Here is a 283,762-nt window from a genome sequence, read left to right on the forward strand (position 1 = left end):
AGATAGGGAGGGTTGTAGGAACTGGAGGAGGTTACAGAGATAGGGAGGGTTGTAGGGGTTGGAGGAGGTTACAGAGATAGGGAGGGTTGTGGGAGCTAGAGGAGGTTACAGAGATAGGGACGCTTGTAGGGGCTGGATGAGGTTAGAGAGATAGGGAGAGTTGTAGGGGCTGGAGGAGGTTACAGAGATAGGGAGGGTTGTAGGGACTGGAGGAGGTTCCAGAGATAGGGAGGGTTGTGGGGGCTGGAGGAGGTTACAGAGATAGGGACGGCTGTAGGGGCTAGAGGAGGTTACAGAGATAGGGAGAGTTGTGGGGGCTGGAGGAGGTTACAGAGATAGGGAGGGTTGTAGGGGCTGGGGGAGGTTACAGAGAGAGGGAGGGTTGGAGGAGGTTACAGAGATAGCGAGGGTTGTAGGGACTGGAGGAGGTTACAGAGATAGGGAGGGTTGTGTGGGCTGGATGAGGTTACAGAGATGGGGAGTGTTGTAGTGGCTGGAGGAGGTTAGAGAGAAAGGGAGGGTTGTAGGGGTTGGAGGAGGTTACAGAGAAAGGGAGGGTTGTAGGGGTTGGAGGAGGTTACAGAGATAGGGAGGGTTGTAGGGGCTGGAGGAGGTTACAGAGATAGGGACGGTTGTAGGGGCTTGAGGAGGTTAGAGAGATAGGGAGGGGTGTCGGGGCTGGAGGAGGTTACAGAGATATGGAGGGTTGTTGGGGCTGGAGGAGGTTACAGAGATAGGGAGGGTTTTGGGGGCTGGAGGAGGTTACAGAGATAGGGAGGGTTGTAGGGGCTGGAGGAGGTTACAGAGATAGGGAGGGTTGTGGGGGCTGGAGGAGGTGACAGAGATAGGGAGGGTTGTAGTGGCTGGAGAAGGTTACAGAGACAGAGGCTTGTAGGGGCTAGAGGAGGTTACAGAGATAGGGAGAGTTGTAGGGGCTGGAGGAGGTTACAGAGATAGGGAGGGTTGTAGGGGCTGGGGGAGGTTACAGAGAGAGGGATGGTTGGAGGAGGCTACAGAGATAGCGAGAGTTGTAAGGACTGCAGGAGGTTACAGAGATAGGGAGGGTTGTGTGGGCTGGATGAGGTTACAGAGATGGGGAGGGTTGTAGGGGCTGGAGGAGGTTAGAGTGAAAGGGAGGGTTGTAGGGGTTGGAGGAGGTTACAGAGAAAGGGAGGGTTGTAGGGGTTGGAGGAGGTTACAGAGATAGGGAGGGTTGTAGGGGCTGGAGGAGGTTACAGAGATAGGGAGGGTTGTAGGGGCTTGAGGAGGTTAGAGAAATAGGGAGGGGTGTCAGGGCTGGAGGAGGTTACAGAGTTATGGAGGGTTGTTGGGGCTGGAGGAGGTTACAGAGATAGGGAGGGTTGTGGGGGCTGGAGGAGGTTACAGAGATAGGGAGGGTTGTAGGGGCTGGAGGAGGTTAGAGAGATAGGGAGTGTTGGAGGGGTTGGAGGAGGTTACAGAGATAGGGTGGGTTCTAGGGGCTGGAGGAGGTTACAGAGATAGGGAGGGTTGTTGGGGCTGGAGGAGGTTACAGAGATAGGGAGGGCTGGAGGAGGTTACAGAGATAGGGAGGGTTAGAGGGGCTGGAGGGGGTTACAGAGATATGAAGGGTTGTAGGGGGCGGAGGAGGTTACAGAGATAGGGATGGCTGTAGGGGCTGGAGGAGGTAACAGAGATAGGGAGGGTTGGAGGGGCTGGAGGAGGTTACAAAGATAGGGAGGGTTGTAGGGGCTGGAGGAGGTTCCAGAGATAGTGTGGGGTCTAGGGGCTGGAGGCGGTTACAGGAATAGGGAGAGTTGTGGGGGCTGGAGGAGGTTACAGAGATAGGGAGGGTTGTAGGGGCCGGAGGCGGTTACAGAGATAGGGAGGGTTGTAGGGGCTGGAGGAGGTTACAGAGATAGTGAGTGTTGTAGGGGCTGGAGGAGGTTACAGAGATAGGGAGGATTGTATGGGCTGGAGTAGGTCACAGAGATAGGGAGAGTTGTAGTGACTGGAGGAGTTTACAGAGATAGCGAGGGTTGTAGGGACTGGAGGAGGTTACAGAGATAGGGAGGGTTGTAGGGGTTGGAGGAGGTTACAGAGATAGGGAGGGTTGTAGGGGCTGGAGGAGGTTAGAGAGATAGGGACGGTTGTAGGGGCTGGAGGAGTTTAGAGAGATAGGGAGGGTTGTAGGGGCTGGAGGAGGTCACAGAGATAGGGAGGGTTGTAGAGACTGGAGGAGGTTACAGAGATAGGGAGGGTTGTAGGGGTTGGAGGAGGTTACTGAGATTGGGAGGGTTGTATGGGCTGGAGGAGGTTACAGAGATAGGGAGGGTTGTGGGGGCTGGAGGAGGTTAGAGAGATAGGGAGGGTTGGAGGGGTTGGAGAAGGTGACAGAGATAGGGAGGGTTGTAGGGGCTGGAGGAGGTTACAGAGATAGGGAGGGTTTTAGGGGCTTCAGGAGGTTACAGAGATAGGGATGGTTGTGGGGGCTGGAGGAGGTTACAGAGATAGGGAGGGGTGTAGGGGCAGGAGGAGGTTAGCGAGATAGGGAGGGTTTAGGGGCTGGAGGATGTTACAGAGATAGAGAGGCTTGTCGGGGCTAGAGGAGGTTACAGAGATAGGGAGAGTTGTAGGGGCTGGAGGAGGTTACAGAGATAGGGAGGGTTTATGGGGCTGGGGGAGGTTACAGAGATAGGGAGGTGTGTAGGGGCTGGAGGAGGTTAGAGAGATAGGGATGGTTGTTTGTGTTGGAGGAGCTTACAGAGATAGGGAGGGTTTTAGGGGCTTCAGGAGGTTACAGAGATAGGGATGGTTGTAGGGACTGGAGGAGGTTACAGAGATAGGGAGAGTTGTAGGGTCTTGAGGAGGTTACAGAGATTGGGAAGGTTGTAGGGGGCTGGAGGACGTTACAGAGATAGGGAGGGTTGTAGGGGCTGGAGGTTACAGAGATAGGGAGGGTTCTAGGGGCTGGAGGAGGTTAGAGAGATATGGATGGTTGTTTGGGTTGGAGGAGCTTACAGAGATAGGGAGGGTTGTATGGGCTGGAGGAGGTTACAGAGCTAGGGAGGGTTGTGGGGGCTGGAGGAGGTTACAGAGATAGGGAGGGTTGTAGGGGCTGGAGGAGGTTACAGAGATAGGGAGGGTTGTGGGGGCTGGAGGAGGTGACAGAGATAGGGAGGGTTGTAGTGGCTGGAGGAGGTTACAGAGACAGAGGCTTGTAGGGGCTAGAGGAGGTTACAGAGATAGGGAGAGTTGTAGGGGCTGGAGGAGGTTACAGAGATAGGGAGGGTTGTAGGGGCTGGGGGAGGTTACAGAGAGAGGGAGGGTTGGAGGAGGCTACAGAGATAGCGAGAGTTGTAAGGACTGGAGGAGGTTACAGAGATAGGGAGGGTTGTGTGGGTTGGATGAGGTTACAGAGATGGGGAGGGTTGTAGGGGCTGGAGGAGGTTAGTGAGAAAGGGAGGGTTGTAGGGGTTGGAGGAGGTTACAGAGAAAGGGAGGGTTGTAGGGGTTGGAGGAGGTTACAGAGATAGGGAGGGTTGTAGGGGTTGGAGGAGGTTACTGAGATTGGGAGGGTTGTATGGGCTGGAGGAGGTTACAGAGATAGGGAGGGTTGTGGGGGCTGGAGGAGGTTAGAGAGATAGGGAGGGTTGGAGGGGTTGGAGAAGGTGACAGAGATAGGGAGGATTGTATGGGCTGGAGTAGGTCACAGAGATAGGGAGAGTTGTAGTGACTGGAGGAGTTTACAGAGATAGCGAGGGTTGTAGGGACTGGAGGAGGTTACAGAGATAGGGAGGGTTGTAGGGGTTGGAGGAGGTTACAGAGATAGGGAGGGTTGTAGGGGCTGGAGGAGGTTAGAGAGATAGGGACGGTTGTAGGGGCTGGAGGAGTTTAGAGAGATAGGGAGGGTTGTAGGGGCTGGAGGAGGTCACAGAGATAGGGAGGGTTGTAGAGACTGGAGGAGGTTACAGAGATAGGGAGGGTTGTAGGGGTTGGAGGAGGTTACTGAGATTGGGAGGGTTGTATGGGCTGGAGGAGGTTACAGAGATAGGGAGGGTTGTGGGGGCTGGAGGAGGTTAGAGAGATAGGGAGGGTTGGAGGGGTTGGAGAAGGTGACAGAGATAGGGAGGGTTGTAGGGGCTGGAGGAGGTTACAGAGATAGGGAGGGTTTTAGGGGCTTCAGGAGGTTACAGAGATAGGGAGGGTTGTGGGGGCTGGAGGAGGTTACAGAGATAGGGAGGGGTGTAGGGGCAGGAGGAGGTTAGCGAGATAGGGAGGGTTTAGGGGCTGGAGGATGTTACAGAGATAGAGAGGCTTGTAGGGGCTAGAGGAGGTTACAGAGATAGGGAGAGTTGTAGGGGCTGGAGGAGGTTACAGAGATAGGGAGGGTTTATGGGGCTGGGGGAGGTTACAGAGATAGGGAGGTGTGTAGGGGCTGGAGGAGGTTAGAGAGATAGGGATGGTTGTTTGTGTTGGAGGAGCTTACAGAGATAGGGAGGGTTTTAGGGGCTTCAGGAGGTTACAGAGATAGGGATGGTTGTAGGGACTGGAGGAGGTTACAGAGATAGGGAGAGTTGTAGGGTCTTGAGGAGGTTACAGAGATTGGGAAGGTTGTAGGGGGCTGGAGGACGTTACAGAGATAGGGAGGGTTGTAGGGGCTGGAGGTTACAGAGATAGGGAGGGTTCTAGGGGCTGGAGGAGGTTAGAGAGATATGGATGGTTGTTTGGGTTGGAGGAGCTTACAGAGATAGGGAGGGTTGTATGGGCTGGAGGAGGTTACAGAGCTAGGGAGGGTTGTGGGGGCTGGAGGAGGTTACAGAGATAGGGAGGGTTGTAGGGGCTGGAGGAGGTTACAGAGATAGGGAGGGTTGTGGGGGCTGGAGGAGGTGACAGAGATAGGGAGGGTTGTAGTGGCTGGAGGAGGTTACAGAGACAGAGGCTTGTAGGGGCTAGAGGAGGTTACAGAGATAGGGAGAGTTGTAGGGGCTGGAGGAGGTTACAGAGATAGGGAGGGTTGTAGGGGCTGGGGGAGGTTACAGAGAGAGGGAGGGTTGGAGGAGGCTACAGAGATAGCGAGAGTTGTAAGGACTGGAGGAGGTTACAGAGATAGGGAGGGTTGTGTGGGTTGGATGAGGTTACAGAGATGGGGAGGGTTGTAGGGGCTGGAGGAGGTTAGTGAGAAAGGGAGGGTTGTAGGGGTTGGAGGAGGTTACAGAGAAAGGGAGGGTTGTAGGGGTTGGAGGAGGTTACAGAGATAGGGAGGGTTGTAGGGGCTGGAGGAGGTTACAGAGATAGGGAGGGTTGTAGGGGCTTGAGGAGGTTAGAGAGATAGGGAGGGGTGTCAGGGCTGGAGGAGGTTACAGAGTTATGGAGGGTTGTTGGGGCTGGAGGAGGTTACAGAGATAGGGAGGGTTGTGGGGGCTGGAGGAGGTTACAGAGATAGGGAGGGTTGTAGGGGCTGGAGGAGGTTAGAGAGATAGGGAGTGTTGGAGGGGTTGGAGGAGGTTACAGAGATAGGGTGGGTTCTAGGGGCTGGAGGAGGTTACAGAGATAGGGAGGGTTGTTGGGGCTGGAGGAGGTTACAGAGATAGGGAGGGCTGGAGGAGGTTACAGAGATAGGGAAGGTTAGAGGGGCTGGAGGGGGTTACAGAGATATGAAGGGTTGTAGTGGGCGGAGGAGGTTACAGAGATAGGGATGGCTGTAGGGGCTGGAGGAGGTAACAGAGATAGGGAGGGTTGGAGGGGCTGGAGGAGGTTACAAAGATAGGGAGGGTTGTAGGGGCTGGAGGAGGTTCCAGAGATAGTGTGGGGTCTAGGGGCTGGAGGCGGTTACAGGAATAGGGAGAGTTGTGGGGGCTGGAGGAGGTTACAGAGATAGTGAGTGTTGTAGGGGCTGGAGGAGGTTACAGAGATAGGGAGGATTGTATGGGCTGGAGTAGGTCACAGAGATAGGGAGAGTTGTAGTGACTGGAGGAGTTTACAGAGATAGCGAGGGTTGTAGGGACTGGAGGAGGTTACAGAGATAGGGAGGGTTGTAGGGGTTGGAGGAGGTTACAGAGATAGGGAGGGTTGTAGGGGCTGGAGGAGGTTAGAGAGATAGGGACGGTTGTAGGGGCTGGAGGAGTTTAGAGAGATAGGGAGGGTTGTAGGGGCTGGAGGAGGTCACAGAGATAGGGAGGGTTGTAGGGACTGGAGGAGGTTACAGAGATAGGGAGGGTTGTTGGGGTTGGAGGAGGTTACTGAGATTGGGAGGGTTGTATGGGCTGGAGGAGGTTACAGAGATAGGGAGGGTTGTGGGGGCTGGAGGAGGTTAGAGAGATAGGGAGGGTTGGAGGGGTTGGAGAAGGTGACAGAGATAGGGAGGGGTGTATGGGGCTGGAGGAGGTCACAGAGATAGGGAGGGTTTTAGGGGCTTCAGGAGGTTACAGAGATAGGGAGGGTTGTGGGGGCTGGAGGAGGTTACAGAGATAGGGAGGGGTGTAGGGGCAGGAGGAGGTTAGAGAGATAGGGAGGGTTTAGGGGCTGGAGGATGTTACAGAGATAGAGAGGCTTGTAGGGGCTAGAGGAGGTTACAGAGATAGGGAGAGTTGTAGGGGCTGGAGGAGGTTACAGAGATAGGGAGGGTTTATGGGGCTGGGGGAGGTTACAGAGATAGGGAGGTGTGTAGGGGCTGGAGGAGGTTAGAGAGATAGGGATGGTTGTTTGGGTTGGAGGAGGTTAGAGATAGGGAGGGTTTTAGGGGCTTCAGGAGGTTACAGAGATAGGGATGGTTGTAGGGACTGGAGGAGGTTACAGAGATAGGGAGAGTTGTAGGGTCTTGAGGAGGTTACAGAGATTGGGAAGGTTGTAGGGGGCTGGAGGACGTTACAGAGATAGGGAGGGTTGTAGGGGCTGGAGGTTACAGAGATAGGGAGGGTTCTAGGGGCTGGAGGAGGTTAGAGAGATATGGATGGTTGTTTGGGTTGGAGGAGCTTACAGAGATAGGGAGGGTTGTATGGGCTGGAGGAGGTTACAGAGCTAGGGAGGGTTGTGGGGGCTGGAGGAGGTTACAGAGATAGGGAGGGTTGTAGGGGCTGGAGGAGGTTACAGAGAGAGGGAGGATTATAGGGGCTAGAGGAGGTTACAGAGATAGGGAGGGCTGTCGGGGCTGGAGGAGGTTAGAGAGATAGGGAGTGTTGTAGGGGTTGGAGGAGGTTTCAGAGATAGGGAGGATTCTAGGGGCTGGAGGAGGTTACAGAGATAGGGAGGGTTGTATGGGCTGGAGGAGGTTACAGAGCTAGGGAGGGTTATGGGGGCTGGAGGAGGTTACAGAGATAGGGAGGGTTGTAGGGGCTGGAGGAGGTTACAGAGATAGGGAGGATTATAGGGGCTAGAGGAGGTTACAGAGATAGGGAGGGTTGTCGGGGCTGGAGGAGGTTACAGAGATAGGGAGGGTTGTAGGGGCTGGTGGAGGTTACAGAGATAGGGAGGGTTGTCGGGTTGGAGGAGGTTACCGAGATAGGGAGGGTTCTTGGGGCTGGAGGAGGTTAGAGAGATAGGGAGTGTTGTAGGGGCTGGAGGAGGTTACAGAGATAGGGAGGGTTGTAGGGGTTGGAGGAGGTTATAGAGATAGGGAGTGTTGTTGGGGCTGGAGGAGGTTACAGAGATAGGGAGGGTTGTAGGGGCTGGAGGAGGTTACATGGATAGGAAGGGTTGTAGGGGTTGGAGGAGGTTACAGAGATAGGGAGGGTTTAAGGGGCTGGGGGAGGTTACAGAGATAGGGAGGTATGTAGGGGCTGGAGGAGGTTAGAGAGATAGGGATGGTTGTAGGGACTGGAGGAGGTTACAGAGATAGGGAGGGTTGTAGGGACTGGAGGGGGTTACAGAGATAGGGAGGGTTGTTGAGGCTGGAGGAGGTTACAGAGGTAGGGAGGGTTGTAGGGACTGGAGGAGGTTAGAGAGATAGGGACGGTTGTAGGGGCTGGAGGAGTTTAGAGAGATAGGGAGGGTTGTAGGGGCTGGAGGAGGTCACAGAGATAGGGAGGGTTGTAGGGACTGGAGGAGGTTACAGAGATAGGGAGGGTTGTAGGGGTTGGAGGAGGTTACTGAGATTGGGAGGGTTGTATGGGCTGGAGGAGGTTACAGAGATAGGGAGGGTTGTGGGGGCTGGAGGAGGTTAGAGAGATAGGGAGGGTTGGAGGGGTTGGAGAAGGTGACAGAGATAGGGAGGGTTGTAGGGGCTGGAGGAGGTTACAGAGATAGGGAGGGTTTTAGGGGCTTCAGGAGGTTACAGAGATAGGGAGGGTTGTGGGGGCTGGAGGAGGTTACAGAGATAGGGAGGGGTGTAGGGGCAGGAGGAGGTTAGAGAGATAGGGAGGGTTGTAGGGGCTGGAGGATGTTACAGAGATAGAGAGGCTTGTAGGGGCTAGAGGAGGTTACAGAGATAGGGAGAGTTGTAGGGGCTGGAGGAGGTTACAGAGATAGGGAGGGTTTATGGGGCTGGGGGAGGTTACAGAGATAGGGAGGTGTGTAGGGGCTGGAGGAGGTTAGAGAGATAGGGATGGTTGTAGGGACTGGAGGAGGTTACAGAGATAGGGAGAGTTGTAGGGTCTTGTGGAGGTTACAGAGATTGGGAAGGTTGTAGGGGCTGGAGGTTACAGAGATAGGGAGGGTTCTAGGGGCTGGAGGAGGTTAGAGAGATATGGATGGTTGTTTGGGTTGGAGGAGCTTACAGAGATAGGGAGGATTGTAGGGGCTGGAGGAGGTTACAGAGCTAGGGAGGGTTGTGGGGGCTGGAGGAGGTTACAGAGATAGGGAGGGTTGTAGGGGCTGGAGGAGGTTACAGAGAGAGGGAGGATTATAGGGGCTAGAGGAGGTTACAGAGATAGGGAGGGTTGTCGGGGCTGGAGGAGGTTAGAGAGATATGGAGTGTTGTAGGGGTTGGAGGAGGTTTCAGAGATAGGGAGGGTTCTAGGGGCTGGAGGAGGTTACAGAGATAGGGAGGGTTGTATGGGCGGGAGGAGGTTACAGAGCTAGGGAGGGTTGTGGGGGCTGGAGGAGGTTACAGAGATAGGGAGGGTTGTAGGGGCTGGAGGAGGTTACAGAGATAGGGAGGATTATAGGGGCTAGAGGAGGTTACAGAGATAGGGAGGGTTGTCGGGGCTGGAGGAGGTTACAGAGATAGGGAGGGTTGTAGGGGCTGGTGGAGGTTACAGAGATAGGGAGGGTTGTCGGGTTGGAGGAGGTTACCGAGATAGGGAGGGTTCTTGGGGCTGGAGGAGGTTAGAGAGATAGGGAGTGTTGTAGCGGCTGGAGGAGGTTACAGAGATAGGGAGGGTTGTAGGGGTTGGAGGAGGTTATAGAGATAGGGAGTGTTGTTGGGGCTGGAGGAGGTTACAGAGATAGGGAGGGTTGTAGGGGCTGGAGGAGGTTACATGGATAGGAAGGGTTGTAGGGGCTGGAGGTGGTTACAGAGATAGGGAGGGTTTAAGGGGCTGGGGGAGGTTACAGAGATAGGGAGGTATGTAGGGGCTGGAGGAGGTTAGAGAGATAGGGATGGTTGTAGGGACTGGAGGAGGTTACAGAGATAGGGAGGGTTGTAGGGACTGGAGGGGGTTACAGAGATAGGGAGGGTTGTTGAGGCTGGAGGAGGTTACAGAGATAGGGAGGGTTGTAGGGACTGGGGGAGGTTACAGAGATAGGGAGGGCTGTAGGGGCTGGAGGAGGTTACAGAGATAGGGAGGGTTGTAGAGGCTGGAGGAGGTTACAGAGATAGGGAGGGTTGTAGAGGCTGGAGGAGGTTACAGGGATAGGAAGGGTTGTAGGGATTGGAGGAGGTTACAGAGATAGGGAGGGTTGTCGGGGCTGGAGGAGGTTACAGAGATAGGGAGGGTTGTAGAGGCTGGAGGAGGTTACAGAGATAGGGAGAGTTGTAGGGGCTGGAGGAGGTTACAGAGATAGGGAGGGTTGTAGAGGCTGGAGGAGGTTACAGAGATAGGGAGAGTTGTAGGGGCTGGAGGAGGTTACAGAGATAGGGAGAGTTGTAGGGGCTGTAGGAGGTTACAGAGATAGGGAGGGTTGTAGGGACTGGAGGAGGTTACAGAGCTAGGGAGGATTGTCGGGGCTGGAGGAGGTTACAGAGATAGAGAGGGGTGTAGGGGCTGGAGGAGGTTACAGAGATAGGGAGGGTTGTAGGGGCTGGAGGAGGTTACAGAGATAGGGTGGGTTGTAGGGGCTGGAGGAGGTTACAGAGATAGGGAGGGTTGTAGGGACTGGAGGAGGTTACAGATATAGGGAAGGTTGTAGGGGCTGGAGGAGGTTACAGAGATAGGGAGGGTTGTCGGGGCTGGAGGAGGTTACAGAGATAGGGAGGATTGTAGGGGCTGGAGGAGGTTACAGAGATAGGGAGGGGTGTAGGGGGCTGGAGGAGGTTACAGAGATAGGGAGGGTTGTCGGGGCTGGAGGAGGTTACAGAGATAGGGAGGGTTGTAGGGGCTGGAGGAGGTTACAGAGACAGGGAGGGTTGTAGGGGCTGGAGGAGGTTACAGAGATCGGGAGGGTTGTAGGGGGCGGAGGAGGTTACAGAGATAGGAAGGATTGTAAGGGGTGGAGGAGGTTACAGAGATAGGGAGGGTTGTAGGGGCTGGGGGAGTTACAGAGATAGGGAGGGTTGTAGGGACTGGAGGAGGTTACAGAGATAGGGAGGGTTGTAGGGGCTGGAGGAGGTTACAGAGATAGGGAGGGTTGTAGGGGCTGGAGGAGGTTACAGAGATAGGGAGGGTTGTAGAAGCTGGACGAGGTTACAGAGATAGGGAGGATTGTAGGGGCTGGAGGAGGTTACAGAGATAGGGAGGGTTGTAGTGGCTGGAGGAGGTTACAGAGACAGGGAGGGTTGTAGAAGCTGGACGAGGTTACAGAGATAGGGAGGGTCGTAGGGGGCTGGAGGAGTTTACAGAGATAGGGAGGGTTGTAGGGGCTGGAGGAGGTTACAGAGATAGGGAGGGTTGTAGGGGCTGGAGGAGGTTACAGAGATAGGGAGGGTTGTAGAAGCTGGACGAGGTTGCAGAGATAGGGAGGATTGTAGGGGCTGGAGGAGGTTACAGAGATAGGGAGGGTTGTAGTGGCTGGAGGAGGTTACAGGAATAGGGAGGGTTGTAGGGGCTGGAGGACGTTACAGAGATAGGGAGGGTTGTAGGGGCTGGAGGAGGTTACAGAGATAGGGAGGGTTGTTGGGGCTGGAGGAGGTTACAGAGATAGGGAGGGTTGTTGGGGCTGGAGGAGGTTGTAGAGATAGGGAGGGTTGTAGGGGCTGGAGGAGGTTACAGAGATAGGGAAGGTTGTAGAAGCTGGATGAGGTTACAGAGATAGGGAGGATTGTAGGGGCTGGAGGAGGTTACAGAGATAGGGAGGGTTGTAGTGGCTGGAGGAGGTTACAGGAATTGGGAGGGTTGTAGGGGCTGGAGGAGGTTACAGAGATAGGGAGGGTTGTAGGGGCTGGAGGAGGTTACAGAGATTGGGTGTTGTAGGGGCTGGAGTAGGTTACAGAGATAGGGAGGGTTGTAGGGGCTGGAGGAGGTTAGAGAGAAAGGGAGGGTTGTAGGGGCTGGAGGAGGTTACAGAGATAGGGAGGGTTGTAGGGGCTGGAGGAGGTTACAGAGATAGGGAGGGTGTAGGGGCTGGAGGTGGTTACAGAGATAGGGAGGGTTGTAGTGGCTGGAGGAGGTTACAGAGATAGGGAGGGTTGTAGGGGCTGTAGGAGGTTACAGAGATAGGGAGGATTGTAGGGGCTGGAGGAGGTTACAGAGATAGGGAGGGTTGTAGGGGCTGGAGGAGGTTACAGAGATAGGGAGGGTTGTTGGGGCTGGAGGAGGTTACAGAGATAGGGAGGGTTGTAGGGGCTGGAGGAGGTTACAGAGATAGGGAGGGTTGTAGGGGCTGGAGGAGGTTACAGAGATAGGGAGGGTTGTTGGGGCTGGAGGAGGTTACAGAGATAGGGAGGGTTGTAGGGGCTGGAGGAGGTTACAGAGATAGGGAGGGTTGTCGAGGCTGGAGGAGGTTACAGAGATAGGGAGGGTTGTAGAGGCTGGAGGAGGTTACAGAGATAGGGAGGGTTGTCGAGGCTGGAGGATGTTACAGAGATAGGGAGGGTTGTCGAGGCTGGAGGAGGTTACAGAGATCGGGAGGGTTGTAAGGGCTGGAGGAGGTTACAGAGATAGGGAGGGTTGTCGGGGCTGGAGGAGGTTACACAGATAGGGAGGGTTGTAGGGGCTGGAGGAGGTTACAGAGATAGGGAGGGTTGTCGGGGCTGGAGGAGGTTACAGAGATAGTGAGGGGTGTAGGAGCTGGAGGAGGTTACAGAGATAGGGAGGGTTGTCGATCTGGAGGAGGTTACAGAGATAGGGAGGGTTGTCGGGACTGGAGTCTGTCAAACCTTCCCGTCTCCACACTGGTGCCTATCCTGCCCGTCCGCCGGTCCTGAAGGGGGGACATTCTGGGGTTCTCACTGCTCCGCCCGCCCGAGCTACCCTTCCGTCGAGCCTCGGTTGATGTGCGATCGCGTGCGCAGGGAGGGCCTCGCTGTGGGTGATGCCCATTATCCCAACGACGCCTCTGGCGCGATAAGCACACACGCCTTGGCATTGGCAGCTGATGGGCGCAGCCATTGGCACCTCTGCAGACTGGGAATGGCGACAGCAGACATATGCAGGCCGCTCGTCTCATCGTCACTATGCTGGCTCTCTCTGCTGGAGCAACTCATCCCACTGCCCCTACTCCCTCTACGCCCCTCCCGTCATCCTGCCCCACCCTCCTCAATCTCAAACCCTCGATCTGGCTCTGCCTCCAGCAAACTCTCGAGCCGTGCGTTCCAGGCCCAGAAAATGTTCCCCCTCGAGTCGCCCTGGGTTCATTTATCGGCCTCCCTCTAACCATCGACTCTGTCCAGCGCGCCCCGCGGCTTTGAAAACCCCCGATCAAACCCCCTCTCGCCCGTTTTCCGCTCCAGTAGAGCAGTCCCAGCCTCTCCAATCCGACCCCGTTACTGGGCCCCCTCTCTTCCCTGGAACCGTTTTCGCCAATCCTTTCCGCGCTCTCTCCAACGATGTCGTCGTCGTCCCCGTCCTCCCAGAGGTGGGTTGCGACACTGCAGCTGAGGCCGGGCAATGTGCAGAGTGGACGGGGCAGGCCTTCACCCATCTCCTTGCTGGCTCCCAAAAACCAACTCAAATTGATCCTAATTTGTGGTTCCCACGCCTCGCAGGAGCAGCGACACCAGCTCCACTCTGTCAAGGGCAGCCCGAACCAACCGATCGGCGGCAGATCTACACCGGTCTGCTTGTTATTTCTGCACCCTGTGCCCCTTTTGGCTCAGATCGAGCCGCCAATCGGGTGCTCGGGCTGTCCTTGACAGAGTGGAGCTGGTGTCGCTGCTCCTGCGAGGCGTGGGAACCACAAATTAGAATCAATTTGAATTGTTTTTTTGGGAGCCAGCAAGGAGATGGGTGAAGGCCTGCCCCGTCCACTCTGCACATTGGGCGAGACAGGAATAAAAAAATATTTTGTTTACATGTCCCGGTTAATCGCGGGGTAGCTGCCGCCTTATGAACATTTCTCTCCAACTGTGCCTGCTCTCCTCCACCTACCTCTCGCCCTGTGCCATTTCCCCCCCCCCCTCTTTCCCCTCCCGCCCCACCAACGCTCAGCCTGCAGCACTCGGGATGGCGGCTGACCCTCCTGAACCCCCCCCCCCCCGGCCTTGGGTGACTAGCGGTGTGTGGGTTTTCATAGAATTTACAGTGCAGAAGGAGGCCATTCGGCCCATCGAGTCCGCACCGGCACCTTGGAAAGAGCACCCCACTCACGCCCACACCTCCACCCTATCCCTGCAACCCAGTAACCCCACCCAACACTAAGGGCAATTTTGGACACTAAGGGCAATTTATCACGGCCAATCCACCTAACCTGCACATCCTTGGACTGTGGGAGGAAACCGGAGAACCCGGAGGAAACCCACTCACACACGGGGAGGATGTGCAGACTCCGCACAGACAGTGACCCAGGGCCGGGAATCGAACCCGGGACCCTGGCGCTGCAACTGTGCTAACCACTGTGCTACCGTGCGGCCCGCGGTGTCTGATTGATAAAACACCCAGGGGGATTGACAAAGTAAACGTAGGCCAAACGCTCCCCCTTGTGGGCCAATCTAGGACGGCAGGTCACGGAAACAGATTGAGAGGCGGTCGATTTGGGACTGAGACGAGGAGGAACTACTTCTCGGAGGGGGGGGGGGGGGGTGAATTTGTGGAACTCGCTGCCCCAGCGTGCGGTGGAGTCTGAGTCATTCAATGGGTTCAAGAAGGAGATGGATATATTTCTGATTTAAAAAACGGACCAAAGGGGTACAGGGAACAGGTGGGGAGGTGGGTTTGCGACCAGGAAGAGATCAGCCATGATCTGATCGAATGGCGGAGCAGGATCGAAGGGCCGAACGGCCGACATCTGCTCCTAATTCCGATTTTAATATGTTCCTCTGTGAGTCTGCACTGGGAGAGTGCAGGGAAGGAGGGATCAGGGGTGCAGGAGACTGCGGGGGGAGGGGGGCGGTGGGGGGGGGCCTCAGTCGGTGACGAGACGTCTTCAGAACGAGGTTAGCGCAGCAATAGGGGAACGCGGGCTTCAGAACCGGACGTGAACGCTCTGAACCGCGACCAAACCCGAGTTGGAGCCCCCCCCCCCCCCCCCGACCGGAGCATTAGGTCACGTTCTGGGCCACTTTCGGGATGGTGCGAGCGCCCTCGAGAGGGTCGCGGAGGAGATTTACCAGAACGGAGCCAGGGGGATTTTATCGATTGGGTTTGGGTGGAGAAGGTGGCGTTTTCCTCCTTGGGGGGGGGGGGGGACTGAGATCGGCGGGGGTGGAATTCGAGAGGGGCGTGCACATGATTACGACTGGTGCAGACCAGGTGAACAGCCAAGTTGTTCCCCCTTCGCTGGCGTGGGTGGGTGATATGGAGTGGTTTTGATGGAGAGACTGATAATGACCTGGGACACGCGAGGGGGAGGAGGAGGTGGGAGGGGAGAGGATGATCTTTGGTGGGGGGGGCAGGAGGGAAATAGGGATAAGTGTGGGTCAGTACTGAGGGAATGAATGCGTTGCTTGGCAGTCCTGAATAGTGTTGGGGTGCCACTGGGTGCTTGGGGAGGGGTCGGCCGGCCGAGGTGGTGACCCCAACCCCCACCGGCTCGCTGTAGAAATATGGCAGTATTAATGTGGCTGGGTCCAGTTCAGTTTGTGATCAATGGTAACCCCCAGGATGTGGATTGTGGGGGATTCAGCGATGGGAATGCCTTTGAATGTCAAGGGCCGGGGGTTAGATCCTCTCTTGTTGCACTCGCTCTCGGGCAAGCGTGTCCTTCTCGAGAGGTGAGGAGAGCGGATTCTTGGACACGACATCAAGATAGTTGATGTAACTGGAGTACATTCCAGCTCGGGATGCGTTGGGTGGAGGAGGATTTTGGCAGTCGTCCCGGGGAGGGGGGTGTTGGGGAGGGCTCGGCGTGACGAGGGTTTGATACCGAGAGGATCTGAAACCTCACGCAGCATTAGTTAGCTGTGAAGGAGGGACAGGCCGGCACGTAGGGAGAACCACCTCTCTCCGACAGGCAGCGAGGCGAGAGAAACGCTCGCACGCCCAGCCAGCAACCAGCGCCAGGCACCATCAGCAGACGCTGCGGGAGGACCCCCATTCCGAGGGCGCAGGTACGTCCTCATCTCCCTGGGTTTAAGAAACGTCCCGTTTCCCCAGCGGTCGGGCATCACGGGCTCTTTGTGAGGGAGCGAACGCGACCGACTATTCCGATGCTGCGATCACCCACAAACCAGCCAACACGATGCTGGCCCACATCAGGCAGTCTCGGCATCAATCCTCCTGCTCCTGAGATTCATATTGCGCCCGAGGAATCTACAGCTTAACTTTTTTTATTTTTAAATGTATTTTATTACAAGCATGTATCAGAACAGGTTACAGCAAATAAACAGAATCTACAGCTACAAATCACAGCAAGGGGGTTTCAACAACGCAGAAAAAGGCAGATATGGTTCTCGATGTAAGTCTCGTACAATTAACAGCCCCTCTGAAAGTGCGGCACTCCCTCAGTACTGACCCTCTGACAGTGCGGCACTCCCTCATACTGACCCTCTGACAGTGCAGCACTCCCTCAGTACTGACCCTCTGACAGTGCGGCACTCCCTCATACTGACCCTCTGACAGTGCGGCACTCCCTCAGTACTGACCCTCTGACAGTGCGGCACTCCCTCAGTACTGACCCTCTGACAGTGCAACATTCCCTCAGTACTGACCCTCTGACAGTGCGGCTCTCCCTCAGTACTGACCCTCTGACAGTGCAGCACTCCCTCCGTACTGACCCTCTGACAGTGCATCACTCCCTCAGTACTGACCCTCTGACAGTGCGGCACTCCCTCACTACTGACCATCTGACACTGCAGCACTCCCTCAGTATTGACCCCCTGAAAGTGCAGCACTCCCTCAGTACTGACCCTCCGACAGTGCAGCACTCCCTCAGTGCTGACCCTCTGACAGTGCGGCACTCCCTCAGTACTGACCCTCTGACAGTGCAGCTCTCCCTCAGTACTGACCCTCTGACAGTGCAGCAAACCCTTAGTACTGACCCTCTGACAGTGCAGCACTCCCTCAGTACTGACCCTCTGACTGTGCAGCACTCCCTCAGTACTGACCCTCTGACAGTGCGGCACTCCCTCAGTACTGACCCTCTGACAGTGCAGCACTCCCTCAGTACTGACCCTCTGACAGTGCAGCACTCCCTCAGTACTGACCCTCTGACTGTGCAGCACTCCTTCAGTACTGACCCTCTGACAGTGCGGCACTCCCTCAGTACTGACCCTCTGTCAGTGCAGCACTCCCTCAGTACTGACCCTCTGACAGTGCAGCACTCCCTCGGTACTGACCCTCTGACAGCGCAGCACTCTCTCAGTACTGACTCTCTGACAGTGCAGCACTCGCTCAGTACTGACCCTCTGACAATGCGGCACTCACTCAGTACTGACCCTCTGACAGTGCAGCACTCCCTCAGTACTGACCATCTGACAGTGCAGCACTCCCTCAGTACTGACCCTCTGACAGTGCGGCACTCACTCAGTACTCACCCTCTGACTGTGCGATCCTCCCTCAGTACCGACCCGCTGACAGTGCAGCACTCCCTCAGTACTGACCCTCTGACAGTGCAGCACTCCTTCAGTACTGACCCTCTGACAGTGCAGCACACCCTCAATACTGACCCTCTGACAGTGCAGCGATCCCTCAGTACTGACCCTCTGACAGTGCCGCACTCCCTCAGTACTGACCCTCTGACAGTGCAGCACTCCCTCAGTACTGACCCTCTGACAGTGCAGCACTCCTTCAATACTGACCCTCTGACAGTGCGGCGCTCCCTCAGTACTGACCCTCTGACAGTGCGGCGCTCCCTCAGCACTGACCCTCTGACAGTGCGGCGCTCCCTCAGTACTGACCCTCTGACAGTGCCGCACTCCCTCAGTACTGACCCTCTGACAGTGCGGCGCTCCCTCAGCACTGACCCTCTGACAGTGCGGCGCTCCCTCAGTACTGACCCTCTGACAGTGCGGCACTCCCTCAGTACTGACCCTCTGACAGTGCAGCACCCCCTCAGTACTGACCCTCTGACAGTGCAGCACTCCCTCAGTACTGACCCTCTGACAGTGCAGCACTCCCTCAGTACTGACCCTCTGACAGTGCAGCACTCCCTCAGTACTGACCCTCTGACAGTGCGGCACTCCCTCAGTACTGACCCTCTGACAGTGCAGCACCCCCTCAGTACTGACCCTCTGACAGTGCAGCACTCCCTCAGTACTGACCCTCTGACTGTGCGACCCTCCCTCAGTACCGACCCCCTGACAGTGCAGCACTCCCTCAGTACTGACCCTCTGACAGTGCGGCACTCCCTCAGTACTGACCCTCTGACAGTGCAGCACCCCCTCAGTACTGACCCTCTGACAGTGCAGCACTCCCTCAGTACTGACCCTCTGACAGTGCAGCACTCCCTCAGTACTGACCCTCTGACAGTGCGGCGCTCCCTCAGTACTGACCCTCTGACAGTGCGGCACTCCCTCAGTACTGACCCACTGACAGTGCAGCACTCCCTCAGTACTGACCCTCTGACAGTGCGGCGCTCCCTCAGTACTGACCCTCTGACAGTGCGGCGCTCCCTCAGCACTGACCCTCTGACAGTGCGGCCCTCCCTCAGTACTGACCCTCTGACAGTGCGGCGCTCCCTCAGCAGTGAGCGTTCGACCCCTTGAACGTACTTCGTCATTCACTAAGATCCTGGCTGATCTGATGTGGCCTCAGCTCCACTTTGCTGCCTGCTCCCACCCCCCCCCCCCGTCACCCTCGGCCCCCCCCCGTCACCCTCGACCCCCCCCGTCACCCTCGACCCCCTCGCCGACCGACACAGGGCCTGACTCGGGCCTTGACTATATCGGGTGGGCCGCAGCCTCCGCCGCTCTCGGAGCGAGAGATTCCCACAGACTAACGAGCCTCCGAGAGAGGAAATTCCTCCTCGTCCCCCTCTTCAACGGGAGACCCCTTTATTTATAAACTGTGCCCCCCCCCCCCCCCCCTCGTTCTCCGTTCGCCCCTCCCCCCCACGAGGGGGAAACATCCTCTCAGAATCCACCCTGTCGAGGACCCCCCCCACCCCCCCGCCCCCACCCCCTCAGCTCAGGTCTCAATCTTCTGAATCATCATTCCGCCCAGCATTCCCGCCTGAGGTCACCCCCAGGAATCATCAAAGTAAATCGCCTTCGAACCGCTTCAGGCCAAGTATATACTTTCCCAAGTCCGGAGACCAAATCTGGACACCTTACTCTAGATGTGGTCTCACCAAAGGCCTTAACTGCTGGAGCAAGACTCCGGCACAGGGGCACAGTACCTTCACAGCTCCAGGGTCCCGGGTTCGATTCCCCGCTGGGCAACTGTCTGTGCGGAGTCTGCACGTTCTCCCCGTGTCTGCGTGGGTTTCCTCCGGGGGCTCCGGTTTCCTCCCACAAGTCCCGAAAGACGTGCTGTTAGGTGAATTGGACATTCTGAATTCTCCCTCTGTCTACTGAGGGATTGCGGCACTGTCAGAGGGTCAGTACTGAGGGAGTGCTGCACTGTCAGAGGGTCAGTACTGAGGGAGTGCTGCACTGTCAGAGGGTCAGTACTGAGGGAGTGCTGCACTGTCAGAGGGTCAGTACTGAGGGAGTGCTGCACTGTCAGAGGGTCAGTACTGAGGGAGTGCTGCACTGTCAGAGGATCAGTGCTGAGGGAGTGCTGCACTGTCAGAGGGTCAGTACTGAGGGAGTGCCGCACTGTCAGAGGGTCAGTACTGAGGGAGTGCTGCACTGTCAGAGGGTCAGTACTGAGGGAGTGCCGCACTGTCAGAGGGTCAGTAATGAGGGAGTGCTGCACTGTCAGAGGGTCAGTACTGAGGGAGTGCTGCACTGTCAGAGGGTCAGTACTGAGGGATTGCAGCACTGTCAGAGGGTCAGTACTGAGGGAGTGCCGCTCTGTCAGAGGGTCAGTACTGAGGGAGTGCCGCTCTGTCAGAGGGTCAGTACTGAGAGAGTCCTGCACTGTCAGAGGGTGAGTACTGAGGGACTGCTGCACTGTCAGAGGGTCAGTACTGAGGGAGTGCCGCACTGTCAGAGGGTCAGTACTGAGGGAGTGCAGCACTGTCAGAGGGTCAGTACTGAGGGAGTGCTGCACTGTCAGAGGGTCAGTACTGAGGGAGTGCTGCGCTGTCAGAGGGTCAGTACTGAGGGAGTGCTGCACTGTCAGAGGGTCAGTACTGAGGGAGTGCCGCACTGTCTGAGGGTCAGTACTGAGGGAGTGCCGCACTGTCAGAGGGTCAGTACTGAGGGAGTGCTGCACTGTCAGAGGGTCAGTACTGAGGGAGTGTTGCACTGTCAGAGGGTCAGTACTGAGGGCGTGCTGCACTGTCAGAGGGTCAGTACTGAGGGAGTGCTGCACTGTCAGAGGGTCAGTACTGAGGGAGTGCCGCACTGCCAGAGGGTCAGTACTGAGGGAGTGCCGCACTGTCAGAGGGTCAGTACTGAGGGATTGCGGCACTGTCAGAGGGTCAGTACTGAGGGAGTGCCGCACTGTCAGAGGGTCAGTACTGAGGGAGTGCCGCACTGTCAGAGGGTCTGTACTGAGGGAGTGCTGCACTGTCAGAGGGTCAGTACTGAGGGAGTGTTGCACTGTCAGAGGGTCAGTACTGAGGGCGTGCTGCACTGTCAGAGGGTCAGTACTGAGGGAGTGCCGCACTGTCAGAGGGTCAGTACTGAGGGAGTGCTGCACTGTCAGAGGGTCAGTACTGAGGGAGTGCTGCACTGTCAGAGGGTCAGTACTGAGGGAGTGCCGCACTGTCAGAGGGTCAGTACTGAGGGAGTGCCGCACTGTCAGAGGGTCAGTACTGAGGGAGTGCTGCACTGTCAGAGGGTCAGTACTGAGGGAGTGCCGCACTGCCAGAGGGTCAGTACTGAGGGAGTGCTGCACTGTCAGAGGGTCAGTACTGAGGGAGCGCTGCACTGTCAGTTGTTCAGTACTGAGGGAGTGCCGCACTGTCAGATGGTCAGTACTGAGGGAGTGCTGCACTGTCAGAGGGTCAGTACTGAGGGAGTGCTGCACTGTCAGAGGGTCAGTACTGAGGGAGTGCTGCACTGTCAGAGGGTCAGTACTGAGGGAGCGCTGCACTGTCAGAGTGTTAGTACTGAGAGAGTGTCGCACTGTCAGAGGGTCAGTACTGAGGGAGCGCTGCACTGTCAGAGGGTCCATTATAATCACATCCAATTGATACATCCATTATAGTCATAAGATATTGATTCCCACTTTTTGTTTTAGGAAGCGGTCCTACACAATCGATCAGGACCTTTGTAAAAAGTTCCTCAAATGCTGGAATGGGTATTAAGGGCGCTGGTTTTATCACTGCTTGAGATTTCCCTATCACTTGACATGTGTGACATGATCGACAAAATATAATTACATCTTTATGTAGTCCAGGCCAATAAAAATGTTTCTGGATTTTAGCTTGAGTTTTCCTTATTCCCAAATGACCTCCCACTGGTACCTCATGTGCAACTTGCAACACCTTTCTATACCCTACCAGCAATACTACTTGATGAACCTCTTCCCACTTTTCATCCGCCTGCATATGTACAGGTCTCCATTTTCTCATCAAGACATCACTTTTACGGTAATAACACTCGGGTATACTCTCAGATTCCTCTTCTGTATATGCTTTCTGATACATCCGTTTTATTTCTACATCTTTCTTTTGTAACTCCGCCAATTTTCCTGAACTAAAAATATCCGCCTCATCCTCCACCTGTTCTTGTTCATTTTCAACCATCTGATCAAAAATCGTTTCTAATTGCACTTCAACTTCATCTTCACTCTTTGATTTCTCCTCTTGTCTTAACCTGTGACTTTGTGACCTTGTTACTACACAATCCAGAAAAATCCCAGGATATTTGTCCTTCAACACTTCAGTTGACTGATTTTCCACTGGCTTATCAACCACAGTAGGCATCACTCCCACCTGCGATCCAGCTATATCATTACCCCAGATAAACTGTATTCCTGGACAAGATAGTTTATCTATTACTCCTACTACCACTTCACCACTCTTCACTGGACTTTCCAACCTTACCTTATATAATGGAACACTACTCCTCTCACCCTGAATTCCACATATCGCCACATTTTCTGGCAACATTCTTCCCAAACTACATAACTCATACCTTTCCATTAAAGATTGACTAGCTCCCGTATCTCTTAAAGTTGTGACTTCTTTACATACTCCTGATACACATGAGTAAACTTTACCCACACAAGTAAATTCTTTAAAGAGATCTGGCACCTTCTTATCAATCACCTCTTGATCAGACTGTACAATCTTTTGCACCTCCTTCGCTTCACTTGGGCTTTCCTTTAACCACTCTAACAAACCCCACTGTCTTATCCTGTTTTACCACATCAGCCTTCCCAGTGCTTTTCTTCAACCACCAACACTGTGACTTTACATGGCCTAGTTTATTACAGTGAAAACATTTGAAACTTTTCATTTCTTTTCCACCCTCCTGGATTTCTTTTTTAACCTGAGGTACACTCTCTTTATTGTCTCCCATCAGATCACCTTTACCTTTACCACTTGAGTATTTCTCATGTCCCCAGTTTCTATCCCTCACCGGCTGAAACTGATGTCGGAAACCAATCTTTGATTTATGAACTAATTCATAATCATCTGCCATTTCTGCTGCTAATCTCGCAGTTTTAACCCTCTGCTCTTCCACGTGAGTTCTCACTACACCAGGAATTGAATTTTTAAACTTCTCCAAAACTATAATTTCTCTGAGAGCTTCATACGTTTGGTCTATTTTCAAAGCCCTTATCCACCTATCAAAATTACTGTTTGAGCCTTTCAAACTCCATGTATGTTTGACCAAATTCTTTCCTTAATTTTCTAAACCTTTGCCTGTAGGCTTCAGTCACTTGTTCATATGCACCTAAGATAGATTTCTTCACCTCCTCATACGTTACAGATACCTCCTCCGGTAGTGATGCAAACACATCACTAGCCCTACCTACCAGCTTTGTTTGAATCAGTAATACCCACATGTCCTGTGGCCATTTCATTTGTTTAGCTACCTTCTCAAATGAAATGAAAAAGGCTTCTACCTCCTTCTCGTCAAAACTTGGCAATGCTTGGACATATTTAAATAGATCTCCACCAATCCTTCGACTATGACGCTCTTTCTCACTATCCTCATCACTATCATCTAACTGTACGTTTCCCTTTACGTCTGCCAATTTTAACTGACTGTCATGTTTCATGGCCATTTTATGAAGTTTAAACTCTCTCTCTTTATCTTTTTGCCTGATCTGTACCTTTCTCTTTCTTTTTATTCTGCTCGGGCTATTCTTTCTTTTCTCCTTTCTTCTCTCTCCTTTTCTTTTTCCTCTCCATCTCTTTCTCTTTCCACTCTCTCTCTTTCTTTTTCCTCTCTTTCGTATTCAAGCTGCTTTAATTCTTTCTCATGTTCCATTTGTTTAATTTGTAACTGAATTTTTGCCATTTCCAATGAGTCAAACTGTATCTCAGGCAACTTTAAATGCTTAGCCACTGCCATAATTACCTCGGCTTTTCGCATTTTGTCAGGTAATGTTAACTGAAATGTTTTTGCCAAATCTAACAGTCTGCTTTTAGTCTCTGTCCGTAAAGTACTGCGTGTGACCGTCTCCACCCCCAAAAACTTCAGAGCCTCTGAAAGAGCCATTGTCCACAACACACTCCCTATTTAAACCACACCACACCACACCTGAAAAGCACCCACAATATGTTCACCCCTCACTGTCTTTAAGTTCACTAAGCCAATCCAATAGATAGACTTTTATCCCGGACGAGCCCCCAATTTGTTATGGGCCAGGGTTTAGAGAACCCCAAAGTGTATCATGGAGTTCACCTGACCCACAACTTTTAATGGATTGCGGTATGAGGAGCACACGGCCCACTCTACAGGTGTGGGACAGCAGAAATGGAAAAGTATTTTTTTTAAACAAAACAATGTTTATTCTATGAACTCAAATTGACCTTTTTAAAACATACAGTGAAAATCTTAGCAACCATTAATTCAAATACAACCCCCAATTAATACAACACTAAGTAATCATTAAGCTGTCCTTTTAACATCCATAAGACTTAAACAAAACCTTTAAACAGAAGCACATCAGGTTAAAGTCACTACTGAGAGCAGTTATTAGTTTTAAATCACCAAAGGATCGATTTACAATCTTTAGATTACAGCGAGAGATTCATACACCTTCTGGCTGTGACTGCAGCTATCCAGCTCTGAAAACGAAACTAAAACACACCCTGCAGCAAACAGCCTAAAACGAAAGTAAAAAGCTGACAGACAGCCCAGCTCCACCCCCTCTCTGACATCACTGATGAACACCCATTTCTTAAAGGTACATTTCTTAAACACCCATTTCTTAAAGGTACTCTCACATGACAATCGTTTTTCGATCCCAGCCAATGATTGGACAAGTCAGATCCCAGAGTGAAACCTGGTTCGATAGACCCTAACTTTGTTTCGTTTTTGGATACAGTGGATGTCAGTTAACTGAAATCTGTTGCAGTGGAGTCTCTGGTGTACTTATAACCTGTAGAATTCCTGAAAGCAGGAAAGATATTTCACCAGGCTACAAGGTCAGGAAATATCTTCAGGGAACCAGAAAATGATTCAAACTCGAGGCCATTCCTTTTTTCCCTGCGACACACAAAGGAACAATAAAAAGAACAAAGAAAAGTACAGCACAGGAACAGGCCCTTCGGCCCTCCAAGCCCGTGACGACCATGCTGCCCGTCTAAACTAAAATCTTCTACACTTCCTGGGTCCGTATTGTAGCCACGTAAAATGGCTGACTCCCGATTAGAATGGCCAAACCCCGATTTAAAATGGCGAACGGAAGAGGCTGATGGGAAAATCAGCCAACAGGACTCAAACGGACAGCTGCAGGTAAAACAGTGTACTCGCCTCTGGGGGAGTCAGCCCAGACCGATACCTGCAGCCATCAACATCACAACAACCCAGCCATCTGCATTTTAAGCAGCCATCCCCGGGAACAATTGCTACAAAATAGACACACAAAGTCGACCCAGACCTTTCGGCGCCAGCAGGAGCTGACACAAAGAGAGGTAAACGACCACCCCTCGATCAAGGAATCGCTCCAGTATTGGAGCATATCGAACCAAGTGATTGGGACCAAGTCCAATCACTTGGAACCAGGTACGAGGTCCGCCCCGAGAGGCAGGAAGCCCCTGGGGACTATAAGAATAGGGGCCAAGTTCAAATCGACCCTTCTTCTCCTCTCCACACCCTTCGAGACCCTTCTGCAAGAGAATGTAAGTTTTACTCCAGCGATCGCTACCAGATAGGCGCTCCTGACTATCGACTTGTACCAGCTTTTGAATCCCGCAGGCTCAGAACCCATTCGAAAGGCCATTCGTTTCCCTGACCTGGTGGGCCATTTCCAAAGTTAAGTATTGGCCTGTTAGTTGTAGGAAGTAGCTTAGAGGTAGAATTAATGTATAAGTATTGATTGCTGTATATAATAAATGAGCGTTGATTTAACTCTTACTAAGCGGTGTGTTGGATTATTAATCATTACTCGGACTTGAACCACGTGGCGGTATCAGAAAGATACCTGGCGACTCGTGAGCAAAGGTGACAGAATTAGAGCAAATAAACTAAGGCTAAAACGAGCAACATTTTGGCGACTCTGGTGGGACCCGATCTAGAAGTGGAAAACCACTCCGGGAGGACCCAAGAAATTTTGAATTAGAATCCAATTGGAAACAGAAAACCACAAGTGTTCAAGCAGTTCTGATTAATAGTCATAATTCGGAAGTGTGTGTATGCATGCGTAACTAACAGGGCTATAAGGTAAAACTGATAGATTTTTGTTGCGTCAAAACTCGGAAGTCTGTATTTTCGGAAATTAGCGCAAGCCGTACCCGCATCTACGACACCACCTTAGCCCCCTGTTCCAAATCTAATCGAAGCAAGCGGATAGGAAAGATGGCCATGCAGGCAATGCAGCGCCTCATGAACCCCGAGGAATTTGCGGTCGCAGCGACCAGCAGCAGTAGAGTGGGACAGAGTCCCATTTGGGAGGAGGAAATCCGGAAATATCTCAAGGGCATAGGATGGCCCCTGTGGAATGATTTCTGCGATAATGAGGAATCAGGTCCCAGAAGTAATGGGCATACTTGGTGGGAGAACCTGAGCGAGATCCACAAAAAGAGCTTAGCGAAAGCTCGCAAGCCGATGGCAATCGTGTCCTGTCTGGCACAATTGCGAGGCACAGAGGAGGTCGTCAAGATGCTCCGCAAAGAAGTAGAGGGCATACATCGTATGAGTAAAGTTGATGTATGCGAGGTTGAGAAAGAGAAGGAGGAAATTGGCAGCAAAGGATGAAGAGGTGGCTGACGCCAAACGGGGTCACCAGTCTTGTCTGGCGCATTTAAGCAGTTTCCAACCCCAGTATGAAAAGGCCCATCAGGACACGCAGCGTGCAGTCCTGGTAAAGAAAGAGACAGAGAAGCAGGTGGAGATGCTACAGAAACAATGTAGTGATCTCAAGGCAGCCTTGAGAGCGCTCCATGCTGCCACCACAGAACAAAGACAGAGCACCATAGACCATGCAAAGTGCCGGAAGCAGATTGCAGACCTGCAATCACTGCTTTCTGTCCAGAAAGGATTTCAGGAAACCTTTGGGGAAAAGTTAGACCAGGAAGACGGCCCTGATTGGGAAGAATTGCAGGAGACAGCGCAGAGATATGTTCAGGGAACATGGGCGCAGGGAAAGCCCCAAAGGAAAAAAGCACCCCCACCCCCCACACAGCAGGTAGTTCAGGTTCCAATGAACCCTGTAACAACTCACCGCACAGCCACATTGGACGAAGCGGAATTCCTATATTCCACCCCCCTGACAGTGACCCAATTACAGGACGCGTGCGAGAAGATCACACCGTTCCTCCCCGCCGCAGACCCCCACCATTTCTTTGCCACCGTCAAACATCAGGCGACCATGTACGGCCTGGATGAGAGAGAGCATGTAAAGCTCATGGTTCTAAGTTTGGATCCATCGATAGCAGCAGCCCTTCCCGACCCACAGAATGTAGGCGGAGGCACCCTTGCAGAAATGCATACCGTGATCCTGGATGCGATCGGGTATAACCGGGGTGACCCCGTAGATGGCCTAAATAAGTGTAGGCAGAAGAAGTCTGAGCACCCCACAGCGTTTGCAGGACGCCTGTGGATTCACTTCGAAGCCGTTTTCGGCGACGTAGACCGTGCCCATTTGTCCCCAGACAATATGGCCAAACGGACCCGCACCCTTATCTCCCATGCCACAGAGGCAGGGCAGAATACCTGTCATAGTTATGATCCCTCAGAAGAGGCCCAGAACGAGAAGTGGGTGGTGAAAAGATTGTCCCGCGTTTGGGAGCAGTCTGTCCAGAATAAACCCACCGCTAAAACCACCGAGGAAAAGCAAGCCGCCGCAGACATGCAGGCAGTAAAAGCCACACCTCACACCCCCGCCTGGGTAAATGAGGGAAAGAACACCCCCACCCAAATCACAAGAATGTTACAGCTGCGGACAGTTGGGACATTTTGCGAAAGAGAGCAATGGCCCCAAAAAGCCACACAGAGCCCAACAGACAGGCACTCTGAGTAAGAAAAAGACAGAGCCCATCCATAGCGTTAGCGCCCGTTCGGATCAGACGGACTTGACCGAAACAGGCTGACGGTGTACGGGCTCCCCCAGTTGGGTCTGCAATACCCTTTGGGATAGGTCAGGACGACCCGTAGTCGCAGCGAAGATTCGGGGACAGCCTATCGAGTTTCTCTGGGACACAGGAGGGTCCTGCACCACCATAAATTCCTCCACCCTTTTTCAAAAGGACACGTGGCCCACTACAGCCACAATCACCCTCAGCGGCTTTACAGGCCACTCGCAGCAGGGACACATCACAGCCCGTATCCATTCAAATCGGCAACATCACCACCAAGCACCCCATAGTTTTAGTAGCCCTGCCCCACACAGCAGAACACATCCTGGGGATTGATTTCATGAATTCCCACCACCTATCCTTCGATCCAGTCAACCAGTGTGTCTGGAAGATGGCGAAATCCGCTAGAGCCCCCGCAACGCTCACCATAGGGGACTACATGAACAAAATTAGCGCAGTGGGCGAGTTTTGGTTCAACCCGACCACGCTTAGCACGGACAAGCGGGTTAGGGCAGTCCTGCAAAAGAACAGGGCAGCATTCGCGACCCACAAACACGACTGTGGACGGATGACTGGCTCCGTACAAGTCACAGGACCGGACCCTAGACCCCCAAAACAGTACGGGTTTCCCCTAGAGGCAGAAGGAGAAATCCTAAAAGTTATAGAGAGCTTATTAGAGCAGGGCGTACTGAGATCAGTAGCCTCCACTAATAATGCCCCGATTTGGCCAGTGAGAAAGCCCGATGGATCATGGGGACTGACCATCGATTACCGGGAACTCAACAAAGTCACCCCCGCAGCAGCCCCCACAGTAGCAACAAGTCCCGAGACCTTGCTCCAGCAGGGACTCAATTCCCGCTACTTCACGGTTTTGGACATCAGTAACGGATTCTGGTCCATTCCATTGGCAAAGGCGTGCCAGCATAAATTTGCCTTCACTTTCAGAGTGCAGCAGTACACGTGGACATGCCTGCCACAAGGATTCCACAACTCCCCCTCCATTTTCCACCGACTGCTGGCAAATGGACTAGCAAAATTCGCTCGCCCCGAATGTCTGGTCCAGTACGTAGACGACCTACTACTGCAGACAGACACCAAGGAAGAGCACATTGAGCTTCTGTCCGAACTCCTGGAACTCTTACATTCCATTGGTTGTAAAGTCAACCCCCAAAAGGCCCAGATTTTGGAAGAAAAAGTGGTATATTTGGGAACAATTATCACGCAAGGTAAACGCGAGATCGAGCATAAAAGGATTGACTCGATCGCTAAATTGCCCCTTCCCCAGAACGTTGCAGCCCTCCGGTCGTTTTTAAGGACTGGTTGGCTACTGCCAAAACCACATTGACGGTTTCGCCAGCAAGGCAGCGCCCCTCTCCGACTTCCTAAAGAAAGGAGACCCCTGGGAATGGCTTCCGCAGCAGACGGATGCTGTGGAATCACTAAAACAGGCACTACAAGTTCCAGACCCGCTTTCCCCTTACGCCATAGAGGTAGCGACCACAGACTGCACCCTTTCGGCCGTGCTCCTCCAGGAACGGCACGACTAGTTAAGACCCGTAGCTTACGCCTCCCGACTTTTAGATGCTGTGGAGCAGGGATTTTCAGCCTGTGAGAGGAACCTGCTCGCAGTTTTCTGGGCAGTCCAGTACTTTTCATACATTACCGGACTGAACCCCATCACCATTCTGACCGAACACACCCCCACCCAACTTTTACTGGACGGACGACTCAAGGACGGTACCGTCAGCCAAATACGCGCAGCTAGATGGACCCTTCTCTTGCAGGGACGGGACATCACTGTGAAACGGACAAAGACACACACCTACTTAGCAGACAATTTACAGTACCCCGGAACCCCCCATGAATGTGAGATTATCTCTCCACACCACAACACAGGCCCCTTTATAGCAAAAACACCCCCCAGAAAGATAGGAAATTCATCTCAGAGCCCCCCGCACACGGACACGTGTGAACCCATTAAGATCTATGTGGATGGATCTTCCACAGTCTTGGATGGGAAGCGCATAACAGGTTGCGGGATTTATGTTGAGGACGTGCCCTCGAGGAAATAGCATTAAAACTCCCCGGGCACTTAGGCCGCAGGCAGCAGAGCTCGCGGCCATCGCGTACATAGTAGAGCACCCAGATTCCTTCCCCAGCCCAGCAGACATATACTCGGACAGCCTCTATGTCTGTAACAGCCTCACGGAATTTCTGCCCCTGTGGGAAGCAAGAGGATTTGTTTCCGCGGACGGGAAACCCCTCCCCTCAGCTCCATTACTCCGCCATATTTTAGAGAGAGCACAGAACAGGACTTTTGGCATCATCAAAGTCCGCAGCCACCATCGTTCCTCCCCCCCTGGGGATGTAAAAGCCGACGCACTGGCTAAGACAGGTTCCAGGCATGGGTATTTTTGGAAACCCCCCGAAAGCACGCCAGTGAGTGCGCCAGTGAGTGCAGTTCAGGTCACACAGACTAGAATAGAGGATCTATTAGAGGCCCAGAAGCAGGATAGCGCTCTCACTGAGATTGTGAAAGGGAAGTTTCCAGCCTCCTACGAGAGGTTCAGAAATACACTGACCACACATGACGGTGCGATGTTAAAGGACACCCTTTATGTAGTTCCTGAGCAGGACAGGAACCAATTGATTTGTTTATTCCATGATGGTCATGGACATCAGGGAATCGATCCCACTACAGCCCACCTCAAACAGCTTTGTTGGTGGCCAAATCTAAAGGAAGATGTATCCCATTACATTGAGAATTGCCTTATCTGCGCGCAGAACCCCGACAAATATGCCAAAAAGGCCCAACTCAGCCACACCCGACCCGTTAACGGCCCCTGGACTAACCTCCAGATTGATTTTATAGGTCCATTGCCCCCTTGCAGGAATGGCTATAAATATGTTCTGGTGGTCATAGACACTTTTACAAAGTGGGTGGAAGCATTTCCAGCCCGCACCAACACCGCGAAAACCACAGCCAAGATCCTAACCCACCACATCTTTACAAGATGGGGACACCCCGCAGTATTGAATCGGACCACGGTTCTCACTTTACGGGACGGGTCACGCAGAACGTCCTCACGATATTTGGCATCACCCAAAAATTCCACATTGCGTACCACCCCCAGTCGAGTGGTATCGTGGAGCGCACGAATCGGACCCTAAAATCCACCCTCAGAAAAATGGTCCAGCAGAACACCACTTGGGACTCAGTCCTCCCCTTTGCGCTGTTGTTTCTGCGTAACACTGTTTCCACCTCCACAGGTTACACCCCACACACCCTCATGACCGGACGCCCCATGAAAGGGACAGAATACTTGTTAGGTTTAGACCTGACCAGCCCCGAAGTAACGGCCCTCACCCACGAGAAAGCCGTGGAGCAATTAGTTGGTAATGTACAAACGGCTCAGTTAGCAGCCGCAGTTAAATTGGGCACCAAAAAGAAACAGAGCAAGGCTTGTTTCGACAAGACAGTGCATGCGACTGAGTACGATATCGGACAGCAAGTGATGCTGTCTGTATATAACCCCAGCACATTCCTGTCTCCAAAATACTCAGGTCCGTATTCCATTGCGGATAAAGTAAGCCCATCCGTTTACAAAATAAAGTACCCGAATGGTTTCATATAAACCAGCTGAAGGTTTATGGAGCACAGTCTAACCACGCCCACCACATCATGCTTGACGCAGCAGACCACACCCCGCCCACAGCCAACGTAACCCTACCAACCCCCACCACGTCCAGCCCAGCCACGGACTCGACCTCGACTCCACCCCCGAAATCTACACTCCGCCCCGGAACGCCCACAGACTGCAGCAGCAGAGACAGCGACTGTGACTCGGACGATGGCCTCCCTACTATCCCCATGCAACCGGACCCACACTCAGCGACTCCGACTACGATCCAAGAGATCCCTTCCTGATCACTTTTCTAAATAAACCCCACCACCGACCACCGAACCACACGGACGGCCCCGACTTTGAACCCACACAACTCGACACAACTCATTGGCACCGCGACAACTCCTACAGACTCGTCCGCAACGACGAGAGCGACCCCAACTCACACCAAGCAGCCCTTTCAGCCCTAATCCACTCCAGAGTTTGGCACCCGGGAGAAGATGACGACCTTGGGTCTGACTCCCAAACCGCCAACCCCTTTGCGACCCTGTTCGCAACCGAGAACTGAGGTGTCCAGATGATGTTTAACGGAAACGCTTGGGGAAAGTGTTGTCCTTCCTGATGGAACCTGCAGGATGTTTTATGCTGTTCGTACGTTTGTTTAATGTTTGTCCGACAGGAGAAGTTTTCCAGCCGCTTGTTCAGCGGAACTAGCTTTTCAGCTGATAGTTGTTCGGGTATCAGACGCCCGATCGTAACTGCTCTTCTGGTTCAAGGGATAGAACCACTACGGCAGCCCCACCACGATGACTACATTTTTGCCCGTTCTTGGCGGTTGCTCAGGCAGTGGAGAAACGGCGTGAGACCCGCCCTGCCTGGGGACCCCCCCCGTTGGTCAAACACGCTCGGAGATACGGCATTGGTAGCCGTCCTACCCGGGGACTCCATCCAAATCTTACCCGTCGCGGCCCATACGCACCTCATTTGACATTTTTCATTTCAAAAAGTTTTTATTTGTTTAGGCGACCTTTATGTTGATGCCATCTGCTATTTACATCCTGGAACATTTGGATGGTAAATCAGCACTGGTCCGTCACTGGGAAGTGTGCCGTGTCCTAAAAATTTGTTTTTGAAAAAAAAAATGAGGGAGTCACACATAGTGACCAATTATAAGGGAATAATTGGCCCCAAAGGAAAGACGCACTAGCATACCGGATATTAAACAAAGATAGTTACAGATACGATGCTTGTTTCTACAGAACTCCAGAAGCTCCAGGACCGGAGAAAATAAAGAGAAGAGAAGAAAGAGAAGGAAAGAGGACAGCCAGGAGGACCTCCTTCATCGTGCTCAACATTTCGCTTTCGGACATTTGGTTGCTCGTGAACGCGAACCCCATGACTTCAAACCTCCCTGCCGTTAATGTTTCACTGCCCCGCAGTACCCAAAGCCCAGTCACCAGCGACACTGCATCCTCCTGGTGTGCCAGGTTCATAACCTGGTACTCCCTGTCCTATGTGATCGAAGCACTGTTAGCGTTGGCGATACTCTGCTGTGTCGTGCAGACTATGCGCCTCCGTAAATGGAGGAGAGCGTACCGCGCTCGAACCCCGGTATATCGGATCCGATCCCCTATATTCGGTTACGACCAGACCCCTGACCCCCGCGATCTATAATAAAACAATAAAGTGCATTCACCTGCGTTTATTGTTGTTGTTGTAAATAAAGAAATGTGCAAAACTTTTTCATGAGCAAAAAAAAAAATGAAGTGATCCTGAGCTTGACTGTCAAGCCAGGAAAGATTATATGAAATGCTGTATTTTTGTTGTATGATTGAGGAAGGTAGGATAATGGAATGTTTAGTGAGGGTAGTATATTAAGGATAAATTAGAGGCTCCAAGTTTGTTATTTTGTAATGCATGTCCCTGTCCGACATAGCGCCCTTAGAATTGTTAGTTAAAAATTTTGGTGCATAGCTATGGTCAGTGCAGAGGCCATGTAGGAGGTGCTCCCCCCCCCGCCCCCCCCCCGGTCAGGGAATGGAAAGTGACAATAATGATGTGAACCTTCACGCTTCGCTTTCGGATCACAAGGAGGGCTTGTAGCCACTTAAAATGGCTGACTCCCGATTAGAATGGCCAAACCCCGATTTAAAATGGCGAACGGAAGAGGCTGATGGGAAAATCAGCCAACAGGACTCAAACGGACAGCTGCAGGTAAAACAGTGTATTCGCCTCTGGGGGAGTCAGCCCAGACCGATACCTGCAGCCATCAACATCACAACAACCCAGCCATCTGCATTTTAAGCAGCCATCCCCGGGAACAATTGCTACAAATTAGCAACACAAAGCCGACCCAGACCTTTCGGCGCCAGCAGGAGCTGACACAAAGAAAGGTAAACGACCACCCCTCGATCAAGGAATCGCTCCAGCATTGGAGCATATCGAACCAAGTGATTGGGACCAAGTCCAATCACTTGGAACCAGGTACGAGGTCCGCCCCGAGAGGCGAGAAGCCCCTGGGGACTATAAGAATAGGGGCCAAGTTCAAATCGACCCTTCTTCTCCTCTCCACACCCTTCGAGACCCTTCTGCAAGAGAACGTAAGTTTTACTCCAACGATCGCTACCAGATAGACACTCCTGACTATCGACCTGTACCAGCTTTTGAATCCCGCAGGCTCAGAACCCATTCGAAAGGCCATTCGTTTCCCTGACCTGGTGGGCCATTTCCAAAGTTAAGTATTGGCCTGTTAGTTGTAGGAAGTAGTTTAGAAGTAGAATTAATGTATAAGTATTGATTGCTGTATATAATAAATGAGCGTTGATTTAACTCTTACTAAGCGGTGTGTTGGATTATTAATCATTACTCGGACTTGAACCACGTGGTGGTATCAGAAAGATACCTGGCGACTCGTGAGCAAAGGTGATAGAACAAGAGCAATTAAACTAAGGCTAAAACGAGCAACTGTATCCCTCTATTCCCATCCTATTCATGTATTTGTCAAGATGCCCCTTAAATGTCACTATCGTCCCTGCTCCCACCACCTCCTCCGGCAGCGAGTTCCAGGCACCCACTACCCTCTGTGTAAAAAAACCTGCCTCGTACATCTACTCTAAACCTTGCCCCTCTCACCTTAAACCGATGCCCCCTAGTAATTGACCCCTCTACCCTGGGGAAAAGCCTCTGACTATCCACTCTGTCTATGCCCCTCATAATTTTGTAGACCTCTATCAGGTCGCCCCTCAACCTCCGTCGTTCCAGTGAGAACAAACCGAGTTTATTCAACCGCTCCTCACAGCTAATGCCCTCCAAACCAGGCAACATTCTGGTAAATCTCTTCTGCACCCTCTCTAAAGCCTCCACACCCTTCTGGTAGTGTGGCGACCAGAATTGAACACTATAATCCAAGTGTGGCCTAACTAAGGTTCTATACAGCTGCAACAAGACTTGCCAACTCTTATATTCGATGCCCTGGCCAATGAAGGCAAGCATGCCTTATGCCTTCTTGACTACCTTCTCCACCTGTGTTGCCCCTTTCAGTGATCTGTGGACCTGTACACCGAGATCTCTCTGACTGTCAATACTCTTGAGGGTTCTACCATTCACTGTATATTCCCTACCTGCATTAGAACTTCCAAAATGCATTACCTCACATTTGTCCATATTAAACTCCATCTGCCGTCTCTCCGCCCAAGTCTCCAAACGATCTAAATCCTGCTGTATCCTCCGACAGTCCTCATCGCTATCCGCAATTCCACCAACCTTTGTGTCGTCTGCAAACGTACTAATCAGACCAGTTGCAATTTCCTCCAAAAACGAAAAAGCCCAGTGAAGATTTACCACTATCTCAACACCAAGGCAGGCTCAGTCGCAAACTGTTTGAAATCCGTGGGCGTGGAGCGCGCTGCCCGCAAAGCGGAGCATCCATGGGTTTCCCAAGCTCCATCCCCCCAGAAGCCTCGCCGTATTTCTTGTGGGCGAGCTTCGGGCTGCGGCCTCCCCTTCCCTGACGCACGCACACACTGCCTGAGCTCCTCCCATGTCCTTCTCGGTGTCTTCCTCGTGTATCACTCGACCCCTGTCGCCCGGCAACAGCACATTTTATTCTGCTTTGTGTGTTCCTGCCCCCCCCCGCACCACCCTCCACAAAGCATTGAACCACTGGATCCTGGGTAACTCGTCCCTTTACTTCAAGAGCTGTTAAAACCTCATTGAAAAGGCATGTTTCCTAACAAATCCCCCCAAAACCTAACCTTTTTGATCGGAGTAACACTCCCATCCCAGACCTCCCACAACCAACTCACAAAACTAAATGTTTTGGTCTCCTTACTGGAGAAAGGACGTACTGGCACTGGAGGGTGTGCAGAGGAGATTCACTAGGTTAATCCCAGAGCTGAAGGGGTTGGATTACGAGGAGAGGTTGTGTAGACTGGGACTGTACTCGTTGGAATTTAGAAGGATGAGGGGGGATCTTATAGAAACATATAAAATTATGAAGGGGATAGATAGGATAGATGCGGGCAGGTTGTTTCCATTGGCAGGTGAAAACAGAACTAGGGGGCATAGCCTCAAAATAAGGGGAAGTAGATTTAGGACTGAGTTTAGGAGGAACTTCTTCACCCAAAGGGTTGTGAATCTATGGAATTCCTTGCCCAGTGAAGCAGTAGAGGCTCCTTCATTAAATGTTTTTAAGATAAAGATAGTTTTTTGAAGAATAAAGGGATTAAGGGTTATGGTGTTCGGGCCGGAAAGTGGAGCTGAGTCCACAAAAGATCAGCCATGATCTCATTGAATGGTGGAGCAGGCTCGAGGGGCCAGATGGCCTACTCCTGCTCCTAGTTCTTATGTTCTTATGAAAGCTTTTTCCACCTTTCTCAACCAGTAAATATATATAACTAAATATATAACTTAAATTTGAAGTCCCAAATCGTTCCTAACAGTGGTCAGATGGAGAAGAAATGTGGCTGAAGACTCGGCCCTCAGGAAAGGTGGGCCCATGCCTCCTGTCGGGGGGTTAGGGTCAGCCAAGCTTTGTAGTTGTGAGGAAAGCCATGTGTGGTAGTGAGGACGTTCGGCTGATGCCTCGTGTTGGTGAGCAAAGGCAGGATGCGAGGCCTTCTGTCAGTGAGAAAGGGGAGGCTGAGGCCCTCACGTCAATGAGGGAGGGAAGCTGAGCTAGACCTTCCACTGATGAGGAATTGGGGGCGGGGCTTTGTTGTCGGGAGGAAAGAAAGGCTGAGGCCTTCTGTGAAGGAGGAAGAGTAGGCCGAGGGTTCATGGAAGTGGGAAAGGTAGGTGAGCCCTCGTGGTCAAGTGGGTCAAGGCCTGGTGTTCGTGAGGAAGGTAGGCCAAAGCCTTGTGGTAGAATGATAGGCTTGTGGCAGTAGGCAGGCTGAGTCCTGGTGGTGGTGAGGAAGGCCTTGTGTCCACAACGAAAGGTAGGCCAAAGCCTTCTGTTTATAAGGAAAGGTAGTAAAAGGCCTTGTGTTGACATTGAATGGGAGGTCAAGGCCTCATCTTCATGAAGAAAACAGAGTGCTGAGGTCATGTGGCAGTGAGAAAAGATAAATTGAGGCCTTGTGGTCAATTGGTGCGCTTCTGTCATTCCAGGTGAACAGACGCAGGCTTCAGACTTCCTTGGCAACATCTGGTGACTGGGAAGAAGCACATTTATTGTCTTCAGCTTGCCTGGCTTGCGGACGTCACAACGTTGCTTACTGCCATGGCTGATCTTGAAGGTAAGCCCTCAGTGAGACGAAGCCTAATTTGCCCGGCTTGCCCTGCCACAGAAGGCCGCTCACAGCCTCACGGGCAAGTAACCCCAGCAGCGGTCACGGTTAAGGTCCCCAGTTACAAACCCCCCCCAATCCCTGACAGCAACGTCCACACACCGACCCGGACGCTCGACCGGGCCTACTCCCTCCCTCATGTAGGCCTGACCGACCTTCGAACCTCCGACAGGACCAGCATCCTGAGCCTACCCATGATCCTGACTGCTCACCTTGGCCCCCTGACCCTAAGCATAACCTCTACCCTGACACTCAAATCGAGCACTGACGGGAAGAGGGGAAATGGGAGCGCCCCCTCTCTGAAGTGCTTCAGCACGCCACGAACTGGAATTCAGGAGAGCAGCTCAACCCCACCCTCCCCATCTCGAGGGGCATTTCGGGATGGGTAATCATTGCGAAACATCGAGGCAAAGAGCATGTCCCAGGAATGAATCAACAACATAGGATTTGAAAACGAACTTGAAAATAAATAGTCCATCAACGAAACCTTTCATGACCCAACCATGAAATACGATATCTGTCAGAGGGTCAGTACTGCGGGAGTGCCGCACTGTCAGAGGGTCAGTACTGAGGGAGTGCTGCACTGTCAGAGGGTCAGTACTGAGGGAGTGCCGCACTGTCAGAGGGTCAATACTGAGGGAGTGCCGCACTGTCAGAGGGTCAGTACTGAGGGAGTGCCGCACTGTCAGAGGGTCAGTACTGAGGGTGAGCTGCACTGTCAGAGGGTCAGTACTGAGGGAGTGCTGCACTGTCAGAGGGCCAGTACTGAGGGAGTGCTGCACTGTCAGAGGGTCAGTACTGAGGGAGTGCCGCACTGTCAGAGGGTCAATGCTGAGGGAGTGCCGCACTGTCAGAGGGTCAGTAATGAGGGAGTGCTGCACTGTCAGAGGGTCAGTACTGAGGGAGTGCAGCACTGTCAGAGGGTCAGGACTGAGGGAGTGCCGCACTGTCAGAGGGTCAGTACTGAGGGAGTGCCGCACTGTCAGAGGGTCAGTACTGAGGGAGTGCCGCACTGTCAGAGGGTCAGTACTGAGGGAGTGCCGCACTGTCAGAGGGTCAGTACTGAGGGAGAGCTGCACTGTCAGGGGGTCAGTACTGAGGGAGTGCTGCACTGTCAGAGGGTCAGTACTGAGGGAGTGCTGCACTGTCTAAGGGTCAGTACTGAGGGAGTGCTGCACTGTCAGAGGGTCAGTACTGAGGGAGTGCTGCACTGTCAAAGGTTCAGTACTGAGAGAGTGCTGCACTGACAGAGGGTCAGTACTGAGGGAGTGCTGCACTGTCAGAGGGCCAGTACTGAGGTTGTGCTGCACTGTCAGAGGGTCAGTACTGAGGGAGCGCTGCACTGTCAGAGGGTCAGTACATAGGGAGTGCTTCACTGTCAGAGGGTCAGTACTGAGGGAGTGCTGCACTGTCAGAGGGTCAGTACTGAGGGAGTGCCGCACTGTCAGAGGGTCAGTACTGAGGGAGTGCTGCATTGTCAGAGGGTCAGTACTGAGGGAGTGCCGCACTGTCAGAGGGTCAGTACTGAGGGAGTGCTGCATTGTCAGAGGGTCAGTACTGAGGGAGTGCCGCACTGTCAGAGGGTCAGTACTGAGGGAGTGCTGCATTGTCAGAGGGTCAGTACTGAGGGAGTGCGGCACTGTCAGAGGGTCAGTACTGAGGGAGCGCTGCACTGTCAGAGGGTCAATACTGAGGGAGTGCCGCACTGTCAGAGGGTCAGTACTGAGGGAGCGCTGCACTATCAGGGCATCAGTACTGAGGGAGAGCTGCACTGTCAGTGGGTCAGTACTGAGGGAGAGCTGCACTGTCAGAGGGTCAGTACTGAGGGAGTCCCGCACTGTCAGAGGGTCAGTACTGAGGGAGTGCGGCACTGTCAGAGGGTCAGTACTGAGGGAGCGCTGCACTGTCAGAAGGCAGTGGCATTATTAATTAGAGATAGTATAACAGCTGCAGAAAGGCAGATCGAGGAGTATCACCCTATTGAGGTAGTATGGGTTGAAGTCAGAAATAGGAAAGGAGCAGTCACCTTGTTAGGAGTTTTCTATAGGCCCCCCAATAGTAGCAGAGATGTGGAGGAACAGATTGGGAAACAGATTTTGGAAAGGTGCAGAAGTCATAGGGTAGTAGTCATGGGCGACTTTAACTTCCCAAATATTGAGTGGAAACTCTTTAGATCAAATAGTTTGGATGGGGTGGTGTTTGTGCAGTGTGTCCAGGAAGCTTTTCTAACACAGTATGTAGATTGTCCGACCAGAGGAGGGGCAATATTGGATTTAGTACTGGGTAATGAACCAGGGCAAGTGATAGATTTGTTAGTGGGGGAGCATTTTGGAGATAGTGACCACAATTCTGTGACTTTCACTTTAGTAATGGAGAGGGATAGGTACGTGCAACAGGGCAAGGTTTACAATTGGGGGAAGGGTAAATACGATGTTGTCAGACAAGAATTGAAGTGCATAAGTTGGGAACATAGGCTGGCAGGGAAGGACACAAATGAAATGTGGAACTTGTTCAAGGAACAGGTGCTACGTGTCCTTGATATGTATGTCCCTGTCAGGCAGGGAAGAGATGGTCGAGTGAGGGAACCATGGTTGACAAGAGAGGTTGAATGTCTTGTTAAGAGGAAAAAGGTGACTGATGTAAGGCTGAGGAAACAAGGTTCAGACAGGGCATTGGAGGGATACAAGATAGCCAGGAGGGAACTGAAGAAAGGGATTAAGAGAGCTAAGAGAGGGCATGAACAATCTTTGGCGGGTAGGATCAAGGAAAACCCCAAGGCCTTTTACACATATGTGAGAAATATGAGAATGACTAGAGCGAGGGTAGGTCCGATCAAGGACAGTAGCGGGAGATTGTGTATTGAGTCTGAAGAGATAGGAGAGGTCTTGAACGAGTACTTTTCTTCTGTATTTACAAATGAGAGGGGCGATATTGTTGGAGAGGACAGTGTGAAACAGATTGGTAAGCTCAAGGAAATACTTGTTAGGAAGGAAGATGTGTTGGGCATTTTGAAAAACTTGAGGATAGACAAGTCCCCCGGGCCTGACGGGATATATCCAAGGATTCTATGGGAAGCAAGAGATGAAATTGCAGAGCCGTTGGCAATGATCTTTTCGTCCTCACTGTCAACAGGGGTGGTACCAGGGGATTGGAGAGTGGCGAATGTCATGCCCCTGTTCAAAAAAGGGACTAGGGATAACCCTGGGAATTACAGGCCAGTTAGTCTTACTTCGGTGGTAGGCAAAGTAATGGAAAGGGTACTGAAGGATAGGATTTCTGAGCATCTGGAAAGACACTGCTTGATTAGGGATAGTCAGCACGGATTTGTGAAGGGTAGGTCTTGCCTTACAAGTCTTATTGAATTCTTTGAGGAGGTGACCAAGCATGTGGATGAAGGTAAAGCAGTGGATGTAGTGTACATGGATTTTAGTAAGGCATTTGATAAAGTTCCCCATGGTAGGCTTATGAAGAAAGTAAGGAGGCATGGGATAGTGGGAAATTTGGCCAGTTGGATAACGAACTGGCTAACCGATAGAAGTCAGAGAGTGGTGGTGGATGGCAAATATTCAGCCTGGATCCCAGTTACCAGTGGCGCACCGCAGGGATCAGTTCTGGGACCTCTGCTGTTTGTGATTTTCATTAATGACTTGGATGAGGGAGTTGAAGGGTGGGTCAGTAAATTTGCAGACGATACGAAGATTGGTGGAGTTGTGGATAGTAAGGAGGGCTGTTGTCGGCTGCAAAGAGACATAGATAGGATGCAGAGCTGGGCTGAGAAGTGGCAGATGGAGTTTAACCCTGAAAAGTGTGAGGTTGTCCATTTTGGAAGGACAAATATGAATGCGGAATACAGGGTTAACGGTAGAGTTCTTGGCATTGTGGAGGAGCAGAGCGATCTTGGGGTCTATGTTCATACATCTTTGAAAGTTGCCACTCAAGTGGATAGAGCTGTGAAGAAGGCCTATTGTGTGCTCGCGTTCATTAACAGAGGGATTGAATTTAAGAGACGTGAGGTGATGATGCAGCTGTACAAAACTTTGGTAAGGCCACATTTGGAGTACTGTGTACAGTTCTGGTCGCCTCATTTTAGGAAGGATGTGGAAGCTTTGGAAAAGGTGCAAAGAAGATTTACCAGGATGTTGCCTGGAATGGAGAGTAGGTCTTACGAGGAAAGGTTGAGGGTGCTAGGCCTTTTCTCATTAGAACGGAGAAGGATGAGGGGCGACTTGATAGAGGTTTATAAGATGATCAGGGGAATAGATAGAGTAGACAGTCAGAGACTTTTTCCCCGGGTGGAACAAACCATTACAAGGGGACATAAATTTAAGGTGAAAGGTGGAAGATATAGGAGGGATATCAGAGGTAGGTTCTTTACCCAGAGAGTAGTGGGGGCATGGAATGCACTGCCTGTGGAAGTAGTTGAGTCGGAAACATTAGGGACCTTCAAGCAGCTATTGGATAGGTACATGGATTACGGTTAAATGATATAGTGTAGATTTATTTGTTCTCAAGGGCAGCACGGTAGCATTGTGGATAGCACAATTGCTTCACAGCTCCAGGGTCCCAGGTTCGATTCCGGCTTGGGTCACTGTCTGTGCGGAGTCTGCACGTCCTCCCCGTGTCTGCGTGGGTTTCCTCCGGGTGCTCCGGTTTCCTCTCACAGTCCAAAGATGCGCGGGTTAGGTGAATTGGCCAATGATAAATTGCCCTTAATGTCCAAATTGCCTTTGGTGTTGGGTGGAGGTGTTGAGTTTGGGTAGGGTGCTCTTTCCAAGAGCCGGTGCAGACTCAAAGGGCCGAATGGCCTCCTTCTGCACTGTAAATTCAATGATAATCTATGATAAATCTAGGACAAAGGTTCGGCACAACATCGTGGGCCGAAGGGCCTGTTCTGTGCTGTATTTTCTATGTTCTATGTCAGTACTGAGGGAGTGCAGCACTGTCAGAGGGTCAGAAATGAGGGAGTGCCGCACTGTCAGAGGGTCAGTACTGAGGGAGTGCCGCACTGTCAGAGGGTCAGAACTGAGGGAGTGCTGCACTGTCTGAGGGTCAGTACTGAGGGAGTGCTGCACTGTCAGAGGGTCAGTACTGAGGGAGTGCTGCACTGTCAGAGGGCCAGTACTGAGGGAGCGCCGCACTGTCAGAGGGTCAGAACTGAGGGAGTGCTGCACTGTCAGAGGGCCAGTACTGAGGGAGTGCTTCACTGTTAGAGGGTCAGTACTGAGGGAGTGCTGCACTGTCAGAGGGTCAGTGCTGAGGGAGTTCTGCACTGTCAGAGGGCCAGTACTGAGGGAGTGCTGCACTGTCAGAGGGTCAGTATTGAGGGAGTGCTGCACTGTCAGAGGGCCAGTACTGAGGGAGTGCTGCACTGTTAGAGGGTCAGTACTGAGGGAGTGCTGCACTGTCAGAGGGTCACTACTGAGGGAGTTCTGCACTGTCAGAGGGTCAGTACTGAGGGAGTTCTGCACTGTCAGAGGGTCAGTCCTGAGGGAGTGCTGCACTGTTAGAGGGTCAGTACTGAGGGAGTGCTGCACTGTCAGAGGGTCAGTACTGAGGGAGTGCCGCACTGTCAGAGGGTCAGTACTGAGGGAGTGCCGCACTGTCAGAGGGTCAGTACTGAGGGAGTGCCGCACTGTCAGAGGGTCAGTACTGAGGGAGTGCCGCACTGTCAGAGTGTCAGTACTGAGGGAGAGCCGCACTGTCAGAGGGTCAGTACTGCGGGAGTGCGGCACTGTCAGAGGCTCAGTACTGAGGAAGCGCCGCACTGTCAGAGGGTCAGTACTGAGGGAGCGCTGCACTGTCAGAGGGTCAGTACTGAGGGAGTGCCGCACTGTCAGAGGGTCAGTTCTGAGGGAGTGCCGCACTGTCAGAGGGTCAGTACTGTGGGAGTGCTGCACTGTCAGAGGGTCAGTACTGAGGGAGTGCCGCACTGTCAGAGGGTCAGTTCTGAGGGAGAGCTGCACTGTCAGAGGTCGGTACTGAGGGAGTGCTGCACTGTCAGAGGGTCAGTACTGAGGTAGTGCCGCACTGTCAGAGGGTCAGTACTGAGGGAGTGCCGCACTGTCAGATGGTCAGTACTGAGGGAGTGCCGCATTGTCAGACGGCCAGTACTGAGGGAGTGCTGCGCAGTCAGAGGGTCAGTACTGAGGGAGTGCCGCACTGTCAGAGGGTCAGTACTGAGGGAGTGCTGCACTGTCAGAGGGTCAGTACTGAGGTAGTGCCGCACTGTCAGAGGGTCAGTACTGAGGGAGTGCCGCACTGTCAGATGGTCAGTACTGAGGGAGTGCCGCATTGTCAGACGGTCAGTACTGAGGGAGTGCTGCACTGTCAGAGAGTCAGTACTGAGGGAGTGCTGCACTGTCAGAGGGTCAGTACTGAGGGAGTGCCGCACTGTCAGAGGGTCAGTACTGAGGGAGTGCTGCGCAGTCAGAGGGTCAGTACTGAGGGAGTGCCGCACTGTCAGAGGGTCAGTACTGAGGGAGTGCTGCACTGTCAGAGGGTCAGTACTGAGGGAGTGCTGCACTGTCAGAGGGTCAGTACTGAGGGAGTGCCGCACTGTCAGAGGGTCAGTACTGAGGGAGTGCTGCACTGTCAGAGGGTCAGTACTGAGGGAGTGATATATTCTTGAGGCCAATGCTTGTGGATGTTCATCCTTGAAACGTCTTATCCTATTTTTCCGTTTTCTCTTCCGATTACAGAGGTTGAACGCCAGCACAAGGCCTCTTTGCTGAAGGTGACCGAATGGATGGATCTCCTCTCCGAGCCAGGCCGCGCAGGGAGGCAGCGCCTGGTGGCTCTGGATGAGAGCTACACGCCTCTCATTCTTGTAGATATGATCCCAGGATCTCGGCAGGCGATCGGACATGAACTGACCAACAAGTGGCGGGTCCAGGAGGAGAGCGTCCGAGCACTGGAGGGCGGTTCCCTTGTTCAGCTAGATCTGGGCGGCCTGCTGTCTGGCAGCAGCCACGAGCGGTCGGAGGTCAGCCGGGGCAAGAGGGCGGCCTTGGCGGGCGTGGCCGGCTCCGGCAAGAGCACAGCCGTGCGGAAGCTGGCACGTGACTGGGCCTCGGGCCTGTCCTACCCCCAGTTTCGGTTCCTCTTCCCCTTCCGTTTCCGTGACCTCAACTCCAGGCTCGGGAAGCGGACGAGCCTGAAGGCCTTGTTGGTGGAAGCCTGGGCCCACTTGGCCGACGTGGTGGATGCCCTGTGGAGCCAGGCCGAGGGCCTGCTCTTCATCTTTGACGGCCTGGACGAGTTTGGGGCCTGCTTGGATTTGGGAGGGAGCTCACGGGGGAGAACGGAGGACGGGGCGGGCGACAAGGAAGAGATCCCGGGCATCGTGGGGGGCCTGCTGAGAGGCACCACGCTCCCCGGCTGCACGGTGCTCATCACTGGCCGCCCCTCGGCCCTGCGAAACCTGGAGGAGGCCCGGGCCGTGGACACCTGGGCTGCGATCCTTGGCTTCTCGGCGACAGAGCGCAGCGCCCACCTGGAGATGTTCTTGGGCAATGCCCGGCTGGCCCTGGAGGTCCTTCGCCACTTGGATGGGCAGGGCCCGGTGCTGGGAACCATGGGCCACGAGGCCATGTCCTGCCAACTGGCCGCTGCCTCACTGGGCTCCAGCCTGGCGAATCAGTCAGGTCCCGGGTCCATGGCCTCCTCCACTGCCCCCCCACTACCCAAGACCATCACCCAACTGTTGACCAGCTACCTTCTCCAGGTAGTGAGGGGGTATGGTCGAGCCATCACCATCCCCCGGGATACTTTCGTCAAACTGGGAAAATTGGCACTAGATGCCCTGGGCAGGGGCGGGAATACCCTGTTCTCTGGGAAACTGTTGGCGACCCACAGGCTCAAGGCCGCTCAGTTTGCTCAGGGCTACCTTGCGGAGATCCTGGTCGGGGGTGAGGTCCTCGGCGCACGGGGTCTCGGAGCCGATAGTGTCCACGCGTTCCGCCACCCCACCTTGCAGGACTTCCTGGCAGCCCTGGCCCTGTACCTGGCCCCCCAATCGGGCGCAAGCATCCCCGACCTCCTGGCGCAGGCCCGTTGCCAACCCGATGGCCGCTACCAGCTCTTCCTGCGCTTCGTGGCCGGCCTCTCCACCCCCGGGGCAGGCTGGCCCCTGGAAGAGGCCCTCGGCCAGCTGCAGGCCCGAACCGCCGCCCAGGCTTCGGCCTGGCTGAAGGCCGAGATCCTGGAGAAGGGGGGGAGGAATGGCCTGGGCCTGATGGACGCCCTCTATGAGCTGCTCGAGACACAGAGCAAGAGGCTGGTCCAGGCCAGCCTGGGCTCGCTGGAGGTGCTCAGGCTCGGGGAGGGCCGGGCGTCCTGCCAACAGGCCCTGAGCCTCGCCTCCATGGACTGCACCGTCCTCTCATCGCTCATCCACCTCTCTGAGGCCCTAGAGGAACTGGACCTGGAGAACTGCCAAATAACCAGCGAGGGCCTGGCCCGGCTGAGCCCTGCCCTCCACCGCTGCAAGATCCTGAGGTATGTCTCCTTGGCTCACCCACCTGTTCGTGCACAGGCTCACTAGGCCTCAGCCAGCTTGCTATAGTCTTCAGCCTGCTCACTAAGCCCCAGCCTGCTCGTTATAGTCCTCAGCCTACTCACTAAGCCCAGCCTGCTCGTTATAGTCCTCAGCCCACTCACTAGGCCTCAGCCTGCTTGCTATAATCCTCGGCATGCTCACTAGGCCTCAGCCTACTTGCTATATTCCTCGCCTGCTCACTAGGCCTCAGCCTGCTTACTATAGTCCTCAGCATGCTCACTAGGCCTCAACCTGCTTGCTATATTCCTCAGCCTGCTCACTAGGCCTCAGCCTGATTGCTATATTCCTCAGCCTGCTCACTAGGCCTTAACCTGCTTTTATACTCCTCAATCTGCTCGCCAAGCCTCGGCCTGCTTGCTATAGGCACTAGCCTGATCACTAAGCCTTAACCTGCTTGCAATATCCTCAGCTAGTTCACTCGGCCTTGGCCTGCTCCCCATAGACCTCAGCCTGCCTATTAGGCCTCAGCATGCTTGCCACAGGCCTCAAACCTGCTCACTAGATTTTGGCCTGATCACTAAGCCTTAACCTGCTTTTTATAGCCTGCAGCCTGCTCACTAGGCCTCAGGCTGCTCACTAGGCCTCAGCATGCCTGGTTCAGCCTAAGCCTGTTCACTCAGCCTTCGCTGGAATTGAGGCAGAGGATGAGCCGCGATCGTATTAAATATTGGAGCAGGCTCGAGGGGGCCGAGTGGTTTACTCCTCTCCCTATTTCCTGTCATGACTCACAGCCCTCTGGAATGAGAAATGTTCTCCTCCTCTCGGTTGGAAACGGACCTGGCCTTGTACTCAGGCTGTGAGGCCTAGTTCACGTCTCCTGAGCCTAGGGGGCAGGATGAAAGAGATTGGAGCTTTCCCGCTTAACCCGGGCCCTCATTTGATGAGGCGAAGGCGAATCGCCTGACTAAACACCCATAACCCACTCTGGGGAGATTAGGGGAGTGGGGGGTGGGGGTGGGGATGGGGGTAAGGCCTCTTCGAATCCTGAACCACGTCAAGTAGGCCCGGGATTCGGTCAGGGCTCACATCACCCAGCGACATCGAGTATTCACGGCAACTCATCGAGTATTCACGCCCACCCTCTCCCTGCATGAGCATGGGGGGGGCTATTTTCCTGGCAGGGTTGGGGGCCGGGCGGCGGGTTGGACGGGACGGAACCTGTGCGTCGTCAGCGTCATCCCTCTTTCTGTGCCCTCAGGCTGAACCACATCAAACTGGGTGACCCAGGGGCCGCGTTCCTGGCGGCGGCTTTGAAGAGGCCCAAGTGTAAACTGCAGACGCTCGGGTAAGTTCCAAACAAGCCCCCCACCCCCCCTTTCCCTTTCCAGATCAAGGCCGGGATTCTCCGGGAGTTGGGACTCTGGTTTTTTTTGGGCGGGGGGGGTTTCTCTTCCTGCCTGTGGGTTTCCCAAAGGCGGGGGGGGGGGGGGGGGGGGGGGGGGGGGGGGGGGGGGGCTTCAACGGGAAATCCCATTGACCAGCGGCGGGAGTGGGGAATCTCGCAGGGCTGGGGCGAACCCGGAAAATCCAGCCCAATGGTCCCATTCCCTGTGGAAAGCCACAGTTGGATCGGCCCTCCGCTGCGGCCTCCCCTCGCAGAAGGAAAAAGATTCGCCTCAGGGGGGTCGTTGCTTCTTTCGACAGCGGCAATGGCTCCCCCCCCCCCCCCCCCCCCCCCCACTCACCCCGCCCTTCCTGATTTCGAACGCCTCGATTCAATCAATTCTCCCCCTTAACCTCCTCCGCTCCGAGGACAACGACCCCAATCACCGAGGCTCAACATCCATGGTCGCCCAGAGTGGACACGACACTCCAACTGGGGACCAACTAAAGGTTTATTAAGGTTTAGAATAACTAGGTTTAATGCAGCAAGATGCTCCTTGCTTGATTCATGGTCGCAATTGTCAAAAAATAGATTGGGTATATGCCACGTGAGGTGATAGGTGGAGAGGTGACCAACAGTCTGGACGAAGATTGGATTGGATTTGTTTATTGTCACGTGTACCGAGGTACCGTGAAAAGTATTTTTCTGCGAGCAGCTCAACAGATCATTAAGTACATGGGAAGAAAAGGGAATAAAAGAAAATACATAATAGGGCAACACAACATATACAATGTAACTACATAAACACCGGCATCGGATGAAGCATACAGGGTGTAGTGTTAATGAGGTCAGTCCATAAGAGGGTCGTTTAGGAGTCTGGTGACAGTGGGGAAGAAGCTGTTTTTGAGTCTGTTCGTGCCTGTTCTCAGACTTCTGTATCTCCTGCCCGATGGAAGAAGTTGGAAGAGTGAGTAAGCCGGGTGGGAGGGGTCTTTGATTATGCTGCCCGCTTTCCCCAGGCAGCGGGAGGTACAGACGGAGTCAATGGACGGGAGGCAGGTTCGTGTGATGGACTGGGCCGTGTTCATGACTCTCTGAAGTTTCTTGCGGTCCTGGGCCGAGCAGTTGCCATACCAGGCTGTGACGCAGCCCGATAGGATGCTTTCTATGGTGCATCTGTAAAAGTTGGTAAGAGTCAATGTGGACATGCTGAATTCCCTTAGTTCCCTGAGGAAGTATAGACGCTGTTGTGCTTTCTTGGAGGTAGCGTCGACGTGGGTGGACCAGGACAGATTTTTGGAGATGTGCACCCCTAGGAATTTGAAGCTGTTAACCATCCCCACCTCGGCCCCGTTGATGCTGACAGGGGTGTGTACAGTACTTTGCTCCCTGAAGTCAATGACCAGCTCTTTAGTTTTGCTGGCATTGAGGGAGAGATTGTTGTCGCTACACCACTCCACTAGGTTCTCTATCTCCCGCCTGTATTCGGACTCATCGTTATTCGAGATCCGGCCCACTATGGTCGTATCGTCAGCAAACTTGTAGATGGAGTTGGAACCAAGTTTTGCCACGCAGTCGTGTGTGTACAGGGAGTAGAGTAGGGGGCTAAGTACGCAGCCTTTCGGGGCGCCGGTGTTGAGGACTATTGTGGAGGAGGTGTTGTTGTTCATTCATACTGATTGTGGGTCAGAAAATCGAGGATCCAGTTGCAGAGGGAGGAGCCAAGTCCTAGGTTTTGGAGTTTTGGTATGTGCTTGGCTGGGATTATGGTGTTGAAGGCGGAGCTATAGTCAATAAATAGGAGTCGATAAATAGGGTGGTCTTAAGATGAATCGTAAAGGAGGAGAGAGGGAGAGAGACAGAGAGGTGGAGAGGTATAGAGGGCGTATCCCAGAGCTCGGGATCCCAGGCAGCGGAAGGCATGGCCGCCGATTCAAGAGGCTGGGATTGGAGGAGCTCAGAGATCCGGCAGGGCTGGAGAAGGTCTCGGAGATAGGGAGGGAAGCAGGAGCTATCGAACATGGATTCTCCGACCCCCCCCCCCCTCCGCCGGGTCGGAGTATCCCGGGGAGGGGGGGGGGGAGGCGCGAATCCTGCCCCGCCGCCAGCTTCCGTATTCTCCGGCGCCGTTTTCCGGGCGTCGGCGGGATTCCCACCATGCCGGTCGGGGGCTGTTGACAGCGCCCCCCCCCCCCCCGCCCCCCTCCCCCAGGCGATTCTCCGATGGGCCGAATGGCCGGCAGGTTTTGCCCAGTCCCGCCGGCGTGGATTACTCGCGTCACACACGGCGGGACCTGGAAGGTGAGTGTGCGGGGAACCGCCCTGGGGCAGGTGGGCTCCGACCTCGGGGGGGAGGCCTGGCCCGCGATCGGGGCCTACCAATCAGCGGGGGGGGGGGGGGGGGGGGGCTGGTTCCGTGAGGGCCCTCTTTCCTCGGCGGCGGGCTCCTGTAGGGCTCCACCAGAGTGCCCGGGGGCGGGCGCGGAGAAGGGGACCCCCGCGCATGCGCGGAAATACGCCGGCGGGTCTGCGTATGCGCGAGACCACGCCGGCCCTTCTGCGCCGGCTGGAACTGCGCGAACCACTCCGGCGTCAACCTGTCCTATCCACGTATCTGTCCAAATCTCTTATAAATGTTGTCAATGTCCCTGCCTCAAACAATTCCTCCTCCAGCTCATTCCAACATGCACCCACTGTATAAATACATTTGCTCCTCAGGTTCACATTAATTCGTTCCCCTCCACACTTCGACCTATGCCCCCCAGTCCTCCATTCCCCAACCCTCGGAAAAAACTCATTGCTTCACCCGACCCGTGCCTCCCATGACCTTCCACCCCTCTATAAGATTATACCTCAGTCTCCTCCGCTCCAAAGATAACGGTCCCATTCTGTCCAACCGCTGCCTGCAACTCAGTCCCTTGAGTCCTGGTGACATCCTTGCAAATCTCTTCTGCACTCTTCCCAGTTCGAGGAGGTTACAGAGATAGGGAGCGTTGTAGGGGCTGGAGGAGGTTACAGAGATAGGGTTGTAAGGGCTGGAGGAGGTTACAGAGAAAGGGAGGGTTGTAGGGGCTGGAGGAGGTTACAGAGATAGGGAGGGTTGTAGGGGCTGGAGGAGGTTACAGAGATAGGGAGGGTTGTGGGGACTGGAGGAGGTTACAGAGATAGGGAGGGTTGTAGGGGACTGGAGGAGGTTACAGAGATAGGGTTGTAAGGGCTGGAGGAGGTTACAGAGAAAGGGAGGGTTGTAGGGGCTGGAGGAGGTTACAGAGATAGGGAGGGTTGTGGGGGCTGGAGGAGGTTACAGAGACAGGGAGGGTTGTGGGGACTGGAGGAGGTTACAGAGAGAGGGTTGTAAGGGCTGGAGGAGGTGACAGAGAAAGGGAGGGTTGTAGGGGCTGGAGGAGGTTACAGAGATAGGGAGGGTTGTCGGGGCTGGAGGAAGTTACAGAGATAGGGAGGGTTGTAGGGGCTGGAGGAGGTTACAGAGATAGGGAGGGTTGTGGGGACTGGAGGAGGTTACAGAGATAGGGTTGTAAGGGCTGGAGGAGGTTACAGAGAAAGGGAGGGTTGTAGGGGCTGAAGGAGGTTACAGAGATAGGGAGGGTTGTGGGGACTGGAGGAGGTTACAGAGATAGGGTTGTAAGGGCTGGAGGAGGTTACAGAGAAAGGGAGGGTTGTAGGGGCTGGAGGAGGTTACAGAGATAGGGAGGGTTGTGGGGGCTGGAGGAGGTTACAGAGATAGGGAGGGTTGTGGGGACTGGAGGAGGTTACAGAGATAGGGTTGCAAGGGCTGGAGGAGGTTACAGAGAAAGGGAGGGTTGTAGGGGCTGGAGGAGGTTACAGAGATAGGGTTGTAAGGGCTGGAGGAGGTTACAGAGAAAGGGAGGGTTGTAGGGGCTGGAGGAGGTTACAGAGATAGGGAGGGTTGTAGGGGCTGGAGGAGGTTACAGAGATAGGGAGGGTTGTGGGGACTGGAGGAGGTTACAGAGATAGGGTTGTAAGGGCTGGAGGAGGTTACAGAGAAAGGGAGGGTTGTCAGGGCTGGAGGAGGTTACAGAGATAGGGAGGGTTGTAGGGGCTGGAGGAGGTTACAGAGATAGGGAGGGTTGTAGGGGCTGGAGAAGGTTACAGAGATAGGGAGGGTTGTAGGGGCTGGAGGAGGTTACAGAGATAGGGAGGGTTGTCGGGGCTGGAGGAGGTTACAGAGATAGGGAGGGTTGTAGGGGCTGGAGGAGGTTACAGAGATAGGGAGGGTTGTCGGGGCTGGAGGAGGTTACAGAGATAGGGAGGGTTGTAGGGGCTGGAGGAGGTTACAGAGATAGGGAGGGTTGTAGGGGCTGGAGGAGGTTACAGAGATAGGGAGGGTTGTAGGGGCTGGAGGAGGTTACAGAGAGAGGGAGGGGTGTAGGGGCTGGAGGAGGTTACAGAGATAGGGAGGGTTGTAGGGGCTGGAGGAGGTTACAGAGATAGGGAGGGTTGTAGGGGCTGGAGGAGGTTACAGAGATAGGGAGGGTTGTAGGGGCTGGAGGAGGTTACAGAGATAGGGAGGGTTGTAGGGGCTGGAGGAGGTTACAGAGATAGGCAGGGGTGTAGGGGCTGGAGGAGGTTCCAGAGATAGGGAGGGTTGTTGGGGCTGGAGGGGGTTACAGAGATAGGGAGGGTTGTAGTGGCTCGAGGAGGTTACAGAGATAGGGAGTGCTGTAGGGGGCTGGAGGAGGTTCCAGAGATAGGGAGGGGTGTAGGGGCTGGAGGAGGTTCCAGAGATAGGGAGGGTTGTAGGGGCTGGTGGAGGTTCCAGAGATAGGGAGGGGTGTAGGGGCTGGAGGAGGTTACAGAGATAGGGAGGGTTGTAGGGGCTGGAGGAGGTTACAGAGATAGGGAGGAATTTAGAATCAAAGGAGGGGCTCCTTCGGGAGCCGGAGTCAGTGTGGGTCGGCGAACACGGAGAGGTGATGGCTGAACGGACATTTGCTGGATAGATGTGGGGGATCGGAAGGTTACGGACGGTGGGATGTGGGTGAGCAGAGGGTGGTGGGGCGGGATGGGCGGGTCTGGAGGGGGCAGGGGTTTGGTTGAGGGCATCCAGAGTGGGTATGCAGAGACTGGGTGATGTCGGTTGAAGTTACGAAGGTGGAAATGGGCGGATCAGGGATGGAGTTGGAAAAGGTGGTCGCAACGTGGGATACCTGGGGATTTTTCTGAAATACACACTTGTAAAGAGGTGTAACAGTCTGGAGAAGGGGCTGAATGGGGCCTCCTCCTGTTCCTGTGTAACGGGCTGGAGAAGGGGCTGAATGGGGCCTCCTCCTGTCCCTGTGTAACAGGCTGGAGAAGGGGCTGAATGGGGCCTCCTCCTGTTCCTGTGTAACAGGCTGGAGAAGGGGGTGAATGGGGCCCCCTCCTGTTCCTGTGTAACGGGCTGGAGAAGGGGCTGAATGGGGCCTCCTCCTGTTCCTGTGTAACGGGCTGGAGAAGGGGCTGAATGGGGCCTCCTCCTGTTCCTGTGTAACAGGCTGGAGAAGGGGCTGAATGGGGCATCCTCCTGTTCCTGTGTAACAGGCTGGAGAAGGGGGTGAATGGGGCCCCTCCTGTTCCTGTGTAACGGGCTGGAGAAGCGGCTGAATGGGGCCTCCTCCTGTTCCTGTGTAACAGGCTGGAGAAGGGGCTGAATGGGGCCTCCTCCTGTTCCTGTGTAACGGGCTGGAGAAGGGGCTGAATGAGGCCTCCTCCTGTTCCTGTGCAACAGGCTGGAGAAGGGGCTGAATGGGGCCTCCTCCTGTTCCTGTGTAATAGGCTGGGGAAGGGGCTGAATGGGGCCTCCTCCTGACCCTGTGTAACAGGCTGGAGAAGGGGCTGAATGGGGCCTCCACCTGTTCCTGTGTAACGGGCTGGAGAAGGGGCTGAATGGGGTGTCCTGTTTCTGTGTAACAGGCTGGAGACGGGGCTGAATGGGGCCTCCTTCTATTCCTGTGTAACGGGCTGGAGAAGGGGCTGAATGGGGCCCCCTCCTGTTCCTGTGTAATAGGCTGGAGAAGGGGCTGAATGGGGCCTCCTCCTGTTCCTGTGTAACGGGCTGGAGAAGGGGCTGAATGGGGCCTCCTCCTGTTCCTGTGTAACAGGCTGGAGAAGGGGCTGAATGGGGCCTCCTCCTGTTCCTGTGTAACGGGCTGGAGAAGGGGCTGAATGGGGACTCCTCCTGTTCCTGTGTAGCAGGCTGGAGAAGGGGCTGAATGGGGCCTCCTCCTGTTCCTGTGTAACAGGCTGGAGAAGGGGCTGAATGGGGCCTCCTCCTGTTCCTGTGTAACAGGCTGGAGAAGGGATTGAATGGGGCCTCCTCCTGTCCCTGTGTAACAGGCTGGAGAAGGGCTGAATGGGGCCTCCTCCTGTTCCTGTGTAACAGGCTGGAGAAGGGGCTGAATGGGGCCTCCTCCTGTTCCTGTGTAACAGGCTGGAGAAGGGGGTGAATGTGGCCTCCTCCTGTTCCTGTGTAACGGGCTGGAGAAGGGGCTGAATGGGGCCTCCTCCTGTTCCTGTGTAATGGGCTGGAGAGGGGGCTGAATGGGGCCTCCTCCTGTTCCTGTGTAACGGACAGGAGAAGGGGCTGAATGGGGCCTCCTCCTGTTCCTGTGTAACGGGCTGGAGAAGGGGCTGAATGGGGCATCCTCCTGTTCCTGTGTAATAGGCTGGAGAAGGGGCTGAATGGGGCCTCCTCCTGTTCCTGTGTAACCGGCCGGAGAAGGGGTTGAATGGGGCCTCCTCCTGTTCCTGTGTAACGGGCTGGAGAAGCGGCTGAATGGGGCCTCCTCCTGTTCCCGTGTAACGGGCTGGAGAAGGGGCTGAATGGGGCCTCCTCCTGTTCCTGTGTAACAGGCTGGAGAAGGGGTGAATGGGGCATCCTCCTGTTCCTGTGTAACAGGCTGGAGAAGGGGCTGAATGGGGCCTCCTCCTGTTCCTGTGTAACGGGCTGGAGAAGGGGCTGAATGGGGCCTCCTCCTGTTCCTGTGTAACAGGCTGGAGAAGGGGCTGAATGGGGCCTCCTCCTGTTCCTGTGTAATAGGCTGGGGAAGGGGCTGAATGGGGCCTCCTCCTGACCCTGTGTAACAGGCTGGAGAAGGGGCTGAATGGGGCCTCCTCCTGTTGCTGTGTCACAGGCTGGAGACGGGGCTGAATGGGGCCTCCTTCTAATCCTGTGTAACGGGCTGGAGAAGGGGCTGAATGGGGCCCCCTCCTGTTCCTGTGTAACGGGCTGGAAAAGGGGCTGAATGGGGCCTCCTCCTGTTCCTGTGTAACAGGCTGGAGAAGAGGCTGAATGGGGCCTCCTCCTGTTCCTGTGTAACAGGCTGGAGAAGGGGCTGAATGGGGCCTCCTCATGTTCCTGTGTAACAGGCTGGAGAAGGGGCTGAATGGGGCCTCCTCCTGTTCCTGTGGAACAGGCTGGAGAAGGGGGTGAATGGGGCCCCCTCCTGTTCCTGTGTAACGGGCTGGAGAAAGGGCTGAATGGGGCCTCCTCCTGTTCCTGTGTAACAGGCTGGAGATGGGGGTGAATGGGGCCCCCTCCTGTTCCTGTGTAACGGTCTGGAGAAGCGGCTGAATGGGGCCTCCTCCTGTTCCTGTGTAACGGGCTGGAGAAGGGGCTGAATGGGGCCTCCTCCTGTTCCTGTGTCACAGGCTGGAGACGGGGCTGAATGGGGCCTCCTTCTATTCCTGTGTAACGGGCTGGAGAAGGGGCTGAATGGGGCCTCCTCCTGTTCCTGTGTAGCAGGCTGGAGAAGGGGCTGAATGGGGCCTCCTCCTGTTCCTGTGTAACAGGCTGGAGAAGGGGCTGAATGGGGCCTCCTCCTGTTCCTGTGTAACAGGCTGTAGAAGGGATTGAATGGGGCCTCCTCCTGTCCCTGTGTAACAGGCTGGAGAAGGGCTGAATGGGGCCTCCTCCTGTTCCTGTGTAACAGGCTGGAGAAGGGGCTGAATGGGGCCTCCTCCTGTTCCTGTGTAACAGGCTGGAGAAGAGGCTGAATGGGGCCTCCTCCTGTTCCTGTGTAACAGGCTGGAGAAGGGGCTGAATGGGGCCTCCTCCTGTCCCTGTGTAACAGGCTGGAGAAGGGGCTGAATGGGGCCTCCTCCTGTTCCTGTGTAACAGGCTGGAGAAGGGGGTGAATGGGGCCCCCTCCTGTTCCTGTGTAACGGGCTGGAGAAGGGGCTGAATGGGGCCTCCTCCTGTTCCTGTGTAACAGGCTGGAGAAGGGGCTGAATGGGGCCTCCTCATGTTCCTGTGTAACAGGCTGGAGAAGGGGCTGAATGGGGCCTCCTCCTGTTCCTGTGTAACAGGCTGGAGAAGGGGGTGAATGTGGCCTCCTCCTGTTCCTGTGTAACGGGCTGGAGAAGGGGCTGAATGGGGCCTCCTTCTAATCCTGTGTAACGGGCTGGAGAAGGGGCTGAATTGGGCCCCCTCCTGTTCCTGTGTAACGGGCTGGAGAAGGGGCTGAATGGGGCCTCCTCCTGTTCCTGTGTAACAGGCTGGAGAAGAGGCTGAATGGGGCCTCCTCCTGTTCCTGTGTAACAGGCTGGAGAAGGGGCTGAATGGGGCCTCCTCATGTTCCTGTGTAACAGGCTGGAGAAGGGGCTGAATGGGGCCTCCTCCTGTTCCTGTGGAACAGGCTGGAGAAGGGGGTGAATGGGGCCCCCTCCTGTTCCTGTGTAACGGGCTGGAGAAAGGGCTGAATGGGGCCTCCTCATGTTCCTGTGTAACAGGCTGGAGAAGGGGCTGAATGGGGCCTCCTCCTGTTCCTGTGGAACAGGCTGGAGAAGGGGGTGAATGGGGCCCCCTCCTGTTCCTGTGTAACGGGCTGGAGAAGGGGCTGAATGGGGCCTCCTCCTGTTCCTGTGTAACGGGCTGGAGAAGGGGCTGAATGGGGCCTCATCCTGTTCCTGTGTAACGGGCTGGAGAAAGGGCTGAATGGGGCCTCCTCCTGTTCCTGTGTAACAGGCTGGAGATGGGGGTGAATGGGGCCCACTCCTGTTCCTGTGTAACGGGCTGGAGAAGCGGCTGAATGGGGCCTCCTCCTGTTCCTGTGTAACGGGCTGGAGAAGGGGCTGAATGGCGCCTCCTCCTGTTCCTGTGTAACAGGCTGGAGAAGGGGGTGAATGGGGCGTCCTCCTGATCCTGTGTAACGGGCTGGAGAAGGGGCTGAATGGGGCCTCCTCCTGTTCCTGTGTCACAGGCTGGAGACGGGGCTGAATGGGGCCTCCTTCTATTCCTGTGTAATGGGCTGGAGAAGGGGCTGAATGGGGCCTCCTCCTGTTCCTGTGTAGCAGGCTGGAGAAGGGGCTGAATGGGGCCTCCTCCTGTTCCTGTGTAACAGGCTGGAGAAGGGGCTGAATGGGGCCTACTCCTGTTCCTGTGTAACAGGCTGGAGAGGGGATTGAATGGGGCCTCCTCCTGTCCCTGTGTAACAGGCTGGAGAAGGGCTGAATGGGGCCTCCTCCTGTTCCTGTGTAACAGGCTGGAGAAGGGGCTGAATGGGGCCTCCTCCTGTTCCTGTGTAACAGGCTGGAGAAGAGGCTGAATGGGGCCTCCTCCTGTTCCTGTGTAACAGGCTGGAGAAGGGGCTGAATGGGGCCTCCTCCTGTCCCTGTGTAACAGGCTGGAGAAGGGGCTGAATGGGGCCTCCTCCTGTTCCTGTGTAACAGGCTGGAGAAGGGGGTGAATGGGGCCCCCTCCTGTTCCTGTGTAACGGGCTGGAGAAGGGGCTGAATGGGGCCTCCTCCTGTTCCTGTGTAACAGGCTGGAGAAGGGGCTGAATGGGGCCTCCTCATGTTCCTGTGTAACAGGCTGGAGAAGGGGCTGAATGGGGCCTCCTCCTGTTCCTGTGTAACAGGCTGGAGAAGGGGGTGAATGTGGCCTCCTCCTGTTCCTGTGTAACGGGCTGGAGAAGGGGCTGAATGGGGCCACCTTCTAATCCTGTGTAACGGGCTGGAGAAGGGGCTGAATGGGGCCCCCTCCTGTTCCTGTGTAACGGGCTGGAGAAGGGGCTGAATGGGGCCTCCTCCTGTTCCTGTGTAACAGGCTGGAGAAGAGGCTGAATGGGGCCTCCTCCTGTTCCTGTGTAACAGGCTGGAGAAGGGGCTGAATGGGGCCTCCTCCTGTTCCTGTGGAACAGGCTGGAGAAGGGGGTGAATGGGGCCCCCTCCTGTTCCTGTGTAACGGGCTGGAGAAAGGGCTGAATGGGGCCTCCTCATGTTCCTGTGTAACAGGCTGGAGAAGGGGCAGAATGGGGCCTCCTCCTGTTCCTGTGGAACAGGCTGGAGAAGGGGGTGAATGGGGCCCCCTCCTGTTCCTGTGTAACGGGCTGGAGAAGGGGCTGAATGGGGCCTCCTCCTGTTCCTGTGTAACGGGCTGGAGAAGGGGCTGAATGGGGCCTCATCCTGTTCCTGTGTAACGGGCTGGAGAAAGGGCTGAATGGGGCCTCCTCCTGTTCCTGTGTAACAGGCTGGAGATGGGGGTGAATGGGGCCCACTCCTGTTCCTGTGTAACGGGCTGGAGAAGCGGCTGAATGGGGCCTCCTCCTGTTCCTGTGTAACGGGCTGGAGAAGGGGCTGAATGGCGCCTCCTCCTGTTCCTGTGTAACAGGCTGGAGAAGGGGGTGAATGGGGCGTCCTCCTGATCCTGTGTAACGGGCTGGAGAAGGGGCTGAATGGGGCCTCCTCCTGTTCCTGTGTCACAGGCTGGAGACGGGGCTGAATGGGGCCTCCTTCTATTCCTGTGTAATGGGCTGGAGAAGGGGCTGAATGGGGCCTCCTCCTGTTCCTGTGTAGCAGGCTGGAGAAGGGGCTGAATGGGGCCTCCTCCTGTTCCTGTGTAACAGGCTGGAGAAGGGGCTGAATGGGGCCTACTCCTGTTCCTGTGTAACAGGCTGGAGAGGGGATTGAATGGGGCCTCCTCCTGTCCCTGTGTAACAGGCTGGAGAAGGGCTGAATGGGGCCTCCTCCTGTTCCTGTGTAACAGGCTGGAGAAGGGGCTGAATGGGGCCTCCTCCTGTTCCTGTGTAACAGGCTGGAGAAGAGGCTGAATGGGGCCTCCTCCTGTTCCTGTGTAACAGGCTGGAGAAGGGGCTGAATGGGGCCTCCTCCTGTCCCTGTGTAACAGGCTGGAGAAGGGGCTGAATGGGGCCTCCTCCTGTTCCTGTGTAACAGGCTGGAGAAGGGGGTGAATGGGGCCCCCTCCTGTTCCTGTGTAACGGGCTGGAGAAGGGGCTGAATGGGGCCTCCTCCTGTTCCTGTGTAACAGGCTGGAGAAGGGGCTGAATGGGGCCTCCTCATGTTCCTGTGTAACAGGCTGGAGAAGGGGCTGAATGGGGCCTCCTCCTGTTCCTGTGTAACAGGCTGGAGAAGGGGGTGAATGTGGCCTCCTCCTGTTTCTGTGTAACGGGCTGGAGAAGGGGCTGAATGGGGCCACCTTCTAATCCTGTGTAACGGGCTGGAGAAGGGGCTGAATGGGGCCCCCTCCTGTTCCTGTGTAACGGGCTGGAGAAGGGGCTGAATGGGGCCTCCTCCTGTTCCTGTGTAACAGGCTGGAGAAGAGGCTGAATGGGGCCTCCTCCTGTTCCTGTGTAACAGGCTGGAGAAGGGGCTGAATGGGGCCTCCTCATGTTCCTGTGTGACAGGCTGGAGAAGGGGCTGAATGGGGCCTCCTCCTGTTCCTGTGGAACAGGCTGGAGAAGGGGGTGAATGGGGCCCCCTCCTGTTCCTGTGTAACGGGCTGGAGAAAGGGCTGAATGGGGCCTCCTCCTGTTCCTGTGTAACAGGCTGGAAATGGGGGTGAATGGGGCCCCCTCCTGTTCCTGTGTAACGGGCTGGAGAAGGGGCTGAATGGGGCCTCCTCCTGTTCCTGTGTAACGGGCTGGAGAAGGGGCTGAATGGGGCCTCCTCCTGTTCCTGTGTAACAGGCTGGAGAAGGGATTGAATGGGGCCTCCTCCTGTCCCTGTGTAACAGGCTGGAGAAGGGCTGAATGGGGCCTCCTCCTGTTCCTGTGTAACAGGCTGGAGAAGGGGCTGAATGGGGCCTCCTCCTGTTCCTGTGTAACAGGCTGGAGAAGGGGGTGAATGGGGCCCCCTCCTGTTCCTGTGTAACGGGCTGGAGAAGGGGCTGAATGGGGCCTCCTCCTGTTCCTGTGTAACAGGCTGGAGAAGGGGCTGAATGGGGCCTCCTCATGTTCCTGTGTAACAGTCTGGAGAAGGGGCTGAATGGGGCCTCCTCCTGTTCCTGTGTAACAGGCTGGAGAAGGGGGTGAATGTGGCCTCCTCCTGTTCCTGTGTAACGGGCTGGAGAAGGGGCTGAATGGGGCCACCTTCTAATCCTGTGTAACGGGCTGGAGAAGGGGCTGAATGGGGCCCCCTCCTGTTCCTGTGTAACGGGCTGGAGAAGGGGCTGAATGGGGCCTCCTCCTGTTCCTGTGTAACAGGCTGGAGAAGAGGCTGAATGGGGCCTCCTCCTGTTCCTGTGTAACAGGCTGGAGAAGGGGCTGAATGGGGCCTCCTCATGTTCCTGTGTAACAGGCTGGAGAAGGGGCTGAATGGGGCCTCCTCCTGTTCCTGTGGAACAGGCTGGAGAAGGGGGTGAATGGGGCCCCCTCCTGTTCCTGTGTAACGGGCTGGAGAAAGGGCTGAATGGGGCCTCCTCCTGTTCCTGTGTAACAGGCTGGAGATGGGGGTGAATGGGGCCCCCTCCTGTTCCTGTGTAACGGGCTGGAGAAGGGGCTGAATGGGGCCTCCTCCTGTTCCTGTGTAACGGGCTGGAGAAGGGGCTGAATGGGGCCTCCTCCTGTTCCTGTGTAACAGGCTGGAGAAGGGATTGAATGGGGCCTCCTCCTGTCCCTGTGTAACAGGCTGGAGAAGGGCTGAATGGGGCCTCCTCCTGTTCCTGTGTAACAGGCTGGAGAAGGGGCTGAATGGGGCCTCCTCCTGTTCCTGTGTAACAGGCTGGAGAAGAGGCTGAATGGGGCCTCCTCCTGTTCCTGTGTAACAGGCTGGAGAAGGGGCTGAATGGGGCCTCCTCCTGTCCCTGTGTAACAGGCTGGAGAAGGGGCTGAATGGGGCCTCCTCCTGTTCCTGTGTAACAGGCTGGAGAAGGGGGTGAATGGGGCCCCCTCCTGTTCCTGTGTAACGGGCTGGAGAAGGGGCTGAATGGGGCCTCCTCCTGTTCCTGTGTAACAGGCTGGAGAAGGGGCTGAATGGGGCCTCCTCATGTTCCTGTGCAACAGGCTGGAGAAGGGGCTGAATGGGGCCTCCTCCTGTTCCTGTGTAACAGGCTGGAGAAGGGGGTGAATGTGGCCTCCTCCTGTTCCTGTGTAACGGGCTGGAGAAGGGGCTGAATGGGGCCTCCTCCTGTTCCTGTGTAATGGGCTGGAGAGGGGGCTGAATGGGGCCTCCTCCTGTTCCTGTGTAACGGACAGGAGAAGGGGCTGAATGCGGCCTCCTCCTGTTCCTGTGTAACGGGCTGGAGAAGGGGTTGAATGGGGCCTCCTCCTGTTCCTGTGTAACGGGCTGGAGAAGGGGCTGAATGGGGCCTCCTCCTGTTCCTGTGTAACGGGCTGGAGAAGCGGCTGAATGGGGCCTCCTCCTGTTCCCGTGTAACGGGCTGGAGAAGGGGCTGAATGGGGCCTCCTCCTGTTCCTGTGTAACAGGCTGGAGAAGGGGCTGAATGGGGCCTCCTCCTGTTCCTGTGTAACAGGCTGGAGAAGGGGCTGAATGGGGCCCCCTCCTGTTCCTGTGTAACGGGCTGGAGAAGGGGCTGAATGGGGCCTCCTCCTGTTCCTGTGTAACGGGCTGGAGAAGGGGCTGAATGGGGCCTCCTTCTATTCCTGTGTAACTGGCTGGCGAAGGGGCTGAATGGGGCCTCCTCCTGTTCCTGTGGAACAGGCTGGAGAAGCGGCTGAATGGGGCCTCCTCCTGTTCCTGTGTGACAGGTGGATAAGGGGCTGAATGGGGCCTCCTCCTGTTCCTGTGTGACAGGCTGGAGAAGGGGCTGAATGGGGCCTCCTCCTGTTCCTGTGTTGCAGGCTGGAGAAGGGGCTGAATGGGGCCTCCTCCTGTTCCTGTGTAACAGGCTGGAGAAGGGGCTGAATGGGGCCTCCTCCTGTTCCTGTGTAACAGGCTGGAGAAGGGGCTGAATGGGGCGTCCTCCTGATCCTGTGTAATGGGCTGGAGAAGGGGCTGAATGGGGCCTCCTCCTGTTCCTGTGTCACAGGCTGGAGACGGGGCTGAATGGGGCCTCCTTCTATTCCTGTGTAACGGGCTGGAGAAGGGGTGGAATGGGGCCTCCTCCTGTTCCTGTGTTGCAGGCTGGAGAAGGGGCTGAATGGGGCCTCCTCCTGTTCCTGTGTAACAGGCTGGAGAAGGGGCTGAATGGGGCCTCCTCCTGTTCCTGTGTAACAGGCTGGAGAAGGGATTGAATGGGGCCTCCTCCTGTCCCTGTGTAACAGGCTGGAGAAGGGCCTGAATGGGGCCTCCTTCTGTTCCCGTGTAACGGGCTGGAGAAGGGGCTGAATTGGGCCTCCTCCTGTTCCTGTGTAACTGGCTGGAGAAGGGGCTGAATGGGGCCTCCTCCTGTTCCTGTGTAACAGGCTGGAGAAGGGGCTGAATGGGGCCCCCTCCTGTTCCTGTGTAACGGGCTGGAGAAGGGGCTGAATGGGGCCTCCTCCTGTTCCTGTGTAACGGGCTGGAGAAGGGGCTGAATAGGGCCTCCTCCTGTTCCTGTGTAACAGGCTGGAGAAGGGGCTGAATGGGGCATCCTCCTGTTCCTGTGTAACAGGCTGGAGAAGGGGGTGAATGGGGCCCCTCCTGTTCCTGTGTAACGGGCTGGAGAAAGGGCTGAATGGGGCCTCCTCCTGTTCCTGTGTAACAGGCTGGAGAAGGGGGTGAATGGGGCCCCTCCTGTTCCTGTGTAACAGACTGGAGAAGGGGCTGAATGGGGCCTCCTGTTCCTGTGTAACAGGCTGGAGATGGGGCTGAATGGGGCCCCCTCCTGTTCCTGTGTAACAGGCTGGAGAAGGGGCTGAATGGGGCCTCCTCCTGTTCCTGTGTAACAGGCTGGAGAAGGGGCTGAATGGGGCCTCCTCCTGTTCCTGTGTAACGGGCTGGAGAAGGGGCTGAATGGGGCCCCCTCCTGTTCCTGTGTAACAGGCTGGAGAAGGGGCTGAATGGGGCCTCCTCCTGTTCCTGTGTAACAGGCTGGAGAAGGGGCTGAATGGGGCATCCTCCTGTTCCTGTGTAACAGGCTGGAGAAGGGGGTGAATGGGGCCTCCTCCTGTTCCTGTGTAACGGGCTGGAGAAAGGGCTGAATGGGGCCTCCTCCTGTTCCTGTGTAACAGGCTGGAGAAGGGGGTGAATGGGGCCCCTCCTGTTCCTGTGTAACAGACTGGAGAAGGGGCTGAATGGGGCCTCCTGTTCCTGTGTAACAGGCTGGAGATGGGGGTGAATGGGGCCCCCTCCTGTTCCTGTGTAACGGGCTGGAGAAGGGGCTGAATAGGGCCTCCTCCTGTTCCTGTGTAACTGGCTGGAGAAGGGGCTGAATGGGGCCCCCTCCTGTTCCTGTGTAACGGGCTGGAGAAGCGGCTGAATGGGGCCTCCTCCTGTTCCTGTGTAACGGGCTGGAGAAGGCGCTGAATGGGGCCTCCTCCTGTTCCTGTGTAACGGGCTGGAGAAGGGGCTGAATGGGGCCTCCTCCTGTTCCTGTGTAACAGGCTGGAGAAGGGGCTGAATGGGGCCTCCTCCTGTTCCTGTGTAACTGGCTGGAGAAGAGGCTGAATGGGGCCTCCTCCTGTTCCTGTGTAACGGGCTGGAGAAGGGGCTGAATGGGGCCTCCACCTGGTCCTGTGTAACAGGCTAGAGAAAGGGCTGAATGGGGCCTCCTCCTGTTCCTGTGTAGCAGGCTGGAGAAGGGGTTGAATGGGGCCTCCTCCTGTCCCTGTGTAACAGGCTGGAGAAGGGACTGAATGGGGCCTCCTCCTGTTCCTGTGTAACAGGCTGGAGAAAGGGCTGAATGGGGCCTCCTCCTGTTCCTGTGTAGCAGGCTGGAGTAGGGGCTGAATGGGGCCTCCTCCTGATCCTGTGTAACGGGCTGGAGAAGGGATTGAATGGGGCCTCCTCCTGTCCCTGTGTAACAGGCTGGAGAAGGGACTGAATGGGGCCTCCTCCTGTTCCTGTGTAACAGGCTGGAGAAGGGGGTAAATGGGGCCCCCTCCTGTTCCTGTGTAACGGGCTGGAGATGGGGTTGAATGGGGCCTCCTCCTGTTCCTGTGTAACAGGCTGGAGAAGAGGCTGAATGGGGCCTCCTCCTGTTCCTGTGTAACAGGCTGGAGAAGGGGCTGAATGGGTCCTCCTCCTGTCCCTGTGTAACAGCCTGGAGAAGGGGCTGAATGGGGCCTCCTCCTGTTCCTGTGTAACAGGCTGGAGAAGGGGGTGAATGGGGCCCCCTCCTGTTCCTGTGTAACGGGCTGGAGAAGGGGCTGAATGGGGCCTCCTCCTGTTCCTGTATAACAGGCTGGAGAAGGGGGTGAATGGGGCCCCCTCCTGTTCCTGTGTAACGGGCTGGAGATGGGGTTGAATGGGGCCTCCTCCTGTTCCTGTGTAATGGGCTGGAGAAGGGGCTGAATGGGGCCTTCTCCTGTTCCTGTGTAACAGGCTGGAGAAGGGGCTGAATGGGGCCTCCTCCTATTCCTGTGTCACAGGCTGGAGAAGGGGCTGAATGGGGCCTCCTCCTGTTCCTGTGTAACAGGCTGGAGAAGGGGCTTAATGAGGCCTCCTCCTGTTCCTGTGTAACAGGCTGGAGAAGGGGCTGAATGGGGCCTCCTCCTGTCCCTGTGTATCAGGCTGGAGAAGGGGCTGAATGGGGCCTCCTCCTGTTCCTGTGTAACAGGCTGGAGAAGGGGCTGAATGGGGCCTCCTCCTGTTCCTGTGTAACAGGCTGGAGAAGAGGCTGAATGGGGCCTCCTCCTGTTCCTGTGTAACAGGCTGGAGAAGGGGCTGAATGAGGCCTCCTCCTGTTCCTGTGTAACGGGCTGGAGAAGGGGCTGAATGGGGCCTCCTCCTGTTCCTGTGTAATGGGCTGGACAGGGGGCTGAAGGGGCCTCCTCCTGTTCCTGTGTAACGGGCTGGTGAAGGGGCTGAATGGGGCATCCTCCTGTTCCTCTGTAACGGGCTGGAGAAGGGGCTGAATGGGGCCTCCTCCTGACCCTGTGTAACAGGCTGGAGAAGGGGCTGAATGGGGCCACCTCCTGATCCTGTGTAACGGGCTGGAGAAGGGGCTGAATGGGGCATCCTCCTGTTCCTGTGTAATAGGCTGGAGAAGGGGCTGAATGGGGCCTCTTCCTGTTCCTGTGTAACGGGCTGGAGAAGGGGCTGAATGGGGCATCCTCCTGTTCCTGTGTAATAGGCTGGAGAAGGGGCTGAATGGGGCCTCCTCCTGACCCTGTGTAACAGGCTGGAGAAGGGGCTGAATGGGGCCTCCTCCTGATCCTGTGTAACGGGCTGGAGAAGGGGCTGAATGGGGCCTCCTCCTGTTCCTGTGTCACAGGCTGGAGACGGGGCTGAATGGGGCCTCCTTCTATTCCTGTGTAACTGGCTGGCGAAGGGGCTGAATGGGGCCTCCTCCTGTTCCTGTGGAACAGGCTGGAGAAGCGGCTGAATGGGGCCTCCTCCTGTCCCTGTGTAACAGGCTGGAGAAGGGACTGAATGGGGCCTCCTCCTGTTCCTGTGTAACAGGCTGGAGAAGGGGGAAAATGGGGCCCCCTCCTGTTCCTGTGTAACGGGCTGGAGATGGGGTTGAATGGGGCCTCCTCCTGTTCCTGTGTAACAGGCTGGAGAAGAGGCTGAATGGGGCCTCCTCCTGTTCCTGTGTAACAGGCTGGAGAAGGGGCTGAATGGGGCCTCCTCCTGTCCCTGTGTAACAGCCTGGAGAAGGGGCTGAATGGGGCCTCCTCCTGTTCCTGTGTAACAGGCTGGAGAAGGGGGTGAATGGGGCCCCCTCCTGTTCCTGTGTAACGGGCTGGAGAAGGGGCTGAATGGGGCCTCCTCCTGTTCCTGTGTAACAGGCTGGAGAAGGGGGTGAATGGGGCCCCCTCCTGTTCCTGTGTAACGGGCTGGAGATGGGGTTGAATGGGGCCTCCTCCTGTTCCTGTGTAATGGGCTGGAGAAGGGGCTGAATGGGGCCTTCTCCTGTTCCTGTGTAACAGGCTGGAGAAGGGGCTGAATGGGGCCTCCTCCTATTCCTGTGTCACAGGCTGGAGAAGGGGCTGAATGGGGCCTCCTCCTGTTCCTGTGTAACAGGCTGGAGAAGGGGCTTAATGAGGCCTCCTCCTGTTCCTGTGTAACAGGCTGGAGAAGGGGCTGAATGGGGCCTCCTCCTGTCCCTGTGTATCAGGCTGGAGAAGGGGCTGAATGGGGCCTCCTCCTGTTCCTGTGTAACAGGCTGGAGAAGGGGCTGAATGGGGCCTCCTCCTGTTCCTGTGTAACAGGCTGGAGAAGAGGCTGAATGGGGCCTCCTCCTGTTCCTGTGTAACAGGCTGGAGAAGGGGCTGAATGAGGCCTCCTCCTGTTCCTGTGTAACGGGCTGGAGAAGGGGCTGAATGGGGCCTCCTCCTGTTCCTGTGTAATGGGCTGGACAGGGGGCTGAAGGGGCCTCCTCCTGTTCCTGTGTAACGGGCTGGTGAAGGGGCTGAATGGGGCATCCTCCTGTTCCTCTGTAACGGGCTGGAGAAGGGGCTGAATGGGGCCTCCTCCTGACCCTGTGTAACAGGCTGGAGAAGGGGCTGAATGGGGCCTCCTCCTGATCCTGTGTAACGGGCTGGAGAAGGGGCTGAATGGGGCATCCTCCTGTTCCTGTGTAATAGGCTGGAGAAGGGGCTGAATGGGGCCTCTTCCTGTTCCTGTGTAACGGGCTGGAGAAGGGGCTGAATGGGGCATCCTCCTGTTCCTGTGTAATAGGCTGGAGAAGGGGCTGAATGGGGCCTCCTCCTGACCCTGTGTAACAGGCTGGAGAAGGGGCTGAATGGGGCCTCCTCCTGATCCTGTGTAACGGGCTGGAGAAGGGGCTGAATGGGGCCTCCTCCTGTTCCTGTGTCACAGGCTGGAGACGGGGCTGAATGGGGCCTCCTTCTATTCCTGTGTAACTGGCTGGCGAAGGGGCTGAATGGGGCCTCCTCCTGTTCCTGTGGAACAGGCTGGAGAAGCGGCTGAATGGGGCCTCCTCCTGTTCCTGTGTAACAGGTGGATAAGGGGCTGAATGGGGCCTCCTCCTGTTCCTGTGTGACAGGCTGGAGAAGGGGCTGAATGGGGCCTCCTCCTGTTCCTGTGTAACAGGCTGGAGAAGGGGGTGAATGGGGCCTCCTCCTGTTCCTGTGTAACTGGCTGGAAAAGGGGCTGATTGTGGCATCCTCCTGTTCCTGTGTAACAGGCTGGAGAAGGGGCTGAATGGGGCCTCCTCCTGTTCCTGTGTAACGGGCTGGAGAAGGGGCTGAATTGGGCCTCCTCCTGTTCCTGTGTAACAGGCTGGAGAAGGGGCTGAATGGGGCCTCCTCCTGTTCCTGTGTAACAGGCTGGAGAAGGGCCTGAATGGGGCCTCCTTCTGTTCCCGTGTAACGGGCTGGAGAAGGGGCTGAATTGGGCCTCCTCCTGTTCCTGTGTAACAGGCTGGAGAAGGGGCTGAATGGGGCCTCCTCCTGTTCCCGTGTAACGGTCTGGAGAAGGGGCTGAATGGGGCCTCCTCCTGTTCCTGTGTAACAGGCTGGAGAAGGGGCTGAATGGGGCCTCCTCCTGTTCCCGTGTAACAGGCTGGAGAAGGGGCTGAATGGGGCCTCCTCCTGTTCCTGTGGAACGGGCTGGAGAAGGGGCTGAATGGGGCCTCCTCCTGTTCCTGTGGAACGGGCTGGAGAAGGGGCTGAATGGGGCCTCCTCCTGTTCCCGTGTAATGGGCTGGAGAAGGGGCTGAATGGGGCCTCCTCCTGTTCCTGTGTAACAGGCTGGAGAAGGGGCTGAATGGGGCCTCCTCCTGTTGCTGTGTAACAGGCTGGAGAAGGGGCTGAATGGGGCCTCCTCCTGTTGCTGTGTAACAGGCTGGAGAAAGACCAACTACATAAGGCCAACACACCAGGCCGCCCTATCGTTTCAGGCAATGGGACCCTGTGTGAGAACCTCTGTGGCTACATCGAGGGCATCTTGAAACCCATCGTACAAGGTACAGCCAGCTTCTGTCGCGACACGACGGACTTCCTACAGAAACTCAGCACCCATGGACCAGTTGAACCAGGAACATTCCTCGTCACAATGGACGTCTCGGCACTCTACACCAGCATCCCCCATGACGACGGCATTGCTGCAACAGCCTCAGTACTCAACACCGACAACTGCCAATCTCCAGACGCAATTCTGCAACTCATCCGCTTCATTCTGGATCACAACGTCTTCACCTTCGACAACAAGTTCTTCATCCAGACGCACGGAACAGCCACGGAGACCAAATGTGCACCTCAATACGCCAACATCTTCATGCACAAGTTTGAACAGGACCTACTCACCGCACAGGACCTTCAACCGATGTTATACACCAGATACATCGATGACATTTTTTTCCTTTGGACCCACGGCGAAGAATCACTGAAACGACTTCACGATGACATCAATAAGTTCCATCCAACCATCAGACTCACCATGGACTACTCTCCAAAATCAGTTGCATTCTTGGACACACTCGTCTCCATCAAGGACGGTCACCTCAGCACTTCGCTTTACCGCAAACCCACGGATAACGTCATGATGCTCCACTTCTCCAGCTTCCACCCTAAACACATTAAAGAAGCCATCCCCTATGGACAAGCGCTCCGTATACACAGGATCTGCTCAGACGAGGAAGAGCGTAACAGACACCTACAGACGCTGAAAGATGCCCTCGTACGAATGGGATATGGCACTCGACTCATCGATCGACAGTTCCAACGCGCCACAGCGAAAAACCGGACCGACCTCCTCCGAAGACAAACATGGGACACAACCGACAGAATACCCTTCGTCGTCCAGTACTTCCCCGGAGCGGAGAAACTACGTCATCGTCTTCACAGCCTTCAACACGTCATTGATGACGATGAACATCTTGCCAAGGTCATCCCCACACCCCCACTACTTGCCTTCAAACAACTGCGCAACCTCAAACGAACCATTGTTTGCAGCAAACTACCCAGTCTTCAGAACAGTGACCACGACACCACACAACCCTGTCATGGCAATCTCTGCAAGACGTGCCGGATCATCGACATGGATACCACTATTACACGTGAGAACACCACCCACCAGGTACGCGGTACATACTCGTGCGACTCGGCCAACGTTGTCTACCTCATACGCTGCAGGAAAGGATGTCCCGAAGCGTGGTACATTGGCGAGACCATGCAGACGCTGCGACAACGAATGAACGGACATCGCGCAACAATCACCAGGCAGGAATGTTCCCTTCCAGTCGGGGAACACTTCAGCAGTCAAGGGCATTCAGCCTCTGATCTCCGGGTCAGCGTTCTCCAAGGCGGCCTTCAGGACCCGCGACAACGCAGAATCGCCGAGCAGAAACTTATAGCCAAGTTCCGTACACATGAGTGCGGCCTCAACCGGGACCTGGGATTCATGTCACATTACATTCATCCCCCACCACCTGGCCTGCGAAATCCTACCAACTGTCCTGGCTTGATACAATTCACACCTCTTTAACCTGGGGTTACCCCATCTCTGGATCTGTAAAGATTTAATCACCTGCTAATGCTCGCATTCCTAGCATTGTTTGGCATCTTTGAATTTGTCTATATATGTGTTTCTTGAACATACCTCTTCATTCACCTGAGGAAGGAGCAGCGCTCCGAAAACTAGTGACATCGAAACAAACCTGTTGGACTTTAACCTGGTGTTGTACAACGTCTTACTGTGCTCAACCCAGTCCAACGCCAGCATCTCCACATCAAGGCTGGAGAAAGGGATGAATGGGGCCTCCTCCTGTCCCTGTGTAACAGGCTGGAGAAGGGGCTGAATGGGGCCTCCTCCTGTCCCTGTGTAACAGGCTGGAGAAGGGGCTGAAACTGGCCTCCTCCTGTCCCTGTGTAACGGGCTGGAGAAGGGGCTGAATGGGGCCTCCTCCTGTCCCTGTGTAACGGGCTGGAGAAGGGGCTGAATGAGGCCTCCTCCTGTCCCTGTGTAACGGGCTGGAGAAGGGGCTGAATGGGGCCTCCTCCTGTCCCTGTGTAACAGGCTGGAGAAGGGGCTGAATGAGGCCTCCTCCTGTCCCTGTGTAACGGGCTGGAGAAGGGACTGAATGAGGCCTCCTCCTGTTCCCTTGTCACAGGCTGGAGAAGGGGCTGAATGGGGTGTCCACCTATTCCTGTGTAACGGGCTGGAGAAGGGGCTGAATGGGGCCTCCTCCTGTTCCTGTGTAACAGGCTGGAGAAGGGGCTGAATGGGGCCTCCTGTTCCCGTGTAACGGGCTGGAGAAGGGGCTGAATGGGGCCACCTCCTGTTCCTGTGTAACAGGCTGGAGAAGGGGCTGAATGGGGCCTCCTCCTGTCCCTGTGTAACGGGCTGGAGAAGGGACTGAATGAGGCCTCCTCCTGTTCCCTTGTCACAGGCTGGAGAAGGGGCTGAATGGGGTGTCCACCTATTCCTGTGTAACGGGCTGGAGAAGGGGCTGAATGGGGCCTCCTCCTGTTCCTGTGTAACAGGCTGGAGAAGGGGCTGAATGGGGCCTCCTCCTGTTCCCGTGTAACAGGCTGGAGAAGGGGCTGAATGGGGCCTCCTGTTCCCGTGTAACGGGCTGGAGAAGGGGCTGAATGGGGCCACCTCCTGTTCCTGTGTAACAGGCTGGAGAAGGGGCTGAATGGGGCCCCCTGTTCCCGTGTAACGGGCTGGAGAAGGGGCTGAATGGGGCCACCTCCTGTTCCTGTGTAACAGGCTGGAGAAGGGGCTGAATGGGGCCTCCTCCTGTTCCTGTGTAACAGGCTGGAGAAGGTGCTGAATGGGGCCTCCTCCTGTTGCTGTGTAACAGGCTGGAGAAGGGGCTGAATGGGGCCTCCTCCTGTTCCTGTGTAACAGGCTGGAGAAAGGGATGAATGGGGCCTCCTCCTGTTCCTGTGTAACAGGCTGGTGAAGGGGCTGAATGGGGCCTCCTCGTGTTCCTGTGTAACGGGCTGGAGAAGGGGCTGAATGGGGCCTCCTCCTGTCCCTGTGTAACAGGCTGGAGAAGGGGCTGAATGGGGCCTCCTCCTGTTCCTGTGTAACAGGCTGGAGAAGGGACTGAATGAGTCCTCCTCCTGTTCCTGTGTAACAGGCTGGAGAAGGGGCTGAATGGGGCCTCCTCCTGTTCCTGTGTAACAGGCTGGAGAAGGGGCTGAATGGGGCCTCCTCCTGTTCCTGTGTAACGGGCTGGAGAAGGGGCTGAATGGGGCCTCCTCCTGTTCCTGTGTAACAGGCTGGAGAAAGACCAACTACATAAGGCCAACACACCAGGCCGTCCTATCGTATCAGGCAATGGGACCCTGTGTGAGAACCTCTGTGGCTACATCGAGGGCATCTTGAAACCCATCGTACAAGGTACACCCAGCTTCTGTCGCGACACGACGGACTTCCTACAGAAACTCAGCACCCATGGACCAGTTGAACCAGGAACATTCCTCGTCACGATGGACGTCTCGGCACTCTACACCAGCATCCCCCATGACGACGGCATTGCTGCAACAGCCTCAGTACTCAACACCGACAACTGCCAATCTCCAGACGCAATTCTGCAACTCATCTGCTTCATTCTGGATCACAACGTCTTCACCTTCGACAACAAGTTCTTCATCCAGACACACGGAACAGCCATGGGGACCAAATTCGCTCCCCAATACGCCAACATCTTCATGCACAAGTTTGACAAGACCTACTCACCGCACAGGACCTTCAACCGATGTTATACACCAGATACATCGATGACATTTTTTTCCTTTGGACCCACGGCGAAGAATCACTGAAACGACTACACGATGACATCAATAAGTTCCATCCAACCATGAGACTCACCATGGACTACTCTCCAAAATCAGTTGCATTCTTGGTCACACTCGTCTCCATCAAGGACGGTCACCTCAGCACTTCGCTTTACCGCAAACCCACGGATAACCTCATGATGCTCCACTTCTCCAGCTTCCACCCTAAACACATTAAAGAAGCCATCCCCTATGGACAAGCGCTCCGTATACACAGGATCTGCTCAGATGAGGAGAAACGTAACAGATATCTACAGACGTTGAAAGATGCCCTCGTACGAACGGGATATGGCACTCGACTCATCGATCGACAGTTCCAACGCGCCACAGCGAAAAACCGGACCGACCTCCTCCGAAGACAAACATGGGACACAACCGACAGAATACCCTTCGTCGTCCAGTACTTCCCCGGAGCGGAGAAACTACGTCATCGTCTTCACAGCCTTCAACACGTCATTGATGAAGATGAACATCTTGCCAAGGTCATCCCCACACCCCCACTACTTGCCTTCAAACAACCGCGCAACCTCAAACGAACCATTGTTTGCAGCAAACTACCCAGTCTTCAGAACAGTGACCACGACACCACACAACCCTGCCATGGCAATCTCTGCAAGACGTGCCAGATCATTGACATGGATACCACTATTACACGTGAGAACACCACCCACCAGGAACACGGTACATACTCGTGCGACTCGGCCAACGTTGTCTACCTCATACGCTGCAGGAAAGGATGTCCCGAAGCGTGGTACATTGGCGAGACCATGCAGACGCTGCGACAACGAATGAACGGACATCGTGCGACAATCATCCGGCAGGAATGTTCCCTTCCAGTCGGGGAACACTTCAGCAGTCAAGGGCATTCAGCCTCTGATCTCCGGGTAAGCGTTCTCCAAGGCGGCCTTCAGGACCCGCGACAACGCAGAATCGCCGAGCAGAAACTTATAGACAAGTTCCGTACACATGAGTGCGGCCTCAACCGGGACCTGGGATTCATGTCGCATTACATTCATCCCTCACCATCTGGCCTGCGAAATCCTACCAACTGTCCTGGCTTGAGACAATTCACACCTCTTTAACCTGGGGTTACCCCATCTCTGGATCTGTAAAGATTTAATCACCTGCTAATGCTCGCATTCCTAGCATTGTTTGGCATCTTTGAATTTGTCTATATATGTGTTTCTGGAACATACCTCTTCATTCACCTGAGGAAGGAGCAGCGCTCCGAAAACTAGTGACATCGAAACAAACCTGTTGGAATTTAACCTGGTGTTGTAAGACTTCGTACTGAGCTCACCCCAGTCCAACGCCGGCATCTCCACATCAAGGCTGGAGAAAGGGATGAATGGGGCCTCCTCCTGTCCCTGTGTAACAGGCTGGAGAAGGGGCTGAATGGGGCCTCCTCCTGTTCCTGTGTAACAGGCTGGAGAAGGGGCTGAATGGGGTCTCCTCATGTTCCTGTGTAACAGGCTGGAGAAGGGGCTGAATGGGGCCTCCTCCTGTTCCTGTGTAACTGGCTGGAGAAGGGGCTGAATGGGGCCTCCTCCTGTTCCCTTGTCACAGGCTGGAGAAGGGGCTGAATGGGGTGTCCACCTATTCCTGTGTAACGGGCTGGAGAAGGGGCTGAATGGGGCCTCCTCCTGTTCCGGTGTAACGTGCTGGAGAAGGGTCTGAAGGGGGCCTCCTGTTCCTGTGTAACAGGCTGGAGAAGGGGCTGAATGGGGCCTCCTCCTGTTCCTGTGTAAAAGGCTGGAGAAGGGGCTGAACGGGGTCTCCTCCTGTTCCTGTGTAACAGGCTGGAGAAGGGGCTGAATGGGGCCTCCTCCTGTTCCTGTGTAACAGGCTGGAGAAGGGGCTGAATGGGGCCTCCTCCTGTTCCTGTGTAAAAGGCTGGAGAAGGGGCTGAACGGGGTCGCCTCCTGTTCCTGTGTAACAGGCTGGAGAAGGGGCTGAATGGGGCCTCCTCCTGTTCCTGTGTAACAGGCTGGAGAAGGGGCTGAATGGGGCCTCCTCCTGTCCCTGTGTAACGGGCTGGAGAAGGGGCTGAATGAGGCCTCCTCCTGTTACCTTGTCACAGGCTGGAGAAGGGGCTGAATGGGGTGTCCACCTATTCCTGTGTAACGGGCTGGCGAAGGGGCTGAATGGGGCCTCCACCTGTTCCTGTGTAACGGGCTGGAGAAGGGGCTGAATGGGGCCTCCTCCTGTTCCTGTGTAACAGGCTGGAGAAGGGGCTGAATGGGGCCTCCTGTTCCCGTGTAACAGGCTGGGGAAGGGGCTGAATGGGGCCTCCTCCTGTTCCTGTGTAACAGGCTGGAGAAGGGGCTGAATGGGGCCTCCTCCTGTTCCTGTGTAACGGGCTGGAGAAGGGGCTGAATGGGGCCTCCTCCTGTTCCTGTGTAACAGGCTGGAGAAGGGGCTGAATGGGGCCTCCTCCTGTTCCTGTGTAACAGTCTGGAGAAGGGGCTGAATGGGGCCTCCTCCTGTTCCTGTGTAACAGGCTGGGGAAGGGGCTGAATGGGGCCTCCTCCTGTTCCTGTGTAACAGGCTGGAGAAGGGGCTGAATGGGGCCTCCTCCTGTTCCTGTGTAACAGGCTGGAGAAGGGGCTGAATGGGGCATCCTCCTGACCCTGTGTAACGGGCTGGAGAAGGGGCTGAATGGGGCCTCCTCCTGTTCCTGTGTAACAGGCTGGAGAAGGGGCTGAATGGGGCCTCCTCCTGTTCCCGTGTAACAGGCTGGAGAAGGGGCTGAATGGGGCCTCCTCCTGTTCCTGTGTAACGGGCTGGAGAACGGGCTGAATGGGGCCTCCTCCTGTTCCTGTGTAACAGGCTGGAGAAGGGGCTGAATGGGGCCTCCTCCTGTCCCTGTGTAACGGGCTGGAGAATGGGCTGAATGGGGCCTCCTCCTGTTCCTGTGTAACAGGCTGGAGAAGGGGCTGAATGGGGCCTCCTCCTGTTCCCGTGTAACAGGCTGGAGAAGGGGCTGAATGGGGCCTTCTCCTGTCCCTGTGTAACAGGCTGGAGAAAGAGCTGAATGGGGCCTCCTGTTCCTGTGTAACAGGCTGGAGAAGGGCTGAATGGGGCCTCCTCCTGTTCCTGTGTAACAGGCTGGAGAATGGGCTGAATGGGGCCTCCTCCTGTTCCTGTGTAACAGGCTGGAGAAGGGGCTGAATGGGGCCTCCTCCTGTTCCTGTGTAACAGGCTGGAGAATGGGCTGAATGGGGCCTCCTCCTGTTCCTGTGTAACGGGCTCGAGAAGGGGCTGAATGGGGCCTCCTCCTGTTCCTGTGTAACGGGCTGGAGAAGGGGCTGAATGGGGCCTCCTCCTGTTCCTGTGTAACAGGCTGGAGAAGGGGCTGGATGGGGCCTCCTCCTGTTCCTGTGTAACGGGCTGGAGAAGGGGCTGGATGGGGGCCTCCTCCTGTTCCTGTGTAACAGGCTGGAGAAGGGGCTGAATGGGGCCTCCTCCTGTTCCTGTGTAACAGGCTGGAGAAGGGGCTGAATGGGGCCTCCTCCTGTTCCTGTGTAACAGGCTGGAGAATGGGCTGAATGGGGCCTCCTCCTGTTCCTGTGTAACGGGCTGGAGAAGGGGCTGAATGGGGCCTCCTCCTGTTCCTGTGTAACGGGCTGGAGAAGGGGCTGAATGGGGCCTCCTCCTGTTCCTGTGTAACTGGCTGGAGAAGGGGCTGAATGGGACCTCCTCCTGTTCCTGTGTAACAGGCTGGAAAAGGGGCTGAATGGGGCCTTCTCCTGTTCCTGTGTAACTGGCTGGAGAAGGGGCTGAATGGGGCCTCATCCTGTTCCTGTGGAACAGGCTGGAGAAGGGGCTGAATGGGGCCTTCTCCTGTTCCTGTGTAACAGGCTGGAGAAGGGGCTGAATGGGGCCCCCTCCTGTTCGTGTGTAACTGGCTGGAGAAGGGGCTGAATGGGACCTCCTCCTGTTCCTGTGTAACAGGCTGGAAAAGGGGCTGAATGGGGCCTACTCCTGTTCCTGTGTAACAGGCTGGAGAAGGGGCTGAATGGGGCCTTCTCCTGTTCCTGTGTAACTGGCTGGAGAAGGGGCTGAATGGGGCCTCATCCTGTTCCTGTGGAACAGGCTGGAGAAGGGGCTGAATGGGGCCTTCTCCTGTTCCTGTGTAACAGGCTGGAGAAGGGGCTGAATGGGGCCTCCCGTTCCTGTGTAACAGTCTGGAGAAGGGGCTGAATGGGGCCTCCTCCTGTTCCTGTGTAACGGGCTGGAGAAGGGGCTGGATGGGGCCTCCTGATCCTGTGTAACGGGCTGGAGAAGGGGCTGGATGGGGCCTCCTGATCCTGTGTAACGGGCTGGAGAAGGGGCTGGATGTTTCTCTAGCTATCATCTCCTATGAGTCTGATTGTAATCTGTCTTTCAATTGCAGGATGGTTAACAATGGACTGACGGAGGTCTGTGCGGGAGATCTTTCAGCCGCCCTGTCTTGCAATGAGTCATTGAGGGAACTGCAGCTGAGGGAGAACAGGTTGGGGGACAGAGGCCTCAAGAGCCTGTGCAGGGTACTGAGGGCTTCAAGCTGCAAGCTACAGAGTTTGGAGTAAGTGGAGAGTCAATGTGTGGTATGGTGGCAGCGTAGCTGAAGGTGGGGGTGCCGCACTGTCAAAGGGTCAGTACTGAAGGAGTGCTGCACTGTCAGAGGGTCAGTACTGAGGGAGTGCCGCACTGTCAGAGGGTCAGTACTGAGTGAGTGCCGCACTGTCAGAGGGTCAGTACTGAGGGAGTGCTGCACTGTCAGAGGGTCAGCACTGAGGGGGTGCCGCACTGTCAGAGGGTCAGTACTGAGGGAGTGCTACACTGTCAGAGGGTCAGTACTGAGGGAGCGCTGCACTGTCAGAGGGTCAGTACTGAGGGAGTGCTGCACTGTCAGAGGGTCAGTACTGAGGGAGTGCCGCACTGTCAGAGGGTCAGTACTGAGGGAGTGCCGACTGTCAGAGGGTCAGTACTGAGGGAGTGCCGCACTGTCAGAGGGTCAGTACTGAGGGAGTGCCGCACTGTCAGAGGGTCAGTACTGAGGGAGTGCTGCACTGTCAGAGGGTCAGTACTGAGGGAGTGCCGCACTGTCAGAGGGTCAGTACTGAGGGAGTGCTGCACTGTCAGAGGGTCAGTACTGAGGGGGTGCTGCACTGTCAGAGCGTCAGGACTGAGGGAGTGCTGTACTGTCAGAGGGTCAGTACTGAGGGAGTGCTGCACTGTCAGAGGGTCAGTACTGAGGGGGTGCTGCACTGTCAGAGCGTCAGGACTGAGGGAGTGCTGTACTGTCAGAGGGTCAGTACTGAGGGAGTGCTGCACTGTCAAAGGGTCAGTACTGAGGGAGCGCCGTACTGTCAGAGGGTCAGTACTGAGGAAGTGCCGCACTGTCAGACGGTCAGTACTGAGGGAGTGCTGCACTGTCAAAGGGTCAGTACTGAGGGAGTGCCGCACTGTCAGAGGGTCAGTACTGAAGGAGAGTTGCACTGTCAGAGGGTCAGTACTGAGGGAGTGCCGCACTGTCAGAGGATCAGTACTGAGGGCCTGCTGCACTGTCAGAGCGTCAGGACTGAGGGAGGGCCGCACTGTCAGAGGGTCAGAACTGAGGGAGTGCTGCACTGTCAGAGGGTCAGTACTGAGGGAGTGCCGCACTGTCAGAGGGTCAGTACTGAGGGAGTGCTGCACTGTCAGAGGGTCAGTACTGAGGGAGTGCTGCAATGTCAGAGGGTCAGTACTGAGGGAGTGCTGCACTGTCAGAGAGTCAGTACTGAGGGAGTGCCGCACTGTCAGAGGGTCAGTACTGAGGGAGTGCTGCACTATCAGAGGATCAGTACTGAGGGAGTGCTGCACAGTCAGAGGGTCAGTACTGAGGGAGTGCCGCACAGTCAGAGGGTCAGGACTGAGGGAGCGCTGCACTATCAGAGGATCAGTACTGAGGGAGTGCTGCACAGTCAGAGGGTCAGTACTGAGGGAGTGCCGCACTGTCAGAGGGTCAGTACTGTGGGAGGGCCGCACTGTCAGAGGGTCAGTGCTGAGGGTGTGCAGCACTGTCAGAGGGTCAGTACTGAGGGAGTGCCGCACTGTCAGAGGGTCAGCACTGAGGGAGCACCGCACTGTCAGAGGGTCAGTGCTGAGGGCGTGCTGCACTGTCAGAGGGTCAGTACTTAGGGAGGGCCGCACTGTCAGAGGGTCAGTACTGAGGGAGAGCTGCACTGTCAGAGGGTCAGTACTGAGGGAGCGCTGCACTGTCAGAGGGTCAGTACTGAGGGAGGGCCGCACTGTCAGTGGGTCAGTACTGAGGGAGTGATGCACTGTCAGAGGGTCAGTACTGAGGGAGGGCCGCACTGTCAGTGGGTCAGTACTGAGGGAGTGATGCACTGTCAGAGGGTCAGTACTGAGGGAGTGCCGCACTGTCAGAGTGTCAGTACTGAGGGAGTGCTGCAATGTCAGAGGGTCAGTACTGAGGGAGTGCTGCACGGTCAGAGGGTCAGTACTGAGGGAGTGCCGCACTGTCAGAGGGTCAGTACTGAGGGAGTGCTGCACTGTCAGAGGGTCAGTACTGAGGGAGTGCTGCACTGTCAGAGGGTCAGTACTGAGGGAGTGCTGCAATGTCAGAGGGTCAGTACTGAGGGAGTGCTGCACTGTCACAAGCTCAGTACTGAGGGTGTGCTGCACTGTCAGAGGGTCAGCACTGAGGGAGTGACCCACTGTCAGACGGTCAGTCCTGAGGGAGTGCCGCACTGTCAGAGGGTCAGCACTGAGGGAGCACCGCACTGTCAGAGGGTCAGTGCTGAGGGCGTGCTGCACTGTCAGAGGGTCAGTACTTAGGGAGGGCCGCACTGTCAGAGGGTCAGTACTGAGGGAGTGGCGCACTGTCAGAGGGTCAGTACTGAGGGAGTGCTGCACTGTCAGAGGGTCAGTACTGAGGGAGTGCTGCACTGTTAGAGGGTCAGTACTGAGGGAGTGCCGCACTGTCAGAGGGTCAGTACTGAGGGAGAGCCGCACTGTCAGTTGGTCAGTACTGAGGGAGTGATGCATTGTCAGAGGATCAGTACTGAGGGAGTGCTGCACTGTCAGAGAGTCAGTACTGAGGGAGTGCTGTACTATCAGAGGGTCAGTACTGAGGGAGCGCTTCACTGTCAGAGGGTCAGTACTGAGGGAGTGCTGCACTGTCAGAGGGTCAGTACTGAGGGAGTGCTGCACTGTCACAAGCTCAGTACTGAGGGTGTGCTGCACTGTCAGAGGGTCAGTACTGAGGGAGTGCTGCGCTGTCAGAGGGTCAGTACTGAGGGAGTGATGCACTGTCAGAGGGTCAGTACTGAGGGAGTGCCGCACTGTCAGAGGGTCAGTACTGAGGGAGTGACGCACTGTCAGACGGTCAGTACTGAGGGAGTGCTGCACTGTCAGAGGGTCAGTACTGAGGGAGCGCCGTACTGTCAGAGGGTCAGTACTGAGCAAGTGCCGCACTGTCAGACGGTCAGTCCTGAGGGAGCGCTGCACTATCAGAGGATCAGTACTGAGGGAGTGCTGCACTGTCAGAGGGTCAGTACTGAGGGAGTGCCGCACTGTCAGAGGGTCAGTACTGAGGGAGGGCCGCACTGTCAGAGGGTCAGTGCTGAGTGTGTGCAGCACTGTCAGAGGGTCAGTACTGAGGGAGTGCCGCACTGTCAGAGGGTCAGCGCTGAGGGAGCACCGCACTGTCAGAGGGTCAGTATTGAGGGAGCGCGGCACTGTCAGAGGGTCAGTACTGAGGGAGCGCTGCACTGTCAGATGGTCAGTACTGAGTGAGAGCCGCACTGTCAGAGGGCCAGTACTGAGGGAGTGCTGCACTGTCAGAGGGTCAGTACTGAGGGTGTGCTGCACTGTCAGAGGGGCAGTACTGAGGGAGTGCTGCACTGTCCGAGGATCAGGACTGAGGGAGTGCTGCACTGTCAGAGGGTCAGTACTGAGGGAGTGCTGCACTATCAGAGGGTCAGAAATGAGGGAGTGCTGCACTGTCAGAGGGTCAGTACTGAGGGAGTGCCGCACTGTCAGAGGTTCAGTACTGAGGGAGTGCCGCACTGTCAGAGGTTCAGTACTGAGGGAGTGCCGCACTGTCAGAAGATCAGTACTGAGGGAGTGCCGCATTGTCAGAGGGTCAGTACTGAGGGAGTGCTGCACTGTCAGAGGGTCAGTACTGAGGGAGTGCCGCACTGTCAGAGGTTCAGTACTGAGGGAGTGCCGCACTGCAGAGGGTCAGTACTGAGGGAGTGCTGCACTGTCAGAAGATCAGTACTGAGGGAGTGCCGCATTGTCAGAGGGTCAGTACTGAGGGAGTGCTGCACTGTCAGAGGGTCAGTACTGAGAGAATGCTGCACTGTCAGAGGGTCAGTACTGGGGGAGTGCCGCACTGTCAGAGGGTCAGTACTGGGGGAGTGCCGCACTGTCGGAGGGTCAGTACTGAGGGAGTGCTTCACTGTCAGAGGGTCAGTGCTGAGGGAGTGCTGCACTGTCAGAGGGTCAGTGCTGAGGGAGTGCCGCACTGTCAGAGGGTCAGTACTGGGGGAGTGCTGCACTGTCAGGGGGTCAGTACTGAGGGAGTGCTGCACTGTCAGAGGGTCAGTACTGGGGGAGTGCCGCACTGTCAGAGGGTCAGTACTGGGGGAGTGCCTCACTGTCGGAGGGTCAGTACTGGGGGAGTGCTGCACTGTCAGAGGGTCAGGGCTGAGGGAGTGCCGCACTGTCAGAGGGTCAGTACTGAGGGAGTGCCGCACTGCCTGAGGGTCAGTGCTGTGGGAGCGCTGCACTGTCAGAGTGTCAGTACTGAGGGAGTGCCGCACTGTCAGAGGGTCAGTACTGAGGGAGTGCCGCACTGTCAGAGGGTCAGTATTGAGGGAGCGCGGCACTGTCAGAGGGTCAGTACTGAGGGAGTGCCGCACTGTCAGAGGGTCAGTACTGAGGGAGTGCTGCACTGTCAGAGGGTCAGTACTGAGGCAGTGCTGCACTGTCAGAGGGTCAGTACTGAGGGAGTGCCGCACTGTCAGAGGGTCAGTATTGAGGGAGCGCGGCACTGTCAGAGGGTCAGTACTGAGGGAGTGCCGCACTGTCAGAGGGTCAGTACTGAGGGAGTGCTGCACTGTCAGAGGGTCAGTACTGAGGCAGTGCTGCACTGTCAGAGGGTCAGTACTGAGGGAGTGCCGCACTGTCAGAGGGTCAGTACTGAGGGAGTGCCGCACTGTCAGAGGGTCAGTACTGAGGGAGTGCTGCACTGTCAGAGGGTCAGTACTGAGGGAGTGCTGCACTGTCAGAGGGTCAGTATTGAGGGAGCGCGGCACTGTCAGAGGGTCAGTACTGAGGGAGTGCCGCACTGTCAGAGGGTCAGTACTGAGGGAGTGCTGCACTGTCAGAGGGTCAGTACTGAGGGAGCGCTGCACTGTCAGAGGGTCAGTACTGAGGCAGTGCTGCACTGTCAGAGGGTCAGTACTGAGGGAGTGCCGCACTGTCAGAGGGTCAGTACTGAGGGAGTGCCGCACTGTCAGAGGGTCAGTACTGAGGGAGTGCTGCACTGTCAGAGGGTCAGTACTGAGGGAGTGCCGCACTGTCAGAGGGTCAGTACTGAGGGAGAGCTGCACTGCCAGAGCGTCAGTACTGAGGGAGTGCTGCACTGTCAGAGGGTCAGTACTGAGGGAGAGCTGCACTGTCAGAGGGTCAGTACTGAGGGAGAGCTGCACTGTCAGAGGGTCAGTACTGAGGGAGTGCCGCACTGTCAGAGGGTCAGTGCTGAGGGACTGCCGCACTGTCAGAGGGTCAGTACTGAGGGAGTGCTGCACTGTCAGAGGGTCAGTACTGAGGGAGTGCCGCACTGTCAGAGGGTCAGTGCTGAGGGACTGCCGCACTGTCAGAGGGTCAGTACTGAGGGAGTGCTGCACTGTCAGAGGGTCAGTACTGAGGGAGTGCCGCACTGTCAGAGGGTCAGTACTGAGGGAGTGCTGCACTGTCAGAGGGTCAGTACTGAGGGAGTGCTGCACTGTCAGAGGGTCAGTACTGAGGGCGTGCTGCACTGTCAGAGGGTCAGTGCTGAGGGAGTGCTGCACTGTCAGAGGGTCAGTACTGAGGGAGTGCTGCACTGTCAGAAAGTCAGTACTGAGGGAGTGCTGCACTGTCAGAGGGTCAGTACTGAGGGAGTGCTGCACTGTCAGAGGGTCAGTAGTGAGGGAGTGCTGCACTGTCAGAGGGTCAGTACTGAGGGAGTGCTGCACTGTCACAAGCTCAGTACTGAGGGTGTGCTGCACTGTCAGACGGTCAGTACTGAGGGAGTGCTGCACTGTCAAAGGGTCAGTACTGAGGGAGCGCCGTACTGTCAGAGGGTCAGCACTGAGGGAGTGATGCACTGTCAGACGGTCAGTACTGAGGGAGTGCTGCACTGTCAGAGGGTCGGTTCTGAGGGAGTGCTGCACTGTCAAAGGGTCAGTACTGAGGGAGTGCCGCACTGTCAGAGGGTCAGTACTGAGGGAGTGCTGCACTGTCAGAGGGCCAGTAGTGAGGGAGTGCTGCACTGTCAGAGGGTCAGTACTGAGGGAGTGCTGCACTGTCACAAGCTCAGTACTGAGGGAGTGCCGCACTGTCAGAGGGTCAGTACTGAGGGAGTGCCGCACTGTCAGAGGGTCAGTACTGAGGGAGTGCCGCACTGTCAGAGGGTCAGTGCTGAGGGAGGGCCGCACTGTCAGAGGGTCAGTACTGAGGGAGGGCCGCACTGTCAGAGGGTCACTACTGAGGGAGTGCCGCACTGTCAGAGGGTCAGTACTGAGGGAGTGCTGCACTGTCACAAGCTCAGTACTGAGGGTGTGCTGCACTGTCAGAGGGTCAGCACTGAGGGAGTGACGCACTGTCAGACGGTCAGTCCTGAGGGAGTGCTGCACTGTCAGAGGGTCAGTACTGAGGGAGCGCCGTACTGTCAGAGGATCAGTACTGAGGAAGTGCCGCACTGTCAGACGGTCAGTACTGAGGGAGTGCTGCACTGTCAAAGGGTCAGTACTGAGGGAGTGCCGCACTGTCAGAGGGTCAGTACTGAGGGAGAGTTGCACTGTCAGAGGGTCAGTACTGAGGGAGTGCCGCACTGTCAGATGATCAGTACTGAGGGCGTGCTGCACTGTCAGAGCGTCAGGACTGAGGGAGGGCCGCACTGTCAGAGGGTCAGTATTGAGGGAGCGCGGCACTGTCAGATGGTCAGTACTGAGTGAGAGCCGCACTGTCAGAGGGCCAGTACTGAGGGAGTGCTGCACTGTCAGAGGGTCAGTACTGAGGGAGTGCTGCAATGTCAGAGGGTCAGTACTGAGGGAGTGCCGCACTGTCAGAGGGTCAGTACTGAGGGAGTGCCGCACAGTCAGAGGGTCAGTACTGAGGGAGTGCCGCACAGTCAGAGGATCAGTACTGAGGGAGTGCTGCACAGTCAGAGGGTCAGTACTGAGGGAGTGCCGCACTGTCAGAGGGTCAGTACTGAGGGAGGGCCGCACTGTCAGAGGGTCAGTGCTGAGGGTGTGCAGCACTGTCAGAGGGTCAGTACTGAGGGAGTGCCGCACTGTCAGAGGGTCAGCACTGAGGGAGCACCGCACTATCAGAGGGTCAGTGCTGAGGGCGTGCTGCACTGTCAGAGGGTCAGTACTGAGGGAGGGCCGCACTGTCAGAGGGTCAGTACTGAGGGAGTGGCGCACTGTCAGAGGGTCAGTACTGAGGGAGTGCTGCACTGTCAGAGGGTCAGTACTGAGGGAGTGCTGCACTGTTAGAGGGTCAGTACTGGGGGAGTGCCGCACTGTCAGAGGGTCAGTACTGACGGAGTGCTGCACTGTCAGAGAGTCAGTACTGAGGGAGTGCTGCGCTGTCAGAGGGTCAGTACTGAGGGAGTGATGCACTGTCAGAGGGTCAGTACTGAGGGAGTGCCGCACTGTCAGAGGGTCAGTACTGAGGGAGTGACGCACTGTCAGACGGTCAGTACTGAGGGAGTGCTGCACTGTCAGAGGGTCAGTACTGAGGGAGCGCCGTACTGTCAGAGGGTCAGTACTGAGCAAGTGCCGCACTGTCAGACGGTCAGTCCTGAGGGAGCGCTGCACTATCAGAGGATCAGTACTGAGGGAGTGCTGCACAGTCAGAGGGTCAGTACTGAGGGAGTGCCGCACTGTCAGAGGGTCAGTACTGAGGGAGGGCCGCACTGTCAGAGGGTCAGTGCTGAGGGTGTGCAGCACTGTCAGAGGGTCAGTACTGAGGGAGTGCCGCACTGTCAGAGGGTCAGCGCTGAGGGAGCACCGCACTGTCAGAGGGTCAGTGCTGAGGGAGTGCTGCACTGTCAGAGGGTCAGTACTTAGGGAGGGCCGCACTGTCAGAGGGTCAGTACTGAGGGAGTGGCGCACTGTCAGAGGGTCAGTACTGAGGGAGTGCTGCACTGTCAGAGGGTCAGTACTGAGGGAGTGCTGCACTGTTAGAGGGTCAGTACTGAGGGAGTGCCGCACTGTCAGAGGGTCAGTACTGAGGGAGGGCCGCACTGTCAGTGGGTCAGTACTGAGGGAGTGATGCATTGTCAGAGGGTCAGTACTGAGGGAGTGCTGCACTGTCAGAGGGTCAGTACTGAGGGAGTGCTGCACTGTCAGAGGGTCAGTACTGAGGGAGTGCTGCACTGTCAGAGAGTCAGTACTGAGGGAGTGCCGCACTGTCAGAGGGTCAGTACTGAGGGAGCGCTGCACTGTCAGAGGGTCAGTACTGAGGGAGTGCTGCACTGTCAGAGGGTCAGTACTGACGGAGTGCTGCACTGTCAGAGGGTCAGTACTGAGGGAGTGCCGCACTGTCAGAGAGTCAGTACTGAGGGAGAGCTGCACTTCTCAGAGGATCAGTACTGAGGGAGTGCCGCACTGTCAGAGGGTCAGTACTGAGGGAGTGCTGCACTGTCAGAGGGTCAGTACTGAGGGAGTGCCTCTCTGTCAGAGGGTCAGTACTGAGGGAGTGCTGCACTGTCAGAGGGTCAGTACTGAGGGAGTGCCGCACTGTCAGAGGGTCAGTACTGAGGGAGTGCCGCACTGTCAGAGGGTCAGTACTGAGGGAGTGCCGTACTGTCAGAGGGTCAGTACTGAGGGAGTGCCGCACTGTCAGAGGGTCAGTACTGAGGGAGTGCCGCACTGCAGAGGGTCAGTACTGAGGGAGTGCTGCACTGTCCGAGGATCAGGACTGAGGGAGTGCTGCACTGTCAGAGGGTCAGTACTGAGGGAGTGCCGCACTGTCAGAGGGTCAGTACTGAGGGAGTGCTGCACTGTCAGAGGGTCAGTGCTGAGGGAGGGCTGCACTGTCAGAGAGTCAGTGCTGAGGGAGTGCCGCACTGTCAGAGAGTCAGTGCTGAGGGAGGGCTGCACTGTCAGAGGGTCAGTACTGAGGGAGTGCTGCACTGTCAGAGGGTCAGTACTGAGGGAGTGCTGCACTGTCAGAGAGTCAGTACTGAGGGAGTGCCGCACTGTCAGAGGGTCAGTACTGAGGGAGTGCTGCACTGCAGAGGGTCAGTACTGAGGGAGTGCTGCACTGTCAGAGGGTCAGTACTGAGGGAGCGCTGCACTGTCCGAGGATCAGGACTGAGGGAGTGCTGCACTGTCAGAGGGTCAGTACTGAGGGAGTGCTGCACTGTCCGAGGATCAGGACTGAGGGAGTGCTGCACTGTCAGAGGGTCAGTACTGAGGGAGTGCTGCACTATCAGAGGGTCAGAAATGAGGGAGTGCTGCACTGGCAGAGGGTCAGTACTGATGGAGTGCCGCAATGTCAGAGGTTCAGTACTGAGGGAGTGCCGCACTGCAGAGGGTCAGTACTGAGGGAGTGCTGCACTGTCAGAAGATCAGTACTGAGGGAGTGCCGCATTGTCAGAGGGTCAGTACTGAGGGAGTGCTGCACTGTCAGAGGGTCAGTACTGAGAGAATGCTGCACTGTCAGAGGGTCAGTACTGGGGGAGTGCCGCACTGTCAGAGGGTCAGTACTGGGGGAGTGCCGCACTGTCGGAGGGTCAGTACTGAGGGAGTGCTTCACTGTCAGAGGGTCAGTGCTGAGGGAGTGCTGCACTGTCAGAGGGTCAGTGCTGAGGGAGTGCCGCACTGTCAGAGGGTCAGTACTGGGGGAGTGCTGCACTGTCAGGGGGTCAGTACTGAGGGAGTGCTGCACTGTCAGAGGGTCAGTACTGGGGGAGTGCCGCACTGTCAGAGGGTGAGTACTGGGGGAGTGCCTCACTGTCGGAGGGTCAGTACTGGGGGAGTGCTGCACTGTCAGAGGGTCAGGGCTGAGGGAGCGCCGCACTGTCAGAGGGTCAGTACTGAGGGAGTGCCGCACTGCCTGAGGGTCAGTGCTGTGGGAGCGCTGCACTGTCAGAGGGTCAGTACTGAGGGAGTGCCGCACTGTCAGAGGGTCAGTACTGAGGGAGTGCCGCACTGTCAGAGGGTCAGTATTGAGGGAGCGCGGCACTGTCAGAGGGTCAGTACTGAGGGAGTGCCGCACTGTCAGAGGGTCAGTACTGAGGGAGTGCTGCACTGTCAGAGGGTCAGTACTGAGGGAGCGCTGCACTGTCAGAGGGTCAGTACTGAGGCAGTGCTGCACTGTCAGAGGGTCAGTACTGAGGGAGTGCCGCACTGTAATAGGGTCAGTACTGAGGGAGTGCTGCACTGTCAGAGGGTCAGTACTGAGGGAGTGCCGCACTGTAATAGGGTCAGTACTGAGGGAGCGCTGCACTGTCAGAGCGTCAGTACTGAGGGAGTGCTGCACTGTCAGAGGGTCAGTACTGAGGGAGAGCTGCACTGTCAGAGGGTCAGTACTGAGGGAGTGCCGCACTGTCAGAGGGTCAGTGCTGAGGGACTGCCGCACTGTCAGAGGGTCAGTACTGAGGGAGTGCTGCACTGTCAGAGGGTCAGTACTGAGGGAGTGCCACACTGTTAGTGGGTCAGTGCTGAGGGAGTGCCACACTGTCAGAGGGTCAGTACTGAGGGAGTGCCGCACTGTCAGAGGGTCAGTGCTGAGGGACTGCCGCACTGTCAGAGGGTCAGTACCGAGGGAGTGCTGCACTGTCAGAGGGTCAGTACTGAGGGAGTGCCGCACTGTCAGAGGGTCAGTACTGAGGGAGTGCTGCACTGTCAGAGGGTCAGTACTGAGGGAGTGCTGCACTGTCAGAGGGTCAGTACTGAGGGCGTGCTGCACTGTCAGAGGGTCAGTGCTGAGGGAGTGCTGCACTGTCAGAGGGTCAGTACTGAGGGAGTGCTGCACTGTCAGAGGGTCAGTGCTGAGGGAGTGCTGCACTGTCAGAAAGTCAGTACTGAGGGACTGCTGCACTGTCAGAGGGTCAGTACTGAGGGAGTGCTGCACTGTCAGAGGGTCAGTAGTGAGGGAGTGCTGCACTGTCAGAGGGTCAGTACTGAGGGAGTGCTGCACTGTCACAAGCTCAGTACTGAGGGTGTGCTGCACTGTCAGACGGTCAGTACTGAGGGAGTGCTGCACTGTCAAAGGGTCAATACTGATGGAGCGCCGTACTGTCAGAGGGTCAGCACTGAGGGAGTGATGCACTGTCAGACGGTCAGTACTGAGGGAGTGCTGCACTGTCAGAGGGTCGGTTCTGAGGGAGTGCTGCACTGTCAAAGGGTCAGTACTGAGGGAGTGCCGCACTGTCAGAGGGTCAGTACTGAGGGAGTGCTGCACTGTCAGAGGGCCAGTAGTGAGGGAGTGCTGCACTGTCAGAGGGTCAGTACTGAGGGAGTGCTGCACTGTCACAAGCTCAGTACTGAGGGAGTGCCGCACTGTCAGAGGGTCAGTACTGAGGGAGTGCCGCACTGTCAGAGGGTCAGTACTGAGGGAGTGCCGCACTGTCAGAGGGTCAGTGCTGAGGGAGGGCCGCACTGTCAGAGGGTCAGTACTGAGGGAGGGCCGCACTGTCAGAGGGTCACTACTGAGGGAGTGCCGCACTGTCAGAGGGTCAGTACTGAGGGAGTGCTGCACTGTCACAAGCTCAGTACTGAGGGTGTGCTGCACTGTCAGAGGGTCAGCACTGAGGGAGTGACGCACTGTCAGACGGTCAGTCCTGAGGGAGTGCTGCACTGTCAGAGGGTCAGTACTGAGGGAGCGCCGTACTGTCAGAGGATCAGTACTGAGGAAGTGCCGCACTGTCAGACGGTCAGTACTGAGGGAGTGCTGCACTGTCAAAGGGTCAGTACTGAGGGAGTGCCGCACTGTCAGAGGGTCAGTACTGAGGGAGAGTTGCACTGTCAGAGGGTCAGTACTGAGGGAGTGCCGCACTGTCAGAGGATCAGTGCTGAGGGCCTGCTGCACTGTCAGAGCGTCAGGACTGAGGGAGGGCCGCACTGTCAGAGGGTCAGTATTGAGGGAGCGCGGCACTGTCAGATGGTCAGTACTGAGGGAGAGCCGCACTGTCAGAGGGCCAGTACTGAGGGAGTGCTGCACTGTCAGAGGGTCAGTACTGAGGGAGTGCTGCAATGTCAGAGGGTAAGTACTGAGGGAGTGCCGCACTGTCAGAGGGTCAGTACTGAGGGAGTGCCGCACAGTCAGAGGGTCAGTACTGAGGGAGTGCCGCACAGTCAGAGGATCAGTACTGAGGGAGTGCTGCACAGTCAGAGGGTCAGTACTGAGGGAGTGCCGCACTGTCAGAGGGTCAGTACTGAGGGAGGGCCGCACTGTCAGAGGGTCAGTGCTGAGGGTGTGCAGCACTGTCAGAGGGTCAGTACTGAGGGAGTGCTGCACTGTCAGAGGGTCAGTACTGAGGGAGTGCCGCACTGTCAGAGGGTCAGCACTGAGGGAGCACCGCACTATCAGAGGGTCAGTGCTGAGGGCGTGCTGCACTGTCAGAGGGTCAGTACTGAGGGAGGGCCGCACTGTCAGAGGGTCAGTACTGAGGGAGTGGCGCACTGTCAGAGGGTCAGTACTGAGGGAGTGCTGCACTGTCAGAGGGTCAGTACTGAGGGAGTGCTGCACTGTTAGAGGGTCAGTACTGAGGGAGTGCCGCACTGTCAGAGGGTCAGTACTGACGGAGTGCTGCACTGTCAGAGAGTCAGTACTGAGGGAGTGCTGCACTGTCAGAGGGTCAGTACTGAGGGTGTGCTGCACTGTCAGAGGGGCAGTACTGAGGGAGCGCTGCACTATCAGAGGGTCAGTCCTGAGGGAGTGCCGCACTGTCAGAGGGTTAGTACTGAGCTAGTGCCACACCTTCAGAGGGTCAGTACTGAGGGAGTGCCGCAATGTCAGAGAGTCAGTACTGAGGGAGTGCCGCACTGCAGAGGGTCAGTACTGAGGGAGTGCTGCACTGTCAGAGGATAAGTACTGAGGGAGTGCCGCATTGTCAGAGGGGCAGTACTGAGGGAGCGCTGCACTATCAGAGGGTCAGTCCTGAGGGAGTGCCGCACTGTCAGAGGGTTAGTACTGAGCTAGTGCCACACCTTCAGAGGGTCAGTACTGAGGGAGTGCTGCACTGTCAGAGGGTCAGTACTGAGGGAGTGCTGCACTGTTAGAGGGTCAGTACTGAGGGAGTGCTGCACTGTCAGAGGGTCAGTAGTGAGGGAGTGATGCACTGTCAGAGGGTTAGTACTGAGGGAGTGCTGCACTGTCAGAGGGTCAGTACTGAGGGAGGGCTGCACTGTCAGAGGGTCAGTACTGAGGGAGTGCTGCACTGTCAGAGAGTCAGTACTGAGGGAGTGCTGCACTGTCAGAGGGTCAGTACTGAGGGAGCGCTTCACTGTCAGAGGGTCAGTACTGAGGGCGTGCTGCACTGTCAGAGGGTCAGTACTGAGGGAGTGCTGCACTGTCAGAGGGTCAGTACTGAGGGAGCGCTGCACTGTCAGAGAGTCAGTACTTAGGGAGTGCTGCACTGTCAGAGGGTCAGTACTGAGGGAGTGCAGCTCTGTCAGAGGGTCAGTACTGAGGGAGTGCTGCACTGTCAGAGGGTCAGTACTGAGGGTGTGCTGCACTGTCAGAGGGTCAGTACTGAGGGAGTGCTGCACTGTCAGAGCGTCAGTACTGAGGGAATGCCGCACAGCCAGAGGGTCAGTACTGAGGGAGTGCTGCACTGTCAGAGGGTCAGTACTGAGGGAGGGCTGCACTGTCAGAGAGTCAGTACAGAGGGAGTGCTGCACTGTCAGAGGGTCAGTACTGACGGAGTGCTGCACTGTCAGAGAGTCAGTGCTGAGGGAGGGCTGCACTGCAGAGGTTCAGTACTGAGGGAGTGCTGCACTGTCAGAGGGTCAGTGCTGAGGGAGCGCTGCATTGTCAGAGGGTCAGTACTGAGGGAGTGCCGCACCTTCAGAGGGTCAGTACTGAGGGAGTGCCGCACTGCAGAGGGTCAGTACTGAGGGAGCGCTGCACTGACCGAGGATCAGTACTGAGGGAGTGCTGCACTGTCAGAGGGTCAGTACTGAGGGTGTGCTGCACTGTCAGAGGGGCAGTACTGAGGGAGCGCTGAACTATCAGAGGGTCAGTCCTGAGGGAGTGCCGCACTGTCAGAGGGTTAGTACTGAGCTAGTGCCACACCTTCAGAGGGTCAGTACTGAGGGAGTGCCGCAATGTCAGAGAGTCAGTACTGAGGGAGTGCCGCACTGCAGAGGGTCAGTACTGAGGGAGTGCTGCACTGTCAGAGGATAAGTACTGAGGGAGTGCCGCATTGTCAGAGGGGCAGTACTGAGGGAGCGCTGCACTATCAGAGGGTCAGTCCTGAGGGAGTGCCGCACTGTCAGAGGGTTAGTACTGAGCTAGTGCCACACCTTCAGAGGGTCAGTACTGAGGGAGTGCCGCAATGTCAGAGAGTCAGTACTGAGGGAGTGCCGCACTGCAGAGGGTCGGTACTGAGGGAGTGCTGCACTGTCAGAGGATAAGTACAGAGGGAGTGCCGCATTGTCAGAGGGTCAGTACTGAGGGAGTGCTGCACTGTCAGAGGGTCAGTACTGAGAGAGTGCTGCACTGTCAGAGGGTCAGTACTGGGGGAGTGCCGCACTGTCAGAGGGTCAGTACTGGGGGAGTGCCGCACTGTCGGAGGGTCAGTACTGAGGGAGTGCTTCACTGTCAGAGGGTCAGTGCTGAGGGAGTGCCGCACTGTCAGAAGGTCAGTGCTAAGGGAGTGCCTCACTGTCAGAGGGTCAGTACTGGGGGAGTGCTGCACTGTCAGGGGGTCAGTACTGAGGGAGTGCTGCACTGTCAGAGGGTCAGTACTGGGGGAGTGCCGCACTGTCAGAGGGTCAGTACTGGGGGAGTGCCTCACTGTCGGAGGGTCAGTACTGGGGGAGTGCTGCACTGTCAGAGGGTCAGCACTGAGGGAGTGCCGCACTGTCAGAGGGTCAGGGCTGAGGGAGTGCCGCACTGTCAGAGGGTCAGTACTGAGGGAGTGCCGCACTGTCAGAGGGTCAGTGCTGTGGGAGCGCTGCACTGTCAGAGGGTCAGTACTGAGGGAGTGTCGCACTGTCAGAGGTTCAGTACTGAGGGAGTGCTGCACTGTCAGAGGGTCAGTACCAAGGGCGTGCTGCACTGTCAGCGGGTCAGTATTGAGGGAGCGCGGCACTGTCAGAGGGTCAGTACAGAGGGAGTGCCGCACTGTCAGCGGGTCAGTACTCAGGGAATGCTGCACTGTCAGAGGGTCAGTACTGAGTGAGTGCCGCACTGTCAGAGGGTCAGTACTGAGGGAGTGCCGCACTGTCAGAGGGTCAGTACTGAGGGAGTGCCGCACTGTCAGAGGGTCAGTACTGAGGGAGTGCGGCACTGTCAGAGGGTCAGTGTTGAGGGAGTGCTGCACTGTCAGAGGGTCAGTACTGAGGGCGTGCTGCACTGTCAGAGGGTCAGTGCTGAGGGAGTGCTGCACTGTCAGAGGGTCAGTGCTGAGGGAGTGCTGCACTGTCAGAAAGTCAGTACTGAGGGAGCGCCGCACTGTCAGAGGGTCAGTACTGAGGGAGTGCCGCACTGTCAGAGGGTCAGTGCTGAGGGAGTGCTGCACTGTCAGAAAGTCAGTACTGAGGGAGCGCTGCACTGTCAGAGGGTCAGTACTGAGGGAGTGCTGCACTGTCAGAGGGTCAGTAGTGAGGGAGTGCTGCACTGTCAGAGGGTCAGTACTGAGGGAGTGCTGCACTGTCAGAGGGTCAGTGCTGAGGGAGTGCTGCACTGTCAGAAAGTCAGTACTGAGGGAGCGCTGCACTGTCAGAGGGTCAGTACTGAGGGAGTGCTGCACTGTCAGAGGGTCAGTAGTGAGGGAGTGCTGCACTGTCAGAGGGTCAGTACTGAGGGAGTGCTGCACTGTCACAAGCTCAGTACTGAGGGAGTGCTGCACTGTCAGAGGGTCAGTACTGAGGGAGTGCTGCACTGTCAGAGGGTCAGTAGTGAGGGAGTGCTGCACTGTCAGAGGGTCAGTACTGAGGGAGTGCTGCACTGTCAGACGGTCAGCACTGAGGGAGTGACGCACTGTCAGACGGTCAGTACTGAGGGTGTGCTGCACTGTCAGAGGGTCAGTACTGAGGGAGCGCCGTACTGTCAGAGGGTCAGTACTGAGGAAGTGCCGCACTGTCAGACGGTCAGTACTGAGGGAGTGCCGCACTGTCAGAGGGTCAGTACTGAGGGAGTGCTGCACTGTCAGAGGGTCAGTAGTGAGGGAGTGCTGCACTGTCAGAGGGTCAGTACTCAGGGAGTGCTGCACTGTCAGAGGGTCAGTACTGAGGGAGTGCTGCAATGTTAGAAGGTCAGTACTGAGGGAATGCCGCACTGTCAGAGGGTCAGTACTGAGGGAGGGCCGCAATGTCAGTGGGTCAGTACTGAGGGAGTGCTGCACTGTCAGAGAGTCAGTACTGAGGGAGAGCTGCACTGTCAGAGGGTCAGTACTGAGGGAGTGCTGCACTGTCAGAGGGTCAGTACTGAGGGAGTGCCGCACTGTCAGAGGGTCAGTACTGAGGGAGTGCTGCACTGTCGGAGGGTCAGTACTGAGGGAGTGCTGCACTGTCACAAGCTCAGTACTGAGGGAGAGCTGCACTGTCAGATGGTCAGTACTGAGGGAGTGCTGCACTGTCAGAGGGTCAGTACTGAGAGAGTGCTGCACTGTCAGAGGGTCAGTACTGAGGGAGTGCTGCACTGTCAGAGGGTCAGTACTGAGGGAGTGCCGCACTGTCAGAGGGTCAGTGCTGAGGGAGGGCCGCAATGTCAGAGGGACAGTACTGAGGGAGGGCCGCACTGTCAGAGGGTCACTACTGAGGGAGTGCTGCACTGTCAGAGGGTCAGTACTGAGGGAGTGCTGCACTGTCACAATCTCAGTACTGAGGGAGAGCTGCACTGTCAGAGGGTCAGTACTGAGGGAGTGCCGCACTGTCAGAGGGTCAGTGCTGAGGGAGGGCCGCAATGTCAGAGGGTCAGTACTGAGGGAGGGCCGCACTGTCAGAGGGTCACTACTGAGGGAGTGCTGCACTGTCAGTGGGTCAGTACTGAGGGAGTGCTGCACTGTCAGTGGGTCAGTACTGAGGGAGTGCTGCACTGTCAGAGAGTCAGTACTGAGGGAGCGCTGCAATGTTAGAAGGTCAGTACTGAGGGAATGCCGCACTGTCAGAGGGTCAGTACTGAGGGAGTGTCGCACTGTCAGAGGGTCAGTACTGAGGGAGTGCTGCTCAGAGAGTCAGTACTGAGGGAGAGCTGCACTGTCAGAGGGTCAGTACTGAGGGAGTGCCGCACTGTCAGACGGTCAGTACTGAGGGAGTGCTGCACTGTCAAAGGGTCAGTACTGAGGGAGTGCCGCACTGTCAGTGGGTCAGTACTGAGGGAGTGCTGCACTGTCAGAGAGTCAGTACTGAGGGAGTGCTGCACTGTCAGAGAGTCAGTACTGAGGGAGAGCCGCACTGTCAGAGGGTCAGTACTGAGGGAGTGCCGCACTGTCAGAGGGTCAGTACTGAGGGAGTGCTGCACTGTCGGAGGGTCAGTACTGAGGGAGTGCTGAACTGTCGGAGGGTCAGTACTGAGGGAGTGCCGCACTGTCAGAGAGTCAGTGCTGAGGGAGGGCTGCACTGTCACAGAGTCAGTGCTGAGGGAGGGCTGCACTGTCAGAGGGTCAGTACTGAGGGAGTGCTGCACTGTCAGAGGGTCAGTACTGAGGGAGTGCTGCATTGTCAGAGGGTCAGGACTGAGGGAGTGCCGCACTGTCTGAGGGTCAGTACCGAGGGAGTGCCGCACCTTCAGAGGGTCAGTACTGAGGGAGTGCCGCACTGCAGAGGGTCAGTACTGAGGGAGTGCTGCACTGTCCGCGGATCAGTACTGAGGGAGTGCTGCACTGTCAGAGGGTCAGTACTGAGTGTGTGCTGCACTAACAGAGGGTCAGTACTGAGGGAGTGCTGCACTGTCAGAGGGTCAGTACTGAGGAAGCGCCGCACTGTCAGAGGGTTAGTACTGAGGGAGTGCCGCACCTTCAGAGGGTCAGTACTGAGGGAGTGCCGCAATGTCAGAGGGTCAGTACTGAGGGAGTGCTGCACTGCAGAGGGTCAGTACTGAGGGAGTGCTGCACTGTCAGAGAGTCAGTACTGATGGAGTGCCGCATTGTCAGAGGGTCAGTACTGAGGGAGTGCTGCACTGTCAGAGGGTCAGTACTGAGAGAGTGCCGCACTGTCAGAGGGTCAGTACTGGGGGAGTGCCGCACTGTCGGAGGGTCAGTACTGAGGGAGTGCTGCAATGTCAGAGGGTCAGTGCTGAGGGAGTGCCGCACTGTCAGAGGGTCAGTGCTGAGGGAGTGCCGCACTGTCGGAGGGTCAGTACTGAGGGAGTGCTGCACTGTCAGAGGGTCAGTACTGGGGGAGTGCTGCACTGTCAGGGGGTCAGTACTGAGGGAGTGCTGCTCTGTCAGAGGGTCAGTGCTGAGGGAGTGCTGCACTGTCAGAGGGTCAGTACTGAGGGAGTGCGGCACTGTCAGAGGGTCAGTGCTGAGGGAGTGCCGCACTGTCAGAGGGTCAGTACTGAGGGAGTGCTGCACTGTCAGAGGGTCAGTGCTGAGGGAGTGCCGCACTGTCAGAGGGTCAGTACTGAGGGAGTGCCGCACTGTCAGAGGGTCAGTACTGAGGGAGTGTCGCACTGTCAGACGGTCAGTACTGAGGGAGTGCTGCACTCTCAGAGGGTCAGTCCTGAGGGAGAGCTGCACTGTCAGAGAGTCAGTACTGTGGGAGTGCCGCACTGTCAGAGGGTCAGTACTGAGGGAGTGCCGCACTGTCAGAGGGTCAGTGCTGAGGGAGTGCTGCACTGTCAGAGGGTCAGTAGTGAGGGAGTGCTGCACTGTCAGAGGGTCAGTACTGAGGGAGTGCTGCACTGTCACAACCTCAGTACTGAGGGTGTGCTGCACTGTCAGAGGGTCAGCACTGAGGGAGTGACGCACTGTCAGAGGGTCAGTACTGGGGGAGTGCTGCACAGTCAGGAGGTCAGTACTGAGGGAGTGCTGCACTGTCAGAGGGTCAGTACTGGGGGAGTGCCGCACTGTCAGAGGGTCAGTACTGGGGGAGTGCCTCACTGTCGGAGGGTCAGTACTGGGGGAGTGCTGCACTGTCAGAGGGTCAGGGCTGAGGGAGTGCCGCACTGTCAGAGGGTCAGTGCTGAGGGAGTGCCGCACTGTAAGAGGGTCAGTACTGGGGGAGTGCTGCACTGTCAGGGGGTCAGTACTGAGGGAGTGCTGCACTGTCAGAGGGTCAGTACTGGGGGAGTGCCGCACTGTCAGAGGGTCAGTACTGGGGGAGTGCCTCACTGTCGGAGGGTCAGTACTGGGGGAGTGCTGCACTGTCAGATGGTCAGTGCTGAGGGAGTGCCGGACTGTCAGAGGGTCAGTGCTGTGGGAGCGCTGCACTGTCAGAGGGTCAGTATTGAGGGAGCGCCGCACTGTCAGAGGGTCAGTATTGAGGGAGCGCGGCACTGTCAGAGGGTCAGTACAGAGGGAATGCTGCACTGTCAGAGGGTCAGTACTGAGGGAGTGCCGCACTGTCAGAGGGTCAGTACAGAGGGAATGCTGCACTGTCAGAGGGTCAGTACTGAGGGAGTGCCGCACTGTCAGAGGGTCAGTGCTGTGGGAGCGCTGCACTGTCAGAGGGTCAGTACAGAGGGAATGCTGCACTGTCAGAGGGTCAGTACTGAGGGAGTGCTGCACTGTCAGAGGGTCAGTACTGAGGGAGTGCCGCACTGTCAGAGGGTCAGTACTGAGGGAGTGCGGCACTGTCAGAGGGTCAGTGCTGAGGGAGTGCTGCACTGTCAGAGGGTCAGTACTGAGGGCGTGCTGCACTGTCAGAGGGTCAGTGCTGAGGGAGCGCCGCACTGTCAGAGGGTCAGTACTGAGTGAGTGCTGCACTGTCAGACGGTCAGCACTGAGGGAGTGCCACACTATCAGAGAGTCAGTACTGAGGGAGTGCTGCACTGTGAGAGGGTCAGTACTGAGGGAGTGCCGCACTGTCAGAGGGACAGTACTGAGGGCGTTCTGCACTGTCAGAGGGTCAGTACTGAGGGAGGGCCGCACTGTCAGAGGGTCAGTACTGAGGGAGGCCCGCACTGTCAGAGGGTCAGTACTGAGGGAGTGCTGCACTGTCAGAGGGTCAGTACTGAGGGAGTGCTGCACTGTCAGAGAGTCAGTACTGAGGGAGTGCAACACTGTCACAAGGTCAGCACTGAGGGAGTGCTGCAATGTCAGAGGGTCAGTACTGAGGGAGTGCCGCACTGTCAGAGCGTCAGTACTGAGGGAGTGCTGCACTTTCAGAGGGTCAGTACTGAGGGAGTGCTGCACTGTCAGAGGGTCAGCACTGAGGGAGTGCCGCTCTGTCAGAGGGTCAGTGCTGCGGGAGTGCTGCACTGTCAGAGGGTCAGTACTGAGGGAGTGCTGCACTGTTAGAGATTCAGTACTGAGGGAGTGCCGCACTGTCAGAGGGTCAGTACTGAGGGAGTGCTGCACTGTCAAAGGGTCAGTACTGAGGGAGTGCTGCACTGTCAGAAGGTCAGTACGGAGGGAGCGCTGCACTGTCAGTGGGTCAGTACTGAGGGAGTGCCGCACTGTCAGAGGGTCAGTACTGAGGGAGTGCCGCACTGTCAGAGGGTCAGTACTGAGTGAGTGCCGCACTGTCAGAGAGTCAGTGCTGAGGGAGTGCCGCACTGTCGGAGGGTAAGTACTGAGGGAGTGCTGCACTGTCAGAGGGTCAGTACTGAGGGAGTGCTGCACTGTCAGAGGGTCAGTACTGAGGGAGTGCCGCACTGTCAGAGGGTCAGTACTGAGGGAGTGCTGCACTGTCAGAGGGTCAGTACTGAGGGACTGCGGCACTGTCAGAGGGTCAGTACTGAGGGAGTGCTGCACTGTCAGAGGGTCAGTACTGAGGGAGTGCCGCACTGTCAGAGGGTCAGTGCTGAGGGAGTGCTGCACTGTCAGAGGGTCAGTACTGAGGGAGCGCTGCACTGTCAGAGGGTCAGTACTGAGGGAGTGCCGCACTGTCAGAGGGTCAGTACTGAGGGAGTGCCGCACTGTCAGAGAGTCAGTGCTGAGGGAGTGCCGCACTGACAGAGGGTCAGTACTGAGGGAGTGCTGCACTGTCAGAGGGTTAGTACTGAGGGAGCGCTGCACTGTCAGAGGGTCAGTCCTGAGGGAGTGCCGCACTGTCAGAGGGTCAGTACTGAGGGAGTGCTGCACTGTCAGAGGGTCAGTGCTGAGGGAGTGCTGCACTGTCAGAGGGTCAGTACTGAGGGCGTGCTGCACTGTCAGAGAGTCAGTGCTGAGGGAGTGCTGCACTGTCAGAGGGTCAGTACTGAGGGAGTGCTGCACTGTCAGAAATTCAGTACTGAGGGAGCGCTGCACTGTCAGAGGGTCAGTACTGAGGGAGTGCTGCACTGTCAGAGGTTCAGTAGTGAGGGAGTGCTGCACTGTCAGAGGGTCAGTACTGAGGGCGTGCCGCACTGTCAGAGGGTCAGTACGGAGGGAGTGCTGCACTGTCAGAGGGTCAGTACTGAGGGAGTGCCGCACTGTCAGAGGGTCAGTACTGAGGGAGTGCTGCACTGTCAGAGGGTCAGTACTGAGGGAGTGCTCCACTGTCATAGAGTCAGTACTGAGGGAGTGCTGCACTGTCACAAGGTCAGTACTGAGGGAGTGCTGCAATGTCAGAGGGTCAGTACTGAGGGTGTGCTGCACTGTCAGAGGGTCAGTACTGAGGGAGCGCTGAACTGTCAGAGGGACAGTACTGAGGGCGTTCTGCACTGTCAGAGGGTCAGTACTGAGGGAGTGCTGCACTGTTAGAGGGTCAGTACTGAGGGAGCGCTGCACTTTCAGAGGGTCAGCTCTGAGGGAGTGCTGCACTGTTAGAGGGTCAGTGCTGAGGGAGTGCTGCACTGTCAGAGGGTGAGCACTGAGGGAGTGCCGCACAGACAGAGCGTCAGTACTGAGGGAGTGCTGCACTTTCAGAGGGTCAGTACTGAGGGAGTGCTGCACTGTCAGAGGGTCAGCACTGAGGGAGTGCCGCTCTGTCAGAGGGTCAGTGCTGAGGGAGTGCTGCACTGTCAGAGGGTCAGTACTGAGGGAGTGCTGCACTGTTAGAGATTCAGTACTGAGGGAGTGCCGCACTGTCAAAGGGTCAGTACTGAGGGAGTGCTGCACAGTCAGAGGGTCAGTACTGAGGGAGTGCTGCACTGTCAGAGAGTCAGTACTGAGGGAGTGCTGCACTGTCAGAAGGTCAGTACGGAGGGAGCGCTGCACTGTCAGAGGGTCAGTACTGAGGGAGTGCCGCACTCTCAGAGGGTCAGTACTGAGGGAGTGCTTCACTGTCAGAGGGTCAGTACTGAGGGAGTGCTGCACTGTCAGAGAGTCAGTACTGAGGGAGTGCTGCACTGTCAGAGGGTCAGTACTGAGGGCGTGCTGCACTGTCAGAGGGTCAGTACTGAGGGAGTGCTGCACTGTTAGAGGGTCAGTACTGAGGGAGCGCTGCACTTTCAGAGGGTCAGCACTGAGGGAGTGCTGCACTGTTAGAGGGTCAGTGCTGAAGGAGTGCTGCACTGTCAGAGGGTGAGCACTGAGGGAGTGCCGCACTGTCAGAGCGTCAGTACTGAGGGAGTGCTGCACTTTCAGAGGGTCAGTACTGAGGGAGTGCTGCACTGTTAGAGGGTCAGCACTGAGGGAGTGCCGCTCTGTCAGAGGGTCAGTGCTGAGGGAGTGCTGCACTGTCAGAGGGTCAGTACTGAGGGAGTGCTGCACTGTTAGAGATTCAGTACTGAGGGAGTGCCGCACTGTCAGAGGGTCAGTACTGAGGGAGTGCTGCACTGTCAAAGGGTCAGTACTGAGGGAGTGCTGCACTGTCAGAAGGTCAGTACGGAGGGAGCGCTGCACTGTCAGAGGGTCAGTACTGAGGGAGTGCCGCACTGTCAGAGGGTCAGTACTGAGGGAGTGCCGCACTGTCAGAGGGTCAGTACTGAGTGAGTGCCGCACTGTCAGAGAGTCAGTGCTGAGGGAGTGCCGCACTGTCGGAGGGTAAGTACTGAGGGAGTGCTGCACTGTCAGAGGGTCAGTACTGAGGGAGTGCTGCACTGTCAGAGGGTCAGTACTGAGGGAGTGCCGCACTGTCAGAGGGTCAGTACTGAGGGACTGCGGCACTGTCAGAGGGTCAGTACTGAGGGAGTGCTGCACTGTCAGAGGGTCAGTACTGAGGGAGTGCCGCACTGTCAGAGGGTCAGTGCTGAGGGAGCGCTGCACTGTCAGAGGGTCAGTACTGAGGGAGCGCTGCACTGTCAGAGGGTCAGTACTGAGGGAGTGCCGCACTGTCAGAGGGTCAGTACTGAGGGAGTGCCGCACTGTCAGAGAGTCAGTGCTGAGGGAGTGCCGCACTGTCAGAGGGTCAGTACTGAGGGAGTGCTGCACTGTCAGAGGGTTAGTACTGAGGGAGCGCTGCACTGTCAGAGGGTCAGTACTGAGGGAGTGCCGCACTGTCAGAGGGTCAGTACTGAGGGAGTGCTGCACTGTCAGAGGGTCAGTGCTGAGGGAGTGCTGCACTGTCAGAGGGTCAGTACTGAGGGCGTGCTGCACTGTCAGAGGGTCAGTGCTGAGGGAGCGCTGCACTGTCAGAGGGTCAGTACTGAGGAAGTGCCGCACTGTCAGAGCGTCAGTACTGAGGGAGTGCCGCACTGTCAGAGGGTCAGTACTGAGGGAGTGCTGCACTGTCAGAGGGTCAGTACTGAGGGAGGGCCGCACTGTCAGAGGGTCAGTACTGAGGGAGTGCTGCACTGTCAGAGGGTCAGTACTGAGTGAGTGCTGCACTGTCAGAGGGTCAGTACTGAGGGAGCGCTGAACTGTCAGAGGGTCAGTACTGAGTGAGTGCTGCACTGTCAGAGGGTCAGTACTGAGTGAGTGCTGCACTGTCAGAGGGTCAGTACTGAGGGAGTGCTGCACTGTTAGAGGGTCAGTACTGAGGGAGCGCTGCACTTTCAGAGGTCAGCTCTGAGGGAGTGCTGCACTGTTAGAGGGTCAGTACTGAGTGAGTGCTGCACTGTCAGAGGGTCAGTACTGAGTGAGTGCTGCACTGTCAGAGGGTCAGTACTGAGTGAGTGCTGCACTGTCAGAGGGTCAGTACTGAGGGAGCGCTGAACTGTCAGAGGGTCAGTACTGAGTGAGTGCTGCACTGTCAGAGGGTCAGTACTGAGTGAGTGCTGCACTGTCAGAGGGTCAGTACTGAGGGAGTGCTGCACTGTCAGAGGGTCAGTACTGAGGGAGTGCTGCACTGTCAGAGGGTCAGCACTGAGGGAGTGCTGCACTGTCAGAGGGTCAGCACTGAGGGAGTGCCGCATTGACAGAGCGTCAGTACTGAGGGAGTGCTGCACTTTCAGAGGGTCAGTACTGAGGGAGTGCTGCACTGTCAGAGGGTCAGCACTGAGGGAGTGCCGCTCTGTCAGAGGGTCAGTGCTGAGGGAGTGCTGCACTGTCAGAGGGTCAGCACTGAGGGAGTGCCGCTCTGTCAGAGGGTCAGTACTGAGGGTGTGCTGCACTGTCAGAGGGTCAGTACTGAGGGAGTGCTGCACTGTTAGAGATTCAGTACTGAGGGAGTGCCTCACTGTCAAAGGGTCAGTACTGAGGGAGTGCTGCACAGTCAGAGGGTCAGTACTGAGGGAGTGCTGCACTGTCAGAGGGTCAGTACTGAGGGAGTGCTGCACTGTCAGAAGGTCAGTACGGAGGGAGCGCTGCACTGTCAGAGGGTCAGTACTGAGGGATTGCTGCACTGTCAGAGGGTCAGTACTGAGGGAGTGCTTCACTGTCAGAGGGTCAGTACTGAGGGAGTGCTGCACTGTCAGAGAGTCAGTACTGAGGGAGTGCTGCACTGTCAGAGGGTCAGTACTGAGGGCGTGCTGCACTGTCAGAGGGTCAGTACTGAGGGAGTGCTGCACTGTCAGAGGGTCAGTACTGAGGGAGCGCTGCACTGTCAGAGGGTCAGTACTGAGGGAGAGCTGCACTGTCAGAGGGTCAGTACTGAGGGAGTGCTGCACTGTCAGAGGGTCAGTACTGAGGATGTGCCGCACTGTCTGAGGGTCAGTACTGAGGGAGTGCTGCACTGTCAGAGGGTCAGTACTGAGGGAGAGCTGCACTTCCCAGAGGGTCAGTACTGAGGGAGTGCCGCACTGTCAGAGAGTCAGTGCTGAGGGAGTGCCGCACTGTCAGAGGGTCAGTACTGAGGGAGTGCTGCACTGTCAGAGGGTCAGTACTGACGGAGAGCTGCACTGTCAGAGGGTCAGTACTGAGGGAGTGCCGCACCTTCAGAGGGTCAGTACTGAGGGAGTGCCGCAACGCAGAGGGTCAGTACTGAGGGAGTGCTGCACTGTCCGAGGATCAGTACTGAGGGAGTGCTGCACTGTCAGAGGGGCAGTACTGAGGGAGTGCCGCACTGTCAGAGGGTCAGTACTGACGTAGTGCTGCACTGTCAGAGGGTCAGTACTGAGGGAGTGCCGCACCTTCAGAGGGTCAGTACTGAGCGAGTGCCGGATTGCAGAGGGTCAGTACTGAGGGAGTGCTGCACTGTCAGAGGATCAGTACTGAGGGAGTGCCGCACTGTCAGAGGGTCAGTACTGAGGGAGTGCTGCACTTTCAGAGGGTCAGTACTGAGAGAGTGCTGCACTGTCAGAGGGTCAGTACTGGGGGAGTGCCGTACTGTCAGAGGGTCAGTACTGGGAGAGTGCCGCACTGTCGGAGGGTCAGTTCTGAAGGAGTGCTGCACTGTCAGAGGGTCAGTACTGAGGGAGTGCTGCACTGTCAGAGGGTCAGTACTGAGGGAGTGCTGCACTGTCTGAGGGTCAGTACTGAGGGATCACTGCACTGTCAGAGGGTCAGTACTGAGGGAGTGCTGCACTGTCAGAGAGTCAGTACTTAGGGAGTGCTGCACTGTCAGAGGGTCAGTACTGAGGGAGTGCAGCTCTGTCAGAGGGTCAGTACTGAGGGAGTGCTGCACTGTCAGAGGGTCAGTACTGAGTGTGTGCTGCACTGTCAGAGGGTCAGTACTGAGGGAGTGCTGCACTGTCAGAGGGTCAGTACTGAGGGAGTGCCGGACAGCCAGAGGGTCAGTGCTGAGAGAGTGCCGCACTGTCAGAGGGTAAGTACTGAGGGAGTGCTGCACTGTCAGAGAGTCAGTACTGAGGGAGGGCTGCACTGTCAGAGGGTCTGTACTGAGGGAGAGCTGCACTTCCCAGAGGGTCAGTACTGAGGGAGTGCCGCACTGTCAGAGGGTCAGTACTGAGTGAGTGCCGCACTGTCAGGGAGTCAGTGCTGAGGGAGTGCCGCACTGTCAGAGGGTCAGTACTGAGGGAGTGCTGCACTGTCAGAGGGTCAGTACTGACGGAGTGCTGCACTGTCAGAGGGTCAGTACTGAGGGAGTGCCGCACCTTCAGAGGGTCAGTACTGAGGGAGTGCTGCACTGTCAGAGGGTCAGTACTGAGGGAGTGCTGCTCTGTCAGAGGGTCAGTACTGAGGGACTGCCGCACTGTCAGAGGGTCAGTACTGAGAGAGTGCGGCACTGTCAGAGGGCCGGTGCTGAGGGAGTGCTGCACTGTCAGAGGGTCAGTACTGAGGGAGTGCTGCACTGTCAGAGGGTCAGTAGTGAGAGAGTGCTGCACTGTCACAGGGTCAGTACTGAGGGAGTGCTGCACTGTCACAAGCTCAGTACTGAGGGAGTGCTGCACTGTCAGAGGGTCAGTACTGAGGGAGTGCCGCACTGTCAGAGGGTCAGTACTGAGGGAGAGTTGCACTGTCAGAGGGTCAGTACTGAGGGAGCACTGCACTGTCAGAGGGTCAGTACTGAGGGTGTTCTGCACTGTCAGAGGGTCAGTACTGAGGGAGTGCTGCACTGTTAGAGGGTCAGTACTGAGGGAGCGCTGCACTTTCAGAGGGCCAGCACTGAGGAAGTGCTGCACTGTCAGTGGGTCAGTACTGAGGGAGTGCTGCACTGTCAGAGCGTCAGGACTGAGGGAGTGCTGCACTGTCAGAGCGTCAGTACTGAGGGAGTGCTGCACTGTCAGAGGGTCAGCACTGAGGGAGTGCCGCTCTGTCAGTGGGTCAGTGCTGAGGGAGTGCTGCACTGTCAGAGGGTCAGTACTGAGGGAGTGCTGCACCGTTAGAGATTCAGTACTGAGGGAGTGCCGCACTGTCAGACGGTCAGTACTGAGGGAGTGCCGCACTGTCAGACGGTCAGTACGGCGGGAGTGCTGCACTGTCAGAGGGTCAGTACTGAGGGCGTTCTGGACTGTCAGAGGGTCAGTACTGAGGGAGCGCTGCACTTTCAGAGGGTCAGTACTGAGGGAGTGCTGCACTTTCAGAGGGTCAGTACTGACGGAGTGCTGCACTGTCAGAGGGTCAGCACTGAGGGAGTGCCGCTCTGTCAGAGGGTCAGTGCTGAGGGAGTGCTGCATTGTCAGAGGGTCAGTACTGAGGGAGTGCTGCACTGTCAGAGAGTCAGTACTGAGGGAGTGCTGCACTGTCAGAAGGTCAGTACGGAGGGAGCGCTGCACTGTCAGAGGGTCAGTACTGAGGGAGTGCCGCACTGTCAGAGGGTCAGTACTGAGGGAGGGCCGCACTCTCAGAGGGTCAGTACTGAGGGAGTGCTGCACTGTCAGAGGGTCAGTACTGAGGGAGTGCCGCACTGTCAGAGGGTCAGTACTGAGGGAGTGCTCCACTGTCAGAGAGTCAGTACTGAGGGAGTGCTGCAGTGTCACAAGGTCAGTAATGAGGGAGTGCTGCAATGTCAGAGGGTCAGTACTGAGGGTGTGCTGCACTGTCAGAGGGTCAGTACTGAGGGAGCGCTGCACTGTCAGAGGGACAGTACTGAGGGCGTTCTGCACTGTCAGAGGGTCAGTACTGAGGGTGTGCTGCACTGTTATAGGGTCAGTACTGAGGGAGCGCTGCACTTTCAGAGGGTCAGCAATGAGGGAGTGCTGCACTGTTAGAGGGTCAGTGCTGAGGGAGTGCTGCACTGTCAGAGGGTGAGCACTGAGGGAGTGCCGCACTGACAGAGCGTCAGTACTGAGGGAGTGCTGCACTTTCAGAGGGTCAGTACTGAGGGAGTGCTGCACTGTCAGAGGGTCAGCACTGAGGGAGTGCCGCTCTGTCAGAGGGTCAGTGCTGAGGGAGTGCTGCACAGTCAGAGGGTCAGTACTGAGGGAGTGCTGCACTGTCAGAGAGTCAGTACTGAGGGAGTGCTGCACTGTCAGAAGGTCAGTACGGAGGGAGCGCTGCACTGTCAGAGGGTCAGTACTGAGGGAGTGCCGCACTCTCAGAGGGTCAGTACTGAGGGAGTCCTTCACTGTCAGAGGGTCAGTACTGAGGGAGTGCTGCACTGTCAGAGAGTCAGTACTGAGGGAGTGCTGCACTGTCAGAGGGTCAGTAAGGAGGGCGTGCTGCACTGTCAGAGGGTCAGTACTGAGGGCGTGCTGCACTGTCAGAGGGTCAGTACTGAGGGAGTGCTGCACTGTCAGAGGGTCAGTACTGAGGGAGCGCTGCACTGTCAGAGGGTCAGTACTGAGGGAGAGCTGCACTGTCAGAGGGTCAGTACTGAGGGAGTGCTGCACTGTCAGAGGGTCAGTACTGAGGGAGTGCTGCACTGTCAGAGGGTCAGTACTGAGGATGTGCCGCACTGTCTGAGGGTCAGTACTGAGGGAGTGCTGCACTGTCAGAGAGTAAGTACTGAGGGAGTGCCGCACTGTCAGAGGGTCAGTACTGTGGGAGTGCTGCACTGTCAGAGAGTAAGTACTGAGGGAGTGCCGCACTGTCAGAGGGTCAGTACTGAGGGAGTGCTGCACTGTCAGAAGGTCAGTACGGAGGGAGCGCTGCACTGTCAGAGGGTCAGTACTGAGGGAGTGCCGCACTGTCAGAGGGTCAGTACTGAGGGAGTGCCGCACTGTCAGAGGGTCAGTACTGAGTGAGTGCCGCACTGTCAGAGAGTCAGTGCTGAGGGAGTGCCGCACTGTCGGAGGGTAAGTACTGAGGGAGTGCTGCACTGTCAGAGGGTCAGTACTGAGGGAGTGCTGCACTGTCAGAGGGTCAGTACTGAGGGAGTGCCGCACTGTCAGAGGGTCAGTACTGAGGGACTGCGGCACTGTCAGAGGGTCAGTACTGAGGGAGTGCTGCACTGTCAGAGGGTCAGTACTGAGGGAGTGCCGCACTGTCAGAGGGTCAGTGCTGAGGGAGCGCTGCACTGTCAGAGGGTCAGTACTGAGGGAGCGCTGCACTGTCAGAGGGTCAGTACTGAGGGAGTGCCGCACTGTCAGAGGGTCAGTACTGAGGGAGTGCCGCACTGTCAGAGAGTCAGTGCTGAGGGAGTGCCGCACTGTCAGAGGGTCAGTACTGAGGGAGTGCTGCACTGTCAGAGGGTTAGTACTGAGGGAGCGCTGCACTGTCAGAGGGTCAGTACTGAGGGAGTGCCGCACTGTCAGAGGGTCAGTACTGAGGGAGTGCTGCACTGTCAGAGGGTCAGTGCTGAGGGAGTGCTGCACTGTCAGAGGGTCAGTACTGAGGGCGTGCTGCACTGTCAGAGGGTCAGTGCTGAGGGAGCGCTGCACTGTCAGAGGGTCAGTACTGAGGAAGTGCCGCACTGTCAGAGCGTCAGTACTGAGGGAGTGCCGCACTGTCAGAGGGTCAGTACTGAGGGAGTGCTGCACTGTCAGAGGGTCAGTACTGAGGGAGGGCCGCACTGTCAGAGGGTCAGTACTGAGGGAGTGCTGCACTGTCAGAGGGTCAGTACTGAGTGAGTGCTGCACTGTCAGAGGGTCAGTACTGAGGGAGCGCTGAACTGTCAGAGGGTCAGTACTGAGTGAGTGCTGCACTGTCAGAGGGTCAGTACTGAGTGAGTGCTGCACTGTCAGAGGGTCAGTACTGAGGGAGTGCTGCACTGTTAGAGGGTCAGTACTGAGGGAGCGCTGCACTTTCAGAGGTCAGCTCTGAGGGAGTGCTGCACTGTTAGAGGGTCAGTACTGAGTGAGTGCTGCACTGTCAGAGGGTCAGTACTGAGTGAGTGCTGCACTGTCAGAGGGTCAGTACTGAGTGAGTGCTGCACTGTCAGAGGGTCAGTACTGAGGGAGCGCTGAACTGTCAGAGGGTCAGTACTGAGTGAGTGCTGCACTGTCAGAGGGTCAGTACTGAGTGAGTGCTGCACTGTCAGAGGGTCAGTACTGAGGGAGTGCTGCACTGTCAGAGGGTCAGTACTGAGGGAGTGCTGCACTGTCAGAGGGTCAGCACTGAGGGAGTGCTGCACTGTCAGAGGGTCAGCACTGAGGGAGTGCCGCATTGACAGAGCGTCAGTACTGAGGGAGTGCTGCACTTTCAGAGGGTCAGTACTGAGGGAGTGCTGCACTGTCAGAGGGTCAGCACTGAGGGAGTGCCGCTCTGTCAGAGGGTCAGTGCTGAGGGAGTGCTGCACTGTCAGAGGGTCAGCACTGAGGGAGTGCCGCTCTGTCAGAGGGTCAGTACTGAGGGTGTGCTGCACTGTCAGAGGGTCAGTACTGAGGGAGTGCTGCACTGTTAGAGATTCAGTACTGAGGGAGTGCCTCACTGTCAAAGGGTCAGTACTGAGGGAGTGCTGCACAGTCAGAGGGTCAGTACTGAGGGAGTGCTGCACTGTCAGAGAGTCAGTACTGAGGGAGTGCTGCACTGTCAGAAGGTCAGTACGGAGGGAGCGCTGCACTGTCAGAGGGTCAGTACTGAGGGAGTGCCGCACTCTCAGAGGGTCAGTACTGAGGGAGTGCTTCACTGTCAGAGGGTCAGTACTGAGGGAGTGCTGCACTGTCAGAGAGTCAGTACTGAGGGAGTGCTGCACTGTCAGAGGGTCAGTACTGAGGGCGTGCTGCACTGTCAGAGGGTCAGTACTGAGGGAGTGCTGCACTGTCAGAGGGTCAGTACTGAGGGAGCGCTGCACTGTCAGAGGGTCAGTACTGAGGGAGAGCTGCACTGTCAGAGGGTCAGTACTGAGGGAGTGCTGCACTGTCAGAGGGTCAGTACTGAGGATGTGCCGCACTGTCTGAGGGTCAGTACTGAGGGAGTGCTGCACTGTCAGAGGGTCAGTACTGAGGGAGAGCTGCACTTCCCAGAGGGTCAGTACTGAGGGAGTGCCGCACTGTCAGAGAGTCAGTGCTGAGGGAGTGCCGCACTGTCAGAGGGTCAGTACTGAGGGAGTGCTGCACTGTCAGAGGGTCAGTACTGACGGAGAGCTGCACTGTCAGAGGGTCAGTACTGAGGGAGTGCCGCACCTTCAGAGGGTCAGTACTGAGGGAGTGCCGCAACGCAGAGGGTCAGTACTGAGGGAGTGCTGCACTGTCCGAGGATCAGTACTGAGGGAGTGCTGCACTGTCAGAGGGGCAGTACTGAGGGAGTGCCGCACTGTCAGAGGGTCAGTACTGACGTAGTGCTGCACTGTCAGAGGGTCAGTACTGAGGGAGTGCCGCACCTTCAGAGGGTCAGTACTGAGCGAGTGCCGGATTGCAGAGGGTCAGTACTGAGGGAGTGCTGCACTGTCAGAGGATCAGTACTGAGGGAGTGCCGCACTGTCAGAGGGTCAGTACTGAGGGAGTGCTGCACTTTCAGAGGGTCAGTACTGAGAGAGTGCTGCACTGTCAGAGGGTCAGTACTGGGGGAGTGCCGTACTGTCAGAGGGTCAGTACTGGGAGAGTGCCGCACTGTCGGAGGGTCAGTTCTGAAGGAGTGCTGCACTGTCAGAGGGTCAGTACTGAGGGAGTGCTGCACTGTCAGAGGGTCAGTACTGAGGGAGTGCTGCACTGTCTGAGGGTCAGTACTGAGGGATCACTGCACTGTCAGAGGGTCAGTACTGAGGGAGTGCTGCACTGTCAGAGAGTCAGTACTTAGGGAGTGCTGCACTGTCAGAGGGTCAGTACTGAGGGAGTGCAGCTCTGTCAGAGGGTCAGTACTGAGGGAGTGCTGCACTGTCAGAGGGTCAGTACTGAGTGTGTGCTGCACTGTCAGAGGGTCAGTACTGAGGGAGTGCTGCACTGTCAGAGGGTCAGTACTGAGGGAGTGCCGGACAGCCAGAGGGTCAGTGCTGAGAGAGTGCCGCACTGTCAGAGGGTAAGTACTGAGGGAGTGCTGCACTGTCAGAGAGTCAGTACTGAGGGAGGGCTGCACTGTCAGAGGGTCTGTACTGAGGGAGAGCTGCACTTCCCAGAGGGTCAGTACTGAGGGAGTGCCGCACTGTCAGAGGGTCAGTACTGAGTGAGTGCCGCACTGTCAGGGAGTCAGTGCTGAGGGAGTGCCGCACTGTCAGAGGGTCAGTACTGAGGGAGTGCTGCACTGTCAGAGGGTCAGTACTGACGGAGTGCTGCACTGTCAGAGGGTCAGTACTGAGGGAGTGCCGCACCTTCAGAGGGTCAGTACTGAGGGAGTGCTGCACTGTCAGAGGGTCAGTACTGAGGGAGTGCTGCTCTGTCAGAGGGTCAGTACTGAGGGACTGCCGCACTGTCAGAGGGTCAGTACTGAGAGAGTGCGGCACTGTCAGAGGGCCGGTGCTGAGGGAGTGCTGCACTGTCAGAGGGTCAGTACTGAGGGAGTGCTGCACTGTCAGAGGGTCAGTAGTGAGAGAGTGCTGCACTGTCACAGGGTCAGTACTGAGGGAGTGCTGCACTGTCACAAGCTCAGTACTGAGGGAGTGCTGCACTGTCAGAGGGTCAGTACTGAGGGAGTGCCGCACTGTCAGAGGGTCAGTACTGAGGGAGAGTTGCACTGTCAGAGGGTCAGTACTGAGGGAGCACTGCACTGTCAGAGGGTCAGTACTGAGGGTGTTCTGCACTGTCAGAGGGTCAGTACTGAGGGAGTGCTGCACTGTTAGAGGGTCAGTACTGAGGGAGCGCTGCACTTTCAGAGGGCCAGCACTGAGGAAGTGCTGCACTGTCAGTGGGTCAGTACTGAGGGAGTGCTGCACTGTCAGAGCGTCAGGACTGAGGGAGTGCTGCACTGTCAGAGCGTCAGTACTGAGGGAGTGCTGCACTGTCAGAGGGTCAGCACTGAGGGAGTGCCGCTCTGTCAGTGGGTCAGTGCTGAGGGAGTGCTGCACTGTCAGAGGGTCAGTACTGAGGGAGTGCTGCACCGTTAGAGATTCAGTACTGAGGGAGTGCCGCACTGTCAGACGGTCAGTACTGAGGGAGTGCCGCACTGTCAGACGGTCAGTACGGCGGGAGTGCTGCACTGTCAGAGGGTCAGTACTGAGGGCGTTCTGGACTGTCAGAGGGTCAGTACTGAGGGAGCGCTGCACTTTCAGAGGGTCAGTACTGAGGGAGTGCTGCACTTTCAGAGGGTCAGTACTGACGGAGTGCTGCACTGTCAGAGGGTCAGCACTGAGGGAGTGCCGCTCTGTCAGAGGGTCAGTGCTGAGGGAGTGCTGCATTGTCAGAGGGTCAGTACTGAGGGAGTGCTGCACTGTCAGAGAGTCAGTACTGAGGGAGTGCTGCACTGTCAGAAGGTCAGTACGGAGGGAGCGCTGCACTGTCAGAGGGTCAGTACTGAGGGAGTGCCGCACTGTCAGAGGGTCAGTACTGAGGGAGGGCCGCACTCTCAGAGGGTCAGTACTGAGGGAGTGCTGCACTGTCAGAGGGTCAGTACTGAGGGAGTGCCGCACTGTCAGAGGGTCAGTACTGAGGGAGTGCTCCACTGTCAGAGAGTCAGTACTGAGGGAGTGCTGCAGTGTCACAAGGTCAGTAATGAGGGAGTGCTGCAATGTCAGAGGGTCAGTACTGAGGGTGTGCTGCACTGTCAGAGGGTCAGTACTGAGGGAGCGCTGCACTGTCAGAGGGACAGTACTGAGGGCGTTCTGCACTGTCAGAGGGTCAGTACTGAGGGTGTGCTGCACTGTTATAGGGTCAGTACTGAGGGAGCGCTGCACTTTCAGAGGGTCAGCAATGAGGGAGTGCTGCACTGTTAGAGGGTCAGTGCTGAGGGAGTGCTGCACTGTCAGAGGGTGAGCACTGAGGGAGTGCCGCACTGACAGAGCGTCAGTACTGAGGGAGTGCTGCACTTTCAGAGGGTCAGTACTGAGGGAGTGCTGCACTGTCAGAGGGTCAGCACTGAGGGAGTGCCGCTCTGTCAGAGGGTCAGTGCTGAGGGAGTGCTGCACAGTCAGAGGGTCAGTACTGAGGGAGTGCTGCACTGTCAGAGAGTCAGTACTGAGGGAGTGCTGCACTGTCAGAAGGTCAGTACGGAGGGAGCGCTGCACTGTCAGAGGGTCAGTACTGAGGGAGTGCCGCACTCTCAGAGGGTCAGTACTGAGGGAGTCCTTCACTGTCAGAGGGTCAGTACTGAGGGAGTGCTGCACTGTCAGAGAGTCAGTACTGAGGGAGTGCTGCACTGTCAGAGGGTCAGTAAGGAGGGCGTGCTGCACTGTCAGAGGGTCAGTACTGAGGGCGTGCTGCACTGTCAGAGGGTCAGTACTGAGGGAGTGCTGCACTGTCAGAGGGTCAGTACTGAGGGAGCGCTGCACTGTCAGAGGGTCAGTACTGAGGGAGAGCTGCACTGTCAGAGGGTCAGTACTGAGGGAGTGCTGCACTGTCAGAGGGTCAGTACTGAGGGAGTGCTGCACTGTCAGAGGGTCAGTACTGAGGATGTGCCGCACTGTCTGAGGGTCAGTACTGAGGGAGTGCTGCACTGTCAGAGAGTAAGTACTGAGGGAGTGCCGCACTGTCAGAGGGTCAGTACTGTGGGAGTGCTGCACTGTCAGAGAGTAAGTACTGAGGGAGTGCCGCACTGTCAGAGGGTCAGTACTGAGGGAGTGCTGCACTGTCAGAGGGTCAGTACTGAGGGAGTGCTGCACTGTCAGAGGATCAGTACTGAGGGAATGCCACACTGTCAGAGGGTCAGTACTGAGGGAGTGCAGCTCTGTCAGAGGGTCAGTACTGAGGGAGTGCTGCACTGTCAGAGGGTCAGTACTGAGGGTGTGCTGCACTGTCAGAGGGTCAGTACTGAGGGAGTGCTGCACTGTCAGAGGGTCAGTGCTGAGGGAGTGCCGCACTGTCAGAGGGTCAGTACTGAGGGAGTGCTGCACTCTCAGAGGGTCAGTACTGATGGAGAGCTGCACTGTCAGAGGGTCAGTACTGAGGGAGTGCCGCAACTTCAGAGGGTCAGTACTGAGGGAGTGCCGCAACGCAGAGGGTCAGTACTGAGGGAGTGCTGCACTGTCCGAGGATCAGTACTGAGGGAGTGCTGCACTGTCAGAGGGTCAGTACTGAGGGAGTGCCGCACTGTCAGAGGGTCAGTACTGACGTAGTGCTGCACTGTCAGAGGGTCAGTACTGAGGGAGTGCCGCACCTTCAGAGGGTCAGTACTGAGGGAGTGCCGCACTGTCAGAGGGTCAGTACTGAGGGAGTGCTGCACTTTCAGAGGGTCAGTACTGAGAGAGTGCTGCACTGTCAGAGGGTCAGTACTGGGGGAGTGCCGTACTGTCAGAGGGTCAGTACTGGGAGAGTGCCGCACTGTCGGAGGGTCAGTACTGAGGGAGTGCTGCACTGTCAGAGGTTCAGTACTGAGGGAGTGCTGCACTGTCAGAGGGTCAGTACTGAGGGAGTGCTGCACTGTCAGAGGGTCAGTACTGAGGGAGCACTGCACTGTCAGAGGGTCAGTACTGAGGGAGTGCTGCACTGTCAGAGAGTCAGTACTTAGGGAGTGCTGCACTGTCAGAGGGTCAGTACTGAGGGAGTGCAGCTCTGTCAGAGGGTCAGTACTGAGGGAGTGCTGCACTGTCAGAGGGTCAGTACTGAGGGTGTGCTGCACTGTCAGAGGGTCAGTACTGAGGGAGTGCCGCACTGTCAGAGGGTCAGTACTGAGGGAGTGCTGCACTGTCAGAGGGTCAGTACTGAGGGAGTGCTGCACTGTCAGAGGGTCAGTACTGAGGGAGTGCCGCACTGTCAGAGGGTCAGTAGTGAGGGCGTGCAGCTCTGTCAGAGGGTCAGTACTGAGGGAGTGCTGCACTGTCAGAGGGTCAGTACTGAGGGTGTGCTGCACTGTCAGAGGGTCAGTACTGAGGGAGTGCTGCACTGTCAGAGGGTCAGTACTGAGGGAGTGCCGCACTGTCAGAGGGTCAGTACTGTGGGAGTACTGCACTGTCAGAGAGTCAGTACTGAGGGAGGGCTGCACTGTCAGAGGGTCTGTACTGAGGGAGAGCTGCACTTCCCAGAGGGTCAGTACTGAGGGAGTGCCGCACTGTCAGAGAGTCAGTGCTGAGGGAGTGCCGCACTGTCAGGGGGTCAGTACTGAGGGAGTGCTGCACTGTCAGAGGGTCAGTAGTGACGGAGAGCTGCACTGTCAGAGGGTCAGTACTGAGGGAGTGCCGCACCTTCAGAGGGTCAGTACTGAGGGAGTGCCGCAACGCAGCGGGTCAGTACTGAGGGAGTGCTGCACTGTCCGAGGATCAGTACTGAGGGAGTGCTGCACTGTCAGAGGGTCAGTACTGAGGGAGTGCCGCACTGTCAGAGGGTCAGTACTGACGTAGTGCTGCACTGTCAGAGGGTCAGTACTGAGGGAGTGCCGCACCTTCAGAGGGTCAGTACTGAGGGAGTGCCGTATTGCAGAGGGTCAGTACTGAGGGAGTGCTGCACTGTCAGAGGATCAGTACTGAGAGAGTGCCGCACTGTCAGAGGGTCAGTACTGAGGGAGTGCTGCACTTTCAGAGGGTCAGTACTGAGAGAGTGCTGCACTGTCAGAGGGTCAGTACTGGGGGAGTGCCGTACTGTCAGAGGGTCAGTACTGGGAGAGTGCCGCACTGTCGGAGGGTCAGTACTGAGGGAGTGCTGCAATGTCAGAGGGTCAGTACTGAGGGAGTGCTGCACTGTCAGAGGGTCAGTACTGAGGGAGTGCTGCACTGTCAGAGGGTCAGTACTGAGGGAGCACTGCACTGTCAGAGGGTCAGTACTGAGGGAGTGCTGCACTGTCAGAGAGTCAGTACTTAGGGAGTGCTGCACTGTCAGAGGGTCAGTACTGAGGGAGTGCAGCTCTGTCAGAGGGTCAGTACTGAGGGAGTGCTGCACTGTCAGAGGGTCAGTACTGAGTGTGTGCGGCACTGTCAGAGGGTCAGTACTGAGGGAGTGCTGCACTGTCAGAGGGTCAGTACTGAGGGAGTGCCGCACAGCCAGAGGGTCAGTGCTGAGAGAGAGCCGCACTGTCAGAGGGTAAGTACTGAGGGAGTGCCGCACTGTCAGAGGGTCAGTACTGAGTGAGTGCCGCACTGTCAGAGAGTCAGTGCTGAGGGAGTGCCGCACTGTCAGAGGGTCAGTACTGAGGGAGTGCTGCACTCTCAGAGGGTCAGTACTGACGGAGAGCTGCACTGTCAGAGGGTCAGTCCTGAGGGAGTGCCGCAACTTCAGAGGGTCAGTACTGAGTGTGTGCGGCACTGTCAGAGGGTCAGTACTGAGGGAGTGCTGCACTGTCAGAGGGTCAGTACTGAGGGAGTGCCGCACAGCCAGAGGGTCAGTGCTGAGAGAGAGCCGCACTGTCAGAGGGTAAGTACTGAGGGAGTGCCGCACTGTCAGAGGGTCAGTACTGAGTGAGTGCCGCACTGTCAGAGAGTCAGTGCTGAGGGAGTGCCGCACTGTCAGAGGGTCAGTACTGAGGGAGTGCTGCACTCTCAGAGGGTCAGTACTGACGGAGAGCTGCACTGTCAGAGGGTCAGTCCTGAGGGAGTGCCGCAACTTCAGAGGGTCAGTACTGAGGGAGTGCCGCAACGCAGAGGGTCAGTACTGAGGGAGTGCTGCACTGTCCGAGGATCAGTACTGAGGGAGTGCCGCACTGTCAGAGGGTCAGTAGTGAGGGCGTGCAGCTCTGTCAGAGGGTCAGTACTGAGGGAGTGCTGCACTGTCAGAGGGTCAGTACTGAGGGTGTGCTGCACTGTCAGAGGGTCAGTACTGAGGGAGTGCTGCACTGTCAGAGGGTCAGTACTGAGGGAGTGCCGCACTGTCAGAGGGTCAGTACTGTGGGAGTACTGCACTGTCAGAGAGTCAGTACTGAGGGAGGGCTGCACTGTCAGAGGGTCTGTACTGAGGGAGAGCTGCACTTCCCAGAGGGTCAGTACTGAGGGAGTGCCGCACTGTCAGAGAGTCAGTGCTGAGGGAGTGCCGCACTGTCAGGGGGTCAGTACTGAGGGAGTGCTGCACTGTCAGAGGGTCAGTAGTGACGGAGAGCTGCACTGTCAGAGGGTCAGTACTGAGGGAGTGCCGCACCTTCAGAGGGTCAGTACTGAGGGAGTGCCGCAACGCAGCGGGTCAGTACTGAGGGAGTGCTGCACTGTCCGAGGATCAGTACTGAGGGAGTGCTGCACTGTCAGAGGGTCAGTACTGAGGGAGTGCCGCACTGTCAGAGGGTCAGTACTGACGTAGTGCTGCACTGTCAGAGGGTCAGTACTGAGGGAGTGCCGCACCTTCAGAGGGTCAGTACTGAGGGAGTGCCGTATTGCAGAGGGTCAGTACTGAGGGAGTGCTGCACTGTCAGAGGATCAGTACTGAGAGAGTGCCGCACTGTCAGAGGGTCAGTACTGAGGGAGTGCTGCACTTTCAGAGGGTCAGTACTGAGAGAGTGCTGCACTGTCAGAGGGTCAGTACTGGGGGAGTGCCGTACTGTCAGAGGGTCAGTACTGGGAGAGTGCCGCACTGTCGGAGGGTCAGTACTGAGGGAGTGCTGCAATGTCAGAGGGTCAGTACTGAGGGAGTGCTGCACTGTCAGAGGGTCAGTACTGAGGGAGTGCTGCACTGTCAGAGGGTCAGTACTGAGGGAGCACTGCACTGTCAGAGGGTCAGTACTGAGGGAGTGCTGCACTGTCAGAGAGTCAGTACTTAGGGAGTGCTGCACTGTCAGAGGGTCAGTACTGAGGGAGTGCAGCTCTGTCAGAGGGTCAGTACTGAGGGAGTGCTGCACTGTCAGAGGGTCAGTACTGAGTGTGTGCGGCACTGTCAGAGGGTCAGTACTGAGGGAGTGCTGCACTGTCAGAGGGTCAGTACTGAGGGAGTGCCGCACAGCCAGAGGGTCAGTGCTGAGAGAGAGCCGCACTGTCAGAGGGTAAGTACTGAGGGAGTGCCGCACTGTCAGAGGGTCAGTACTGAGTGAGTGCCGCACTGTCAGAGAGTCAGTGCTGAGGGAGTGCCGCACTGTCAGAGGGTCAGTACTGAGGGAGTGCTGCACTCTCAGAGGGTCAGTACTGACGGAGAGCTGCACTGTCAGAGGGTCAGTCCTGAGGGAGTGCCGCAACTTCAGAGGGTCAGTACTGAGGGAGTGCCGCAACGCAGAGGGTCAGTACTGAGGGAGTGCTGCACTGTCCGAGGATCAGTACTGAGGGAGTGCTGCACTGTCAGAGGGTCAGTACTGAGGGAGTGCCGCACTGTCAGAGGGTCAGTACTGACGTAGTGCTGCACTGTCAGAGGGTCAGTACTGAGGGAGTGCCGCACCTTCAGAGGGTCAGTACTGAGGGAGTGCCGTATTGCAGAGGGTCAGTACTGAGGGAGTGCTGCACTGTCAGAGGATCAGTACTGAGGGAGTGCCGCACTGTCAGAGGGTCAGTACTGAGGGAGTGCTGCACTTTCAGAGGGTCAGTACTGAGAGAGTGCTGCACTGTCAGAGGGTCAGTACTGGGGGAGTGCCGTACTGTCAGAGGGTCAGTACTGGGAGAGTGCCGCACTGTCGGAGGGTCAGTACTGAGGGAGTGCTGCACTGTCAGAGGGTCAGTACTGAGGGAGTGCTGCACTGTCAGAGGGTCAGTACTGAGGGAGTGCTGCACTGTCAGAGGGTCAGTACTGAGGGAGCACTGCACTGTCAGAGGGTCAGTACTGAGGGAGTGCTGCACTGTCAGAGAGTCAGTACTTAGGGAGTGCTGCACTGTCAGAGGGTCAGTACTGAGGGAGTGCCGCACTGTCAGAGGGTCAGTACTGTGGGAGTACTGCACTGTCAGAGAGTCAGTACTGAGGGAGGGCTGCACTGTCAGAGGGTCTGTACTGAGGGAGAGCTGCACTTCCCAGAGGGTCAGTACTGAGGGAGTGCCGCACTGTCAGAGAGTCAGTGCTGAGGGAGTGCCGCACTGTCAGAGAGTCAGTGCTGAGGGAGTGCCGCACTGTCAGGGGGTCAGTACTGAGGGAGTGCTGCACTGTCAGAGGGTCAGTAGTGACGGAGAGCTGCACTGTCAGAGGGTCAGTACTGAGGGAGTGCCGCACCTTCAGAGGGTCAGTACTGAGGGAGTGCCGCAACGCAGAGGGTCAGTACTGAGGGAGTGCTGCACTGTCCGAGGATCAGTACTGAGGGAGTGCTGCACTGTCAGAGGGTCAGTACTGAGGGAGTGCCGCACTGTCAGAGGGTCAGTACTGACGTAGTGCTGCACTGTCAGAGGGTCAGTACTGAGGGAGTGCCGCACCTTCAGAGGGTCAGTACTGAGGGAGTGCCGTATTGCAGAGGGTCAGTACTGAGGGAGTGCTGCACTGTCAGAGGATCAGTACTGAGGGAGTGCCGCACTGTCAGAGGGTCAGTACTGAGGGAGTGCTGCACTTTCAGAGGGTCAGTACTGAGAGAGTGCTGCACTGTCAGAGGGTCAGTACTGGGGGAGTGCCGTACTGTCAGAGGGTCAGTACTGGGAGAGTGCCGCACTGTCGGAGGGTCAGTACTGAGGGAGTGCTGCAATGTCAGAGGGTCAGTACTGAGGGAGTGCTGCACTGTCAGAGGGTCAGTACTGAGGGAGTGCTGCACTGTCAGAGGGTCAGTACTGAGGGAGCACTGCACTGTCAGAGGGTCAGTACTGAGGGAGTGCTGCACTGTCAGAGAGTCAGTACTTAGGGAGTGCTGCATTGTCAGAGGGTCAGTACTGAGGGAGTGCAGCTCTGTCAGAGGGTCAGTACTGAGGGAGTGCTGCACTGTCAGAGGGTCAGTACTGAGTGTGTGCTGCACTGTCAGAGGGTCAGTACTGAGGGAGTGCTGCACTGTCAGAGGGTCAGTACTGAGGGAGTGCCGCACAGCCAGAGGGTCAGTGCTGAGAGAGTGCCGCACTGTCAGAGGGTAAGTACTGAGGGAGTGCTGCACTGTCAGAGGGTCAGTACTGAGGGAGTGCCGCACTGTCAGAGAGTCAGGACTGAGGGAGGGCTGCACTGTCAGAGGGTCTGTACTGAGGGAGAGCTGCACTTCCCAGAGGGTCAGTACTGAGGGAGTGCCGCACTGTCAGAGGGTCAGTACTGAGTGAGTGCCGCACTGTCAGAGAGTCAGTGCTGAGGGAGTGCCGCACTGTCAGAGGGTCAGTACTGAGGGAGTGCTGCACTGTCAGAGGGTCAGTACTGACAGAGTGCTGCACTGTCAGAGGGTCAGTACTGAGGGAGTGCCGCACCTTCAGAGGGTCAGTACTGAGGGAGTGCTGCTCTGTCAGAGGGTCAGTACTGAGGGACTGCCGCACTGTCAGAGGGTCAGTACTGAGGGAGTGCGGCACTGTCAGAGGGCCGGTGCTGAGGGAGTGCTGCACTGTCAGAGGGTCAGTGCTGAGGGAGTGCTGCAATGTCAGAGGGTCAGTACTGAGGGAGTGCCGCACTGTCAGAGGGTCAGTAGTGAGAGAGTGCTACACTGTCACAGGGTCAGTACTGAGGGAGTGATGCACTGTCACAAGCTCAGTACTGAGGGAGAGTTGCACTGTCACAGGGTCAGTACTGAAGGAGCGCTGCACTGTCAGAGGGTCAGTACTGAGGCAGAGTTGCACTTTCAGAGGGTCAGTACTGAGGGAGCGCTGCACTGTTAGAGGGTCAGTGCTGAGGGAGTGCTGCACTGTCAGAGGGTGAGCACTGAGGAAGTGCCGCACTGTCAGAGCGTCAGTACTGAGGGAGTGCTGCACTGTCAGAGGGTCAGCACTGAGGGAGTGCCTCTCTGTCAGAGGGTCAGTACTGAGGGTGTGCTGCACTGTCAGAGGGACAGTACTGAGGGAGTGCTGCACTGTCAGAGGGTCAGTACTGAGGAAGTGCCGCACTGTCAGAGCGTCAGTACTGAGGGAGTGCTGCACTGTCAGAGGGTCAGCACTGAGGGAGTGCCTCTCTGTCAGAGGGTCAGTACTGAGGGTGTGCTGCACTGTCAGAGGGTCAGTACTGAGGGAGTGCTGCACTGTCAGAGAGTCAGTACTGAGGGAGGGCTGCACTGTCAGAGGGTCTGTACTGAGGGAGAGCTGCACTTCCCTGAGGGTCAGTACTGAGGGAGTGCCGCACTGTCAGAGAGTCAGTGCTGAGGGAGTGCCGCACTGTCAGAGAGTCAGTGCTGAGGGAGTGCCGCACTGTCAGGGGGTCAGTACTGAGGGAGTGCTGCACTGTCAGAGGGTCAGTAGTGACGGAGAGCTGCACTGTCAGAGGGTCAGTACTGAGGGAGTGCCGCACCTTCAGAGGGTCAGTACTGAGGGAGTGCCGCAACGCAGAGGGTCAGTACTGAGGGAGTGCTGCACTGTCCGAGGATCAGTACTGAGGGAGTGCTGCACTGTCAGAGGGTCAGTACTGAGGGAGTGCTGCACTGTCAGAGGGTCAGTACTGAGGGAGTGCCGCACCTTCAGAGGGTCAGTACTGAGGGAGTGCCGTATTGCAGAGGGTCAGTACTGAGGGAGTGCTGCACTGTCAGAGGATCAGTACTGAGAGAGTGCCGCACTGTCAGAGGGTCAGTACTGAGGGAGTGCTGCACTTTCAGAGGGTCAGTACTGAGAGAGTGCTGCACTGTCAGAGGGTCAGTACTGGGGGAGTGCCGTACTGTCAGAGGGTCAGTACTGGGAGAGTGCCGCACTGTCGGAGGGTCAGTACTGAGGGAGTGCTGCAATGTCAGAGGGTCAGTACTGAGGGAGTGCTGCACTGTCAGAGGGTCAGTACTGAGGGAGTGCTGCACTGTCAGAGGGTCAGTACTGAGGGAGCACTGCACTGTCAGAGGGTCAGTACTGAGGGAGTGCTGCACTGTCAGAGAGTCAGTACTTAGGGAGTGCTGCACTGTCAGAGGGTCAGTACTGAGGGAGTGCAGCTCTGTCAGAGGGTCAGTACTGAGGGAGTGCTGCACTGTCAGAGGGTCAGTACTGAGTGTGTGCTGCACTGTCAGAGGGTCAGTACTGAGGGAGTGCTGCACTGTCAGAGGGTCAGTACTGAGGGAGTGCCGCACAGCCAGAGGGTCAGTGCTGAGAGAGAGCCGCACTGTCAGAGGGTCAGTACTGAGTGAGTGCCGCACTGTCAGAGAGTCAGTGCTGAGGGAGTGCCGCACTGTCAGAGGGTAAGTACTGAGGGAGTGCCGCACTGTCAGAGGGTCAGTACTGAGTGAGTGCCGCACTGTCAGAGAGTCAGTGCTGAGGGAGTGCCGCACTGTCAGAGGGTCAGTACTGAGGGAGTGCTGCACTCTCAGAGGGTCAGTACTGACGGAGAGCTGCACTGTCAGAGGGTCAGTCCTGAGGGAGTGCCGCAACTTCAGAGGGTCAGTACTGAGGGAGTGCCGCAACGCAGAGGGTCAGTACTGAGGGAGTGCTGCACTGTCCGAGGATCAGTACTGAGGGAGTGCTGCACTGTCAGAGGGTCAGTACTGAGGGAGTGCCGCACTGTCAGAAGGTCAGTACTGACGTAGTGCTGCACTGTCAGAGGGTCAGTACTGAGGGAGTGCCGCACCTTCAGAGGGTCAGTACTGAGGGAGTGCCGTATTGCAGAGGGTCAGTACTGAGGGAGTGCTGCACTGTCAGAGGATCAGTACTGAGGGAGTGCCGCACTGTCAGAGGGTCAGTACTGAGGGAGTGCTGCACTTTCAGAGGGTCAGTACTGAGAGAGTGCTGCACTGTCAGAGGGTCAGTACTGGGGGAGTGCCGTACTGTCAGAGGGTCAGTACTGGGAGAGTGCCGCACTGTCGGAGGGTCAGTACTGAGGGAGTGCTGAACTGTCAGAGGGTCAGTACTGAGGGAGTGCTGCACTGTCAGAGGGTCAGTACTGAGGGAGTGCTGCACTGTCAGAGGGTCAGTACTGAGGGAGTGCCGCACTGTCAGAGGGTCAGTACTGAGGGAGTGCTGCACTGTCAGAGGGTCAGTACTGAGGGAGCACTGCACTGTCAGAGGGTCAGTACTGAGGGAGTGCTGCACTGTCAGAGAGTCAGTACTTAGGGAGTGCTGCACTGTCAGAGGGTCAGTACTGAGGGAGTGCCGCACTGTCAGAGGGTCAGTACTGTGGGAGTACTGCACTGTCAGAGAGTCAGTACTGAGGGAGGGCTGCACTGTCAGAGAGTCAGTACTTAGGGAGTGCTGCACTGTCAGAGGGTCAGTACTGAGGGAGTGCCGCACTGTCAGAGGGTCAGTACTGTGGGAGTACTGCACTGTCAGAGAGTCAGTACTGAGGGAGTGCTGCACTGTCAGAGGGTCAGTACTGAGGGAGTGCCGCACTGTCAGAGGGTCAGTACTGAGGGAGTGCCGCACTGTCAGAGAGTCAGTGCTGAGGGAGTGCCGCACTGTCAGAGAGTCAGTGCTGAGGGAGTGCTGCACTGTCAGAGGGTCAGTAGTGACGGAGAGCTGCACTGTCAGAGGGTCAGTACTGAGGGAGTGCCGCACCTTCAGAGGGTCAGTACTGAGGGAGTGCCGCAACGCAGAGGGTCAGTACTGAGGGAGTGCTGCACTGTCCGAGGATCAGTACTGAGGGAGTGCTGCACTGTCAGAGGGTCAGTACTGAGGGAGTGCCGCACTGTCAGAGGGTCAGTACTGACGTAGTGCTGCACTGTCAGAGGGTCAGTACTGAGGGAGTGCCGCACCTTCAGAGGGTCAGTACTGAGGGAGTGCCGTATTGCAGAGGGTCAGTACTGAGGGAGTGCTGCACTGTCAGAGGATCAGTACTGAGGGAGTGCCGCACTGTCAGAGGGTCAGTACTGAGGGAGTGCTGCACTTTCAGAGGGTCAGTACTGAGAGAGTGCTGCCCTGTCAGAGGGTCAGTACTGGGGGAGTGCCGTACTGTCAGAGGGTCAGTACTGGGAGAGTGCCGCACTGTCGGAGGGTCAGTACTGAGGGAGTGCTGCAATGTCAGAGGGTCAGTACTGAGGGAGTGCTGCACTGTCAGAGGGTCAGTACTGAGGGAGTGCTGCACTGTCAGAGGGTCAGTACTGAGGGAGCACTGCACTGTCAGAGGGTCAGTACTGAGGGAGTGCTGCACTGTCAGAGAGTCAGTACTTAGGGAGTGCTGCATTGTCAGAGGGTCAGTACTGAGGGAGTGCAGCTCTGTCAGAGGGTCAGTACTGAGGGAGTGCTGCACTGTCAGAGGGTCAGTACTGAGTGTGTGCTGCACTGTCAGAGGGTCAGTACTGAGGGAGTGCTGCACTGTCAGAGGGTCAGTACTGAGGGAGTGCCGCACAGCCAGAGGGTCAGTGCTGAGAGAGTGCCGCACTGTCAGAGGGTAAGTACTGAGGGAGTGCTGCACTGTCAGAGAGTCAGTACTGAGGTAGGGCTGCACTGTCAGAGGGTCTGTACTGAGGGAGAGCTGCACTTCCCAGAGGGTCAGTACTGAGGGAGTGCCGCACTGTCAGAGGGTCAGTACTGAGTGAGTGCCGCACTGTCAGAGAGTCAGTGCTGAGGGAGTGCCGCACTGTCAGAGGGTCAGTACTGAGGGAGTGCTGCACTGTCAGAGGGTCAGTACTGACGGAGTGCTGCACTGTCAGAGGGTCAGTACTGAGGGAGTGCCGCACCTTCAGAGGGTCAGTACTGAGGGAGTGCTGCTCTGTCAGAGGGTCAGTACTGAGGGACTGCCGCACTGTCAGAGGGTCAGTACTGAGGGAGTGCGGCACTGTCAGAGGGCCGGTGCTGAGGGAGTGCTGCACTGTCAGAGGGTCAGTGCTGAGGGAGTGCTGCAATGTCAGAGGGTCAGTACTGAGGGAGTGCCGCACTGTCAGAGGGTCAGTAGTGAGAGAGTGCTGCACTGTCACAGGGTCAGTACTGAGGGAGTGCTGCACTGTCACAAGCTCAGTACTGAGGGAGTGCTGCACTGTCAGAGGGTCAGTACTGAGGGAGTGCCGCACTGTCAGAGGGTCAGTACTGAGGCAGAGTTGCACTGTCAGAGGGTCAGTACTGAAGGAGCGCTGCACTGTCAGAGGGTCAGTACTGAGGGAGCGCTGCACTTTCAGAGGGTCAGCACTGAGGGAGTGCTGCACTGTTAGAGGGTCAGTACTGAGGGAGTGCTGCACTGTCAGAGGGTGAGCACTGAGGAAGTGCCGCACTGTCAGAGCGTCAGTACTGAGGGAGTGCTGCACTGTCAGAGGGTCAGCACTGAGGGAGTGCCTCTCTGTCAGAGGGTCAGTGCTGAGGGAGTGCTGCACCGTTAGAGATTCAGTACTGAGGGAGTGCCGCACTGTCAGACGGTCAGTACGGCGGGAGTGCTGCACTGTCAGAGGGTCAGTACTGAGGGAGTGCTGCACTGTCAGAGGGTCAGTACTCAGGGAGTGCTGCACTTTCAGAGGGTCAGCACTGAGGGAGTGCTGCACTGTTAGAGGGTCAGTGCTGAGGGAGTGCTGCACTGTCAGAGGGTGAGCACTGAGGGAGTGCCGCACTGTCAGAGCGTCAGTACTGAGGGAGTGCCGCACTGTCAGAGGGTCAGTACTGAGGGAGTGCTGCACTGTCAGAAGGTCAGCACTGAGGGAGTGCTGCACTGTCAGAGGGTAAGTGCTGAGGAAGTGCCGCACTGTCAGAGGGTCAGTGCTGAGGGAGTGCTGCACTGTCAGAGGGTCAGTACTGAGGGAGTGCTGCACTGTTAGAGAGTCAGTACTGAGGGAGTGCCGCACTGTCAGATGGTCAGTACTGAGGGAGTGCTGCACTGTCAGAGGGTCAGTACTGAGGGAGTGCCGCATTGTCAAAGGGTCATTTCTGAGGGAGTGCCGCACTGTCAGAGGGTCAGTACTGAGGGAGTGCTGCACTGTCAGAGCGTCAGCACTGAGGGAGTGCCGCACTGTCAGAGGGTCAGTACTGAGCGAGTGCTGCACTGTCAGAGGGTCAGTACTGAGGGAGCGCTGCACTGTCAGAGGGTCAGTACTGAGGGAGTGCTGCACTGTCAGAGGGTCAGTACTGAGGGAGGGCCGCACTGTCCGAGGATCAGTACTGAGGGAGTGCTGCACTATCAGAGGGTCAGCACTGAGGGAGCGCTGCACTGTTAGAGGGTCAGTACTGAGCGAGTGCTGCACTGTCAGAGGGTCAGTACTGAGGAATCGCTGCACTGTCAGAGGGTCAGTACTGAGGGAGTGCAGCTCTGTCAGAGGGTCAGTACTGAGGGAGTGCTGCACTGTCAGAGGGTCAGTACTGAGTGTGTGCTGCACTGTCAGAGGGTCAGTACTGAGGGAGTGCTGCACTGTCAGAGGGTCAGTACTGAGGGAGTGCCGCACAGCCAGAGGGTCAGTGCTGAGAGAGAGCCGCACTGTCAGAGGGTCAGTACTGAGTGAGTGCCGCACTGTCAGAGGGTAAGTACTGAGGGAGTGCCGCACTGTCAGAGGGTCAGTACTGAGTGAGTGCCGCACTGTCAGAGAGTCAGTGCTGAGGGAGTGCCGCACTGTCAGAGGGTCAGTACTGAGGGAGTGCTGCACTCTCAGAGGGTCAGTACTGACGGAGAGCTGCACTGTCAGAGGGTCAGTCCTGAGGGAGTGCCGCAACTTCAGAGGGTCAGTACTGAGGGAGTGCCGCAACGCAGAGGGTCAGTACTGAGGGAGTGCTGCACTGTCCGAGGATCAGTACTGAGGGAGTGCTGCACTGTCAGAGGGTCAGTACTGAGGGAGTGCCGCACTGTCAGAGGGTCAGTACTGACGTAGTGCTGCACTGTCAGAGGGTCAGTACTGAGGGAGTGCCGCACCTTCAGAGGGTCAGTACTGAGGGAGTGCCGTATTGCAGAGGGTCAGTACTGAGGGAGTGCTGCACTGTCAGAGGATCAGTACTGAGGGAGTGCCGCACTGTCAGAGGGTCAGTACTGAGGGAGTGCTGCACTTTCAGAGGGTCAGTACTGAGAGAGTGCTGCACTGTCAGAGGGTCAGTACTGGGGGAGTGCCGTACTGTCAGAGGGTCAGTACTGGGAGAGTGCCGCACTGTCGGAGGGTCAGTACTGAGGGAGTGCTGAACTGTCAGAGGGTCAGTACTGAGGGAGTGCTGCACTGTCAGAGGGTCAGTACTGAGGGAGTGCTGCACTGTCAGAGGGTCAGTACTGAGGGAGTGCCGCACTGTCAGAGGGTCAGTACTGAGGGAGTGCTGCACTGTCAGAGGGTCAGTACTGAGGGAGCACTGCACTGTCAGAGGGTCAGTACTGAGGGAGTGCTGCACTGTCAGAGAGTCAGTACTTAGGGAGTGCTGCACTGTCAGAGGGTCAGTACTGAGGGAGTGCCGCACTGTCAGAGGGTCAGTACTGTGGGAGTACTGCACTGTCAGAGAGTCAGTACTGAGGGAGGGCTGCACTGTCAGAGAGTCAGTACTTAGGGAGTGCTGCACTGTCAGAGGGTCAGTACTGAGGGAGTGCCGCACTGTCAGAGGGTCAGTACTGTGGGAGTACTGCACTGTCAGAGAGTCAGTACTGAGGGAGTGCTGCACTGTCAGAGGGTCTGTACTGAGGGAGAGCTGCACTTCCCAGAGGGTCAGTACTGAGGGAGTGCCGCACTGTCAGAGAGTCAGTGCTGAGGGAGTGCCGCACTGTCAGAGAGTCAGTGCTGAGGGAGTGCCGCACTGTCAGGGGGTCAGTACTGAGGGAGTGCTGCACTGTCAGAGGGTCAGTAGTGACGGAGAGCTGCACTGTCAGAGGGTCAGTACTGAGGGAGTGCCGCACCTTCAGAGGGTCAGTACTGAGGGAGTGCCGCAACGCAGAGGGTCAGTACTGAGGGAGTGCTGCACTGTCCGAGGATCAGTACTGAGGGAGTGCTGCACTGTCAGAGGGTCAGTACTGAGGGAGTGCCGCACTGTCAGAGGGTCAGTACTGACGTAGTGCTGCACTGTCAGAGGGTCAGTACTGAGGGAGTGCCGCACCTTCAGAGGGTCAGTACTGAGGGAGTGCCGTATTGCAGAGGGTCAGTACTGAGGGAGTGCTGCACTGTCAGAGGATCAGTACTGAGGGAGTGCCGCACTGTCAGAGGGTCAGTACTGAGGGAGTGCTGCACTTTCAGAGGGTCAGTACTGAGAGAGTGCTGCCCTGTCAGAGGGTCAGTACTGGGGGAGTGCCGTACTGTCAGAGGGTCAGTACTGGGAGAGTGCCGCACTGTCGGAGGGTCAGTACTGAGGGAGTGCTGCAATGTCAGAGGGTCAGTACTGAGGGAGTGCTGCACTGTCAGAGGGTCAGTACTGAGGGAGTGCTGCACTGTCAGAGGGTCAGTACTGAGGGAGCACTGCACTGTCAGAGGGTCAGTACTGAGGGAGTGCTGCACTGTCAGAGAGTCAGTACTTAGGGAGTGCTGCATTGTCAGAGGGTCAGTACTGAGGGAGTGCAGCTCTGTCAGAGGGTCAGTACTGAGGGAGTGCTGCACTGTCAGAGGGTCAGTACTGAGTGTGTGCTGCACTGTCAGAGGGTCAGTACTGAGGGAGTGCTGCACTGTCAGAGGGTCAGTACTGAGGGAGTGCCGCACAGCCAGAGGGTCAGTGCTGAGAGAGTGCCGCACTGTCAGAGGGTAAGTACTGAGGGAGTGCTGCACTGTCAGAGAGTCAGTACTGAGGTAGGGCTGCACTGTCAGAGGGTCTGTACTGAGGGAGAGCTGCACTTCCCAGAGGGTCAGTACTGAGGGAGTGCCGCACTGTCAGAGGGTCAGTACTGAGTGAGTGCCGCACTGTCAGAGAGTCAGTGCTGAGGGAGTGCCGCACTGTCAGAGGGTCAGTACTGAGGGAGTGCTGCACTGTCAGAGGGTCAGTACTGACGGAGTGCTGCACTGTCAGAGGGTCAGTACTGAGGGAGTGCCGCACCTTCAGAGGGTCAGTACTGAGGGAGTGCTGCTCTGTCAGAGGGTCAGTCCTGAGGGACTGCCGCACTGTCAGAGGGTCAGTACTGAGGGAGTGCGGCACTGTCAGAGGGCCGGTGCTGAGGGAGTGCTGCACTGTCAGAGGGTCAGTGCTGAGGGAGTGCTGCAATGTCAGAGGGTCAGTACTGAGGGAGTGCCGCACTGTCAGAGGGTCAGTAGTGAGAGAGTGCTGCACTGTCACAGGGTCAGTACTGAGGGAGTGCTGCACTGTCACAAGCTCAGTACTGAGGGAGTGCTGCACTGTCAGAGGGTCAGTACTGAGGGAGTGCCGCACTGTCAGAGGGTCAGTACTGAGGCAGAGTTGCACTGTCAGAGGGTCAGTACTGAAGGAGCGCTGCACTGTCAGAGGGTCAGTACTGAGGGAGCGCTGCACTTTCAGAGGGTCAGCACTGAGGGAGTGCTGCACTGTTAGAGGGTCAGTGCTGAGGGAGTGCTGCACTGTCAGAGGGTGAGCACTGAGGAAGTGCCGCACTGTCAGAGCGTCAGTACTTAGGGAGTGCTGCACTGTCAGAGGGTCAGCACTGAGGGAGTGCCTCTCTGTCAGAGGGTCAGTGCTGAGGGAGTGCTGCACCGTTAGAGATTCAGTACTGAGGGAGTGCCGCACTGTCAGACGGTCAGTACGGCGGGAGTGCTGCACTGTCAGAGGGTCAGTACTGAGGGAGTGCTGCACTGTCAGAGGGTCAGTACTCAGGGAGTGCTGCACTTTCAGAGGGTCAGCACTGAGGGAGTGCTGCACTGTTAGAGGGTCAGTGCTGAGGGAGTGCTGCACTGTCAGAGGGTGAGCACTGAGGGAGTGCCGCACTGTCAGAGCGTCAGTACTGAGGGAGTGCCGCACTGTCAGAGGGTCAGTACTGAGGGAGTGCTGCACTGTCAGAAGGTCAGCACTGAGGGAGTGCTGCACTGTCAGAGGGTAAGTGCTGAGGAAGTGCCGCACTGTCAGAGGGTCAGTGCTGAGGGAGTGCTGCACTGTCAGAGGGTCAGTACTGAGGGAGTGCTGCACTGTTAGAGAGTCAGTACTGAGGGAGTGCCGCACTGTCAGATGGTCAGTACTGAGGGAGTGCTGCACTGTCAGAGGGTCAGTACTGAGGGAGTGCCGCATTGTCAAAGGGTCATTTCTGAGGGAGTGCCGCACTGTCAGAGGGTCAGTACTGAGGGAGTGCTGCACTGTCAGAGCGTCAGCACTGAGGGAGTGCCGCACTGTCAGAGGGTCAGTACTGAGCGAGTGCTGCACTGTCAGAGGGTCAGTACTGAGGGAGCGCTGCACTGTCAGAGGGTCAGTACTGAGGGAGTGCTGCACTGTCAGAGGGTCAGTACTGAGGGAGGGCCGCACTGTCCGAGGATCAGTACTGAGGGAGTGCTGCACTATCAGAGGGTCAGCACTGAGGGAGCGCTGCACTGTTAGAGGGTCAGTACTGAGCGAGTGCTGCACTGTCAGAGGGTCAGTACTGAGGGAGCGCTGCACTGTCAGAGGGTCAGTACTGAGGGAGTGCCGCACTGTCAGAGGGTCAGTACTGAGGGAGGGCCGCACTGTCCGAGGATCAGTACTGAGGGAGTGCTGCACTGTCAGAGGGTCAGTATTGAGGGAGTGCTGCACTGTCAGAGGGTCAGTACTGAGGGCGTGCTGCACTGTCAGAGGGTCAGTACTGAGGGAGTGCTGCACTGTGAGAGGGTCAGTACTGAGGGTGTGCTGCACTGTCAGAGGGTCAGTACTGAGGGAGCGCTGCACTGTCAGAGGGTCAGTACTGAGGGAGCGCTGCACTGTCAGAGGGTCAGTACTGAGGGAGTGCTGCACTGTCAGAGGGTCAGTACTGAGGGAGTGCCGCACTGTCAGAGAGTCAGTGCTGAGGGAGTGCCGCACTGTCAGAGGGTCAGTACTGAGGGAGTGCTGCACTGTCAGAGGGTCAGTACTGAGGGAGTGCTGCACTGTCAGAGGGTCAGTATTGAGGGAGCGCCGCACTGTCAGAGGGTCAGTATTGAGGGAGCGCGGCACAGTCAGAGGGTCAGTACTGAGGGCGTGCCGCACTGTCAGAGGGTCAGTACAGAGGGACTGCTGCACTGTCAGAGAGTCAGTACTGAGGGAGTGCTGCACTGTCAGAGGGTCAGTACTGAGGGAGTGCTGCACTGTCAGAGGGTCAGTACTGAGGGAGTGCTGCTCTGTCAGAGGGTCAGTACTGAGGGACTGCCGCACTGTCAGAGGGGCAGTACTGAGGGAGTGCGGCACTGTCAGAGGGCCGGTGCTGAGGGAGTGCTGCACTGTCAGAGGGTCAGTACTGAGGGAGTGCTGCACTGTCACAAGCTCAGTACTGAGGGAGTGCTGCACTGTCAGAGGGTCAGTACTGAGGGAGTGCTGCACTGTCAGAGGGTCAGTACTGAGGGAGTGCCGCACTGTCAGAGGGTCAGTACTGAGGGAGAGTTGCACTGTCAGAGGGTCAGTACTGAGGGAGTGCCGCACTGTCAGAGGGTCAGTAATGAGGGAGAGTTGCACTGTCAGAGGGTCAGTACTGAGGGAGTGCCGCACTGTCAGAGGATCGGTATTGAGGGAGTGCTGCACTGTCAGAGGGTCAGTACTGAGGGAGCGCTGCACTGTCAGAGGGTCAGAACAGAGGGAGTGCCGCACTGTCAGAGGGTCAGTACTGAGGGAGGGCCGCACTGTCAGAGGGTCAGTACTGAGGGAGTGCTGCACTGTCAGAGGGTCAGTACTGAGGGAGTGCTGCACTGTCAGAGAGTCAGTACTGAGGGAGTGCTGCACTGTGAGAGGGTCAGTACTGAGGGAGTGCTGCAATGTCAGAGGGTCAGTACTGAGGGTGTGCTGCACTGTCAGAGGGTCAGTACTGAGGGAGCGCTGCACTGTCAGAGGGTCAGTACTGAGGGCGTGCTGCACTGTCAGAGGGTCAGTACTGAGGGAGTGCTGCACTGTTAGAGGGTCAGTACTGAGGGAGCGCTGCACTTTCAGAGGGTCAGCACTGAGGGAGTGCTGCACTGTTAGAGGGTCAGTGCTGAGTGAGTGCTGCACTGTCAGAGGGTGAGCACTGAGGGAGTGCCGCACTGTCAGAGCGTCAGTACTGAGGGAGTGCTGCACTGTCAGAGGGTCAGCACTGAGGGAGTGCCGCACTGTCAGAGGGTCAGCACTGAGGGAGTGCCGCACTGTCAGAGGGTCAGTACTGAGGGAGGGCCGCACTGTCCGAGGATCAGTACTGAGGGAGTGCTGCACTGTCAGAGGGTCAGTATTGAGGGAGTGCTGCACTGTCAGAGGGTCAGTACTGAGGGCGTGCTGCACTGTCAGAGGGTCAGTCCTGAGGGAGTGCTGCACTGTCAGAGGGTCAGTACTGAGGGAGTGCTGCACTGTCAGAGGGTCAGTACTGAGGGAGTGCCGCACTGTCAGAGAGTCAGTGCTGAGGGAGTGCCGCACTGTCAGAGGGTCAGTACTGAGGGAGTGCTGCACTGTCAGAGGGTCAGTACTGAGGGAGTGCTGCACTGTCAGAGGGTCAGTATTGAGGGAGCGCCGCACTGTCAGAGGGTCAGTATTGAGGGAGCGCGGCACAGTCAGAGGGTCAGTACTGAGGGAGTGCCGCACTGTCAGAGGGTCAGTACAGAGGGACTGCTGCACTGTCAGAGAGTCAGTACTGAGGGAGTGCTGCACTGTCAGAAGGTCAGTACTGAGGGAGTGCTGCACTGTCAGAGGGTCAGTACTGAGGGAGTGCTGCTCTGTCAGAGGGTCAGTACTGAGGGACTGCCGCACTGTCAGAGGGGCAGTACTGAGGGAGTGCGGCACTGTCAGAGGGCCGGTGCTGAGGGAGTGCTGCACTGTCAGAGGGTCAGTACTGAAGGAGTGCTGCACTGTCACAAGCTCAGTACTGAGGGAGTGCTGCACTGTCAGAGGGTCAGTACTGAGGGAGTGCTGCACTGTCAGAGGGTCAGTACTGAGGGAGTGCCGCACTGTCAGAGGTTCAGTACTGAGGGAGAGTTGCACTGTCAGAGGGTCAGTACTGAGGGAGTGCCGCACTGTCAGAGGGTCAGTAATGAGGGAGAGTTGCACTGTCAGAGGGTCAGTACTGAGGGAGTGCCGCACTGTCAGAGGATCGGTATTGAGGGAGTGCTGCACTGTCAGAGGGTCAGTACTGAGGGAGCGCTGCACTGTCAGAGGGTCAGAACAGAGGGAGTGCCGCACTGTCAGAGGGTCAGTACTGAGGGAGGGCCGCACTGTCAGAGGGTCAGTACTGAGGGAGTGCTGCACTGTCAGAGGGTCAGTACTGAGGGAGTGCTGCACTGTCAGAGAGTCAGTACTGAGGGAGTGCTGCACTGTGAGAGGGTCAGTACTGAGGGAGTGCTGCAATGTCAGAGGGTCAGTACTGAGGGTGTGCTGCACTGTCAGAGGGTCAGTACTGAGGGAGCGCTGCACTGTCAGAGGGTCAGTACTGAGGGCGTGCTGCACTGTCAGAGGGTCAGTACTGAGGGAGTGCTGCACTGTTAGAGGGTCAGTACTGAGGGAGCGCTGCACTTTCAGAGGGTCAGCACTGAGGGAGTGCTGCACTGTTAGAGGGTCAGTGCTGAGTGAGTGCTGCACTGTCAGAGGGTGAGCACTGAGGGAGTGCCGCACTGTCAGAGCGTCAGTACTGAGGGAGTGCTGCACTTTCAGAGGGTCAGTACTGAGGGAGTGCTGCACTGTCAGAGGGTCAGCACTGAGGGAGTGCCGCACTGTCAGAGGGTCAGCACTGAGGGAGTGCCGCACTGTCAGAGGGTCAGTGCTGAGGGAGTGCTGCACTGTATGAGGGTCAGTACTCAGGGAGTGCTGCACTGTTAGAAATTCAGTACTGAGGGAGTGCCGCACTGTCAAAGGGTCAGTACTGAGGGAGTGCTGCACTGTCAGAGGGGCAGTACTGAGGGAGAGCCGCACTGTCAGAGGGTCAGTACTGAGGGAGTGCTGCACTGTCAGAGGGTCAGTACTGAGGGAGTGCCGCACTGTCAGAGGGTCAGTACTGAGGGAGTGCCGCATTGTCAGAGGGTCAGTACTGAGGGAGTGCTGCTCTGTCAGAGGGTCAGTACTGAGGGAGTGCTGCACTGTCAGAGTGTCAGTACTGAGGGAGTGCTGCACTGTCAGAGGGTCAGTACTGAGGGAGTGCTGCTTTGTCAGAGGGTCAGTACTGAGGGAGTGCCGCACTGTCAGAGGGTCAGTACTGAGGGAGTGCTGCACTGTCAGAGGGTCAGTACTGAGGGAGTGCCGCACTGACAGAGGGTCAGTACTGAGGGAGTGCTGCACTGTCAGAGGGTCAGTACTGAGGGAGCGCCGCACTGTCAGAGGGTCAGTACTGAGGGAGTGCTGCACTGTCAGAGGGTCAGTACTGAGGGAGTGCTGCTCTGTCAGAGGTTCAGTACTGAGGGAGTGCCGCACTGTCAGAGGGTCAGTACTGAGGGAGTGCTGCACTGTCAGAGGGTCAGTACTGAGGGTGTGCTGCACTGTCAGAGGGTCAGTATTGAGGGAGTGCTGCACTGACAGAGGGTCAGTACTGAGGGAGTGCTGCACTGTCAGAGGGTCAGTACTGAGGGAGTGCTGCACTGTCAGAGCGTCATCACTGAGGGAGTGCTGCACTGTCAGAGGGTCAGTACTGAGGGAGTGCTGCACTGTCAGAGGGTCAGTACTGAGGGAGTGCTGTACTGTCAGAGGGTCAGTACTGAGGGAGTGCCGCACTGTCAGAGGGTCAGCACTGAGGGAGTGCTGCACTGTCAGAGGGTCAGTACTGATGGAGTGCCGCACTGTCAGAGGGTCAGTACTGAGGGGGTGCTGCACTGTCAGAGGGTCAGTACTGAGGGAGAGCTGCACTGTCAGAGGGTCAGTACTGAGGGAGTGCCGCACTGTCAGAGGGTCAGTACTGAGGGAGAGCTGCACTGTCAGAGGGTCAGTACTGAGGGAGAGCTGCATTGTCAGAGAGTCAGTACTGAGGGAGTGCTGCACTGTCAGAGGGTCAGTACTGAGGGAGTGCTGTACTGTCAGAGGGTCAGTACTGAGGGAGTGCCGCACTGTCAGAGGGTCAGCACTGAGGGAGTGCTGCACTGTCAGAGGGTCAGTACTGAGGGAGTGCCGCACTGTCAGAGGGTCAGTACTGAGGGGGTGCTGCACTGTCAGAGGGTCAGTACTGAGGGAGTGCCGCACTGTCAGAGGGTCAGTACTGAGGGAGTGCTGCACTGTCAGAGGGTCAGTACTGAGGGAGTGCTGCACTGTCAGAGGGTCAGTACTGAGGGAGTGCCGCACTGTCAGAGGGTCAGTACTGAGGGAGAGCTGCACTGTCAGAGGGTCAGTACTGAGGGAGAGCGGCATTGTCAGAGAGTCAGTACTGAGGGAGTGCCGCACTGTCAGAGGGTCAGTACTGAGGGAGTGCCGCACTGTCAGAGGGTCAGTACTGAGGGAGTGCCGCACTGTCAGAGCGTCAGCACTGAGGGAGTGTGAGAGGCTGGAGAAGGGGCTGAATGGGGCCTCCTCCTATTGCTATGTTGGTGTTTCTTTGTGACCTTCTCTCTCTTGACTCTGTGCAGTGTGAATGGGAATGGGTTGACAGGAGCCTGTGCGGAGGACCTGGCTAGCGTTCTCGGAGAGAGTGGCTCTCTATTGGAACTGGACATTGGTGAGAACGCACTGGGAGATGCTGGAGTCACTGTCCTTTGCACTGCACTGCAGAGAGCAGATTGCAAACTCCAAGTCTTACAGTAAGTCGACAGGCTTCTATCGCTTCCCATGTGTCGAACTCTGTCCTGTTCTGCCTGTCAGACTTTTATACGTTCCCCGACTGATTTTCCCGTGTTTTTCCTTCTTACTCCTGAATCCCACCCTTCTTCCCTTTCCTCCCTCCCTCCATCTCTCTCCCCCACTTTCCCCCTCCCTCTTTCCTCAATTCTTCCCTCCCTCTTTCCTCAATTCTTCCCCTCTCTCCCTCTTTCCAACGCGTCCTCCCTCTCTCCAAATCCTTCTCCCTTTCTTCTACCCCTCTCTCCCTCCCTCTCTCCTTTTGTCATTCCCTCCGTCCCTCTTTTCTGAACCCTCCCTCTTTCTCTTTCCCTCTCCCTCCTTCCCTCCATCTCCCCCCCCCTCGCTTTCATGTCCCTCAAATCACAATCCTCCCCCTCTCTTCCTTCTTCCGCCATTTCCTCCCCCCCTCCCACCCCTTCTCTCTCTCCCTCGCTCCCTCCTCCCGTCGTTCGCCCCCTTCCTGTTTTCAGAACTCTCTCCACGTCTCTCTCTCTCTCTCTCGACATCAATCCCTCCCTCTTCACCCTCTTCCTCTCTCTCCCTCCTATTCCCCCCCCCCCGATCTCTCTCACTGTCCGTCAATCTCTCCTCTTTCCTCACCTCTTAACACATCTTCCTCTCCGGTCCCCACAGTTTAGACAGTAACAAGCTCTCGGACGCCTGTGCTCTGGAATTCTGCTCGGTTCTCATCGGCAGCAAGTCCCTGCTCGCCATCAATCTGAACAACAATAAGCTGGAAGACCTGGGAGTTAAGTACATCTGCACTGCTCTGAGGAGTTCCTCCTGTAGGATACAAAACCTCGGGTAAGCCTGAAATTTAACTACCCATCGACTGAGTGGGGAGAGTCGGGGAGATGTAATTCAGCACTAGGCCGCAAATGAAGCCTGCTGACTTTTCTTGCTCTGCGTGTGTGTGTGTGTGGATCTCCTGCATCAGCGGGTGTGGGTCATCGAGGCAGGACAGGCCGCAAATGGAGCCTGCGGGCTTTTCCTGCTGCATCCGTGCTGAGATATCAGCTAATTCAGCACTAGGCCTCGAATAAAGCCTGGGGTTTCCCTGCTTTGGTGTGCTTGACCTCCCGCTCACCGTGTGCTGCTGAGCCCCACAGATTGAACAGGAAAGTTCCAGGCTTCATTTTCGGCCCAGTGTATCTCACCCGCTGTGTGGAACAGAGCTCAGCACTCATCCAGCAGGAAAGACCCAGGCTTTGTTTTTGACCTAGTGGCTGAGTTTGCCTGATCTGGCACCTGCTGTGTGCTGTTGAGGCCTACACATCCAGCAGGAAAGGCCCAGGCTTCATTTGCGGCCTATAGTGCCAAGTTATTTTCAACTCTCACACCCGCTGTGGTAATGCAGGAGATCCACACAGACATACAAAGCAGGAAACACCCAGGCTTTATTTCTGGCCTAGTGCTGTGATAGACTGATATCTCACTTGCAGTGTGGCGCTGTAGGGATGGGGGACTAAGGGGGAGCGGTGGTAGTGGGGACTCAGCCCCACACACGGCGGGTTCCAGTTACGAGCATTGCCTTTTTGCCTGATCGGCCTCCACCTTGACGACCTTTAGGTTGGCCTCCAATGGCCTGACGGATTTTGCCGCAGAGGGCCTCGTGTCCAGCCTGAGCGGCAAGCGGTCGCTGCGCTCGCTCGACCTCTGGGGCAACGTCTTCTCCGACCGGTCGGTGACCAGCATCCAGGGCCTCATCGAGGCCTGCCCCAACCTGCAGGAGATAAGGTGAGGTGGTCAGCCATCCCAAAAATCTGAAGCAGCGACCGCAGGGCGGTGGATGGGGATGGTGACGGGGATGCAGGCGGCGGGGGGGGGGCATTCATACACGCCGGTTAATAATAACTCCAAATGGAAGAATTCAGGAACATAGAACATAGAACAGTACAGCACAGAACAGGCCCTTCGGCCCTCGATGTTGCGCCGAGCTTTGTCCGAAACCAAGATCAAGCTATCCCATTCCCTGTCATTCTGGTGTGCTCCATGTGCCTATCCAATAACCGCTTGAAAGTTCCTGAAGTGTCCGACTCCACTATCACAGCAGGCAGTCCATTCCACACCCTAACCACTCTCTGAGTAAAGAACCTACCTCGGACATCCCTCCTATATCTCCCACCCTGAATCTTATAGTTATGCCCCCCTGTAACAGCTACATCCACCCGAGGAAATAGTCTCTGAACGTCCACTCTATCTATCCCCCTCAGCATCTTATACACTTCAATTAAGTCGCCTCTCATCCTCCTCCGTTCCAAAGAGAAAAGCCCGAGCTCCCTCAACCTTGCCTCATGAGACCTATCCTCCAAACCAGGCAGCATCCTGGTAAATCTCCTTTGCACCCTTTCCAATGCTTCCACATCCCTCCTATAGTGAGGTGACCAGAACTGCACACAATACTCCAAATGTGGTCTTACCAGGGTCCTGTACAGTTGCAGCATAACCCCACGGCTCTTAAACTCAAGCCCCCTGTTAATAAACGCTAACACACTATAGGCCTTCTTCACGGCTCTGTCCACTTGAGTGGCAACCTTCAGAGATCTGTGGACATGAACCCCAAGATCTCTCTGTTCCTCCACGTTCCTCAGAACCCTGCCGTTGACCCTGTAATCCGCATTCAAATTTGTCCTCCCAAAATGAATCACCTCGCACTCATCGGGATTAAACTCCATCTGCCATTTTTCAGCCCAGCTCTGCATCCTATCATAGAACATAGAACATAGAACGATACAGCGCAGTACAGGCCCTTCGGCCCATGATGTTGCACCGAAACAAAAGCCATCTAACCTACACTATGCCATTATCATCCATATGTTTATCCAATAAACTTTTAAATGCCCTCAATGCCCTCAATGTTGGCAAGTTCAATACTGTATCTTTTCCAGTCAATATTTGGAAAGTTAAAGTCTCCCATAATAACTACCCTGTTACTTTCGCTCTTATCCAGGATCATCCTCGCCATCCTTTCCTCTACATCCCTAGAACTATTTGGAGGCCTATAGAAGACTCCCAACAGGGTGACCTCTCCTTTCATGTTTCTAACCTCAGCCCATACTACCTCGGAAGATGAGTCCCCATCTAGCATCCTCTCCGCCACCGTAATACTGCTCTTGACTAGCAGCGCCACACCTCCCCCTCTTTTGCCTCCTTCTCTGAGCTTACTAAAACACCTAAACCCCGGAACCTGCAACATCCATTCCAGTCCCTGCTCTATCCATGTCTCCGAAATGGCCACAACATCGAAGTCCCAGGTACCAACCCACGCTGCCAGTTCCCCTACCTTGTTTCGTATACTCCTGGCATTGAAGTAGACACACTTCAAACCACCTACCTGAACACTGGCCACCTCCTGCGACATCAAATCTGTGCTCCTGACCTCTATACTCTCATTCTCCATTACCCTAAAACTACAATCCAGGTTCCCATGCCCCTGCTGCATTAGTTTAAACCCCCCCAAAGAGCACTAACAAATCTCCCCCCCAGGATATTTGTGCCCCTCAGGTTCAGATGTAGACCATCCCGTCTGTAGAGGTCCCACCTTCCCCAGAAAGAGCCCCAGTTATCCAGAATCAATGTCTCTTTGCGGCCTACAACAGCCCTCCACCTCATCCACTACTCCACCAATCCTGGTGTCATCAGCAAATTTACTGACCCACCCTTCAGCCCCCTCCTCCAAGTCATTGATAACCCAGCGCTGATCCCTGTGGTACCCCGCTGATAACTGATAACAGGAGAAACATCTTTACCCGGAGAGTGGGGGCAATGTGGAACTCGCTCCGACGGCGCGCTCGAGTTGAATCGTGTCGACGTTAAAACGGGTGGCGGGGGGTGGGGGGGGGGAAATGAAGCAGAGGGAGATGTGGACGGGAGCGAGGTAGAGAAGGGGAGGGAGGAGGCTCACGTGGAGCTGAAGAACAGGCACGGAGCAGATGCAGTGCATCAAATCTGGGCACAGCAAGATCCCACATAAAACAAAAAGCCTGAGTTAAACATCTGGAAAGTGAGTGTCAAATGATTTTGGTCAAGGGATGAATATTGGGTTCAGGCCATGAGGGGATCTGTCAGATATTGTCGGATGTACGGGGATAACTTTGCGTGGCCTGCTAATGTGTTCATGTTTCCCCTGTGGATGTTTCTAATTGAGTCACATTCCTGCCCCATGTTACGTGTTGGTTCGAAAGGCTGAGGGGGAACCGCTTCACGAGAGACGGGAAGTATCGATTGGACCTGATGAACGAGTCGAACACTGGACCCAGGGTGGAAGTTCAGCACCACGCACCTCGGGCCTGAATAAAATGGCTTCTCTCCTTCGAGCTGTGTGTCGTACTTTTGTGTGATGGTCTGAGGCAGGCCGACCCGCCCGACCAACTCGGACGTCAACTCGATCCCACACCTGGATCCTGGACTCTTAACTAGGCCCCAAGGCTCAACTACCAGTTCAGGTCCCACATGTCAAATACCAAACTAGGCCCCAGCTCCCACCTACCAACTGGGCCCCAATCTTCAACTATTAGCCACCGATCTCAGCTACCAACTATGCCCCAGTCCCAGCTATCAACTAGGCCCCAAGCCTCAATTATCCAGTTACATTCCCGATAGCCTCTACCTATGGTTAAGGAGGTCAGTTAGCTTAGTTGGCTAGATGGCTGGTTCATTGTGCAGATCAACGCCAACAGCACTAGTTGAAATCTCGGACTGCTGAGGTTATCCCCGCCTTCTCAACCTTGCCCCTCGCCTGAAGCTCGGTGACCCTCAGGTCACATCACCTCCTGTCAGCTCTCGAAGGGGAGGGCAGCCTTTGATCCTCTATAATCTAGAATAATCTTTATTAGTGTCACAAGTAGGCTTACATTAACACTGCAATTAAGTTACTGTGAAAAGCCCCCAGTCACCACACTCTGGCGCCTGTTCTGGGACACAGAGGGAGAATTCATAGATTCACAGAATTTACAGTGCAGAAGGAGGCCATTTGGCCCATCGAGTCTGCACCGGCTCTTGGAAAACATCCTATCCAAGCCCACACCACCCTATCCCTATAACCCAGTCACCCAACCCAAGGCTAAGGGGAATTTTGGACACTAAGGGCAATTTATCACGGCCAATCCACCTAACCTGCACATCTTTGGACTGTGGGAGGAAACCGGAGCACCCGGAGGAAACCCACGCAGACACGGGGTCGAACGTGCAGACTCCGCACGGACAGTGACCCAAGCCAGAATCGAACCTGGGACCCTGGAGCTGTGAAGCAACAGTGCTAACCACTATGCTACCTCTGGGATTGGGACGACATTTACATTTGCCTGCTAGCCCCAGGCCTCAATGACCAGTCAGGCCCCAGGTGTGGACGCCCAACTAGGCCCCAAGCCTCAACTACCAGTCGGGCCCGACTCTTGTACTCCAATTCCCTCACAATAAAGACCAACATGCCATTTGCTTTCCAAATTTATTTTTGTCCCTGTGCCTCCAGCTGCCTGGGCCCGAAGCTCTGGAATTCCCTCTTTGAACCTCTCCGTGTCTCTTACTGTCTCTCTTTTAGGATGCTCCTTAACTCCTCCCTCATTGCTGAACTTATGGTCACCTGACGTCATTAATACCTCTTTCTGTGGATCCATGTCAAACGTTGTTTTCTGGGACTCCTGCCTTGGGATCTTTTATTATCTTCATGGTGCTATGTACAACATCTGGTTGCAGAGTTCCAAATTTCTCCTCGCAGGACCCCTCCCACCCTCTGAATCTCAAACCGTCCTGACAACCTAGGCCCAACCATCATCCGCTCCTCCACCAATGACCTCCCTTCCATCAGAAGGTCAGAGGTGGGGGTGTTTGCGGACGACTGCACGATGTTCTGGACCATTCGCGACTCCTCAGATAGCGAAGCAGTCCCTGTCCAAATGCAGCGAGACCCGGACAATACCCAGGCTCGGGGCTGGCAAGTGGCAAGTTCCATTCGCGCCGCACACGTGCCCGGCAATGACCGTCTCCGACAAGAGAGGATCTAACCCCCGGCCCTTGACGTTCGACGGCATTACCATCGCTGAATCCCCCACAATCCACATCCTGGGGGTTACCATTGATCAGAAACTGAACTGGGCCCAGCCACATTAATACTGTGGCTACCAGGGCAGGTCAGAGGCTGGGAATCCTGCGGAGAGTAACTCACCTCCTGACCCTCCCCCAAAGCCTGTCCCCCATCGACAAGGCACAAGTCAGGAGTGTGAGGGAAACTCTCCACTTGCCTGGATGAGCGCAGCTCCAACAACACTCGAGAAGCTCGACACCATCCAGGACAAAGCAGCCCCGCTTGATTGCTCCCCTTCCACAAACATTCACTCCCTCCCCCCCCCCCACCCCCCCCCCCCACCCCCCCCCCCCCCCCCCCCCCACCCCCACCGACGCACAGTGGCAGCCGTGTGTCCCACCTACAAGACGCACCTTGTCAAATTGGATTTAAATGTAGCGGGCCTTGATTCATCGATTTGTGGGCGACACAGAAATCGATTGCGCGGGTTGGTAACGAGGGCGGTTACTGTCGGCCACGGGAACCAATCGATGGACTGGTCAGAAAAGTGGCAAATGGAATCCAGCCCGGAGAGGTGACGCATTTGGGGAAGGCAGGTTAGGCAAAGGATTCCCCAGTAAAGGGGAGGGGCTGCGGGGAAGTGAGGGACTTGGAGAGACTGTCCGTCAAACCCTGGAGGAGGCAGGTCAGTTTATTAGCTGAGGTGTAGGTTATAGCAGCAGGCAAGTTATGCTGGAACTGGACCAGACCATCAGTTAGGCCCCAACTTAACTGCATCATTCATTGTTCTGGTCATCTCATTGGAGACGATTTACCAGGATGTTACCAGCCAACACTGGCAAATTGCGGCAATGAGTTCTCCCCGTGTGTGTGTGGGTTTCCTCCGGGTGCTCCGGTTTCCTCCCACAGTCCAAAGACGTGCAGGTTAGGGAGATTAGCCTTGATCAATGCGTGGGGCTATGGGGACAGGGCAGGGGAGTAGCCCTAGGGAGAGTGCTGGCAGGGTCAGTACAGATGGGCCGAATGGCCTCCTCTACTGTATCAATTCTATGGCTAGACATCTGCACTGTCTTGATCAATCACGCCCAGGACAGGTACAGCACGGGGTTAGATACAGAGTAAAGCTCCCTCTACACAGTCCCCATCAAACACTCCCAGGACAGGTACAGCACGGGGTTAGATACAGAGTAAAGCTCCCTCTACACTGTCCCCATCAAACACTCCCAGGACAGGTACAGCACGGGGTTAGATACAGAGTAAAGCTCCCTCGACACGGTCCCCATCAAACACTCCCAGGACAGGTACAGCACGGGGTTAGATACAGAGTAAAGCTCCCTCTACACAGTCCCCATCAAACACTCCCAGGACAGGTAAAGCACGGGGTTAGATACAGAGTAAAGGTCCCTCTACACGGTCCCCATCAAACACTCCCAGGACAGGTACAGCACGGGGTTAGATACAGAGTAAAGGTCCCTCTACACGGTCCCCATCAAACACTCCCAGGACAGGTACAGCACGGGGTTAGATACAGAGTAAAGCTCCCTCTACACTGTCCCCATCAAACACTCCCAGGACAGGTACAGCACGGGGTTAGATACAGAGTAAAGCTCCCTCTACACGGTCCCCATCAAACACTCCCAGGACAGGTACAGCACGGGGTTAGATACAGAGTAAAGCTCCCTCTACACTGTCCCCATCAAACACTCCCAGGACAGGTACAGCACGGGGTTAGATACAGAGTAAAGCTCCCTCTACACAGTCCCCATCAAACACTCCCAGGACAGGCACAGCACGGGGTTAGATACAGAGTAAAGCTCCCTCTACACTGTGCCCATCAAACACTCCCAGGACATGTACAGCACGGGGTTAGATACAGAGTAAAGCTCCCTCTACACTGTCCCCATCAAAGACTCCCAGGACAGGTACAGCACGGGGTTAGGTACAGAGTAAAGCTCCCTCAACACTGTCCCCATCAAACACTCCCAGGACGGGTATAGCACGGGGTTAGATGCAGAGTAAAGCCCTCTCTACACTGTCCCCATCAAACACTCCCAGGACAGGTACAGCATGGGGTTAGATAGAGAGTAAAGTTCCCTCTACACTGTCCCCATCAAACACTCACAGGACAGGTACAGCACGGGGTTAGATGCAGAGGAAAGCTCCCTCTACACTGTCCTCATCAGACACTTCCAAGACTGGTACAGCACGGGGTTAGATACAGAGTAAAGCTCCCTCTACACTGTTCCCATCAAACACTCCCAGGACAGGTACAGCACGGGGTTAGGTACAGAGTAAAGCTCCCTCTACACTGTCTCCCATCAAACACTCCCAGTACAAGTACAGCACGGGGTTAGATGCAGAGTAAAGCTCCCTCTGCACTGTCCCCATCAAACGCTCCCAGGACAGGTATAGTACGGGGTTAGATACAGAGTAAAGCTCTCTCTGCACTGTCTCCATCAAACACTCCCAGGACAGGTACAACACGAGGTTAGATACCGAGGAAAGCTCCCACTATACTGTCCCCATCAAACACTGCCAGGACAGGTACAGCACGGGGTTAGATACAGAGGAAAGGTCCCTCTACACTGTCCTCATCAGACACTCCCAAGACTGGTACAGCACGGGGTTAGATACAGAGTAAAGCTCCCTCTACACTGTTCCCATCAAACACTCCCAGGACAGGTACAGCACGGGGTTAGATACAGAGTAGAGCTCCCTTTATACTGTCCCCATCAAACACTCCCAGGACAGGTACAGCACGGGGTTAGATACAGAGTAGAGCTCCCTCTGCACTGTCCCCATCAAACGCTCCCAGGACAGGTATAGTACGGGGTTAGATACAAAGTGAAGTTCCCTCTACACTGTCCCCATCAAACGCTCCCAGGACAGGAATAGTACAGGGTTAGATACAGAGTAAAGCTCCCTTTATACTGTCCCCATCAAACACTCCCAGGACAGGTACAGCACGGGGTTAGATACAGAGTAGAGCTCCCTCTGCACTGTCCCCATCAAACGCTCCCAGGACAGGTACAGCACGGGGTTAGATACAAAGTAAAGTTCCCTCAACACTGTCCCCATCAAACACTCCCAGGACAGGTACAGCACAGCGTTAGATACAGAGTAAAGCTCCCTGTACACTGTCCCCATCAAACACTCCCAGGACAGGTACAGCACGGGGTTAGATACAGAGTAAAGCTCCCTGTACACTGTCCCCATCAAAAAACCCCAGGACACGTACAGCACGGGGTTAGATACAGAGTAAAGCTCCCTCTGCACTGTCCCCATCAAACACTCCCAGGACAGGTACAGCATGGGGTTAGATACAGAGTAAAGCTCCCTCTGCATTGTCCCCATCAAACGCTCCCAGGACAGGTACAGCACGGGGTTAGATACAGAGTAAAGCTCCCTCTACACTGTCCCCATCAAACACACTCAGGACAGGTACAGCACGGGGTTAGATACAGAGTAAAGCTCCCTCTACACTGTCCCCATCAAACACTCCCAGGACAGGTACAGCACGGGGTTAGATACAGAGCTAAGCTCCCACTACACTGTCCCCATCAAACACTCCCAGGACAGGTACAGCACGGGGTTAGATACCGAGTAAAGCTCCCTCTACACTGTCCCCATCAAACACTCCCAGGACAGGTACAGCACGGGGTTAGATGCAGAGTAAAGACCCCTCTACACTGTCCCCATCAAAGAGTCAAAGAATAGGTGCAGCATGGAATTCGATACAGAGTAAAGCTCCCTCTACACTGTCCCCATCAAACACTCCCAGGACAGGTACAGCACGGCGTTAGATACAGAGTAAAGCTCCCTCTGCACTGTCCCCATCAAACGCTCCCAGGACAGGTACAGCACGGGGTTAGATACAGAGTAAAGCTCCCTCTACACTGTCCCCATCAAACACTCCCAGGACAGGTACAGCACGGCGTTAGATACAGAATAAAGCTCCCTCTACACTGTCCCCATCAAACACTCCCAGGACAGGTACAGCACGGGGTTAGATACAGAGTAAAGCTCCCTCTGCACTGTCCCCATCAAACGCTCCCAGGACAGGTATAGTACGGGGTTAGATACAAAGTAAAGTTCCCTCTACACTGTCCCCATCAAACACTCCCAGGACATGTACAGCACGGGGTTAGGTACAGAGTAAAGCTCCCTCTACACTGTCCCCATCAAACACTCCTAGGACAGGTATAGCACGGGGTGAGATGCAGAGTAAAGCCCCCTCTACACTGTCCCCATCAAACACTCCCAGGACAGGTACAGCACGGGGTTAGATACAGAGTAAAGTTCCCTCTACACTGTCCCCATCAAACACTGACAGGACAGGTACAGCACGGGGTTAGATACAGAGTAAAGTTCCCTCTACACTGTCCCCATCAAACACTCCCAGGACAGGTACAGCACAGGGTTAGATACAGAGTAAAGCTCCCTCTGCACTGTCCCCATCAAACACTCCCAGGACAGGTACAGCACGGGGTTACATACAGTAAAGCTCCCTCTACACTGTCTCCCATCAAACACTCCCAGTACAGGTAAAGCACGGGATTAGATACAGAGTAAAGCTCCCTCTACACTGTCCCATCAAACACTCCCAGTACAGGTAAAGCACGGGGTTAGATACAGAGTAAAGCTCCCTCTACACTGTCCCCATCAAACACTCCCAGGACAGGTACAGCACGGGGTTAGATACAGAGTAAAGCTCCCTCTACACTGTCCCCATCAAACACTCCCAGGGCAGGTACAGCTCGGGGTTAGATACTGAGTAAAGCTCCCTTTATACTGTCCCCATCAAACACTCCCAGGACAGGTACAGCACGGGGTTAGATACAGAGTAGAGCTCCCTCTGCACTGTCCCCATCAAACGCTCCCAGGACAGGTATAGTACGGGGTGAGATACAAAGTAAAGTTCCCTCTACACTGTCCCCATCAAACGCTCCCAGGACAGGTATAGTACGGGGTTAGATACAAAGTAAAGTTTCCTCTACACTGTCCCCATCAAACACTCCCAGGACAGGTACAGCACAGCGTTATATACAGAGTAAAGCTCCCTGTACACTGTCCCCATCAAACACTCCCAGGACAGGTACAGCACGGGGTTAGATACAGAGTAGAGCTCCCAGTACACTGTTTGTAGCAATCTGTCAGCCAATGACATTAGGGCTTCCAGTCCCACATGACCCCCAATACATACTACCACATTGTCCCCATCAAAAAACCCCAGGACAGGTACAGCACGGGGTTAGATACAGAGTAAAGCTCCCTCTGCACTGTCCCCATCAAACGCTCCCAGGACAGGTACAGCACGGGGTTAGATACAGAGTAAAGCTCCCTCTGCACTGTCCCCATCAAACGCTCCCAGGACAGGTACAGCACAGGATTAGATACAGAGTAAAGCTCCCTCTACACTGTCCCCATCAAACACTCCCAGGACAGGTACAGCACAGGATTAGATACAGAGTAAAGCTCTCTCGACACTGTCCCCATCAAACACTCCCAGGACAGGTACAGCACGGGGTTAGATACAGAGTAAAGCTCCCTCTACACTGTCCCCATCAAACACTCCCAGGACATGTACAGCACGGGGTTAGGTACAGAGTAAAGCTCCCTCTACACTGTCCCCATCAAACACTCCCAGGACAGGTATAGCACGGGGTGAGATGCAGAGTAAAGCCCCCTCTACACTGTCCCCATCAAACACTCCCAGGACAGGTACAGCACGGGGTTAGATACAGAGTAAAGTTTGCTCTACACTGTCCCCATCAAACACTCACAGGACAGGTACAGCACGGGGTTAGATACAGAGGAAAGCTCCCTCTACACTGTCCTCTTCAGACACTCCCAAGACTGGTAATACACGGGGTTAGATACAGAGTAAAGCTCCCTCTACACTGTTCCCATCAAACACTTCCAGGACAGGTACAGCACGGGGTTAGATACAGTAAAGCTCCCTCTACACTGTCTCCCATCAAACACTCCCAGTACAGGTACAGCACGGGGTTAGATACAGAGTAAAGCTCCCTCTACACTGTCCCCATCAAACACTCCCAGGACAGGTTCAGCACGGGGTTAGATACAGATAAAGCTCCCTCTACACTGTCCCCATCAAACACTCCCAGGGCAGGTACAGTTCGGGGTTAGATACTGAGTAAAGCTCCCTTTATAGTGTCCCCATCAAACACTCCCAGGACAGGTACAGCACGGGGTTAGATACAGAGTAGAGCTCCCTCTGCACTGTCCCCATCAAACGCTCCCAGAACAGGTGTAGTACGGGGTGAGATACCAAGTAAAGTTCCCTCTACACTGTCCCCATCAAACGCTCCCAGGACAGGTATAGTACGGGGTTAGATACAAAGTAAAGTTCCCTCTACACTGTCCCCATCAAACAATCCCAGGACAGGTACAGCACAGCGTTATATACAGAGTAAAGGTCCCTCTACACTGTCCCCATCAAACACTCCCAGGACAGGTACAGCACGGGGTTAGATATAGAGTAAAGCTCCCTGTACACTGTCTGTAGCAATCTGTCAGCCAATGACATTAGGGCTTCCAGTCCCACATGACCCCCAATACATACTACCACATTGTCCCCATCAAAAAACCCCAGGACAGGTACAGCACGGGGTTAGATACAGAGTAAAGCTCCCTCTGCACTGTCCCCATCAAACGCTCCCAGGACAGGTACAGCACGGGGTTAGATACAGAGTAAAGCTCCCTCTACACTGTCCCCATCAAACACTCCCAGGACATGTACAGCACGGGGTTAGGTACAGAGTAAAGCTCCCTCTACACTGTCCCCATCAAACACTCCCAGGACAGGTATAGCACGGGGTGAGATGCAGAGTAAAGCCCCCTCTACACTGTCCCCATCAAACACTCCCAGGACAGGTACAGCACGGGGTTAGATACAGAGTAAAGTTTGCTCTACACTGTCCCCATCAAACACTCACAGGACAGGTACAGCACGGGGTTAGATACAGAGGAAAGCTCCCTCTACACTGTCCTCTTCAGACACTCCCAAGACTGGTAATACACGGGGTTAGATACAGAGTAAAGCTCCCTCTACACTGTTCCCATCAAACACTCCCAGGACAGGTACAGCACGGGGTTAGATACAGTAAAGCTCCCTCTACACTGTCTCCCATCAAACACTCCCAGTACAGGTACAGCACGGGGTTAGATACAGAGTAAAGCTCCCTCTACACTGTCCCCATCAAACACTCCCAGGACAGGTTCAGCACGGGGTTAGATACAGATAAAGCTCCCTCTACACTGTCCCCATCAAACACTCCCAGGGCAGGTACAGCTCGGGGTTAGATACTGAGTAAAGCTCCCTTTATAGTGTCCCCATCAAACACTCCCAGGACAGGTACAGCACGGGGTTAGATACAGAGTAGAGCTCCCTCTGCACTGTCCCCATCAAACGCTCCCAGGACAGGTATAGTACGGGGTGAGATACCAAGTAAAGTTCCCTCTACACTGTCCCCATCAAACGCTCCCAGGACAGGTATAGTACGGGGTTAGATACAAAGTAAAGTTCCCTCTACACTGTCCCCATCAAACAATCCCAGGACAGGTACAGCACAGCGTTATATACAGAGTAAAGCTCCCTCTACACTGTCCCCATCAAACACTCCCAGGACAGGTACAGCACGGGGTTCGATATAGAGTAAAGCTCCCTGTACACTGTCTGTAGCAATCTGTCAGCCAATGACATTAGGGCTTCCAGTCCCACATGACCCCCAATACATACTACCACATTGTCCCCATCAAAAAACCCCAGGACAGGTACAGCACGGGGTTAGATACAGAGTAAAGCTCCCTCTGCACTGTCCCCATCAAACGCTCCCAGGACAGGTACAGCACGGGGTTAGATACAGAGTAAAGCTCCCTCTACACTGTCCCCATCAAACACTCCCAGGACAGGTACAGCACGGGGTTAGATACAGAGTAAAGCTCCCTCTGCACTGTCCCCATCAAACGCTCCCAGGACAGGTACAGAATGGGGTTAGATACAGAGTAAAGCTCCCTCTACACTGTCCCCATCAAACACTCCCAGGACAGGTACAGCACGGGGTTAGATACAGAGTAAAGCTCCCTCTACACTGTCCCCATCAAACACTCCCAGGACAGGTACAGCACGGGGTTAGATACAGAGTAAAGCTCCCTCTACACTGTTCCCATCAAACTCTCCCAGGACAGGTACAGCACAGGATTAGATACAGAGTAAAGTTCCCTCTACACTGTCCCCATCAAACACTCCCAGGACAGGTACAGCACGGGGTTAGATACAGAGTAAAGCTCCCTTTACACTGTCCCCATCAAACACTCCCAGGACAGGTACAGCACGGGGTTAGATACAGAGTAGAGCTCCCTCTGCACTGTCCCCATCAAACGCTCCCAGGACAGGTATAGTACGGGGTGAGATACCAAGTAAAGTTCCCTCTACACTGTCCCCATCAAACACTCCCAGGACAGGTACAGCACGGGGTTAGATACAGAGTAAAGCTCCCTCTGCACTGTCCCCATCAAACTCTCCCAGGACAGGTACAGCACAGGATTAGATACAGAGTAAAGTTCCCTCTACACTGTCCCCATCAAACACTCCCAGGACAGGTACAGCTCGGGGTTAGATACTGAGTAAAGCTCCCTTTATAGTGTCCCCATCAAACACTCCCAGGACAGGTACAGCACGGGGTTAGATACAGAGTAGAGCTCCCTCTGCACTGTCCCCATCAAACGCTCCCAGGACAGGTATAGTACGGGGTGAGATACCAAGTAAAGTTCCCTCTACACTGTCCCCATCAAACGCTCCCAGGACAGGTATAGTACGGGGTTAGATACAAAGTAAAGTTCCCTCTACACTGTCCCCATCAAACAATCCCAGGACAGGTACAGCACAGCGTTATATACAGAGTAAAGCTCCCTCTACACTGTCCCCATCAAACACTCCCAGGACAGGTACAGCACGGGGTTCGATATAGAGTAAAGCTCCCTGTACACTGTCTGTAGCAATCTGTCAGCCAATGACATTAGGGCTTCCAGTCCCACATGACCCCCAATACATACTACCACATTGTCCCCATCAAAAAACCCCAGGACAGGTACAGCACGGGGTTAGATACAGAGTAAAGCTCCCTCTGCACTGTCCCCATCAAACGCTCCCAGGACAGGTACAGCACGGGGTTAGATGCAGAGTAAAGCCCCCTCTACACTGTCCCCATCAAACACTCCCAGGACAGGTACAGCACGGGGTTAGATACAGAGTAAAGTTCCCTCTACACTGTCCCCATCAAACACTGACAGGACAGGTACAGCACGGGGTTAGATACAGAGTAAAGTTCCCTCTACACTGTCCCCATCAAACACTCCCAGGACAGGTACAGCACAGGGTTAGATACAGAGTAAAGCTCCCTCTGCACTGTCCCCATCAAACACTCCCAGGACAGGTACAGCACGGGGTTACATACAGTAAAGCTCCCTCTACACTGTCTCCCATCAAACACTCCCAGTACAGGTAAAGCACGGGATTAGATACAGAGTAAAGCTCCCTCTACACTGTCCCATCAAACACTCCCAGTACAGGTAAAGCACGGGGTTAGATACAGAGTAAAGCTCCCTCTGCACTGTCCCCATCAAACGCTCCCAGGACAGGTACAGAATGGGGTTAGATACAGAGTAAAGCTCCCTGTACACTGTCTGTAGCAATCTGTCAGCCAATGACATTAGGGCTTCCAGTCCCACATGACCCCCAATACATACTACCACATTGTCCCCATCAAAAAACCCCAGGACAGGTACAGCACGGGGTTAGATACAGAGTAAAGCTCCCTCTGCACTGTCCCCATCAAACGCTCCCAGGACAGGTACAGCACGGGGTTAGATACAGAGTAAAGCTCCCTCTACACTGTCCCCATCAAACACTCCCAGGACAGGTACAGCACGGGGTTAGATACAGAGTAAAGCTCCCTCTGCACTGTCCCCATCAAACGCTCCCAGGACAGGTACAGAATGGGGTTAGATACAGAGTAAAGCTCCCTCTACACTGTCCCCATCAAACACTCCCAGGACAGGTACAGCACGGGGTTAGATACAGAGTAAAGCTCCCTCTACACTGTCCCCATCAAACACTCCCAGGACAGGTACAGCACGGGGTTAGATACAGAGTAAAGCTCCCTCTACACTGTTCCCATCAAACTCTCCCAGGACAGGTACAGCACAGGATTAGATACAGAGTAAAGTTCCCTCTACACTGTCCCCATCAAACACTCCCAGGACAGGTACAGCACGGGGTTAGATACAGAGTAAAGCTCCCTTTACACTGTCCCCATCAAACACTCCCAGGACAGGTACAGCACGGGGTTAGATACAGAGTAGAGCTCCCTCTGCACTGTCCCCATCAAACGCTCCCAGGACAGGTATAGTACGGGGTGAGATACCAAGTAAAGTTCCCTCTACACTGTCCCCATCAAACACTCCCAGGACAGGTACAGCACGGGGTTAGATACAGAGTAAAGCTCCCTCTGCACTGTCCCCATCAAACTCTCCCAGGACAGGTACAGCACAGGATTAGATACAGAGTAAAGTTCCCTCTACACTGTCCCCATCAAACACTCCCAGGACAGGTACAGCTCGGGGTTAGATACTGAGTAAAGCTCCCTTTATAGTGTCCCCATCAAACACTCCCAGGACAGGTACAGCACGGGGTTAGATACAGAGTAGAGCTCCCTCTGCACTGTCCCCATCAAACGCTCCCAGGACAGGTATAGTACGGGGTGAGATACCAAGTAAAGTTCCCTCTACACTGTCCCCATCAAACGCTCCCAGGACAGGTATAGTACGGGGTTAGATACAAAGTAAAGTTCCCTCTACACTGTCCCCATCAAACAATCCCAGGACAGGTACAGCACAGCGTTATATACAGAGTAAAGCTCCCTCTACACTGTCCCCATCAAACACTCCCAGGACAGGTACAGCACGGGGTTCGATATAGAGTAAAGCTCCCTGTACACTGTCTGTAGCAATCTGTCAGCCAATGACATTAGGGCTTCCAGTCCCACATGACCCCCAATACATACTACCACATTGTCCCCATCAAAAAACCCCAGGACAGGTACAGCACGGGGTTAGATACAGAGTAAAGCTCCCTCTGCACTGTCCCCATCAAACGCTCCCAGGACAGGTACAGCACGGGGTTAGATGCAGAGTAAAGCCCCCTCTACACTGTCCCCATCAAACACTCCCAGGACAGGTACAGCACGGGGTTAGATACAGAGTAAAGTTCCCTCTACACTGTCCCCATCAAACACTGACAGGACAGGTACAGCACGGGGTTAGATACAGAGTAAAGTTCCCTCTACACTGTCCCCATCAAACACTCCCAGGACAGGTACAGCACAGGGTTAGATACAGAGTAAAGCTCCCTCTGCACTGTCCCCATCAAACACTCCCAGGACAGGTACAGCACGGGGTTACATACAGTAAAGCTCCCTCTACACTGTCTCCCATCAAACACTCCCAGTACAGGTAAAGCACGGGATTAGATACAGAGTAAAGCTCCCTCTACACTGTCCCATCAAACACTCCCAGTACAGGTAAAGCACGGGGTTAGATACAGAGTAAAGCTCCCTCTACACTGTCCCCATCAAACACTCCCAGGACAGGTACAGCACGGGGTTAGATACAGAGTAAAGCTCCCTCTACACTGTCCCCATCAAACACTCCCAGGGCAGGTACAGCTCGGGGTTAGATACTGAGTAAAGCTCCCTTTATACTGTCCCCATCAAACACTCCCAGGACAGGTACAGCACGGGGTTAGATACAGAGTAGAGCTCCCTCTGCACTGTCCCCATCAAACGCTCCCAGGACAGGTATAGTACGGGGTGAGATACAAAGTAAAGTTCCCTCTACACTGTCCCCATCAAACGCTCCCAGGACAGGTATAGTACGGGGTTAGATACAAAGTAAAGTTTCCTCTACACTGTCCCCATCAAACACTCCCAGGACAGGTACAGCACAGCGTTATATACAGAGTAAAGCTCCCTGTACACTGTCCCCATCAAACACTCCCAGGACAGGTACAGCACGGGGTTAGATACAGAGTAGAGCTCCCAGTACACTGTTTGTAGCAATCTGTCAGCCAATGACATTAGGGCTTCCAGTCCCACATGACCCCCAATACATACTACCACATTGTCCCCATCAAAAAACCCCAGGACAGGTACAGCACGGGGTTAGATACAGAGTAAAGCTCCCTCTGCACTGTCCCCATCAAACGCTCCCAGGACAGGTACAGCACGGGGTTAGATACAGAGTAAAGCTCCCTCTGCACTGTCCCCATCAAACGCTCCCAGGACAGGTACAGCACAGGATTAGATACAGAGTAAAGCTCCCTCTACACTGTCCCCATCAAACACTCCCAGGACAGGTACAGCACAGGATTAGATACAGAGTAAAGCTCTCTCGACACTGTCCCCATCAAACACTCCCAGGACAGGTACAGCACGGGGTTAGATACAGAGTAAAGCTCCCTCTACACTGTCCCCATCAAACACTCCCAGGACATGTACAGCACGGGGTTAGGTACAGAGTAAAGCTCCCTCTACACTGTCCCCATCAAACACTCCCAGGACAGGTATAGCACGGGGTGAGATGCAGAGTAAAGCCCCCTCTACACTGTCCCCATCAAACACTCCCAGGACAGGTACAGCACGGGGTTAGATACAGAGTAAAGTTTGCTCTACACTGTCCCCATCAAACACTCACAGGACAGGTACAGCACGGGGTTAGATACAGAGGAAAGCTCCCTCTACACTGTCCTCTTCAGACACTCCCAAGACTGGTAATACACGGGGTTAGATACAGAGTAAAGCTCCCTCTACACTGTTCCCATCAAACACTTCCAGGACAGGTACAGCACGGGGTTAGATACAGTAAAGCTCCCTCTACACTGTCTCCCATCAAACACTCCCAGTACAGGTACAGCACGGGGTTAGATACAGAGTAAAGCTCCCTCTACACTGTCCCCATCAAACACTCCCAGGACAGGTTCAGCACGGGGTTAGATACAGATAAAGCTCCCTCTACACTGTCCCCATCAAACACTCCCAGGGCAGGTACAGTTCGGGGTTAGATACTGAGTAAAGCTCCCTTTATAGTGTCCCCATCAAACACTCCCAGGACAGGTACAGCACGGGGTTAGATACAGAGTAGAGCTCCCTCTGCACTGTCCCCATCAAACGCTCCCAGGACAGGTGTAGTACGGGGTGAGATACCAAGTAAAGTTCCCTCTACACTGTCCCCATCAAACGCTCCCAGGACAGGTATAGTACGGGGTTAGATACAAAGTAAAGTTCCCTCTACACTGTCCCCATCAAACAATCCCAGGACAGGTACAGCACAGCGTTATATACAGAGTAAAGGTCCCTCTACACTGTCCCCATCAAACACTCCCAGGACAGGTACAGCACGGGGTTAGATATAGAGTAAAGCTCCCTGTACACTGTCTGTAGCAATCTGTCAGCCAATGACATTAGGGCTTCCAGTCCCACATGACCCCCAATACATACTACCACATTGTCCCCATCAAAAAACCCCAGGACAGGTACAGCACGGGGTTAGATACAGAGTAAAGCTCCCTCTGCACTGTCCCCATCAAACGCTCCCAGGACAGGTACAGCACGGGGTTAGATACAGAGTAAAGCTCCCTCTACACTGTCCCCATCAAACACTCCCAGGACATGTACAGCACGGGGTTAGGTACAGAGTAAAGCTCCCTCTACACTGTCCCCATCAAACACTCCCAGGACAGGTATAGCACGGGGTGAGATGCAGAGTAAAGCCCCCTCTACACTGTCCCCATCAAACACTCCCAGGACAGGTACAGCACGGGGTTAGATACAGAGTAAAGTTTGCTCTACACTGTCCCCATCAAACACTCACAGGACAGGTACAGCACGGGGTTAGATACAGAGGAAAGCTCCCTCTACACTGTCCTCTTCAGACACTCCCAAGACTGGTAATACACGGGGTTAGATACAGAGTAAAGCTCCCTCTACACTGTTCCCATCAAACACTCCCAGGACAGGTACAGCACGGGGTTAGATACAGTAAAGCTCCCTCTACACTGTCTCCCATCAAACACTCCCAGTACAGGTACAGCACGGGGTTAGATACAGAGTAAAGCTCCCTCTACACTGTCCCCATCAAACACTCCCAGGACAGGTTCAGCACGGGGTTAGATACAGATAAAGCTCCCTCTACACTGTCCCCATCAAACACTCCCAGGGCAGGTACAGCTCGGGGTTAGATACTGAGTAAAGCTCCCTTTATAGTGTCCCCATCAAACACTCCCAGGACAGGTACAGCACGGGGTTAGATACAGAGTAGAGCTCCCTCTGCACTGTCCCCATCAAACGCTCCCAGGACAGGTATAGTACGGGGTGAGATACCAAGTAAAGTTCCCTCTACACTGTCCCCATCAAACGCTCCCAGGACAGGTATAGTACGGGGTTAGATACAAAGTAAAGTTCCCTCTACACTGTCCCCATCAAACAATCCCAGGACAGGTACAGCACAGCGTTATATACAGAGTAAAGCTCCCTCTACACTGTCCCCATCAAACACTCCCAGGACAGGTACAGCACGGGGTTCGATATAGAGTAAAGCTCCCTGTACACTGTCTGTAGCAATCTGTCAGCCAATGACATTAGGGCTTCCAGTCCCACATGACCCCCAATACATACTACCACATTGTCCCCATCAAAAAACCCCAGGACAGGTACAGCACGGGGTTAGATACAGAGTAAAGCTCCCTCTGCACTGTCCCCATCAAACGCTCCCAGGACAGGTACAGCACGGGGTTAGATACAGAGTAAAGCTCCCTCTACACTGTCCCCATCAAACACTCCCAGGACAGGTACAGCACGGGGTTAGATACAGAGTAAAGCTCCCTCTGCACTGTCCCCATCAAACGCTCCCAGGACAGGTACAGAATGGGGTTAGATACAGAGTAAAGCTCCCTCTACACTGTCCCCATCAAACACTCCCAGGACAGGTACAGCACGGGGTTAGATACAGAGTAAAGCTCCCTCTACACTGTCCCCATCAAACACTCCCAGGACAGGTACAGCACGGGGTTAGATACAGAGTAAAGCTCCCTCTACACTGTTCCCATCAAACTCTCCCAGGACAGGTACAGCACAGGATTAGATACAGAGTAAAGTTCCCTCTACACTGTCCCCATCAAACACTCCCAGGACAGGTACAGCACGGGGTTAGATACAGAGTAAAGCTCCCTTTACACTGTCCCCATCAAACACTCCCAGGACAGGTACAGCACGGGGTTAGATACAGAGTAGAGCTCCCTCTGCACTGTCCCCATCAAACGCTCCCAGGACAGGTATAGTACGGGGTGAGATACCAAGTAAAGTTCCCTCTACACTGTCCCCATCAAACACTCCCAGGACAGGTACAGCACGGGGTTAGATACAGAGTAAAGCTCCCTCTGCACTGTCCCCATCAAACTCTCCCAGGACAGGTACAGCACAGGATTAGATACAGAGTAAAGTTCCCTCTACACTGTCCCCATCAAACACTCCCAGGACAGGTACAGCTCGGGGTTAGATACTGAGTAAAGCTCCCTTTATAGTGTCCCCATCAAACACTCCCAGGACAGGTACAGCACGGGGTTAGATACAGAGTAGAGCTCCCTCTGCACTGTCCCCATCAAACGCTCCCAGGACAGGTATAGTACGGGGTGAGATACCAAGTAAAGTTCCCTCTACACTGTCCCCATCAAACGCTCCCAGGACAGGTATAGTACGGGGTTAGATACAAAGTAAAGTTCCCTCTACACTGTCCCCATCAAACAATCCCAGGACAGGTACAGCACAGCGTTATATACAGAGTAAAGCTCCCTCTACACTGTCCCCATCAAACACTCCCAGGACAGGTACAGCACGGGGTTCGATATAGAGTAAAGCTCCCTGTACACTGTCTGTAGCAATCTGTCAGCCAATGACATTAGGGCTTCCAGTCCCACATGACCCCCAATACATACTACCACATTGTCCCCATCAAAAAACCCCAGGACAGGTACAGCACGGGGTTAGATACAGAGTAAAGCTCCCTCTGCACTGTCCCCATCAAACGCTCCCAGGACAGGTACAGCACGGGGTTAGATACAGAGTAAAGCTCCCTCTACACTGTCCCCATCAAACACTCCCAGGACAGGTACAGCACGGGGTTAGATACAGAGTAAAGCTCCCTCTGCACTGTCCCCATCAAACGCTCCCAGGACAGGTACAGAATGGGGTTAGATACAGAGTAAAGCTCCCTCTACACTGTCCCCATCAAACACTCCCAGGACAGGTACAGCACGGGGTTAGATACAGAGTAAAGCTCCCTCTACACTGTCCCCATCAAACACTCCCAGGACAGGTACAGCACGGGGTTAGATACAGAGTAAAGCTCCCTCTACACTGTTCCCATCAAACTCTCCCAGGACAGGTACAGCACAGGATTAGATACAGAGTAAAGTTCCCTCTACACTGTCCCCATCAAACACTCCCAGGACAGGTACAGCACGGGGTTAGATACAGAGTAAAGCTCCCTTTACACTGTCCCCATCAAACACTCCCAGGACAGGTACAGCACGGGGTTAGATACAGAGTAAAGCTCCCTCTGCACTGTCCCCATCAAACACTCCCAGGACAGGTACAACATGGGGTTAGATACAGAGTAAAGCTCCCTCTACACTGTCCCCATCAAACACTCCCAGGACAGGTACAGCACGGCGTTAGATGCAGAGTAAAGCTCCCTTTACACTGTCCCATCAAACACTCCCAGGACAGGTACAACACGGGGTTAGATACAGAGTAAAGCTCCCTTTACACCGTCCACATCAACACTCCCAGCAGTGTGTGTAAACGTAGAGTAAAGCTGCACATTGGCACAGTGGTTTGCACTGCTGCCTCACAGCTCCAGGGACCCGGGTTCGATTCCCCGCTGGGTCACTGTCTGTGCGGAGCCTGCACGTTCTCCCCGTGTGTGCGTGGGTTTCCTCCGGGTGCTCCGGTTTCCTCCCACAGCCCAAAGATGTGCAGGTTAGGCGGATTGGCCGTGATAAATTGCCCCTTAGTGTCCAAAAAGGTTAGGTGGGGTGGCGACGGTGCGGCAGAGGGAGTGGGCCTCGGTCGCTGGAGAGTCGATGGGCTGAATGGCCGCCTTCTGCACTGCAGGGTTCCCGTGTACACTGTCTACGTCAAACACTCCCCGATACAGCGCGGTGTTGAATCTGTCTGTTTGCCGGAATGACATTCTGTGAAATGTAGGGTCATGCAGTAACGGGCTGGTTCTGACCTTCGCTTGTTTGGTAGCCCCCCCCCCCCCCCCCCCCTCCCCCCCCGGGCACTGGAGTCCATCCGTATGCCTCATGTCTCCGAGTCTGCTCTAATCAGCTCCGCTTGCATGTCAGACATGGTTCCACCATGGGCTCCCTCCAGCAGAGGGAGACAATGCACATAGACTGAGAGAGTTTGCAGCAGGAGATATCAAAGAACAAAGAAATGTACAGCACAGGAACAGGCCCTTCGGCCCTCCAAGCCCGTGCCGACCATGCTGCCCATCTGAACCAAAATCTTCTACACTTCCGGGGTCCCTATCCCTCTATTCCCCATCCTAGTCATGAATTCACCACCTCCTCCGGCAGCGAGTTCCAGGCACCCACTATACTCTGTGTGAAAAACTCGCCTCGTACATCTCCTCTAAACCTTGCCCCTCTCACCTTAAACCTATGCCCCCTAGTAATTTCCCCCTCTACCCTGGGGAAAAGCTTCTGACTATCCACTCTGTCTATGCCCCTCATAATTTTGTAGACCTCTGTCAGGTCGCCACTCAACCTCCGTCGTTCCAGTGAGAACAAACCGAGTTTATTCAACCGCTCCTCATAGCTAATGCCCTCCATACCAGGCAACGTTCTGGTAAATCTCTTCTGCACCCTCTCTAAAGCCTCCACATCCTTCTGGTAGTGTGGCGACCAGAATTGAACACTATACTCCAAGTGTGGCCTAACTTAGGTTCTACACAGCGGCAACATGACTTGCCAATTCTTATACTCAATGCCCCGTCCGGTGAAGGCAAGCATGCCGTATGCCTTCTTGACTACCTTCTCCACCTGTGTCGCCCCTTTCAATGACGTGTGGACCTGTACACCGAGTCCTCTCTGACTGTCAATACTCTTGAGGGTTCTACCATTCACTGTATATTCCCTACCTGCATTAGACCTTCCAAAATCCTGGGATAATTCTGAATGCGTCACACTGACCTGAAGACAGGCCACCTGCGTGTCCGCGTCCACCTTTTACAGAACCTCTGATGCACTATCAATTACGACGAGACGAGAGTAGAATGTAATCTCACAGAGATGTCTGGCCTCCTATAGCAGCTGACGAAATAGCTGCTGTTCGGAGAGCACACACATTTATTCTCCGCCTAGTGGGCGGAGCCAGCAGGCAGGGATCTACCCCCGTACCTGTAGGACAGGGGCCTTACCGTAATACCCATATATACAATATAATACAGCAGTGGTGACTACCACGACCTCAATGTTCAGGGGCAGGCAGAAAGTCGGGGTTCGTGAATTGGAAACAAAAGCAATGACGTCCGCTTTCAGACGCGATTGTGCTGCTGTGTGTGAGGAACTTGAACGACCCTGAGGGAACTAAACCTGCGGCAACAATGGGGATTGAAGACAAGTTGGCATGGTTCACAACTAGGCCCCATCGAAGCCTGTCTGAAGCAGACACACAACTGGGGGTAGGGAACCATGCTCAGCAAAGCCAGCAGCACCCGGACCGGTTTACTCTGAACACTCAGACTGTGGCCCCTGGTTCTGGACAGGCCCACCACTGGTAACATCTTCCCTGCATCTACCCTGTCGGTCATAATATACACCAGTATATCATGGTGCAGACACACACTGATGGACACACAGTGGGACCAATCAGCTTACACAACACCGCAGCCAATCACCAGTGAGACCACACGCACTATAAAGACAGGAGAGTTCCCGCTCATTCTAGTAGCAGCCAGCTCGGAGCACAGAGCTCACAGCCTGCAACACAGACATTCACCATGTGCTGAGTGCGTCAACTGGTTAGGACTAGGCAAGGGTCAACAGTTAAAGCTGGTATTGCATTTACCCACAGTTCAAGTGTGTTAATGTAGTTAACCTTATAATACAAGAGAGTTGCACCACTTCCAGTGTTGGTGACCTGTTTGTGATCCTGAACACCCAACACATCACTGACCAGTCCTGTTAGAATTTTATAATCTCTGTGAGATCCCCCCCTCATTCTTCTGAACTCCAGCGAGAACAATCCCAACCTCGTCAATCTCTCCTCGTACGTCAGTCCCTCCATCCCTGGAATCAGTCTGGTAAACCTTCGCCGCTCTCCCTCGAGAGCAAGAACATCCTTCCTCAGAGAAGGAGACCTCAACTGCCCACAATGCTCCAGGTGCGGCCTCACCAAGGCCCTGTACAATCGCAGCAACACATCCCTGCTCCTGTCCTCGAAACCTCTCGCAATGAAGGCCAACACACCATTAGCTTTCTTTACTGCCTGCTGCACCTGCCTGCTTACCTTCAGCAACTGGTGCACAAGGACACCCAGGTCCCGCTGCACACTCCCCTCTCCCAATTTACTGACCCGCTGATCGTGCAGCACTCCCTCAGTACTGACCCTCTGACAGTGCGGCACTCCCTCAGTACTGACCCTCTGACAGTGCAGCGCTCCCTCAGTACTGACCCTCTGACAGTGCAGCACTCCCTCAATACTGACCCTCTGACAGTGCAGCACTCCCCCAGTACTGACCCTCTGACAGTGCGGCACTCCCTCAGTACTGATCCTCTGATAGTGCAGCACACCCTCAATACTGACCCTCTGACAGTGCCGCACTCCCTCAGTACTGACCCTCTGACAGTGCAGCACTGCCTCAGTACTGACCCTCTGACAGTGCTGCACTCCCTCAGTACTGACCCTCTGACAGTGCAGCTCTCCCTCAGTACTGACCCTCTGACAGTGCAGCACTCCTTCAGTACTGACCCTCTAAAAGTGCGGCACTCCCTCAGTACTGACCCTCTGACAGTGCCGCACTCCCTCAGTACTGACCCTCTGACAGTGCGGCACTCCCTCAGTACTGACCCTCTGACAGTGCAGCACTCCCTCAGTACTGACCCTCTGACAGTGCAGCACTCCCTCAGTACTGACCCTCTGACAGTGCAGCACTCCCTCTGTACTGACCCTCTGACAGTGCGGCACTCCCTCAGTACTGTCCATCTGACAGTGCAGCACTCCCTCACTACTGACCCTCTGACAGTGCAGCACTCCCTCAGTACTGACCCTCTGACAGTGCCGCACTCCCTCAGTACTGAATCTCTGACAGTGCGGCACTCCCTCAGTACTGACCCTCTGACAGTGCGGCACACACTCAGTACTGACCCTCTGACAGTGCAGCACTCACTCAGTACTGACCCTCTGACAGTGCCGCACTCCCTCAGTACTGAATCTCTGACAGTGCGGCACTCCCTCAGTACTGACCCTCTGACAGTGCAGCACTCGCTCAGTACTGACCCTCTGACAGTGCGGCACTCCCTCAGTACTGACCCTCTGACAGTGCGGCACTCCCTCAAAACTGACCCTCTAACAGTGCAGCACTCCCTCAGTACTGACCCTCTGACAGTGCAGAACTCCCTCAGTACTGACCCTCTGACAGTGCGGCACTCCCTCAGTACTGAATGTCTGACAGTGCAGCACTCCCTCAGTACTGACCCTCTGACAGTGCGGCACTCCCTCAGTACTGAATGTCTGACAGTGCAGCACTCCCTCAGTACTGACCCTCTGACAGTGCGGCACTCCCTCAGTACTGACCCTCTGACAGTGCAGCTCTCCCTCAGTACTGACCCTCTGACAGTGCAGCACTCCCTCAGTACTGACCCTCTGACAGTGCGGCACTCCCTCAGTACTGACCCTCTGACAGTGCAGCTCTCCCTCAGTACTGACCCTCTGACAGTGCAGCACTCCCTCAGTACTGACCCTCTGACAGTGCGGCACACCCTCAGTACTGACCCTCTGACAGTGCGGCACTCCCTCAGTACTGACCCTCTGACAGTGCAGCACTCCCTCAGTACTGACCCTCTGACAGTGCAGCATTCCCTCAGTACTGACCCTCTGACAGTGCAGCACCCCCTCAGTACTGACCCTCTGACAGTGCAGCACTCCCTCAGTACTGACCCTCTGACAGTGCAGCTCTCCCTCAGCACTGACCCTCTGACAGTGCAGCACTCCCTCAGTACTGACCCTCTGACAGTGCAGGACTCCCTCAGTACTGACCCTCTGGCAGTGCAGCACTCCCTCAGTACTGACCCTCTGAGACTGCGGCACTCCCTCACTACTGACCCTCTGACAGTGCAGCACTCCCTCAGTACTGACCCTCTGACAGTGCGGCACTCCCTCAGTACTGACCCTCTGACAGTGCAGCACTCCTCAGTACTGACCCTCTGACAGTGCAGCACTCCCTCAGTACTGACCATCTGACAGGGCGGCACTCCCTCAGAATTGACCCACTTACAGTGCGGCACTCCCTCAGTACTGACCCTCTGACAGTGCGGCACTCCCTCAGTACTGAACCTCTGACAGTGCAGCACTCCCTCAGTGCTGACCCTCTGACAGTGCAGCACTCCCTCAGTACTGACCCTCTGACAGTGCAGCACTCCCTCAGTACTGACCCTCTGACAGTGCAGCACTCCCTCAGTACTGACCCTCTGACAGGGCAGCACTCCCTCAGTACTGACCCTCTGACAGTGCAGCACTCCCTCAGTACTGACCCTCTGACAGTGCAGCACTCCCTCAGTACTGACCCTCTGACAGTGCAGCACTCCCTCAGTACTGACCCTCTGACAGTGCGGCTCTCCCTCAGTACTGACTCTCTGACAGTGCGACACTCCCTCAATACTGACCCTCTGACAGTGCAGCACTCCCTCAGTACTGATCCTCTGACAGTGCAGCACTCCCTCAGTACTGACCCTCTGACAGTGCTGCACTCCCTCAGCACTGACCCTCTGACAGTGCGGCACTAACTCAGTACTCACCCTCTGACAGTGCTGCACTCCCTCAGCACTGACCCTCTGACAGTGCAGCACTCCCTCAGTACTGACCCTCTGACAGTGCGGCACTAACTCAGTACTGACCCTCTGACAGTGCAGCACTCCCTCAGTACTGACCCTCTGACAGTGCAGCACACCCTCAGTACTGACCCTCTGACAGTGCGGCACTCCCTCAGTACTGTCCCTCTGACAGTGCAGCACTCCCTCAGTACTGGCCCTCTGACAGTGCAGCACTCCCTCAGTACTGTCCCTCTGACAGTGCAGCACTCCCTCAGTACTGACCCTCTGACCGTGCAGCACTCCCTCAGTACTGAATCTCTGACAGTGCCGCACCCCCTCAGTACTGACCCACTGACAGTGCAGCACACCCTCAGTACTGACCCAGTGACAGTGCAGCACTCCCTCAGTACTGACCCTCTGACAGTGCGGCACTCCCTCAGTACTGACCCGCTGACAGTGCAGCACTCCCTCAGTACTGACCCTCTGACAGTGCGGCACTCCCTCAGTACTGACCCTCTGACTGTGCGGCACTCCCTCAGTACTGACCCGCTGACAGTGCAGCACTCCCTCAGTACTGCCCCTCTGACAGTGCAGCACTCCCTCTGTACTGACCCTCTGACAGTGCGGCACTCCCTCAGTACTGACCCTCTGACAGTGCAGCACTCCCTCAGTACTGAACCTCTGACAGTGCCGCACTCCCTCAGTACTGAATCTCTGACAGTGCGGCACTCCCTCAGTACTGACCCTCTGACAGTGCGGCACACACTCAGTACTGACCCTCTGACAGTGCGGCACTCCCTCAGTACTGACCCTCTGACAGTGCAGCACTCCCTCAGTACTGACCCTCTGACAGTGCAGAACTCCCTCAGTACTGACCCTCTGACAGTGCAGCTCTCCCTCAGCACTGACCCTCTGACAGTGCAGCGCTCCCTCAGAACTGACCCTCTGGCAGTGCAGCTCTCTCAGTACTGACCCTCTGACAGTGCAGCACTCCCTCAGTACTGACCCTCTGACAGTGCAGCACTCCCTCAGTACTGACCCTCTGACAGTGCAGCACTCCCTCAGTACTGAATGTCTGACAGTGCAGCGCTCCCTCAGTACTGACCCTCTGACAGTGCGGCACTCCCTCAGTACTGACCCTCTGACAGTGCGGCTCTCCCTCAGTACTGACCCTCTGACAGTGCAGCACTCCCTCAGTACTGACCCTCTGACAGTGCAGCATTCCCTCAGTACTGACCTCTGACAGTGCAGCACTCCCTCAGTACTGACCAACTGACAGTGCAGCACTCCCTCAGTACTGACCCTCTGACAGTGCAGCACCCCCTCAGTACTGACCCTCTGACAGTGCAACACTCCCTCAGTACTGACCCTCTGACAGTGCAGCTCTCCCTCAGCACTGACCATCTGACAGTGCAGCACTCCCTCAGTACTGACCCTCTGGCAGTGCAGCACTCCCTCAGTACTGACCCTCTGATAGTGCGGCACTCCCTCACTACTGACCCTCTGATAGTGCAGCACTCCCTCAGTACTGACCCTCTGACAGTGCGGCACTCCCTCAGTACTGACCCTCTGACAGTGCAGCACTCCTCAGTACTGACCCTCTGACAGTGCAGCACTCCCTCAGTACTGACCCTCTGACAGGGCGGCACTCCCTCAGAATTGACCCACTTACAGTGCGGCACTCCCTCAGTACTGACCCTCTGACAGTGCGGCACTCCCTCAGTACTGACCCTCTGACAGTGCAGCACTCCCTCAGTACTGACCCTCTGACAGTGCAGCACTCCCTCAGTACTGACCCTCTGACAGTGCAGCACTCCATCAGTACTGACCATCTGACAGGGCAGCACTCCCTCAGTACTGACCCTCTGACAGTGCAGCACTCCCTCAGTACTGACCCTCTGACAGTGCAGCACTACCTCAGTACTGACCCTCTGACAGTGCAACACTCCCTCAGTACTGACCCTCTGACAGTGCGGCACACCCTCAGAACTGACCCTCTGACAGTGCAGCACTCCCTCAGTACTGACCCTCTGACAGTGCGGCTCTCCCTCAATCCTGACTCTCTGACAGTGCGACACTCCCTCAGTACTGACCCTCTGATAGTGCAGCACTCCCTCAGTACTGATCCTCTGACAGTGCAGCACTCCCTCAGTACTGACCCTCTGACAGTGCGGCACTAACTCAGTACTGACCCTCTGACAGTGCAGCACTCCCTCAGTACTGACCCTCTGACAGTGCGGCACACCCTCAGTACTGACCCTCTGACAGTGCGGCACTCCCTCAGTACTTTCCCTCTGACAGTGCGGCACTAACTCAGTACTGACCCTCTGACAGTCCAGCACTCCCTCAGTACTGACCCTCTGACAGTGCGGCACACCCTCAGTACTGACCCTCTGACAGTGCGACACTCCCTCAGTACTGTCCCTCTGACAGTGCAGCACTCCCTCAGTACTGACCCTCTGACAGTGCAGCACTCCCTCAGTACTTTCCCTCTGACAGTGCAGCACTCCGTCAGTACTGTCCCTCTGACAGTGCAGCACTCCCTCAGTACTGAATCTCTGACAGTGCAGCGCTCCCTCAGTACTGACCCTCTGACAGTGCAGCACTCCCTCAGTACTGACCCTCTGACAGTGCAGCACTCCCTCAGTACTGACCCTCTGACAGTGCAGCGCTCCCTCAGTACTGACCCTCTGACAGTGCAGCACTCCCTCAGCACTGACCCTCTGACAGTGCAGCACTCCCTCAGTACTGACCCTCTGACAGTGCAGCACTCCCTCAGTACTGACCCTCTGACAGTGCAGCACTGCCTCAGTACTGACCCTCTGACAGTGCAGCACACACTCAGTACTGACCCTCGGACAGTGCGGCACTCCCTCAGTACTGACCCTCTGACAGTGCAGCACTGCCTCAGTACTGACCCTCTGACAGTGCGGCACTCCCTCAGTACTGACCCTCTGACAGTGCAGCACTCCCTCAGTACTGACCCTCTGACAGTGCGGCTCTCCCTCAGTACTGACCCTCTGACAGTGCGGCACTCCCTCAGTACTGACCCTCTGACAGTGCGGCACTCCCTCAGTACTGACCCTCTGACAGTGCGGCGCTCCCTCAGTACTGACCCTCTGACAGTGCGGCACTCCCTCAGTACTGACCCTCTGACAGTGCGGCGCTCCCTCAGTACTGACCCTCTGACAGTGCTGCACTCCCTCAGTACTGACCCTCTGACAGTGCGGCACTCCCTCAGTACTGACCCTCTGACAGTGCAGCACTCCCTCAGTACTGACCCTCTGACAGTGCGGCACTCCCTCAGTACTGACCCTCTGACAGTGCGGCACTCCCTCAGTACTGACCCTCTGACAGTGCGGCACTCCCTCAGTACTGACCCTCTGACAGTGCGACACTCCCTCAGTGCTGACCCTCTGACAGTGCAGCACTCCCTCAGTACTGACCCTCTGACAGTGCAGCACTCCCTCAGTACTGACCCTCTGACAGTGCAGCACTCCCTCAGTACTGACCCTCTGACAGTGCAGCACTCCCTCAGTACTGACCCTCTGACAGTGCAGCACTCCCTCAGCACTGACCCTCTGACAGTGCAGCACTCCCTCAGTACTGACCCTCTGACAGTGCAGCACTCCCTCAGTACTGACCCTCTGACAGTGCGGCACTCCCTCAGTACTGACCCTCTGACAGTGCAGCTCTCCCTCAGTACTGACCCTCTGACAGTGCAGCACTCCCTCAGTGGGACTTGAAGCCACGACCGTTCTAACTCAGAAATCGGGGGGCTGTCCCTGAGCAATGACTAGATCCTCCCGTGTTGCAGCATTTGGTTTGTCGGCTGGTGTGATGTGAGAGACGGATCGCTCCCTCCCTCTCTCTCTCTCTCTCTCCCTCTCTCTCTCTCTCTAATCCCCGGTGATCCCATCTCTCTCGGGAAAGGTTGTTTTTCCAGCTCTGCTGTTGAATCGTGACCTCGGTAAACAGCCCCTGTCCCGCTCAGCTGACAGTCACAATGTCACCGCGGAAAACAAACTCTCAGCTCCGACCTCACCCACGCCCAGCGCAACCTGACTCACCTGGGAATCGCCCGCACCAGCCCCACAGCGACTCCGAGAGCGCACACTTCCCCCTCGCCGTCGCTCGGTCGCGACCTGCCGCAGCCCCTCTCGGATGCAGTTCGACTACACGGGGCATCGCCATCCGCTGTCATGTCGGCTCAAGAGTGGGCGAGGCCCCCGATTGGCATGCAGGTGAGTTAGATAAGCAAGCCTTGGAGGATTTGTCGCCTCCTTCACAAGACATCGACTGTCGCTGAGGGGAAATGGACCAGAACGGTCCCGGGGAACAGAAACTTCGGTCCCTGTGAGGGAGCCGCAGAGGCTTATTTTCTTCCCCATTTGCTGTAAAGTCTTGATTTAGAATGTTCAGTTAACAGACCGGCGCTGCACTGTCAGAGGGTCAGTACTGAGGGAGTGCTGCACTGTCATAGGGTCAGTACTGAGGGAGTGCTGCACTGTCAGAGAGTCAGTACTGAGGGAGTGCCGCACTGTCAGAGAGTCAGTACTGAGGGAGTGCCGCACTGTCAGAGGGTCAGTACTGAGGGAGTGCCGCACTGTCAGAGGGTCAGTACTGAGGGAGTGCCGCACTGTCAGAGAGTCAGTACTGAGGGAGTGCCGCACTGTCAGAGGGTCAGTACTGAGGGAGTGTTGCACTGTCAGAGGGTCAGTACTGAGGGAGTGCTGCACTGTCAGAGGGTTAGTACTGAGGGAGTGCCGCACTATCAGAGGGTCAGTACTGAGGGAGTGCTGCACTGTCAGAGGGTCAGTACTGAGGGAGTGCTGCACTGTCAGAGGGTCAGTACTAAGGGAGTGCTGCACTGTCAGAGGGTCTGTACTGAGGGAGTGCCGCACTGTCAGAGGGTCAGTACTGAGGGAGTGCCGCACTGTCAGAGGGTCAGTACTGAGGGAGTGCTGCACTGTCAGAGGGTCAGTACTGAGGGAGAGCTGCACTGTCAGAGGGTCAGTACTGAGGGAGTGCTGCACTGTCAGAGGGTCATTACTGAGGGAGTGCTGCACTGTCAGAGGGTCAGTACTGAGGGAGTGCCGCACTGTCAGAGGGTCAGTACTGAGGGAATGCCGCACTGTCAGAGGGTCAGTACTGAGGGAGTGCCGCACTGTCAGAGGGTCAGTACTGAGGGAGCGCTGCACTGTCAGAGGGTCAGTACTGAGGGAGTGCTGCACTGTCAGAGGGTCAGGACTGAGGGAGTGCTGCACTGTCAGAGGGTCAGTACTGAGGGAGTGCTGCACTGTCAGAGGGTCAGTACTGAGGGAGTGCGGCACTGTCAGAGGGTCAGCACTGAGGGAATGCCGCACTGTCAGAGGGTCAGCACTGAGGGAATGCCGCACTGTCAGAGGGTCAGTACTGAGGGATTGCCGCACTGTCAGAGGGTCAGTACTGAGTGAGTGCTGCACTGTCGGAGGGTCAGTACTGAGGGAGTGCCGCACTGTCAGAGGGTCAGTACTGAGGGTGCTGCAGTGTTAGAGGGTCAGTACTGAGGGAGTGCTGCATTGTCAGAGGGTCAGTACTGAGGGAGCGCCGCACTGTCAGAGGGTCAGTACTGAGGGAGTGCCGCTCTGTCAGAGTGTCAGTACTGAGGGAGTGCTGCACTGTCAGAGGGTCAGTACTGAGGGAGAGCCGCACTGTCAGAGGGTCAGTACTGAGGGAGTGCTGCACTGTCAGAGGGTCAGTACTGAGGGAGTGCCGCACTGTCAGAGGGTCAGTACTGAGGGAGTGCTGCACTGTCAGAGGGTCAGTACTGAGGGAGTGCCGCACTGTCAGAGGGTCAGTACTGAGGGAGCGCCGCACTGTCCGTGCTGCAGTCTCTCCGGATCAGACATTAAGGAGAAGCCCAATCAGGCCTCTGACGTGGCTGCGAAGTTCTCACGGTCACCCGTGGCTGGTAAACAAGGGAGGTCTGATTGGTATCCTGGGGACAATGTTTACCCATCAACTAACAACGTCAGGGCCGACATTGTGGCCTTCAGTACCTACTGCCTGTGGAAACGTGCCATGCGCAAATTTCCTGGAGCATTTCCGACTGGGATGGATCTCCTCGGAGAGGAGGAGGTTGGGTGGGGGGGATTGTGAATCGAGGCGTCCGGAATCAGGAAGGGTTTGCCGTGGAGGGGATGAGGAGACAGTGCCACCGGTGATAGGCGTTGGTAACCAGGGGGGGGGGGGTGTGGACACGGATTGAAGAGATCGAACGGGAACGCCCAAAAGGGCATATTGAGTAAAGACCTGAAAAATGTTATTTTTCAAATCTCTAATAAGGGAGCAGATGTTGCAGTGGCCTATTGGATCTCCCAACGCGCATTTACTTTGTTTTTCAGAAAATGTTTTGATTGAAGCATTTATAATTTTTAAAAACAATTTTCAAGAGGAAAAACAACAAGCGAATCACACCAATCCAACCAACAACCAGACCCAGCCACCGTGGCTTACAGACGCAAATCCCCCTTTCCCATTAATTATTTCCCGCCACAATCAACGTCCCTCTTTCCCTTAACCGCCTCCCCCCTCCACTTTGTATCTGCTGACAGCGTAATGTTCCCCCCAAAACGTCGATGAACGGCCGCCCTCGGGCAAACCCTATCGTTGTTCCTCTCAGGGCGAACTTGGCCTTCTCAGGCCTGAGAAGCTCGGCCTAGTCGCTGAGCCATAACCCCCCGCCCCCCCCGGTTTCGGGGGCTCCAAGTCCCTCCCTCCGCGCCAATAAGATCCGTCTCCAGCCTACCAGGGAGGCTGAGGCCAAAACGTCGGCCTCTCTCGCCCCCCCCGCCCCCCCCCATCCCCTTGGGCTCCCGACACTCCAAACATTACCACCTCTGAACTCAGAAACTTTGACGTCAGCAAATCGCTGTCCCCTAAGCTTCGGACATGCCCAGAACATGTGGACAGGATTGGCGGGCCCCTCCCGCCCACCGCCCACACCTGCCCCTTCGAAGAACCTGCTCAGCCGGGCCTCAGACAGGTGTGCCCTGCGGGCCAGCTTGAATTGTATCAGGCAGAGCCTGGTACACGACGAGGGCGCGTCAAGCCCACTTAAGGCCTCCTCCCACAATCCCGCCTCTAACCCGTTGCCCAACTCTTTCTCCCATTTTGGGTTTACCTCCCCTATCGGGGTTCCCCCCCATTCCACGAGCTCATTGCAAATTTCCGAGACCTTCCCCTCCCCCACTCCGGTGTTCGACACCACCTGGCCCTGTTCCCCCTGGGGCGATGGGTGCGGCAAGGTCGGAAACTGCCTCCGTGTAAAGGCCGTCACCTGCAGGCAGCGGAACCCAGTCCCACCCGGCAGCTCCTCCTCCAGGTCCGCTTCCTCCACTGTCCCCACACCCTCAAGGCCGCTGCGACCACCTGGCCTGTGCAGTACCGGGTCGGCGAGACGGACAGAGGAGCCGTTACCAGTGCCTCCTGACATAAGCCGGCCTCCACCCGCCCCCACACCGACCCCCTCTCCCGTCACACACTTCCTAACCATCGTTATATTCGCCGCCCAACCGTAGTTCCTGATATTCGGTAGGGTCCCCGGGGAGTGTCAGTATATACAGAGAGTCCCCGGGGAGTGTGTCAGTATTTACAGAGAGTCCCCGGGGAGTGTGGCTGTATTTACAGGGGGTCCCGGGGAGTGTGTCAGTATTTACAGGGGGTCTCCGGGGAGTGTGTCAGTATTTACAGGGGGTCCCCGGAGAGTGTGTCAGTATTTACAGGGGGTCCCCGGGGAGTGTGTCAGTATTTACAGGGAGTCCCGGGGAGTGTGTCAGTATTTACAGGGGGTCCCCGGGGAGTGTGTCAGTATTTACAGGGAGTCCCCGGGGAGTGTGTCAGTATTTACAGGGAGACCCCGGGGAGTGTGTCAGTATTTACAGGGGGTCCCCGGGGAGTGTGTCAGTATTTACAGGGAGTCCCCGGGGAGTGTGTCAGTATTTACAGGGAGACCCCGGGGAGTGTGTCAGTATTTACAGGGGGTCCCCGGGGGAGTGTGTCAGTATTTACAGAGAGTCCCCGGGAGTGTGTCAGTATTTACAGGGGGTCCCCGGGGGAGTGTGTCAGTATTTACAGAGAGTCCCCGGGAGTGTGTCAGTATTTACAGGGAGTCCCCGGGGAGTGTGTCAGTATTTACAGGGGGTCCCCGGAGAGTGTGTCAGTATTTACAGGGGGTCCCCGGGGAGTGTGTCAGTATTTACAGAGAGTCCGCGGGAGTGTGTCAGTATTTACAGGGGGTCCCTGGGGTGTGTGTCAGTATTTACAGGGGGTCCCCGGAGAGTGTGTCAGTATTTACAGAGAGTCCCCGGGAGTGTGTCAGTATTTACAGGGGGTCCCCGGGGTGTGTGTCAGTATTTACAGGGGGTCCCCGGGGATTGTGTCAGTATTTACAGGGGGTTCCCGGGGAGTGTGTCAGTATTTACAGGGGGTCCCGGGGAGTGTGTCAGTATTTACAGGGGGTCCCCGGGAGTGTGTCAGTATTTACAGGGAGTCCCGGGGAGTGTGTCAGTATTTACAGGGGGTCCCCGGGAGTGTGTCAGTATTTACAGAGAGTCCCCGGGGAGTGTGTCAGTATTTACAGAGAGTCCCCGGGAGTGTGTCAGTATTTACAGGGGGTCCCCGGGAGTGTGTCAGTATTTACAGGGGGTCCCCGGGGATTGTGTCAGTATTTACAGGGGGTCCCCGGGGAGTGTGTCAGTATTTACAGGGGGTCCCCGGAGAGTGTGTCAGTATTTACAGGGGGTCCCGGGGAGTGGGTCAGTATTTACAGGGGGTCCCCGGGGAGTGTGTCAGTATTTACAGGGGGTCCCCAGAGAGTGTGTCAGTGTTTACAGGGGGTCCCCGGGGAGTGTGTCAGTATTTACAGTGAGTCCCCGGGGAGTGTGTCAGTATTTACAGGGAGTCCCCGGGGAGTGTGTCAGTATTTACAGGGGGTCCCCAGAGAGTGTGTCAGTGTTTACAGGGGGTCCCCGGGGAGTGTGTCAGTATTTACAGTGAGTCCCCGGGGAGTGTGTCAGTATTTACAGGGAGTCCCCGGGGAGTGTGTCTGTATTTACAGGGAGTCACTGGGGAGTGTGTCAGTATTTACAGAGAGTCCCCGGGGTGTGTGTCAGTATTTACAGAGAGTCCCCAAGGAGCGTGTCAGTATTTACAGGGGGTCCCGGGGAGTGTGTCAGTATTTACAGGGAGTCCCCGGGGAGTGTGTCAGTATTTACAGGGGGTCCCCGGGGAGTGTGTCAGTATTTACAGAGAGTCCCCAAGGAGCGTGTCAGTATTTACAGGGGGTCCCCGGGGAGTGTGTCAGTATTTACAGGGGGTCCCCGGGGAGTGTGTCAGTATTTACAGGGGGTCCCCGGGGAGTGTGTCAGTATTTACAGGGAGTCCCCGGGGAGTGTGTCAGTATTTACAGGGGGTCCCCGGGGAGTGTGTCAGTATTTACAGGGTGTCCCCGGGGAGTGTGTCAGTATTTACAGGGTGTCCCCGGGGAGTGTGTAAGTGTTTACAGGGAGTCCCCGGGGAGTGTGTCAGTATTTACAGGGGGTCCCCGGGGAGTGTGTCAGTATTTACAGGGGTCCCCGGGGAGTGTGTCAGTATTTACAGGGTGTCCGGTGGAGTGAGTCAATATTTACAGGGGGTCCCCGGGGAGTGTGTCAGTATTTACAGGGGGGTCCCCGGGGAGTGTGTCAGTATTTACAGAGAGTCCCCGGGGAGTGTGTCAGTATTTACAGAGAGTCCCCGGGGAGTGTGTCAGTATTTACAGAGAGTCCCCGGGGAGTGTGTCAGTATTTACAGGGGGGTCCCCGGGGAGTGTGTCAGTATTTACAGGGGGGTCCCCGGGGAGTGTCTCAGTATTTACAGGGAGTCCCCGGGGAGTGTGTCAGTATTTACAGGGGGTCCCCGGGGAGTGTGTCAGTATTTACAGAGAGTCCCCGGGGAGTGTGTCAGTATTTACAGGGGGGTCCCCGGGGAGTGTGTCAGTATTTACAGGGGGGTCCCCGGGGAGTGTCTCAGTATTTACAGGGAGTCCCCGGGGAGTGTGTCAGTATTTACAGGGGGTCACCGGGGAGTGTGTCAGTATTTACAGGGAGACCCCGGGGAGTGTGTCAGTATTTACAGGGGGTCCTCGGGGAGTGTGTCAGTATTTACAGGGGGTCCCCGGGGAGTGTGTCAGTATTTTCAGAGAGTCCCCGGGGGGGGTGTCAGTATGTACAGGGGGTCCCCGGGGAGTGTCTCAGTATTTACAGAGAGTCCCCGGGGAGTGTGTCAGTATTTTTTCAGAGAGTCCCCGGGGAGTGTGTCAGTATTTTCAGAGGGTCCCCGGGGAGTGTGTCAGTATTTACAGGGGGTCCCCGGGGAGTGTGTCAGTATTTACAGGGAGTCCCGGGGAGTGTGTCAGTATTTACAGGGGGTCCCCGGGGAGTGTGTCAGTATTTTCAGGGGGTCGCCGGGAGTGTGTCAGTATTTACAGGGAGTCCCCGGGGAGTGTGTCAGTATTTACAGGGGGTCCCCGGAGAGTGTGTCAGTATTTACAGGGGGTCCCCGGGGAGTGTGTCAGTATTTACAGAGAGTCCGCGGGAGTGTGTCAGTATTTACAGGGGGTCCCTGGGGTGTGTGTCAGTATTTACAGGGGGTCCCCGGAGAGTGTGTCAGTATTTACAGAGAGTCCCCGGGAGTGTGTCAGTATTTACAGGGGGTCCCCGGGGTGTGTGTCAGTATTTACAGGGGGTCCCCGGGGATTGTGTCAGTATTTACAGGGGGTTCCCGGGGAGTGTGTCAGTATTTACAGGGGGTCCCGGGGAGTGTGTCAGTATTTACAGGGGGTCCCCGGGAGTGTGTCAGTATTTACAGGGAGTCCCGGGGAGTGTGTCAGTATTTACAGGGGGTCCCCGGGAGTGTGTCAGTATTTACAGAGAGTCCCCGGGGAGTGTGTCAGTATTTACAGAGAGTCCCCGGGAGTGTGTCAGTATTTACAGGGGGTCCCCGGGAGTGTGTCAGTATTTACAGGGGGTCCCCGGGGATTGTGTCAGTATTTACAGGGGGTCCCCGGGGAGTGTGTCAGTATTTACAGGGGGTCCCCGGAGAGTGTGTCAGTATTTACAGGGGGTCCCGGGGAGTGGGTCAGTATTTACAGGGGGTCCCCGGGGAGTGTGTCAGTATTTACAGGGGGTCCCCAGAGAGTGTGTCAGTGTTTACAGGGGGTCCCCGGGGAGTGTGTCAGTATTTACAGTGAGTCCCCGGGGAGTGTGTCAGTATTTACAGGGAGTCCCCGGGGAGTGTGTCAGTATTTACAGGGGGTCCCCAGAGAGTGTGTCAGTGTTTACAGGGGGTCCCCGGGGAGTGTGTCAGTATTTACAGTGAGTCCCCGGGGAGTGTGTCAGTATTTACAGGGAGTCCCCGGGGAGTGTGTCTGTATTTACAGGGAGTCACTGGGGAGTGTGTCAGTATTTACAGAGAGTCCCCGGGGTGTGTGTCAGTATTTACAGAGAGTCCCCAAGGAGCGTGTCAGTATTTACAGGGGGTCCCGGGGAGTGTGTCAGTATTTACAGGGAGTCCCCGGGGAGTGTGTCAGTATTTACAGGGGGTCCCCGGGGAGTGTGTCAGTATTTACAGAGAGTCCCCAAGGAGCGTGTCAGTATTTACAGGGGGTCCCCGGGGAGTGTGTCAGTATTTACAGGGGGTCCCCGGGGAGTGTGTCAGTATTTACAGGGGGTCCCCGGGGAGTGTGTCAGTATTTACAGGGAGTCCCCGGGGAGTGTGTCAGTATTTACAGGGGGTCCCCGGGGAGTGTGTCAGTATTTACAGGGTGTCCCCGGGGAGTGTGTCAGTATTTACAGGGTGTCCCCGGGGAGTGTGTAAGTGTTTACAGGGAGTCCCCGGGGAGTGTGTCAGTATTTACAGGGGGTCCCCGGGGAGTGTGTCAGTATTTACAGGGGTCCCCGGGGAGTGTGTCAGTATTTACAGGGTGTCCGGTGGAGTGAGTCAATATTTACAGGGGGTCCCCGGGGAGTGTGTCAGTATTTACAGCGGGGTCCCCGGGGAGTGTGTCAGTATTTACAGAGAGTCCCCGGGGAGTGTGTCAGTATTTACAGAGAGTCCCCGGGGAGTGTGTCAGTATTTACAGAGAGTCCCCGGGGAGTGTGTCAGTATTTACAGGGGGGTACCCGGGGAGTGTGTCAGTATTTACAGGGGGGTCCCCGGGGAGTGTCTCAGTATTTACAGGGAGTCCCCGGGGAGTGTGTCAGTATTTACAGGGGGTCCCCGGGGAGTGTGTCAGTATTTACAGAGAGTCCCCGGGGAGTGTGTCAGTATTTACAGGGGGGTCCCCGGGGAGTGTGTCAGTATTTACAGGGGGGTCCCCGGGGAGTGTCTCAGTATTTACAGGGAGTCCCCGGGGAGTGTGTCAGTATTTACAGGGGGTCACCGGGGAGTGTGTCAGTATTTACAGGGAGACCCCGGGGAGTGTGTCAGTATTTACAGGGGGTCCTCGGGGAGTGTGTCAGTATTTACAGGGGGTCCCCGGGGAGTGTGTCAGTATTTTCAGAGAGTCCCCGGGGGGGGTGTCAGTATGTACAGGGGGTCCCCGGGGAGTGTCTCAGTATTTACAGAGAGTCCCCGGGGAGTGTGTCAGTATTTTTTCAGAGAGTCCCCGGGGAGTGTGTCAGTATTTTCAGAGGGTCCCCGGGGAGTGTGTCAGTATTTACAGGGGGTCCCCGGGGAGTGTGTCAGTATTTACAGGGAGTCCCGGGGAGTGTGTCAGTATTTACAGGGGGTCCCCGGGGAGTGTGTCAGTATTTTCAGGGGGTCGCCGGGGAGTGTGTCAGTATTTACAGGGGGTCCCCGGGGAGTGTCAGTATTTACAGGGGGTCCCCGGTGAGTGTGTCAGTATCTACAGGGGGTCCCCGGGGAGTGTCAGTATTTACAGGGGGTCCCCGTGGAGTGTGTCAGTATTTACAGGGGTCACCGGGGAGTGTGTCAGTATTTACAGGTGGTCCCCCGGGGAGTGTGTCAGTATTTACAGGGAGTCCCCGGGGAGTGTGTCAGTATTTACAGAGAGTCCCCGGGGAGTGTCACAGTATTTACAGTGGGTCCCCGGGGAGTGTGTCAGTATTTACAGGGGGTCCCCGGCGAGTGTGTCAGTATTTACAGGGGGTCCCCGGGGTGTGTGTCAGTATTTACAGAGGGTCCCCGGGGAGTGTGTCAGTATTTACAGTGGGTCCCCAACGGAGTGTGTCAGTATTTACAGAGGAACCCGGGGAGTGTGTCAGTATTTACAGGGAGACCCCGGGGAGTGTGTCAGTATTTAGAGGGGGTCCCCGGGGAGTGTGTCAGTATTTACAGGGGGTCCCCGGGGAGTGTGTCAGTATTTACAGAGGAACCCGGGTGGTGTGTCAGTATTTACAGGGGGTCCCCGGGGAGTGTGTCAGTATTTACAGTGGGTCCCCGGGGAGTGTGTCAGTATTTACAGAGAGTCCCCGGGGAGTGTGTCAGTATTTACAGGGAGTCCCCGGGGAGTGTGTCAGTATTTACAGGGGGTCCCGGGGAGTGGGTCAGTATTTACAGGGAGTCCCCGGGGAGTGTGTCAGTATTTACAGGGAGTCCCCGGGGAGTGTCTCAGTATTTACAGGGGGTCCTCGGGGAGTGTGTCAGTATTTACAGGGGGTCCCCGGGGAGTGTGTCAGTATTAACAGGGGGTCCCCGGGGAGCGTGTCAGTATTTACAGGGGGTCCCCAAGGAGCGTGTCAGTATTTACAGGGGGTCCCCGGGGAGTGTGTCAGTATTTACAGCGGGTCCCCAGAGTGTATCAGTATTTACAGGGGGTCCCCGGGGAGTGTGTCAGTATTTACAGAGGGTCCCCGGAGAGTGTGTCAGTATTTACAGGGAGTCACCGGGGAGTGTGTCAGTATTTACAGAGAGTCCCCGGGGTGTGTGTCAGTATTTACAGAGAGTCCCCGGGAGCGTGTCAGTATTTACAGGGGGTCCCCGGGAGTGTCTCAGTATTTACAGGGGGTCCTCGGGGAGTGTGTCAGTATTTACAGGGGGTCCCCGGGGAGTGTGTCAGTATTTACAGGGGGTCCCCGGGGAGTGTCAGTATTTACAGGGGGTCCCCGGTGAGTGTGTCAGTATCTACAGGGGGTCCCCGGGGAGTGTCAGTATTTACAGGGGGTCCCCGTGGAGTGTGTCAGTATTTACAGGGGTCACCGGGGAGTGTGTCAGTATTTACAGGTGGTCCCCCGGGGAGTGTGTCAGTATTTACAGGGAGTCCCCGGGGAGTGTGTCAGTATTTACAGAGAGTCCCCGGGGAGTGTCACAGTATTTACAGTGGGTCCCCGGGGAGTGTGTCAGTATTTACAGGGGGTCCCCGGCGAGTGTGTCAGTATTTACAGGGGGTCCCCGGGGTGTGTGTCAGTATTTACAGAGGGTCCCCGGGGAGTGTGTCAGTATTTACAGTGGGTCCCCAACGGAGTGTGTCAGTATTTACAGAGGAACCCGGGGAGTGTGTCAGTATTTACAGGGAGACCCCGGGGAGTGTGTCAGCATTTACAGGGGGTCCCCGGGGAGTGTGTCAGTATTTACAGGGAGTCCCCGGGGAGTGTGTCAGTATTTAGAGGGGGTCCCCGGGGAGTGTGTCAGTATTTACAGGGGGTCCCCGGGGAGTGTGTCAGTATTTACAGAGGAACCCGGGTGGTGTGTCAGTATTTACAGGGGGTCCCCGGGGAGTGTGTCAGTATTTACAGTGGGTCCCCGGGGAGTGTGTCAGTATTTACAGAGAGTCCCCGGGGAGTGTGTCAGTATTTACAGGGAGTCCCCGGGGAGTGTGTCAGTATTTACAGGGGGTCCCGGGGAGTGGGTCAGTATTTACAGGGAGTCCCCGGGGAGTGTGTCAGTATTTACAGGGAGTCCCCGGGGAGTGTCTCAGTATTTACAGGGGGTCCTCGGGGAGTGTGTCAGTATTTACAGGGGGTCCCCGGGGAGTGTGTCAGTATTTACAGGGGGTCCCCGGGGAGCGTGTCAGTATTTACAGGGGGTCCCCAAGGAGCGTGTCAGTATTTACAGGGGGTCCCCGGGGAGTGTGTCAGTATTTACAGCGGGTCCCCAGAGTGTATCAGTATTTACAGGGGGTCCCCGGGGAGTGTGTCAGTATTTACAGAGGGTCCCCGGAGAGTGTGTCAGTATTTACAGGGAGTCACCGGGGAGTGTGTCAGTATTTACAGAGAGTCCCCGGGGTGTGTGTCAGTATTTACAGAGAGTCCCCGGGAGCGTGTCAGTATTTACAGGGGGTCCCCGGGAGTGTCTCAGTATTTACAGGGGGTCCTCGGGGAGTGTGTCAGTATTTACAGGGGGTCCCCGGGGAGCGTGTCAGTATTTACAGGGGGTCCCCAAGGAGCGTGTCAGTATTTACAGGGGGTCCCCGGGGAGTGTGTCAGTATTTACAGGGGGTCCCCAGAGTGTGTCAGTATTTACAGGGGGTCCCCGGGGAGTGTGTCAGAATTTACAGAGGGTCCCCGGAGAGTGTGTCAGTATTTACAGGGAGTCACCGGGGAATGTGTCAGTATTTACAGAGAGTCCCCGGGGTGTGTGTCAGTATTTACAGAGAGTCCCCAAGGAGCGTGTCAGTATTTACAGAGAGTCCCCGGGAGCGTGTCAGTATTTACAGTGGGTCCCCGGGAGTGTGTCAGTATTTACAGGGGGTCCCCGGGGATTGTGTCAGTATTTACAGGGGGTCCCCGGGGAGTGTGTCAGTATTTACAGGGGGTCCCCGGAGAGTGTGTCAGTATTTACAGGGGGTCCCCGGAGAGTGTGTCAGTATTTACAGGGGGTCCCGGGGAGTGGGTCAGTATTTACAGGGGGTTCCCGGGGATTGTGTCAGTATTTACAGGGAGTCCCCGGGGAGTGTGTCAGTATTTACAGGGGTTTCCCGGGGAGTGTGTCAGTATTTACAGGGAGTCCCGGGGAGTGTGTCAGTATTTACAGGGAGTCCCCGGGGAGTGTGTCAGTATTTACAGGGGGTCCCCGGGGAGTGTGTCAGTATTTACAGGGGGTCCTCGTGGAGTGTGTCAGTATTTACAGGGGGTCCCCGGGGAGTGTGTCAGTATTTACAGGGGGTCCCGGGGAGTGTGTCAGTATTTACAGGGAGTCCCGGGGACTGTGTCAGTATTTACAGGGAGTCCCCGGGGAGTGTGTCAGTATTTACAGGGGTCCCCGGGGAGTGTGTCAGTATTTACAGGGGGTCCCCGGGGAGTGTGTAAGTGTTTACAGGGGGTCCCCGGGGAGTGTGTCTGTATTTACAGAGGGGTCCCCGGGGAGTGTGTCAGTATTTGCAGGGGTTTCCCGGGGAGTGTGTCAGTATTTACAGGGAGTCCCCGGGGAGTGTGTCAGTATTTACAGGGAGTCCCGGGGAGTGTGTCAGTATTTACAGGGAGTCCCCGGGGAGTGTGTCAGTATTTACAGGGGGTCCCCGGGGAGTGTGTCAGTATTTACAGGGGGTCCCCGGGGAGTGTGTAAGTGTTTACAGGGGGTCCCCGGGGAGTGTGTCTGTATTTACAGAGGGGTCCCCGGGGAGTGTGTCAGTATTTACAGGGGGTCACCGGGGAGTGTGTCAGTATATACAGGGAGTCCCCGGGGAGTGTGTCACTATTTACAGGGGGTCCCCGGGGAGTGTGTCAATATTTACAGGGGGTCCCCGGGGAGTGTGTCAGTATTTACAGGGGGCCCCCGGGGAGTGTGTCAGTATTTACAGGGGGGCCCTGGGGAGTGTCTCAGTATTTACAGGGGAGTCCCGGGGAGTGTGTCAGTATTTACAGAGGGTCCCCAGGGAGTGTGTCAGTATTTACAGAGGGTCCCCGGGGAGTGTGTAAGTGTTTACAGGGGGTCCCCGGGGAGTGTGTCAGTATTTACAGGGGGCCCCCGGGGAGTGTGTCAGTATTTACAGGGAGTCCCCGGGGAGTGTGTCAGTATTTACAGGGGGTCCCCGGGGAGTGTGTCAGTATTTACAGAGAGTCCCCGGGGAGTGTGTCAGTATTTACAGAGAGTCCCCGGGGAGTGTGTCAGTATTTACAGGGGGTCCCCGGGGAGTGTGTCAGTATTTACAGAGGGTCCCCGGGGAGTGTGTCAGTATTTACAGGGTGTCCCCGGGGAGTGTGTCAGTATTTACAGGGTGTCCCCGGGGAGTGTGTCAGTATTTACAGGGGTCACTGGGGGAGTGTGTCAGTATTTACAGGGGGCCGCGGGGAGTGTGTCAGTATTTACAGGGGGTCCCCGGGGAGTGTGTCAGTATTTACAGAGGGTCCCGGGGAGTGTGTCAGTATTTACAGGGGGTCCCCCGGGGAGTGTGACAGTATTTACAGGGGGTCCCCGGGGTGTGTGTCAGTATTTACAGGGTGGTCCCGGGGAGCGTGTCAGTATTTACAGGGGGTCCCCGGGGAGTGTGTCAGTATTTACAGGGGTCACCGGGGGAGTGTGTCAGTATTTACAGGGGGCCGCGGGGAGTGTGTCAGTATTTACAGGGTGGTCCCCGGGGAGTGTGTCAGTATTTACAGGGGGTCCCCGGGGATTGTGTCAGTATTTACAGGGTGGTCCCGGGGAGTGTGTCAGTATTTACAGGGAGTCCCCGGGGAGTGTGTCAATATGTACAGGGAGTCCCCGGGGAGTGTGTCAGTATTTACAGGGGGTCCCCGGGGAGTGTGTTTGTATTTACAGGGGGTCCCCGGGGAGTGTGTCAGTATTTACAGGGGGTCCCCGGGGATTGTGTCAGTATTTACAGGGTGGTCCCGGGGAGTGTGTCAGTATTTACAGAGAGTCCCCGGGGAGTGTGTCAATATTTACAGGGAGTCCCCGGGGAGTGTGTCAGTATTTACAGGTGGTCCCGGGGAGTGTGTCAGTATTTACAGGGGTCACCGGGGGAGTGTGTCAGTATTTACAGGGGGTCCCCGGGGAGTGTGTCAGTGTTTACAGGGGGTCCCCCGGGGAGTGTGTCAGTATTTACAGGGGGTTCCCGGGGAGTGTGTCAGTATTTACAGGGGTACCCGGGGAGTGTGTCAGTATTTACAGGGGGTCCTCGGGGAGTGTGTCAGTATTTACAGGAGGCCCCGGGGAGTGTATCAGTATTTACAGGGGGCCCCCGGGGAATGTGTCAGTATTTACAGGTGGTCCCTGGGGAGTGTGTCAGTGTTTACAGGGGGTCCCCGGGCAGTGTGTCTGTATATACAGAGGGGTCCCCGGGGAGTGTGTCAGTATTTACATGGGTCCCCGGGGAGTGTGTCAGTATTTACAGGGAGTCCCCAGGGAGTGTGTCAGTATTTACAGGGAGTCCCCGGGGAGTGTGTCAGTATTTACAGGGGGTCCCCGGGGAGTGTGTCAGTATTTACAGTGGGGCCCCGGGGAGTATGTCAGTATTTACAGGGGGTCCCCGGGGAGTGTGTCAGTATTTACAGGCAGTCCCCGGGGAGTGTGTCAGTATTTACAGGGAGTCCCCGGGGCGTGTGTCAGTATTTACAGTGAGTCCCCGGGGAGTGTGTCAGTATTTACAGAGGGCCCCCGGGGAGTGTGTCAGTATTTACAGGGAGTCCCCGGGGAGTGTGTCAGTATTTACAGGGAGTCCACGGGGAGTGTGTCAGTATTTACAGGGAGTCCCCGGGGAGTGTGTCAGTATTTACAGGGGGTCCCCGGGGAGTGTGTCAGTATTTACAGGGGGTCCCCGGGGAGTGTGTCAGTATTTACAGGGGGTCCCCGGGGAGTGTGTCAGTATTTACATTGAGTCCCCGGGGAGTGTGTCAGTATTTACAGGGAGTCCCCGGGGAGAGTGTCAGTATTTACAGAGGGTCCCCGGGGAGTGTGTCAGTATTTACAGGGAGTCCCCGGGGAGTGTGTCAGTATTTACAGGGGGTCCCCGGGGAGTGTGTCAGTATTTACAGGGAGTCCCCGGGGAGTGTGTCAGTATGTACAGGGGGTCCCCGGGGAGTGTGTCAGTATTTACAGGGGGTCCCCGGGGAGTGTGTCAGTATTTACAGGGGGTCCCCGGGGAGTGTGTCAGTATGTACAGGGGGTCCCCGGGGAGTGTGACAGTATTTACAGGGAGTCCCCGGGGAGTGTGTCAGTATTTACAGAGAGTCCCCGGGGAGTGTGTCAGTATATACAGGGAGTCCCCAGGGAGTGTGTCAGTATGTACAGGTGGTCCCCGGGGAGTGTGTCTGTATTTACAGGGGGTCCCCGGGGAGTGTGACCGTATTTACAGGGGGTCCCCGGGGAGTGTGTCAGTATTTACAGGGGGTCCCGGGGAGTGTGTCAGTATTTACAGGGGGTCCCCGGGGAGTGTGTCAGTATTTACAGAGAGTCCCCGGGGAGTGTGTCAGTATTTACAGGGGGTCCCCGGGGAGTGTGTCAGTATTTACAGGGGGTCCCCGGGGAGTGTGTCAGTATTTACAGGGGGTCCCGGGGAGTGTGTCAGTATTTACAGGGGGTCCCCGGGGAGTGTGTCAGTATTTACAGAGAGTCCCCGGGGAGTGTGTCAGTATTTACAGGGGGTCCCCGGAGAGTGTGTCAGTATTTACAGAGAGTCCCCGGGGAGTGTGTCAGTATTTACAGGGGGTCCCCGGGGAGTGTGTCAGTATTTACAGGGGGTCCCCGGGGAGTGTGTCAGTATTTACAGGGGGTCCCGGGGAGTGTGTCAGTATTTACAGGGGGTCCCCGGGGAGTGTGTCAGTATTTACAGAGAGTCCCCGGGGAGTGTGTCAGTATTTACAGGGGGTCCCCGGAGAGTGTGTCAGTATTTACAGGGGGTCCCGGGGAGTGTGTCTGTATTTACAGGGAGTCCCCGGGGAGTGTGTCAGTATTTACAGGGGGTCCCGGGGAGTGTGTCAGTATTTACAGAGGGTCCCCGGGGAGTGTGTCAGTATTTACAGGGAGTCCCCGGGGAGTGTGTCAGTATTTACAGGGGGTCCCCGGGGAGTGTGTCAGTATTTACAGGGAGTCCCCGGGGAGTGTGTCAGTATTTACAGGGGGTCCCGGGGAGTGTGTCAGTATTTACAGGGAGTCCCCGGGGAGAGTGTCAGTATTTACAGGGGGTCCCCGGGGAGTGTGTCAGTATTTACAGAAGGTCCCCGGGGAGTGTGTCAGTATTTACAGAGGGTCCCCGGGGAGTGTGTCAGTATTTACAGGGAGTCCCCGGGGAGTGTGTCAGTATTTACAGAGGGTCCCCGGGGAGCGTGTCAGTATTTACAGAGTGTCTCCGGGGAGTGTGTCAGTATTTACAGGGGGTCCCCGGGGAGTGTGTCAGTATTTACAGAGTGTCTCCGGGGAGAGTGTCAGTATTTACAGGGGGTCCCCGGGGAGTGTGTCAGTATTTACAGAAGGTCCCCGGGGAGTGTATCAGTATTTACAGAGGGTCCCCGGGGAGTGTGTCAGTATTTACAGGGAGTCCCCGGGGAGTGTGTCAGTATTTACAGAGGGTCCCCGGGGAGTGTGTCAGTATTTACAGAGTGTCTCCGGGGAGTGTGTCAGTATTTACAGGGAGTCCCCGGGGAGTGTGTCAGTATTTACAGGGGGTCCCCGGGGAGGGTGTCAGTATTTACAAGAGGTCCCCGGGGAGTGTGTCAGTATTTACAGGGAGACCCGGGGAGTGTGTCAGTATTTACAGAGGGTCCCCGGGGAGTGTGTCAGTATTTACAGAGGGTCCCCGGGGAGTGTGTCAGTATTTACAGAGGGTCCCCGGGGAATGTGTCAGTATTTACAGGGGGTCCCCGGGGAGTGTCAGTATTTACAGAGAGTCCCCGGGGAGTGTGTCAGTATTTACAGAGGGTCCCCGGAGAGTGTGTCAGTATTTACAGGGGGTCCCCGGGGAGTGTGTCAGTATTTACAGGGGGTCCCCGGGGAGTGTGTCAGTATTTACAGGGGGTCCCCGGGGAGTGTGTCAGTATTTACAGGAGGTCCCCGGGGAGTGTGTCAGTATTGACAGGGAGACCCCGGGGAGTGTGTCAGTATTAACAGGGTGGTCCCGGGGAGTGTGTCAGTATGTACAGGTGGTCCCCGTGGAGTGTGTCAGTATTTACAGGGAGTCCCCGGGGAGTGTGTCAGTATTTACAGGGGGTCCCCGGGGAGTGTGTCACTATTTACAGGGGGTCCCCGGGGAGTGTGTCAGTATTTACAGGGGGTCCCCGGGGAGTGTGTCAGTATTTACAGAGGGTCCCCGGGGAGTGTGTCAGTATGTACAGGGGGTCCCCGGGAAGTGTGTATGTGGATTGGGCAGTTGGGCTGTTTGCTATGGTGTATTCTGATTGAGAAACATTGAAAAGTACTGCAGGAAGTAGGACTCTGGGTCCATGAATTGATCGCGCGGCCCACCATTTCCACCCATTGCAACAGATTTGACCTCATCAAACTTCACTTCAAATTTTTTTTCCAGTTTGTCCCAATTAAAGGAAAATTTAGCAAGGCCAATCTGACCCTCTGACAGTGCGGCACTCCCTCAATACTGACCCTCTGACAATGCTGCACTCCCTCAGTACTGACCCTCTGACAGCGCAGCACTCCCTCAGTACTGACCATCTGACAGTGCGGCACTCCCTCAGTACTGACCCTCTGACAGTGCGGCACTCCCTCAGTACTGACCCTCTGACAGTGCGGCACTACCTCAGTACTGACCCTCTGACAGTGCAGCTCTCCCTGAGTACTGACCCTCTGATAGTGCAGCACTCCCTCAGTACTGACCCTCTGACAGTGCAGCACTCCCTCAATACTGACCCTCTGGCAGTGCAGCACTCCCTCAGTACTGACCATCTGACAGTGCAGCGCTCCCTCAATACTGATCCTCTGACAGTGCGGCACTCCCTCAGTACTGACCCTCTGACAGTGCAGCACTCCCTCAGTACTGACCCTCTGACAGTACAGCACTCACTCAGTACTGACCCTCTGACAGTGCAGCACTCCCTCAGTACTGACCCTCTGACAGTGCAGCACTACGTCAGTACTGATCCTCTGACAGTACAGCACTCACTCAGTACTGACCCTCTGACAGTGCGGCACTCCCTCAGTACTGACCCTCTGACAGTGCAGCACTCCCTCAGTACTGACCCTCTGACAGTGCAGCACTCCCTCAGTACTGACCCTCTGACAGTGCGGAACTCCTTCAGTACTGACCCTCTGACAGGGCAGCACTCCCTCAGTACTGACCCACTGACAGTGCAGCACTCCCTCAGTACTGAGCGTCTGACAGTGCGGCACTCACGCAGTACTGACCCTCTGACAGTGCGGCACTCCCTCAGTACTGACCCTCTGACAGTGCAGCACTCCCTCAGTACTGACCCTCTGACAGTGCAGCACTCCCTCAGTACTGACCCTCTGACAATGCGGCACTCCCTCAGTACTGACCCTCTTACAGTGCAGCACTCCCTCAGTACTGACCCTCTGACAGTGCGGCACTCCCTCAGTACTGACCCTCTGACAGTGCGGCACTCCCTCAGTACTGACCCTCTTACAGTGCAGCACTCCCTCAGTACCGACCACCTGACAGTGCAGCACTCCCTCAGTACTGACCCTCTGACAGTGCAGCACTCCCTCAGTACTGACCCTCTGACAGTGCAGCACTCCCTCAGTACTTACCCTCTGACAGTGCGGCACTCCCTCAGTACTGACCCTCTGACAGTACAGCACTCACTCAGTACTGACCCTCTGACAGCGCAGCACTACCTCAGTACTGACCCTCTGACAGTACAGCACTCACTCAGTACTGACCCTCTGACAGTGCGGCACTCCCTCAGTACTGACCCTCTGACAGTGCAGCACTCCCTCAGTACTGACCCTCTGACAGTGCAGCACTACCTCAGTACTGACCCTCTGACAGTACAGCACTCACTCAGTACTGACCCTCTGACAGTGCGGCACTCCCTCAGTACTGACCCTCTGACAGTGCAGCACTCCCTCAGTACTGACCCTCTGACAGTGCAGCACTCCCTCAGTACTGACCCTCTGACAGTGCGGAACTCCCTCAGTACTGACCCTCTGACAGGGCAGCACTCCCTCAGTACTGACCCTCTGACAGTGCAGCACTCCCTCAGTACTGAGCCTCTGACAGTGCGGCACTCACTCAGTACTGACCCTCTGACAGTGCGGCACTGCCTCAGTACTGACCCTCTGACAGTGCAGCACTCCCTCAGTACTGACCCTCTGACAGTGCAGCACTCCCTCAGTACTGACCCTCTGACAATGCGGCACTCCCTCAGTACTGACCCTCTTACAGTGCAGCACTCCCTCAGTACTGACCCTCTGACAGTGCGGCACTCCCTCAGTACTGACCCTCTGACAGTGCGGCACTCCCTCAGTACTGACCCTCTTACAGTGCAGCACTCCCTCAGTACCGACCACCTGACAGTGCAGCACTCCCTCAGTACTGACCCTCTGACAGTGCAGCACTCCCTCAGTACTGACCCTCTGACAGTGCAGCACTCCCTCAGTACTTACCCTCTGACAGTGCGGCACTCCCTCAGTACTGTCCCTCTGACAGTGCGGCACTCCCTCAGTACTGACCCTCTGACAGTCGGCACTCCCTCAGGACTGACCCTCTGACAGTGCGTCACTCCCTCAGTACTGACCCTCTGACAGTGCGGCACTCCCTCAGTACTGACCCTCTGACAGTGCAGCACTCCCTCAGTACTGACCCTCTCGTGCAGCACTCCCTCAGTACTGACCCTCTGACAGTGCGACAATCCCTCAGTCTTGATCCTCTGACAGTGCAGCACTCCCTCAGTAATGACCCTCTGACAGTGCGGCACTCCCTCAGTACTGACCCTCCGACAGTGCAACACTACCTCAGTAATGACCCTCTGACAGTGCGGCACTCTCTCAGTGCTGACCCTCTGACAGTGCAGCACTCCCTCAGTAATGACCCTCTGACAGTGCGGCACTCCCTCAGTACTGACCCTCTGACAGTGCAACACTACCTCAGTACTCACCCTCTGCCAGTGCGTCACTCCCTCAGTACTGACCCTCTGACAGTGCGGCACTCCCTCAGTTCTGACCCTCTGACTGTGCGGCACTCCCTCAGTACTGACCCTCTGACAGTGCAGCACTCCCTCAGTACTGACCCTCTCGTGCAGCACTCCCTCAGTACTTACCCTCTGACAGTGCGGCACTCCCTCAGTACTGTCCCTCTGACAGTGCGGCACTCCCTCAGTACTGACCCTCTGACAGTCGGCACTCCCTCAGGACTGACCCTCTGACAGTGCGTCACTCCCTCAGTACTGACCCTCTGACAGTGCGGCACTCCCTCAGTACTGACCCTCTGACAGTGCAGCACTCCCTCAGTACTGACCCTCTGACAGTGCAGCACTCCCTCAGTACTGACCCTCTGACAGTGCAGCACTCCCTCAGTACTGACCCTCTGACAGTGCAGCACTCCCTCAGTACTGACCCTCTCGTGCAGCACTCCCTCAGTACTGACCCTCTGACAGTGCGACAATCCCTCAGTCTTGATCCTCTGACAGTGCAACACTCTCTCAGTGCTGACCCTCTGACAGTGCAGCACTCCCTCAGTAATGACCCTCTGACAGTGCGGCACTCCCTCAGTACTGACCCTCTGACAGTGCAACACTACCTCAGTACTGACCCTCTGCCAGTGCGTCACTCCCTCAGTACTGACCCTCTGACAGTGCGGCACTCCCTCAGTTCTGACCCTCTGACTGTGCGGCACTCCCTCAGTACTGACCCTCTGACAGTGCAGCACTCCCTCAGTACTGACCCTCTCGTGCAGCACTCCCTCAGTACTGACCCTCTGACAGTGCGGCACTCCCTCAGTACTGACCCTCTGACAGTGCAGCTCACCCTCAGTACTGACCCTCTGACAGTGCGGCACTCCCTCAGTACTGGCCCTCTGACAGTGCGGCACTCCCTCAGTACTGACCCTCTGACAGTGCAGCTCACCCTCAGTACTGACCCTCTGACAGTGCGGCACTCCCTCAGTACTGACCCTCTGACAGTGCGGCACTCCCTCAGTACTGACCCTCTGACAGTGCGGCACTCCCTCAGTACTGACCCACTGACAGTGAAGCACTCCCTCAGTACTGACCCTCTGACAGTGCAGCGATCCCTCAGTACTGACCCTCTGCCAGTGCAGCACTCCCTCAGTACTGACCCTCTGACAGTGAAGCACTCCCTCAGTACTGACCCTCTGACATAAGAACATAAGAATTAGGAGCAGGAATAGGCCATCTGGCCCCTCGAGCCTGCTCCACCATTTAATGAGATCATGGCTGATCTTTTGTGGACTCAGCTCCACTTTCCGGCCCGAACACCATAACCCTTAATCCCTTTATTCTTCAAAAACCTATCTATCTTTATCTTAAAAACATTTAATGAATGAGCCTCAACTGCTTCACTGGGCAATGAATTCATCGATGTCATCCCTTACTGTTGCCCGGATGTCATCCTTAAATAACAGATTCACAACCCTTTGGGTGAAGAAGTTCCTCCTAAGCTCAGTCCTAAATCTACTTCCCCTTATTTTGAGGCTATGCCCCCTAGTTCTGCTTTCACCCGCCAGTGGAAACAACCTGCCCGCATCTATCCTATCTATTCCCTTCATAATCTTAAATGTTTCTATAAGATCCCCCCCCCCCCCCCCCATCCTTCTAAATTCCAACGAGTACAGTCCCAGTCTACTCAACCTCTCCTCGTAATCCAACCCCTTCAGCTCTGGGATTAACCTAGTGAATCTCCTCTGCACACCCTCCAGCGTCAGTACGTCCTTTCTCAAGTAAGGAGACCAAATCTGAACACAATACTCCAGGTGTGGCCTCACTAACACCTTATACAATTGCAGTAGAACCTCCCTAGTCTTAAACTCCATCCCTCTAGCAATGAAGGACAAAATTCCATTTGCCTTCTTAATCACCTGTTGCACCTGAAAACCAAACTTTTTGCGACTCATGCACTAGCACACCCAGGTCTCTCTGCACAGCAGCATGTTTTAATATTTTATCATTTAAATAATAATCCCTTTTGCTGTTATTCCTACCAAAATGGATAACCTCACATTTGTCAACATTGTATTCCATCTACCAGACCCTAGCCCATTCACTTAGCCTATCCAAATCCCTCTGCAGACTTCCAGTATCCTCTGCACTTTTTGCTTTACCACTTATCTTAGTGTCGTCTGCAAACTTGGACACATTGCCCTTGGACCCCAACTCCAAATCATCTATGTAAATTGTGAACAGTTGTGGGCCCAACACTGATCCCTGAGGGACACCACTAGCTACTGATTGCCAACCAGAGAAACACCCATTAATCCCCATTCTTTGCTTTCTATTAATTAACCAATCCTCTATCCATGCTACTACTTTCCCCTTAATACCATGCATCTTTATCTTATGCAACAACCTTTTGTGTGGCACCTTGTCAAAGGCTTTCTGGAAATCCAGGTATACCACATCCCCGTTATCTACCGCACTGTTAATGTCCTCAAAAAATTCCACTAAATTAGTTAGGCACGCCCTGCCCTTTATGAACCCATGCTGCATCTGTCCAATGGGACAATTTCCATCCAGATGCCTCGCTATTTCTTCCTTGATGATAGATTCCAGCATCTTCCCTACTACCGAAGTTAAGCTCACTGGCCTATAATTACCCGCTTTCTGCCTCCCTCCTTTTTTAAACAGTGGTGTCACGTTTGCTAATTTCCAATCCGCCGGGACCACCCCAGAGTCTAGTGAATTTTGGTAAATTATCACGAGTGCATTTGCAATTTCCCTAGCCATCTCTTTTAGCACTCTGGGATGCATTCCATCAGGTCCAAGAGACTTGTCTACCTTTAGCCCCATTAGCTTGCCCATCACTACCTCCTTGGTGATAACAATCCTCTCAAGGTCCTCACCTGTCATAGCCTCATTTCCATCAGTCACTGGCATGTTATTTGTGTCTCCCACTGTGAAGACCGACCCAAAAAACCTGTTCAGTTCCTCAGCCATTTCCTCATCTCCCATTACTAAATCTCCCTTCTCATCCTCTAAAGGACAATATTTACCTTAGCCACTCTTTTTTGTTTTATGTATTTGTAGAAACTTTTACTATCTGTTTTTATATTCTGAGCAAATTTACTCTCATAATCTATCTTACTCTTCTTTATAGCTTTTTTAGTAGCTTTCTGTTGCCCCCTAAAGATTTCCCAGTCCTCTAGTCTTCCACTGATCTTTGCTACTTTGTATGTTTTTTCCTTCAATTTGATACTCTCCCTTATTTCCTTAGATATCCACGGTCGATTTTCCCTCTTTTTACCGTCCTTCCTTTTTGTTGGTATAAACCTTTGCTGAGCACTGTGAAAAATCGCTTGGAAGGTTCTCCACTGTTTCTCAACTGTTTCACTATAAAGTCTTTGCTCCCAGTCTACCTTAGCTAGTTCTTCTCTCATCCCATTGTAATCTCCTTTGTTTAAGCACAAAACCCTAGTGCTTGATTTTACCTTCTCACCCTCCATCTGTACTTTAAATTCCACCATATTGTGATCGCTCCTTCCGAGAGGATCCCTAACTATGAGATCCTGAATCAATCCTGTCTCATTACACAGGACCAGATCTAGGACCGCTTGTTCCCTCGTAGGTTCCATTACATACTGTTCTAGGAAACTATCGCGGATACATTCTATAAACTCCTCCTCAAGGCTGCCTTGACTGACCTGGTTAAACCAATCGACATGTAGATTAAAATCCCCCATGATAACTGCTGTACCATTTCTACATGCATCTGTTATTTCTTTGTTTATTGCCTGCCCCACCATAATGTTACTATTTGGTGGCCTATAGATTACTCCTATCAGTGACTTTTTCGCTTTACTATTCCTGATTTCCACCCAAATGGATTCAACCTTATCCTCCATAGCACCGATGTCATCCCTTACTGTTGCCCGGATGTCATCCTTAAATAACAGAGCTACACCACCTCCCTTACCATCCACTCTGTCCTTCCGAAAGGTTTGATACCCTCGGATATTTAACTCCCAGTCGTGACCATCCTTTAACCATGTTTCAGTAATGGCCACTAAATCATAGTCATTCACGATGATTTGCGCCATCAACTCATTTACCTTATTCCGAATACTACAAGCATTCAGGTAAAGTACACCTATGTTGGCTTTTTTACCTCTGTTCTGAATCTTAACACCTCGATCAGTAACCTCTCCTAAGTTATATTTCCTCTTAACTTTTCTCCTAATTTTCCTTGTCGTTGAACCCATATCTTCCTGTAACAACCTGCCGCGTCGCTTCCCATTAATGTTTTCACTTCCCGTTTTATTCCTTTTAGTATTCCTGGTCCTATTCACTGAGCTCCCCTCAGTCACTGTACCTTGTACTGTCGCCATTTTTGATTTTTGACTATGGCTTCTCTGCCTTACACTTTCCCCCTTACTGCCTTTTGTTTCTGTCCCTGTTTTAGAACATAGAACATAGAACATAGAACAATACAGCGCAGTACAGGCCCTTCGGCCCATGATGTTGCACCGAAACAAAAGCCATCTAACCTACACTATGCCATTATCATCCATATGTTTATCCAATAAACTTTTAAATGCCCTCAATGTTGGCGAGTTCACTACTGTAGCAGGTAGGGCATTCCACGGCCTCACTACTCTTGGCGTAAAGAACCTACCTCTGACCTCTGTCCTATATCTATTACCCCTCAGTTTAAAGTTATGTCCCCTCGTGCCAGCCATATCCATCCGCGGGAGAAGGCTCTCACTGTCCACCCTATCCAACCCCCTGATCATTTTGTATGCCTCTATTAAGTCTCCTCTTAACCTTCTTCTCTCCAGCGAAAACAACCTCAAGTCCATCAGCCTTTCCTCATAAGATTTTCCCTCCATACCAGGCAACATCCTGGTAAATCTCCTCTGCACCCGCTCCAAAGCCTCCACGTCCTTCCTATAATGCGGTGACCAGAACTGTACACAATACTCCAAATGCGGCCGTACCAGAGTTCTGTACAGCTGCAACATGACCTCCCGACTCCGGAACTCAATCCCTCTACCAATAAAGTCCAACACTCCATAGGCCTTCTTCACAACCCTATCAACCTGGGTGGCAACTTTCAGGGATCTATGTACATGGACACCTAGATCCCTCTGCTCATCCACACTTTCAAGAACTTTACCATTAGCCAAATATTCCGCATTCCTGTTATTCCTTCCAAAGTGAATCACCTCACACTTCTCTACATTAAACTCCATTTGCCACCTCTCAGCCCAGCTCTGCAGCTTATCTATATCCCTCTGTAACCTGCTACATCCTTCCACACTATCGACAACACCACCGACTTTAGTATCGTCTGCAAATTTACTCACCCACCCTTCTGCGCCTTCATCTAGGTCATTGATAAAAATGACAAACAGCAACGGCCCCAGAACAGATCCTTGTGGTACTCCACTTGTGACTGTACTCCATTCTGAACATTTCCCATCAACCACCACCCTCTGTCTTCTTTCAGCTAGCCAATTTCTGATCCACATCTCTAAATCACCCTCAGTCCCCAGCCTCCGTATTTTTTGCAATAGCCTACCGTGGGGAACCTTATCAAATGCTTTGCTGAAATCCATATACACCACATCAACTGCTCTACCCTCGTCTACCTGTTCAGTCACCTTCTCAAAGAACTCAATAAGGTTTGTGAGGCATGACCTACCCTTCACAAAGCCATGCTGACTATCCCTGATCATATTATTCCTATCTAGATGATTATAAATCTTGTCTCTTATAATCCCCTCCAAGACTTTATCCACTACAGACGTGAGGCTCACCGGTCTATAGTTGCCGGGGTTGTCTCTGCTCCCCTTTTTGAACAAAGGGACCACATTTGCTGTCCTCCAGTCCTCTGGCACTATTCCTGTAGCCAATGATGACATAAAAATCAAAGCCAAAGGTCCAGCAATCTCTTCCCTGGCCTCCCAGAGAATCCTAGGATAAATCCCATCAGGTCCCGGGGACTTATCTATTTTCAGCCTGTCCAGAATTGCCAACACCTCTTCCCTACGTACCTCAATGCCATCTATTCTATTAGCCTGGGGCTCAGCATTCTCCTCCACAACATTATCTTTTTCCTGAGTTTTACTACCTTCCAACTTCCTGCATCGGTTCCCATCCCCCTGCCACATTAGTTTAAACTCTCCCCAACAGCTCTAGCAAACACCCCCCCTAGGACATTGGTTCCAGTCCTGCCCAGGTGCAGACCATCCAGTTTGTCCTGGTCCCACCTCCCCCAGAACCGGTTCCAATGTTCCAGGAATTTGAATCCCTCCCTCTTGCACCATCTCTCGAGCCACGTATTCATCCTCTCTATCCTAACATTCCTACTCTGACTAGATTGTGGCACTGGTAGCAATCCTGAGATTACTACCTTTCAGGTCCTACTTTTTAGTTTAACTCCTAGCTCCCTAAATTCTGGTTGTAGGAACTCATCCCGTTTTTTACCTATATCGTTGGTGCCTATGTGCACCACGACATCTGGCTGTTCACCCTCCCCCCCCAGAATGTCCTGCAGCCGCTCCGAGACATCTGACAGTGCAGCATTCCCTCAGTACTGACCCTCTGACAGTGCAGCACTCCCTCAGTACTGACCCTCTGATGGTGCAGCACTCCCTCAGTACTGACCCTCTGACATTGCAGCACTCCCTCAGTACTGACCCTCTGACAGTGCAGCACTCCCTCAGTACTGACCCTCTGACAGTGCAGCACTCCCTCAGTACTGACCCTCTGACAGTGCGGCACTCCCTCAGTACTGACCCTCTGACAGTGCGGCACTCCCTCAGTACTGACCCTCTGACAGTGCGGCACTCCCTCAGTACTGACCCTCTGACAGTGCAGCACTCCCTCAGTACTGACCCTCTGACAGTGCAGCACTCCCTCAGTACTGACCCTCTGAGAGTGCAGCATTCCCTCTGTACTGACCCTCTGACAGTGCGGCTCTCCCTCAGTACTGACCCTCTGACAGTGCAGCACTCCCTCAGCACTGACCCTCTGATAGTGCAGTGCTCCCTCAGTACTGACCCTCTGACAGTGCGGCACTCCCTCAGTACTGACCCTCTGACAGTGCAGCACTCCCTCAGTACTGACCCTCTGACAGTGCAGCACTCCCTCAGTACTGACCCTCTGACAGTGCAGCACTCCCTCAGTACTGACCCTCTGACAGTGCAGCGCTCCCTCAGTACTGACCCTCTGACAGTGCGGCACTCCCTCAGTACTGACCCTCTGACAGTGCAGCACTCCCTCAGTACTGAGCCTCTGACAGTGCAGCACTCCCTCAATACTGACCCTCTGACAGTGCAGCACTCCCTCAATACTGGCCCTCTGACAGTGCAGCACTCCCTCAGCACTGACCCTCTGACAGTGCGGCACTCCCTCAGTACTGAGCCTCTGACAGTGCGGCCCTCCCTCAGTACTGACCCTCTGACAGTGCAGCACTCCCTCTGTACTGACCCTCTGACAGTGCAGCACTCCCTCAGCACTGACCCTCTGACAGTGCAGCGCTCCTTCAGTAATGACCCTCTGACAGTGCAGCACACCCTCAGTACTGACCCTCTGACAGTGCAGCACTCCCTCAGTACTGACCCTCTGACAGTGCAGCACTCCCTCAGTACTGACCCTCTGACAGTGCGGCTCTCCCTCAGTACTGACCCTCTGACAGTGCAGCACTCCCTCAGCACTGACCCTCTGACAGTGCGGCACTCCCTCAGTACTGACCCTCTGACAGTGCGGCCCTCCCTCAGTACTGACCCTTTGACAGTGCAGCACTCCCTCAGTACTGACCCTCTGACAGTGCAGCGCTCCCTCAGTACTGACCCTCTGACAGTGCAGCACTCCCTCTGTACTGACCCTCTGACAGTGCAGCACTCCCTCAGCACTGACCCTCTGACAGTGCAGCGCTCCTTCAGTACTGAGCCTCTGACAGTGCAGCACTCCCTCAGTACTGACCCTCTGACAGTGCAGCACTCCCTCAATACTGGCCCTCTGACAGTGCAGCACTCCCTCAGCACTGACCCTCTGACAGTGCGGCACTCCCTCAGTACTGAGCCTCTGACAGTGCGGCCCTCCCTCAGTACTGACCCTCTGACAGTGCGGCACTCCCTCAGTACTGACCCTCTGACAGTGCAGCACTCCCTCTGTACTGACCCTCTGACAGTGCAGCGCTCCTTCAGTACTGACCCTCTGACAGTATAGAAAGGGATGTTGACCCAGCGACAGTGAAGGAACGGCCGATATATTTCCCAGTCGGGGGGGTGAGTGACTCGGAGGGGAACCTCCAGGTGGGGGGGGGGTTCCCGGGTATCTGCTGCTCTTGTCCTTCTCGATGGAGGCGGGCGTGGGTTTGGAAGGTGCTGACCTTCGAGAGCGACGCTTTGTTGAATGTTCCTCCGTCTGCCTCGCGTTGACCTCACCGCTCTCTCTTTCCACCTTCGCAGGAGGGCCAGCGCTCGGACGCCCCCGAGAAGAACGAACCGCTGCCCGCCCCCAACCCCATTTACCAAAACATGGCCTACCCCGACTTCTTCACCGCGTCCCAGCTCCCGCCGGGCAGCTACGTTTCCGCTGGCTACCCGTCCATGCCCGAGGATGAAGAGGTGAAGACAAACAGAAGACTGAGGATCATGGGGGTAAGAAATTCGTGCATCAAGGGTGAGGAGGATGGGGGGGAGGGGGAGAGCTGGGTGGGGGGGGGGGTGAATGGAAAAATCGTTACCTCATCTCCACGGCGATCGTACTTCAGGCAGGATGTCTAGATACGGTGCCACAGTTTGGGCGGCAGGGGCAGCACAGTGGTTAGCACTGCCGCCTCACAGCTCCAGGGTCCCGGGTTCGATTCCGGCGTGGGGTCACTGTCTGTGCGGAGTCTGCACGTCCTCCCCGTGTGTGCGTGGGGTTTCCTGCGGGTGCTCCGGTTTCCCCCCCCCCCACAAGTCCAAAGATGTGCGGGTTGGGTGGGTTGGCCGTGATAAATTGCCCCTTCGTGCCCAGGGATGTACAAGGTTGGGCTTATGGGGTTGCAGCGATGGGGCGGGGTGGGGGGGGTGGGGGGGGGAGAGGCGGCCCGGGCGGCGCGCTCTTTCGGAGGGTCGGGACAGACTCGAATGGGCCGAATGACCTCCTTCTGCACGGTGGAGGTTCCACGCACCCTGTTCAGTGGGCCAGCTCTGTTTTGTCTGCCAACCCGAATGGGCCGCTCTGGATTCTGTTTCCGCAGTTCTGCCTGGCAGCTTCGGGTGGTACCAGCGTGGTCCTGGGGGTCCTCGTCGTCCTCGTCTCGAAGTGGTACATCAGCTTTGTCATCATGTTGGGCACTCCATGGTGGACCGGTCTGTTTGTAAGTTTGCGAGATTGACCAGCCGGTAATCTGAACACGGCGCGCCCCAGCGCAAGGAAGCGCCAAATAGTGGCCACTCGGCCCGTCCGCTCCGCGCCATCACCATCGTCACTGCTCTTCGCCCCCACGCGGCCGCCCGCTCCCCACAACAGGCGATTCCCCGAGACACCTAAAATCTGTCGGTGCCAGCCTCCAGCGCCTGCAGCCACAACGTCCGCCGGTCCCTGGGGTTGAGCGTTTCAAGGATTCGCCTGCCTCGGAGTCAGGAGGTTTTTCCTCGGAGCCATCCAAGATGGCCGACCCCCACATCCTGAGGAGGCTCCCCCACCTCCCACTGCGCCCCCTCCAGGCGACAACAACGAGGCCCCCCACTCGGGGACTTGGGCTGCCACCCCGCCCCACCACACCGTAAAATTTCAAATCCCTCCACAGACCCTTCCCCTCCCGATCTCTGTAACCTCCTCCAGACCCGAGAACCCTCCGTATCTCTGTAACCTCCTCCAGCCCCTACAACCCTCCCTATCTCTGTAACCTCCTCCAGCCCCTACACCCCTCCCTATCTCGGTAACCTCCTCCAGCCCCTACAACCCTCCCTATCTCTGTAACCTGCTCCAGCCCCCACAACCCTCCCTATCTCTGTAACCCCCTCCAGCCCCTACAACCCTCCCTATCTCTGTAACCTGCTCCAGCCCCCACAACCCTCCCTATCTCTGTAACCCCCTCCAGCCCCTACAACCCTCCCTATCTCTGTAACCTCCTCCAGCCCCTACAACCCTCCCTATCTCTGTAACCTGCTCCAGCCCCCACAACCCTCCCTATCTCTGTAACCCCCTCCAGCCCCTACAACCCTCCCTATCTCTGTAACCTCCTCCAGCCCCTACAACCCTCCCTATCTCTGTAACCTGCTCCAGCCCCCACAACCCTCCCTATCTCTGTAACCCCCTCCAGACCCGAGAACCCTCCCTATCTCTGTAACCTCCTCCAGCCCCCAGAACCCTCCCTATCTCTGTAACCTCCTCCAGCCCCTACAACCCTCCCTATCTCTGTAACCTCCTCCAGACCCGAGAACCCTCCCTATCTCTGTAACCTCCTCCAGACCCGAGAACCCTCCCGATCTCTGTAACCTGCTCCAGCCCCCAGAACCCTCCCATTCTCTGTAACCTCCTCCAGCCCCTACAACCCTGCCGATCTCTGTAACCTCCTCCAGCCCCCAGAACCCTCCCTATCTCTGTAACCTCCTCCAGACCCGAGAACCCTCCCTATCTCTGTAACCCCCTCCAGACCCGAGAACCCTCCCTATCTCTGTAACCTCCTCCAGCCCCTACCACCCTCCCTATCTCTGTAACCTCCTCCAGCCCCCAGAACCCTCCATATCTCTGTAACCTCCTCCAGCCCCTACAACCCTCCCTATCTCTGTAAACTCCTCCAGCCCCCAGAACCCTCCCTATCTCTGTAACCTCCTCCAGCCCCTACAACCCTCCCTATCTCTGTAACCTCCTCCAGCCCCCAGTACCCTCCCTATCTCTGTAACCTCCTCCAGCCCCTACAACCCTCCCTATCTCTGTAACCACCTCCAGCCCCCTACAACCCTCACCATCTCTGTAACCTCCTCCAGCCCCTACAACCCTCCCTATCTCTGTAACCTGCTCCAGATCTACACCCTTCCTATCTCTGTAACCCCCTCCAGACCCGAGAACCCTCCCTATCTCTGTAACCTCCTCCAGCCCCCAGAACCCTCCCTATCTCTGTAACCTCCTCCAGCCCCTACAACCCTCCCTATCTCTGTAACCTCCTCCAGACCCGAGAACCCTCCCTATCTCTGTAACCTCCTCCAGACCAGAGAACCCTCCCGATCTCTGTAACCTGCTCCAGCCCCCAGAACCCTCCCTATCTCTGTAACCTCCTCCAGCCCCTACAACCCTCCCGATCTCTGTAACCTCCTCCAGCCCCCAGAACCCTCCCTATCTCTGTAACCTCCTCCAGACCCGAGAACCCTCCCTATCTCTGTAACCCCCTCCAGACCCGAGAACCCTCCCTATCTCTGTAACCTCCTCCAGCCCCTACCACCCTCCCTATCTCTGTAACCTCCTCCAGCCCCCAGAACCCTCCCTATCTCTGTAACCTCCTCCAGCCCCTACAACCCTCCCTATCTCTGTAACCTCCTCCAGCCCCCAGAACCCTCCCTATCTCTGTAACCTCCTCCAGCCCCCAGAACCCTCCCTATCTCTGTAACCTCCTGCAGCCCCTACAACCCTCCCTATCTCTGTAACCACCTCCAGCCCCCTACAACCCTCACTATCTCTGTAACCTCCTCCAGCCCCTACAACCCTCCCTATCTCTGTAACCTGCTCCAGCCCCTACACCCTCCCTATCTCTGTAACCTCCTCCAGCCCCCTACAACCCTCACTATCTCTGTAAACTCCTCCAGCCCCTACAACCCTCCCTATCTCTGTAACCTCCTCCAGCTCCTACAACCCTCCCTATCTCTGTAACCTCCTCCAGACCCTACAACCCTCCCTATCTCTGTAACCTCCTCCAGCCCCTACAACCCTCCCTATCTCTGTAACCTCCTCCAGACCCGAGAACCCTCCCTATCTCTGTAACCTCCTCCAGCCCCCTACAACCCTCACTATCTCTGTAACCTCCTCCAGCCCCTACAACCCTCCCTATCTCTGTAACCTCCTCCAGCTCCTACAACCCTCCCTATCTCTGTAACCTCCTCTAGACCCTACAACTCTCCCTATCTCTGTAACCTCCTCCAGACCCGAGAACCCTCCCTATCTCTGTAACCTCCTCCAGACCCGAGAACCCTCCCTATCTCTGTAACCTCCTCCAGCCCCTACAACCCTCCCTATCTCTGTAACCTCCTCCAGACCCGAGAACCCTCCCTATCTCTGTAAGCTCCTCCAGCCCCTACAACCCTCGCTATCTCTGTAACCTCCTCCAGTCCCTACAACACTCCCTATCTCTGTAACCTCCCCCAGCCCCTACAACCCTCCCTATCTCTGTAACCTCCTCCAGTCCCTACAACACTCCCTATCTCTGTAACATCCTCCAGCCCCTACAACCCTCCCTATCTCTGTAACCTCCTCCAGCCGCTACAACCCTCCCTATCTCTGTAACCTCCTCCAGCCCCTACAACCCTCCCTATCTCTGTAACATCCTCCAGCCCCTACAACCCTCCCTATCTCTGTAACCTCCTCCAGCCGCTTCAACCCTCCCTATCTCTGTAACCCCCTCCAGCCCCTACATCCCTCCCCATCTCTGTAACCACCTCCAGCCCCTTCCCCTCCCTATCTCTGTAACCTCCTTCAGTCCCTAGAATCCTCCCTCTCTCTGTAACGTCCTCCAGCCCCCAGAATCCTCCCTCTCTCTGTAACCTCCTCCAGCACCCAGAACCCTCCCTATCTCTGTAACCTCCTCCAGCCCCTACAACCCTCAATATCTCTGTAACCTCCTCCAGCCCCTACACCCCTCACCATCTCTGTAACCTCCTCCAGCCCCTACAACCCTCCCTATCTCTGTAAACTCCTCCAGCCCCTTCCACTCCCGATCTCTGTAACCTCCTCCAGCCCCGAGAACCCTCCCTATCTCTGTAACCTCCTCCAGCCCCTACAACCCTCCCTATCTCTGTAACCTCCTCCAGACCCGAGAACCCTCCCTATCTCTGTAACCTCCTCCAGCCCCTACAACCCTCCCTATCTCTGTAACCTGCTCCAGCCCCCAGAACCCTCCCTATCTCTGAAACCTCCTCCAGCCCCCAGAACCCTCCCTATCTCTGTAACCTCCTCCAGCCCCTACACCCTCCCTATCTCTGTAACCTCCTCCAGCCCCTACAACCCTCCCTATCTCTGTAACCTCCAGCCCCTACAACCCTCCCTATCTCTGTAACCTCCTCCAGCCCCAACAACCCTTCCTATCTCTGTAACCTCCTCCAGCCCCTACAACCCTCCCTATCTCTGTAACCTCCTCCAGCCCCTACAACCCTCCCTATCTCTGTAACCTCCTCCAGCCCCTTCCCCTCCCGATCTCTGTAACCTCCTCCAGACCCTACAACCCTCCCTCTCTCTGTAACCTCCTCCAGCCCCTACAACCCTCCCTATCTCTGTAACCTCCTCCAGACCCGAGAACCCTCCCTATCTCTGTAACCTCCTCCAGCCCCTACAACCCTCCCTATCTCTGTAACCTGCTCCAGCCCCCAGAACCCGCCCTATCTCTGAAACCTCCTCCAGCCCCCAGAACCCTCCCTATCTCTGTAACCTCCTCCAGCCCCTACACCCTCCCTATCTCTGTAACCTCCTCCAGCCCCTACAACCCTCCCTATCTCTGTAACCTCCAGCCCCTACAACCCTCCCTATCTCTGTAACCTCCTCCAGCCCCTACAACCCTCCCTATCTCTGTAACCTCCTCCAGCCCCTACAACCCTCCCTATCTCTGTCACCTCCCCCAGCCCCTACAACTCTCCCTATCTCTGTAACCTCCTCCAGACCCGAGAACCCTCCCTATCTCTGTAACCTCCTCCAGACCCGAGAACCCTCCCTATCTCTGTAACCTCCTCCAGCCCCTACAACCCTCCCTCTCTCTGTAACCTCGGTAGGCTATTGCAAAAAATACGGAGGCTGGGGATTAAGGGTGATTTAGAGATGTGGATCAGAAATTGGCTAGCTGAAAGAAGACAGAGGGTGGTGGTTGATGGGAAATGTTCAGAATGGAGTACAGTCACAAGTGGAGTACCACAAGGATCTGTTCTGGGGCCGTTGCTGTTTGTCATTTTTATCAATGACCTAGAGGAAGGCACAGAAGGGTGGGTGAGTAAATTTGCAGATGATACTAAAGTCGGTGGTGTTGTCGATAGTGTGGAAGGATGTAGCAGGTTACAGAGGGATATAGATAAGCTGCAGAGCTGGGCTGAGAGGTGGCAAATGGAGTTTAATGTAGAGAAGTGTGAGGTGATTCACTTTGGAAGGAATAACAGGAATGCGGAATATTTGGCTAATGGTAAAGTTCTTGAAAGTGTGGCTGAGCAGAGGGATCTAGGTGTCCATGTACATAGATCCCTGAAAGTTGCCACCCAGGTTGATAGGGTTGTGAAGAAGGCCTATGGAGTGTTGGCCTTTATTGGTAGAGGGATTGAGTTCCGGAGTCGGGAGGTCATGTTGCAGCTGTACAGAACTCTGGTCCGGCCGCATTTGGAGTATTGCGTACAGTTCTGGTCACCGCATTATAGGAAGGACGTGGAGGCTTTGGAGCGGGTGCAGAGGAGATTTACCAGGATGTTGCCTAGTATGGAGGGAAAATCTTATGAGGAAAGGCTGACGGACTTGAGGTTGTTTTCGTTGGAGAGAAGAAGGTTAAGAGGAGACTTAATAGAGGCATACAAAATGATCAGGGGGTTGGATAGGGTGGACAGTGAGAGCCTTCTCCCGCGGATGGATATGGCTGGCACGAGGGGACATAACTTTAAACTGAGGGGTAATAGATATAGGACAGAGGTCAGAGGTAGGTTTTTTACGCAAAGAGTAGTGAGGCCGTGGAATGCCCTACCTGCTACAGTAGTGAACTCGCCAACATTGAGGGCATTTAAAAGTTTATTGGATAAACATATGGATGATAATGGCATAGTGTAGGTTAGATGGCTTTTGTTTCGGTGCAACATCGTGGGCCGAAGGGCCTGTACTGCGCTGTATTGTTCTATGTTCTATGTTCTATGTAACCCTCCCTATCTCTGTAACCTCCTCCAGCCCCTACACCCTCCCAATCTCTGTAACCTCCTCCAGCCCCTACAACCCTCCCTATCTCTGTTACCTCCTCCAGCCCCTACAACCCTCCCTATCTCTGTAACCTCCTCCAGCCCCTACAACCCTCCCTATCTCTGTCACCTCCACCCAGCCACTACAACCCTCCCTATCTCTGTAACCTCCTCCAGCCCCCTACAACCCTCCCTTTCTCTGTAACCTCCCCCAGCCCCTACAGCCCTCCCTATCTCTGTAACCTCCTCCAGCCCCTACAACCCTCCCTATCTCTGTAAACTCCTCCAGCCCCTACAACTCTCCCTATCTCTGTAATGTCCTCCAGCCCCTACAACCCTCCCTATCTCTGTAACCTCCTCCAGTCCCTACAACCCTCCCTATCTCTGTAACCTCCTCCAGCCCCTACAACCCTCCCTATCTCTGTAAACTCCTCCAGCCCCCACAACCCTCCCTATCTCTGTAACCCCCTCCAGCCCCTACAACCCTCCCTATCTCTGTAACCTGCTCCAGCCCCCACAACCCTCCCTATCTCTGTAACCCCCTCCAGACCCGAGAACCCTCCCTATCTCTGTAACCTCCTCCAGCCCCCAGAACCCTCCCTATCTCTGTAACCTCCTCCAGCCCCTACAACCCTCCCTATCTCTGTAACCTCCTCCAGACCCGAGAACCCTCCCTATCTCTGTAACCTCCTCCAGACCCGAGAACCCTCCCGATCTCTGTAACCTGCTCCAGCCCCCAGAACCCTCCCATTCTCTGTAACCTCCTCCAGCCCCTACAACCCTGCCGATCTCTGTAACCTCCTCCAGCCCCCAGAACCCTCCCTATCTCTGTAACCTCCTCCAGACCCGAGAACCCTCCCTATCTCTGTAACCCCCTCCAGACCCGAGAACCCTCCCTATCTCTGTAACCTCCTCCAGCCCCTACCACCCTCCCTATCTCTGTAACCTCCTCCAGCCCCCAGAACCCTCCATATCTCTGTAACCTCCTCCAGCCCCTACAACCCTCCCTATCTCTGTAAACTCCTCCAGCCCCCAGAACCCTCCCTATCTCTGTAACCTCCTCCAGCCCCTACAACCCTCCCTATCTCTGTAACCTCCTCCAGCCCCCAGTACCCTCCCTATCTCTGTAACCTCCTCCAGCCCCTACAACCCTCCCTATCTCTGTAACCACCTCCAGCCCCCTACAACCCTCACCATCTCTGTAACCTCCTCCAGCCCCTACAACCCTCCCTATCTCTGTAACCTGCTCCAGATCTACACCCTTCGTTTCTCTGTAACCCCCTCCAGACCCGAGAACCCTCCCTATCTCTGTAACCTCCTCCAGCCCCCAGAACCCTCCCTATCTCTGTAACCTCCTCCAGCCCCTACAACCCTCCCTATCTCTGTAACCTCCTCCAGACCCGAGAACCCTCCCTATCTCTGTAACCTCCTCCAGACCAGAGAACCCTCCCGATCTCTGTAACCTGCTCCAGCCCCCAGAACCCTCCCTATCTCTGTAACCTCCTCCAGCCCCTACAACCCTCCCGATCTCTGTAACCTCCTCCAGCCCCCAGAACCCTCCCTATCTCTGTAACCTCCTCCAGACCCGAGAACCCTCCCTATCTCTGTAACCCCCTCCAGACCCGAGAACCCTCCCTATCTCTGTAACCTCCTCCAGCCCCTACCACCCTCCCTATCTCTGTAACCTCCTCCAGCCCCCAGAACCCTCCCTATCTCTGTAACCTCCTTCAGCCCCTACAACCCTCCCTATCTCTGTAACCTCCTCCAGCCCCCAGAACCCTCCCTATCTCTGTAACCTCCTCCAGCCCCTACAACCCTCCCTATCTCTGTAACCTCCTCCAGCCCCCAGAACCCTCCCTATCTCTGTAACCTCCTCCAGCCCCTACAACCCTCCCTATCTCTGTAACCACCTCCAGCCCCCTACAACCCTCACTATCTCTGTAACCTCCTCCAGCCCCTACAACCCTCCCTATCTCTGTAACCTGCTCCAGCCCCTACACCCTCCCTATCTCTGTAACCTCCTCCAGCCCCCTACAACCCTCACTATCTCTGTAAACTCCTCCAGCCCCTACAACCCTCCCTATCTCTGTAACCTCCTCCAGCTCCTACAACCCTCCCTATCTCTGTAACCTCCTCCAGACCCTACAACCCTCCCTATCTCTGTAACCTCCTCCAGCCCCTACAACCCTCCCTATCTCTGTAACCTCCTCCAGACCCGAGAACCCTCCCTATCTCTGTAACCTCCTCCAGCCCCCTACAACCCTCACTATCTCTGTAACCTCCTCCAGCCCCTACAACCCTCCCTATCTCTGTAACCTCCTCCAGCTCCTACAACCCTCCCTATCTCTGTAACCTCCTCCAGACCCTACAACTCTCCCTATCTCTGTAACCTCCTCCAGACCCGAGAACCCTCCCTATCTCTGTAACCTCCTCCAGACCCGAGAACCCTCCCTATCTCTGTAACCTCCTCCAGCCCCTACAACCCTCCCTATCTCTGTAACCTCCTCCAGACCCGAGAACCCTCCCTATCTCTGTAAGCTCCTCCAGCCCCTACAACCCTCGCTATCTCTGTAACCTCCTCCAGTCCCTACAACACTCCCTATCTCTGTAACCTCCCCCAGCCCCTACAACCCTCCCTATCTCTGTAACCTCCTCCAGTCCCTACAACACTCCCTATCTCTGTAACATCCTCCAGCCCCTACAACCCTCCCTATCTCTGTAACCTCCTCCAGCCGCTACAACCCTCCCTATCTCTGTAACCTCCTCCAGCCCCTACAACCCTCCCTATCTCTGTAACATCCTCCAGCCCCTACAACCCTCCCTATCTCTGTAACCTCCTCCAGCCGCTTCAACCCTCCCTATCTCTGTAACCCCCTCCAGCCCCTACATCCCTCCCCATCTCTGTAACCACCTCCAGCCCCTTCCCCTCCCTATCTCTGTAACCTCCTCCAGTCCCTAGAATCCTCCCTCTCTCTGTAACGTCCTCCAGCCCCCAGAATCCTCCCTATCTCTGTAACCTCCTCCAGCACCCAGAACCCTCCCTATCTCTGTAACCTCCTCCAGCCCCTACAACCCTCAATATCTCTGTAACCTCCTCCAGCCCCTACACCCCTCACCATCTCTGTAACCTCCTCCAGCCCCTACAACCCTCCCTATCTCTGTAACCTCCTCCAGCCCCTTCCCCTCCCGATCTCTGTAACCTCCTCCAGCCCCGAGAACCCTCCCTATCTCTGTAACCTCCTCCAGCCCCTACAACCCTCCCTATCTCTGTAACCTCCTCCAGACCCGAGAACCCTCCCTATCTCTGTAACCTCCTCCAGCCCCTACAACCCTCCCTATCTCTGTAACCTGCTCCAGCCCCCAGAACCCTCCCTATCTCTGAAACCTCCTCCAGCCCCCAGAACCCTCCCTATCTCTGTAACCTCCTCCAGCCCCTACACCCTCCCTATCTCTGTAACCTCCTCCAGCCCCTACAACCCTCCCTATCTCTGTAACCTCCAGCCCCTACAACCCTCCCTATCTCTGTAACCTCCTCCAGCCCCAACAACCCTTCCTATCTCTGTAACCTCCTCCAGCCCCTACAACCCTCCCTATCTCTGTAACCTCCTCCAGCCCCTACAACCCTCCCTATCTCTGTAACCTCCTCCAGCCCCTTCCCCTCCCGATCTCTGTAACCTCCTCCAGACCCTACAACCCTCCCTCTCTCTGTAACCTCCTCCAGCCCCTACAACCCTCCCTATCTCTGTAACCTCCTCCAGGCCCGAGAACCCTCCCTATCTCTGTAACCTCCTCCAGCCCCTACAACCCTCCCTATCTCTGTAACCTGCTCCAGCCCCCAGAACCCGCCCTATCTCTGAAATCTCCTCCAGCCCCCAGAACCCTCCCTATCTCTGTAACCTCCTCCAGCCCCTACACCCTCCCTATCTCTGTAACCTCCTCCAGCCCCTACAACCCTCCCTATCTCTGTAACCTCCAGCCCCTACAACCCTCCCTATCTCTGTAACCTCCTCCAGCCCCTACAACCCTTCCTATCTCTGTAACCTCCTCCAGCCCCTACAACCCTCCTTATCTCTGTAACCTCCTCCAGCCCCTACAACCCTCCCTATCTCTGTAACCTCCTCCAGCCCCTACAACCCTCCCTATCTCTGTCACCTCCCCCAGCCCCTACAACCCTCCCTATCTCTGTAACCTCCTCCAGCCCCTACACCATCCCAATCTCTGTAACCTCCTCCAGCCCCTACAACCCTCCCTATCTCTGTTACCTCCTCCAGCCCCTACAACCCTCCCTATCTCTGTAACCTCCTCCAGCCCCTACAACCCTCCCTATCTCTGTCACCTCCACCCAGCCACTACAACCCTCCCTATCTCTGTAACCTCCTCCAGCCCCCTACAACCCTCCCTTTCTCTGTAACCTCCCCCAGCCCCTACAGCCCTCCCTATCTCTGTAACCTCCTCCAGCCCCTACAACCCTCCCTATCTCTGTAAACTCCTCCAGCCCCTACAACTCTCCCTATCTCTGTAATGTCCTCCAGCCCCTACAACCCTCCCTATCTCTGTAACCTCCTCCAGCCCCTACAACCCTCCCTATCTCTGTAACCTCCTCCAGCCCCTACAACCCTCCCTATCTCTGTAAACTCCTCCAGCCCCCACAACCCTCCCTATCTCTGTAATGTCCTCCAGCCCCTACAACCCTCCCTATCTCTGTAACCTCCTCCAGCCCCTACAACCCTCCCTATCTCTGTAACCTCCTCCAGCCCCTACAACCCTCCAAATCTCTGTAACCTCCTCCAGCCCCTACAACCCTCCCTATCTCTGTAAACTCCTCCAGCCCCTACAACTCTCCCTATCTCTGTAACCTCCTCCAGCCCCCACAACCCTCCCTATCTCTGTAATGTCCTCCAGCCCCTACAACCCTCCCTATCTCTGTAACCTCTTCCAGCCCCTACAACCCTCCCTATCTCTGTAACCACCTCCGCCCCCTACAACCGTGCCCATCTCTGTAACCTCCCCCAGCCCCTACAACTCTCCCTATCCCTGTAACCTCCTCCAGCCCCTACAACCCTCCCTATCTCTGTAATGTCCTCCAGCCCCTACAACCCTCCCTATCTCTGTAATGTCCTCCAGCCCCTACAACCCTCCCTATCTCTGTAACCTCCTCCAGCCCCTACAACCCTCCCTATCTCTGTAACCTCCTCCAGACCCGAGAACCCTCCCTATCTCTGTAAGCTCCTCCAGCCCCTACAACCCTCGCTATCTCTGTAACCTCCTCCAGTCCCTACAACACTCCCTATCTCTGTAACCTCCCCCAGCCCCTACAACCCTCCCTATCTCTGTAACCTCCTCCAGTCCCTACAACACTCCCTATCTCTGTAACATCCTCCAGCCCCTACAACCCTCCCTATCTCTGTAACCTCCTCCTGCCGCTACAACCCTCCCTATCTCTGTAACCTCCTCCAGCCCCTACAACCCTCCCTATCTCTGTAACATCCTCCAGCCCCTACAACCCTCCCTATCTCTGTAACCTCCTCCAGCCGCTTCAACCCTCCCTATCTCTGTAACCCCCTCCAGCCCCTACATCCCTCCCCATCTCTGTAACCACCTCCAGCCCCTTCCCCTCCCTATCTCTGTAACCTCCTCCAGTCCCTAGAATCCTCCCTCTCTCTGTAACGTCCTCCAGCCCCCAGAATCCTCCCTATCTCTGTAACCTCCTCCAGCACCCAGAACCCTCCCTATCTCTGTAACCTCCTCCAGCCCCTACAACCCTCAATATCTCTGTAACCTCCTCCAGCCCCTACACCCCTCACCATCTCTGTAACCTCCTCCAGCCCCTACAACCCTCCCTATCTCTGTAACCTCCTCCAGCCCCTTCCCCTCCCGATCTCTGTAACCTCCTCCAGCCCCGAGAACCCTCCCTATCTCTGTAACCTCCTCCAGCCCCTACAACCCTCCCTATCTCTGTAACCTCCTCCAGACCCGAGAACCCTCCCTATCTCTGTAACCTCCTCCAGCCCCTACAACCCTCCCTATCTCTGTAACCTGCTCCAGCCCCCAGAACCCTCCCTATCTCTGAAACCTCCTCCAGCCCCCAGAACCCTCCCTATCTCTGTAACCTCCTCCAGCCCCTACACCCTCCCTATCTCTGTAACCTCCTCCAGCCCCTACAACCCTCCCTATCTCTGTAACCTCCAGCCCCTACAACCCTCCCTATCTCTGTAACCTCCTCCAGCCCCAACAACCCTTCCTATCTCTGTAACCTCCTCCAGCCCCTACAACCCTCCCTATCTCTGTAACCTCCTCCAGCCCCTACAACCCTCCCTATCTCTGTAACCTCCTCCAGCCCCTTCCCCTCCCGATCTCTGTAACCTCCTCCAGACCCTACAACCCTCCCTCTCTCTGTAACCTCCTCCAGCCCCTACAACCCTCCCTATCTCTGTAACCTCCTCCAGACCCGAGAACCCTCCCTATCTCTGTAACCTCCTCCAGCCCCTACAACCCTCCCTATCTCTGTAACCTGCTCCAGCCCCCAGAACCCGCCCTATCTCTGAAACCTCCTCCAGCCCCCAGAACCTTCCCTATCTCTGTAACCTCCTCCAGCCCCTACACCCTCCCTATCTCTGTAACCTCCTCCAGCCCCTACAACCCTCCCTATCTCTGTAACCTCCAGCACCTACAACCCTCCCTATCTCTGTAACCTCCTCCAGCCCCTACAACCCTCCTGATCTCTGTAACCTCCTCCAGCCCCTACAACCCTCCCTATCTCTGTAACCTCCTCCAGCCCCTACAACCCTCCCTATCTCTGTCACCTCCCCCAGCCCCTACAACCCTCCCTATCTCTGTAACCTCCTCCAGCCCCTACACCCTCCCAATCTCTGTAACCTCCTCCAGCCCCTACAACCCTCCCTATCTCTGTTACCTCCTCCAGCCCCTACAACCCTCCCTATCTCTGTAACCTCCTCCAGCCCCTACAACCCTCCCTATCTCTGTCACCTCCACCCAGCCACTACAACCCTCCCTATCTCTGTAACCTCCTCCAGCCCCCTACAACCCTCCCTTTCTCTGTAACCTCCCCCAGCCCCTACAGCCCTCCCTATCTCTGTAACCTCCTCCAGCCCCTACAACCCTCCCTATCTCTGTAAACTCCTCCAGCCCCTACAACTCTCCCTATCTCTGTAATGTCCTCCAGCCCCTACAACCCTCCCTATCTCTGTAACCTCCTCCAGCCCCTACAACCCTCCCTATCTCTGTAACCTCCTCCAGCCCCTACAACCCTCCCTATCTCTGTAAACTCCTCCAGCCCCCACAACCCTCCCTATCTCTGTAATGTCCTCCAGCCCCTACAACCCTCCCTATCTCTGTAACCTCCTCCAGCCCCTACAACCCTCCCTATCTCTGTAACCTCCTCCAGCCCCTACAACCCTCCAAATCTCTGTAACCTCCTCCAGCCCCTACAACCCTCCCTATCTCTGTAAACTCCTCCAGCCCCTACAACTCTCCCTATCTCTGTAACCTCCTCCAGCCCCCACAACCCTCCCTATCTCTGTAATGTCCTACAGCCCCTACAACCCTCCCTATCTCTGTAACCTCTTCCAGCCCCTACAACCCTCCCTATCTCTGTAACCACCTCCGCCCCCTACAACCGTGCCCATCTCTGTAACCTCCCCCAGCCCCTACAACTCTCCCTATCCCTGTAACCTCCTCCAGCCCCTACAACCCTCCCTATCTCTGTAATGTCCTCCAGCCCCTACAACCCTCCCTATCTCTGTAATGTCCTCCAGCCCCTACAACCCTCCCTATCTCTGTAACCTCCTCCAGCCCCTTCAACCCTCCCTATCTCTGTAACCTCCTCCAGCCCCTACAACCCTCCCTATCTCTGTAACCTCCAGCCCCTACAACCCTCCCTATCTCTGTAACCTCCTCCAGCCCCAACAACCCTTCCTATCTCTGTAACCTCCTCCAGCCCCTACAACCCTCCCTATCTCTGTAACCTCCTCCAGTCCCTACAACCCTCCCTATCCCTGTAAGCTCCTCCAGCCCCAACAACCCTCCCTATATCTGTACACTCCTCCAGCCCCTACAACCCTCCCTATCTCTGTAACCTCCTCCAGCCCATACAACCCTCCCTATCTCTGTAACCTCCCCCAGCCCCTACAACCCTCCCTATCTCTGTAACCTCCTCCAGCCCCTACATCCCTCACTATCTCTGTAACCTCCCCCAGCCCCTACATCCCTCCCTATCTCTGTAACCTCCTCCAGCCCCTACAACCCTCCCTATCTCTGTAACCTCTTCCAGCCCCTACAACCCTCCCTATCTCTGTAACCTCCTCCAGCCCCAACAACCCTCCCTATCTCTGTACACTCCTCCAGCCCCTACAACCCTCCCTATCTCTGTAACCTCCTCCAGCCCATACAACCCTCCCTATCTCTGTAACCTCCCCCAGCCCCTACAACCCTCCCTATCTCTGTAACCTCCTCCAGCCCCTACATCCCTCACTATCTCTGTAACCTCCCCCAGCCCCTACATCCCTCCCTATCTCTGTAACCTCCTCCAGCTCCTACAACCCTCCCTATCTCTGTAACCCTCTCCAGCCCCCTACAACCCTCCCTAACTCTGTAACCTCCTCCAGCCCCTACAACCCTCCCTATCTCTGTAACCACCTCCAGCCCCTACAACCCTCCCTATCTCTGTAACCTCCTCCAGCCCCTACAACCCTCCCTATCTCTGTAACCTCCTCCAGACCCGAGAACCCTCCCTATCTCTGTAAGCTCCTCCAGCCCCTACAACCCTCCCTATCTCTGTAACCTCCTCCAGTCCCTACAACACTCCCTATCTCTGTAACCTCCCCCAGCCCCTACAACCCTCCCTATCTCTGTAACCTCCTCCAGTCCCCACAACACTCCCTATCTCTGTAACATCCTCCAGCCCTTACAACCCTCCCTATCTCTGTAACCTCCTCCAGCCGCTACAACCCTCCCTATCTCTGTAACCTCCTCCAGCCCCTACAACCCTCCCTGTCTCTGTAACATCCTCCAGCCCCTACAACCCTCCCTATCTCTGTAACCTCCTCCAGCCGCTACAACCCTCCCTATCTCTGTAACCCCCTCCAGCCCCTACAACCATCCCCATCTCTGTAACCACCTCCAGCCCCTTCCCCTCCCTATCTCTGTAACCTCCTCCAGCCCCGAGAACCCTCCCTATCTCTGTAACCTCCTCCAGCCCCTACAACCCTCCCTATCTCTGTAACCTCCTCCAGACCCGAGAACCCTCCCTATCTCTGTAACCTCCTCCAGCCCCTACAACCCTCCCTATCTCTGTAACCTGCTCCAGCCCCCAGAACCCTCCCTATCTCTGAAACCTCCTCCAGCCCCCAGAACCCTCCCTATCTCTGTAACCTCCTCCAGCCCCTACACCCTCCCTATCTCTGTAACCTCCTCCAGCCCCCAGAACCCTCCCTATCTCTGTAACCTCCTCCAGCCCCTACAACCCTCCCTATCTCTGTAACCACCTCCAGCCCCCTACAACCCTCACTATCTCTGTAACCTCCTCCAGCCCCTACAACCCTCCCTATCTCTGTAACCTGCTCCAGCCCCTACACCCTCCCTATCTCTGTAACCTCCTCCAGCTCCTACAACCCTCCCTATCTCTGTAACCTCCTCCAGACCCTACAACCCTCCCTATCTCTGTAACCTCCTCCAGACCCGAGAACCCTCCCTATCTCTGTAACCTCCTCCAGCCCCTACAACCCTCCCTATCTCTGTAACCTCCTCCAGACCCGAGAACCCTCCCTATCTCTGTAAGCTCCTCCAGCCCCTACAACCCTCGCTATCTCTGTAACCTCCTCCAGTCCCTACAACACTCCCTATCTCTGTAACCTCCCCCAGCCCCTACAACCCTCCCTATCTCTGTAACCTCCTCCAGTCCCTACAACACTCCCTATCTCTGTAACATCCTCCAGCCCCTACAACCCTCCCTATCTCTGTAACCTCCTCCAGCCGCTACAACCCTCCCTATCTCTGTAACCTCCTCCAGCCCCTACAACCCTCCCTATCTCTGTAACATCCTCCAGCCCCTACAACCCTCCCTATCTCTGTAACCTCCTCCAGCCGCTTCAACCCTCCCTATCTCTGTAACCCCCTCCAGCCCCTACATCCCTCCCCATCTCTGTAACCACCTCCAGCCCCTTCCCCTCCCTATCTCTGTAACCTCCTCCAGTCCCTAGAATCCTCCCTCTCTCTGTAACGTCCTCCAGCCCCCAGAATCCTCCCTATCTCTGTAACCTCCTCCAGCACCCAGAACCCTCCCTATCTCTGTAACCTCCTCCAGCCCCTACAACCCTCAATATCTCTGTAACCTCCTCCAGCCCCTACACCCCTCACCATCTCTGTAACCTCCTCCAGCCCCTACAACCCTCCCTATCTCTGTAACCTCCTCCAGCCCCTTCCCCTCCCGATCTCTGTAACCTCCTCCAGCCCCGAGAACCCTCCCTATCTCTGTAACCTCCTCCAGCCCCTACAACCCTCCCTATCTCTGTAACCTCCTCCAGACCCGAGAACCCTCCCTATCTCTGTAACCTCCTCCAGCCCCTACAACCCTCCCTATCTCTGTAACCTGCTCCAGCCCCCAGAACCCTCCCTATCTCTGAAACCTCCTCCAGCCCCCAGAACCCTCCCTATCTCTGTAACCTCCTCCAGCCCCTACACCCTCCCTATCTCTGTAACCTCCTCCAGCCCCTACAACCCTCCCTATCTCTGTAACCTCCAGCCCCTACAACCCTCCCTATCTCTGTAACCTCCTCCAGCCCCAACAACCCTTCCTATCTCTGTAACCTCCTCCAGCCCCTACAACCCACCCTATCTCTGTAACCTCCTCCAGCCCCTACAACCCTCCCTATCTCTGTAACCTCCTCCAGCCCCTTCCCCTCCCGATCTCTGTAACCTCCTCCAGACCCTACAACCCTCCCTCTCTCTGTAACCTCCTCCAGCCCCTACAACCCTCCCTATCTCTGTAACCTCCTCCAGACCCGAGAACCCTCCCTATCTCTGTAACCTCCTCCAGCCCCTACAACCCTCCCTATCTCTGTAACCTGCTCCAGCCCCCAGAACCCGCCCTATCTCTGAAATCTCCTCCAGCCCCCAGAACCCTCCCTATCTCTGTAACCTCCTCCAGCCCCTACACCCTCCCTATCTCTGTAACCTCCTCCAGCCCCTACAACCCTCCCTATCTCTGTAACCTCCAGCCCCTACAACCCTCCCTATCTCTGTAACCTCCTCCAGCCCCTACAACCCTTCCTATCTCTGTAACCTCCTCCAGCCCCTACAACCCTCCTTATCTCTGTAACCTCCTCCAGCCCCTACAACCCTCCCTATCTCTGTAACCTCCTCCAGCCCCTACAACCCTCCCTATCTCTGTCACCTCCCGCAGCCCCTACAACCCTCCCTATCTCTGTAACCTCCTCCAGCCCCTACACCCTCCCAATCTCTGTAACCTCCTCCAGCCCCTACAACCCTCCCTATCTCTGTTACCTCCTCCAGCCCCTACAACCCTCCCTATCTCTGTAACCTCCTCCAGCCCCTACAACCCTCCCTATCTCTGTCACCTCCACCCAGCCCCTACAGCCCTCCCTATCTCTGTAACCTCCTCCAGCCCCTACAACCCTCCCTATCTCTGTAAACTCCTCCAGCCCCTACAACTCTCCCTATCTCTGTAATGTCCTCCAGCCCCTACAACCCTCCCTATCTCTGTAACCTCCTCCAGCCCCTACAACCCTCCCTATCTCTGTAACCTCCTCCAGCCCCTACAACCCTCCCTATCTCTGTAAACTCCTCCAGCCCCCACAACCCTCCCTATCTCTGTAATGTCCTCCAGCCCCTACAACCCTCCCTATCTCTGTAACCTCCTCCAGCCCCTACAACCCTCCCTATCTCTGTAACCTCCTCCAGCCCCTACAACCCTCCAAATCTCTGTAACCTCCTCCAGCCCCTACAACCCTCCCTATCTCTGTAAACTCCTCCAGCCCCTACAACTCTCCCTATCTCTGTAACCTCCTCCAGCCCCCACAACCCTCCCTATCTCTGTAATGTCCTCCAGCCCCTACAACCCTCCCTATCTCTGTAACCTCTTCCAGCCCCTACAACCCTCCCTATCTCTGTAACCACCTCCGCCCCCTACAACCGTGCCCATCTCTGTAACCTCCCCCAGCCCCTACAACTCTCCCTATCCCTGTAACCTCCTCCAGCCCCTACAACCCTCCCTATCTCTGTAATGTCCTCCAGCCCCTACAACCCTCCCTATCTCTGTAATGTCCTCCAGCCCCTACAACCCTCCCTATCTCTGTAACCTCCTCCAGCCCCTACAACCCTCCCTATCTCTGTAACCTCCTCCAGACCCGAGAACCCTCCCTATCTCTGTAAGCTCCTCCAGCCCCTACAACCCTCGCTATCTCTGTAACCTCCTCCAGTCCCTACAACACTCCCTATCTCTGTAACCTCCCCCAGCCCCTACAACCCTCCCTATCTCTGTAACCTCCTCCAGTCCCTACAACACTCCCTATCTCTGTAACATCCTCCAGCCCCTACAACCCTCCCTATCTCTGTAACCTCCTCCAGCCGCTACAACCCTCCCTATCTCTGTAACCTCCTCCAGCCCCTACAACCCTCCCTATCTCTGTAACATCCTCCAGCCCCTACAACCCTCCCTATCTCTGTAACCTCCTCCAGCCGCTTCAACCCTCCCTATCTCTGTAACCCCCTCCAGCCCCTACATCCCTCCCCATCTCTGTAACCACCTCCAGCCCCTTCCCCTCCCTATCTCTGTAACCTCCTCCAGTCCCTAGAATCCTCCCTCTCTCTGTAACGTCCTCCAGCCCCCAGAATCCTCCCTATCTCTGTAACCTCCTCCAGCACCCAGAACCCTCCCTATCTCTGTAACCTCCTCCAGCCCCTACAACCCTCAATATCTCTGTAACCTCCTCCAGCCCCTACACCCCTCACCATCTCTGTAACCTCCTCCAGCCCCTACAACCCTCCCTATCTCTGTAACCTCCTCCAGCCCCTTCCCCTCCCGATCTCTGTAACCTCCTCCAGCCCCGAGAACCCTCCCTATCTCTGTAACCTCCTCCAGCCCCTACAACCCTCCCTATCTCTGTAACCTCCTCCAGACCCGAGAACCCTCCCTATCTCTGTAACCTCCTCCAGCCCCTACAACCCTCCCTATCTCTGTAACCTGCTCCAGCCCCCAGAACCCTCCCTATCTCTGAAACCTCCTCCAGCCCCCAGAACCCTCCCTATCTCTGTAACCTCCTCCAGCCCCTACACCCTCCCTATCTCTGTAACCTCCTCCAGCCCCTACAACCCTCCCTATCTCTGTAACCTCCAGCCCCTACAACCCTCCCTATCTCTGTAACCTCCTCCAGCCCCAACAACCCTTCCTATCTCTGTAACCTCCTCCAGCCCCTACAACCCTCCCTATCTCTGTAACCTCCTCCAGCCCCTACAACCCTCCCTATCTCTGTAACCTCCTCCAGCCCCTGCCCCTCCCGATCTCTGTAACCTCCTCCAGACCCTACAACCCTCCCTCTCTCTGTAACCTCCTCCAGCCCCTACAACCCTCCCTATCTCTGTAACCTCCTCCAGACCCGAGAACCCTCCCTATCTCTGTAACCTCCTCCAGCCCCTACAACCCTCCCTATCTCTGTAACCTGCTCCAGCCCCCAGAACCCGCCCTATCTCTGAAACCTCCTCCAGCCCCCAGAACCCTCCCTATCTCTGTAACCTCCTCCAGCCCCTACACCCTCCCTATCTCTGTAACCTCCTCCAGCCCCTACAACCCTCCCTATCTCTGTAACCTCCAGCCCCTACAACCCTCCCTATCTCTGTAACCTCCTCCAGCCCCTACAACCCTTCCTATCTCTGTAACCTCCTCCAGCCCCTACAACCCTCCTGATCTCTGTAACCTCCTCCAGCCCCTACAACCCTCCCTATCTCTGTAACCTCCTCCAGCCCCTACAACCCTCCCTATCTCTGTCACCTCCCCCAGCCCCTACAACCCTCCCTATCTCTGTAACCTCCTCCAGCCCCTACACCCTCCCAATCTCTGTAACCTCCTCCAGCCCCTACAACCCTCCCTATCTCTGTTACCTCCTCCAGCCCCTACAACCCTCCCTATCTCTGTAACCTCCTCCAGCCCCTACAACCCTCCCTATCTCTGTCACCTCCACCCAGCCACTACAACCCTCCCTATCTCTGTAACCTCCTCCAGCCCCCTACAACCCTCCCTTTCTCTGTAACCTCCCCCAGCCCCTACAGCCCTCCCTATCTCTGTAACCTCCTCCAGCCCCTACAACCCTCCCTATCTCTGTAAACTCCTCCAGCCCCTACAACTCTCCCTATCTCTGTAATGTCCTCCAGCCCCTACAACCCTCCCTATCTCTGTAACCTCCTCCAGCCCCTACAACCCTCCCTATCTCTGTAACCTCCTCCAGCCCCTACAACCCTCCCTATCTCTGTAAACTCCTCCAGCCCCCACAACCCTCCCTATCTCTGTAATGTCCTCCAGCCCCTACAACCCTCCCTATCTCTGTAACCTCCTCCAGCCCCTACAACCCTCCCTATCTCTGTAACCTCCTCCAGCCCCTACAACCCTCCAAATCTCTGTAACCTCCTCCAGCCCCTACAACCCTCCCTATCTCTGTAAACTCCTCCAGCCCCTACAACTCTCCCTATCTCTGTAACCTCCTCCAGCCCCCACAACCCTCCCTATCTCTGTAATGTCCTACAGCCCCTACAACCCTCCCTATCTCTGTAACCTCTTCCAGCCCCTACAACCCTCCCTATCTCTGTAACCACCTCCGCCCCCTACAACCGTGCCCATCTCTGTAACCTCCCCCAGCCCCTACAACTCTCCCTATCCCTGTAACCTCCTCCAGCCCCTCCAACCCTCCCTATCTCTGTAATGTCCTCCAGCCCCTACAACCCTCCCTATATCTGTAATGTCCTCCAGCCCCTACAACCCTCCCTATCTCTGTAACCTCCTCCAGCCCCTTCAACCCTCCCTATCTCTGTAACCTCCTCCAGCCCCTACAACCCTCCCTATCTCTGTAACCTCCAGCCCCTACAACCCTCCCTATCTCTGTAACCTCCTCCAGCCCCAACAACCCTTCCTATCTCTGTAACCTCCTCCAGCCCCTACAACCCTCCCTATCTCTGTAACCTCCTCCAGTCCCTACAACCCTCCCTATCCCTGTAAGCTCCTCCAGCCCCAACAACCCTCCCTATATCTGTACACTCCTCCAGCCCCTACAACCCTCCCTATCTCTGTAACCTCCTCCAGCCCATACAACCCTCCCTATCTCTGTAACCTCCCCCAGCCCCTACAACCCTCCCTATCTCTGTAACCTCCTCCAGCCCCTACATCCCTCACTATCTCTGTAACCTCCCCCAGCCCCTACATCCCTCCCTATCTCTGTAACCTCCTCCAGCTCCTACAACCCTCCCTATCTCTGTAACCCTCTCCAGCCCCCTACAACCCTCCCTAACTCTGTAACCTCCTCCAGCCCCTACAACCCTCCCTATCTCTGTAACCACCTCCAGCCCCTACAACCCTCCCTATCTCTGTAACCTCCTCCAGCCCCTACAACCCTCCCTATCTCTGTAACCTCCTCCAGACCCGAGAACCCTCCCTATCTCTGTAAGCTCCTCCAGCCCCTACAACCCTCCCTATCTCTGTAACCTCCTCCAGTCCCTACAACACTCCCTATCTCTGTAACCTCCCCCAGCCCCTACAACCCTCCCTATCTCTGTAACCTCCTCCAGTCCCCACAACACTCCCTATCTCTGTAACATCCTCCAGCCCTTACAACCCTCCCTATCTCTGTAACCTCCTCCAGCCGCTACAACCCTCCCTATCTCTGTAACCTCCTCCAGCCCCTACAACCCTCCCTGTCTCTGTAACATCCTCCAGCCCCTACAACCCTCCCTATCTCTGTAACCTCCTCCAGCCGCTACAACCCTCCCTATCTCTGTAACCCCCTCCAGCCCCTACAACCATCCCCATCTCTGTAACCACCTCCAGCCCCTTCCCCTCCCTATCTCTGTAACCTCCTCCAGTCCCTACAATCCTCCCTCTCTCTGTAACGTCCTCCAGCCCCCAGAATCCTCCCTATCTCTGTAACCTCCTCCAGCACCCAGAACCCTCCCTATCTCTGTAACCTCCTCCAGCCCCTACAACCCTCAATATCTCTGTAACCTCCTCCAGCCCCTACACCCCTCACCATCTCTGTAACCTCCTCCAGCCCCTACAACCCTCCCTATCTCTGTAACCTCCTCCAGCCCCTTCCCCTCCCGATCTCTGTAACCTCCTCCAGCCCCGAGAACCCTCCCTATCTCTGTAACCTCCTCCAGCCCCTACAACCCTCCCTATCTCTGTAACCTCCTCCAGACCCGAGAACCCTCCCTATCTCTGTAACCTCCTCCAGCCCCTACAACCCTCCCTATCTCTGTAACCTGCTCCAGCCCCCAGAACCCTCCCTATCTCTGAAACCTCCTCCAGCCCCCAGAACCCTCCCTATCTCTGTAACCTCCTCCAGCCCCTACACCCTCCCTATCTCTGTAACCTCCTCCAGCCCCTACAACCCTCCCTATCTCTGTAACCTCCAGCCCCTACAACCCTCCCTATCTCTGTAACCTCCTCCAGCCCCAACAACCCTTCCTATCTCTGTAACCTCCTCCAGCCCCTACAACCCTCCCTATCTCTGTAACCTCCTCCAGCCCCTACAACCCTCCCTATCTCTGTAACCTCCTCCAGCCCCTTCCCCTCCCGATCTCTGTAACCTCCTCCAGACCCTACAACCCTCCCTCTCTCTGTAACCTCCTCCAGCCCCTACAACCCTCCCTATCTCTGTAACCTCCTCCAGACCCGAGAACCCTCCCTATCTCTGTAACCTCCTCCAGCCCCTACAACCCTCCCTATCTCTGTAACCTCCTCCAGACCCGAGAACCCTCCCTATCTCTGTAACCTCCTCCAGCCCCTACAACCCTCCCTATCTCTGTAACCTGCTCCAGCCCCCAGAACCCGCCCTATCTCTGAAACCTCCTCCAGCCCCCAGAACCCTCCCTATCTCTGTAACCTCCTCCAGCCCCTACACCCTCCCTATCTCTGTAACCTCCTCCAGCCCCTACAACCCTCCCTATCTCTGTAACCTCCAGCCCCTACAACCCTCCCTATCTCTGTAACCTCCTCCAGCCCCTACAACCCTTCCTATCTCTGTAACCTCCTCCAGCCCCTACAACCCTCCTGATCTCTGTAACCTCCTCCAGCCCCTACAACCCTCCCTATCTCTGTAACCTCCTCCAGCCCCTACAACCCTCCCTATCTCTGTCACCTCCCCCAGCCCCTACAACCCTCCCTATCTCTGTAACCTCCTCCAGCCCCTACACCCTCCCAATCTCTGTAACCTCCTCCAGCCCCTACAACCCTCCCTATCTCTGTTACCTCCTCCAGCCCCTACAACCCTCCCTATCTCTGTAACCTCCTCCAGCCCCTACAACCCTCCCTATCTCTGTCACCTCCACCCAGCCACTACAACCCTCCCTATCTCTGTAACCTCCTCCAGCCCCCTACAACCCTCCCTTTCTCTGTAACCTCCCCCAGCCCCTACAGCCCTCCCTATCTCTGTAACCTCCTCCAGCCCCTACAACCCTCCCTATCTCTGTAAACTCCTCCAGCCCCTACAACTCTCCCTATCTCTGTAATGTCCTCCAGCCCCTACAACCCTCCCTATCTCTGTAACCTCCTCCAGCCCCTACAACCCTCCCTATCTCTGTAACCTCCTCCAGCCCCTACAACCCTCCCTATCTCTGTAAACTCCTCCAGCCCCCACAACCCTCCCTATCTCTGTAATGTCCTCCAGCCCCTACAACCCTCCCTATCTCTGTAACCTCCTCCAGCCCCTACAACCCTCCCTATCTCTGTAACCTCCTCCAGCCCCTACAACCCTCCAAATCTCTGTAACCTCCTCCAGCCCCTACAACCCTCCCTATCTCTGTAAACTCCTCCAGCCCCTACAACTCTCCCTATCTCTGTAACCTCCTCCAGCCCCCACAACCCTCCCTATCTCTGTAATGTCCTACAGCCCCTACAACCCTCCCTATCTCTGTAACCTCTTCCAGCCCCTACAACCCTCCCTATCTCTGTAACCACCTCCGCCCCCTACAACCGTGCCCATCTCTGTAACCTCCCCCAGCCCCTACAACTCTCCCTATCCCTGTAACCTCCTCCAGCCCCTCCAACCCTCCCTATCTCTGTAATGTCCTCCAGCCCCTACAACCCTCCCTATATCTGTAATGTCCTCCAGCCCCTACAACCCTCCCTATCTCTGTAACCTCCTCCAGCCCCTTCAACCCTCCCTATCTCTGTAACCTCCTCCAGCCCCTACAACCCTCCCTATCTCTGTAACCTCCAGCCCCTACAACCCTCCCTATCTCTGTAACCTCCTCCAGCCCCAACAACCCTTCCTATCTCTGTAACCTCCTCCAGCCCCTACAACCCTCCCTATCTCTGTAACCTCCTCCAGTCCCTACAACCCTCCCTATCCCTGTAAGCTCCTCCAGCCCCAACAACCCTCCCTATATCTGTACACTCCTCCAGCCCCTACAACCCTCCCTATCTCTGTAACCTCCTCCAGCCCATACAACCCTCCCTATCTCTGTAACCTCCCCCAGCCCCTACAACCCTCCCTATCTCTGTAACCTCCTCCAGCCCCTACATCCCTCACTATCTCTGTAACCTCCCCCAGCCCCTACATCCCTCCCTATCTCTGTAACCTCCTCCAGCTCCTACAACCCTCCCTATCTCTGTAACCCTCTCCAGCCCCCTACAACCCTCCCTAACTCTGTAACCTCCTCCAGCCCCTACAACCCTCCCTATCTCTGTAACCACCTCCAGCCCCTACAACCCTCCCTATCTCTGTAACCTCCTCCAGCCCCTACAACCCTCCCTATCTCTGTAACCTCCTCCAGACCCGAGAACCCTCCCTATCTCTGTAAGCTCCTCCAGCCCCTACAACCCTCCCTATCTCTGTAACCTCCTCCAGTCCCTACAACACTCCCTATCTCTGTAACCTCCCCCAGCCCCTACAACCCTCCCTATCTCTGTAACCTCCTCCAGTCCCCACAACACTCCCTATCTCTGTAACATCCTCCAGCCCTTACAACCCTCCCTATCTCTGTAACCTCCTCCAGCCGCTACAACCCTCCCTATCTCTGTAACCTCCTCCAGCCCCTACAACCCTCCCTGTCTCTGTAACATCCTCCAGCCCCTACAACCCTCCCTATCTCTGTAACCTCCTCCAGCCGCTACAACCCTCCCTATCTCTGTAACCCCCTCCAGCCCCTACAACCATCCCCATCTCTGTAACCACCTCCAGCCCCTTCCCCTCCCTATCTCTGTAACCTCCTCCAGTCCCTACAATCCTCCCTCTCTCTGTAACGTCCTCCAGCCCCCAGAATCCTCCCTATCTCTGTAACCTCCTCCAGCACCCAGAACCCTCCCTATCTCTGTAACCTCCTCCAGCCCCTACAACCCTCAATATCTCTGTAACCTCCTCCAGCCCCTACACCCCTCACCATCTCTGTAACCTCCTCCAGCCCCTACAACCCTCCCTATCTCTGTAACCTCCTCCAGCCCCTTCCCCTCCCGATCTCTGTAACCTCCTCCAGCCCCGAGAACCCTCCCTATCTCTGTAACCTCCTCCAGCCCCTACAACCCTCCCTATCTCTGTAACCTCCTCCAGACCCGAGAACCCTCCCTATCTCTGTAACCTCCTCCAGCCCCTACAACCCTCCCTATCTCTGTAACCTGCTCCAGCCCCCAGAACCCTCCCTATCTCTGAAACCTCCTCCAGCCCCCAGAACCCTCCCTATCTCTGTAACCTCCTCCAGCCCCTACACCCTCCCTATCTCTGTAACCTCCTCCAGCCCCTACAACCCTCCCTATCTCTGTAACCTCCAGCCCCTACAACCCTCCCTATCTCTGTAACCTCCTCCAGCCCCAACAACCCTTCCTATCTCTGTAACCTCCTCCAGCCCCTACAACCCTCCCTATCTCTGTAACCTCCTCCAGCCCCTACAACCCTCCCTATCTCTGTAACCTCCTCCAGCCCCTTCCCCTCCCGATCTCTGTAACCTCCTCCAGACCCTACAACCCTCCCTCTCTCTGTAACCTCCTCCAGCCCCTACAACCCTCCCTATCTCTGTAACCTCCTCCAGACCCGAGAACCCTCCCTATCTCTGTAACCTCCTCCAGCCCCTACAACCCTCCCTATCTCTGTAACCTGCTCCAGCCCCCAGAACCCGCCCTATCTCTGAAACCTCCTCCAGCCCCCAGAACCCTCCCTATCTCTGTAACCTCCTCCAGCCCCTACACCCTCCCTATCTCTGTAACCTCCTCCAGCCCCTACAACCCTCCCTATCTCTGTAACCTCCAGCCCCTACAACCCTCCCTATCTCTGTAACCTCCTCCAGCCCCTACAACCCTTCCTATCTCTGTAACCTCCTCCAGCCCCTACAAACCTCCTTATCTCTGTAACCTCCTCCAGCCCCTACAACCCTCCCTATCTCTGTAACCTCCTCCAGCCCCTACAACCCTCCCTATCTCTGTCACCTCCCCCAGCCCCTACAACCCTCCCTATCTCTGTAACCTCCTCCAGCCCCTACACCCTCCCAATCTCTGTAACCTCCTCCAGCCCCTACAACCCTCCCTATCTCTGTTACCTCCTCCAGCCCCTACAACCCTCCCTATCTCTGTAACCTCCTCCAGCCCCTACAACCCTCCCTATCTCTGTCACCTCCACCCAGCCACTACAACCCTCCCTATCTCTGTAACCTCCTCCAGCCCCCTACAACCCTCCCTTTCTCTGTAACCTCCCCCAGCCCCTACAGCCCTCCCTATCTCTGTAACCTCCTCCAGCCCCTACAACCCTCCCTATCTCTGTAAACTCCTCCAGCCCCTACAACTCTCCCTATCTCTGTAATGTCCTCCAGCCCCTACAACCCTCCCTATCTCTGTAACCTCCTCCAGCCCCTACAACCCTCCCTATCTCTGTAACCTCCTCCAGCCCCTACAACCCTCCCTATCTCTGTAACCCCCTCCAGCCCCTACAACCCTCCCTATCTCTGTAACCTGCTCCAGCCCCCACAACCCTCCCTATCTCTGTAACCCCCTCCAGACCCGAGAACCCTCCCTATCTCTGTAACCTCCTCCAGCCCCCAGAACCCTCCCTATCTCTGTAACCTCCTCCAGCCCCTACAACCCTCCCTATCTCTGTAACCTCCTCCAGACCCGAGAACCCTCCCTATCTCTGTAACCTCCTCCAGACCCGAGAACCCTCCCGATCTCTGTAACCTGCTCCAGCCCCCAGAACCCTCCCATTCTCTGTAACCTCCTCCAGCCCCTACAACCCTGCCGATCTCTGTAACCTCCTCCAGCACCCAGAACCCTCCCTATCTCTGTAACCTCCTCCAGACCCGAGAACCCTCCCTATCTCTGTAACCCCCTCCAGACCCGAGAACCCTCCCTATCTCTGTAACCTCCTCCAGCCCCTACCACCCTCCCTATCTCTGTAACCTCCTCCAGCCCCCAGAACCCTCCATATCTCTGTAACCTCCTCCAGCCCCTACAACCCTCCCTATCTCTGTAAACTCCTCCAGCCCCCAGAACCCTCCCTATCTCTGTAACCTCCTCCAGCCCCTACAACCCTCCCTATCTCTGTAACCTCCTCCAGCCCCCAGTACCCTCCCTATCTCTGTAACCTCCTCCAGCCCCTACAACCCTCCCTATCTCTGTAACCACCTCCAGCCCCCTACAACCCTCACCATCTCTGTAACCTCCTCCAGCCCCTACAACCCTCCCTATCTCTGTAACCTGCTCCAGATCTACACCCTTCCTATCTCTGTAACCCCCTCCAGACCCGAGAACCCTCCCTATCTCTGTAACCTCCTCCAGCCCCCAGAACCCTCCCTATCTCTGTAACCTCCTCCAGCCCCTACAACCCTCCCTATCTCTGTAACCTCCTCCAGACCCGAGAACCCTCCCTATCTCTGTAACCTCCTCCAGACCAGAGAACCCTCCCGATCTCTGTAACCTGCTCCAGCCCCCAGAACCCTCCCTATCTCTGTAACCTCCTCCAGCCCCTACAACCCTCCCGATCTCTGTAACCTCCTCCAGCCCCCAGAACCCTCCCTATCTCTGTAACCTCCTCCAGACCCGAGAACCCTCCCTATCTCTGTAACCCCCTCCAGACCCGAGAACCCTCCCTATCTCTGTAACCTCCTCCAGCCCCTACCACCCTCCCTATCTCTGTAACCTCCTCCAGCCCCCAGAACCCTCCCTATCTCTGTAACCTCCTCCAGCCCCTACAACCCTCCCTATCTCTGTAACCTGCTCCAGCCCCCAGAACCCTCCCTATCTCTGTAACCTCCTCCAGCCCCTACAACCCTCCCTATCTCTGTAACCTCCTCCAGCCCCCAGAACCCTCCCTATCTCTGTAACCTCCTCCAGCCCCTACAACCCTCCCTATCTCTGTAACCACCTCCAGCCCCCTACAACCCTCACTATCTCTGTAACCTCCTCCAGCCCCTACAACCCTCCCTATCTCTGTAACCTGCTCCAGCCCCTACACCCTCCCTATCTCTGTAACCTCCTCCAGCCCCCTACAACCCTCACTATCTCTGTAAACTCCTCCAGCCCCTACAACCCTCCCTATCTCTGTAACCTCCTCCAGCTCCTACAACCCTCCCTATCTCTGTAACCTCCTCCAGACCCTACAACCCTCCCTATCTCTGTAACCTCCTCCAGCCCCTACAACCCTCCCTATCTCTGTAACCTCCTCCAGACCCGAGAACCCTCCCTATCTCTGTAACCTCCTCCAGCCCCCTACAATCCTCACTATCTCTGTAACCTCCTCCAGCCCCTACAACCCTCCCTATCTCTGTAACCTCCTCCAGCTCCTACAACCCTCCCTATCTCTGTAACCTCCTCCAGACCCTACAACTCTCCCTATCTCTGTAACCTCCTCCAGACCCGAGAACCCTCCCTATCTCTGTAACCTCCTCCAGACCCGAGAACCCTCCCTATCTCTGTAACCTCCTCCAGCCCCTACAACCCTCCCTATCTCTGTAACCTCCTCCAGACCCGAGAACCCTCCCTATCTCTGTAAGCTCCTCCAGCCCCTACAACCCTCGCTATCTCTGTAACCTCCTCCAGTCCCTACAACACTCCCTATCTCTGTAACCTCCCCCAGCCCCTACAACCCTCCCTATCTCTGTAACCTCCTCCAGTCCCTACAACAATCCCTATCTCTGTAACATCCTCCAGCCCCTACAACCCTCCCTATCTCTGTAACCTCCTCCAGCCGCTACAACCCTCCCTATCTCTGTAACCTCCTCCAGCCCCTACAACCCTCCCTATCTCTGTAACATCCTCCAGCCCCTACAACCCTCCCTATCTCTGTAACCTCCTCCAGCCGCTTCAACCCTCCCTATCTCTGTAACCCCCTCCAGCCCCTACATCCCTCCCCATCTCTGTAACCACCTCCAGCCCCTTCCCCTCCCTATCTCTGTAACCTCCTCCAGTCCCTAGAATCCTCCCTCTCTCTGTAACGTCCTCCAGCCCCCAGAATCCTCCCTATCTCTGTAACCTCCTCCAGCACCCAGAACCCTCCCTATCTCTGTAACCTCCTCCAGCCCCTACAACCCTCAATATCTCTGTAACCTCCTCCAGCCACTACACCCCTCACCATCTCTGTAACCTCCTCCAGCCCCTACAACCCTCCCTATCTCTGTAACCTCCTCCAGCCCCTTCCCCTCCCGATCTCTGTAACCTCCTCCAGCCCCGAGAACCCTCCCTATCTCTGTAACCTCCTCCAGCCCCTACAACCCTCCCTATCTCTGTAACCTCCTCCAGACCCGAGAACCCTCCCTATCTCTGTAACCTCCTCCAGCCCCTACACCCTCCCTATCTCTGTAACCTCCTCCAGCCCCTACAACCCTCCCTATCTCTGTAACCTCCAGCCCCTACAACCCTCCCTATCTCTGTAACCTCCTCCAGCCCCAACAACCCTTCCTATCTCTGTAACCTCCTCCAGCCCCTACAACCCTCCCTATCTCTGTAACCTCCTCCAGCCCCTACAACCCTCCCTATCTCTGTAACCTCCTCCAGCCCCTTCCCCTCCCGATCTCTGTAACCTCCTCCAGACCCTACAACCCTCCCTCTCTCTGTAACCTCCTCCAGCCCCTACAACCCTCCCTATCTCTGTAACCTCCTCCAGACCCGAGAACCCTCCCTATCTCTGTAACCTCCTCCAGCCCCCTACAATCCTCACTATCTCTGTAACCTCCTCCAGCCCCTACAACCCTCCCTATCTCTGTAACCTCCTCCAGCTCCTACAACCCTCCCTATCTCTGTAACCTCCTCCAGACCCTACAACTCTCCCTATCTCTGTAACCTCCTCCAGACCCGAGAACCCTCCCTATCTCTGTAACCTCCTCCAGACCCGAGAACCCTCCCTATCTCTGTAACCTCCTCCAGCCCCTACAACCCTCCCTATCTCTGTAACCTCCTCCAGACCCGAGAACCCTCCCTATCTCTGTAAGCTCCTCCAGCCCCTACAACCCTCGCTATCTCTGTAACCTCCTCCAGTCCCTACAACACTCCCTATCTCTGTAACCTCCCCCAGCCCCTACAACCCTCCCTATCTCTGTAACCTCCTCCAGTCCCTACAACACTCCCTATCTCTGTAACATCCTCCAGCCCCTACAACCCTCCCTATCTCTGTAACCTCCTCCAGCCGCTACAACCCTCCCTATCTCTGTAACCTCCTCCAGCCCCTACAACCCTCCCTATCTCTGTAACATCCTCCAGCCCCTACAACCCTCCCTATCTCTGTAACCTCCTCCAGCCGCTTCAACCCTCCCTATCTCTGTAACCCCCTCCAGCCCCTACATCCCTCCCCATCTCTGTAACCACCTCCAGCCCCTTCCCCTCCCTATCTCTGTAACCTCCTCCAGTCCCTAGAATCCTCCCTCTCTCTGTAACGTCCTCCAGCCCCCAGAATCCTCCCTATCTCTGTAACCTCCTCCAGCACCCAGAACCCTCCCTATCTCTGTAACCTCCTCCAGCCCCTACAACCCTCAATATCTCTGTAACCTCCTCCAGCCACTACACCCCTCACCATCTCTGTAACCTCCTCCAGCCCCTACAACCCTCCCTATCTCTGTAACCTCCTCCAGCCCCTTCCCCTCCCGATCTCTGTAACCTCCTCCAGCCCCGAGAACCCTCCCTATCTCTGTAACCTCCTCCAGCCCCTACAACCCTCCCTATCTCTGTAACCTCCTCCAGACCCGAGAACCCTCCCTATCTCTGTAACCTCCTCCAGCCCCTACAACCCTCCCTATCTCTGTAACCTGCTCCAGCCCCCAGAACCCTCCCTATCTCTGAAACCTCCTCCAGCCCCCAGAACCCTCCCTATCTCTGTAACCTCCTCCAGCCCCTACACCCTCCCTATCTCTGTAACCTCCTCCAGCCCCTACAACCCTCCCTATCTCTGTAACCTCCAGTCCCTACAACCCTCCCTATCTCTGTAACCTCCTCCAGCCCCAACAACCCTTCCTATCTCTGTAACCTCCTCCAGCCCCTACAACCCTCCCTATCTCTGTAACCTCCTCCAGCCCCTACAACCCTCCCTATCTCTGTAACCTCCTCCAGCCCCTTCCCCTCCCGATCTCTGTAACCTCCTCCAGACCCTACAACCCTCCCTCTCTCTGTAACCTCCTCCAGCCCCTACAACCCTCCCTATCTCTGTCACCTCCCCCAGCCCCTACAACCCTCCCTATCTCTGTAACCTCCTCCAGCCCCTACACCCTCCCAATCTCTGTAACCTCCTCCAGCCCCTACAACCCTCCCTATCTCTGTTACCTCCTCCAGCCCCTACAACCCTCCCTATCTCTGTAACCTCCTCCAGCCCCTACAACCCTCCCTATCTCTGTCACCTCCACCCAGCCACTACAACCCTCCCTATCTCTGTAACCTCCTCCAGCCCCCTACAACCCTCCCTTTCTCTGTAACCTCCCCCAGCCCCTACAGCCCTCCCTATCTCTGTAACCTCCTCCAGCCCCTACAACCCTCCCTATCTCTGTAAACTCCTCCAGCCCCTACAACTCTCCCTATCTCTGTAATGTCCTCCAGCCCCTACAACCCTCCCTATCTCTGTAACCTCCTCCAGCCCCTACAACCCTCCCTATCTCTGTAACCTCCTCCAGCCCCTACAACCCTCCCTATCTCTGAAACTCCTCCAGCCCCCACAACCCTCCCTATCTCTGTAACCCCCTCCAGCCCCTACAACCCTCCCTATCTCTGTAACCTGCTCCAGCCCCCACAACCCTCCCTATCTCTGTAACCCCCTCCAGACCCGAGAACCCTCCCTATCTCTGTAACCTCCTCCAGCCCCCAGAACCCTCCCTATCTCTGTAACCTCCTCCAGCCCCTACAACCCTCCCTATCTCTGTAACCTCCTCCAGACCCGAGAACCCTCCCTATCTCTGTAACCTCCTCCAGACCCGAGAACCCTCCCGATCTCTGTAACCTGCTCCAGCCCCCAGAACCCTCCCATTCTCTGTAACCTCCTCCAGCCCCTACAACCCTGCCGATCTCTGTAACCTCCTCCAGCCCCCAGAACCCTCCCTATCTCTGTAACCTCCTCCAGACCCGAGAACCCTCCCTATCTCTGTAACCCCCTCCAGACCCGAGAACCCTCCCTATCTCTGTAACCTCCTCCAGCCCCTACCACCCTCCCTATCTCTGTAACCTCCTCCAGCCCCCAGAACCCTCCATATCTCTGTAACCTCCTCCAGCCCCTACAACCCTCCCTATCTCTGTAAACTCCTCCAGCCCCCAGAACCCTCCCTATCTCTGTAACCTCCTCCAGCCCCTACAACCCTCCCTATCTCTGTAACCTCCTCCAGCCCCCAGTACCCTCCCTATCTCTGTAACCTCCTCCAGCCCCTACAACCCTCCCTATCTCTGTAACCACCTCCAGCCCCCTACAACCCTCACCATCTCTGTAACCTCCTCCAGCCCCTACAACCCTCCCTATCTCTGTAACCTGCTCCAGATCTACACCCTTCCTATCTCTGTAACCCCCTCCAGACCCGAGAACCCTCCCTATCTCTGTAACCTCCTCCAGCCCCCAGAACCCTCCCTATCTCTGTAACCTCCTCCAGCCCCTACAACCCTCCCTATCTCTGTAACCTCCTCCAGACCCGAGAACCCTCCCTATCTCTGTAACCTCCTCCAGACCAGAGAACCCTCCCGATCTCTGTAACCTGCTCCAGCCCCCAGAACCCTCCCTATCTCTGTAACCTCCTCCAGCCCCTACAACCCTCCCGATCTCTGTAACCTCCTCCAGCCCCCAGAACCCTCCCTATCTCTGTAACCTCCTCCAGACCCGAGAACCCTCCCTATCTCTGTAACCCCCTCCAGACCCGAGAACCCTCCCTATCTCTGTAACCTCCTCCAGCCCCTACCACCCTCCCTATCTCTGTAACCTCCTCCAGCCCCCAGAACCCTCCCTATCTCTGTAACCTCCTCCAGCCCCTACAACCCTCCCTATCTCTGTAACCTCCTCCAGCCCCCAGAACCCTCCCTATCTCTGTAACCTCCTCCAGCCCCTACAACCCTCCCTATCTCTGTAACCTCCTCCAGCCCCCAGAACCCTCCCTATCTCTGTAACCTCCTCCAGCCCCTACAACCCTCCCTATCTCTGTAACCACCTCCAGCCCCCTACAACCCTCACTATCTCTGTAACCTCCTCCAGCCCCTACAACCCTCCCTATCTCTGTAACCTGCTCCAGCCCCTACACCCTCCCTATCTCTGTAACCTCCTCCAGCCCCCTACAACCCTCACTATCTCTGTAAACTCCTCCAGCCCCTACAACCCTCCCTATCTCTGTAACCTCCTCCAGCTCCTACAACCCTCCCTATCTCTGTAACCTCCTCCAGACCCTACAACCCTCCCTATCTCTGTAACCTCCTCCAGCCCCTACAACCCTCCCTATCTCTGTAACCTCCTCCAGACCCGAGAACCCTCCCTATCTCTGTAACCTCCTCCAGCCCCCTACAATCCTCACTATCTCTGTAACCTCCTCCAGCCCCTACAACCCTCCCTATCTCTGTAACCTCCTCCAGCTCCTACAACCCTCCCTATCTCTGTAACCTCCTCCAGACCCTACAACTCTCGCTATCTCTGTAACCTCCTCCAGACCCGAGAACCCTCCCTATCTCTGTAACCTCCTCCAGACCCGAGAACCCTCCCTATCTCTGTAACCTCCTCCAGCCCCTACAACCCTCCCTATCTCTGTAACCTCCTCCAGACCCGAGAACCCTCCCTATCTCTGTAAGCTCCTCCAGCCCCTACAACCCTCGCTATCTCTGTAACCTCCTCCAGTCCCTACAACACTCCCTATCTCTGTAACCTCCCCCAGCCCCTACAACCCTCCCTATCTCTGTAACCTCCTCCAGTCCCTACAACACTCCCTATCTCTGTAACATCCTCCAGCCCCTACAACCCTCCCTATCTCTGTAACCTCCTCCAGCCGCTACAACCCTCCCTATCTCTGTAACCTCCTCCAGCCCCTACAACCCTCCCTATCTCTGTAACATCCTCCAGCCCCTACAACCCTCCCTATCTCTGTAACCTCCTCCAGCCGCTTCAACCCTCCCTATCTCTGTAACCCCCTCCAGCCCCTACATCCCTCCCCATCTCTGTAACCACCTCCAGCCCCTTCCCCTCCCTATCTCTGTAACCTCCTCCAGTCCCTAGAATCCTCCCTCTCTCTGTAACGTCCTCCAGCCCCCAGAATCCTCCCTATCTCTGTAACCTCCTCCAGCACCCAGAACCCTCCCTATCTCTGTAACCTCCTCCAGCCCCTACAACCCTCAATATCTCTGTAACCTCCTCCAGCCACTACACCCCTCACCATCTCTGTAACCTCCTCCAGCCCCTACAACCCTCCCTATCTCTGTAACCTCCTCCAGCCCCTTCCCCTCCCGATCTCTGTAACCTCCTCCAGCCCCGAGAACCCTCCCTATCTCTGTAACCTCCTCCAGCCCCTACAACCCTCCCTATCTCTGTAACCTCCTCCAGACCCGAGAACCCTCCCTATCTCTGTAACCTCCTCCAGCCCCTACAACCCTCCCTATCTCTGTAACCTGCTCCAGCCCCCAGAACCCTCCCTATCTCTGAAACCTCCTCCAGCCCCCAGAACCCTCCCTATCTCTGTAACCTCCTCCAGCCCCTACACCCTCCCTATCTCTGTAACCTCCTCCAGCCCCTACAACCCTCCCTATCTCTGTAACCTCCAGCCCCTACAACCCTCCCTATCTCTGTAACCTCCTCCAGCCCCAACAACCCTTCCTATCTCTGTAACCTCCTCCAGCCCCTACAACCCTCCCTATCTCTGTAACCTCCTCCAGCCCCTACAACCCTCCCTATCTCTGTAACCTCCTCCAGCCCCTTCCCCTCCCGATCTCTGTAACCTCCTCCAGACCCTACAACCCTCCCTCTCTCTGTAACCTCCTCCAGCCCCTACAACCCTCCCTATCTCTGTAACCTCCTCCAGACCCGAGAACCCTCCCTATCTCTGTAACCTCCTCCAGCCCCTACAACCCTCCCTATCTCTGTAACCTGCTCCAGCCCCCAGAACCCGCCCTATCTCTGAAATCTCCTCCAGCCCCCAGAACCCTCCCTATCTCTGTAACCTCCTCCAGCCCCTACACCCTCCCTATCTCTGTAACCTCCTCCAGCCCCTACAACCCTCCCTATCTCTGTAACCTCCAGCCCCTACAACCCTCCCTATCTCTGTAACCTCCTCCAGCCCCTACAACCCTTCCTATCTCTGTAACCTCCTCCAGCCCCTACAACCCTCCTTATCTCTGTAACCTCCTCCAGCCCCTACAACCCTCCCTATCTCTGTAACCTCCTCCAGCCCCTACAACCCTCCCTATCTCTGTCACCTCCCCCAGCCCCTACAACCCTCCCTATCTCTGTAACCTCCTCCAGCCCCTACACCCTCCCAATCTCTGTAACCTCCTCCAGCCCCTACAACCCTCCCTATCTCTGTTACCTCCTCCAGCCCCTACAACCCTCCCTATCTCTGTAACCTCCTCCAGCCCCTACAACCCTCCCTATCTCTGTCACCTCCACCCAGCCACTACAACCCTCCCTATCTCTGTAACCTCCTCCAGCCCCCTACAACCCTCCCTTTCTCTGTAACCTCCCCCAGCCCCTACAGCCCTCCCTATCTCTGTAACCTCCTCCAGCCCCTACAACCCTCCCTATCTCTGTAAACTCCTCCAGCCCCTACAACTCTCCCTATCTCTGTAATGTCCTCCAGCCCCTACAACCCTCCCTATCTCTGTAACCTCCTCCAGCCCCTACAACCCTCCCTATCTCTGTAACCTCCTCCAGCCCCTACAACCCTCCCTATCTCTGTAAACTCCTCCAGCCCCCACAACCCTCCCTATCTCTGTAATGTCCTCCAGCCCCTACAACCCTCCCTATCTCTGTAACCTCCTCCAGCCCCTACAACCCTCCCTATCTCTGTAACCTCCTCCAGCCCCTACAACCCTCCAAATCTCTGTAACCTCCTCCAGCCCCTACAACCCTCCCTATCTCTGTAAACTCCTCCAGCCCCTACAACTCTCCCTATCTCTGTAACCTCCTCCAGCCCCCACAACCCTCCCTATCTCTGTAATGTCCTCCAGCCCCTACAACCCTCCCTATCTCTGTAACCTCTTCCAGCCCCTACAACCCTCCCTATCTCTGTAACCACCTCCGCCCCCTACAACCGTGCCCATCTCTGTAACCTCCCCCAGCCCCTACAACTCTCCCTATCCCTGTAACCTCCTCCAGCCCCTACAACCCTCCCTATCTCTGTAATGTCCTCCAGCCCCTACAACCCTCCCTATCTCTGTAATGTCCTCCAGCCCCTACAACCCTCCCTATCTCTGTAACCTCCTCCAGCCCCTACAACCCTCCCTATCTCTGTAACCTCCTCCAGACCCGAGAACCCTCCCTATCTCTGTAAGCTCCTCCAGCCCCTACAACCCTCGCTATCTCTGTAACCTCCTCCAGTCCCTACAACACTCCCTATCTCTGTAACCTCCCCCAGCCCCTACAACCCTCCCTATCTCTGTAACCTCCTCCAGTCCCTACAACACTCCCTATCTCTGTAACATCCTCCAGCCCCTACAACCCTCCCTATCTCTGTAACCTCCTCCAGCCGCTACAACCCTCCCTATCTCTGTAACCTCCTCCAGCCCCTACAACCCTCCCTATCTCTGTAACATCCTCCAGCCCCTACAACCCTCCCTATCTCTGTAACCTCCTCCAGCCCCTACAACCCTCCCTATCTCTGTAACATCCTCCAGCCCCTACAACCCTCCCTATCTCTGTAACCTCCTCCAGCCGCTTCAACCCTCCCTATCTCTGTAACCCCCTCCAGCCCCTACATCCCTCCCCATCTCTGTAACCACCTCCAGCCCCTTCCCCTCCCTATCTCTGTAACCTCCTCCAGTCCCTAGAATCCTCCCTCTCTCTGTAACGTCCTCCAGCCCCCAGAATCCTCCCTATCTCTGTAACCTCCTCCAGCACCCAGAACCCTCCCTATCTCTGTAACCTCCTCCAGCCCCTACAACCCTCAATATCTCTGTAACCTCCTCCAGCCACTACACCCCTCACCATCTCTGTAACCTCCTCCAGCCCCTACAACCCTCCCTATCTCTGTAACCTCCTCCAGCCCCTTCCCCTCCCGATCTCTGTAACCTCCTCCAGCCCCGAGAACCCTCCCTATCTCTGTAACCTCCTCCAGCCCCTACAACCCTCCCTATCTCTGTAACCTCCTCCAGACCCGAGAACCCTCCCTATCTCTGTAACCTCCTCCAGCCCCTACAACCCTCCCTATCTCTGTAACCTGCTCCAGCCCCCAGAACCCTCCCTATCTCTGAAACCTCCTCCAGCCCCCAGAACCCTCCCTATCTCTGTAACCTCCTCCAGCCCCTACACCCTCCCTATCTCTGTAACCTCCTCCAGCCCCTACAACCCTCCCTATCTCTGTAACCTCCAGCCCCTACAACCCTCCCTATCTCTGTAACCTCCTCCAGCCCCAACAACCCTTCCTATCTCTGTAACCTCCTCCAGCCCCTACAACCCTCCCTATCTCTGTAACCTCCTCCAGCCCCTACAACCCTCCCTATCTCTGTAACCTCCTCCAGCCCCTTCCCCTCCCGATCTCTGTAACCTCCTCCAGACCCTACAACCCTCCCTCTCTCTGTAACCTCCTCCAGCCCCTACAACCCTCCCTATCTCTGTCACCTCCCCCAGCCCCTACAACCCTCCCTATCTCTGTAACCTCCTCCAGCCCCTACACCCTCCCAATCTCTGTAACCTCCTCCAGCCCCTACAACCCTCCCTATCTCTGTTACCTCCTCCAGCCCCTACAACCCTCCCTATCTCTGTAACCTCCTCCAGCCCCTACAACCCTCCCTATCTCTGTCACCTCCACCCAGCCACTACAACCCTCCCTATCTCTGTAACCTCCTCCAGCCCCCTACAACCCTCCCTTTCTCTGTAACCTCCCCCAGCCCCTACAGCCCTCCCTATCTCTGTAACCTCCTCCAGCCCCTACAACCCTCCCTATCTCTGTAAACTCCTCCAGCCCCTACAACTCTCCCTATCTCTGTAATGTCCTCCAGCCCCTACAACCCTCCCTATCTCTGTAACCTCCTCCAGCCCCTACAACCCTCCCTATCTCTGTAACCTCCTCCAGCCCCTACAACCCTCCCTATCTCTGTAAACTCCTCCAGCCCCCACAACCCTCCCTATCTCTGTAACCCCTCCAGCCCCTACAACCCTCCCTATCTCTGTAACCTGCTCCAGCCCCCACAACCCTCCCTATCTCTGTAACCCCCTCCAGACCCGAGAACCCTCCCTATCTCTGTAACCTCCTCCAGCCCCCAGAACCCTCCCTATCTCTGTAACCTCCTCCAGCCCCTACAACCCTCCCTATCTCTGTAACCTCCTCCAGACCCGAGAACCCTCCCTATCTCTGTAACCTCCTCCAGACCCGAGAACCCTCCCGATCTCTGTAACCTGCTCCAGCCCCCAGAACCCTCCCATTCTCTGTAACCTCCTCCAGCCCCTACAACCCTGCCGATCTCTGTAACCTCCTCCAGCCCCCAGAACCCTCCCTATCTCTGTAACCTCCTCCAGACCCGAGAACCCTCCCTATCTCTGTAACCCCCTCCAGACCCGAGAACCCTCCCTATCTCTGTAACCTCCTCCAGCCCCTACCACCCTCCCTATCTCTGTAACCTCCTCCAGCCCCCAGAACCCTCCATATCTCTGTAACCTCCTCCAGCCCCGACAACCCTCCCTATCTCTGTAAACTCCTCCAGCCCCCAGAACCCTCCCTATCTCTGTAACCTCCTCCAGCCCCTACAACCCTCCCTATCTCTGTAACCTCCTCCAGCCCCCAGTACCCTCCCTATCTCTGTAACCTCCTCCAGCCCCTACAACCCTCCCTATCTCTGTAACCACCTCCAGCCCCCTACAACCCTCACCATCTCTGTAACCTCCTCCAGCCCCTACAACCCTCCCTATCTCTGTAACCTGCTCCAGATCTACACCCTTCCTATCTCTGTAACCCCCTCCAGACCCGAGAACCCTCCCTATCTCTGTAACCTCCTCCAGCCCCCAGAACCCTCCCTATCTCTGTAACCTCCTCCAGCCCCTACAACCCTCCCTATCTCTGTAACCTCCTCCAGACCCGAGAACCCTCCCTATCTCTGTAACCTCCTCCAGACCAGAGAACCCTCCCGATCTCTGTAACCTGCTCCAGCCCCCAGAACCCTCCCTATCTCTGTAACCTCCTCCAGCCCCTACAACCCTCCCGATCTCTGTAACCTCCTCCAGCCCCCAGAACCCTCCCTATCTCTGTAACCTCCTCCAGACCCGAGAACCCTCCCTATCTCTGTAACCCCCTCCAGACCCGAGAACCCTCCCTATCTCTGTAACCTCCTCCAGCCCCTACCACCCTCCCTATCTCTGTAACCTCCTCCAGCCCCCAGAACCCTCCCTATCTCTGTAACCTCCTCCAGCCCCTACAACCCTCCCTATCTCTGTAACCTCCTCCAGCCCCCAGAACCCTCCCTATCTCTGTAACCTCCTCCAGCCCCTACAACCCTCCCTATCTCTGTAACCTCCTCCAGCCCCCAGAACCCTCCCTATCTCTGTAACCTCCTCCAGCCCCTACAACCCTCCCTATCTCTGTAACCACCTCCAGCCCCCTACAACCCTCACTATCTCTGTAACCTCCTCCAGCCCCTACAACCCTCCCTATCTCTGTAACCTGCTCCAGCCCCTACACCCTCCCTATCTCTGTAACCTCCTCCAGCCCCCTACAACCCTCACTATCTCTGTAAACTCCTCCAGCCCCTACAACCCTCCCTATCTCTGTAACCTCCTCCAGCTCCTACAACCCTCCCTATCTCTGTAACCTCCTCCAGACCCTACAACCCTCCCTATCTCTGTAACCTCCTCCAGCCCCTACAACCCTCCCTATCTCTGTAACCTCCTCCAGACCCGAGAACCCTCCCTATCTCTGTAACCTCCTCCAGCCCCCTACAATCCTCACTATCTCTGTAACCTCCTCCAGCCCCTACAACCCTCCCTATCTCTGTAACCTCCTCCAGCTCCTACAACCCTCCCTATCTCTGTAACCTCCTCCAGACCCTACAACCCTCAATATCTCTGTAACCTCCTCCAGCCACTACACCCCTCACCATCTCTGTAACCTCCTCCAGCCCCTACAACCCTCCCTATCTCTGTAACCTCCTCCAGCCCCTTCCCCTCCCGATCTCTGTAACGTCCTCCAGCCCCCAGAATCCTCCCTATCTCTGTAACCTCCTCCAGCACCCAGAACCCTCCCTATCTCTGTAACCTCCTCCAGCCCCTACAACCCTCAATATCTCTGTAACCTCCTCCAGCCACTACACCCCTCACCATCTCTGTAACCTCCTCCAGCCCCTACAACCCTCCCTATCTCTGTAACCTCCTCCAGCCCCTTCCCCTCCCGATCTCTGTAACCTCCTCCAGCCCCGAGAACCCTCCCTATCTCTGTAACCTCCTCCAGCCCCTACAACCCTCCCTATCTCTGTAACCTCCTCCAGACCCGAGAACCCTCCCTATCTCTGTAACCTCCTCCAGCCCCTACAACCCTCCCTATCTCTGTAACCTGCTCCAGCCCCCAGAACCCTCCCTATCTCTGAAACCTCCTCCAGCCCCCAGAACCCTCCCTATCTCTGTAACCTCCTCCAGCCCCTACACCCTCCCTATCTCTGTAACCTCCTCCAGCCCCTACAACCCTCCCTATCTCTGTAACCTCCAGCCCCTACAACCCTCCCTATCTCTGTAACCTCCTCCAGCCCCAACAACCCTTCCTATCTCTGTAACCTCCTCCAGCCCCTACAACCCTCCCTATCTCTGTAACCTCCTCCAGCCCCTACAACCCTCCCTATCTCTGTAACCTCCTCCAGCCCCTTCCCCTCCCGATCTCTGTAACCTCCTCCAGACCCTACAACCCTCCCTCTCTCTGTAACCTCCTCCAGCCCCTACAACCCTCCCTATCTCTGTAACCTCCTCCAGACCCGAGAACCCTCCCTATCTCTGTAACCTCCTCCAGCCCCTACAACCCTCCCTATCTCTGTAACCTGCTCCAGCCCCCAGAACCCGCCCTATCTCTGAAATCTCCTCCAGCCCCCAGAACCCTCCCTATCTCTGTAACCTCCTCCAGCCCCTACACCCTCCCTATCTCTGTAACCTCCTCCAGCCCCTACAACCCTCCCTATCTCTGTAACCTCCAGCCCCTACAACCCTCCCTATCTCTGTAACCTCCTCCAGCCCCTACAACCCTTCCTATCTCTGTAACCTCCTCCAGCCCCTACAACCCTCCTTATCTCTGTAACCTCCTCCAGCCCCTACAACCCTCCCTATCTCTGTAACCTCCTCCAGCCCCTACAACCCTCCCTATCTCTGTCACCTCCCCCAGCCCCTACAACCCTCCCTATCTCTGTAACCTCCTCCAGCCCCTACACCCTCCCAATCTCTGTAACCTCCTCCAGCCCCTACAACCCTCCCTATCTCTGTTACCTCCTCCAGCCCCTACAACCCTCCCTATCTCTGTAACCTCCTCCAGCCCCTACAACCCTCCCTATCTCTGTCACCTCCACCCAGCCACTACAACCCTCCCTATCTCTGTAACCTCCTCCAGCCCCCTACAACCCTCCCTTTCTCTGTAACCTCCCCCAGCCCCTACAGCCCTCCCTATCTCTGTAACCTCCTCCAGCCCCTACAACCCTCCCTATCTCTGTAAACTCCTCCAGCCCCTACAACTCTCCCTATCTCTGTAATGTCCTCCAGCCCCTACAACCCTCCCTATCTCTGTAACCTCCTCCAGCCCCTACAACCCTCCCTATCTCTGTAACCTCCTCCAGCCCCTACAACCCTCCCTATCTCTGTAAACTCCTCCAGCCCCCACAACCCTCCCTATCTCTGTAATGTCCTCCAGCCCCTACAACCCTCCCTATCTCTGTAACCTCCTCCAGCCCCTACAACCCTCCCTATCTCTGTAACCTCCTCCAGCCCCTACAACCCTCCAAATCTCTGTAACCTCCTCCAGCCCCTACAACCCTCCCTATCTCTGTAAACTCCTCCAGCCCCTACAACTCTCCCTATCTCTGTAACCTCCTCCAGCCCCCACAACCCTCCCTATCTCTGTAATGTCCTCCAGCCCCTACAACCCTCCCTATCTCTGTAACCTCTTCCAGCCCCTACAACCCTCCCTATCTCTGTAACCACCTCCGCCCCCTACAACCGTGCCCATCTCTGTAACCTCCCCCAGCCCCTACAACTCTCCCTATCCCTGTAACCTCCTCCAGCCCCTACAACCCTCCCTATCTCTGTAATGTCCTCCAGCCCCTACAACCCTCCCTATCTCTGTAATGTCCTCCAGCCCCTACAACCCTCCCTATCTCTGTAACCTCCTCCAGCCCCTACAACCCTCCCTATCTCTGTAACCTCCTCCAGACCCGAGAACCCTCCCTATCTCTGTAAGCTCCTCCAGCCCCTACAACCCTCGCTATCTCTGTAACCTCCTCCAGTCCCTACAACACTCCCTATCTCTGTAACCTCCCCCAGCCCCTACAACCCTCCCTATCTCTGTAACCTCCTCCAGTCCCTACAACACTCCCTATCTCTGTAACATCCTCCAGCCCCTACAACCCTCCCTATCTCTGTAACCTCCTCCAGCCGCTACAACCCTCCCTATCTCTGTAACCTCCTCCAGCCCCTACAACCCTCCCTATCTCTGTAACATCCTCCAGCCCCTACAACCCTCCCTATCTCTGTAACCTCCTCCAGCCCCTACAACCCTCCCTATCTCTGTAACATCCTCCAGCCCCTACAACCCTCCCTATCTCTGTAACCTCCTCCAGCCGCTTCAACCCTCCCTATCTCTGTAACCCCCTCCAGCCCCTACATCCCTCCCCATCTCTGTAACCACCTCCAGCCCCTTCCCCTCCCTATCTCTGTAACCTCCTCCAGTCCCTAGAATCCTCCCTCTCTCTGTAACGTCCTCCAGCCCCCAGAATCCTCCCTATCTCTGTAACCTCCTCCAGCACCCAGAACCCTCCCTATCTCTGTAACCTCCTCCAGCCCCTACAACCCTCAATATCTCTGTAACCTCCTCCAGCCCCTACAACCCTCCCTATCTCTGTAACCTCCTCCAGCCCCTACAACCCTCCCTATCTCTGTAACCTCCTCCAGCCCCTTCCCCTCCCGATCTCTGTAACCTCCTCCAGACCCTACAACCCTCCCTCTCTCTGTAACCTCCTCCAGCCCCTACAACCCGCCCTATCTCTGTAACCTCCTCCAGACCCGAGAACCCTCCCTATCTCTGTAACCTCCTCCAGCCCCTACAACCCTCCCTATCTCTGTAACCTGCTCCAGCCCCCAGAACCCGCCCTATCTCTGAAACCTCCTCCAGCCCCCAGAACCCTCCCTATCTCTGTAACCTCCTCCAGCCCCTACACCCTCCCTATCTCTGTAACCTCCTCCAGCCCCTACAACCCTCCCTATCTCTGTAACCTCCAGCCCCTACAACCCTCCCTATCTCTGTAACCTCCTCCAGCCCCTACAACCCTTCCTATCTCTGTAACCTCCTCCAGCCCCTACAACCCTCCTTATCTCTGTAACCTCCTCCAGCCCCTACAACCCTCCCTATCTCTGTAACCTCCTCCAGCCCCTACAACCCTCCCTATCTCTGTCACCTCCCCCAGCCCCTACAACCCTCCCTATCTCTGTAACCTCCTCCAGCCCCTACACCCTCCCAATCTCTGTAACCTCCTCCAGCCCCTACAACCCTCCCTATCTCTGTTACCTCCTCCAGCCCCTACAACCCTCCCTATCTCTGTAACCTCCTCCAGCCCCTACAACCCTCCCTATCTCTGTCACCTCCACCCAGCCACTACAACCCTCCCTATCTCTGTAACCTCCTCCAGCCCCCTACAACCCTCCCTTTCTCTGTAACCTCCCCCAGCCCCTACAGCCCTCCCTATCTCTGTAACCTCCTCCAGCCCCGACAACCCTCCCTATCTCTGTAAACTCCTCCAGCCCCTACAACTCTCCCTATCTCTGTAATGTCCTCCAGCCGCTACAACCCTCCCTATCTCTGTAACCTCCTCCAGCCCCTACAACCCTCCCTATCTCTGTAACCTCCTCCAGCCCCTACAACCCTCCCTATCTCTGTAAACTCCTCCAGCCCCCACAACCCTCCCTATCTCTGTAATGTCCTCCAGCCCCTACAACCCTCCCTATCTCTGTAACCTCCTCCAGCCCCTACAACCCTCCCTATCTCTGTAACCTCCTCCAGCCCCTACAACCCTCCAAATCTCTGTAACCTCCTCCAGCCCCTACAACCCTCCCTATCTCTGTAAACTCCTCCAGCCCCTACAACTCTCCCTATCTCTGTAACCTCCTCCAGCCCCCACAACCCTCCCTATCTCTGTAATGTCCTCCAGCCCCTACAACCCTCCCTATCTCTGTAACCTCTTCCAGCCCCTACAACCCTCCCTATCTCTGTAACCACCTCCGCCCCCTACAACCGTGCCCATCTCTGTAACCTCCCCCAGCCCCTACAACTCTCCCTATCCCTGTAACCTCCTCCAGCCCCTACAACCCTCCCTATCTCTGTAATGTCCTCCAGCCCCTACAACCCTCCCTATCTCTGTAATGTCCTCCAGCCCCTACAACCCTCCCTATCTCTGTAACCTCCTCCAGCCCCTACAACCCTCCCTATCTCTGTAACCTCCTCCAGCCCCTACAACCCTCCCTATCTCTGTAACCTCCAGCCCCTACAACCCTCCCTATCTCTGTAACCTCCTCCAGCCCCAACAACCCTTCCTATCTCTGTAACCTCCTCCAGCCCCTACAACCCTCCCTATCTCTGTAACCTCCTCCAGTCCCTACAACCCTCCCTATCCCTGTAAGCTCCTCCAGCCCCAACAACCCTCCCTATATCTGTACACTCCTCCAGCCCCTACAACCCTCCCTATCTCTGTAACCTCCTCCAGCCCATACAACCCTCCCTATCTCTGTAACCTCCCCCAGCCCCTACAACCCTCCCTATCTCTGTAACCTCCTCCAGCCCCTACATCCCTCACTATCTCTGTAACCTCCCCCAGCCCCTACATCCCTCCCTATCTCTGTAACCTCCTCCAGCCCCTACAACCCTCCCTATCTCTGTAACCTCTTCCAGCCCCTACAACCCTCCCTATCTCTGTAACCTCCTCCAGCCCCAACAACCCTCCCTATCTCTGTACACTCCTCCAGCCCCTACAACCCTCCCTATCTCTGTAACCTCCTCCAGCCCATACAACCCTCCCTATCTCTGTAACCTCCCCCAGCCCCTACAACCCTCCCTATCTCTGTAACCTCCTCCAGCCCCTACATCCCTCACTATCTCTGTAACCTCCCCCAGCCCCTACATCCCTCCCTATCTCTGTAACCTCCTCCAGCCCCTACAACCCTCCCTATCTCTGTAACCCTCTCCAGCCCCCTACAACCCTCCCTAACTCTGTAACCTCCTCCAGCCCCTACAACCCTCCCTATCTCTGTAACCACCTCCAGCCCCTACAACCCTCCCTATCTCTGTAACCTCCTCCAGCCCCTACAACCCTCCCTATCTCTGTAACCTCCTCCAGACCCGAGAACCCTCCCTATCTCTGTAAGCTCCTCCAGCCCCTTCAACCCTCCCTATCTCTGTAACCTCCTCCAGTCCCTACAACACTCCCTATCTCTGTAACCTCCCCCAGCCCCTACAACCCTCCCTATCTCTGTAACCTCCTCCAGTCCCCACAACACTCCCTATCTCTGTAACATCCTCCAGCCCTTACAACCCTCCCTATCTCTGTAACCTCCTCCAGCCGCTACAACCCTCCCTATCTCTGTAACCTCCTCCAGCCCCTACAACCCTCCCTGTCTCTGTAACATCCTCCAGCCCCTACAACCCTCCCTATCTCTGTAACCTCCTCCAGCCGCTACAACCCTCCCTATCTCTGTAACCCCCTCCAGCCCCTACAACCATCCCCATCTCTGTAACCACCTCCAGCCCCTTCCCCTCCCTATCTCTGTAACCTCCTCCAGTCCCTACAATCCTCCCTCTCTCTGTAACGTCCTCCAGCCCCCAGAACCCTCCCTATCTCTGTAACCTCCTCCAGCCCCCAGAACCCTCCCTATCTCTGTAACCTCCTCCAGCCCCTACAACCCTCAATATCTCTGTAACCTCCTCCAGCCCCTATACCCCTCCCCATCTCTGTAACCTCCTCCAGCCCCTACAACCCTCCCTATCTCTGTAACCTCCTCCAGCCCCTTCCCCTCCCGATCTCTGTAACCTCCTCCAGCCCCGAGAACCCTCCCTATCTCTGTAACCTCCTCCAGCCCCTTCCCCTCCCGATCTCTGTAACCTCCTCCAGACCCTACAACCCTCCCTATCTCTGTAACCTCCTCCAGCCCCTACAACCCTCCCTATCTCTGTAACCTCCTCCAGACCCGAGAACCCTCCCTATCTCTGTAACCTCCTCCAGCCCCTACAACCCTCCCTATCTCTGTAACCTGCTCCAGCCCCCAGAACCCTCCCTATCTCTGAAACCTCCTCCAGCCCCCAGAACCCTCCCTATCTCTGTAACCTCCTCCAGCCCCTACACCCTCCCTATCTCTGTAACCTCCTCCAGCCCCTACAACCCTCCCTATCTCTTTAACCTCCAGCCCCTACAACCCTCCCTATCTCTGTAACCTCCTCCAGCCCCTACAACCCTTCCTATCTCTGTAACCTCCTCCAGCCCCTACAACCCTCCCTATCTCTGTAACCTCCTCCAGCCCCTACAACCCTCCCTATCTCTGTAACCTCCTCCAGCCCCTACAACCCTCCCTATCTCTGTCACCTCCCCCAGCCCCTACAACCCTCCCTATCTCTGTAACCTCCTCCAGCCCCTACACCCTCCCTATCTCTGTAACCTCCTCCAGCCCCTACAACCCTCCCTATCTCTGTAACCTCCTCCAGCCCCTACAACCCTCCCTATCTCTGTAACCTCCTCCAGACCCGAGAACCCTCACTATCTCTGTAACCTCCTCCAGCCCCTACAACCCTCCCTATCTCTGTAACCTGCTCCAGCCCCCAGAACCCTCCCTATCTCTGAAACCTCCTCCAGCCTCCAGAACCCTCCCTATCTCTGTAACCTCCTCCAGCCCCTACACCCTCCCTATCTCTGTAACCTCCTCCAGCCCCTACAACCCTCCCTATCTCTGTAAACTCCTCCAGCCCCTACAACTCTCCCTATCTCTGTAACCTCCTCCAGCCCCCACAACCCTCCCTATCTCTGTAATGTCCTCCAGCCCCTACAACCCTCCCTATCTCTGTAACCTCTTCCAGCCCCTACAACCCTCCCTATCTCTGTAACCACCTCTGCCCCCTACAACCGTCCCTATCTCTGTAACCTCCTCCAGCCCCTACAAACCTCCCTATCTCTGTAACCTCCTCCAGCCCCTACAACCCTCCCTATCTCTGTCACCTCCCCCCAGCCCCTACAACCCTCCCTATCTCTGTAACCTCCTCCAGCCCCTACAACCCTCCCTATCTCTGTAACCTCCTCCAGTCCCTACAACCCTCCCTATCTCTGTAACCTCCTCCAGCTCCAACAACCCTCCCTATCTCTGTACACTCCTCCAGCCCCTACAACCCTCCCTATCTCTGTAACCTTTTCCAGCCCATACAACCCTCCCTATCTCTGTAACCTCCCCCAGCCCCTTCAACCCTCCCTATCTCTGTAACCTCCTCCAGCCCCTACATCCGTCACTATCTCTGTAACCTCCCCCAGCCCCTACATCCCTCCCTATCTCTGTAACCTCCTCCAGCCCCTACAACCCTCCCTATCTCTGTAACCCTCTCCAGCCCCCTACAACCCTCCCTATCTCTGTAACCTCCTCCAGCCCCTACACCCTCCCTATCTCTGTAACATCCTCCAGCCCCTTCAACCCTCCCTATCTCTGTAACCTCCTCCAGCCCCTACAACCCTCCCTATCTCTGTAACCTCCTCCAGCCCCTACAACCCTCCCTATCTCTGTCACCTCCCCCCAGCCCCTACAACCCTCCCTATCTCTGTAACCTCCTCCAGCCCCTACACCCCTCCCCATCTCTGTAACCTCCTCCAGCCCCTACAACCCTCCCTATCTCTGTAACCTCCTCCAGCCCCTACAACCCTCCCTCCCTCTGTTCCCTGCATCCGGACATTGCGTTTCGAGCTGCCGATGGAGTTGATTGGGCCTCAGAGCGACGCTGTGTGTCCCTGCCCGAGGGGCAGTTGCCGATGACAGTGTTCGAGACCAGTTTGTGGATATATGTCCTGAGGTGCCTCACTAACCCAGGTTCCTTTCTCGCAGGCTTCAATTGCTGGCTTCCTCGCGATGAGCCTCCGAAATTCGAAACAGTCCTCAGTGGTGAGTGTTCGATCGGTTTGGGCCTATGGGCTATGAGAGGATTGGGTTGGCGGAGGTCGTCTTTCGTCCCAGAGTATCCCATTCGAAAGGGCCGCTCCCCGTGACGTCCGCCAGTCAATTGGCCGACACAGCAGGCAACGGGGTCCCCGCCAGGTGCACCCCGGGAGGCAGCTCACGGCCGTTCTCCCCGGAGCGCAGGAGGCTGAGGGGGAGGTTGAATGGGGGCGTTCGAAAGCATCTCCCATTGAGGGGATGAGGAGACAGTGCCTCCGGTGGCAGGAGGAGGGGCCGGCAATCAGAGGGACACAGATTGAGGAGCGGCAAGGTGGCACTGTGGTTAGCACTGCTGCATCACAGCGCCAGGGCCTCGGTTCGATTCCCGGCTTGGGTCACTGTCTGTGCGGAGTCTGCACGTTCTCCCCGTGTCTGCGTGGGTTTCCTCCGGGTGCTCCGGTTTCCTCCCACAGTCCAAAGATGTACAGGTTAGGTGGATTGGCCATGATAAATTGTCCCTTAGTGTCCAAAGATGCACAGGATTGGACGTGTTAAATTGTCCCTTAGTGTTCAAAGATGTGCAGGTTAGGTGGATTGGCCGTGTTAAATTGTCTCTTAGTGTCCAAAGATGTGCAGGTTGGGTGGATTGGCCGTGTTAAATTGTCCCTTAGTGTCCAAAGATGTACAGGTTGGGTGGATTGGCCGTGTTAAATTGTCCCTTAGTGTCCAAAGATGTCCAGGTTAGGTGGATTGGCAGTGTTAAATTGTCCCTTAGTGTCCAAAGATGTGCAGGTTAGGTGGATTGGCCGTGTTAAATTGTCCCTTAGTGTCCAAAGATGTGCAGGTTAGGTGGATTGGCCGTGTTAAATTGTCCCTTAGTGTCCAAAGATGTACAGGTTGGGTGGATTGGCCGTGTTAAATTGACCTTTAGTGTCCAAAGATGTACAGGTTAGGTGGATTGGCCGTGTTAAATTGTCCCTTAGTGTCCAAAGATGTACAGGTTGGGTGGATTGGCCGTGTTAAATTGACCTTTAGTGTCCAAAGATGTACAGGTTGGGTTATGGGGGTGGGCAGTTGGGAGGAGGGGGGATAGCGGGCGAGGGCAGGGGAGGAGTCGGGCGGGGGTGGACCCGAAGATGTGGATTGGAATTGGCAGTGACATGGGATGGGAGGGGTTTAGTCCCGGAGCACAGCGGGATCTTCCTGTGCTGATTGCTGTGCCCAGCCTGTGGGAGTGGGGGTAGGCCCGGAGGACACTGGGATCTTCCTGTGCCCAGCCTGTGGGAGTGGGGATAGGCCCGGAGGACACTGGGATCTTCCTGTGCCCAGCCTGTGAGAGTGGGGGTATCCCCGGTGGACACTGGGATCTTCCTGTGCCCAGCCTGTGGGAGTAGGGGTAACCCCGGAGGACACTGGGATCTTCCTGTGCCCAACATGTGGGAGTGGGGTTAGGCCTGGAGGACACTGGGACCTTCCTGTGACCAGGCCTGTGGGAGTGGGGTAGGGCAGGAGGACACTGGGATCTTCCCCTGCCCAGCCTGTGGGAGTGGGGGTAGTCCCGGAGGACACTTGGATCTTTCTGTGCCCAGCTTGTGGGAGTGGGGGTAGGCCTGGAGGACACTGGGATCTTCCTGTGCCCAGCCTGTGGGAGTGGGGGTAGGCCCGGTGCACACTGGGATCTTCCTGTGCCCAGCCTGTGCGAGTGGGGGTAGTCCCGGAGGACACTGGGATCTTCCTGTGCCCGGCCTGTGGGAGTGGGACTAGGTCGGGGGACACGGGGATCTTCCTGTGCCCAGCCTGAGGGAGTGGGTGTAGGCCCGGAGAACACTGGGATCTTCCTGTGCCCGGCCTGAGGGAGTGGGTGTAGGCCCAGAGAAGACTGGAATCTTCCTATGCGCAGCCTGTGGGAGTGGGGGTAGGCCCGGAGGACACTGAGATCTTCCTGTGCCCAGCCAGTGAGAGTGGGGATAGGCCCGGACTCTGGGATCTTCCTGTGCCCAACCTGTGGGAGTGGGGGTAGGCCCGGACACTGGGATCCTGCCCTGCCCAGCCAGTGTGAGTGGGGGTATGCCCGGACACTGGGATCTTCCTGTGCCCAGCCTGTGGGAGTGGGGGTAGGCCCGGACACTGGGATCCTGCCCTGCCCAGCCAGTGTGAGTGGGGGTATGCCCGGACACTGGGATCTTCCTGTGCCCAGCCTGTGGCAGTGAGGGTAGGCCGGGACTCTGGGATCTTCCTGTGCCCGGCCTGTGGGAGTGGGACTAGGTCGGGGGACACGGGGATCTTCCTGTACTAAGCCTGTGGGAGTGGGGTTAGGCCAGGAGGACAATGGGATCTTGCTGTGCCCAGCCTGTGGGAATGGGGGTAGAGCGGGAGGACACAGAGATCTTCCTGTGCCCAGCCTGTGGGAGTGGGGGTAGAGCGGGAGGACACAGAGATCTTCCTGTGCCCAGCCTGAGGGAGTGGGTGTAGGCCCGGAGAACACTGGGATCTTCCTGTGCCCGGCCTGAGGGATTGGGTGTAGGCCCAGAGAAGACTGGAATCTTCCTGTGCGCAGCCTGTGGGAGTGGGGGTAGGCCCGGAGGACACTGGGATCTTCCTGTGCCCAGCCTGTGGGAGTGTGGGTAGGCCCGGAGGAGACTGGGATCTTCCTGTGCCCGGTCTGTGGGTGTGGGGGCAGGCCCGGAGGACACTGGGATCTTACTGTGCCCAGAGTGTGGGAGTGGGTGTATCCCCGGAGGACACTTGGAACTTCCTGTGCCCAGCTTGTGGGAGTGGGGGTAGGCCCGGAGGACACTAGGATCTTCCTGTGCCCAGCCTGTGTGAGTGGGGGTGGGCCGGGAGGACACTGTGATAATCCTGTGCCCAGCCAGTGAGAGTGGGGATAGGCCCGGACACTGGGATCTTCCTGTGCCCAGCCTGTGGGAGTGGGGGTAGGCCCGGACACTGGGATCCTGCTCTGCCCAGCCAGTGGGAGTGGGGGTATGCCCGGACACTGGGATCTTCCTGTGCCCAGCCTGTGGCAGTGGGGGTAGGCCGGGACTCTGGGATCTTCCTGTGCCCAGCCTGTGGGAGTGGGGGTAGGCCCGGAGAACACTGGGGATCTTCCTGTGCCAGGCCTTTGGGAGTGGATGTAGGGCGGGAGGACACTGGGATCTTCCTGTGCCCAGCCTGTGGAAGTGGGGGTAGGCCCGGAAGGCACTGGGATCTTGCCCTGCCCGACCTGTGGGAGTGGGGGTATCCCCGGAGGACACTCAGATCTTACTGTGCCCAGCCTGTGGGAGTGGGGGCAATCCCGGAGGACACTGGGATCTTCCTCTGCCCAGCCTGTGGGAGTGGGGGTAGGCTCGGAGGACACTGGGATCTTCCTGTGCCCAGCCTGTGGGAGTGGGGTTGGGCAGGGAGCACACTGGGATCTTCCTGTGCCCAGGCTGTGGGAGTAGGGGTAGGGCGGGAGGACACTGGGATCTTCCTGTGCCCAGCCTGTGGGAGTGGGGGTAGGCCCGGAGAACACTGGGATCTTCCTGTGCCCAGCCTGTGGGGAGTGGGGGTATCCCCGCAGGACACTGGGATCTTCCTGTGCCCAGCCTGTAGTTGTGGGTGTAGGTCCGGAGGACACTGGGATCTTCCTGTGCCAGGCCTGTGGGAGTGGGGTTGGCCCGGAGGACACTGGGTTCTTGCCCTGCCCAGCCTGTGGGAGTGGGGGTAGGCTCGGAGGACACTGGGATCTTCCTGTGCCAGGCTTGTGGGAGTGGGTGTAGGCACGGAGGACACTGGGATCTTCCTGTGCCCAGCCGGTGGGAGTGGGGGTAGGCCCAGAGGACACTGGGATCTTGTAGTGCCCAGCCTGTGGGAGTGGGGGTAGGCCCGGAGGGCACTGGGTCTTCCTGTGCCCAGCCTGTGGCAGTGGGGGTAGGCCCGGAGGGCACTGGGTCTTCCTGTGCCCAGCCTGTGGCAGTTGGGGTAGGCCCGGAGGACACTGGGATCTTCCTGTGCCCTGCCTTTGGTAGTGGGGATAGGCCCGTTACCCACTGGGATCTTCCTGGGCCCAGCCTGTTGGAGTGGGGGTACGCCTGGAGGACACTGGGATCTTCCTGTGCCCAGCCTGTGGGACTGGGGGTAGGTCGGGAGGACACTGGGATCTTCCTGTGCTAAGCCTGTGGGAGTGGGGTTAGGCCCGGAGGAGACTCGGATCTGGCCCTGCCCGGCCCCTGGGAGTGGGGGTAGGCCCGGAGGAGACTCGGATCTTCCTGTGCCCAGCCTGTGGGAGTGGGGGTAGGCCCGGAGGGCACTGGGTCTTCCTGTGCCCAGCCTGTGGCAGTGGGGGTAGGCCCGGAGGGCACTGGGTCTTCCTGTGCCCAGCCTGTGGGAGTGGGGGTAGGCCCGGAGGAGACTCGGATCTTGCCCTGCCCGGCCTCTGGAGTGGGGGTAGGCCCGTAGGAGACTCGGATCTTGCCCTGCCCGGCCTCTGGAGTGGGGATAGGCCCGGAGGAGACTCGGATCTTGCCCTGCCCGGCCTATGGGAGTGGGGGTAGGCCCGGAGGAGACTCGGATCTGGCCCTGCCCGGCCTCTGGAGTGGGGGTAGGCCCGGAGGAGACTCGGATCTGGCCCTGCCCGGCCTCTGGGAGTGGGGGTAGGCCCGGAGGAGACTCGGATCTTGCCCTGCCCGGCCTCTGGAGTGGGGATAGGCCCGGAGGAGACTCGGATCTGGCCCTGCCCGGCCTCTGGAGTGGGGGTAGGCCCGGAGGAGACTCGGATCTGGCCCTGCCCGGCCTCTGGGAGTGGGGGTAGGCCCGGAGGAGACTCGGATCTGGCCCTGACGGCCTCTGGGAGTGGGGGTAGGCCCGGAGGAGACTCGGATCTGGCCCTGACAGCCCCTGGGAGTGGGGGTAGGCCCGGAGGAGACTCGGATCTTGCCCTGCCCGGCCTCTGGAGTGGGGGTAGGCCCGGAGGAGACTCGGATCTGGCCCTGCCCGGCCTCTGGGAGTGGGGGTAGGCCCGGAGGAGACTCGGATCTGGCCCTGACGGCCCCTGGGAGTGGGGGTAGGCCCGGAGGAGACTCGGATCTGGCCCTGACGGCCTCTGGGAGTGGGGGTAGGCCCGGAGGAGACTCGGATCTTGCCCTGCCCGGCCTCTGGGAGTGGGGGTAGGCCCGGAGGAGACTCGGATCTGGCCCTGACGGCCCCTGGGAGTGGGGGTAGGCCCGGAGGAGACTCGGATCTGGCCCTGACGGCCGCTGGGAATGGGGGTAGGCCCGGAGGAGACTCGGATCTTGCCCTGCCCGGCCTCTGGGAGTGGGTTATATTGAGTGCGATTGAAGGGCGCTCTTTGACATGGTGCTGTCTTGCCTGTAGACCATTGGCTGTCTCATCATCAACATTATCAACGGAGTGGCTGCAATCCCGGCTGTCATCCTCTACGCCATCGATGTTGAATTCTACACCTGCTATTGGTTCTTCTGCTTCTTCTTCTACTGGGAGGTCAGTATAAGCGGCTGCTCGGCCATGGGGGGAAGCACAACACAAGAGTGGTGTCAAGGTCCACCTTAAACCTAGTAATCACACCTCCCCATGACATCATCCAAGTAACACCGCCTCCTGTGACACCATTTCAGTAATCCCACCTCCTGTGACATCATCCCAGTAATCCCACCCCCTGTGACATTGTCCAAATAACCCTGCCCCTGTGACATCATCCCAGTAATCCCAACCCCGCTGACATCATCGCAGTAATCCTGTCCCCATGACATCGTCCCAGTAATCCTCCCTACTGTGACATCAGCCCAGTAAGACTGCCTCCTGTGACATCATCCCAGTAATCCTGCCATCTCATGACGTCATCCCAGTAATCCTGCCTCCTGTGACATCATCTCAATAATCCTGCCTCCTCATGACATCACATCAGTAATGCTGCCTCTTCATGACATCTTCCCAGTAATCCAGCCTCCTCATGACATTATCCCAGTAATCCTGCCCCCTGTGACACCATCCCAGTAATCCTGCCTCCTCATGACACCATCCCAGTAATCCTGTCCCTGTGATATCATCCCAGTAATCCTGCCCCCTGTGACATCATCCCAGTAATCCTGCCCATTGTGACATCATCCCAGCAATCCTGCCTCCACAAGACACCATCCCAGTAATCCTGCCCACTGTGACATCATCCCAGTAATCCTGCCGCCTGTGACATCATCCCAGTAATCCTGCCCCCTGTGACATCATCCCAGTAATCCTGCCTCCTCATTACATCATCCCAGTAATCCAGCCTCCTCAAGACACCATCCCAGTAATCCTGCTTCCACATGACATCATCACAGAAAAGATGCCTCATCATGACATCATCCCAGTAATCCTGCCTCCTCAAGACACCATCCCAGAAATCCTGCCCACTGTGACATCATCCCAGTAACCCTGCCTCCTCATTGCATCATCCCAGTAATCCAGCCTCCTAATGACATCATCGCAGTAAAGCTGCCTCCTCATGACATCATCCCAGTAAACCTGCCCCTGCGACATGATACCTGTAATCCTGCCCCCTGTGACATCATCCCATTAATCTTACGCCCTGTGACATCATCCCAGTAATCCTGCCCCCTGTGACATCATCCCAGTAATCCTGCCCCCTGTGACATCATTCCAGTAATCCTGCCCCCTGTGACATCATCCCAGTAATCCTGCCCCAGTGGCATCATCCCAGTAACCCTGCCTCCTGTGACATCATCCCAGCAATACTGCATCATGTGACATCATCCCAGTAATCCTGCCCCAGTGTCATCATCCCAATAACCCTGCCTCCTGTGACATCATCCCAGTAATCCTGCCCACTGTGGCATCATCCCAGTAATCCTGCACATGTGACCTCATCCCAGTAATCCTGCCCCCTGTGACATCATCCCAGTAATCCTGCCCCCTGTGATATCATCCCAGTAATCCTGCCCCCTGTGACATCATCCCAGTGATCCTGCCCTCTGTGACATCATCCCAGTAACCCTGCCCCCTGTGACATCATCCCAGTAACTCTGCCTCCTGTGACATCTTCCCAGCAATACTGCATCCTGTGACACCATCCCAGTAATCCTGCCTCCTGTGACATCATCCCAGTAATCCTGCCTCCTGTGACATCATCCCAGCAATACTGCATCCTGTGACATCTTCCCATCAATCCTACCCCCTGTGACATCATCCCAGTAATCCTGCCCCCTGTGACATCATCCCAGTAATCCTGCCCCTGTGACATCATCCCAGTAATCCTGCCCCTGTGACATCATCCCAGTAATCCTGCCCCCTGTGACATCATCCCAGTGATCCTGCCCTCTGTGACATCATCCCAGTAACCCTGCCCCCTGTGACATCATCCCAGTAACCCTGCCTCCTGTGACATCATCCCAGCAATACTGCATCCTGTGACACCATCCCAGTAATCCTGCTCCCTGTGACATCATCCCAGTAATCCTGCCCTCTGTGACATCATCCCAGTAACCCTGCCCCCTGTGACATCATCCCAGTGACCCTGCCTCCTGAGACATCATCCCAGCCATACTGCATCCTGTGACATCATCGCAATAATCCTGCCTCCTCATTACACCATCCCAGTAATCCTGCCGCCTGTGACATCATCGCAATAATCCTGCCTCCTCTTTACACCATCCCAGTAATCCTGCCGCCTGTGACATCATCGCTATAATCCTGCCGCCTGTGACATCATCCCAGTAATCCTGCCCCCTGTGACCTCATCCCTGTAATCCTGCCCCCTGTGACATCATCCCAGTTACCCTGCCTCCTCATGTCATCATCCCAGTAATCCTGCCTCCTGTGACATCACCCCAGTAATCATGCCTCTTGTGACATCATTGCAGTTATACTGCCTCCTCATGACTTCATCCGAGTAATCTTGCCTCCTCATGATATCATCGCAGTAATCCTGCCTCCTGTGACATCATCGGAGTAATCCTGCCCCCTGTGACATCATGAAATGAACCTAGTAATCCTGCCCCCTGTGTCATCATCTCACTAATCCTGCCCCTGTGACATCATCGGAGTAATCCTGCCCCCTGTGACATCATCCCAATAATCCTGCCTCTGTGACATCATCGCAGTAATCCTGCCTGCTCATGACATCATCCCAGTAATCCTGCCCCCTGTGTCATCATCCCAGTAATCCTGCCCCCTCATGACATCATCCCAGTAATCCTGCCTTCTGTGACATAATCGCAATAATCCTGCACCTGTGACATCATCCCAGTAATCCTGACTCTTGTGACATCATAGCAGTTATCCTGCTTCCTCATGACATCATCCGAGTAATCCTGCCTCCTCATGACAACATCCCAGTTCCCCTGCTGCCCCATGTCATCATCCCAGTTACCCTGCCTCCTCATGACATCATCACAGTAATCCAGTCTCCTGTGACATCATCCCAGTAATCCTGCCCAGTGACATCATCTCAGTAATCCTGCCTCCTCATGACATCATCCCAGTAATCCTGCCTCCTGTGACATTATCCCAGTAATCCTGGCTCCTGTGACATCATTGCAGTTATCCTGCCTCCTCATGACATCATTCGAGTAAATTTACCTCCTCATGATATCATCCCAGTAATCCTAACCCCGTGACATCATTTTCGTAATCCTGCCCCCTATGACATCATGCCAGTAATCCTGTCCCCTCATGACATCATTTTCGTAATCCTGTCCCCTCAAGACATCATCCCAGTTATCCTGCCTCCTCATGATATCACCCCAGTAATCCTGCCTCCTCAGGACATCATTTCAGTAATCTTGCCATCTCATGAAATCATCGCAGTAAAGCTGCCTCCTCATGACATCATCCCAGTAATCCTGCCCCTGTGACATCATCACAGTAATCCTGCATCCTCATGACATCATCCCAGTAATCCTGCCCCTGTGACATAATTGCAGTTATCCTTCCTCCTCATGATATCATCCGAGTGATCCTGCCCCCTATGACATCATCACAGTAATCCTGCTCCCTGTGACATCATCCCAATATTCCTGCCTCCTGTAACATCCTCTCAGATATCCTGCCTCCTGTGACATCATCCCAGTGATCCTGCCTCCTCATGACATCATCACAGTAATCCTGCCCCCGCGTGACATCATCCCAGTAATCCTGACTGCTCATTACATCATCCCAGTAATCCTGCCCATTGTGACATCATCACAGTAATCCACCGCTCATGACATTATCCCAGTAATCCTGCCCCCCTGTGACATCATCTCTTAAATCCTACCCCCTGTGACATCATACATGTAGTCCTGCCCCCGTGACATCATCCCTGTAATCCAGCCTCCTCATGGCATCATCCCAGTAATCCTGCCCCCTGTGACATCATCCCATTAATCCTACCCCCTGTGACATCCTCCCAGTAATCCTGCCCCCTGTGATATCATCCCAGTAATCCTGCCCCGTGTGACATCATCACAGTAATCCTGCCCCATGTGACATCATCCCAATAATCCTGCCTCAAGTGACATCCTCCCAGAAATCTTGCCACCTGTGACATCCTCCCAGTGATCCTGCCTCCTCATGACATCATCACAGTAATGCTGCCCCCCCTGTGACATCATCCCAGTAACCCTGCCTCCTCATTACAGCTTCGCAGTAAAGCTGCCTCCTCATGACATCATCCCAGTAATCCTGCCCCTGCGACACCATACCTGTAATGCTGCCGCCTGTGACATCATCCCTGTAATCCAGCCCCCTGTGACATCATCCCAGTAATCCTGCCCCCTGTGACATCATCCCAGTAAACCTGCCCCAGTGGCATCATCCCAGTAACCCTGCCGCCTGTGACATCATCCCAGCAATACTGCATCCTGTGACATCATCCCAGTAATCCTGCCCCCTGTGACATCTTCCCAGTAATCCTGCCCCAGTGACATCATCCCAGTAATCCTGCCCCCTGTGACATCATCCCAGCATTACTGCATCCTGTGACATCATCCCATTAATCCTACCCCCTGTGACATCATCCCAGTAATCCTGCCCCCTGTGACATCATCCCAGTAATCCAGCCCACTGTGACATCATACCAGTAATCCTGTCCCCTGTGACATCATTCCAGTAATCCTGCCCCCAGTGACATCATCCCAGTAATCCTGCCCCCTGTGACATCATCCCAGCATTACTGCATCCTGTGACATCATCCCATTAATCCTACCCCCTGTGACATCATCCCAGTAATCCTGCCCCCTGTGACATCATCCCAGTAATCCAGCCCACTGTGACATCATACCAGTAATCCTGCCCTCTGTGCCATCATCCCAGTAACCCTGCCTCCTGTGACATCATCCCAGCAATACTGCATCCTGTGACATCATCCCTTTAATCCAACCCCATGACATCATACATGTAACCCTGCCCCCTGTGACATCATCCCAGTAACCCTGCCTCCTGTGACATCCTCCCAGTAATCCAGCCCCCTGTGGCATCATCCCAGTAATCCAGCCCCCTGTGACATCATCACTTTAATCCTACCCCCTGTGACATCATACATGTAATCCTGCCCCCTGTGACATCATCCCTGTAATCCTGCCCCCTGTGACATCATCCCAGTAATCCTGCCCCGTGTGACATCATCCCAGTGATCCTGCCTCCTCATGACATCATCACAGTAATGCTACCCCCCTGTGACATCATCCCAGTAATCCTGCCTCCTCATTACATCATCCCAGTAATCCAGCCTCCTCATGACATCATCGCATTAAAGCTGCCTCCTCATGACATCATCCCAGTAATCCTGCCCCTGTGACATCATACCTGTAATCCTGCCCCTGTGACAACATCCCAGTAACCCTGCCTCCTGTGACATCATCCCAGCAATACTGTATCCTGTGACATCATCCCAGTAATCCTGCCTCCTCATTACACCATCCCAGTAATCCTGCCCTCTGTGACATCATCGCAATAATCCTGCCTCCTCTTTAGACCATCCCAGTAATCCTGCCGCCTGTGACATCATCCCAGTAATCCTGCCCTCGTGACATCTCCCAGTAACCCTGCCTCCTGAAAATGAAAATTGCTTATTGTCACAAGTAGGCTTCAAATGAAGTGACTGTAAAAAGCCCCTAGTCACCACATTCCGGCGTCTGTTCGGGGAGGCCGGTACGGGGAGGACATCAGCCCAGTAACCCTGCCTCCTGTGACATCATCCCAGTAATCCTGCCACCTGTGACATCATCCCAGTAATCCTGCCCCTGTGACATCATCCGAGTAATCCTGCTCCCTGTGACATCATCCCAGTAACCCTGCCGCCTGAGACATCATCTCAGTAATCCTGCCTCCTCATGACATCATCCCAGTAATCCAGCCTCCGAAAGACATTAGGCCAGTAATCTTGCCCACTGTGACATCATCTCAGTAATCCTGCCTCCTCATGACATCATCCCAGTAATCCAGCCTCCGAAAGACATTAGGCCAGTAATCTTGCCCACTGTGACATCATCCCAGTAATCCTGGCCCCTGTGACATTATCCCAGTCGTCCTGACCCTGTGACACCATCTCAGTAATCCTGCCCCCGTGACATCATCCCAGTAATCCTACCCCCTGTGACATCATCCCAGTAATCCTGCCTCCTGTGACATCATCCCAGTAAGCTTGCCTCCAAATGACATCATCCCAGTAATCCTGCCTCCTCATGACATCATCCCTATAATCCTGCCACTGTGTCATCTTCCCAGTAATCCTGCCTCCTCATTACACCATCCCAGTAATCCTGCCCCTGGGACATCATCCCATTAATCCTGCCCCCTGTGACATCATTGCAGTAATCCGGCCTCCTCATGACATCATCCCAGTAATCCTGTACCCTGTGACATCATCCCAGTCGTCCTGAATCTGTGACATCATCCCAGCAATCCTGCCTCCTCATGACATCATCCCAGCAATACTGCATCCTGTGACATCATCGCAATAATCCTGCCTCCTCGTTACAGCATCCCAGTAATCCTGCCGCCTGTGACATCATCGCAATAATCCTGCCTCCTCTTTACACGATCCCAGTAATCCTGCCGCCTGTGACATCATCGCAATAATCCTGCCCCCTGTGACAGCTTCCAGTAATCCTGCCCCCGTGACATCTCCCAGTAACCCTGCCTCCTGAAATGAAAATCGCTTATTGTCACAAGTAGGCTTCAAATGAAGTGACTGTGAAAAGCCCCTAGTCGCCACATTCCGGCGCCTGTTCGGGGAGGCCGGTACGTGGAGGACATCAGCTCAGTAAACCTGCCTCCTGTGACATCATCCCATTAATCCTGCCCCCTGTGACATCATCAAAATAATCCTGCCTCCTCATGACTTCATCCTAGTAATCCTGCCCCCTGTGACATCATCCCATTAATCCTGCCCCCGATGACATCATCTCAGTAATCCTGCCTCCTCATGACATCATCCCAGTAATCCAGCCTCCGAAAGACATTAGGCCAGTAATCGTGCCCACTGTGACATCATCCCAGTAATCCTGCCTCCTGTGACATCATCCCAGTAACCCTGACCCCAAATGACATCATCCCAGTATCCTGGCCCCTGTGACATTATCCCAGTAATCCTGCTCCTGTGACATCATCCCAGTAATCCTGCTCCTGTGACATCATCCCAGTAATCCTGCTCCTGTGACATCATCTCAGTCGTCCTGACCCTGTGACATCATCCCAGTCGTCCTGACCCTGTGACAACCTCCCAGTAATCCTGCCTCCTCATGACACCATCACAGTAATCCTGCCACCTGTGAAATCATCCCAGTAACCCTGCCCCCAAATGACATCATCTCAGTAATCCTGGCCCCTGTGATATCATTGCAGTAATACTGCCTCCTCATGACATCTCCCCAGTAATCCTGCCTTCTCATGACATCATCCCAGTAATCCTGCCCCTGCGACAACATACATGTAATCCTGCCCCCTGTGACATCATCCCTGTAATCCTGCATCCTCATGACATCATCGCAGTAATCCTGCCCCCTGTGACATCATCTCAGTAATCCTGGCCCCTGTGACATCATCGCAGTAATCCTGCCCCCTGTGACATCAGCCCTGTAATCCTGCCTCCTCATGACATCATCCCAGTAATCCTGCACCCCCGTGACATCAATCCAGTAATCCTGCCTGCTCATTACACCATCGCAGTAAAGCTGCCTCCTCATGACATCATCCCAGTAATCCTGCCCCTGCGACAACATACATGTAATCCTGCCCCCTGTGACATCATCCCTGTAATCCTGCCTCCTCATGACATCATCGCAGTAATCCTGCCCCCTGTGACATCCTCCCTGTAATCCTGCCTCCTCATGACATCATCGCAGTAATCCTGCCTCTTGTGACATCACCCCAGTAATCCTGGCCCCTGTGACATCATCCCAGTGATCCTGCCTCCTCATGACATCATCACAGTAATCCTGCACCCCCGTGACATCAATCCAGTAATCCTGCATGCTAATTACATCATCGCAGTAAAGCTGCCTCCTCATGACATCATCCCAGTAATCCTGCCCCTGCGACAACATACATGTAATCCTGCCCCCTGTGACATCATCTCTGTAATACTGCCAACTCATGACATCATCGCAGTAATCCTGCCTCTTGTGACATCACCCCAGTAATCCTGCCTCCTCGGGACATTATTTCAGTAATCCTGCCTTCTCATGACATCATATCAGTAATCCGGCCTCCTGTGACATCACCCCAGTGATCCTGCCTCCTCATGACATCATCACAATAATCCTGCGCCCCCGTGACATCATCCCAGTAATCCTGCCTGCTCATTACATCATCCCAGTAATCCTGCCCCTGCGACAACATACATGTAATCCTGCCCCCTGTGACATCATCCCTGTAATCCTGCCTCATGACATCATCGCAGTAATCCTGCCCCCTGTGACATCATCTCAGTAATCCTGGCCCCTGTGACATCATCGCAGTAATCCTGCCCCCTGTGACATCATCTCAGTAATCCATCCCCCTGTGATATCATCGCAGTAATCCTGCCTCCTCATGTAATCATCCCAGTAATCCAGCCCCCTGTGACCTCATCCCTGTAATCCAGCACCCTGTGACATCATCCCAGTAATCCTGCCTCCTCATATCATCATCCCAGTAATCCTGCCTCCTGTGACACCACCCCAGTAATCCTGCCTCTTGTGATATCATCGCAGTAATCCTGCCTCCTGTGACATCATCGGAGTAATCCTGCCCCCTGTGACATCATGAAATGAACCCAGTAATCCTGCCCCCTGTGTCATCATCTCACTAATCCTGCCCCTGTGACATTGTTGCAGTAATCATGCCTCCTCATGACATCATCCCAGTAATCATGCCCCCTGTGTCATCATCCCAGTAATCCTGCCCCCTCATGACATCATCCCAGTAATCCTGCCCCATTTGACATCATCTCAATAATCCTGCACCTGTGACATCATCCCAGTAATCCTGACTCTTGTGACATCATAGCAGTTATCCTGCCTTCTCATGACATCATCCGAGTAATCCTGCCCCCTCATGACATCGTCCCAGTAATCCTGCCCCTCATGACATCATCACAGTAATCCTGCTTTCTCATGACATCATCCCAGTTACGCTGCGTCCTCATGACATCATCACAGTAATCCTGTCTCCAGTGACATCATCCCAGTAATCCTGCCTCCTCATGACATCTTCTCAGTAATTCTGCCTCCTCACGACATCATCCTAATAATATGGCCCCTGTGACATCATCCCAGTAATCCTGCCTCCTCATGACATCATCCCAGTACTCCTGCCTCCTGTGACATCACCCCAGTAATCATGCCTCCTGTGACATCATTTCAGTTATCCTGCCTCCTCATGACATCATTCGGGTAATCTTACCTCATCATGATATCATCCCAGTAATCCTGTCCCCGTGACGTCATCGGAGTAATCCTGTCCCCTATGACATCATGCCAGTAATCCTGTCCCCTCGTGACATCATTTTAGTAACCCTGTCCCCTCATGACATCATCCCAGTTATCCTGCCTCCTCATGACATCATCACAGTAATCCAGCCTCCTCATGACATCACCCCAGTAATCCAGCCTCCTCAGGACATCATTTCAGTAATCCTGACTCCTTTTGACGTCATTTCAGTAATCCGGCCCCCTGTGACATCATCCCAGTAATCCTGCCTCCTCATGACATCTTCCCAGTAATCCAGCCTCCTGTGACAAAATTGCAGTTATCCTGCCTCCTCATGACATCATCCGAGTAATCGTGCCTCCTCATGATTTCATCCAAGTAATCCTGCCCCCTGTGACATCATCACAGTAATCCTGCCTCCTGTGACACCATACAAATATTCCTGCCTCCTGTAACATCCTCTCAGAAATCCTGCCTCCTGTGACATCATCCCAGTGATCCTGCCTCCTCATGACATCATCACAGTAATCCTGCCCCCACGTGACATCATCCCAGTAATCCTGACTGCTCATTACATCATCCCAGTAATCCTGCCCATTGTGACATCATCCCACTAATCCACCGCTCATGACATTATCCCAGTAATCCTGCCCCCCTGTGACATCATCCCTTAAATCCTACCCCCTGTGACATCATACATGTAATCCTGCCCCCTGTGACATCATCCCTGTAATCAAGCCTCCTCATGGCATCATCCCAGTAATCCTGCCCCCTGTGACATCCTCCCAGTAATCCTGCCCCCTGTGATATCATCCCAGTAATCCTGCCCCGTGTGACATCATCACAGTAATCCTGCCCCTTGTGACATCATCCCAGTGATCCTGCCTCCTCGTGACATCATCCCAGTAACCCTGCCTCCTCATTACAGCTTCGCAGTAAAGCTGCCTCCTCATAACATCATCCCAGTAATCCTGCCTCCTCATGACATCTTCCCAGTAATCCTGCCTCCTCATGACACCATCCAAGTAATCCTGCCTTTCACGACATCATCCCAATAATCCTTCCCCCTCATGACATCATCCCAGTACTCCTGTCTCCTCAATACATCATCACAGTAAACCTGCCTCCTCACGACATCATCCCAATAATCCTTCCCCCTCATGACATCATCCCAGTACTCCTGTCTCCTCAATACATCATCACAGTAAACCTGCCTCCTCATGACATCATCCCAGTAATCCTGCCCCCTGTGACATCATCCCAGTAATCCTGCCCCCTGTTTCATCATCCCAGTAATCCTGCCCCCTGTGACATCATCCCAGTGATCCTGCCCCCTGTTTCGTCATCCCAGTAATCCTGCCCCCTGTGACATCATCCCAGTACTCCTGTCTCCCCAATACATCATCACAGTAAACCTGCCTCCTCATGACATCATCCCAGTAAACCTGCCTCCCCACGGCACCATCCGAGTAATCTTGCCCCCTGTGACATCATCCCAGTATCCCTGCCCCCTGTGACATCATCCCAGTAATCCTACCCCCTGTGACATCATCCCAGTAATCCTGCCCCCTGTTTCATCATCCCAGTAATCCTGCCCCCTGTGACATCATCCCAGTAATCTTGCCCCCTGTGACATCATCCCAGTAATCCTGCCCCCGTTTCATCATCCCAGTTACGCTGCCTCCTCATGACATCATCACAGTAATCCTGTCTCCAGTGACATCATCCCAGTAATCCTGCCCCGTGACATCATCTCAGTAATCCTGCCTCCTCATGACATCTTCTCAGTAATTCTGCCTCCTCATGACATCATCCTAATAATATGGCCCCTGTGACATCATCCTAGTAATCCTGCCTCCTCATGACATCATCCCAGTACTCCTGCCTCCTGTGACATCACCCCAATTATCATGCCTCCTGTGACATCATTTCAGTTATCCTGCCTCCTCATGACATCATTCGAGTAATCTTACCTCATCATGATATCATCCCAGTAACCCTGTCCCCGTGACGTCATCGGAGTAATCCTGCCCCCTATGACATCATGCCAGTAATCCTGTCCCCTCGTGACATCATTTTAGTAATCCTGTCCCCTCATGACATCATCCCAGTTATCCTGCCTCCTCATGACATCATCACAGTAATCCAGCCTCCTCATGACATCACCCCAGTAATCCAGCCTCCTCAGGACATCATTTCAGTAATCCTGACTCCTTTTGACGTCATTTCAGTAATCCGGCCCCCTGTGACATCATCCCAATAATCCTCCCACATCATGACATCTTCCCAGTAATCCTGCCTCATGTGACAAAATTGCAGTTATCCTGCCTCCTCATGACATCATCCGAGTAATCGTGCCTCCTCATGATTTCATCCAAGTAATCCTGCCCCCTGTGACATCATCACAGTAATCCTGCCTCCTGTGACACCATACAAATATTCCTGCCTCCTGTAACATCCTCTCAGAAATCCTGCCTCCTGTGACATCATCCCAGTGATCCTGCCTCCTCATGACATCATCACAGTAATCCTGCCCCCACGTGACATCATCCCAGTAATCCTGACTGCTCATTACATCATCCCAGTAATCCTGCCCATTGTGACATAATCCCACTAATCCGCCGCTCATGACATTATCCCAGTAATCCTGCCACCCTGTCACATCATCCCTTAAATCCTACCCCCTGTGACATCATACATGTAATCCTGCCCCCTGTGACATCATCCCTGTAATCAAGCCTCCTCATGGCATCATCCCAGTAATCCTGCCCCCTGTGACATCCTCCCAGTAATCCTGCCCTCCTGTGACATCATCCCTTAAATCCTACTCCCTGTGACATCATACATGTAATCCTGCCCCCTGTGACATCATCCCTGTAATCAAGCCTCCTCATGGCATCATCCCAGTAATCCTGCCCCCTGTGACATCCTCCCAGTAATCCTGCCCCCTGTGATATCATCCCAGTAATCCTGCCCCGTGTGACATCATCACAGTAATCCTGCCCCTTGTGACATCATCCCAGTGATCCTGCCTCCTCGTGACATCTTCCCAGTAATCCTGCCTCCTCATGACACCATCCCAGTAATCCTGCCTTTCACGACATCATCCCAATAATCCTTTCCCCTCATGACATCATCCCTGTAATCAAGCCTCCTCATGGCATCATCCCAGTAATCCTGCCTCCTGTGACATCATCCCATTAATCCTACCCCCTGTGACATCCTCCCAGTAATCCTGCCCCGTGTGACATCATCACAGTAATCCTGTCCCCTGTGACATCATCCCAGTGATCCTGCCTCCTCATGACATCTTCCCAGTAATCCTGCCTCCTCATGACACCATCCCAGTAATCCTGCCTTTCACGACATCATCCCAATAATCCTTCCCCCTCATGACATCATCCCTGTAATCAAGCCTCCTCATGGCATCATCCCAGTAATCCTGCCCCCTGTGACATCATCCCAGTAATCCTGCCCCCTGTGACATCCTCCCAGTAATCCTGCCCCCGTGACATCCTCCCAGTAATCCTGCCCCCTGTGATATCATCCCTGTAATCCTGCCCCGTGTGACATCATCACAGTAATCCTGCCCCTTGTGACATCATCCCAGTGATCCTGCCTCCTCATGACATCATCCCAGTAATGCTGCCCCCCCTGAGACATCATCCCAGTAATCCTGCCTCCTCATTACAGCTTCGCAGTAAAGCTGCCTCCTCATGACACCATCCCAGTAATCCTGCCTTTCACGACATCATCCCAATAATTCTTCCCCCTCATGACATCACCCCAGTACTCCTGTCTCCTCAATACATCATCACAGTAAACCTGCCTCCTCATGATATCATCCCAGTAATCCTGCCTCCCCATGGCACCATCCGAGTAATCTTTCCCCCAGTGACATCATCCCAGTAACCCTGCCCCCTGTGACATCATCCCAGTAACCCTGCCCCCTGTGACATCATCTCAGTAATCCTGGCCCCTGTGATATCATCGCAGTAATACTGTCTCCTCATGACATCTCCCCAGTCATCCTGCCTCCTCAGGACATTATTTCAGTAATCGTGCCTTCTCATGACATCATATCAGTAATCCGGCCTCCTGTGACATCATCTCTGTAATCCTGCCTCCTCATGACATCATCGCAGTAATCCTGCCTCTTGTGACATCACCCCAGTAATCTTGCCTCCTCAGGACATTATTTCAGTAATCGTGCCTTCTCATGACATCATATCAGTAATCCGGCCCCCTGTGACATCATCTCTGTAATCCTGCCTCCTCATGACATCATCACAGTAATCCTGCAACCCCGTGACATCAATCCAGTAATCCTGCCTGCTCATTACATCATCGCAGTAAAGCTGCCTCCTCATGACATCATCCCAGTAATCCTGCCCCTGCGACAACATACATGTAATCCTGCCCCCTGTGACATCATCCCTGTAATCCTGCCTCCTCATGACATCATCGCAGTAATCCTGCCCCCTGTGACACCATCTCAGTAATCCTGGCCCCTGTGACATCATCGCAGTAATCCTGCCCCCTGTGACATCATCTCAGTAATCCATCCCCCTGTGATATCATCGCAGTAATACTGCCTCCTTATGACAGCATTCCAGTAATCCTGCCCCATATGACCTCATCCCTGTAATCCGGCTACCTGTGACATCATCCCAGTAATCCTGCCTCCTCATGTAATCATCCCAGTAATCCAGCCCCCTGTGACCTCATCCCTGTAATCCAGCACCCTGTGACATCATCCCAGTAATCCTGCCTCCTGTGACACCACCCCAGTAATCCTGCCTCTTGTGATATCATCGCAGTAATCCTGCCTCCTGTGACATCATCGGAGTAATCCTGCCCCCTGTGACATCATGAAATGAACCCAGTAATCCTGCCCCCTGTGTCATCATCTCACTAATCCTGCCCCTGTGACATCATTGCAGTAATCCTGCCTCCTCATGACATCATCCCAGTAATCCTGCCCCCTGTGTCATCATCCCAGTAATCCTGCCCCCTCATGACATCATCCCAGTAATCCTGCCCCATTTGACATCATCTCAATAATCCTGCACCTGTGACATCATCCCAGTAATCCTGACTCTTGTGACATCATAGCAGTTATAATGCCTTCTCATGACATCATCCGAGTAATCCTGCCCCCTCATGACATCTTCCCAGTAATCCTGCCCCTCATGACATCATCACAGTAATCCTGCTTTCTCATGACATCATCCCAGTTACGCTGCCTCCTCATGACATCATCATAGTAATCCTGTCTCCAGTGACATCATCCCAGTAATCCTGCCCCGTGACATCATCTCAGTAATCGTGCCTTCTCATGACATCTTCTCAGTAATTCTGCCTCCTCATGACATCATGCTAATAATATGGCCCCTGTGACATCATCCCAGTAATCCTGCCTCCTCATGACATCATCCCAGTACTCCTGCCTCCTGTGACATCACCCCAATAATCATGCCTCCTGTGACATCATTTCAGTTATCCAGCCTCCTCATGACATCATTCGAGTAATCTTACCTCATCATATCATCCCAGTAATCCTGTCCCCGTGACGTCATCGGAGTAATCCTGCCCCCTATGACATCATGCCAGTAATCCTGTCCCCTCGTGACATCATTTTAGTAATCCTGTCCCCTCATGACATCATCCCAGTTATCCTGCCTGCTCATGACATCATCACAGTAATCCAGCCTCCTCATGACATCACCCCAGTAATCCAGCCTCCTCAGGACAGCATTTCAGTAATCCTGACTCCTTTTGACGTCATTTCAGTAATCCGGCCCCCTGTGACATCATCCCAAAAATCCTCCCTCCTCATGACATCATCACAGTAATCCTGCCTCCTGTGACACCATACAAATATTCCTGCCTCCTGTAACATCCTCTCAGAAATCCTGCCTCCTGTGACATCATCCCAGTGATCCTGCCTCCTCATGACATCATCACAGTAATCCTGCCCCCACATGACATCATCCCAGTAATCCTGACTGCTCATTACATCATCCCAGTAATCCTGCCCATTGTGACATCATCCCACTAATCCACCGCTCATGACATTATCCCAGTAATCCTGCCCCCCTGTGACATCATCCCTTAAATCCTACCCCCTGTGACATCATACATGTAATCCTGCCCCCTGTGACATCATCCCTGTAATCAAGCCTCCTCATGGCATCATCCCAGTAATCCTGCCCCCTGTGACATCATCCCATTAATCCTACCCCCTGTGACATCCTCCCAGTAATCCTGCCCCCTGTGATATCATCCCAGTAATCCTGCCCCGTGTGACATCATCACAGTAATCCTGCCCCTTGTGACATCATCCCAGTGATCCTGCCTCCTCATGACATCATCCCAGTAATGCTGCCCCCCCTGAGACATCATCTCAGTAACCCTGCCTCCTCATTACAGCTTCGCAGTAAAGCTGCCTCCTCATGACAACTTCCCAGTAATCCTGCCTCCTCATGACACCATCCCAGTAATCCTGCCTTTCACGACATCATCCCAATAATCCTTCCCCCTCATGACATCATCCCAGTACTCCTGTCTCCCCAATACATCATCACAGTAAACCTGCCTCCTCTTGATAAAAGCAAATTACTGCGGATGCTGGAATCTGCAACCAAAGAGAAAATACTGGAAAATCTCAGCGTCTGTAAGGAGGGAAAAAGAGCCAACCTTTCGAGTCCGATGACCCTTTGGCAAAGCTAACAGACAGAGAAAGCGGGAAATGTTTGTAGTGCAGAGTGAGAATGAAAGATGAGTCTTAGCCACGGAGACCCAGGGAAACCGGGTGCTAATGGCCACAGAAACCCCGGGGAACAGAGTGTTAATGGCAGTCCCCCAGAGAGAACAAAAGATGTGAGAGGCCAAACAGCAGAGAAACTAACATCAGAGGGTGAACTGTAGATGTGGGGGGAGGGGGGACATGGATGGGAGAGAGGGGAAGAGGGAAGCAAAGGGGAAATATGGAAGGGAAGGGAGATAATATGAAGGTGATGGGGAATATATACAAAGAAAAACAAGAAAGAAAGGAATGGGAAAAGTCGGTGAAATGAAATGGGACGGGACGGGACGGGGGTGGGGGGGGGGGGGGGGGGTGGGAGAGTGGGGGGTCGAAGGAGGAAATTACCGGGGCTCCGACCCAGATCCTTACTTCCTCTCTGGCCATGGGATTGGAGGACGACTAATGTGGTTCCATTTTTCGAGGAGAATGGTGGAGAGAATCCAGGGAACTGCAGGCCAGAGAGGCTCACGTCAGTGGGAGGGAGATTACTGGAGAGTATTCTGAAGGAGAGAATTCATCTCCACTCGGAGAGGCCAGGTTTGGTGAGGGACAGAGAGCGCGGCTTTGTCAGAGGGAGGCCATGCCGAACTATGATTGAATCTTCTTCGCATCTGATCGGTATGGAGATGAGGGCAGTGTAGTGGATGTAGTTTATGTGGATTTCTGGCAAAGCCTTTGACAAGGCCCTGATGTGTTAGGCGGGTAGGTTCGATGTGGGCTGCACTCGATGCAGGGAAGTTAGAAACAGACGTCGAACACAGGAGAAGAGCCAACACTGTTTTATCCAACTAGATGAACTGCTGTACACATTCAGCTGTGGGTCGACACTATACTGATCTGACTAGTGACCTTGGAGTAACCTGACCAGACTTACTAGCTACCGCATGGTGTTTGTGCTTGCTAGCTCGTGGACTCTGACTGTCTCAGTGGCTGGGTCCCGAGAGAGCGGGAAACCTAGTGCCCTCTGCCTTTATAGTGGTCGTGTCCTGTCTGGTGATTGGCTGCACTGTGCTGTGTGCTTACAGGTCATCCTGTGTGTCAATCACTGCCTGTCTGCATCTCATTATATACATGAGTGGATATTGTGACAGGTCCCACACGAGAGACGGAGGAAGGAGCTAAAAGCACCTGGGATCCAGGGTAACGTGGCAAGTTGGATCCAAAACCGGCTTCGTGACAGGAGACAGAGGGAGTACACACAGGGCACTTGCCTTTAGCAGTTGCGGCATGGATTATAAGAGCAGGGAGGTCATGTTGGAGTTGGACAGAACGTGAGTGAGGTCACAGCTGGAGCACTGGGAGCAGTTCTGGTCGCCACATTGTAGGAAGGATGTGATAGCGCTGGAGGGGGTGCAGAGGGGATTCGCCAGGATGTTGCCTGGGATGGAGCGCTTCAGCTACGAGAAGTGGTTGGATAAACTAGTGTTGTTTTCTCTGGAGCAGAGACGACCGAGGGGCGACCTTATCGAGGTGGACACGATTATGAGGGGCGTGGACAGGGTGGAGAGGGAGCAGCTGTTCTCTTCAGTCGAAGGGACCGTCAGGAGGGGCACAAGTTCAAGGTGAGGGTTAGGAGGTTCAGAGGGGATTGAGGAAGATGCTTTTCACCCAGAGGGTGATGGGAGTCGGGAAAGCACTGCCTGGGAGGGTAGGGGAGTCGGGAAGCCTCACCACCTTCAACAAGTAAGTGGATGAGAACTTGGAATGTCTTCACGTTCAAGGAAATGGGTCAAGTTCTGGAAAGTGGGGTCAGTGTAGGGTCAGTATAGCTTTGTCAGTGCAGACTCGATGGGCCTTTTCTCTCATGGCTGACTCTCTGCCTCCCTGGTTGGAGGCACAGAGTCTTAGAGGAGGTTACAGAGATTGGGAGGGTTGAAGGGGCTGGAGGAGGCTACAGAGATAGGGAGGGTTGTAAGGGCTGGAGGAGGTTACAGAGGGAGGGAGGTTTGTAGGAGCTGGAGGAGGTTACAGAGATAGGGAGGGTTGTCGGGGGCTGGAGGAGGTTACAGAGATAGGGAGGGTTGTAGGGGCTGAAGGAGGTTACAGTGATAGGGAGGGTTGTAGGGGCTGGAGGAAGTTACAGAGATAGGGAGTGTTGTAGGGGCTGGAGGAGGTTACAGAGATAGGGAGGGTGTAGGGGCTGGAGGAGGTTACAGACATAGGGAGAGTTGTAGGGGTTGGAGAAGGTTACAGAGGTAGGGAAGGTTGTATGGGCTGGAGGAGGTTACAGAGATGGGGAGGGTTGTAGGGGCTGGAGGTGGTTACAGAGATAGGGAGAGTTGTAGGGGTTGGAGAAGGTTACAGAGATAGGGAGGGTTGTAGGGGCTGGAGGAGGTTACAGAGATGGGGAGGGTTGTAGGGGCTGGAGGAGGTTACAGAGATAGGGAGGGGTGTAGGGTCTGGAGGAGGTTACAGAGATTGGGAAGGTTGTAGGGGCTGGAGGAGGTTACAGAGATAGGGAGGGTTGAAGGGGCTGGAGGAAGTTACAGAGATAGGGAGGGTTGTAGGGGCTGGAGGAGGTTTCAGAGTGTGGGAGGATTGTAGGGGCTGGAGGCGGTTCCAGAGATAGGGAGGGTTGTAGGGACTGGAGGAGGTTACGGAGATAGGGTGGATTGTAGGAGCTGGAGGAGGTTACAGAGATAGGGTGGGTTGTGGGGGCTGGAGGAGGATACTGTGATAGGAAGATTTGTAGGGGCTGGAGGAGGTTACAGAGATAGGGAGGGTTGTAGGGATTGGAGGAGGTTACAGAGAAAGGGAGGGTTGTAGGGGCTGGAGGAGGTTCCGGAGATAGGGTGGATTGTAGAAGCTGGAGGAGGTTACAGCGATAGGGAGGGTTGTAGGGATTGGAGGAGGTTACAGAGATAGGGAGGGTTGTAGGGACTGGAGGAGGTTACAGTGATAGGAAGGGTTGCGGGGGCTGGAGGAGGTTACAGCGATAGGGAGGGTTGTAGGGGCTGGAGGAGGTTACAAAGATAGGGAGGGTTGTCGGGGCTGGAGCAGGTTACAGAGATAGGGAGGGTTGTGGGGGCTGGAGGAGGTAACAGAGATAGGGAGGGTTGTAGGGTATGGAGGAAGTTACAGAGATAGGGTGGGATGTAGGGGCTGGGGGAGGTTACAGAGATTGGGAGGGGTGTAGGGCTGGAGGAGGTTACAGAGATAGGGAGGGGTGTAGGAGCTGGAGGAAGTTACAGAGATAGGGAGGGTTGTAGGGGCTGGACGAGGTTACAGAGATAGGGAGGGTTGTAGAGGGTGAAGGAGGTTACAGAGATAGGGAGGATTATAGGGGCTGGAGGAGGTTACAGGGATAGGGAGGGTTGTAGGGGCTGGAGGAGGATACAGCGATAGGGAGGGTTGTGGGGGCTGGAGGAGGTTGCAGAGATAGGGAATGTTGTAGGGATTGGAGGAGGTTACGGAGATAGGGAGGGTGGGAGGGGCTGGAGGAGTTTACAGAGATATGAGGGGTGTAGGGGCTGGAGGAGGTTTCAGAATTTGGGAGGGTTCTAGGGGCTGGAGGAGGTTACAGAGAAAGGGTGGGTTGTAGGGGCTGGAGGAGGTTAAAGAGATAGGGAGGGTTGTAGTGGCTGGAGGAGGTTACAGAGATAGGGAGGGTTGTAGGGGCTGAAGGAGATTACAGTGATAGGGAGGGTTGTAGGGGCTGGAGGAAGTTACAGAGATAGGGAGGGTTGTAGGGGCTGGAGGAGGTTACAGTGATAGGGAGGGGTGTAGGGGCTGGAGGAAGTTACAGACATAGGGAGAGTTGTAGGGCTGGAGGAGGTTACAGAGATAGGGAGGGGTGTAGGGGCTGGAGGAGGTTACAGAGATAGGGAGGATTGTAGGGGCTGGAGGAGGTTACAGAGATAGGGAGGGGTGTAGGGGCAGGAGGAAGTTACAGAGATAGGGAGGGTTGGAGGTGCTGGAGGAGGTTACAGAGATAGGGAGGGTTGTAGAGCGTGAAGGAGGTTACAGAGATAGGGAGGGTTGTAGAGGGTGAAGGAGGTAACAGAGGTAGGGAGGATTGTAGGGGCTGGAGGAGGTTACAGGGATAGGGAGGGTTGTAGGGGCTGGAGGAGGTTACAGCGATAGGGAGGGTTGTGGGGGCTGGAGGTGGTTACAGAGATAGGGAATGTTGTAGGGATTGGAGGAGGTTACGGAGATAGGGAGGGTTGTAGGGGCTGGAGGAGGTTTCAGAGTATGGTAGGATTGTAGGGGCTGGAGGAGGTTACAGAGATAGGGAGGATTGTAGGGGCTGGAGGAGGTTTCAGAGATAGGAAGGTTGTGGGGGCTGGAGGAGGTTACAGAGATAGGGAGTGTTGTAGGGATTGGAGGAGGTTACGGAGATAGCGAGGGTGGTAGGGGCTGGTGGAGGTTACAGAGATAGGGAGGGTTGTAGGGGCTGGAGGAGGTTACAGAGATAGGAAGAATTGGAGAGGCTAGAGGGGGTTACAGAGATAGGGAGGGTTGTAGGGGCTGGAGGAGGTTACAGAGATAGGGAGGGTTTTAGGGACTGGAGCAGGGTACAGAGATTGGGAAGGTTGTAGGGGCTGGAGGAGGTTACAGAGATAGGGAGGGGTGTCGGAGCTGGAGGAGGTTACAGAGATAGGGAGGATTGTAGGGGCTGGAGGAGGTTACAGAGATAGGGAGGGTTGTAGGGGGCGGAGGTGGTTACAGAGATGGTGAGGGTTGTAGGGGGTGGAGGTGGTTACAGAGATGGGGTGGGTTGCAGGGGCTGGAGGAGGTTACAGAGATAGGGAGGGTTGTAGGGGGCGGAGGTGGTTACAGAGATGGTGAGGGTTGTAGGGGGCGGAGGTGGTTACAGAGATGGGGAGGGTTGTAGGGGCTGGAGGAGGCTACAGAGATAGGGAGGGATGTAGGGGCTGAAGGAAGTTTCAGTGATAGGGAGGGTTGTAGGGGCTGAAGGAGGTTACAGTGATAGGGAGGGTTGTAGGGGCTGGAGGAAGTTACAGAGATAGGGAGTGTTGTAGGGGCTGGAGGAGGTTACAGAGATAGGGAGGGTGTAGGGGCTGGAGGAGGTTACAGACATAGGGAGAGTTGTAGGGGTTGGAGAAGGTTACAGAGGTAGGGAAGGTTGTAGGGGCTGGAGGAGGTTACAGAGATGGGGAGGGTTGTAGGGGCTGGAGGAGGTTACAGAGATGGGGAGGGTTGTAGGGGCTGGAGGAGGTTACAGAGATAGGGAGGGGTGTAGGGTCTGGAGGAGGTTACAGAGATTGGGAAGGTTGTAGGGGCTGGAGGAGGTTACAGAGATAGGGAGGGTTGAAGGGGCTGGAGGAAGTTACAGAGATAGGGAGGGTTGTAGGGGCTGGAGGAGGTTTCAGAGTGTGGGTGGATTGTAGGGGCTGGAGGCGGTTCCAGAGATAGGGAGGGTTGTAGGGACTGGAGGAGGTTACGGACATAGGGTGGATTGTAGGAGCTGGAGGAGGTTACAGAGATAGGGTGGGTTGTGGGGGCTGGAGGAGGTTACTGTGATAGGAAGATTTGTAGGGGCTGTAGGAGGTTACAGAGATAGGGAGGGTTGTAGGGGCTGGAGGAGGTTCCGGAGATAGGGTGGATTGTAGAAGCTGGAGGAGGTTACAGCGATAGGGAGGGTTGTAGGGATTGGAGGAGGTTACAGAGATAGGGAGGGTTGTAGGGACTGGAGGAGGTTACAGTGATAGGAAGAGTTGCGGGGGCTGGAGGAGGTTACAGCGATAGGGAGGGTTGTAGGGGCTGGAGGAGGTTACAAAGATAGGGAGGGTTGTCGGGGCTGGAGCAGGTTACAGAGATAGGGAGGGTTGTGGGGGCTGGAGGAGGTTACAGAGATAGGGAGGGTTGTAGGGTATGGAGGAAGTTACAGAGATAGGGTGGGATGTAGGGGCTGGGGGTGGTTACAGAGATTGGGAGGGGTGTAGGGCTGGAGGAGGTTACAGAGATAGGGAGGGGTGTAGGAGCTGGAGGAAGTTACAGAGATAGGGAGGGTTGTAGGGGCTGGAGGAGATTACAGGGATAGGGAGGGTTGTAGAGGGTGAAGGAGGTTACAGAGATAGGGAGGATTATAGGGGCTGGAGGAGGTTACAGGGATAGGGAGGGTTGTAGGGGCTGGAGGAGGTTACAGCGATAGGGAGGGTTGTGGGGGCTGGAGGAGGTTACAGAGATAGGGAATGTTGTAGGGATTGGAGGAGGTTACGGAGATAGGGAGGGTGGTAGGGGCTGGAGGAGTTTACAGAGATATGAGGGGTGTAGGGGCTGGAGGAGGTTTCAGAATTTGGGAGGGTTCTAGGGGCTGGAGGAGGTTACAGAGAAAGGGTGGGTTGTAGCGGCTGGAGGAGGTTAAAGAGATAGGGAGGGTTGTAGTGGCTGGAGGAGGTTACAGAGATAGGGAGGGTTGTAGGGGCTGAAGGAGATTACAGTGATAGGGAGGGTTGTAGGGGCTGGAGGAAGTTACAGAGATAGGGAGGGTTGTAGGGGCTGGAGGAGGTTACAGTGATAGGGAGGGGTGTAGGGGCTGGAGGAAGTTACAGACATAGGGAGAGTTGTAGGGCTGGAGGAGGTTACAGAGATAGGGAGGGGTGTAGGGGCTGGAGGAGGTTACAGAGATAGGGAGGATTGTAGGGGCTGGAGGAGGTTACAGAGATAGGGAGGGGTGTAGGGGCAGGAGGAAGTTACAGAGATAGGGAGGGTTGTAGGGGCTGGAGGAGGTTACAGAGATAGGGAGGGTTGTAGAGCGTGAAGGAGGTTACAGAGATAGGGAGGGTTGTAGAGGGTGAAGGAGGTAACAGTGATAGGGAGGGGTGTAGGGGCTGGAGGAAGTTACAGACATAGGGAGAGTTGTAGGGCTGGAGGAGGTTACAGAGATAGGGAGGGGTGTAGGGGCTGGAGGAGGTTACAGAGATAGGGAGGATTGTAGGGGCTGGAGGAAGTTACAGAGATCGGGAGGATTGTAGGGGCTGGAGGAAGTTACAGAGATAGGGAGGGTTGTAGGGACTGGAGGAGGTTTCAAAGTGTGGGTGGATTGTAGGGGCAGGAGGAGGTTACAGAGATTGGGAAGGTTGTAGGGGCTGGAGGAGGTTACAGAGATAGGGAGGGGTGCAGGGGCTGGAGGAGGTTACAGAGATAGGGAGGATTGTAGGGGCTGGAGGAAGTTACAGAGATAGGGAGGGTTGTAGGGACTGGAGGAGGTTACAGAGATAGGGAGGATTGTAGGGGCTGGGGGAAGTTACAGAGATAGGGAGGGTTGTAGGGACTGGAGGAGGTTTCAAAGTGTGGGTGGATTGTAGGGGCTGGAGGACGTTCCAGAGATAGGGAGAGTTGTAGGGACTGGAGCAGGTTACAGAGATTGGGAAGGTTGTAGGGGCTGGAGGAGGTTACAGAGATAGGGAGGGGTGTAGGGGCTGGAGGAGGTTACAGAGATAGGGAGGGTTGTAGGGACTGGAGGAGGTTTCAAAGTGTGGGTGGATTGTTGGGGCTGGAGGAGGTTCCAGAGATAGGGAGAGTTGTAGGGACGGAAGGAGGTTCCGGAGATAGGGTGGAATGTAGTAGCTGGAGGAGGTTACAGAGATAGGGAGGGTTGTGCGGATTGGAGGAGGTTACAGAGATAGGGAGTGTTGTAGGGGCTGTCGGAGGTTACAGAGATAGGGATGGTTGTAGGGGCTGGAGGAGGTTACAGAGATAGGGAGGGTTGTACGGATTGGAGGAGGTTACAGAGATAGGGAGTGTTGTAGGGGCTGTGGGAGGTTACAGAGATAGGGAGGGTTGTATGGGCTGGAGGAGGTTACAGAGATAGGGAGGGTTGTATGGGCTGGAGGAGGTTACAGAGATAGGGATGGTTGTTGGGGCTGGATGAGGTTACAGAGATAGGGAGAGTTGTCGGGGCTGGAGGAGGTTACAGAGATAGGGAGGGGTGTAGGGGCTGGGGGAGGTTACAGCGATAGGGAGGGTTGTAGGGGGTGGAACTGAACGCTGATTGCGATGTAGTGGGTGAGCTTTGAGAATATGAGGGGGATGAAGTTGCGACATTGCGGCCATTAATTGACATGTTTCCAGATGGAGCAGTGACTGGTGGAAAAGGTTAGAGTATAGAGTGCGGTTCAACGCGGTGAGCCAATATGATGGAGCCGCGGAGAGAGGTGGTGGGGGGCACAGATTATGGAATGGCAATATGCATGCCTCAATCCAGGTGGTACGATTCGCTCACCTCCCTCCTCTCTGTCTTCCAGTCTCTGGTTGCAGTTATGCTGATTGTCCTCCTAATTAACTGCCTCTTCTCGCTGTCAATCTCTGTCTTCGTCGCAGTCATCAACTGTAAAATGCTACGCTGCTGTACGGAGCATCCGCAGGGGGTGAGTTACCAGCGCCAGTCGCATCCAACACACAGGGTTAACTAGGGCAAGACGGGAACAACATACAAATCAGTCAGAGAGTCAGTACTGAGGGAGAGCTGCACTGTTAGAGGGTCAGTACTGAGGGAGTGCTGCACTGTCAGAGGGTCAGTACTGAGGGAGTGCTGCACTGTCAGAGGGTCAGTACTGAGGGAGTGCCGCACTGTCAGAGGGTCAGTACTGAGGGAGTGCCGCACTGTCAGAGGGTCAGTACTGAGGGAGTGCTGCACTGTCAGAGGGTCAGTACTGAGGGAGTGCTGCACTGTCAGAGGGTCAGTGCTGAGGGAGTGCTGCACTGTCAGAGGGTCAGTACTGAGGGAGTGCTGCACTGTCGGAGGGTCAGTACTGAGGGAGAGCCGCACTGTCAGAGGGTCAGTACTGAGGGAGTGCTGCGCTGTCAGAGGGTCAGTACTGAGGGAGTGCTGCTCTGTCAGAGGGTCAGTACTGAGGGAGTGCCGCACTGTCAGAGGGTCAGTACTGAGGGAGTGCTGCACTGACAGAGGATCAGTACTGAGGGAGTGCTGCACTGTCTGAGGGTCAGTACTGAGGGAGTGCTGCACTGTCAGAGGGTCAGTATTGAGGGAGTGCCGCACTATCAGAGGGTCAGTACTGATGGAGTGCTGCACTGTCAGAGGGTCAGTACTGAGGGAGAGCTGCACTGTCAGAGGGTCAGTACTGAGGGAGTGCTGCACTGTCAGAGGGTCAGTACTGAGGGAGTGCTGCACTGTCAGAGGGTCAGTACTGAGGGAGTGCCGCACTGTCAGAGGGTCAGTACTGAGGGAGCACTGCACTGTCAGAGGGTCAGTACTGAGGGAGCGCTGCACTGTCAGTGGGTCAGTACTGAGGGAGTGCTGCACTGTTAGAGGGTCAGTACTGAGGGAGCGCTGCACTGTCAGAGGGTCAGTACTGAGGGAGCACTGCACTGTCAGAGGGTCAGTACAGAGGGAGTGCTGCACTGTCAGAGGGTCAGTACTGAGGGAGTGCCGCACTGTCAGAGGGTCAGTACTGAGGGAGCACTGCACTGTCAGAGGGTCAGTACTGAGGGAGCACTGCACTGTCAGAGGGTCAGTACAGAGGGAGTACTGCACTGTCAGAGGGTCAGTACTGAGGGAGCGCTGCACTGTCAGAGGGTCAGTACTGAGGGAGCACTGCACTGTCAGAGGGTCAGTACAGAGGGAGTGCTGCACTGTCAGAGGGTCAGTACTGAGGGAGTGCCGCACTGTCAGAGGGTCAGTACTGAGGGAGCACTGCACTGTCAGAGGGTCAGTACTGAGGGAGCACTGCACTGTCAGAGGGTCAGTACTGAGGGAGTGCTGCACTGTCAGAGGGGCAGTACTGAGGGAGTGCCGCACTGTCAGAGGGTCAGTACTGAGGGAGTGCTGCACTGACAGAGGATCAGTACTGAGGGAGTGCTGCACTGTCTGAGGGTCAGTACTGAGGGAGTGCTGCACTGTCAGAGGGTCAGTACTGAGGGAGTGCCGCACTGTCAGAGGGTCAGTACTGAGGGAGTGCTGCACTGTCAGAGGGTCAGTACTGAGGGAGTGCCGCACTGTCAGAGGGTCAGTACTGATGGAGTGCTGCACTGTCAGAGGGTCAGTACTGAGGGAGAGCTGCACTGTCAGAGGGTCAGTACTGAGGGAGTGCTGCACTGTCAGAGGGTCAGTACTGAGGGAGTGCTGCACTGTCAGAGGGTCAGTACTGCGGGAGTGCCGCACTGTCAGAGGGTCAGTACTGAGGGAGTGCCGCACTGTCAGAGGGTCAGTACTGAGGGAGCGCTGCACTGTCAGAGGGTCAGTACTGAGGGAGCACTGCACTGTCAGAGGGTCAGTACAGAGGGAGTGCTGCACTGTCAGAGGGTCAGTACTGAGGGAGTGCCGCACTGTCAGAGGGTCAGTACTGAGGGAGCACTGCACTGTCAGAGGGTCAGTACTGAGGGAGCACTGCACTGTCAGAGGGTCAGTACTGAGGGAGTGCCGCACTGTCAGAGGGTCAGTACAGAGGGAGTGCTGCACTGTCAGAGGGTCAGTACTGAGGGAGTGCTGCACTGTCAGAGGGTCAGTACTGAGGGAGTGCTGCACTGTCCAAAGGTCAGTACTGAGGGAGTGCCGCTCTGTCAGAGGGTCAGTACTGAGGGAGTGCTGCACTGTCAGAGGGTCAGTACTGAGGGAGCACTGCACTGTCAGAGGGTCAGTACTGAGGGAGCACTGCACTGTCAGAGGGTCAGTACAGAGGGAGTGCTGCACTGTCAGTGGTTCAGTACTGAGGGAGTGCCGCACTGTCAGAGGGTCAGTACAGAGGGAGTGCTGCACTGTCAGAGGGTCAGTACTGAGGGAGTGCTGCACTGTCAGAGGGTCAGTACAGAGGGAGTGCTGCACTGTCCAAAGGTCAGGACTGAGGGAGTGCCGCACTGTGAGAGGGTCAGTACTGAGGGAGTGCCGCACTGTCAGAGGGTCAGTACTGAGGGAGTGCCGCACTGTCAGAGGGTCAGTACTGAGGGAGTGCCGCACTGTCAGAGGGTCAGTACTGAGGGCGTGCTGCACTGTCAGAGGGTCAGTACTGAGGGAGTGCTGCACTGTCAGAGGGTCAGTACTGAGGGAGTGCTGCACTGTCAGAGGGTCAGTGCTGAGGGAGAGCCGCACTGTCAGAGGGTCAGTACTGAGGGAGTGCTGCACTGTCAGAGGGTCAGTACTGAGGGAGTGCTGCACTGTCAGAGGGTCAGTACTGAAGGAGTGCTGCACTGTCAGAGGGTCAGTACTGAGGGAGTGCTGCACTGTCAGAGGGTCTGTACTGAGGGAGTGCTGCACTGTCAGAGGGTCAGTACTGAGGGAGTGCTGCACTGTCAGAGGGTCAGTACTGAGGGAGTGCCGCACTGTCAGAGGGTCAGTACTGAGGGAGAGCTGCACTGTCAGAGGGTCAGTACTGAGGGAGAGCCGCACTGTTAGAGGGTCAGTACTGAGTGGGTGCTGCACTGTCAGAGGGTCAGTACTGAGGGGGTGCTGCACTGTCAGAGGGTCAGTACTGAGGGAGTGCTGCACTGTCAGAGGGTCAGTACTGAGGGAGTGCTGCACTGTCAGAGGGTCAGTACTGAGGGAGTGCTGCACTGTCAGAGGGTCAGTACTGGTGGAGTGCCGCACTGTCAGAGGGTCAGTACTGAGGGAGTGCGGCACTGTCAGAGGGTCAGTACTGAGGAAGTGCCGCACTGTCAGAGGGTCAGTACTGAGGGAGTGCTGCTCTGTCAGAGGGTCAGTACTGAGGGAGTGCTGCTCTGTCAGAGGGTCAGTACTGATGGAGTGCCGCACTGTCGGAGAGTCAGTACTGAGGGAGTGCTGCACTGTCAGAGGGTCAGTACTGAGGGAGTGCCGCACTGTCAGAGGGTCAGTACTGAGGGAGCACTGCACTGTCAGAGGGTCAGTACTGAGGGAGCACTGCACTGTCAGAGGGTCAGTACTGAGGGAGTGCTGCACTGTCAGAGGGGCAGTACTGAGGGAGTGCCGCACTGTCAGAGGGTCAGTACTGAGGGAGTGCTGCACTGACAGAGGATCAGTACTGAGGGAGTGCTGCACTGTCTGAGGGTCAGTACTGAGGGAGTGCTGCACTGTCAGAGGGTCAGTACTGAGGGAGTGCCGCACTGTCAGAGGGTCAGTACTGAGGGAGTGCTGCACTGTCAGAGGGTCAGTACTGAGGGAGTGCCGCACTGTCAGAGGGTCAGTACTGATGGAGTGCTGCACTGTCAGAGGGTCAGTACTGAGGGAGAGCTGCACTGTCAGAGGGTCAGTACTGAGGGAGTGCTGCACTGTCAGAGGGTCAGTACTGAGGGAGTGCTGCACTGTCAGAGGGTCAGTACTGCGGGAGTGCCGCACTGTCAGAGGGTCAGTACTGAGGGAGTGCCGCACTGTCAGAGGGTCAGTACTGAGGGAGCGCTGCACTGTCAGAGGGTCAGTACTGAGGGAGCACTGCACTGTCAGAGGGTCAGTACAGAGGGAGTGCTGCACTGTCAGAGGGTCAGTACTGAGGGAGTGCCGCACTGTCAGAGGGTCAGTACTGAGGGAGCACTGCACTGTCAGAGGGTCAGTACTGAGGGAGCACTGCACTGTCAGAGGGTCAGTACTGAGGGAGTGCCGCACTGTCAGAGGGTCAGTACAGAGGGAGTGCTGCACTGTCAGAGGGTCAGTACTGAGGGAGTGCTGCACTGTCAGAGGGTCAGTACTGAGGGAGTGCTGCACTGTCCAAAGGTCAGTACTGAGGGAGTGCCGCTCTGTCAGAGGGTCAGTACTGAGTGAGTGCTGCACTGTCAGAGGGTCAGTACTGAGGGAGCACTGCACTGTCAGAGGGTCAGTACTGAGGGAGCACTGCACTGTCAGAGGGTCAGTACAGAGGGAGTGCTGCACTGTCAGTGGTTCAGTACTGAGGGAGTGCCGCACTGTCAGAGGGTCAGTACAGAGGGAGTGCTGCACTGTCAGAGGGTCAGTACTGAGGGAGTGCTGCACTGTCAGAGGGTCAGTACAGAGGGAGTGCTGCACTGTCCAAAGGTCAGGACTGAGGGAGTGCCGCACTGTCAGAGGGTCAGTACTGAGGGAGTGCCGCACTGTCAGAGGGTCAGTACTGAGGGAGTGCCGCACTGTCAGAGGGTCAGTACTGAGGGAGTGCCGCACTGTCAGAGGGTCAGTACTGAGGGCGTGCTGCACTGTCAGAGGGTCAGTACTGAGGGAGTGCTGCACTGTCAGAGGGTCAGTACTGAGGGAGTGCTGCACTGTCAGAGGGTCAGTGCTGAGGGAGAGCCGCACTGTCAGAGGGTCAGTACTGAGGGAGTGCTGCACTGTCAGAGGGTCAGTACTGAGGGAGTGCTGCACTGTCAGAGGGTCAGTACTGAAGGAGTGCTGCACTGTCAGAGGGTCAGTACTGAGGGAGTGCTGCACTGTCAGAGGGTCTGTACTGAGGGAGTGCTGCACTGTCAGAGGGTCAGTACTGAGGGAGTGCTGCACTGTCAGAGGGTCAGTACTGAGGGAGTGCCGCACTGTCAGAGGGTCAGTACTGAGGGAGAGCTGCACTGTCAGAGGGTCAGTACTGAGGGAGAGCCGCACTGTTAGAGGGTCAGTACTGAGTGGGTGCTGCACTGTCAGAGGGTCAGTACTGAGGGGGTGCTGCACTGTCAGAGGGTCAGTACTGAGGGAGTGCTGCACTGTCAGAGGGTCAGTACTGAGGGAGTGCTGCACTGTCAGAGGGTCAGTACTGAGGGAGTGCTGCACTGTCAGAGGGTCAGTACTGGTGGAGTGCCGCACTGTCAGAGGGTCAGTACTGAGGGAGTGCGGCACTGTCAGAGGGTCAGTACTGAGGAAGTGCCGCACTGTCAGAGGGTCAGTACTGAGGGAGTGCTGCTCTGTCAGAGGGTCAGTACTGAGGGAGTGCTGCTCTGTCAGAGGGTCAGTACTGATGGAGTGCCGCACTGTCGGAGAGTCAGTACTGAGGGAGTGCTGCACTGTCAGAGGGTCAGTACTGAAGGAGTGCTGCACTGTCAGAGGGTCAGTACTGAGGGAGTGCTGCACTGTCAGAGGGTTACACTGAGGGAGAGCTGCACTGTCAGAGGATCAGTACTGAGGGAGTGCTGCACTGTCAGAGGGTCAGTACTGAGGGTGTGCTGCACTGTCAGAGAGTCAGTACTGAGGGAGTGCTGCACTGTCAGAGAGTAAGCACTGAGAGAGTGCTGCACTGTCAGAGGGTCAGCACTGAGGGAGAGCTGCACTGTCAGAGGGTCAGCACTGAGGGAGTGCTGCTCTGTCAGAGGGTCAGTTCTGAGGGAGTGCTGCACTGTCAGAGGGTCAGTACTGAGGGAGTGCCGCACTGTCAGTGGGTCAGTACTGAAGGAGTGCCGCACTGTCAGAGGGTCAGTGCTGACGGAGTGCCGCACTGTCAGAGGGTCAGCACTGAGGGAGTGCCGCACTGTCTGAGGGTCAGTACTGAGGGAGTGCTGCACTGTCAGAGGGTCAGTACTGAGGGAGTGCCGCACTGTCAGAGGGTCAGTACTGAGGGAGTGCCGCACTGTCAGAGGGTCAGTACTGAGGAAGTGCCGCACTGTCAGAGGGTCAGTACTGAGGGAGTGCTGCACTGTCAGAGGGTCAGTACTGAGGGAGTGCTGCACTGTCAGAGGGTCAGTACTGAGGGAGTGCTGCACTGTCAGAGGGTCAGTACTGAGTGAGTGCTGCACTGTCAGAGGGTCAGTACTGAGGGAGTGCTGCACTGTCAGAGGGTCAGTACTGAGGGAGTGCTGCACTGTCAGAGGGTCAGTACTGAGGGAGTGCTGCACTGTCAGAGGGTCAGTACTGAGTGAGTGCTGCACTGTCAGAGGGGCAGTACTGAGGGAGTGCTGCACTGTCAGAGGGTCAGTACTGAGGGAGTGCCGTACTGTCAGAGGGTCAGTCCTGACGGTGTGCTGCACTGTCAGAGGGTCAGTACTGAGGGAGTGCTGCACTGTCAGAGGGTCAGTACTGAGGGAGTGCCGCACTGTCAGAGGGTCAGTACTGAGGGAGTGCTGCACTGTCAGAGGGTCAGTACTGAGGGAGTGCCGCACTGTCAGAGGGTCAGTACTGAGGGAGTGCTGCACTGTCAGAGGGTCAGTACTGAGGGAGTGCCGCACTGTCAGAGGGTCAGTACTGAGGGAGTGCCGCACTGTCAGAGGGTCAGTACTGTGGAAATGCTGCACTGTCAGAGGGTCAGTACTGAGGGAGTGCCGCACTGTCAGAGGGTCAGTACTGAGGGAGTGCTGCATTGTCAGAGGGTCAGTACTGAGGGAGAGCTGCACTGTCAGAGGGTCAGTACTGAGGGAGTGCTGCACTGTCAGAAGGTCAGTACTGAGGGAGTGCTGCACTGTCAGAGGGTCAGTACTGAGGGAGTGCTGCACTGTCAGAAGGTCAGTACTGAGGGAGTGCTGCACTGTCAGACGGTCAGTACTGAGGGAGTGCTGCACTGTCAGAGGGTCAGTACTGAGGGAGCACTGCACTGTCAGAGGATCAGTACTGAGGGAGTGCTGCACTGTCAGAGGGTCAGTACTGAGGGAGTGCCGCACTGTCAGAGGGTCAGTACTGAGGGAGTGCCGCACTGTCAGAGAGTCAGTACTGAGGGAGTGCTGCACTGTCAGCGGGTCAGTACTGAGCGAGTGCCGCACTGTCAGAGGGTCAGTACTGAGGGAGTGCCGCACTGTCAGAGGGTCAGTACTGAGGGAGTGCCGCACTGTCTGAGGGTCAGTACTGAGGGAGTGCCGCACTGTCAGAGGGTCAGTACTGAGGGAGTGCTGCACTGTCAGAGGGTCAGTACTGAGGGAGTGCTGCACTGTCAGAGGGTCAGTACTGAGGGAATTCCGCACTGTCAGAGGGTCAGTACTGAGGTATTGCCGCACTGTCAGAGGGTCAGTACTGAGGGAGTGCTGCACTGTCAGAGGGTCAGCACTGAGGGAGTGCTGCACTATCAGAGGATCAGTACTGAGGGAATACCGCACTGTCAGAGGGTCAGTACTGAGGGAGTGCCGCACTGTCAGAGGGTCAGTACTGAGGGAGTGCCGCACTGTCAGAGGGTCAGTACTGAGGGAGCGCTGCACTGTCAGAGGGTCAGTACTGAGGGAGTGCGGCACTGTCAGAGGGTCAGTACTGAGGGAGTGCCGCACTGTCAGAGGGTCAGTACTGAGGGAGTGCGGCACTGTCAGAGGGTCAGTACTGAGGGAGTGCGGAACTGTCAGAGGGTCAGTACTGAGGGAGTGCTGCACTGTCAGAGGGGCAGTGTGAGGGAGTGCTGCACTGTCAGTGGGTCAGTACTGAGGGAGTGCCGCACTGTCAGAGGTACAGTACTGAGGGAGTGCGGCACTGTCAGAGGGTCAGTACTGAGGGAGTGCCGCACTGTCAGAAGGTCAGTACTGAGGGAGTGCGGCACTGTCAGAGGGTCAGTACTGATGGAGAGCTGCACTGTCAGAGGGTCAGTACTGAGGGAGTGCTGCACTGTCAGAGGGTCAGTACTGAGGGAGTGCCGCACTGTCAGAGGGTCAGTACTGAGGGAGTGCGGCACTGTCAGAGGGTCAGTACTGAGGGAGTGCTGCACTGTCAGAGGGTCGGTACTGAGGGAGTGCTGCACTGTCAGAGGGTCAGTGCTGAGGGAGTGCCGCACTGTCAGAGGGTCAGTACTGAGGGAGTGCTGCACTGTCAGAGGGTCAGTACTGAGGGAGTGCTGCACTGTCAGAGGGTCAGTACTGAGGGAGTGCTGCACTGTCAGAGGGTCAGTACTGAGGGAGTGCCGCACTGTCAGAGGGTCAGTACTGAGGGAGTGCCGCACTGTCAGAGGGTCAGTACTGAGGGAGTGCTGCACTGTCAGAGGGTCAGTACTGAGGGAGCGCCGCACTGTCAGAGGATTTAGTGTGCTGAACCAGCCCCTGCACAGTTGGCGGAGCAAGAGGTGTGTGAGTGGGTGAGGAAGGTCACCCAGGGATATGTGGAGATGAATGACCCGGGGGCGGTTTCGGCAGGTACGGTTTGGGAGGAACTGAAGACAGTGGCCAGAGGGGAGTTTATTTCGATTCGGGCGCGGAGGGAAAAGGCGGAGTGGGCGGAGATAGAGAGACTGAGATAGGTGGACAGGAGCTACGCAGAGGACCCGGAGGAAGGGCTGCTAAGGGACCAGCAGAGGTTGCAGGTGGGGTTTGGGCTATTATCTGCGGGTGGGACAGCAGGGTGAGAGGGCCGGTGTACTGAGTGTGGGGCGAAAGCCAGCAGGATGCTAGCTCACAGGAAGCAGGAGGCGGCGAGGTGAGATCGGGAAAGTGAAAGACACGGGTGGGAATACAGTCTTAGACCCGGCGTGGGCGAATGGGGCGTTTAGGGACTTCTATAGTAAGCCATACGAGTCGGAACCCCCAGCCGGGGACGAGGCGGTTTCGAGAGAGGTTGGGATTGCCGAAGGTGGAGGAGGAATTGATGGTGGGGCTGGGGTCCCCAATTGACGGAGGAGCTGGAGGCGATGCAATCGGACAAGGCCCCAAGTCCGGACGGTCACCCGGTGGAGTTCTACAAGAGGTTCTCGGGAAAGTATGGGACCGCTGTTGGTGAGGGCTTTCAATGAGGCAAAGGAGCTTCCCCCCCCCCCCCCCCCCCCCACCCCCCCGCCCTCCCCCGACGTTGTCGCCCTACTTCATTCCGAAGCAGGACAAAGAAACCGGAACAATGTGGGTCGTGGAGACCTATTTCCCTGCTAAATGTAGATGCCAAACTGCTGGCGAAGATCTTGGCTTCGAGGATTGAGGATTGTGTGCCAGGAGTAATAGGGGAGGACCAGGCGGGGTTCGTGAAGGGGAGGTGCCTGGCGGCCAACATCAGGAGGTTACTTAATGTGATCATGATGTTTCCAGAGGAGTGGGGGGTAGAGGTGATGGAGGCCATGGATGCAGAGAAGGCCTTTGATCGAGTGGTTGCCATGGACGCAGAGAAGGCCTTTCGATCGAGTGGTTACCATGGATGCAGAGAAGGCCTTTTGATCGAGTGGTCGCCGTGGACGCAGAGAAGGCCTTTCGATCGAGTGGTTACCATGGACGCAGAGAAGGCCTTTCGATCGAGTGGTTACCATGGACGCAGAGAAGGCCTTTTGATCGAGTGGTTGCCGTGGACGCAGAGAAGGCCTTTCGATCGAGTGGTCGCCGTGGACGCAGAGAAGGCCTTTTGATCGAGTGGTTACCATGGACGCAGAGAAGGCCTTTCGATCGAGTGGTTACCATGGACGCAGAGAAGGCCTTTCGATCGAGTGGTTACCATGGACGCAGAGAAGGCCTTTTGATCGAGTGGTTACCATGGACGCAGAGAAGGCCTTTCGATCGAGTGGTCGCCGTGGACGCAGAGAAGGCCTTTCGATCGAGTGGTCGCCGTGGACGCAGAGAAGGCCTTTCGATCGAGTGGTCGCCGTGGACGCAGAGAAGGCCTTTCGATCGAGTGGTTACCATGGACGCAGAGAAGGCCTTTTGATCGAGTGGTTGCCGTGGACGCAGAGAAGGCCTTTCGATCGAGTGGTCGCCGTGGACGCAGAGAAGGCCTTTCGATCGAGTGGTCGCCGTGGACGCAGAGAAGGCCTTTCGATCGAGTGGTCGCCGTGGACGCAGAGAAGGCCTTTCGATCGAGTGGCTGCCGTGGACGCAGAGAAGGCCTTTCGATCGAGTGGCTGCCGTGGACGCAGAGAAGGCCTTTCGATCGAGTGGTCGCCGTGGACGCAGAGAAGGCCTTTCGATCGAGTGGTCGCCGTGGACGCAGAGAAGGCCTTTCGATCGAGTGGAATGGGGATACCTCTGGGAGGTCCCTGGTTTGGGTTTGGGCAGGGATTTGCGGGCTGGGTCTGGTTGCTGTACCAGGCACCGGTGGCGAGCGATCGGATGAACCGGGTGAGATCAGATTGTTTTCGGCTGCACCGAGGGACGAGGCAGGGGCGCCCACTTTCCCCACTGCTGTTTGCCCTGTCTACAGAGCCGTTGGCATTGAGAATGTCAAGTGCCTGGCAGCGGAGGGTGGAGGGAGGCGGGGTGGGGGGGGCCGGGGGGGGGGGGGGGGAGGTACAGACAGTGAAGGTGACGGCCCTCCCGAGGTTTCGATTCGTCTTCCAGAGCCTCCCAATTTTTATCCCCAAGGCGCTCTTGGAAAAAGTAAACGCGGTGATCCCGGGATTTGTTTGGGCGGGTAAATCCCGGCGGGTGAAGAAGGTGTTGGCTTTGGCTCTTCCGAATTATTACTGGGCGGCGGAGATGGCGATGGTCAGGAAATTGGTGGTGGGGGGGGGGGGGCAATGGGGGCAGCACATTGGGCTGGAGGGGGCGTCGGTGTGGTCACCCATCTGAGACAACCACCGGTTGGCCATGATGAATTGCCCTGAGTGTCCAAAAACAGGTTAGGAGGGGTTGCGGGGGGGTGGAAGTGAGGGTTTAAGTGGGTGGGTGCAGTCTCGATGGGCCGAATGGCCCCCTGCTGTACTGTATCTTCTATGTTGTTAAGAGCTGGGTGGGGAGTTGGAGGACGGGTTGCGGGAGGAGGCCCTGAGGAGAGTTAATGCGCCCTCGTCACCCGCCGGATCCGGTTCCAGGTGGTTGCACGGGGCCCGGATGAGCAGGTTCTTCGAGGAGGAGGAGGGTAGGTGCGGGCGCTGTGCGGGGCGGGGACCTGCGAACCATACCCATACGTTTTGGGCACGGGCGCGGCTGAGGGGTTTCTGGCAGGGGCTTGCTGACGTCAGGTCAGAGGGTGGCGCCGAATCCCAAGGTGGCGATCTGCGGTGCGGTGGGGGGGGCGCCCACGGGGGCGAGACGGAGGCCGACGGCCTGGCCTTTGCCCCCCTGCCGGCCCGGAGGCGGGTCGGACTCGGATGGAGGGACTCGGAGCCCCCAAAGTCGGGGGGG

General features: G+C 55.9%; 2 protein-coding genes across 2 annotated transcripts in view; both read left to right on the forward strand.

Moving 5' to 3' along the window:
• Nucleotides 1-15,603: 15,603 nt before the first annotated feature.
• LOC140411282 (NACHT, LRR and PYD domains-containing protein 3-like) lies at nucleotides 15,604-136,146 on the forward strand. The gene is made up of 9 exons (XM_072500403.1): nucleotides 15,604-15,718; nucleotides 36,594-36,721; nucleotides 43,471-45,268; nucleotides 46,528-46,614; nucleotides 75,103-75,273; nucleotides 131,620-131,790; nucleotides 132,464-132,634; nucleotides 133,400-133,567; nucleotides 136,015-136,146. The coding sequence occupies exons 2-9, from the start codon at nucleotides 36,706-36,708 to the stop codon at nucleotides 136,121-136,123; spliced, it is 2,691 nt and encodes an 896-aa protein (XP_072356504.1). The 5' UTR covers nucleotides 15,604-15,718; nucleotides 36,594-36,705; the 3' UTR covers nucleotides 136,124-136,146.
• Nucleotides 136,147-164,089: 27,943 nt separating this feature from the next.
• Nucleotides 164,090-283,762, forward strand: part of LOC140411561 (uncharacterized) — a 121,235-nt gene continuing 1,562 nt past the window's right edge. The window contains exons 1-6 of the mRNA XM_072500643.1: nucleotides 164,090-164,270; nucleotides 192,500-192,691; nucleotides 193,279-193,398; nucleotides 242,242-242,298; nucleotides 247,648-247,773; nucleotides 272,197-272,319. Coding sequence (XP_072356744.1) covers nucleotides 164,229-164,270; nucleotides 192,500-192,691; nucleotides 193,279-193,398; nucleotides 242,242-242,298; nucleotides 247,648-247,773; nucleotides 272,197-272,319 — 660 coding nt within the window. The 5' untranslated portion in view covers nucleotides 164,090-164,228. The remainder of the gene's footprint in view (nucleotides 164,271-192,499; nucleotides 192,692-193,278; nucleotides 193,399-242,241; nucleotides 242,299-247,647; nucleotides 247,774-272,196; nucleotides 272,320-283,762) is intronic.

The sequence above is a fragment of the Scyliorhinus torazame genome, chromosome 4, assembly GCF_047496885.1.
Source record: "Scyliorhinus torazame isolate Kashiwa2021f chromosome 4, sScyTor2.1, whole genome shotgun sequence".
Taxonomy (NCBI): domain Eukaryota; kingdom Metazoa; phylum Chordata; class Chondrichthyes; order Carcharhiniformes; family Scyliorhinidae; genus Scyliorhinus; species Scyliorhinus torazame.

What these genes read in the sequence shown, in the direction of transcription:
- LOC140411282 (XM_072500403.1), top strand. An exon ending in TGTAAACTGCAGACGCTCGG is followed by an intron (nt 46,615 to 75,102) that starts GTAAGTTCCAAA and finishes TTTCAATTGCAG; the next exon opens with GATGGTTAACAATGGACTGA. An exon ending in TGTAGGATACAAAACCTCGG is followed by an intron (nt 132,635 to 133,399) that starts GTAAGCCTGAAA and finishes GACGACCTTTAG; the next exon opens with GTTGGCCTCCAATGGCCTGA.